General features: G+C 57.7%; 7 protein-coding genes and 2 long non-coding RNA genes across 16 annotated transcripts in view; 2 read left to right on the top strand and 7 right to left on the bottom strand.

The window, feature by feature from the left end:
- Positions 1-36,298, bottom strand: part of RNF212 (ring finger protein 212) — a 37,337-nt gene extending 1,039 nt beyond the window's left edge. The window contains exons 1-9 of the mRNA XM_053217732.1: positions 36,107-36,298; positions 31,531-31,592; positions 22,361-22,435; positions 18,771-18,827; positions 17,856-17,914; positions 16,013-16,065; positions 15,868-15,925; positions 14,854-14,899; positions 11,048-11,111 (exon numbers count right to left, since the gene is read on the bottom strand). Of these exons, the coding sequence (XP_053073707.1) occupies positions 11,048-11,111; positions 14,854-14,899; positions 15,868-15,925; positions 16,013-16,065; positions 17,856-17,914; positions 18,771-18,827; positions 22,361-22,435; positions 31,531-31,592; positions 36,107-36,215 (583 nt within the window). The 5' untranslated portion in view covers positions 36,216-36,298. The remainder of the gene's footprint in view (positions 1-11,047; positions 11,112-14,853; positions 14,900-15,867; positions 15,926-16,012; positions 16,066-17,855; positions 17,915-18,770; positions 18,828-22,360; positions 22,436-31,530; positions 31,593-36,106) is intronic.
- Positions 36,299-37,965: 1,667 nt separating this feature from the next.
- On the bottom strand, positions 37,966-61,016 carry LOC106989256 (transmembrane emp24 domain-containing protein 11). The gene is made up of 5 exons (XM_027063612.2): positions 60,836-61,016; positions 47,683-47,783; positions 39,845-39,970; positions 38,976-39,122; positions 37,966-38,184 (listed from the first exon to the last, which is right to left on the bottom strand). The coding sequence occupies exons 1-5, from the start codon at positions 60,957-60,959 to the stop codon at positions 38,035-38,037; spliced, it is 648 nt and encodes a 215-aa protein (XP_026919413.2). The 5' UTR covers positions 60,960-61,016; the 3' UTR covers positions 37,966-38,034.
- A 10,479-nt stretch (positions 61,017-71,495) lies between these two features.
- Positions 71,496-76,528, bottom strand: LOC106978868 (spondin-2). Its single transcript, XM_027053102.2, has 6 exons — positions 76,016-76,528; positions 75,327-75,552; positions 74,853-75,076; positions 74,460-74,651; positions 73,852-74,026; positions 71,496-72,205 (listed from the first exon to the last, which is right to left on the bottom strand). The coding sequence occupies exons 1-6, from the start codon at positions 76,457-76,459 to the stop codon at positions 72,021-72,023; spliced, it is 1,446 nt and encodes a 481-aa protein (XP_026908903.2). The 5' UTR covers positions 76,460-76,528; the 3' UTR covers positions 71,496-72,020.
- Positions 76,529-105,833: 29,305 nt separating this feature from the next.
- On the bottom strand, positions 105,834-133,267 carry CTBP1 (C-terminal binding protein 1). 4 transcript variants are annotated; one of them, XM_027063922.2, is made up of 10 exons: positions 132,914-133,124; positions 123,507-123,702; positions 121,928-122,082; positions 114,172-114,316; positions 112,836-113,042; positions 110,932-111,146; positions 108,541-108,671; positions 107,783-107,910; positions 107,132-107,249; positions 105,834-106,766 (listed from the first exon to the last, which is right to left on the bottom strand). In XM_027063922.2, exons 2-10 carry the CDS (start codon positions 123,511-123,513, stop codon positions 106,580-106,582), a joined length of 1,293 nt encoding a protein of 430 aa, XP_026919723.1. In that variant the 5' UTR covers positions 123,514-123,702; positions 132,914-133,124; the 3' UTR covers positions 105,834-106,579. The 4 variants fall into 4 exon arrangements, with proteins under 4 accessions (XP_026919723.1, XP_053073705.1, XP_053073706.1 ...); XM_053217730.1 differs by lacking the exon at positions 132,914-133,124 and adding an exon at positions 123,850-124,452; XM_053217731.1 differs by lacking the exon at positions 123,507-123,702 and having other exon boundaries at positions 132,914-133,267.
- An 11,889-nt stretch (positions 133,268-145,156) lies between these two features.
- Positions 145,157-147,300, bottom strand: LOC128314603 (uncharacterized). Of its 2 annotated transcripts, none has more exons than XR_008296469.1 (2): positions 146,254-147,300; positions 145,157-145,425 (listed from the first exon to the last, which is right to left on the bottom strand). It is a non-coding gene; the product is annotated as an uncharacterized LOC128314603 (long non-coding RNA). The 2 variants fall into 2 exon arrangements; XR_008296470.1 differs by having other exon boundaries at positions 146,909-147,300.
- A 10,612-nt stretch (positions 147,301-157,912) lies between these two features.
- Positions 157,913-169,458, bottom strand: LOC106978867 (uncharacterized). Of its 2 annotated transcripts, XR_008296468.1 has the most exons (5): positions 169,059-169,457; positions 167,126-168,780; positions 166,740-166,952; positions 160,376-160,461; positions 157,913-159,628 (listed from the first exon to the last, which is right to left on the bottom strand). It is a non-coding gene; the product is annotated as an uncharacterized LOC106978867 (long non-coding RNA). The 2 variants fall into 2 exon arrangements; XR_008296467.1 differs by having other exon boundaries at positions 166,740-168,780; positions 169,059-169,458.
- On the top strand, positions 167,739-205,000 carry MAEA (macrophage erythroblast attacher, E3 ubiquitin ligase). Of its 2 annotated transcripts, XM_027064176.2 has the most exons (10): positions 167,739-167,876; positions 188,830-189,012; positions 190,939-191,142; positions 195,399-195,521; positions 196,127-196,240; positions 198,804-198,880; positions 199,763-199,871; positions 202,613-202,746; positions 203,437-203,632; positions 204,194-205,000. In XM_027064176.2, the coding sequence occupies exons 1-10, from the start codon at positions 167,808-167,810 to the stop codon at positions 204,287-204,289; spliced, it is 1,305 nt and encodes a 434-aa protein (XP_026919977.1). In that variant the 5' UTR covers positions 167,739-167,807; the 3' UTR covers positions 204,290-205,000. The 2 variants fall into 2 exon arrangements, with proteins under 2 accessions (XP_026919977.1, XP_026920036.1); XM_027064235.2 differs by lacking the exon at positions 196,127-196,240.
- Positions 205,001-213,625: 8,625 nt separating this feature from the next.
- UVSSA (UV stimulated scaffold protein A) lies at positions 213,626-241,614 on the top strand. 2 transcript variants are annotated; one of them, XM_027064338.2, is made up of 14 exons: positions 213,626-213,778; positions 215,391-215,490; positions 216,460-216,790; positions 217,316-217,436; positions 218,121-218,447; positions 219,305-219,417; positions 219,548-219,676; positions 227,687-227,798; positions 233,685-233,823; positions 234,200-234,325; positions 235,000-235,183; positions 235,608-235,725; positions 238,509-238,683; positions 240,303-241,614. In XM_027064338.2, exons 2-14 carry the CDS (start codon positions 215,393-215,395, stop codon positions 240,394-240,396), a joined length of 2,067 nt encoding a protein of 688 aa, XP_026920139.2. In that variant the 5' UTR covers positions 213,626-213,778; positions 215,391-215,392; the 3' UTR covers positions 240,397-241,614. The 2 variants fall into 2 exon arrangements, with proteins under 2 accessions (XP_026920139.2, XP_026920196.2); XM_027064395.2 differs by lacking the exon at positions 213,626-213,778 and adding an exon at positions 213,796-214,889.
- Positions 241,615-253,545: 11,931 nt separating this feature from the next.
- On the bottom strand, positions 253,546-256,991 carry NKX1-1 (NK1 homeobox 1). The gene is made up of 2 exons (XM_053217729.1): positions 256,526-256,991; positions 253,546-254,426 (listed from the first exon to the last, which is right to left on the bottom strand). The coding sequence occupies exons 1-2, from the start codon at positions 256,989-256,991 to the stop codon at positions 253,546-253,548; spliced, it is 1,347 nt and encodes a 448-aa protein (XP_053073704.1).
- Positions 256,992-277,543: the final 20,552 nt, after the last annotated feature.

Raw genomic sequence — 277,543 nt, 5'->3', positions numbered from 1 at the left:
CAGGGCACACCCGGACTGGACCGCCAGCCCCGCAGAGCTTCCGCCCGACACCGAGCTCTGGGCCGCAGGCTGGGCTGGGGAGGGCACCCGGGATGCAGACGGCTCAAGACATGTGAGGAGACCTGCTCTCTGTCCTACTCTGTCCCTGCTCCTGTCACTCAGAACCACTGGCAGGGAAAGGCACTTTCACCAGCTTCTGGCTCTGAGTCCCTTAGCCCCAGCACCGGCTCTGGTCTCCGCCCACACCGCCAGGCTCCCGAATTCCTGCTGACATCCTCCGTGCTAATAAGAAGCTTCTTTGAAAGATGCAAACAGCCCCTGGCACGCATTAGTCACAGCAGAGAGCAAATCTGAAGACTACTACTGTTTAATACCCGAATTCCTTTGCATCCAAATCTTGGAGAATTTTAACAGAAGAATGGCAGGGAGAGCAGGGAAGACAGCATTTAGGCTCCCCGTGTTTCCTTTCACAGTGAAGAACCCGGATCAGAGAGGGGCAGCGCCTTTCCCAGGGCCGCACGGCCCACCCAGTGGCCAACAGGGACCTCGTGTCTCTGCCCACCGGCCATGCCGCAGCACAATGGCTGAGACCAGAGACGCAAAATGACTCGTTACTTATCTCCTGTGTTTTATGATGGTTTGACACCACGGGGCCTTACTTATTCTGGGAAGACCACCCCTCCCAGGGCTAGCTGACTTCCAAAGAGTAACGATTCGTCTGTGAGCTGGCCTGTGACATGAAATCTGAGTGCCCAGAGGTGCTCCCCATCACCTCCCCGCTCTGCCCTACCCCCATCCCCAAAACTACTGAAATGATCCCAAGTAGCCAATCCCAAGCCGTCCTCACTGCCCACCACTCCTTCCCGTGAAGACCAGCCTCCCTGCTCCCTCTGCCCGAGGGCCCCTGTGGGGTGTGCCCGCCTCCGGCTGCCGGGGCTGTGAGGAAAACCTTGTCTCCTGGTGGGCTGGCCACACATCTCATCAGACAAGTCCCGGGACATTTTAACCCCGGTGCAACACAAACGGTAATGGCAGGTTACGTGCTCAACACGCTACAGCCCACGGAGAGGGAGTCTTAGTTACTCTTTGCGGGACTCGTGGCGATGACGGTTATCAACAGAGATGAGGGAACCGAGGCCCCTGGAGGTGAACTCACAGGGGTTTGGGGTTGACGCCCCGCACGCGGCAGGTGGGACCCTTGTGACACACGGGGTCTAAGCGGGAACCCCGGCCACGCGGGAACTCCAGAGCAGGGCACGACCGAGCACTCGGGCGCTGGGGCGTATCCCCTGCTTCAGCCCTGCTGGGACCGGGCGCTCAGACCAAGGCTCCCCTACCGACAAGACGGGCAGCAAGTCAAGGCCCGTAGCTCCTGTTCCAGAAAGCCATGCTGTTCAATGAGGTTAGAAAGATTTCCATTGGCAAACGAGAAATTGGCCGTTTAGAGAGGACAAGTTCCCTTATCCAGAATACGGAAAACCTCGTCGGCCTGTGGCGGCAGACGGACGAGACCGCGCTGTTTCCTGAACGAGGCACCAACGTGCCACCGAGGCAGGTGCTGGCGGGCGGTTGCTGAGGGGGAGGGGTCCCGGGTGGCGGGGAGCAGGGCGGCTGTGCCCGGGGCAGGGGGGTGCTCCCCGCTCCGTCAAGCGCGCTCGTGGGGAAGGGGCCCAGGCTGCGCAGAAGCCGGGACCAGCCGGACACAGATGTGAACCCCGGCACGGCCAGCCCACGGGGGCAGCCGGCAGCCACACGTGGACCGGGTGGTGGCACAGCAAGGTGGGGACAGCCAGGGGCGGGCGGTGCCGAGCCGGCTCCCGCACGAGAGACGAGATCGTCTTAAGACGACAAAGCCGGAGGGCTCCCCGCTCGAGGAGGAAACCAGGGCGGCCCAGGGCAGCATGACTCAGGGCCGACTTCTCACCAGGTGGCAGCAGGAACCTCCATGGGCTGGAAGCGGTGGCCCCCGGAGCCACGTCCAGGGAAGCGAGCCTCTGAGATGCACACGAAGTGAAGCCACTCAGACGTGGACAGAGACCGGGAGAACCCACCGCCAGCTGCCCTGCCTTACGACGACAGCGCGCTTCAGGCCAAAGGGAAAGGAGAGCGGCCGGTAACGAAGCCCCGGAGGTGGTCAAGTAAAGGGTGTGTATGTGTGCCTTTGTCTCAAGACCTTCAAGAAATGGGAGTTTAAAATCATTCGCGTGCTGTGTTCCTGGGTAACACCTGTGGACGCCGTATGCGTCCCCACAGCACACGTGGTTATACGTCAATGAGACGCCACGCAGCGGGGGAGGGGTGTCGGGGGACAGTGTTGCTGAATCTCACCACAGGTAAGTCAGCTTTCACGTCAAGTACATTGCGATGGGCGCAGCCTAATTCCTAGGCAATCACGGAAAATAACACGTTGCCGGAATATCAGCCGCAGAATCGAACGTGTGTCGATTCAGTGGGCTCGGCCACCCTGACACAGCACCCCAGGCCGGGGCCGGGCTTTACCAGCGGACACGGTCCTGGAGGCTGGCTGGCGTCCAGGAGGGCCTGTCCCCGGTTCCCCGCTGGCATCTTCTCTGTGTGCCCTCACCGACCTCTGGGGCGGGGAGCCAGTGAGCTCCCCGGTGTCTCCTTTCTTTGTTGCTGTTTTACGGTTTTGTTGACATAAATACAACGTGCTTTCCCCCCCTTTTTCTGGTGTCTCTTCCTATAAAGACACCAACCATATCAGACTGGGGTCCCACCCAAGGACCTCATTTACCTCTTAGAGGCTCAGTCTCCAAATACAGTCATGTGGCAGGGGGTTAGGGCTTTAATGTGAATTTTGAGGGGAAACGATCCAGCCCATAGCAAAATCATACACTAAAAATATTTAAAGTGAAAAAGGCAGTTAAGGAGATACAGACAACAAATCCCAAGACATACATAAAATAATAACAAAATGGCAGACATATATGCAAACATACTAATAACTGTGTTAACTATCAGTGGACCAAGCAGTCCAGTCAAGAGGCAGGGATTTTAAGAATGAAACCAGGCAAGAAGGAAAACATCTCATACTATCTGCAACAGGCACACTTTGCATTCAGACACAAATAGGCTGAACGTTTTAAAATGGGAAAAGATACGCTATGCAAACCGTCACCAACCTAAAAATTAAATGAAGAAAATCCCACCATCAAACATAATTACTGAGGCAGGAACGTATCAGTAGAAATGAGACCTGTACGCTGAAAACCGCAAAAGATCCCTTGGGTAAATCAGAGATGCGAGAAGCGAGGAGACGTCACCAACAGATCCCGAGACTCAAAACTCTTAAGATACCAGTTCTCCCGCAAACTGATTTGCAGATGCGGTGTAACTGCTATCAAAATCTTAGCAGGATTTTTTGGTAGAATTTGACAAACGGATCTTACGATTAATGTAAAAACGCAAAGGACCTAGAACAGCCAAGATTATTTGGGTAAATTAAGAACAAAGTCAGACGGCTCCCACTGATTTCAAAATTTACGGTAAAGCAAGAGTAAGAAGATGGTATTTTGGGGGCGCCTGGGTGGCTGAGTCGGTTGAGCATCCGACTTTGGCTCGGGTCATGATCTTGTGGTCCATGAGTTCGAGCCCCGCGTCGGGCTCTGTGCTGACAGCTGGGAGACTGGAGCCTGTTTCAGATCCTGTGTCTCCCTCTCTCTGCCCCTCCTCCGTTCACGCTCTGTCTCTCTCAAAAATAAACATTAAGGGGCGCCTGGGTGGCTCAGTCGGTTGAGCGTCCGACTTCGGCTCAGGTCACGATCTCACAGTCTGTGAGTTTGAGCCCCACGTCAGGCTCTGGGCTGATGGCTCAGAGCCTGGAGCCTGCTTCCGATTCTGCGTCTGCCTCTCTCTCTGCCCCTTCCCCGTTCATGCTCTGTCTCTCTGTGTCTCAAAAATAAATAAATGTTTAAAAAAAAAATTTAAAAAAAAACTTAAAAAAGATGGTATTTTTGAAATGTTTAAGTAATCTCTATACCCAACGTGGGGTCAAACTCATTACCGTGAGATCATGAGTCACATGCTCCACCAACTAAGCCAGCCAGGCATCTCCAGGAACACAGTATTTTGATTAGTGGAAGAGAATACAAAGTGCAGAAGAATACTTTGACAGGACTGACCAATTAACTTCAATTTTGGACTTTTTATATGCAGAATTACAACAGACTTTTACGTATGGATCTTGTATCCTACAATCTTACCAACCTTGTTTATGATTCCTAGTATTCTTAAAGATCCCTCATGATTTTCTGCACACAAGGGCACACCGTCTACAATAAAGACACTCTACTCATTCTCACCCAACCGATGTGCCTTTCACTTCCTTCTCTGGCTTCCCTGCACCGGCTGGAGCCCTCAGTGGATGTCGGACAGGAGAGGGGCTGTGGACCAGAGGCATCTCACCATGTCCCCGGTCTCAGAGTACAGCATGATCCCTCTCAACAGTACCTGGTCAGCTCTGGGCTTTCTGCAGATGCCCTTTACCTGGCGAAGAGGTTGCCTTTTATTACATGTTTCTTGAGAGTTTCTACAGTGAATGATTGTAGAATTTTGTCAAATTATCTGTTGAAAAGCTCTGATGTTTTTTAGGTCCTTTACTTCTACTAGTATACTAATTAGTCGATCTTCAGACGTCAAATAACCTTGAATTCATAGGATAAATCCCACTTGGTGATGGCATACAATCCTTTTCCTAGGTTGCTAGATTTGATTGCCTCATATGTTTTTGAAGAATTTTGTATCCATATTCATAAGGAATACTGCTCAATTATTTTTCTTGTGCTGTCATTGGCTTTAAGATATTGCTGACCTTATGAAAACTGGAAAGTGTTCAGTCCCCTCCTACTTTCTAAAAGAACTCATATAGGACATTAGCTCATTAAATGTCACATAAAATTCACCCATAAAGCTATTGGGAAAAGGGCTTTTCTTTATGGAAAGATATTAAAATTACGAATTCAACTTCTTGATGGAGGTCCATCCAGATTTACTATTTCTTCTTGAGGTAGTTTTGATAATGTCTTGATAGGAATTTATTCATTTCACGTAAGTCATCTACTTTGGTAGTACAGAAGTATTCACAATATTCTTATAACCCTTTTAATATCTGTAGGGCGTATAGTGGTACTCCTGATACTGGTAATTTGTGCTTTCTTGGTCACTGTAGGTAAAAAGTTTACCAATTTTGCTCATCTTCTCAAAGGACAAGCTTTAAGCTCCACTGACTTTTCTCTGAGAGTTTTCTATTTTATATATTTCAAATTTATTTCGTTGTAGTTAACTCCCTAAGATGGAAGCTCACTGGTTTTAGGTCTCCTTCCTTTCTCATGCATTTTTTTTTTAATGTTTTTTTTTTTAACTTATTTTTGAGAGAGACAGAGCAAGTGGGAGAGGGGCAGAGAGAGAGAGGGAGACACAGAATCTGAAACAGGCTCCAGGCTCTGAGCTGTCAGCACAGAGCCCGACACGGGGCTCAAACTCACGAACTGTGAGATCATGACCCAAGCCGAAGTCAGACGCTCAACTGACTGAGCCACCCAGGCGCCCCTCTCACACAAGCATTTAAAGCTATACATTTCCCTCTAAGCACTGCTTCACCTGCATCTCGTATATTTTGATATGTTGTATTTTCTTTCATTCATTTTCTGGTGTTACTAGCGATTTTTTCTCCTTGATCCATTAAAAGCTATAATTGTGTTAATACTTGTCTTATTATCAGATTTTCCTTCTGCTGACTTCCAATTTAACTCCACTGTAGTCTGAAAATACACTTTACGTGATCATGATCCCTTTAAAGGTGTTGGGACTTGTTTTGTATCCTGGTATGTGGCCTACCCTGCAGAGTCCCCCTTTGCCCTGGCAAGGAACGCACGCTGTGCTGCTGTCAGGTGGGGGACAGTGCCATTCACGTTACTGGAGCGGGGAACTGAAATATCCAAATCTCAACTGTTGAATTAACCATCTCCACTTTTGTCAGTTTCGACCTTATGTACTTTCCATTTTGGTGTGTCTACACTAATAATTATTACGTCTTCCTGGTGTGTTGACCCTTTAATCATCATGAAATGCCCTTCCTGGTCTCTGGTAATATTTATCTTAAAAAACCTGCTTTGTGTGATGTGAAAATAGCCTCCCTAGCTCTGCACTTGCTATGCCTTTTCCCATAATTTTTCTATTTGTCTCCTTGAATCTACAAGTGTGCCTTCTGTCAGGGTAGCTCTTGTGCCGTCTGACAATCTCCGCTCTTCCACTGGGGTGTTTAGCGCGTTCACATTTAATGTCGGCCCCGATGGATCAGATCTGTGTGTGGCCACGATGCTATTTGTTTCCTTTTACCTTCCTGGTCTAGCTGCCCCATCAACCTCTGAGAAGAGAGCACTGAGATCTCTAAGACCGAGTCTATTCCTTTCCTTCTCGTCTGCTTTTGCTTCGTTAATCGCCTCTGTTGTTGCATGCGTACCGCTGAGACGTCGCTCATCTCCAGAAACGTCCTTTGTCCAAAACCACTTTGTTCGTTATTCACACCGCAGCTCCAGCTCATCTGCTTACTGTCCACACGGTGCGGTTTCCACCCTGTCCTCCGCTTCCTTGCGCTGCTGGATTACAGGCCTCCGGCAGACAGCGCGTGGCTACAGCTTCTCCACCCGGTCTGACGAGCTCTGCCTTTTCATCGGTCTTTAGTGTTCGTGATGAAGGGAAGCACTGATAGGATCTGGTTTGTACCTATTCTGCTATTTATCGTCTACGGTCTCATGTGTCTTTTCCCTTCTAGTCTGCCTCGCCTTCTTTCGTGGCAAACAAATGCCTTTTAATGCAATATTTGAATTCCTCTCGACTTAACTGTATCTTTGAAGTCATGTTTGTTTGTGTTTACTTGAAACAAATCGACTTCCAGGTAAGGCTGACTTCATTCTGCTGGGCTGTGTCACCTCTGCTCCGACGCAGCCCTGTTCCCCGCTCTGTGCGTACCGCCCCAGGTGCTGGTTTGTTGTGTTACATTTGCCACTTCCACCAACTCAGGTCTGCAAAATACCAGAGAATGAGACCCTGTTCCCTCCAGTCCCGTCAGTGTGTATCCTCCGCTCAGTGCCTCCCATTGGATTTCCTGTAGGGCAGGTCTGCTAGCGACCCTTGTTTGAGTTACTCTGTAATGTGTTTATTTTGTCTCAACTCGATTTTTTTAATGTTTATTTGAGAGAGAGTGAGCGTGGGGGAGGGGCACAGAGAGAGTATCCCAAGCAGGCTTCAAGCTGTCAGTGCAGAGCCCGATGTGGGCCTCAATCTCAGGAACCGTGAGATCATGACCTGAGCCGAAATCAACAGTCAGAAGCTTCACTAACTGGGCCACCAGGCACCCCTGTTTTGTGTAAACTTTTAAAGGAGAATTCTATTAGATACAGAATTCTTGGCTGACCCAGGCCTGGGGGGTCTCTCAGCCTCTGTTAGAATTGAAGGTCTATAACTCTTAAAACTGCTGAAGACAGAAAAGACAAGGAAAGTGACTGAGACACAGCGGCTGTATGAGATGCAGGGTATCCTCACAGGGGACTCTGAGCCCGAGAGCAAACAAGGCTTCTCAATGGTCAAGGGCAGAACCATGCTGACGCTGAGCTGCCTGCAGACTGTGCTGGTGCTGTGAGCACCCCTGTCCTTTGTGGGGGGGCTGGGGCGCCATGCCTGCAACATGCCCTCAGTGGTTCAAAGAAACACGGACTATAAAGGGTAGGCAGCAAATGTGGCAAAATCTTAACAGTTGGGGAATCTGGGTAAGGGGAACAGGGAGTTTCTCATACTTTTCTTACCATTTTTCTGTGTGTTATTTCGGAAATATTTTCAAAACAAATTATAAAAATACCAGGTTGAGACACTCATATTACAATATATCTCAAAATACACTGTAAAGATTTTGGAGAAAGATAAATATTAAGAACTAGAATAAAATGATATAGGTATGGAAAAAATCTGTCCAAACAGAAATCTGGAAACAAACAAAAATTAACAGATTTGAGAACATAAAAATGTTAAGCATTTATGGCACAAAAACAGACACTCAGATCAATGGAACAGAACAGAGAACCCAGAAATGGACCCACACACGTATGGCAAGCTAATCTTGGACAAAGCAGAAAAGAATATCCAATGGAATAAAGACAGTGTCTTCAGCAAGTGGTGCTGGGAAAACTGGACAGCAACATGCAGAATGAACCTGGACCACTTTCTTACACCATACACAAAAAGAAACTCAAAATGGATGAAACACCTCAATGTAAGACAGGAAGCCATCAAAACCCTCGAGGAGAAAGCAGGAAAAAGCCTCTTTGATCTTGGCTGCATCAACTTCTCACTCAACACGTCTCCAGAGGCAAGGGAAACAAAAGCAAAAATTAACTACTGGAACCTCATCAAAATAAAAAGCTTCTGCACAGCAAAGGAAACAATCAGCAAAACTAAAAGGCAACTGACAGAATGGGAGAAGATATCTGCAAACAACATATGAGATAAATGGTTAGGATCCAAAATCTACAAAGAACTTATGAAACTCAACACCCCAAAACCAAATAATCCAGTGAAGAAATGGGCAAAAGACATGAACAGACACTTCTCCAAAGAAGACATCCAGATGGCCAACAGACACATGAAAAGATGCTCAACATCACTCATCATCAGGGAAATACAAATTGAAACCACAATGAGATAGCACCTCACACCCGTCAGAATGGCTAACATTAACAACTCAGGCAACAACAGATGTTGTGAGGATGCGGAGAGAGAGGATCTCTTTTGCACTGTTGGTGGGAATGCAAACCGGTGCAGCCACTCTGGAAAACGGTATGGAGGTTCCTTAGAAAATTAAAAATACAACTACCCTACGACGCAGAAATTGCACTACTAGGCACTTATCCAAGGGATACAGGTGTGTGTTTCGAAGGGACACATGCACCCCCATGTTTATAGCAGCACTATCGACAACAGCCAAAGTATGGAAAGAGCCCAAATGTCCGTCAATGGATGAATGAATAAAGAAGATGTGGTGTGTGTACATATATATATATATATATATATACACACACACACACACACACACACACACAATGGAGTATTACTTGGCAATCAAAAAGAAGGAAATCTTGCCATTTGCAACTACGTGGATGGAACTGGAGGGTATTATGCTAAGTGAAATTAGTCAGAGAAAGACAAATATCCTAAGACTTCACTCATGTGAGGAATTTAAGATACAGAACAGATGAACATAAGGGAAGGGAAGCAAAAATAATATGAAAACAGGGAGGGGGACAAAACATAAGGGACTTAAATATAGAGAACAGAGTTGCTGGAGGGGTTGTGGGAGGGGAGATGGGCTAACTGGGCAAGGAGCATTAAGAGGACACCTGCTGGGATGAGCACTGGGTGTCATATGTAGGGGATGAACCAGTGGAATCTACTGAACTCATTATTGCACTGTATGCTAACTAACTTGGATGTAAATTTAAAAAAATAATAAAAAAATGTTAACCATCTAAAATTTTAAAAAATCAATGTAAAATTAAACAGCAAATTGGATAAAAGATGGCTATCCTTCATCTTGAGGATTTCATACACATGAAGGACAAAAGGGAAAAAGAGATAATTCACAGTCAAAAACAAGAAATGGCTAAAATGAGGACACTCAGGATCACAGTCACAGCATGAGGACCTGTCCCTTCCAGGCGCATGGGGCAGGACACGCATGAGGCAGGCCCCCCTCCGCCGTGTCACTTCTCGATTCTGATTGATACATCTGGAAGCATTTAGGATGTTCACTGTGTTCCCTTTGGAAACATGCGCCAGGGAGAGGACCCAGTGAGGTCCGGGGTCCCACAAGCCCCTGCCCGGATAGTGAGGGGCAAGAGGGGGGAAGGGCGCAGCCAGGCTGGGCGGGCAGACCCCAGGCTTCTGTACGGAAGGGAAGCGGGGCAGGAAGCTCCCATTCGTGCGGCCTCCACGCCTGAGTCCTGTGAAGGCAGATGAGACCCCCACAACCACGTGGGAACAGCACACGTGCCAGGGCCTGCAGGCCCTGCCCTGCTCCCCACAAAGGTGAGTGGCAAGGCAAGAGCCGACACCTAAGGGGACCGCGACCTCGGACACCATGGAAACACGGCATCAACGTGTGTCATGAGTTCTCACTGGGGTGTGACAAGGAGCTCGATCCGGGGGAACTGGCTCAACTGGGAAACTCCATCCATGGTGGTGGGGGGTGTGGGGAGGGAGAGGGGAGCCGCATCGCGAGCCGGATTCTCTAGAAGCTGGCACAACAGGCCTGAGGGGAGCTAGGGCAGGGAAGGGGGCTAAAGGCAGGGAGGGGGGCTAAGGGCAGGGAAGGGGGACAAGAGGCTGTGAGCAGGGTGGACACCCAGGATGGGGTGCCGCTCAGGCGTGAAAGTGCCGCGGGGAGGCCCCTGGAGCAGGTGCTGGGGGCCCCAAGCCCACTTGGCTGCGTGGGTGGCAGCAAGAGGCGCCAGATGCGACCACGTAGCCTGCCTGTGGGCCCTCCTCCGAGGCAGTTGCTAGAATATCCCCTCCAGCAAGAAGCAAAGGTGAGGCGGAGAGCAGAGAAGCAAACGGGGTCACACATCACGAATGTGAGGGTCTCCCTCACGGGCCTAAGCTCAGGGGCTTGCTGAGGGCATGAAGGCGACAGCAGAGGGGCCGGGCGGCGGGGGGGGGGGCTCACCCTGCTCCCGCTGGGAAGGGGCCTGAGCCTGCGGTGGGCACGGGCACTTGCTCTGGAAACCCACTCGTGACTCCCACACCCGCCAGGAAGGGACCATCTTGCCGAGACGGAGACATCTTGCTGGGACAAGAGTACTCGTGAAAGGTCCCCAACGGGCCCAGCAGCCACACCGTTTTGGGGAACAGGTCACTGCCCACGCTGACTTCGTGGCAGGACAGCACTGCCCTGGGTGGGTTCCACTGGGTTCCCTTCTGTGGCAGGCAGTTCCGTGGCATGTCCGTTTGGGGCAGGGGACAGGGACCCCCCGCTTACCCATGCGTCCATCATGAGGCGGGCTGATCAGAGAGATTCTTGCCGGGCCAGCCGTGACCTCAGGCTAAACGTGTAGAAAGAAAACAAGTCAGTTCCTGGAGCTGCCTGTTCCAAGGGCCAGACCCACCCCATTTACCGCGAACCACCGGCTCCAGGCGCACAAGGGCAGGGTGCCCCCCTCCGCTCCCCAGCCCCAGGGGGCTCGCAGCAGCGGGGGGGACGGGGGGTTGCTGCACCAAGTGCTTCCAAGAATCTCAGAAGAGAGGAAACGTCAAGTCCTTGGCTGAGGTCAGGAATGTTGAAATCCCACACAGATCCTCATTTTGGGCTCATGATCTCGTCACCCTGCGCTCCGGTGTTGACGGGGTGTTCTCGCTCGCAGGGAGCCAGCTCTGGCCGACCCGGTTGTGTTCCCCAGGGGCGCCCCCCCCCGATCCCTGAGGATGGCACGCTGGCACTGTCACTACTGATGGGGGGCCTCCTCCGACCACAGAGGCGATGCCAGGCGTGCAGGCCAAGCGCTCCCTTCGCTGCCATGGCCGTCCTGGTCTCACTCCCGTGGCCCCTGACAAGCCCGGCTCCCCCCGGTCTGTCTCCAGACCCGGCCACCATCCCCTGTGCCCATCTTCCCAGTTCCCACCCCGGCACACCCACCCCTGCGGCCCCCTGCAGGGTCCCCTCTGCTACCCCAGCCCCTGGCTCACGCCCACCAGCAAGCCTCAACCAGGAAGGACCAGTGAGTGCGCTTAGGTGGAGACACTTCAGACAGCGCTGCCCCGCGTGGAGGGCGTGTCCATCAACTGCCTGTTCACGCCCCCGACAGCTTGACAGCTTCTGGGTGAAGCATCCCTCCCGGCCACGCGTCATGTGACAGTGGTGGGCTCGGCAGCTGTCCTCCCACGGACTAGAGCTCTGGTCCCACCACACTTGGTCCTTCCCATCGGCCCGTCCCCCCTCCCCCACCCCGGGGTGCCCCCTCCACAGCCACGGGCTGAGTCGGGGTGCGCAGATGTCCCGTGCGCCCCTGCCTCCGGCCCTTTGCACCTGCTCCTCTCACGGTCCCGACCCGCACCTCCGTCCGGCCTGCTCTGCACATCATTGCCATATGTGCCCCCTGCGCGCCAGCTCTCAACAGCGGGCAGAGCGTTCGCAACTCCAACAGGAGAACTCGGCACAGTGCGACGGCGAAAGTCACTCCGCTGAGTTAGAATCAGGTAACTGGTCTCTTCTCACCTTGGCTTCTACCAGCAAGGGTTTCTATTTGCTGGGTCAGCTCTCGAGGCTCCTGTGTCAGGGAGGATCCAGTAACAGGTGAAGAAAAAGGACCTGGAGACACGGCCGGCCGGCCGGCCGGGCCATGCAGGCACAGGGCTGAGCACGGGCTGCGGTGGGCACCCTGGGTCCTGGTGAGGACCCGTGCTCTGGAGCACGACCGGGAGCCGCGGCCTAGGATGGGTGTTCGCAAGGGCCCCACTGAGCAGAGCAGGGCAGACCCACCCCAGGCGGCACAAGGAAGCCGAGACGCCGCACGGAGGCGGAACACGCCAGGCTGCGCTTTGCGGCGTGGACCACAGAGACCGCAAGTGGCAGATGTCTGCGAGGAGGGGTGTGTTCCACGTGCTGCAGGTGCTCCCACGGGGGCTCCCACGGGGGTTCCCGTAGGTGCAGCTTCGAGGCTCTCCCTCTATTCACAACTTGCTCACGGAGAGTTCTTCCTGCCAGAGAGCAAATACTCTAGAAAGATCTAGCACTTCCCGGGTGTCAGGAGAGTATGCAAAACTCTGAGTCCAAACCTCCCCTCCAGGGTGTCTGCGGTCCGTGTCCTGAGGCTGCCCCCCGTAGAGCAGCCCCACGTCCCGCTGGTGGTTTCGGCGCATCCCGGGATGCCGCGTGGAAGCTGCCGGTTCCGCGTCTGTCAGCACTGTGTTTCTGCGTTCCCGATGGCTGACGTGTTTCTCTTCGGGCTCTCCCTCAAGTCGGTTCTCACACTTTACCGGCCCCCCTCGTTAACGCGTGCCGTAGAGCAGGCCTTCACTGGATACCTGTGAGTTGTCATTTCCCTGCTCACACCGGCCAACCGTCCCGGGTAGGAAGCTGCAGGCCGGTGTCCACGTCTGACAGGCCATCGGCGCCCTGTGCACCTGCAGGCTGTGTGTCTCTCACCTGCTCTCCCAGGACCCCGGGGTTGGCCAGGGCAGCAGGTGGGAGGGGGACAAGGCCCTCTACGGCCCAGATGGCTGACCCCAGGCTGCTTGTGCCAGGCATCCTGTGGTGGGCGTGGCACCTTCTCGACCAGCCGGCCGCAGTGCCCTCACCCTGCTTCCCCTGCAGCCGTGGCCACTCACCCTGGATGAGCCCGCAGGGGCGGGGACCTCTCCTAAACCACCAGACAATAACCCTCAGGGCAGCCCCACACCGGGGCCGGAGTCCTGTGCTCCCCTCCGCGCCCTGCCCCGGGCCGGCTGTGCCACCCAGGGTCTCTGGGCCCGGGGTGGGGTTCTCAGGACACAGCCATCACCCTGCCCCCACTCCAGGACTGATGGCGTCCGGGGGCCGGGCGAGGGGGTGGACAAGTTTCGGGGGCACTTGCGTCCTGCTCTGGTCCACGGCGGGCAGACCATGGCCCAGAGCCCGATTCTGTTGATAAAGTCTTACTGCCAGGCAGCTGTGCCCGTTCGCCTCCATCCTGGAAGCCTCACCTCCCGGAGGCCTTGGGGCAGAGCCTCAACTACTCCCAACCTGCCCTGGGCGGCAGCAGGCGCTACCCCCGGTCCAGCACCTCACTGCAGTTTCGAGACTGTGGGCTGTGTTCTGGTCCCTCAACTGTAACAGCCGGGACATGGGGGATCAACTCAGCATGTCAGTCTCTAATCTCCAAAACAAGGCCACACGTGGGTGAGGCTGAGTCCAGCCTCCGGGGCGCCAAGGCCAGCAGGTGGTGTGTGGGGGCCGGGATCCACAGGCCAGGGAGGCGGTGCACCCGCAGGCTCCCTCTCAGATGTGACGGGGGATGGTGAGACAGGAGGGTGGGGCGGAGAACCGGGCACGGAGGGGAGGCGCACGCCGGCACAGCCACCAGGGACTAGGGCGTCCCCTCCACCCCAGCTCTGAACGGCTCTGCGTTCCTACCTGCTTATCCTGGAATCCAGATTCCTCCTTAATCTGCTTGCAGGACGGCCCCCGTGGAAATGAGCACTACTCCTCACTAACCAACCTGAACACCTGCATGCATGTCCCGGGGCGACCGGGAGACCAGGCTCCCACGTACCGGGTGTTCGCAGACAGGCAGCACCAGGCGGTGTATGAGTCACCAACACCGAGTCCGTGTGCACCAGGTCGCTCCCTCTGGGGACCTGCTTCCCCATCCTCTATCCTGAGCCTCCTGGCGTCTGGCCTTGGGTGGGGGGTGGGGGAGTCCCAGGCCGCGCTCCATCCGGGCCAGGCACCGATGGCCGGAACTTCCGGCTGTGTCTCCTCTGGCCTTGCCCCTCTCTCCAAGTGGGAGCCCTGCCTCTATTCAGGGGCCTCGGGGTCTCCAAGCCTCTGCCTTTCTTGGCCGGACCGGGTTTATCCTGACTTCACTCAGCCTCCCTTCCTTCTTCCCCACCTGCCGCTCACAGAAGGGAGTGTGCTCGAAACCGTCACCCAGGACCTGCTTCGCGAACCACATCCCTGCCCAGCACAGGATGAAGAGACCCCGCTGTGATCCGTCCTTGGGGCCTTGAACGCTTGTGCTTCCTGGAGCTGCGAAAACCACAGACACCGTATGCGGGACGAGGTGGGACCCAGGGAGTGGGTGTACTTACTTTTCTCGCTGGGGAAGGAGTGAGGTCGACCTGCATGGACTCCACCCTGTTAAATGACAAGGGGACAGGGGCCAGGGGCTCGTCAGCGATGCAACACCACCAACCGAGACTCTTGCCACGGGACCTACGCTCACCTCCAGGCCCCGCGCTGTCGGCCCGCCTGCCTCACTGGCCAGCGCCCACGCCCACGGAAGCCTTGTGGCCTGGGCCCCGGCCCACCCACTCCATAGCCCCCTCCCGGCCCTCGTCCTCGCTCCTCTAATCGGGCCTGAGCTCCTGCAAGGCGGCGACAGGAGTAAACATCCTTTTTCCTTTCCTTAACGCTTACTGCCCGACCCACATGCTTCACACAATGAACACTCAACAAGTGTTTGTTCTGACTGAGCCTGAGTCTGACAGGGACGCACCACTCGGGCAGCCTCGTAGAAGAAAGAGCAGAAGAGAGAGGACAAGAGAGGGCGGGAAAGTGAGCTACTGAACTCCTGCAGGGCGGGCCTGCTGGACAAAGCCAAGGTGAGGGGCGCAGCTCCCCTCAGCCAGGGTGGGTCGGGGTCCGGGGGGAGCCACCCGCCCAGCTGCGGTCTCTCGTCCTAGTTTTGTCTGTGCTGGATTAGTCTCCGAGCCGCCTCCCCTGGCCTGGCCATCCCGGTCACGGGTCAGTCCCAGGGTTGACACCCGTTGGCGCGGTGTGGTCGCAGGATGCCCCCCAACCAATCGCTAAGACTGTGGGGACAGAGTTGTGACCGGCCAGCCAGGACCACACACCTGATTGTGAGGCTGCACCCTGTGGGGCAGGCAGGAGCCAGAGGGAGGGGCGAGGTGCCACGTCCTGCACTCGACTCAGGGTCCCTGCCTGTCCACTGCTGACTGGCGGGGTTGGGGTGGCGGTGAGGAGATGTGCAGGGTGGAGGGAGGAGGGGAGGACCGGAGGCGCGTCAGAGGACGGGCTGTGCGACCCGCCAGAGCCGGCCAGTGACGGTCAGGGACACTGGGGCCGCCCCGCCCCACACACACCTGTTGGAGGCTGACGAGTCAGGGGGCCGGAGGTGTCCGCCTGGCCGTGCCGAAGGAGCTGCAGCAGGGGTCTGAGCGTCAGGCCGCGTTCGCCGGCCCGGCTGCCTCTTCACATCCCTCCCAGCTCAGGCCCCGTGTCACTTACTCGAAACTGGAGTTTTTATTGTGCTGAAAGCTGTCTGCTGTGACAATCTCACACTACACAGATAGAGAGGGGGTGCTAGTCAGCCGCAAACATTTACTTCAACGTAACCCATCCCGGTTATAATCGTAAGCCGACAAACACAGCCAGATGCCCCACAGGTGCCCCGGCCCCCAACCCTCGCCAGCTTCCCCCCACCCCCCCCCCCACAGCCCTGAGGAGCCCCCCGAGGACAGGCAAGTGGCCTGTGGCTTGCTCTATTGGCTGCGCCCGGTGCTGCGAACAAGCAGGTGCTTGACTACGGGTCGGGGGCAGGCAGCCATCCGCCTCTGCGGTGTGGGGACCTTGAACCTCTGAGGCCCTCGCTCCTGCCCGCGGCCTCTGTGAAACCAGTGTGCTCTGTGCCACCCCCCCGCCCCAGGACATGAAGGTAACAGAGAGCCACCAGTACCAGCGCGCCACCCCCCCCCCCCCCCCCCGCCCCGCGAGTGAGTGTGCACCATGCTGCCCCACCTGGGCTCCTCCTGCTCTGGCGGGGGGGGTGCGGGGGGACTGGCAGATGCCGTCTGGGAGGGGCGCCCTCCCCGGGGAACGTGTGCGGAGCCAGCCCGAGGGACGGGACGAACCCCCCTGGCCCAGGCCGGGCAGAACAGGCAGATCTGGACTCCGAGGAGTCAGGTGGGGGAGAAACACCACCTGGGACGCGCCTAAACAGAAGGTGGCGACAAAGATAAGCTAACACCACGGTGGTAAAGATGACCAGGAACGTTCTAGAAATGGAAAGCTGAACAGCCAAAACGGACCTGAGATGGAAAAGGTGTGCCGCAGGCAGCTGAGCAGAGCACCTGGACTGGGGGCCCAGGAAAGCACAGGGAGGCTGCAGGGACAGAAGCTACCTGGGAGCAGCTCTGTGCACAGGCCTGCCAGGCTCAGAGCAACGGGGCATGAGGACGCGGGAAAAGAGCAGGATGTGGAAAGGTGGCGGCTGTGAGTGGCCAGAACTCACGGAAGACACGATTCCCCAGAAAGCAAGCAAACTATTCACCCAGAGGGATGGATCGGAGACCCCACGCAGGCGCCTGGCACTCTCCGCCGTGCCGCTCCCCTCCCCGAACTGAGCAGGGCCGCGCACCCCCACGTCCCTCAGGCTCTCCGAGTCTCCTGCTGTGATCTCTTGGGAATGGGGCAGGACCCCTGAGCACACCCTCACACTGGTGTCGGCTTGGGGGCCCCTTCACCCCAGACGGGGCCCCAAGGTGGCGGAGAGACTTCCAGAGGCCCAACGCGACAGGGCAGCAAGTGCCCACTTACAGCGCGTGGGTCATCCCCGCACACGTGACCAGCCGGATGGACGCCAGTCCCTAGGGCCGCTGGCTCTGCAACCTTTACCCTGACGTTCGCCCTACCAAGCTGGGAAGAGCCACCACATTAGCACAGCTCACGAGACCTTGCCCCGTCTCAGAACAGAAGGCACTGTGGACAGCGGGAGCCCCCCGTGGCCACTGCCCCAGGGCACGCCACGGCCTCCGCACGTGGGGCACATGCGCTGCGCGTGGTCACCTGTCACGGACCCCACGGTTCCTGACAGATGCGCACGGGGCCCCGACAGGGCCTGGCCGTGGGGCGCCTCTGCCTCAGGGATCTCGGGGAGCCCCTGGGGGGTTTTCACATTTTCCCTTCTGTCTCCCTTGGCCTCCCTTCACCTCCTACTGAACTGCTGCTCTGACAGAAGCTTGTAGTAAAGGCAAGTGCTCTTTCTCCGGCCCCCTTCGTTACAAGGTCTCAGACAGATGGCCAAGGGCACAGCACGGTCGGCTGCCCTGTTCGCACTCTGGAGAGAACTCACCCCTGCAGCTGTTCCAACCGCAGCACTGACTTCTGAAGGGACTCTTCCAGCTTTGAGATCTAAACACAACCAGAGTTCTGGTCACCAGGTGGTATAGGCCAACAGTGTTGAGAGCACGTGCTGACCCTCTGAACGTCTTAAACCACAAATCAGAATGTGGGAGGCATGGGAGCTGTCCTCTTGCTGCTTGAGTGAACGTGCACTGACAGCAGGCCACCAGGGGCCCCGGGGACCAGCATTGGGACGCCAGCACGAGGCAGCCTCACCCAGGTGCTCCCGGACCCTCTGTCTACACTCGAGAAGGCACTGCTCTGAGTCAGAAGCTCGATTAACGCTGCTCTCACTAAAGCTTTGCTTTCCTTTCATTAAAGGCGAGTACTTACAAGGCTAGAGAAGAGTGCTCACAGGGCTAGAGGGGAGTGCTCACAGGGCTAGAGGGGAGTGCTCACAGGGCTAGACGGGAGTGCTCACAGGGCTAGAGGGGAGTGCTCACAGGGCTAGACGGGAGTGCTCACAGGGCTAGAGGGGAGTGCTCATAGGGCTAGACATTAGTGTTCACAGGGCTAGACGGGAGTGCTCACAGGGCTAGATATTAGTGCTCACAGGGCTAGAGGAGTTGCTTGCAGGGCAAACGAACAGGCCCCTCGAATGTCCTTTACAAGGACTGGCCAGTGCAACTTCACAGTTGCTGTGGACAGAGAGGTGCCTCACGAGTATGGGGATGTCAGCGGGTCAGTGTTGGCATTCCAAGGTGAAACTGTCCTGGCCACCACGGCTGGGGCCCCCAGGCAGCCACATGCTGTCCACAGGCGGGATCCCCGCACCAGGTTGAGGGTGGGCAGGACAGGCGCCAGCCCAGCGGCCCGCCGCCTTGAGACGCAGCCTCAGAACGAGGCGGCATGTCACCAGACTTACCTTTTCTCTATAGAAGGCCAACAGTCTCCTTCTGTGCTTTTCTTGAAATTCTGAAACCTGAGAAGACAGTACGCGTCAGCTGCTGGCGCCGGCACAGGGCCGCCACCGCGCACGCTATCCCGGCGGCCAGAGGTTGGGAGGAAGCGTCAGTGCGAGCACCGGCGTGCCCGTCTCCCTGCGCCCCGTCCCCCCACCTGCCCGCTGGCCCAGGCGTGGGCTCCGCTGGCTGCCACCCTGCGCCCGAAGCAGAGCTCAGGACCGCCGCGCAGGACGCGCGAGCAGTGGCGTGTGCCCGGCGCAAACGCGAGCCCAGGCCACGTGCTCCGCGGGAAGCTCGGGCTGCCTCCCTCGCTAGCGGCTTCAGCGGTGTTGAGGGCCTGGCCGCGGGACGGGACACGACCAGCGGGCCAATCACAGTGTTCCGCCCCTTTGGGAGCAGCAGCCGGGTCACAGGATGGCCTCCTGACCCAACAGCACCAACAGGGTTGGGGTGACCCCGGAAGTGCTAGGTGGCCGCGGCCGGCCTGGGAGGGAGAAGCCGACGCAGGCAATGGTGCCCGGCGGAGCGGAGAGAGCGTGAGAGTCCACGGACCCTGTCTGGTCCCCCAGGGCCCACCGCACCTGGTCCGGCACCATCTCTGGTCTTCCATTTGTGGGAGCCCCGACGTCCACGTCTGTAGCGGGCTCCCAAAGGCACCAGCGTAAATCAGAAACCGTGGCCTGTGATTTACTCAGGGGAGAAAAGAGCCAGCCCAGGAGAGAGGTCTCCAGACGTGATGCCTTCCCTCTTGAAACACTAGGCCGTGACTGCTAAAACCCAATTCTGCTGCCCCGGGGCAAGGCCTCCGCGTGGCTCGTGCAGGGCTGGGCGCAGGGCCAGGTGGGACGCAAGGTCAGCATCCCGTAGGTCCTTCCCCGGGACTCTGCCAAGTGCACGGACAGGAAGGGACGGCCAGCCCACAGCTGGTCCAAAGACCTCGTCTGCGGGCCAGGCCACCTCCAGAAGACGGGACCGCAGTCAGGAGTGACAGACACCCTCCTATTCTTCTGCCAAGCCCCCCGCATCTTCCGAAGGGTTCCGCACCCTCGGGGTCCAGAGAACACACTGCCGGGGCCGTCGCTCCGCAGGACGAGGGCTGACAGACACGGGCTCTGCCGGAAGCACTGGTCTGCGGTGGGGGCGCCACCAGGGGCCCGTCCCAGAAACCTCCTTGATGACAGCTCTCAGGCCTCATGGCTCCTCAGGTCTGGCTTCCAGGAGGCGGGCCTCACCTCCGGGCAAGGTAGCATGGGCGGCGAAGCGGGGCCGGCCCGGGTCTAGATGTGAGGTGGGGGCCTGTGCACAGCGGGGAGTGGTTTTGGCGGATCTGAAGCCACCCTCCACAGTCGTCTTCAGCAAGACAAGACTCCCTGTCTGTTTGCTTGGTCTCATTCCTCAACGGGCGCTACGCGTGTGGCAGGAAGAGAACGTCACACCCTGACCCCCAGACCTCGTGTCTTGGTGTAGACCCTGAGAAACAGAGAGCAGGAGTGCCTGAGCACGACCACAGGGCGGCCACGTGGCGTGTCGGGGGGCAGGACCGCGGGCACGCTGGCACGTGGGGCCTTCACCCCGGAGGTACCGGGCTTGGCAGGGCCTGTGGGCAGGCCCACGCTATCTTCACTCCGGCAGGCTGTTCTCAAACCAGAACGGGGAGGGCACACGCACACAGGCCTCTGTGGCAGCACACGGCAAGGACGGGGCCACAGGCAGGGCTGAGCCTGGGAGACGGGCTTGCGGACAGAACGCCGAGCCCCGAGGGGCCCGGTGCGAGTCCACGGCCACGCAGACCCCCGTCTGTGTGCCGCCCACCTGTGCCAGGCAGGGGGCCAGCCTCCAGGTCCCCAGGGCTTCGGCCCGAGTGACCGCGTGCTGGGCCCCTCAGGCTGAGCCGCTGTGGACTTGATGGGGGTAGGCGACACCAACAAGGCAAGATCTAAAAGGGCCGTGAGCCCTCATCCAGTAGAGAACGCCCTCCTGGACGGAGAGGGCACGGCCTCTTCAGTTTGTGACGCACCAGGCTGAGGAAGGCCAGGCCGGGAGCTGACCGCGCACGCCTCTCCTTTGCTGTTCCGTGACTGGCAGGAGGTGTGGGATGGCCCATTTGGGGGGCGGTCCCCTCGGGTAGAGCCCCAGCCTCTGTGCAGGGGGATCAGGTCTGCTGGCTCATTTCTGTCCCCCTCCCGGAGGAGCAGCCAGTGTCCACACTCCGGCCAGCACGGACCAGCCCTGGCTCAGGGGAGAGGAGGGGAGATGAGAAGGGGTCCGGGGAGGGGACAGGAAAAGGAAGATTTTTCTATGTCTTCCCAACTGGATCAGGAAGGGTGACCTCCCGATGGCTTCAGTGGAAGGACCTGCCGTGATTCTGACAGTCTCACACGTGCCAGGGCCCGAGGGCTGGCTTTATGTTCTTCAACTTACTGGAGACCCTGAGGGTTCCGTCTACGTGGGTTTTATCTGTCAGTGCTGACCCTACTAGAAACTGATATTGAGAGAAACGGATGACACATAGCAATTCATTTCAGAACGATAAACCCAGTTTGTTAACATGGGTAACAACATGACATCCCGTCGTGTGGCCTCTGGAAACTCCACTCTGCGCCATGACAGATGGGCTCGTGACCGTGGGAGAGAAGACCCAGAGGCGAAAAGGATGTCACTTGGCAGCTGCCTCCACAGCCTCTGTCCCCACCCCTGTGCGGGTGCACGGTCTGGGACAGCGTAAGTGTCTGCAGAGCTGTCTGGGAACACCACATCAGGGCACAGGACTGCCAGTGGTTCTGAACGTCATGGGTGGAAGGGTCGCCAAGCTTGAGAACGTGGACAGTTTCCGGGCCTCAGGGGACCTGGCCCACCCATGAAAGCTCCCACTGTGGACGTGGCGATGGAGACATCCGGGCCCCCGCTTGGCCCCTGCCTTGTGCCGCTGTTGTGTCCTGGGGCGCCACCCAGGCCTTCAGCGCTAAATGTAGATGGGACGGCCATGATACCGTGGTGGCTTCAGGCCGTGTCATAGCTAGAAAGGGCCTTGCAGAGAAGAGAGGTCTCGGTGGGGCTGCTGGACCACAGCTTCTAGACGTGCAACGGGCCCAGAAGGTCAGGGTGGGACCGCTCTCCCTTGGCCCACTGCCCCACGGGAAAGGTCTTGGCTAGAGGCGGCTCCTGGCTGCTGTCCCACTTGGCCCCTTTCCCCAGAGGGCAGGTGGGAGGTGGCCCACAGCAGGGGCTACACACTGACAGAAGGGGGAGAAGCAGGATGGCTGGGGGCTGGGGGGCTCCCTTCTCTCAGGCAGCTTCCCGGACAGAACGGTGGCCCGCACATGGTCCAGTGATGTCTGGGAAGTCAGAGACCTCTGGGGTGGGACGTGGGGTGAGCAGGGGTTCACAACCCTGGAGGGAGATGTGAGGCACACGTGGTGGGGGGGGGGGCGGGAGGAGGACAGCACAGCGTGGCCGAGTGCGCTGTGACCCTCAGAAAGGACAGCCTCGTGAGGTAGCCGCAGCCTGACGGGGGTTATGCTGAGCAAGAAGTACCCCGTGCAGGACTCACCCGGAAGGTCTCCTTTGAGTACTTCCTACACAGGTCGTCTATACCCATGAACAGCGCCCGGATATCCGCGTCCGTCTGAAAGAGAAGGAAAGCAGGGTCCCTGTTACCGCCTCTAACACGGGCGTGCGGCACTGGTGAGAAAAGTGCGCCTCCGGGCCTAAAGTCAGCCACACGTGACACAATCGATCGACACCTCACAAGCCATCTCCAGGGTCCCTGGGAGGGACACCCACATCCCAGCTGCCGGTGGCTGTGGCAGATGAGGGGCAGCGCCACGCCTCCAGCGCTAAGGGGCTCCGGGCACCCACCGGGGGGCAGACTGGCCAGCGGCCGGCTGAGCCCCCGGGCCGCACGTCCTCCTCTGTGAGGCGTGAGACACCCCTACTTGGACGGGTTCCCCCAAAGGTTGAAGGAGGCAGGGGTGAAAGCCAAGCAGAGGAAACGCGTGGAGCTCGGAAGAAGGGGAAAGCCGACGATCGCGGCCAAGTCGGCACAAGTACGTGCTGAGTTACCGAGAAAGCAAGCTCGAGAGACTCAGGAGAGCGAGGGCTGAAGAAACCGTCTCTGCCGACTTACGACGCTAGTGCAGACGTGCCCTGTCCCCCACCCCCCACGTCAGCAACGGCCGTCCTGTGACAGGAGTCAGAGAGCGGCCGCCGCTAAACGGACAGGACAGCACGAAGCGTGCAGGAGCACCCGGATAAGGACACACACGCACCAGAGCGAAGAGGTGCAGGAGGGGCCTCGTGCGTCCTCCCCGTCTGGTCTTTGGTCTGGGCTATGGGCAAGTCACGAGCTTCGGGATGTGCCCCCGAGCCCCAGCGAGACGACAGTGAAGCTGAACTCAGATGAGCAGCAGAAACGGGGAAATGCTCCCCAAAGGGCCAGGGCCTTCTGGGGTAGCCAGCAGCGGGGTGGGAGCAGGTCTGGCTTTGGAAGGTCCGGGGGCCGGTGTGGTGAAGCAGCCCCGGGATCCACTCCTGGGCGTCAGGTCGACAGCGGGGGGAGCCCCGCACAGTGCTGCCTGGACGGACCACCGCAAGGCGGGGCAGCACGGCCAACGGGGAGGGGCCAGGACCTTCAGGTATGTGCGAACCCTGCTCTGCACCAGCTGGACCTGCCGCCCTGGCACACTGCCCAACACGTCTGAGCTTCCGTCCCCCGAGCGAGGTAAGCAGAAACAGTACCCTCCCGAAGGTCACGTGGAACGCGGGCAAACAAAAGGGGAGCGGCGCCCCCAACAGAGTGTGGCCGGGCCTGGTGCTCGGCAAGTAGGGACCATGCCTGTTATGTAAAGACACATACAGAGACGGCCCAGAACAAGATGAACGGCTCCGTGGGCCAGGAGTGAAAGCACCTGGAAAGGCTGTCTGTCACTCATCTGTCAGGGTCTACTACCTTCTGTGACGGGAGTCAATCATTCTACACGTGACAGAGGCCCCGAGGGGCAGGGGAGGGTGTGGAGACAGAGCAGCCGAGGGCTCTCCAGGCTAAGGAACGACCTCACTGCACGGGCTGTGGAAACTCTGCGAAGACAGGCAGGACAACTACGCAGACAACCGCATCACACACAGGAGAGCCAGGTGCGGAAAAAGACAAAAATGGAGGAGTATGGTCAAAGCGCCAAAAAACATGAATTTCCATTAAAGAATTCTAAGCCCAGTGAAAATATGCTTCCAAATGGAGACAAAAACAGAGGTCCTTTTCAGACAAACAAAAAACAGAGAATTTGTCACCAACAGAAGCCACGGCCTTCAGGTAGGAAAGGGTTCCTCAGTGGGAACAAGTGGGTTCAGGAACAAGTGAGGAGCACGAGGGAAGGGGACTGTGGGGTGACCCAAGATCAGAATGGTGACCGCACACTCGTCATCCCATGGGGCTCTGTGCAGACAGAACTGAACCACACACCGACAGCATGAGGGGAAGGTGGAACAAAGGTGACAGAAGTGTCTGAGACCCTTGCATTGGCAGGAAGACTACTTCACGTTAGACTGCAGAAGGTCAAGGGCATACCGTAGTCTCTGGGGTCATGGAAACAAATGCTGTCTTGGTCTGACGCTCAGGTCACAAACAATTCCCATAGCCATGTACCCATACTTGTGCATTCTTCTGTATTAAACTTGAATAAAAGTAAAAATGACAACTAAAAATCCCCAAATATTTCTAAATTAATCAATACAGTTTCAGAAAACACACAGGTCACATGAGTAATCAGAAAAAATTTCAAAGTATTCTGAAGTGAAAGATAACAAAAATGTAACACAGCCAATTGCAGAAACGCAGGCAAGGATGAACAGAAGGGTGCCACAACCCTGCAATGTAGATATCAGAAGGGAGAGGCTAGAGGTTCCTGTAAGCAATTATCTTAAACAACAAATTTAATCCAAAGAGAAAAGAAAAAGGAAACGATAAAGAAAACAAAAGTTGAGAAATGCAAAGTGACAAAAAACAGAGCCAAAACACCTGAGAACACTAACTTACTAACAATAAAACCAGGTAAGACTGTTGAAGAAAAAAAAGAGACAAGGCAACAAAAAAAGGACATCACTACAGATCTCACAGACACTGAAAATACAGATGGCTACAGACATGCGGATGATGAGAAATGTCAAAATTCAGAGGAAGTGCACAAATTCCTAGAAAAAGACTTACTTAAGCTGACCCAAGAATTAGGAACTCTGAAAAGTTCCATGTCTAATTAAAAAATTAAACCCTAGTGGGGCACCTGGGTAGCTCAGTTAGCTGAGTGTCCAACTTTGGCTCAGGTCATGATCTCATGGTTCGTGAGTTTGAGCCCCACGTAGGGCTTACTGCTGTCAGCGAGAAGCCTGCTTTGGATTCTCTGTCTCCCTCTGTCTCTCTCTACCCCTTCCCCGCACGTGCTCTGTCTCTAAAAAATAAACAAGCATTAAAAAAAAAAAAAAATTAAACCCTAGTTAAAAACCTCCTCAGCCTTCTAGGATCAGAGAGTGTCACACATGAATTTTACCATTCTCTGACTAACCCCAATCTTAAAAAAAAAAAAATCTTCCAGAAAAGAGGAAATGAAAGAATATCCAACTCCTTTTATGAAGCCAGCAAAACACTGATTCACCAAAACTTGAAAAGGGCATGTAAGAAAGGAAAATCACAGGTCAGTTCTCACATGAACGCAGGTGCACAAAACCCAAATTCATCTACACATACAAGCTATACCGCATCACAACCAAGTTGCAGTATTTGAAATTCTACTGTGAGTTTAAAATTCTAAAAATAAATGCGATTCACCACATCACCAAAATAAAGAAGAAAAGTAAAATGATAACCCCTTAGTAAGAAACCCAGAGCTCACATGAATACTCCATAGTGACCCACTGGAAGCTTGACCCTGAAATCAGAAAGAGACAAAGGACTCCTGCCATCACCACTGTGTCCCCTTGTTGCTTACACAGTGAGAAGAAGGTACAAGGAAAGAAAGGGGGGGAATGACACAGAAATTAAACATTTGGAGATGACATGATTGTGCACAGAGACAGTCTAGACGGATCTTCACATCGGCCAACAGCATTATCAAGTGAATTTAGCACAGTCACCAGATAAAGGTTAATAAACAAAACCAACCCATTTTTACACACCAACGAGAAGCACTTAGGAGATGAAATCATCCCAAATCATTAATACACGAGGGTGACGCTAACGGCGGCACCAGCCTCTGTACAGAAAACCGCCACTGAAGCCGGAGCGCATCTAAACAAATGGAGGCGTGCCACACTTGTGGCCTAGAGGTCCCACTGTAGGGATGTCAGTTTACCTGTGTCATCAGTGAAGTGCAAACCCAACAGGGCTTTGTGTGGAAATTAACAAGCTGGTTCCAAAATTACATGAAGGCGCTAACTTAAGAGGGACACCTATCTCTTGCCTGCGCATTAGTGGAGACCTGTGCTCAGTGGACGGCCTTCCGCTCGGAAACCAGCAGCCCTCCTCTGCTGGGTCACCAGCATCCACTTAGCAGAGTGTGTGTGGGGGGGGGGTGGGTGCTGTCCAAGAGACTGCTTTGGGGGCCAGGCCTGGGGAGGCATTGTTCACGGGAGGCAGGCGGGGAGACTGAGTCTAGCTGGGGGCCCAGCAAGGAGAGCAGGGCCAGAGACAGCCCCCAGCCAGGCCAGTGTGCTGCTCCAGTGGCTGCTGTCCACTTCTCTCTTCCGCCATACAGGAAGGTCATCCCCTGAAACCCTGTGGGACACCCCCCAAATGTCCTAAACCCAGGTCCTTGCCGGCACGTGGTCATGTCCTCCAAGTCCCGATTTGGGCTGCGGCCCAGGAACCAGGCTCATCCTCACCACGAGCAGCCTCCGACCTGGGGCCTGGGGCAGGATGGCTGAATCCACCCCTCAGAGGTCAGGGGAAGGCAAGAGGGCACAGCCATCACGGAGACCCTGTGGGTGGGTGTCCTGGGGTTCCTGCCCTGGGGCCACACATGCATCTTCCTTAGCCAGGCCTCTGCTGTCTACGGGAGCCTCTGGTCTAGCTACCTCCAGCCCCTGACTCTGCCCACTTCTCCCCAGGGCCTTAAGTGGGCATGTGGAAGAGTGCCCTGCACACTCATGGCCCCAGGTCCCACGTCCTCACACTTGGAGTCCAGACGCTGTTGGCTTCTCCAGGGCTCGGGGCCTCCCCACTGCAGGGGCTCCTTTCCATCTCCACTGGAGAACCAGCCAATTCCAGCCCAAGTGCAACCCCTTCCAGCCCATATATCCTTCTGCTGTGCGTTCATCACAGGCTCTGTCCTGTGGGCCCGGCTGCCGCTCCCAGGTCCCCGTGGGCTCCCCAGCTTCAGTCTCCCCGCCACCTGACAGATGAGGCCCTTTCCGGTGACAAACAAGTCAACAAATACAAAGCAGGTGGTGTCCTGTGTGTGAAGCCAAAGGAGCAGGTGCGGGCAGAGTAAGAGGCGTGGGCAGCTTTCACACAGCAGGTCGCAGAAGATCAGCTTGGCCTGGTCCATGCACTGTGTCTGGCTCTGACAAAAGAAAGCCAGTCAGAGCAGAAACCACCAGGGGCACTGCGTTTACAAGGGTTCGTGTTGTCCTGTGAAACGTCGTCCACGTACATGCATACACATGGATTCATATGCACCCAAATGCACACACACCGTGCCATGATTATAAGTGTCCTTCCTGCCACAGGTCAAAGAAACCACAGTCACACAGAGTGTGACCTAAAGGCAGAGACCTAAAGGCAGTGGGGGAAGGAGGAGGTGGAAGCAGCCTGGCCCCAGGAGCAGTGGCAGGTTGGAGTCACCGGCCAGGGGACCAGGTGTCCACCAGAGGTCAGGTCCCAGAGCCACGGGCATGAGGGGACTTGGGTTTCACTCCGAGAAGGCCGGGACACATGACCCATGTGCGCAGACCCCTCTGGCTGTGGGGGGGAGAAAAGATTCCAGGAAGCAGGAGGGAGGGCAGGAAGAATGGCTCTTAGGCGTCATGGTGGCAGAGGAGAAAGGAGGGCCCCTGAGAGACTGCTGGAGGCGGCCCCAGAATGCAACGCGGGCGTGCGGGAGAGAGCGGCCAGGAGCATCACGGGTGCCGCGAACAACTTCACTCACGCGTGTGCACAGAGAATAAACAAACACGTACATCTTCAAGCATCTGTAGAACATTAACAATTGCCACGTACGAAGACACAGTGAAAATCTTGACAATTAAAAAAAGAAACCACATGGCCATATTCTCTGATCACAAAGGCATAAAATTAAAAGTTTTCTACAAAAACGGTAGAGGAAATAAGATCTAATCTCTCAGAAATTAAGGAATATTCTCCCAAGTAATTCCTGAGTTGAAAAAGAAGTTAAGAGAAATAAGACTATTTAGAAATGATAAAACCAATGCTCAAAGTGATGCAGAACAGCAGTCAACAGAAGGAAATGGACAGTCTGAAATACATTTATTAGAAAACAAGACAGAGCACACATAAACTGAGCGTGCAAACCAAGAAGGCAGAGAAAGGCGGGGGTGTCCCTCCCTCGGCGCAGGCCCGACCAGCTGCACCAGTCAGCAGAGCCTGGAAGCACAGCTGAGGGCCTAAAGCCGAACATTTCTTTCCCCCTCCCCCCATGTTCTTACTTTAAAAACATTTTTTTTAAATGTTTGTTTATTTTTGAGAGAGAGAGAGAGAGAATGAGCGGAGGAGGGGCAGAGAGACGGAGACACAAAATCCGAAGCAGGCTCCAGGCGTCGAGCTATCGGCACAGAACCCGACGCGGGGCTCGAACTGAAGGACCCACCAGATGGTGACCCAAGCTGAAGTCGGACATTTAACTGACTGAGCCACCAGGCGCCCCTTCGTGTTCTTACTTTTAATTGTTCATTTTAATAATCATTTGTTTATATGCTTATCTCCTTTTCAAAGTTCCTTGAAAGCCTCTTTTGTCTCTTTTTTTCCTTTTTTTAAAAGATATAACTTATTGTCACGTTGGCTAACATACAGCGTATACAGTGTGCTCTTGGCTTCAGGAGCGGATTCCTGTGATTCATCGCTTCCATACAACACATAGTGCTCAACCCAACAGATGCCCTCCTCAATGCCCATCATCATTTCCCCCTCTCCTCCGCCCCTCATCAACCCTCAGTTTGCTCTCTGTATTTAAGAGTCTGTTACAGTTTGCTTCCCTCTCTGTCTGTAGCTACTTTTTTCCCTTCCCTTCCCCCACGGTCCCCTGTTAAGTTACTCAAATTCCACATATGAATGAAAACGTATGATGTGTCTTTCTCTGACTTACTCCACTTAGCATAATACTCTCTAGTTCCATCCACGTTGTTGCAAATGGCAAGAGTTCATTTCATTCTTTCTCATTGCCAGGTAGTGTTCTGTTATGTATATATGTATACATATATATACATATGTATATATGTATATATATGTATATGTATATGTGTATATACATATATACGTTATATGTAATATATTTTTTCTTTTTTACTTATTTTTTTATTTTACATCCAAGTTAGTTAGCATATGGTGCAACAATGATTTCAGGCACACCTTCTTTATCTATTCATCCGTCGAGGGACATGTGGGCTCTTTCCAAAATTTGCCTATTGTTGAAAGGGTTGCTATAAACATTGGGGTACATGTGCCCCTATGAACCAGCACTCCTGCATCCTCTGGATAAATTCCTAGTAGTGCAAGTGCTGGGTCGTAGGGTAGTTCTATTTTTAAATTTTTGAGGAACCTCCATACTGTTTTCCAGAGCGGCTGCACCGGTTTGCATTCCCACCGGCAGCGCAAAAGAGATCCTCTCTCTCCACATCTTCACCAACATCTGTTGTTGCCTGAGTTGTTAGTTTTAGCCACTCTGACCGATGTTAAAAAACCCAGAACTGGACCCACAAATGTGTGGCCAACTTATCTTTGACAGAGCAGAAAAAATTATCCAATGGAAAAAAAGACAGTGTCTTTGGCAAATGCTGCCGGTAGAACTGGACCGCGACATGCAGAGCAATGAACCTGGACCACTTTCTTACACCAGACAGAAAAATAAACTCAAAATGGATGAGAGACCTAAATGTAAGACAGGAGGCCATCAAAATCCTTGAGGAGAAAGCAGGCAACAACCTCTTTGACCTCGGCTGCAGCAACTTCTCACTCAACACATCTCCGGAGGCAAGGGAAACAGAAGCAAAAATGAACTACTGGGACCTCATCAAGATAAAAAGCTTCTGCACAGCGAAGGAAACAATCAGCAAAACTAAAAGGCAACCGACAGAATGGGAGAAGATATTTGCAAACAACATATCAGATAAAGGGTTAGGATCCAAAATCTATAAAGAACTTATCAAGCTCAACACCCGAAAAACAAATAATCCACTGAAGAAATGGGCCAAAGACATGAACAGACACTTCTCCAAAGAAGACATCCAGATGGCCAACAGACACATGAAAAGATGTTCAACATCACTTGGCATCAGGGAAACACATATCAAAACCACGTTGAGGCAACATTTCTTAAAGGAAATAAGGCACTTTCTACCAAACACTTAAATCTTTGACCTTATTTTTCCACCTCTAGGAATTTATGCTACAGAAATATTCCTACAGATATGCAGAGACATGGTAAAAAAATGTTGGCTGTAAGACTGCAACAGTGAAAAACTAAAACCCCCCACTAGGAAACTGCTGAAATAGTTTTGCCAATAGGAAAATACTGAAACAGTATGCAGTGTTTTTGGAGAGGGTGGGCGTGCCAGAAGTGTAAAGTCAACTGAGCAGACACCATTATGTAAGAAGATAAGTCCCAGTAACACACAGCAGGAACTATGTTCCCACTTGTTGACATCTGTGGGAAACGGGATTTGGGGGACTTGTACTTCTCCATTATGATTTACTGTATCATTTCAGTTTTTTGTGACATCGTATTGTATTTATAATCAGAAAAAAACCCAATTTTGTTATAGATTAAAACATCCGATCACACACATCTCTTAGAACCTAAGTATAAAGACAATAATTATTTACAACTAAGTTTAAACCAAACAAGTTAAACTGATGTATTTTCAAGAGAAAACAAAAGTCATTGTTTCAAGCCTACGGTGACAGTCATCAACTCTGAACTGACGTTCCTCCAACCCTCTTCATTAGGTATGAGCCCCAGGGAAAGCCAGACTCTGTCGCCTTCTTCAGGGGTCTGTCCTGTACCGGAGACCCTATTCACCTCATCTTCTCCTCCCGGAACACAGCACGGCAAACTACAAACAGGGCCAGTCTACAAAAGAAGGTTATCCGAGGCATTCAAAACCAAACCCTGATTGTACTTTACTCAGAAATCCTGGAAGATCTTCTAATTAACCTAGCAAAATGAAAAAATTTTTCAGACACTCCAAATGACTAAATATTGAATCTCAATATTAAAAAAAAAAATACTGATCGGGGCGCCTGGGTGGCTTAGTCGGTTAAGCAGCCGACTTCGGCTCAGGTCATGATCTCGCGGTCCGTGAGTTCGAGCCCCGCGTCGGGCTCTGTGCTGACAGCTCAGAGCCTGGAGCCTGTTTCAGATTCTGTGTCTCCCTCTCTCTGACCCTCCCCCGTTCATGCTCTGTCTCTGTCTCAAAAGTAAATAAACGTTAAAAAAAATAATAACATAATACTCTAAAAAAATACCGATCAACATTCAGATAATACATATTTGAACTTACGTGTTCTGAAAGTAAAAGTGTGCGACAAGGCACTTTACAAATCAAGCACTCGCCCTTTCTACCTGTAAAAGAAAAGCAAACTTTACTATATCATAGTGAGTATTGCTTCTGGACGCGTGGAGATGCAGATTCAAATTACAGTTTTCTTCACAACGTAGCATCCACACTTCCACACTCCATCATGACACTGCACATGGCCAGAGTTGGGACACCGTTTATGCAGCGAACGATCCACCTCTTCCTGCCTTGTAGAACTGCCCCAAATTGGTGACTGTGAAGATCAACAATACTGAAGCTAAATGTGTCTCAGAACTCTCTCACAGTTCGGTTTTGCAGCGCTATCTTAATTAACAATGGTCACTACTCAAAATGAAAGTAGCTCCTTGCACCCCACCCAACACATGAAGTCCGAGTTTTGCTCTGCTCCCGCAGCCTCACCTCTGCGACACCAGGGACCGCTCACCGGGAAAGGACTCTGCGTTTGCCGAGCTCCTGCCACCTGCACGGCGGCGCCTGGACGCAGGCCTCATACCTCCCACCTGCTGGCGTCGGCTGACTCACCTGCTCCTGTCCGGGGGCCCCCAGTGCCCCGCACCTGCCGCAGCATGCTGGTTTCCGCCACGCTCGTCCTCACTGGGAAGCCCGCGCTAAGTCCAGCACTTCCTGGCCTGCCCCCACAGGGGCCCCTTCTCCCGTGACTACGCCCTGGGCCCCCGGAGCGGCCGCTGTCGTGGGCAAACTCAGACTCCTTCCTACGCCTGTACCCACGTCACTGGCGGCAGCAGGGCCCCTCGTCCCGGGCTCGGCCCCGACCCCACATGTCAGAGTCTCACTTTCCCACAGAGCGGCCTGGAGCCCAGAGCCGGCCAGTCAGTACCGCGCTCCTCACCCTTCCAAGCAGCACACCCAGCCCAAACCCGGGCTCTCTTTCTCCCCCGCTTCTGGTCCAGTGTAGCTAAGAACCGGGCAAAAAATCACTTAACTGGGAAGTGGATTCAGAGACGTGGGTTCCAACCTGGATGAACCTGCAACACTGCCGGCGCCTATCCATTTTTCTTGAGTGTCCCCCCAACTCCCTGTGGGGGGGTGTTCGGACCAGCCCCAGACCGCGTGCTGACCTCCCTCAATCCCCTGCCTCCCCTCCAGTTACCCACCACAAAACAACCCAGCTCACTCTGCCTTCTTCCTCTGTCCCGTCCCACCCCCAGCATGTGGGACGACGGTCCTGGTACAGAAAGAGCGGGCTCCCTTCCAGTGGCCTCCAGAGCTACCCCCTTCCTCTCTCCCTACAAACACGTTCAAGTCGCCCTCTCCTGAAAACATCCACGCCTGGCGGTACGTTCCCGCCCCTCGTCTCTACTGCGGACTCTGGAGCACAGAACTTCCCCTTGAGCATCGCTGCAGCCTGAAGCCGTGGAGTCGAAGATTAACAGAGCTGACTCCGAAAGCTCCGCAAGTTGTGTTGAGGGCGGGGGCAGCAACAGACCGGACACAGAGAGGAACTTGTCTGCAGCTAATGGACAGGAAAACTGACATTCATACTTAACATGCAAACAGAGCTCACTAACCCATTAAGCGCTCCAGTAAAAGGTGTGAGGGCCGCTGGCCAAAGCATAGACCACCAGTAACGTATGAAAAGAAAATCCAGGCCATCGGTGCTGGGGACGTGGCGCAGCCACGCCTTCTGGGCGGGTTGGTCCTAGGTGTCGGCTGTGACGGGCACGGCCCAGTGAGGCACTTCCACGCTTACACACACGCAAAGGAGAAAACCACACAAGTGAACAAGTGCTGTTTACCAGCAAAACATTAGAAAAAACACACGTCTTTTACCAGGGAATCAGTTAAATAGGTCTTGGTATGGCAACTAAAAGATAGACTGTGCAACCTTAAAAAGGATGATACAGACCTAGTTGAACATGAAAAAATATCCATGTCCTGTTCATAAACGCAGGTAACTAAACGGTATACACGCAATACCATTAAAAATTTTTTTAATGTTTATTTTTGAGAGGTGGGGGGACAGAGAAGAGAATCTGCAGCGGGCTCCAGAATGACAGCAGAGAGCCCGATGTGGGGCTCAAATTCGCAAGCCTCGAGATCATGACCTAAGCCGAAGTCTGACGCATAACCCACTGAACCACTCAGGCACCTCCCATTTTTGTGTTAAAAACCTGTATCCATAGGAAAGAGTCTGGGAGGATATACACCAAAGCTTAAGGAGGGCTTATCTCCGAGTAACGGTCACCAAACAGCTGGGAAGCTATGGTTAGTGCTCCACCCAGAGCCCTCAAGCCTTTCTGCTGTCTTTTTTGTTTTGTTCTATGTCCCAGCACCTGTGGCTTTTTGGAGGCATGACCTAGGGCTACTGGAATGTGCTTTGGCCTTAGGCTTCAAGAGCTAGAGGTCCGCTGGGAATCGCCCTGCCTGAACCAGTCCCCCAAGGCTGAGAGCATGCACTGGTCTCCGCTGTTTTCACCCAAGTTCACCCACGCCACTAAATCCAGGGGGAGGTTCCACTCTGCCCTGGGATGCCAGGTCCCAAATACTCTGCTTTCTTTTCTTCCACAGCCTCCTCCTACCTTCACCCATCGTCTTCAAGAAATGCTCCTCCCAGGTGATACCATGCCCTGGTTCCCTCTGCCCTCCACACTCTCCTCACTCCAGTATCTTCGATGACTATATACATGCTAATTCTCCGACGTGTTCCTGGCTGTCCTGACCCCGAGCCCCAAATACTCAATCCCTCCCAGTCTCCCCGCCTCGGATGGCTCTCACCGGAATCTCAGCGTCCAACGTGAGCCCCTGAACCTCACCCTGGGAGCTGCTGTTTTCTCTCTGTGCTCGGTGCTGCTAACCCAACCCCCAATCCTCTAGTCAGAGGCCAGGCCGCTCCCCAGACTCCACTGTGCTGCATCTCTCTAGGCCCACAGCCCCATCATCGCTCAACCGCACAGGCTCTTGCCCAGTTCCTGTCTCCCACCAAACTACCTTTTCACCCAGCTGCCAGAGACTTTTCAAACACACGTGTGAGACTCAGCAACCCCACTGCAGATATACACCCAAGGCGGTCCACAAGATAGACATCGGGTTAGTGGTTCTCTCTGATGTGGCTTCTGAGAGGGTGGTGATGTTCTCTCAATCTGGGAGCTGGTTTCACAGGTAAATTCACCCTGTAAAAAGTCTTGTGCTTTGCATTCGTGACTTTTTCTTTGTACTTCAATTTAAATATTTTTAATGTTTATTTATTTTTGAGAGACGGAGAGAAAACACGCAAGCGGAGGAGAAACAGAGAACGAGGGAGACACAGAATCGGAAGCGGGCTCCAGGCTCTGAGCTGTCAGCACAGAGCCTGACGCGGGGCTTGAACCCACAAACCACGAGATCATGACCTGAGCCGAAGTCAGACGGTCAACCGACTGAGCCACCCAGGCACCCCTGTTTGTCTTTCTCTCCTGTGAATTATCAGTTTATATTCCTGGCTAACTTTTTTATTGGGATGATATTTTTCTTAATCATTTATATTGAGCTCTTTACATAGGGAGACAATTAACTTGGTCATTAATAAGATAGTTATTTTCATGAGTGTGCAATTTGCCCTTTAACTTTGTGTATTTTTTGGCATGTAGGGCATACAGAGGTTTCACATTTTTTTTTTTCTTTTAGGTCAAATCTATCTTTTTCTTTGTGATTTCTTCTCTTTTTTTAATGTTTATTTATTTTTTAATTTTAAAATTTTTTAAATTTATTTTTGAGAGAGAGACAGAGCGAGTTGGGGAGGGGCAGAGAACGAGGGAGACACTGAATCCGAAGCGGGCTCCAGGCTCCGAGCTGTCAGCACAGAGCCCGATGCGGGGCTTGAACCCACAGACTGCGAGATCATGACCTGAGCCAAAGTCGGACGCTCAACCGACTGAACCACCCAGGCGCCACTCTTTGTCTTCAACTTAAAATTTTCATAGAAAGAGACACCTGGGTGGTTCAGTTGGTTGAGTGTCGGACCCTTGAAGTCGGCTCAGGTCACGATCTCTTGGCTCTGTGCAGATAGCACGGAGCCTGCTTGGGATTCTCTCTCTCCCTCTCTCCCTGTCCCCTCTGCCCCTGCCCCGCTTGCTTTCTATCTCAAAATAGATAAACTTAAAAATATCTCATAAAAAGAAAGATACCTCTGATCACATCACCACCCTGCTTAAAACCAGTGGTTTCCTACTGCCCGGAGAACAGGGGGGATCCCCTGCAGCATGCTTCAGCCGACTTCACCAGCACCCTCGGCTCCTCCAGCCCGTCCACACTTCCTTCTACCCTAGGATCTCTGCACTCGGCGTCACCTCTGCCTGGGAGCTCCCAAGCGTCCGGGCTGTCTCTCACCTTCCCGCCCCCTGCCCCGCAGGCTCTGGCTCCACCCTCGCTTGATGCCAGGTGAGGACGCGCCTTCTGGGGCCCTGCGCTGGTGTTTAAAGGCATCCTGGACACAGGGCCTAGTTTAACCCGCCTTCCGAAAGGTTCGGGAAGGAACCCGGCGCCCTCGGCCCCGCCCCGCCGCCCGGTACTGCCCAACCCCAGGGCCCGCCCGCCTCACCTTTGTCCAGGCAGACGTCACAGTACACGTGGCCGCAGTTGGTCAGGCTGAAGCACGACGTCCGGTGCGGCGGCTGGAAGCAGCGATTACAGAACACCCAGCTGGCCATGTCGAACACGGCGTCCGCGCCGCCGCCGCGCAGAAGCCCAGGCCCGCAAGAGGCCCACACGCCGCCTCCCGCCGCGGGCAGAGGGTGGCGACTCTGCACCTGCGCAAACGCGAACTTGTAACCCGGCGCCTGCGCACCAGAGAGCGGTGTCGCTCCCGCCAAAACCCGTGCTGGAACATACCAACCCGGGGAAGGGAGGGAGGTGGGGTTAGATAGATTCTTCTCCTCGCAGGCTGTCTTAGCTGGACGTGGAGAGGAGGAACGTGCACACCGGGGCCTGGCCTCCCTCATTCCATCACTGCACTCCTTGCCAAGTCTTCTGTGGAGCCGTGTGTCCTAGTCCAGGCCCGGAGACGGTGCTGGTGTCCCCGGTTGGCGCCCACATGGGCGTGCCGGGAAGGCGCAGGCGCAGAGCGCGGGCAGGGGAGGCCAAGGCGGGGAGGGGAGCGGGGCCGGCGGGAACGGCAGTGATGGCTGGGAGACGGTGTGCGCACGCGGCACCCTGCCTGGTGCGGGGAGGGGGCCGGGGGCGGAGGGTGGGCGGGTTAGGGACACCGGGCTGACCAGAGGGACCAGGGGTCCTGGGCAGACGGAGGTGCGGGGCCACAGGCGGACCGAGTGAACCAGGACGGGGTGTGACTGCGGTCGGGGCCCAGGGTGGGACCATTTGGTGGGGTTGGCGTCGCGGCCGCTGCTGCCCTCCTGGGGCAGGTTACTCCTTTTGAAAGAGCATAGATGGTGCAGCTGGGGGAAGGGGCTCCTTGTACTATTTTTGCAGCTTCCGGTGAGCTTATGATTATTTCAGAGTTAAAAGCTAAAGAAAATAGTTCTGTATCACGGTTGAACTCCCCGGATGATGCCGCATCTCCTCCACGGCTCGGAAGAGCAGAGCTTCCTTCCACGTGTGGAGGTGGGCCGACTGGGGACCAGGGACGAGAACTCGGTTCAGAGAACTCTGGGCCATTTGCTTGTGTGGAGGGAAGTTGCCATCTTTCAGGGAACTAGAAAAAAGCAGAGGCTCAGGGTGGCTTTCGGAGTGGAATGCAGTAATCGGGGAAGGATGGACTCCCTTGTCCAGCACTGTAGCTATGAATGTCATGTGACCATTGAGCCCCTGAAAGTGAGTGGTCCAGATTGGGACGTGCTTTGAGTGTAAAATACACTTGGGTCGCCAAGAGTTCATTTCAAAAAAGGAACATGGGGTGCCGGTGGCTGAGCGTCCAGCTTCAGTTCAGGTGGCGATCTCGTGGTCGGTGAGTTCAAGCCCCCCATCGGGTTCTGTGCTGACAGCTCAGAGCCTGGAACCTGCTTCAGATTCTGTGTCTCCTCTCTCTGTCCCTCCCCTGCTCACACTCTGTCTCTGCCTCCCTTAAAAGAAATAAATATTTAAAAAATTAAAATAAATTAAAAAAAAGGAACGTGAACTACCTCAATAATTTTGTACTGTTTACATATTAAAATGGTAATATTTTTGATGTTTTGGGTTAAATGTATGTCACGGGTTAATTTTACCTTTCAAAAAAACCCCATTTTTTTTTAATGTGGGAACCAGAAGACTTAAAATTTACATATGTAGCTCACATTTTCTTTCTATTGGACAGTGCTGATCTGTACCAAGTTAAAATAACTGGGTGGTGTGCTTATTCTATCAAACTCAGAAGCTACATTGTTAAAGTAATATTTTATTGCTACAATGCTGTAACATGAATTTCAATCTGATAATCTTTGAAATCATAAAGGCAATACTCGGTTATGAATACATATTGATTTATTAACCAAACATTATGCAAGTTAGCAAGTAGTTTTCTTTGTTAACATCTTAAACAAGTTTCTTAGCTATAAAGAAGTCTTTAAGGTGTTTCATTTGGAAAATTCCAATTGTGATGAAGATGAATGTTTGTGCAAAAGCCCACCATAACACATTGCTATTTGTACCTTCGCTGGTCATTCGAAAATTTTCTTCACGGTCCTATGTAGAAGAGAAATAGGCAGGTTTAGTTTCTTAAAGTACTTAATGTATGAATTTGAGGGGAAGGTGCTATAAGCTTTGAATATGTTTAATATTTCCCAGTTAGTATCTCATACCAGAGTGCAGTATCTGATTAAGCTGGGGCATGTTGTTGGCTTAACACAAGGACTAAGAATCAACCTTATAAAGCATGCTTTTGTACTTTGATGTAGAGTGTCTGCTATTTGACCCATTATCTTTTACATTCATTTCCCAGCATTGAGCAAAGTGACAGGTTTTCATCGTCCGCGTCCTTGCTTCACGTTAAGCTGGGCACTCCGTCAAGCACGCCTGTCCTCCTCTTATTTTCCAGGCAAGGAAACTGGTGTCTGGAGACGACACAAGGTGAGCAGGGGCAGATCTGGCCCCACGTGTGAGCAGAGTCCACTGAGCACAGGGACCCGGAAGCACACAGTGTCACAAGAACAGAACCGTCACTTGCAGAGCAGGCACACCGCGCCTCTCCATGTACGTGGGGGGTGTTGGGGAGCATTTATTTATTCGCTCTGTTGGCTCACGCCCCAAGAGCGGATGGGCCGCAGTCCCCCTTCCTAGAGGAGCTCACCGTCCAGCAGACAGTGAAAAGGTAGTGACAGCTCACTCTTGCCCTTCGCCCTGAGTGTCCCCACCGTGCTAGCTCGGAGAGAGAGACGGGGAGCAGGCAGTCTGTTCTCTCTGCAGTTTGGGGGCTTTGTCTCCAGAGCTGCGTTCCTGGCAGGAAGAGAGAGAGTAAGTCGAATGGGCAGACTGACCCTTTGATAGTTTTGTTCTTTGACTATTTGCTCAATTTGCTCAATTAGACGTTCCAGCTTGAAGCTAACTTCGTTAACTTTGTCCTTCGCTTGAGCAGCGGCTGCATCAAGGTCGTGTTGTCCAACTCGGATCTCTAAGTGAATCCGCTGTACAAACAGTGACAAGGAAGAAACATGCTTAAAACAGCTCCCCTCCACGTCTGCCTGTGTCTCCCCGACTCCTCTCCTAGCTCTCTCTACCCCCCACCCCCCTGCCCCTTCTAGAGCAGGCCCCGCTTCTTTCTAGTCTCTCACTGGCTCTCAATCCCCTGCCGTACTCAGTAGTCTTTCTTGGTGATATTAACGCATTAGATGGTGACCCACGACCCAGAGAGAGTACTCACACCCTCCTGAACGTCAGATTTATCATTAGGCAAACGCCTTTGGTGCCGAGGGAATTTGATGACTTTCAGGGAATTTTTCTTTACGTGAAGCTTAATTTCTGATGCTAACATACAGATTCTCTTCATCTGCACTCAGCACCGTTAGAAAATAACCAGTCACCATCTGCCATGTAAGAGTTGTATTTATTGCAATTGCGTTGTTAATTTACCGTCCAGCCTTCGCTTGTTTTCAGGCCTGAGCGATCACAGTTCTTTTCACCGTCCCTCACAGTTCTTGTTTTTCAAGCCCTTTAATCAACACCGTGGCTCTCCTTTGAACCCCTTCCAAGCTGTGCAGCCCCTTCTGTGGTTGCTGCACTGAGATGTGGTCCCAGGACTTTCATAAGGCTCTAGCCAGTCGGGAGTGATGGTTCTGCATACCAGCGTCACGCCTGAGTAGCACTGACGCCCTGTTCATCAGCACGGACACGGGAGGCATGTACTCACCAGCTTACTCCCTCCAAATGACACAAGCCTTGTAGAGTTAGATTCCAAGCAAATGATGTGTTCGCCAGGTGAATGTGAAGTAAAATAGAATGTTCCTTGTGGGCCATATAACTTGGACAATAACACCTAGGATTGAGGATATCCATAGTTTAAGTTTATTATTCTCTACTTTCCCTTCTTAAAAATAAATCTCCCCTCTATCGTGTAGTAAAAATTGTGCTATTCCTAAAGAAGAAATGAAGTGGTTGATGAATGTGAAAATTATTTAGCCTTGTTGGGAAAAACAACACACACAAACACACAGTAAGATATCCCTTATTCGCTATCCGATTGCCAAAGATTTAAATAAAAGTATCCGGGGATAGTATTGAGAAATAGTGTCTCTAAACACTGATTTGGGAATGTAAGTTGAACAGCCATTTTGTAGAGCAGGTCAGCAATATGTATTAAAACTTAAAATGTATATGACCATCAACTCAGTGGTTTTACCTATGGAAACTTATTCTATGGAAATGAACAAGTGGAAAAAATTATATGTAAGAGGATATTCAGTGTGGTGTTATTTGCAATGGTAACCTTGCTTTCTTAAAATTACTTTAATACCTTTTAGTAGGGGATTGATTAAATTCAGACAAAGCCAAATAAAGGCATATTACATGGCCAAAAAAGAGAGTACTATACCCATACCTGTACTAAAGGTGTCCATGATATCCTGTGGTGGAGCAGTCTGTATAGGATCCTATTTTTTATTTAAAAAATCATTTGTAGGGGCCCCTGGGTGGCTCAGTCACTTAAGTGTCCAACTCTTGATTTTGGCTCAGGTTATGATCTCACGGTTCGTTGGTTAAAGCCCCGCATCAGGCTCTGTGCTGACAGCACGGAGCCTGCCTGAGATTCCCTGTCTCCCTCTCTCTCTGCCCCTCCCCGACTCGCACTCTATCTCACTCTTTCTCTGTCAAAATCAGTAAATTAATTAAAAAAGCATTGTAAGCTGTAATCATCAAGACAGTATGGTATTGGCACAAAGACACATAGACCAACGGAATAGAATATGAGAACCCAGCAATGGACCCACAAATGTATGGCCAACTAATCTTTGACAAAACAGGCAAGAGTATCCAATGGAGAAAAGTCTCTTTAGCAAATGGTACTGGGAGAACTGGACAGCAACATGTAGGAGAATGAAACTTGACCACTTTCTTACAACGTACACAGAAATAAACTCAAAATGGATGAAAGACCTGAATGTGAGACAGGAAACCATCAAAACCCCAGAGAAGAAAACAGGCAACAACCTCTCTGACCTCAGCCACAGCAATTTCTTATTCGACACATCTCCAAAGGCAAGGAAATTAAAAGCAAAAGTGAACTATTGGGACCTCATGAAGATAAAAAGCTTCTGCACTGCAAAGGAAACAGTCAACAAAACTAAAAGGCAACCGATGGAATGGGAAAAGATATTTGCAAATGACATATCGGACTAGTATCCAAAATCCATAAAGAACTCACCAAACTCCACACCCGAAAAACAAATAATCCAGTGAAGAAATGGGCAGAAGACATGAATAGACACCTTTCCAGAGAAGACATCCAGATGGCCAACAGACACATGAAACAATGCTCAACGTCACTCATCATCAGGGAAATACAAGTCAAAGCCACACTGAGATACCACCTCACACTGGTCAGAGTGACTAAAATGAACGAATCAGGAGACTATAGATGCGGGCGAGGACATGGAGAAATGGGAACCTTCTTGTACTGTTGGTAGGAATGCAAACTGGTGCAGCCGCTCTGGAAAACAGTGTGGAGGTTCCTCAAAATTAAAAATAGAACTACCCTATGACCCAGCAATAGTACTGCTAGAAATTTACCCAAGGATATAGGAGTGCTGATGCAGAGGAGCACTTGTACCCCAATGTTTATAGCAGCACTTTCAACAATAGCCAAATTATGGAAGGAGCATAAATGTACATAAACTGACAAATGGGTAAAGAAGATGTGGTTTATATATATACAATGGAATACTACTTGGCAACGAGAAAGAATGGAATCCTGCCATTTGCGGCAACGTGGATGGAACTGGAGGATATTATGCTCAGTGAAATAAGTCAGAGAAAGACAGATACCATATGTTTTCACTCATATGTGGATCCTGAGAAACTTAACAGAAGACCATGGGGGAAGGGAAGGGGAAAAAATAGTTACAAACAGAGAGGGAGGGAAGCAAACCATAAGAGACTCTTAACTACAGAGAACAAACTGAGGGTTGATGGTGGGTGAGGGAAGGGGAAGGGGGAGAGTGGGTGATGGGCACGGAGGAGGGCACTTGTTGGGATGAGCACTGGGTGTTGTATGTAAGCCAATTTGACAATATATTTTTTAAAAAGAGCATTTGCAAAATGCATGTATGTATGTTTCCAGAAGCTTAGAAGAAGACTGTATTCTTAGAAGAATACACACCGACCTGTTAGTTGGTTATTTTTGTTGGGCAAATTTGATTTATTGTTTAGCTAGTTGCTATATTGTTTGCCATTTTATAAGAACAGGTATAGGACTTCTAGTCTGTCATCAAGGAGCTTGGAAGTTGCCACTCTGTCCTAACAAGTAAAAAGATGAACAAAAAGAAAAGCAGTTCTTTTTAGATCTGTCAGAGAATTGAGGTCACAGGGTAAACCACTGCCCCCAACACTGGAGAGACCAGTAAATACAAAGAATCACAACTTACCAGAGCAGAAACTGTGGGCACCAGTACTGGGTTCCTTTTACCTGGTACATGATGTCCAGTTTTCATCAACCACAAATTTCAAGGACTACTACTAGATGGCAAAAAACATAGTTTGAAGAGACAGAGCAGGCATCTGAACCAGACTCAGACATTTCAGGGATACTGGAATGAGTAGACACCAGGCATTTGGAAAAACTGTGGTTAATATGCAAAGGGCTCTCACGGAGGGAGCAGGCAGTATGCCAAGAACCAAAGGGTAATGTAAGCAGAGAGGTGGAAGTTCTAAGAAACTTTTTAGATGCTGTAACAGAAAGTAAGGATGCTTTTGATGGCCTTATTAGACTGGACACGGCTGAGGAAAGAATCTCCCAGCATAAGGATATGTCCATGGGAATTTCTAAAACTGAAAAAGCAAAGAGAAAAAAAGACTGAAAAAAATGGAACATAACATCCCAGAACTGTGGGACGATTGTTAAAGGTGTAACATTCACGTAATGGCCATACTGGAAGGAGAAGAAAGAGGAGGAAATGGAAGAAATCCCTAAAACAATAATGACAGAATTTCCCCCTGGTTAGTGTCGGACACCAAGCCACAGAGCCAGAAAACTCGGAGAATACCAAACAGGATCAATGCCAAACAAACCAAACCAGAGAAAGACCCTACACCCAGGCATATCATAAAACTGCCGATATCAGTGATAAAAACATCTTGAAGCCAGAGGAGAAAAACACCTTCACTGTAAAGGAGCAAAGGTAAGAGTTACATCCGACGTCTCCAGAAACCACACAAGCAAGAAAAGCATGGAATGAAATATTTAACACATTGAGCGAAGAAACCCACCAGCCTAGAATTCTGTATCCTGCACAATTCCCTTTCAACAGTGAAGTAGAAATAAAGATTTCCTCAAAGAAAATCTGAGGGAGTTTGTCATTGCTAGACCTACCTTGCAAGAACTGGTAAGTTCTCAAAGAAGAAGGAAAATGATATGGTTCAGAAACTCAGATCTCCATAAAGGAAGAGATCAGAGAAGGGCTAAGTTAAGGTAAAGTAAAAACTTATTTTCCTTAACTGATCTAATAGATACTACTTTGTTCAAATAATGACAACAATGCATTTGGTTATAGTTCACGTGTAAGTGAAATGGAGGACGGCATGACGGAAAGGGACAGGAGGGAGGAATCCGGAATGCTTGATTACTCTAAGGCATGCGCACCCCCCATGAAGAGGTGTGGTGGTACTTGAAAGTGGACTTGTGTTGGTTGCAAATATATATTGCAAATTCTAGGGCAACCATTTGAAAAAAAGGCTCAAAAAGTATAATTGATATGCTAAGAAAAGAGACAAAATGGAATCACATAAAATACTCAAAGTCGTGAAAGATTGGAGCTCCTGGGTAGTTCAGTTACTTGAGCATCTGACTCTTGATTTCAGCTCAGGTCATGATCCCAGGGTCCTGGGATAGAGCCCCATGGAGGTCTCTATGCTGAGCGAGGAGCCTGCTTGAGATTCTCTCTCTCCCCCTCTGTCCCTCTGCCCTGTGTTCTCTCTCTCTTTCTCTCAAATAAAACCCACAAAAGATAGAAAAAGTGGGAGACAAAAATAGGAACAAAAAACAAAGGCAGTGAATAGGAAATGGGAACAAACACGGTGGACGTTCATCCGGTGATACCAGTAATCACTTTGAATGTCAGTGGTCTACATGTACCAATTCAAAGACAGGGATTGTCAGAGTGGATCAAAACCAAAACTGTATGTTGTGTATAAGAAACCTGCTTTAAATATAAAGACACGTGTAGATTAAAAGTTACAGGATGGAGGGGGCACCTGGGTGGCTCAGTCAGTTAAGTGTCCGACTCTTGGTTTCAGCTCAGGTCTCGATCTCATGGTTTGTGAGTTTGAGTCCCGTATCCGGCTGTGTGGCGATGGTGTGGAGCCTGCTTGGGATTCTCTCTCCATGTCTCTCCGCCCCTTCCCCACTTGTTCTCTCTGTCTCTCTCTCTCAAAATAAATAACGTTTTAAAAAAGTTAAGGGATGGAGAAAGATGTATATGCTAACTTGAAGCTAACCTTACAAAAAAGCTGGAGTACTCATATTTAGATACAGCAGACTTCAGATCAAGGAAGGTTCTCGGGGATAATTACATAACAGAGCTTTACATAATGACAAAGAGGTCAGTTATCCAAGAAGACAAAACAATCCTTAAAGGGTGAGCACCTAACAACACAGCGCCCAGCTACGCAAGACAGAAACCGACAGGACTGCAGGAGGAAGAGGAGAGCCCGCCCGTAGTCGGGAGGCTCTGGCACCCACCCCTGTGTCAGGAGCGGGCAGATCCAGCAGCAGGTCAGGAAGGACATCGTTGAACTCAACAGCACCATCAGTCAACGGCACCTAGCGGATGTCTGTAGCCGACTTCATCCACCAACTGCAGACTATGCAAATCCTCAAGGCCACACTCACCAAGACAGCCCACATTCTGGGCCACAAAGCACACCTGAATCCATTTAAAATAGTAGAGATCATCAACTACATTTCAATAAATAATAATGGTAATAGAAACCATACAAAGTCTACCCTCAAAACACAATGGAGTTAAAGTAGAAATCAGTAACAAAGATAGTTGGAAGATGCCAAAATATTCAGAAATAAAACACACATTTAGAGATTAAGCACATTTTAAATTAACACATGGGGCAAGGAAGAAATCCTAAAAGAAATTTCAAAATATTTTGAACCAGAAGAGGATTGTGGGAAGATGGTGCAGTAGGCAGCACCAGGAGTCTGTCTTGCCATCTAGACAACAATCACACTGTTGGAATCTGCCTGATGTAACTATTTTGGAACTATGGAGTCTATGGAAAGATTGCAGCTTCCAGGGGAAGCCTTGGGTGGTGGACTGTGGTTAATTTTGGTCAGTGTCAGCTCTTAGCACAGTAGTAGCTACCCATCCCATCCCCGTGTGCGCCCTCATCCGCATCTGTAGCCCAGCCACATGGCAGGCAGCTGTGCGTGTGTTGCTAGAACAGCTTGCACGTAGCGTGTGGAAGGAAGCCAGGGTGGCCGAATGACCTTGTCCTCCCAAGATCAGGGATCTGCATAATGGTCATTGAAGGGATCTTCAATAAGATTATCAGCAGACTTAAAAAAAAAAAAAAAAAAGATTATCAGCAGACTTCTCATCAGAAACTTTGGAGACCAGAAGGCAGTGGATTGATAATCTCAAAGTGCTAAAAGAAAAAAAGTCCAAAAAGCGCATGAAAAGATGCTCAACATCACCGATTGTTAGGGAAATAATGGACAATGGGATACAAAATGCATGTGTTTGTATGGGACACAGATGTTGTTACTGCCTGCCCTACCAGCCGTGTTATTCCCTTGGGCTGTCAATCACACGCCGTAGGAACGGGGAGACGACCAAGGGGGGCAACTTAGAGTGCCCTGTGCTCCTAGACACACTGATCAGGTAACAATGGTCAGAAGCTTTGTGAAGGTGCTGATAAGGACCTTAAAAGGGAATCTTGTAAGAAATGTTGAAACTAGGGCTGTTTCTTCTTCCTTCAAATAGAGTTTTCTTGAAAATCAGGCCTATGGGGTGAGAACTTGGTCTCTTTTAGGCCAAGAAGAGGGCGGGGTATGTATTAGGACCATGATAAATATTTGTCGAATGCAGAATGAATGCAAATATCTTTCATCCCTTCTAGAAGGACATATTGTTTCAGGGGATGCCTGGGTGGCTCGGTCAGTTAAGTCACTGACTCTCAGTTTCTGCTCAGGTCATGACCTTGTGGTTCGTGGGTTCAAGCCCCAAGTCGGGCTCTGTGCTGACAGTGTGGAGCCTGCTTGGGATTCTCTCTCTCTCTCTCTCTCTATCTGCCCCTCCCCACTCACACTGTCTCTCTCAAAATAAATAAAAATTTAAAAAATTTAGAAGGGGGTATTGTTTCAGGCAACTATGCTTTTGAAGAATGAATCTTCTCTGTCTTAGAAACAGTAATTGGGATTTCTGTGACAGTTTTTAGCTCAACTAAAATTTCAATTCCGCACTTAATAAGCCATAGAGACATTCCCAGATAGTTCATAAAAGGACAAAGAAGAGTTGGGTCTCAGCATAAGGGTAGGGAGGGGAGGTAGCTGTGCAGACAGGAGTCAGGAAAGTGACCCCAGCAGAACCACCATTAGGCCAGTGCCAGGCGCACCAGGAGAAGGTGCTGTACCAGGCCAGGTTCAAGTGTGCCAACAGTTCAGCTGGAGTGGAGTCTCCACAGGAGCAGGGATGTCAAAATATCTCCTGCGCTGGGACCAGGCAACCATCCAGTGTAATGAGAACAGGAACTTTCTGTCCTCTCCCCCCCAGAGGAAATGCCTGTTCTGCTCTGTGAGGCTTTGCTCCACCACGAGCACATCCCAGGGCAGCTCCACGTCCAAAGGGAAGTAGTTCTTGCAACTGCGTTTGAATTCGTGGACCGAGCAAGTCAGAGTGTCTTGAGCTGGTGTGGTGGGGACTGGAGGTCTCCGTTACATCCAACGTACAGACGACAAGACAGGATTGGAGCAGTCAACCTGCTGAAGATTCAGCTTGACGGTCTCTACTTGAACTTGGCTCTGACTCCAAAATTCACATCCTTCCCACTCGACCATGGTGCCTTTTCTACTCCCGTTAACCCCAAGGGGACCAAACAGACCAGAAGCTGCCACGTAACTAAAGAAAGTGCCTGCCAGGGAGGAGGGCGGGGGCGCCTCTGTGGCCCTCCTGCGTGGGTGAGGCTGTGGTCCTGACAAAACCACAGGGATGCCTCGGCCCTGGGGGTCCCATCTTCCCAGCACGACCAGCAGACCTCAAGATGATGCGCACGAGGCCTAGCATTTCTATTTGTTTAAAATGTTTTGCGTTAAGGTCTCTGCTCTTCAGCCAGACTACAGGCTCCCCGGAGACAGGCACTTGCCACGTCTTTGTGCAGCGCCTCTCTTCGGGGCTGTACACATGAAAAATTGTAAACTCTGGTTGATGAGTGCCTATGCGGACGCGTTTCAAGTTTGTGGGGACACATGGCATAAGAGTTTTTCGCAAACGGAAACTTTTAGTGACAAAACACCAAAGAATGCTTTACCTCATCATTGTAGGTTGTAACAGTCACAAACATTCCCAGACCCGGAGCCGACTCCAGGAAGTCGTGTCTGCGTGTGTCCCATTGCTGGATCCTGAAAGTCCCTGTTTCACAAACGCGAGATGTTCATTACAAGATAGGGGTAAGAAATATTTACGTAACGTTAACTGATAAATGAATTTTCTTTTCAGTTGATCGGAATAGAAAACACCGTTAGCGTAAAGAGCTTAGGTCCTGGTGATTAGGTCCCGTGGCCGAGCGGGAAGGCCCCGGAGGAGAGAGGAAGGCGTGGGCTCGTGTTCACACGTGACTTCACCGCTCTGCACTCAGCTCCCTCGGAAAAAGGGGATAAGCTAAGTCCCTCCTAAGTCTCAGAGCTGCGAGGGCTGTTGAAAAAATAAAGAGCCGTGACAAATTTCTGCCTCGAGTTCCAGTAGCTGTGTCTGTCACCCAGCACAATTCCTTTGCTGAGGCCTAGGCGTGTCCTGTCGAGTCCTTCCTTCCCCTGCTGTCAAGGCTCCTGCTCGGGTCTGCGTCCCTGAGAGAGCCTCCCACTTTCTCCTTTGGGGCACGAAAGCGTCGTATGGCTTACCTTTCCCCTTCAGCCCTTGCCAGGTACAATGCCAATGAAAGGAGTTCACGTTTATTGAAAAACATTGAAAAATAGCTAATAGTCCTTGTGTGTGCCAGGCACTGTGCTGAGTGCTTAATGTGCCGCCCCATCAATTCTTGAAATGTGCTTCGAGGAGGCATTTCTATTCCTTCACCAAGTCAACTGATAAGTATACAATGAGCCCCTTCCCCAGTGACAGCACCGTTCCGGGAGTGAGGACAGACGTGAACAAAATAGACACTATCTTTGTTTCCACGGAGCTCTCGTACAGAGAGAAACAGACAACAGGGAAATAAGTACACAATATACAAGGACGCTGTAAGAAAAAGCAGGTGACAGGGATAAGGGACTTGGAGAATTCGACGGGGCAGTCGGGGTGCCCCCTGAAGTTTGAGTGAAGAACCAAAGGACTAGGGGAGTAAACGATGTATATAATTTCGTACTGAGTATCCTTATAAACATGTTTCTGTCTCTACATCACATTCAGTTCTAAGTATTTGCCAAGCATTCTAGAGAATTTACACATGTAGTCTGAATTTTCATGACAACAGGCGATACTATTTTTATGACAAGTTTACATATGATGAAACCAAAACAGAAAAAGTAATTTGCCTAAGGCCACACACCTAGCAAGTGGCAGAGTCAGGACTGAAACCCAGGCCATGCAGTGTCTCTCCCCTACTGCCACACAATGCTGCCTCCATCTGGGGGAAAGACTGTTCCTTGCAGGAGTGTATGCAGAGGTCCTGGGGTGGGAGCATGCCTGGGGTACCAAGGAACAGCAGGGCTGCTGGGGTGAGGACAGCAGGCAGAGAACACTAGGAGATGAGGTTGAGAGTATGGCGGGGGCAGGATCACAGAGAGCCTGCACATCCGTTGTTGGGATCGGGGAAGTAGTTATTTGGAGGAGTGAAATCAAGTGGCTTTCACTTTAAACTATTTGTCGCGGGGGGCGCCTGGGTGGCTCAGTCGGTTAAGCATCCGACTTCGGCTCAGGTCATGATCTCCCAATTCGTGGGTTCGAGTCCCACGTCGGGCTGTGTGCTGACAGCTCGGAGCCTGGAGCCTGCTTCAGACTCTGTGCCTGCCTCTCTCTCTGCCCCTCCCCTGCTCACACTCAGTCTCTCTCTGTCTCTCTCAAAAATAAACATTAAAAAAAATTAAAATATTTGTCATGTGGAGAAAAGACTGAAGGATCCAGAGTGGAAGCAGGGAATCGGGGTGACTTGGACCAGGTGTGAGTGGTGGATTCTGCATACTGTCCCCTAGTCTACAAGTTGGAAACTGAATCTCCAAGACAGAAAGTCGTATAGCTAGTGAGTTGTAGAGGCAGAATTAGAGTCAAGGTACTGTGATTCCAAAGCCCAGAACTACAGGCGCAGGGCCACATGGCCTCCCTGGATGGCGAGGAGACAGGTCCCCGACGGGAACGTCGCCTGACGGGAACGTCGACTGTAGGGAGCAGCCCCTGCAAAGTGGGGCACTCTGGGGGGAACACCGGAAGAGACCACCTCCTGGCATGGGAAGATCCACAGCAAAGTCTCAAGCCCTGCCTGCACTTGGTCCTAGGCACCTTTTCACTGTACTGGTCCTTTGTCCCTCCAGACATTTAAAAAACTGTATCAAATGCACATTGTATGCTGATTCAAGGGCCCATCTCCAGGAGATCTTTTTAAAAGTATCATTGATGGGGACGCCTGGGTGGCTCAGTCAGTTAAGCAGCTGACTTCAGCTCAGGTCATGATCTCATGGTCCATGGGTTCGAGCCCTGCATCAGGCTCTGTGCGGACAGCTCAGAGCCTGGAGCCTGCTTCGGAATCTGTCTCCCTCTCTCTCTGCCCCTCCCTGATCATGCTTTGTCTCTCTTTCTCTCTCTCTCAAAAATAAATAAACATTAAAAAAAAGTTGTTAAGGATCACTGATGATTCTAGAAAAGATGGAGTAAGCCCATTCCACCCTATTCCTTCTGCTAATGACAACCAAAAACGTTGGGCAAAATGTGTAAAACAACAATCAGAAGACTCCGAAAGGTAGGAAAAAGGTGATTGGTTGAGAGCCTCAAGACTCAAAGCGCAACTCAGCAGTGAGTGTCCTCCAGCTGACCTGCCCTGGCCTGGGTGCTACAGCAATCTGCAACTGCAGACCAAACTCAAAGGGAGGGAAAGAGAGAGAGGGGAAAGAGAAAGCTTGCTCAAGAAAAACCTGGTTTCTTTAGCCAGAGGATCTGGAAGGGCCTGCAGGATGGAGCCCCTTTGGGTACACCTGCCCTGCCCCAGATGAGTACCATGAAGGAAGCTGCACCCCTCCCCACTGGATGCTTCACGCGAGGGCTGGGGTGGGGTCCTGGGGAGATGCCCACCCTGTCTGAGGGCTGCAGGGAGGCGCGAGATGCACAGACGGATCTTTTCATCTGCCTATGAGGTGCCGCGGGGCACATGACAGAATTAACGCGGCAAAAGGCGCAGTGAGAGAACAAAGCAGAGGACGCTCTCTTACAGAGGAAAGGGGGTAGGAGGGCTGTTGTAAACAGAAAGTCCATTGGAGGAAAATGGGAGCTGGAAGTGTAGTGCTTTTCATTGGCTGACCCCTGGCAGTCTCTCATTGGCTGGGCTGTAATTGTCTCTCATTGGTTGGGCTGTGGAGTCTCTCATTGGCTGGAACTGTTGCTGGGGGAGGAGGAAACCTTCCTTCCTCCTGATGGGCTGGGCAAGTAGTAGCTACAGTGGAACCCACCCGCAAGGCGCGTCAGTTCCTGTTGGGTCTGCAATTGACCGGGAGCGGTAGGGCTGAGAGCTCCCCTGGGGCCACCCGACTCCATTCTAAATGAGGCTTCCTTGTACTCATTTTCACAAGACAAAAATATATATGGAAAATAGAAACCATGCATGACTGATAACGGAACAACAGTTTGAATGACAGTATACTTCGCATCAGAAACATGGAGGCCGGAAGGAAGTAGCACATTTTCAAGTGTTGAAAGAAAACATTTGTCAAGCCACACTCTATATCCAGCGGAAATACCCTTCAGAATGAAGGCGAAATATTCTTAGGTCAAGGAAAACTAAGAGAATTTTTCACCAGAAAACCTGCCTTAAAATAATTTCTAGGGGCGCCTGGGTGGTTCAGTTGGTTAAGCGGCCGACTTCGGCTCAGGTCATGATCTCACGGTTCGTGGGTTTGAGCCCCGCATCGGGCTCTGTGCTGACAGCTCAGAGCCTGGAGCCTGCTTCAGATTCTGGGTCTCCCTCTCTCTCTGCCTTTCCTCTGTTTGCCCTCTGTCTCTTTCTCTCTCTCAAAATAAATATACATTAAAAAGTTAAAAAAAAAAACTCGCTAAAGGAAGTTCTTCAAACAGAAAGAGAATAATAAGGAAATTTGGAACACCAGGAGGGAAGAGAGAATGACAGAGTAACTAGGGAAATGATGACAGAGCATTCTCTATTTTTAAAATTGTTTGACAGTTGAAAGCAAACAGTATACATAATATTGTCTGATGTGATTCTCAAAGTATGTAGAGGTTACATTTAAGACAACTATATTATAAAGGGTGGGGAGGGCAAAGGCACTTCCATGGTCATAAGGTTTGTACGTTCCTCTTGAAAAAATGCAAAATATCGATCCTCATGGACTGTGATAAGTTAAGTATGTGCATTGCAATCCCTAGAGCAAACACTACTAAAACTATACAAAGAGGTATAGTGAAAAATACTATAGATAAAGCAAAAACGGGTTATTATAAAACACTGAAGTGACCCGCCGAAAGGTAGGAAATGGAAAACAGGCGCAAAAAGCAAAGGGAGCAAACAGAAAACAGTAAAATAGCAGACCGGAATCCAGACAGTATACATTGCATGTAATAATTACGTTAGAGATAGATGGTCAAAACAGATTAGACCAAGATTGGCAGAATAGGTTTTCTTTAATGACCCAACTAGTACGCAGCGTATGAGGAAATCACTTTGATATAACGCTGTATGTAGGTTAACGGTAAACGGATAAAAAGGGTAAATCATTCTGATGTTAATAAAAAAGCGTGGGTGGCTCTGTAAGTATCCAGTAAAGTGGACTTCAGAGCAATGAAAATTACCATGGGCAAAGAGGGACATTACATAATGAGAAGGGGTCAAGTCACTAAGAAGACGTCACCCTCAAGGCATAAGCGGAGTGTGAGAGCCCACGAAGGAAAACAACCGAAAGGAGACCACACAGGCACTGCTGGAGTTGGACCACGCTGGTCAGTAATGGAGAGAAACCTGCAAGGAGGTGGAAGCTGGAAGGACCGCCAGCCGCCAGGACCCGCCGGACACCCAGTGCACGCCCCCCGGCAAGGGCACAGTAGGCGCTTCTCCTCAAGTACTGGAGCAAGAAAGCCCAGAGCCCGATCGGGCAGGCACCTCTGCGGAAGCAGCTGAGTGTTCGTCGGGGGGGGGGTGGCGAGCACACGGCCAGGCAGATGGATCACTTTCCAAATGTGTGACCACCTGGAAATCTGTTTCACGAGCTTCCCATTCTGTGAGATGAGCTTCGTCTTCCTCCCGGCCCACTTCCGGCACGCCCGCCCCCGCCTCTCCGATGGGAATAGTCAGCGTCTCTGTCTGGCCACCACCAAGTGTCTTAACCCCTCCGGAACTCACCCTTGCTGCCTGTGTCTCGGAGCGGTTGGGGTGTCCCCGCTTAGTCAAGCCCCCCTCCCCCCTTTCTCTGGGAGTTTGCTCCTGTCGCCATTCCTACCCTTGCCCATACTGGGCCATTCCGGTCAGCCTGCCAACTGGTCTAGCGGTTAGGCGTACGTTCTGTAAGGTGCTAGAACTCGGTGAACATGCTGTGTTCGTCTTGCGTGGGGCTCTTGGGCCCGGCCATTACCCGAGAGCAGTGTTCGGCTCTATGGTAGAGGCTCCATGAGGTTCTGTGACACGTTCAATGAAGATTTTGAACGAATGAGTACCAGTGGGGCTCAGCGTCACGACGCCAGTGATCCTGGCGGCCGCCTGAGTTGTCCGAATGAGTGGGAGTGGTTTCCGTTCGCTTGGCCTGGATCTGCGGCCCCCAAGGTGGGAGGAGGGCAGGCGGGAGGTGTCATGCCCCTGGGATGCCACCAGATGGCAGTGGAGAAGCATTGTTCAGGGGCCGGCGGAGGCGGAGGGAGGTCACCACCGCGGGATGGAACATGGGACAAAGGCACAAGTGTGGACGGGGACAGGCTGCCCCGTCACGCTTCTCACCACACGTCGATTGAGCGGCGGGGAGTCCTGGCTAGGAGCTGGGACATGGGCAGGGCACTGCCCCGCTCTATGCCTCAGTCTACCCTTGAGTGAAACCGCATAATAACGGGTGTATCCCGAAGGGGGTGAGGAGTTAAGTGAGTTGGCATTTGCAAGTTGCTCGGTGCAGAATTTAGCCCACGTGAGCACTGTGTAAGCACTTGACGACTTATTTCTGCCGTTGTTATTGGCCTTCGTGGGCACTGACTTCTCTCGCCTCCCGCTGAACCCTCCGACCCTGCAGTGTTGGTAATGACACAAACTTGCACAGGTGTGGAGCCTGAGGCTGAAGAGGCGAATGGCTCATCTGAAACCATCCAGATGATAACAGGCCAGGCCAGGATGAAAACTCAGCTTGAGTTCCAAATCGAGGGCCGTGGCCCCCTCGCTTCAAACCACACCACTCACTCCGCGGCCTTGGTCTCTGTGTGTGCGCGTGTGGTGTGTGTGCACGTGTGTGCACGGCAAGTGTGGCGTGTGTGCGTGCGTGTGCGTGTGCATGTGTGTGCGTGTTAAAGCTCAGGTGTGGTTCACACAGAGCTCCCGGCCGACCTCGCTTCCTAGGCGCCCTTCCAGGGTGTTCCCTCCAGGGAGCCCTGGTTGGGAGCCGCTGGGTGCCCGGCAGGCAGAGTCCCTTCCCGGGCCGTGTACACGCAGCTCTCCAGTCCCCCGGGGACCCGTGCACACCCTGTCCAGGCACTCGGCCCCACCCTGTGACCCCTGATGTGGCTGTGCCTTCCACCCCAGACTGTGAGTCTTCTTCGGCTGCAACCGAGGGCCATTGGATTGGTACGAGACTAGTCAGGTGCATTCACTGTAGGAAGTTTAAAAAGCAAAAGTCCCCTCGAGAAGGTTTTGGTGATCAGTATTGCCCTTCTGGTCTCTCTCCTGTAAATGTGTGTTGCATATTTTGTAAGAAGTGAAGGCAACCTGTAGATACTACCTGTGACCTGATTTTCCCACCCAGTTATGTGACCGTCTTCCGGTAGACCTAACTATTCTGCTGTTACCTAAAGTGAAGTCTACACAGAGAGCTGAAGAAAGGCCCAGTGTTGTTTGTCAAGCATGAGCGGAAGAATGGAGGCACGGGAGGCCCCGTAGCGCGGTGGTCAGCGGCCCGGTCGTCTGGTCGACCCCTGGTGTGACCTGGCACAGAGAGCCAGCGCCCTCAGGAGTAGCTTTGAACATGGAGTGATGTCTTCCAGAACGTTCTGGGTTCCCCAGGGACTCTTCATCTCCCTACACACCGGCCAGCCGCATGCAGACTCCATGTAGGGGGAGCGCGGTGAGGTGGGTGCGGCCGACGGAGGTCCTCGTGACACGCACACCGTCAGCGGGCAGCTCACACCTGCATCACCCTGGTCAGAAACCGTCCGCTTCCCAAACGCCCCCGCTCACTACCTAACTCTTAAGGGCGACCGCATTCTGACTCGTACAGACACACGGGCTGTGGACGCGCTCTGGTGTCCACACGTGTCAGCGGGTCCATCTGCGCCGTCATGGGCAGGACGGACCGTCCGGCGTTGCTGCCCCGGGAAGCGGCCACATGGCACCTGTCTGTCGGTGGGCACGTGAGCAGGGTCCGGCTTGGGGCCCTTACAAGCGGCGCCGCGTAAGTTTGGCGGCACGTGGACACGGGTGTGCAGCCCTGTGGGGAGCGTCCCGTGGCCTCGGCGGTGGCGAAGCTTGTGCCCCGTGTGTGAGGCTCTGCGCCTGCCGGACACGTGAACACTCGGCCGCTTGCTGGGGGTGGTGGCATCTCGCTGGGCTTTGCTTTGTGTCTCCCACCGACGAGCAGGGCGAGCGCCTGTCTGCCACTTGCCGGCTCTTCGGGTCTCCCCTGTCACGAAGTGTCTGCTGGGCTCTCGCCCGTTTCTCTGTCCCGCTAACGTGAGCCCGTCGTCCACGGCGGTTTGCCAGGTGGTGGACACCTCCTCCTCCACGTTTATCCTCGGGAATCGGCGTGTTTTCACTACGGAGAAGTGATTGGAAGCACAGACGTTTCTCCCAAACCGGCGGCGGGTTCGCAAAGGGCTTGCGGCACCGTGTCAGGTGGCATTAGTGACATCTGGGGCCAGAAGCGTGGGTCCTTGCCGGTGGGGGGAGGGGGGACAGCTGCCATGACTCGCAGGAGTACGTGGACCACATGTTGGGGCCGCTCCGGCCCCCTCACCCCCCTCTCCCGGCTCGGGTCAGCTTCGGGGGGGGGGGGGGGGGGACCTGACCTGACCCAGCCCTGCGGTGGGCGTGGCCTCCACGAAGATGCGAACGCAGCTGCCCCAGGGGAGGGCGAACAAAAGCACTCGCGGAACTTGGTCGCTTGTCCTGTGTCCCATCTCTAATGCCCCGAAGAAAATGCAAAAACCCTGGGTATTTGGGCAAACTGAATCCTATCCAGGGACCTTTTTTTTAGAGAGAATACGAGTGTGCCCAAGCAGGGGAGGGGCAGAGAGAGAGGAGCAGGCCCTGCACGGTCAGTGCAAGCCCGCAGGGGGGCTCCGTCTCACAAACTATGAGACCAGGACCTCAGCCAGCCAGATGCCCCATCTAGGGACCTTTTGAACGGGAGCGACCAGGAGCAAAATTTCTATTGGTTCTGAATTCTAATTGTTTTCTTTTTAGGGAACAGTCTCTGGGGCGCCTGGCTGGCTCTGTCGGTTGAGTGTCTGACTCTTAATTTCAGCCCAGGTCATGATCTCACGGTTTGTGGATTCGAGCCCCATGTCACGCTCTGTGCTGACGGGGTGGAGCCTGGAGCCTGCTTCAGACTTTCTCTCTCCCTCTCTCAGCCCATCCCTGTCTCTCTTAAAAAAAAGAAAAGAAAAAAGAACGGTCTCCCACACTATGATCACTGTGCTCCAAGGTGCATCTCTCTCTCTCTCAGGGCCTGCTTTTCACGAGGGACTAACAGCCTTGTTTGAAAAATGTCTCCAAGGACCAGCAAGTAAAACTCATCAGGTCAGCAGTGGTAACACACAGCTTCCCGCCCTCCCCAGCCCCTGCCTCTGCCAGAGCTCCCTCTCTCTCCTCTGCTTCTCAGGCAGTGTCCTTCCTTTCGGGGGCGGGGGCCGGGCGGGGGGATGTTGAGCCAGTCAGGGCCACACCTGTTCGGGCAGTTTAGGGCAGAGCCCGGGAGGCCAAGTTGATAAGGTCGGAGCCAGAGCCCGGAAGGGTGGGGGCTAACACTGGTGAACACCTGCGTCTGGTCGCAGGCCACGCCAGGTGCTTCGCGGCTCCAGGGCAGGTGTGAGCTCTGGTTCACAGATAAGGACACAGAGCTCCAAGGCACCAAGCTATTGGGCAACGAAGGTGGTTGCAAAGCATACCTCTTTGACACCAGAGGCCGGGCTCTGCCTTACGAGGCGCCCCGAGCTGCCTCCACCCGGGGAAGGTTGATTCCTCAGACCCACTGCAGGCTATTTATTTGTAGTCCCGACAAGCAAAAACACTCCTTCCGGTGGATTTGGATGACCGGCCCCGAGGTCATCTCTCTCAGACTTTCTAGATGGGTGTGTTTCGTTGGATTCCATCGTACCTCAGAGGTGAAGACAGAAGGAGACGTCACTGGTGTGTGCTCTCCTGGACCGGGGAGCTCAGACGTGGCCTCAGAGCCCCACAGACCCTGGAAAGCCTTAACATGTTTGTTTTCATTTTAATGGTCGCCTAAAAATGAAATATAAGCACATTCTGGGTTGGCACCTCTTAACCAAGCAGCGTTTGGCATGTGCACTCACAACCATGGACACCCTGAGTGAGCGTCAGGGACTCACTTCGTGGACACTGGAGACTAGGTAGCAGTTCAGTGAGGCAGGCAGTGGAAACAGAGTCGTTTTCTGGCTCAGGCAGCACAGGCACCCAGAACTCAGAGAACCCGGCCCACAGCGGTCAGGAAGGGATTCATGCTGTAAGCAGGTGACCTGAGCCAAGGTCCTGGCTGTACATATAGGGGCTGCAACACACAATGAACAAGAAAGCACAGAGGGTGCAATGAAATTTCCTCATAAAAGGGATTTTTGGAAGTTTATTTATTTTGAGAGAGAGAGAGAGAGCGCACGCACGAGCAGGGAAGAGGGGCAGAGAGAGAGGGAGAGACCCAAGCAGGCTCTGCACTGACAGCATGAGCCCGATGCAGGGCTCGATCTCACAAACCGAGATCCTGACCTGAGCCAAAATCAAGAGTCATATGCTTAACTGACTGAGCCACCCAGGTGCCCCATAAAAAGGAATTAAAAAAATTTTTTTTAATGTTTATTTATTTTGGGGAGACAGAGAGGCAGAGTGGGGGAGGGGCAGAGAGAGAGGGAGACACAGAATCCGAAGCAGGCTCCAGGCTCTGAGCTGTCAGCATAGAGCCCAATGCGGGGCTCGAACCCATGAAGCACAGGATCGTGACCTGGGCAGAAGTCAGATGCTCAACCGACTGAGCCACCCATGCGCTCCCCATAAAAAGGAATTTTTAATGAAATGTTTAGGAATTGTATTTTGGGGTATGCTATTACATTATTTGGCACATCAAAGTAATGGGCTGATGATTACAGATACAATCATAGTTAAAGGAAAATTTTTTTTAAAATAAAGGAAAAACAATAACAAGAATAGAGACTTAACCTATGGCTCATCATGCTCAAAATTCTTTTAGAAGAAACTCAGAACAGTCAAGTAGGAAACCTGCAAAATATCTTTCTGTTATCAAACCCAATATTGTTGATTTGTATGTCTCTTTGATTCCAGTAATACTTGGTTTCTTAAAGTCTACTTTGCACTTTCTTTTGGTTCATACTTACATGTATGTCTTTTTCCATTCTTTTACTTTCAAGCTCTCCTTATACTTAAAGTATTTCCTTTTGGGGGAGCCTGCGTGGCTCAGTCGGTTGAGCGTCTGACTCTTGATTTCAGCTTAGGTCACGATCTCACAGTTTGTGAGTTAGAGCCCCGTATCGGGCTTGCCCTGACAGTGTGGAGCCTGCTTGGGATTCTCTCTCTCTCCCTCTCTCTCTGCCCTTTTCATGCTGGCTCTCTCTCTCTCTCTCTCAAAATAAATACATAAACTTAAAAAAAAAAAGAAAGAAAAAAATTAAAGTGTTTCATTTGGGAACAGTATATAGTTGTTTTGTTTTGTTTTTAAATCCAGCCTGATGACCTTTGTCTTTTAGGTGGAGAGTTTTGTCCGTTTGCACTTAATGTAATGTAAAATGTAGTTGGGTTTACGCCTACTATATTGCTAATTGTTTTCCATTTATCTTGTTTGTTCCTTGTTCCTCATCCTTTCTTTCTTGCCTTTTTTGAGGTGGGGGATTAATCAACTATTTTTTTTGTCCATTAGCATATTATGGGACTTAAGGACTATATTCTCTCTCTCTCTCTTTTTTAATGTTTTATTTATTTTTTGAGAGCGAGACACAGAGTGTGAATGGGGGAGGGGCAGAGAGAGAGGGAGACACAGAATCCAAAGCAGGATCCAGGCTCTGAGCTGTCAGCACAGAGCCCGACGCAGGGCTCGAACCCACAAACTGTGAGATCGTGACCTGAGCCGAAGTCTGACGCTTAACCGACGAGCCACCCAGGCGCCCCTCTCTCTTTTTTAATAATGGTGTTTTATAATTGGTGGCATTTAAAATTTTTTTAATTTTTTAATTTATTTAAGTAATCTACACCCCCCACATGGGGCATGAACTCACGACCCCAAGATCAAGATTCGCACACTCCACCAACTGAGCCAGCCAGGCTCCTCAAGGCCATATCCTCTTTTTAAAAATATTTAAAAACATGTGTCCTGACGCGTTTCCACAATTTCCCTGTAGTTAGACTGTAGGTGGCTGAGCTCTGGCCCTAAATAACTGCACGGGGGCGCGATGGCTAAGAAGACCACAGAGGAGGCAGAACACAGATGGAGGCTTGGGGAGGCAGGGCGAGGGGCAGTCAGAATTGGAAAGGACCAGAGCAGGACAGCTTGGACGGGGAGCCAAAGAGGCTCCTGACTCAGGCCTCCGGGGGGCCGGCACGAGACCTCCACGTATACACCACCCTCTGGCTGCATTCGCCTTCCCGCCTCAGACCCCTCCGGCGGGTCAGGTGATTCTCAGGCTCCCGCCACGGGTGTGCCCGGGACACGTCCATCCAGCTGGTGGGCCGCAAGGTAGCAGGCAGGGTGGGCGGGCTGCTCCCGTCCCTCTTACTCCTCCTCTGCCCCCTTCAAATGCAGGTTGAAATTCACAGATTACTAGGAAAATGGCCGCCGGCCACGGAGCTCGGCACCCGAGTCACGTGTCCCCTGGGAGGCGAGCTGGGGTCGGGGGCGCGTGCGCAAGCACCGTGTGTTCTGTGTGCCTAGCTGCATTCTAAGAGCGCTACAAATATTAATTCAGTCGCCATCACAGGAAGAAACAGGTGTCATTATTATTTTTATCCCCTTTGGCAAAGGGAGCAGACAGCTTCCGTAGCTTGGCCAAGGGCACACGGCCTTGGATCTGGGCGGCCCTGCTCACGCCACACGGTCCCAAACGCCACTCCTCGGAGTTGCCACAGCAGCGGGGGCTCCCCCATCAGGGGGTGAGTGGAGAGGAGCATTTGACACTATTCAGCGTGAGACGGGAATCGTGATCTGCACTTACGGAGATTCTGCTGTGTTCTCCCTTTCGGCGTGAAAATCAGGGAACCTGATGCCAATCTTAGCTGAACGTTGGAGGTACTGTATTTACCATGCGATTCTGTGACCCTGGGCACCTGTTTCTTTCTCAGCAGGCCAGGGCAGCTCAGCTGAACGGAGACGAGCTTGGAGGCGGTGTGGGGAACGTGCAGAAATCTCCGTGCCCATGGCCGGCTTTATGGACGCTTTGCTTGGAAAGCGTCTCAGATCCGCGTACCCCTGCCCCCCCTCCAGCACCACTCCCCGCGGGGCACCGTGAGCCTCCGGGGGCCGAGGCTCAGAGACGCATTAACGTGTGCTGTTTCATGCTATTTCGCTGCGCCAAGCCGGAGACATCACTTACCTTTGAGAATTCGGCCACGATTAGCATGATTAATGGGACCAGAAATTCTTTTCCTTCGCGAAACCCGACGCCGGGAAAGACCAATCAGGCTGGGATTCTGTGGTGCTATGTCTTTGTTTCCCGGTCTATGGGGTATGCAGTTCACTCCCAAGGCTAGTTTCGGGTCAGGTTCGCCAAGCTCGATACACCCTCTCGAGAGGAAACCACACAGCGTGCTACTCCCCGCCGGACAGCTCACGCACCAAGAAAGCAGCACGGTCCCGAAAGGCGACACGCTGAGCGGAGCTACCCACCTGTCAGCAGGGTGTCACTGGGAATGTCTTCTATTATGCACTTCCCCTCTCCGTCCCCCGCGTGGAAATAAAAAGCCGTCGAGAGGGAAAAGCACAAACCGACAATAAACGTTAACGTCGGCATCTCTGGGTAGTGCTCTCTTGAAACGGCTCGATCACAAGCGCGCTGCTCAGCGGGCGCTCGTCTTCCATTGGACAGTTCTGTCAACTGACTTCTGTGAGAAGTAGCATGTGGCGGCTGCCCTTGGGCGGGTGACGGCAGCAATTCCCAGGGAACAAGATAAAATGATGTCTGAACCTGGGGCCTTTCCAGGCACGGTGGCCTCACAACGCCTTCTGATCTCTTTTTAAGGACTTGGAAATGTGACGAGGGGACGAAAGACAACGCAGGGCCAAGGGACCAGCACGGTCGAAACCCTGAAGCACCACCGGCAACAGCCCCGCCCTCGCGGTCCTGTCCCTGGTCCCTGGTTGTCCCGCGGGGGAGGGGGATGTGAGCTTTGTGCCAGGGGTGAGAACCGAGGGCAGGGGTGCAGGGGAGGGGCGGTGGGTGTGGACGAGGAGGAGGTGGGAGCCCGGTTTAACTGAGGCCTGGCTGTGAGTCTGAGCTGCGATCACCCAGTGTGGCCCCTCAGGTCCTTCCAGCTCTGGTAAACAATGATTTCTTCTTAAACCTTTTATTTTGAAATAAAATCTGTCCCCGTCACCCAGCTCCCCCCAGTGGTGACACTCTGCGGAGCTCAGAGAGCTCGGAGCCGCTATGGACACCAGCAATTTGACACCGTGGGGGGACAGGTAACTGGCCCACAGAGCTGACGGGGGTTTCATGGGTTTTGTACACCTCTTTGAAAAAAAACAGGGGTACCTGGGTGGCTCGGTCGGTTAGACGTCCGACTTCGGCTCAGGTCACGACCTCGCGGTTCGTGGTTCGAGCCCCGCATCGGGCTCTGTGCTGACAGTGTCTCCCTCTCTCTCTGCCCCTCCCCTGCTCGCACTCTGTCTCTCTGTCTCAAAAATAAGTAAATGTTAAAAGAAAAAAAGTTGGGTGCCTGCGTGGCTCAGTTGGTTAAGCAGCCGACTTCGGCTTAGGTCATGATCTCACGGTTCATGAGTTCAAGCCCTGCGTCGGGGGCTGTGCTGACAGTTCAGATGCTGGAGCCTGCTTCCATTTCTGTGTCTCCCTCTCTCTCCACCCCTGCCCTGCTCACGCTCTGTCTCTCTCTCTCTCTTTCAAAAATAAATAAACATTTAAAAAAATTTTTTAAAGAAAAGAAGTTAAAAAAATAACAATAACAAGTGTGTGTGGGGGAGGGGCAGAGAGAGGGAGACACAGAACCCGAAGCAGGCTCCAGGCTCCGAGCTGTCAGCACAGAGCCCGATGCAGGGCCTGAACTCACAAACCTAGAGAACGTGACCTGAGCCGAAGTCAGACACCTAACCGACTGAGCCACCCAGTTGTCCCTGAACTTTTTCTTTTTAAGCTTATCTATTTATTTTGACAGAGAGACAGCACAAGTGGGGGAGGAACAGAGAGAGAGGGAGACTCCCAGGCAGGCTCCACATGGCATTGCAGGGGCGCAGAGCCCGATGCGGGGCTCAAGCCCACGGACTGTGAGATCATGACCTGAGCCAAAGTCGAGAGTTGGATGCTTAACCGACTGAGCCACCTGGGTGCCCCATTTCCTGGACTATTTTAAAGCACATTCCTGACCAGACGTCATTTTTACCCATCAGGACTTCGATGCACCTCTGACCTGTAAAGACTGAAAAACAAGCCATAAAGCACCACGCTGTTGTGAGCACAGTTGTGATGACCTAACAAAATTAATACGAGTCCTTCCTGCCATCCAACACCCAGATCATAGTCCGTTCCCCTGATTGGGAGGGTCTCTTTGCCATTGATCTGTTTGAACCAGCGTCTAAACAGGATCCACACATCGTACTTGATCATGTCTCTTAAATCTTTTGTTCTCTTGGGTCCCCCTTCCTCTCAGCCAGCCATTTTTCTCCCAATAATTCGCTAGAAACAAGGTTGCATGGCTCAGAGCGACCTACATGCCAGGTGTAGGATTGACTCAGCACAGCACACACCCCACACGCACATGAATCTCCCAGGGCCGCTGGGACGGGCGCCTCTGGGTTCTGGATTCTGGGCCCCACACTGCTGCTGTGGGGCCTCGTCTGCATGGTGAGGCTTTTTTTTTTTTTTTAATGTTTATTCATGTTTGAGAGACAGAGCATGAGCAGGGAAGGGGCAGAGAGAGGGAGACACAGAATCCGAAGCAAGCTCCAGGCTCCGAGCTGTCGGCACAGAGCCTGACGTGGGGCTCGAACACACGGACCGTGAGATCATGACCTGAGCCGAAGTCGGACGCTCAACCGACTGAGCCACCCAGGCGCCCCCGCACTTGTCTTCTTGAATCCTCTCGCCGCACCCTTCGTAGCCTTCACCGTGTGAGTGCTTCACTGCCGGGGCTGAGGTAATTCCCAGGCACGTTCTTCTCTTTGATGCTACTGTAAATGAAACTGGTTCTGTGATTTCCTCTCAGATCGCGTGTTGACTCTGCGTCCCGCCCGTTTGCTGCAGTCATACTTAGTCCTGAACGTTGTGCGTGTGTGTCATCTTTGGGACTCACACATAGAAAATTATATGACAAATGACTTCACTTCTGCCTTCCCAGTGTGGATGACGGCTTTTTTCTTGCCTAACTGCTCTGACTGGAGCTCCCAGGACCGTGTTGAACGGAAGCGGTAAAAGCAGTCATCCCTACCTTATTCCTGATCTTAGAGGAAAAGCTTTAACTCTCACCATGAGTAGGATGCTTCCTGTGGGTTTTGATATATGGCTCCAATGATGTGGGACAGTTTACTTCTATTCCTAGTTTTCTGAGTGTTTTTATCATGAACTTTCGTCAAATGCTTTGTCTACATCAGCTGAGATGATCACGTGGTTACCCCCTCCACTCTGTTGAGGTGACGTATTACACTGATCAATTTTCACATGTTGACCCTCCTTCCATCCCAGGAGTAAATCTCACTTGGTCATGGTGTGAAGTCCTTTCAATATATTGCTGAATTCTGTTTGCTTGTATTTTGTTGAGGATTTTGCATCAATGTTCATAAGGGATGTTGGTCTGTAGTTTTCTCACAGTGTTCCTGTCTGGCTTTGGTAACAGGGTAATTCTGGCCTCGTAGGATGAGTTGGAAAGTGTTCCAAATTTTTTTGGAAAAGTTTGGGAAGGACTGGTGTTAATTCTTCTTTAAATATTTGACAGAATTCACCTGCGAAGCCGACAGGTCCTGGGCTTTCCTCTGCTGGGAGATCTTTGATTAGTGATTCAGTCTCCATACCAGCCGTAGGTCTATTCAGACTTCCTGTGTCCCTGTGACTTAGTCTCAGCAGGTTCTGTGTTTCCAGGAATTTGTCCGTTTCATCTAAAGGGATCTGATTTGTTGGTGGACAACTGTCCACAATACTTTCTTACCATCCTTCTGATTTCTGTAGAATCGGTAATAATGTTCCTGCTTCGTTTCTGGTTTTGGTAATCCGAGACTTCTCTCTTTGTCTCTCAGTCCATGTATAGCTAGAGGTTTGTCAACTTTGTTGGTCTTGTCAAAGAGGCAGCTTTTGGTTTCATGGACTTTCCCTGTTGTTTTTCCATTGTCTGTCTTGTTTATGTACGCTCTCACCTTTATTATTTCCTTCCTTCTGATGGCTTTGGGTGTAGTCTGCTCTTCTCCTCCTCATTAAATAGTAAACTTCGGTTCCTGATTTGAAATCTTCTCTGTTTTAAGTGTGTTTGTAGCTATACATCTCCCCTAACTTCAGCATCACCTCCACTGTCTTCCCTAAGTTTTGTTTTGTTGTGTTTTCATCTTCACTTGTTCCTAAGTATTTTCTAATTTTCTTGTGATTTCTTCTTTGACCAATTGATTTAAGAGTGTTGTTACTTAATTTCCACAAATTTGTGAGTGTTCCCGTTTTCCTTCTTATGGACTCCTAACTCCATCCTGTTGCGGTCACAGAAGACACGTCTTTGAAAACCTACCGAGATTCACCACGCGCTCTGACACACGGTCTGCCCTGGAAGACGGCCGTGTGCGCGTGAGGAGAACGTGTGCGCTCGTGGCTGGGCGGGCTCTGTGTGTCTGTTGCGTCTGGCTGGTGGCTTGGGTTGCGTCCTGTTTCCCGGACTCCTCCTCGGTCTGTTGTTTATCCACCAGTGAGAGTGGGGGGTTCAGGCCACCACCACTGCCGGACTGTCTATTTCTCCCTCCGTTCCGTCAGTTTTCGCTCCATATGTTTTGATGGTCTGTCGTTAGGTGTGTACATGTTTGTAATTGTTATGTTTTCTTGTGTCGGGATTTCATCGACATGCACCGTCCTTTGTCTCTGGTAACCATTTTGAATTTAAGTCTGTTTTGTCTGGTATCTCCCTGCTCTCCTTCGGTGACCATTTGCCTGGACTGTGTTTTCCTTTCTTTTATTTTCAACCTGTTTGTGCCGTTGGATCTCAAGTGGGTCTCCTGTAGACAACCTGTGTTTGGATCTTGTGTTTTTATCCATTCTTCCAGTCTCTGCCTTTTAACCGGAGATTTTAACCCACTTACATTTAAGTAATTACAGATAAGGAGGAGGTCCTACCTAGTTCTCTGAGCAACTTTAAAGTCGTTTTTTTAAAGTCTGTGTCTACCGTATCTGCTGTTACACCTTTATCAAGAGGCAGTTCTCATTGATTTACTTTTTTCCTTTGAATGGGCCATGCTTTCCTGCATCTTTGTATGCCTTGGGATTTTTAGTTGAACACTGGGCATTTGCATCTGATAATGTGGTAACTCTGAAATCAGATCCTCCCCCTTCGCCAAGATTTACGTTTTTACTTGGATTGCTGTAGGCCGTCTCTGTGCTGAGGACCAGCCTGAGGGTAACTTGAGGTCTTCCTGGGTCTTTTTGAGACTTTCCCTGGACATGCAGGCTAACTTCCTAATTTCCCTTATACGTGCATTTGCTTTTGAATGTACTTACCTTTAATATTTATTCCCCAAACAGGAAAAAGTGAAAAGTAAAAGGGGACTTGGGAGACATGGGTGCTCACCTTTTACATCCCCTGAAAGTTCCTCGGCTGGACGGGAGGGTCTTGCGACACGGGGGGTAGGGGGCGGGGGCGTCAACAGTGGTCCCCGCCTCTGTGTCTGCCTCTCTGTTATTAGAAGCAGCTGTCAGCCATCAGAGAACAAGTCCCCAGTATTTCAAGGACACGGTCTGTTTGCCCGTCTCGGTTGGGGGTAGGTATAGGTAGCTGCTACTGTGCTAAGAGCTGAAAATGGCCACAATTAGCCACAGTTTCCCATCCCAGCCTTCTCCCCTGCAGCCTGTGCCACGCTGCCATCCTCCCTTGTCTCGTGGTGCCTGTGCCCTGGGCAGGACAACAGTAGTCCTTTGACGCGAGGGCACGAGGTCCAGGGCGCGTGTCCTCCAGACAGCACTGCGCCCATGTGGCCTCAGAGGGGCGGGAGATACTTCTGTGGGGAAGCATCGGGGAGGCCCCTTCAGCGCTGTTCCCTTGGGATTCCACGTCTTGTTAATTTGAGGACGCACAAAAGCCTTCATCCTTCAAGGGGGTGTTGAGCTCCCAACTCTGGGGTTCCTCTTTCGTGTTTCTCTCAACAGGCTGCAAGTATTATTTGACTGCCTTCTGACTCCCTTTGCTGCTGTTCAGAAGTTTCTGTCATTTCTACCAGATGCTTCTTTCCAGGTGCACCGTCCTCTCGTGCTGGGCCTGCGTCTGGGGCTCAGCGGTTTCGTGTGGCACGAACTTGGGCTGCTTTCGTTTGTCCCTTTGGGGATATATTGTGCTTTCTGGCTCTGGAGACACTTTTTTAGTGACTTCTGAAACTTTTGCCTGACTTTCTCTTTGACCACGATCTCTTCTCCAGAATCCCTGTTACATCCTTCAGAGCGTCTCATGTAAAACATTTAGAGCCTCTCGTATCTTCCGTATCTTTTTGCAATTTTCCGTCTCTTTGACTGTGTGCTGCACGCTGGGTGATGTCTGGGGCCGCACCCCCAGCTCGCGAGATCTGGAGCCCTTGTACCTGTGTCCCGCGCTGGGCTTCTTTCCAGATGGATGTCTGTGCCTAATCATCCCTCGCTGGTGGGTCATTTCTCTTGGCCGTTTCTGGCACTTTCATGATCTAGGACCTTGGGCGAATGAGCCCCTTGGGGCCTTTTTTCTGTTTTCAATAGTGAAAAGTGTTGCCCTCACGGCTTGATTTGATTTGTGGGAGGCCTGAGACCCTCCAGGGAGCTGGGAAGCTTCCTGCAGAGAGATCTGCTTCTGTGCTCCCTTATGCGGAGGGAGGAGGGACGCGCTGACCTTGAGGGCCGCTCTGCACTTCCGTTCTGCTCTGCACTTCCGGGGCGGCTGTCTCCTGACTCTGCCCCGGGCCCTGCCTTTCCCAGCTCTTCAAGCCCTCACTTGGCCAGCTCCTCTTGTCCCAGGACCAGTTCGATTGTTTCGATTGTTTGATTGTTTCGTTTGCTTCTTTGTGGCAGCGGGAGGAGGGAAGGGGAGCCGTGTCTCAGATGGAGGTCAGGGGGGATTCAGGGTGCGGCCAGGGTGCAGTAGTATGTGTGGGAGGACGACGACCCCCCCCCTCCCCCCGCCAGGAGTGCCTGGGCAGACACGGAGCTGAGTTGGACTTCAGTTCTCAGCCCACCCTCTCTGCGGGAAGACCCCTCCCGGCCCTTCTCAGGGCCTCACCCTCTTGAGTGCTCAGCCCCGGCCCCATCGCCGGCCTGTGGTTGCCGAGCACAGTGGACCGTTCTCGTGGTCCTCCCCTCTCCTGGACGTGTGGGCTCTGCGCCCTGACTCCCCGGGGCCCCGCGCCAGCCGTCCCCTGGGAGCCCAGAGCGCACGCTTCCGGCCACCTCATCTTCCAGCAGTGCAGATGCCACAGGAGCCTCAGCAGAGGACCCTCCCTCCCTCGGCCCCTCCCCTCCCTGGGCTGACCCAGCAGGACCACGGGCCACGAAGGGGTCCACGTGGACAGTCCCGGGAGCACCATTAGGTGCTGCTTGCTGAGCATCTGCTGCCTTTACATCAAAATGAACCTGGACTTCATCCCCCTCTTACCACTTTGACCACGTCCCTGCGGCCCCGGCCTCACTCTCCTCAGGGTTAGTGCGGCGGTCTCTCACTCTTCCTTATCCTGCCCCTGCCCCTACGCGCTGCTCTCGGAACAACCGGACGACCCCACGCAACGTACGCCGATGAGTTATTTTCTGCTCAGAGCCCTCCCGCGATGGATGCTCCCTCCTCTCTTCACCTCACGAGGAGCAGAAGTCACCCGCTGCCCGGCCGACCGGGCCCTCCTACGGGACTGCCACTCCCCGTGCGGGCCACACGTGCCTCCCGGCTGCCTCCCCGACACAGCAGGGCCTTGGCCTCTAACGAGTCCCTGCTCGGGACACCACGAGCCTTCCTCCTGCGTCAGGGCTCTGCTCAGAGGGGGGCTCGTGAGTGAGGGTGCCTCTGAACACCTTCCTGGAAGGGCACCCCACCACCAGCAGCAGTGTTCTTTCTGGCCACGGCCTCCTTGCACAGAGCACCTTCTAACGTAGGATTTATTTACCGGCTTATTTTCCATCATCTGGCCGCCTCGAGTCCCCGGGGTGGCTGTCCGCGGTGTGTCGGCAGGGGGCTTCTGCAGAGGCTTCTCCATGCTGACTTGTGCGCTGGAATCTGGAGCATCTCGGGGCAGCAGATGTTCGGACCCCAAAGAACGACACGCATCACCCGAGGGGCCCCGGCCAGCCCCCCGCCCCAGGGCGCCACGGGGGACTCTAGCGGTGTCTGCCCCCCTTTAGTGTCCCGGCGGGGCCTTCCGCCTCCTGCAAATGGCACGTGGCTTTGTCATTTAGCTGGAGTGTTCAGTCCACCGTTGCAGGTTTAATTCTGTGATCGTGCGAGGGGCTTGGGTCTAGGGTATACTTTTGAGTTTTGAGTGCGGGTCTGGAGAACACGGTCAGCATGCTTAATCATGTCCCGTTCATGATAATCCCATCAATGGCTTTGTGGTTCTGATTTTGTAGTTTGCGGTTTCCTCTGATTTAGGGGTCATGCTGGTTTTTCTCAGGTGATTGGTGAGTTTTGATTGTGAGTTCATGTTACTGTGGGAATTCTCTGAGTCCTGAGTCCACAGTGAGGCGTCCAGGGAAGATTTATGCTGCCGCCTTCCGAGTGCCCCAGGGTGTCCCCAAGGCCAGGACTCTTGAAGCAAAACTTGTGATTGTGGGTTTTTCAGATTTCCACTGAAATCTCAGACCTCATGCCGGTGTGAGTTTGGGCTTATGTTTAGGAATTGTCAGAGGTAACTTTTTTCTTCTCCGTCAGCAGTCAAGTGCAAGGGAGGCTGTGCCCTCGTGAGGTTGCCTGTTTGCTCGTGCCTGCTCTGGGCAGGTGACTGGGAGAGCCTCCGACGCCCCGGCCTAAAGGGGCGGAGGGCCAGCCGCGTTGTCCCAGGTGCGGCCTGGCTCCTGCCACTCCTTACCTCGGCCTCCGAGAGACCCCCTGCTTTCCACCACCTCGTCAGCCCGTTATGCACACGTGTCGCCTACATCTAAGAGGTGTCCCATTTGCTCCAGTATTTTTAGGTGCTCGGTATCGGGACTCTTGCCAAACAGACAAAGTGAATTGAGTTCTTCGTTCATCCAGCAGGTATTGGCCATCTGTGCTGTGTGCCCGAGCTGTGCGGGCTGCCACCGTGGGCCTGCCCTCTACCGCAGCCTATTTCAGGGAGCCCTAGTGCCAGCTCCTGCCCAAGGGCAGACGCTCGGCTGAGACGCAGGGAGCCGAGCACGTGAGCGGCTCAGGCGCAGCCCCCAGGTCGGACCTCCTTGCGCGGTCCAGGTCCTTCCCGGGCTCTCGGTGGGGCGCGCAGGCTGGTACCCCACCCCTGGAAAGCGCTGGATCATGAAGTATCTCGGTTGTGCCCCAAGATCACGTGTCCAGAGGTCCACGGAGAACATCTGCTGAGAACATTTCACAGGCAAGTCTCCCCTCTTAGCGGATGCCCCCAGTCTATTCAACAGGACACTGAGGCATCAGCAAGCGTCTGAGGTATTGGCTGAGAATCTACACCCCGCTGGGGGAGAAATGGGTCACGGGCAACTGCTTTCACTGCTTCCTCCCCTAGGTCAAGGGTCAAGGTGACCGTTTGGATCTAAATCTGTTCTGGAGAGAAGGATGGGTCCAAGGAGGGAAGCAACAGTAGAGGGTGGAGGGGTCTGGGTCAAGCTCACAGACAGGGGTGTCAGGGAGTAGGGGACGGCCATCAGAGAGAAGGGGACGGGGCATTGCCAGCCGGGGGGGGGGAGGGGCTGGGGGGGCCATCAGACCTCCTGTCAGTTAAAGGGCAAGGACAGAGAGCATGGAGCGTGGACCCCGGGTGCCACAGCACGGTAGACATGGAGCCCACGCCAGCAGCGGAGGGGGTCTCCCATGCGGAAGGAACGCTGGGAGCGGGAAACGGGGAGAATCCTGTCTAGGCATGTGGCTACGCAGGGCACACAGGAGCAGGAGGTCTCGATGAGGAGGGGGAGGCCACGGGAAACACCCCCAGGATGGGAGAGAGACCTCGGCTGCCAAGCGTGACCGAGTAGGGGACAAGAGGAGAGTGTTTGCAGGGTTGGCACCGAGTGAGTGCAAGGCTGGGTGTGGTGTCCCACACTAGGTGCTCCTATGGGGTGTGGGTGGCTCGTCAGCGGGAGGTCTGGGCATGTGGGGGTCCAAGACTGCCACTGAGACAGAGTGGACAGGGGAGGCGGCCGACAGCCGGAAGCTGTGATCTTGATAAAATGGAGAGACAGAGGCGAGAAGGGTTTCTACATGGAAGTGTAGTGACCAAGAACTGGCAGGAGCATTGAGGGGGCAGCGGACAAGAGTGGGGAGGGGGGAGGAGGGGAGGGAGGTGGACGGGAGGGGGGGAGGGGGGAGGAGGGGAGGGAGGTGGACGGGAGGGGGAGGAGGGGAGGGAGGTGGACGGGAGGGGGGAGGGGGGAGGAGGGGAGGGAGGTGGACGGGAGGGGGGAGGGGGAGGAGGGGAGGGAGGTGGACGGGAGGGGGGAGGGCGATGGACAGACAGGATGGTGGGAAGGGAGGGGGAGGAGGGGGTGTGGGCAGGAGGTAGGAGGAAGGGAGGGAGAGTGACGGATAGACAGGATGGGGGGAAGGAGAGAGGAGGTGGGTGGTTATTGGATCCGATTCCGCATGTGTCCAAGCAAGAGGAAAAATGTTCTGGTCCCAAGGAACCGAGAGCCGGCCTTCCCCATCTCCTGGCTGTTCCTTGAGGGACTAGCCCAGCCCCAAGGCTCAGGGACCCACCGAGGATCCATGCCAGTAGGATGAGGTTGGGACGTGCGACCTCAGTCAAGGGTTCAGGAGGGTGCCCAGTGAGCCCTGAGGGCATCTCCGGGAGGCCATGGGCCTTGGTGGTGAGTGTCCGGGGCAGGGACAAGCTGCCGGCAGGGGCACGCAGTACTGCCCTTGTGAAGCCTCGGGGAGTGGGGGGGCCCTACTCTGGGGGCGGGAGCATGGCCCCGTACCTGCTCACGGTGCCCTTCCCAGGGCCCTTCCCGGAAATGTGAGACGAGGGCCCCTGCGGTCACGAAACAGTCTTTATTCAAGTGCAGGGAAATCGGTCATACGACCACGCCAAGGTGAGGGGTCAGTGTCTGCTCTCCTTTATGCACCTGACCTGCGTGGCCTGCCGAGGCAGCCTGGCTGAGAGGGGCAGGCAGGGGTGTGGGCGCCTGGGAGGGCAGGTCCGAGGTATGTCATGCACGTGTGGCTTGGGGCTCTGGGCCTGGGGTGCGTGGCTCTCCTGCAGGTGGCCCAGCGGGCACCACGTACAAGTCGTCTGCGTGCAAGATGGCCTTGAACTATGGTGAACAGGGCAGGACACGGTTTACAGCAGAGACTCACCCACGAGAGGGGACCTCAGGACCGGGCGCCCGAGAGGAAAGCTTGCGGAAAGGAGGCGCCTTTCCCGCCGTCCTGCTCCAGCAGCCCAAGGCACGTGTGTCAGCGGTGGAGCTCAGAGGGGTGACGGACGAAGCCCCGCCTGGCCCGCTGCACAACCAGGCTGGGCCACCACGTGGGGTCGAGGGGCCCGGGGTCTGGTCTCAGACGCAGTTGTCGGGGACGCACTCCGCCTCCTCCTCCAGCTCGGGGCAGGGCGTCCCGTGGTTGGCAGGCTGCACGCGGACGTAGCGAGTCCTGCTCTTGGCCCCCAGCTTCCCGCAGGGACCCCCACACAGCCCCCAGGACGACCACAAGGAGACTTCGCAGTCCAGCGGCGTTTCTGGACCTGGACCGAGCACAGGAGAGGCCGTGAGCATGCGTGCGAGGTGCTTTGTGGCAGAAGGGGACCCCCGGGCGTGTGCTCGGTGCACAAGACCAGCTCCCACCTTCAGAGTCGTGAGGGGTGCTCGATTTTATCGGCGTGGTTCAGAGCAGGTTACAAACCCACCGATCGCACCGCCCAGGGAAAACCACTAAGATGCCTCGAGGGAGTAAGGGGCGCCTGGGTGGCGCAGTCGGTGAAGCGTCCGACTTCAGCCAGGTCACGATCTCGCGGTCCGTGAGTTCGAGCCCCGCGTCAGGCTCTGGGCTGATGGCTCAGAGCCTGGAGCCTGTTTCCGACTCTGTGTCTCCCTCTCTCTCTGCCCCTCCCCCGTTCATGCTCTGTCTCTCTCTGTCCCAAAAATAAATAAACGTTGAAAAAAAAAAGTAAAAAAAAAAAAAAAAAGAAAAAAAAGATGCCTCGAGGGAGCATTTCTGCGTCCACTGTCCGGGACTCTGGGAGGCCAACTCTGGCCCCTGGGGGCAGGGGGGACCCCGTGTCGAGAGATGTTCTGAAGGCAGCACAGGCTGGCCGGGGTCTCCGCTGCCCGCGGTGCTGGCTTTCAGAAGGCGACTGCAGTGGGGGCTCCCCTTCACCACCCACACCATCCCCTTCGCCAGGGAGGGCGCAGAGAGATCCCTTTAGTGGAATGTCCTGCCCTGTCAGCTGTGACATGGGCCACACACAGGCACAACACTGACAGGGGTCTCGGTCACGAGTGTCAAAGACTTTCCCTTGCAAATGTTGGGCAAGAGTTAAATCTTTAGAGTTTGAATCAACTAAATCCCAAATCTCTCAGAACCCCCACTGTCCTGCACCAAATGCGCAGAACCCCCAAAACCCCATCTGTTATCTTGTACTGAATGCTCTGACCCCCTGTAATCTTGTACTGGACACTCTGAGCCCCCAGACCCATGTCATCTTGTGCTCGATGCACAGAACCCCTGGGACCCACGTCGTCCTACACTGAGTGCTCAAACCCTGGTGTTTGAGTTTGCTCACAGACAGTGGCTCATATGACTCAGAGTGGGGCACCCTAAGCCCATCTGAGCAGTGACCTGGTCTGACTCCGTCCCCTGCACCCCTGTGCACCCCATGGGTGGCCTGGCCCCACCTGGCTAAGGGCACATCACCCCCAGGAATCCGGCTTCCAATTCAGCACCTTTCTCCATCCTGTCGCCTCATCTCAAGTTGGGACTTCTGGGGTGTGTCCTGTGGGCTGGGCACACAGTGGGGCCTAGTCCCTGGATTACCGGCCCTGGAGGGGTTGCGTGCAGGTGACCGGCGTGGCCTTGGGAAGTAGCTCGTGTTGAGGTGTTGTCGCTGCCGAGTCACAGATGGTGACTCTTGGGCGGTTTCTAGCCCCTTAGGACCCTTTGCTGTTTGTACCCGGTGGCCACTCACCATTAAGGGTTATTCTGCAGCTGAGACCTAAGGGCCTCACGCATGGGGCTCCACATTGGCGGCTGCCTGGTCACGGTCCCTGCGTGACCCGCACACCTGAATGGTGCTTCCGCCCTGTGCAGCCAGTGGGACGTCAGGGGCCCCCCGGAGTCGGAGCACTCGCACCCGGGATCACGGGCGTGCCGGCCGGGCACCTGCAGGCTCACCTGAGAGGCTGTCCGTGATCTCATTGCCCCCGCCCAGCGGGCCTGGGGGGGGCAGCACGAAGGTCCTGGGATTCTGCCGGAGTCGCACCAGGGTCACTCTGGCGATGGGGGGCAGGGACTTCAGCCGGGGGTAGTAGAAGGAGTTTGCCGGGTGGCTGGGAGAGGAGGAGGTTATCTGTGGGGAGAGCAGGGGTCTCAGCACAGGAGAACCCACAGCACACGCTTGCAGTGGGCGGGCCCAGGCTCTGGAGCGTCGGGTGGGGCGGGGTCAGGAAACCCCGCCCCCTCCGAAGGCCGCTAGCTCCTGAGGGCGGGGCGCGTGGCCTCAGGCTGCGTAGGCTCCGAGGGGTGGCGCAGGCTGCGTGGACCGGGGGCGGGGCACAGGCTCTGGGGGTGCGAGGCCGCAGGCTGTGTGGAAGGGGGGTGGGAGGCCGCAGGCTGTGTGGAGGGGGGGAGGGGGGTGGGAGGCCGCAGGCTGGGAATCAACCAGGAAGGGTTGGGCCCTCCTCCCCGACCTGCGGGCCCCCTGCAGATGGGCCGTCTTCTAGTGGGGGGGGGGGGGGTGTCCAGGGCCAGCAGGGCTCTCGTCCCGTCCCTCACCTCCTCACCTCCGTCACCGTGTCCTGCGGGATGGTGGCGAAGTTGGGGGAGGAGAAGGTGAAGCCGCTGTCCGTGCCAGCGTCGTAGGGGTACAGGTCGACCTCGACCTGCTCCCTCCAGCGGTCCCCGTCACACAGGTCCAGACTGTCCACGCCCACGAACCAGTCGGGGCTGGGCACGATTCGGACCACGAAGGAAACCTGCAGGGGCGGGGTGGGGGGGACGGGGGAGGGCGCTTAGCGACCCCCCCCCCGCAGCCCCGCCCCGGCCCCCCGGGACCACGAAGGACACCTGGGCGGGCGGGGCGGGCGCTTAGCGAGCCCCCACCGCCACGAAGGACACCCTGGGGGGCGGGGCGGGCGCTCAGCGAGCCCCCCCCCTCCCCGCGGCCGCCGGCTCACCAGCGAGTGCCTGGCGTGGGCCTCCAGCTCGGCGGACGTGTGCCCGGTGCCGCTGGGCACGGCGGGCGCCGAGAACACCTCGTGCACGCTCTGCAGCTTCTCTCCCGCCGCCTCCAGCTCCCGCATCAGCGCCCAGGCCTCGCCCCGCTCGACGAAGTCCCTCAGCCCGTCGCTCACGTACTGGTTCTTTCTCCACATGCTGTAGTCCGAGCTGTGCGCCGCCCCTGCGCGTGCGGCCGGCGGGGTGAGCCGACGCCGGGCCACCGGGGCACCGCGCAGGGGCCACTCTGGCCGCCCCCCCTGCCGCCCCCCCTGGGCCCCGCCATCCAGCAGTCGGCCCGGCGCTGAAGGCAATGGGATGGGAGTGCCCCCCCCGCCAGCTGCGAAGTGTGGTGCAGCTGTCGTGTGACCGGCCCCTCCAGGAGGGGGGCCGCTGCTGGACAGGCAGGAACGGGCGGCGGGGGCTGCGCTTACCCAGCAGGGACGACCACTGTGCGGGGGGCCGGAACAGGGGGTACTGCTTGGGGAAGGCCGTCTGGCTCCACTTGCCCGTGAAGGTGAGGCTGTACTTGGCCAGCGGTCGGGCTGTGCAGACAGACTCCGCCCCCAGCGGCTGGCTCGCCGCGGACCCCAGTGTGGCCAGGAGGAGAGCCCAGAGGGCCCTGCCCCAGGTGGTGGCCTGACTTGGGGCTCCCATGACCTAGGAGCGGAGGGAGAACCCGGCACGCCGGTCCCGCTGGTCCCGGGAGCAGGGACCTCCGGAGTGCAGCGCCCCCCCCCCCCCAAGTATCCCTGCCCGCTGCCCCACCCCGGGGCTCGGGCTCAGGCTCAGACCCCATCCCCGAAAGCAGCTGTGTCCGGTTACAGGCGGATTCCGGGCGCCCCTACGGGAGGCCGGGCGCCTGGCAGGTTTGGAGCCCGGGCTGGGTTGCGCCAGCAGCCCGCTCTGCAGCCGCGGGGATCCCCGAGCGCCACTCCTCAGGGCTGCCGTCAGAGGGAGTCCCGGGAGCCGGGAGGGGAAACTTTGGGCTCGCTGCGCCCAGAACTATACAGCAAACTCACGCCTCCGTCTTAGGGTGCTGCTAGCTGCTGCACCCGGGGAGGAGCCCGGAGGCCCGGCGTCTCCGGATGGGGACAGAGGCGCACGCACACGCAGTACTCACCCAGCAGGCGCGGCCGGAGGGCGGGTGGCGGGGGTGCGGGCAGCGGATGGTCGCGGCAGGAGCCCCGAGCTGCAGTTCACACGCAGGACAGCGCCCGGCTGGCCGGTGAGGCCCGGGCCCTGCACCGCAGCTGCGGAGCCGCAGAGAGATCTGCCGCGGAGAGGGGAGAGGGGAGAGGGGGCGCCTCGACCTCGGCCCGCCCTCGCTCTGAGGCTGAGCAGATGCTTCTCTGGCGCTGAGGTCACTCTCCTCCCGCGGGCGCCTGCCACTTGCCGCACCCCTTTCTTTGTCTTTCCCTCCCGCCTCCCCGCCCTCCTCTCCTCTCCCTCCCGCTCCCCCTTCCCAACAAACCCTCCTTAGTGTCTCCCTGGAGGTGGAGGTGGGGGGCGGGGGTGGCCAGCGTGTTACACCCTCAGGGCAGGGTGGGGACCTGAGGGGCCGCATTCCTGGCCCCACATTAGTCCACGTGCCTGCCGGAGAGGGGCTGGAGAAGTGGGGGCTCCCAGCTCGGGGATCCCTGGCCTTGGGGCTCTGCGTTTTGGTGAACACAGCCCGTCAGAGTACAAGGCCGCTGTCCACACCGCTGGCGGGGGGGAGAGGGGGGGGCCTCCTGATGCCCTCCCTCCAGAGGGGAGTCAACCCCGTGGGAAGGGTGGTCCCACTTCCAGAAAGGCCGGCTGGGGCAGGGAGGCGGCCCACGGGGGTGCCTGGCTAACAGACTCTGAAGGTGGTCACTGCCCGCTGTCAGGAAAGTAGAGCCCTTGTCAGGTGCCTGGGAGCAGAAGGGGAGCCAGCATTGTGGGGACGCCCAGGGGGCGTCTGAGCTCCAACAGAAAGCTTTTTGGAACCTTGTTAATATTTCACACATGTGGGGAGGGATGGAATAAATAGAATCAACCAGAATAGAATGCAAACAAAAACGAATGACCTAACCTGTATTTCAAGTAAATAACACAGCCACAGAGAGGCAGCCCGATGCCCACGGAAAATGGAGGTCCTCAGGCCAAAGACAGATTCTAATTCTGGTTTTCAAACTGTTTGGTCTCGGGACCCCCTCCGCTCTTAAAAATGCTGAGAACCCAGAGAGCTGCTCTCTGCGTGGGTTGTATCTGTCCGTGCTGTCCGTGCTTACCACATTTGAACTCATCCAAAAGGTTCACAATCTGCATTAATTCGAGTACAGATGAAATACATTAACGTAAACGCCATGATGTTTCCTGGAAAACAACTCTACTTTCCAGAAGGAGAACCTGCTTGAGAAGAGCGGCCTGGTTCTCCATTGGCACAGACCCTCTTGCGCCTGGCTCTCCTGCAGGACAGCTGGCCTGCTGCACGTGTCCCCGCTCCGCCGACCGGACGCGCGGTGTTGGGTGGCTCTGTGCAGAGCCCGGCTGGGCGAGGACAGGCCCTGCAGCCTCGGGAGGGTCCTGCACCTGTGGGACGGAACCGAACCCAAGGTCGGGTTGAGAAGCAGCGGCCTGTTCCAGGAGAGGAAGCCACAGACAGCGCAGGGTCGAGTCTCTCCTGCTGTGGTTTGCTCACGCGCTGTCCAGCGGAGGCGGTGGCCTCGGGCTTGCCCTCCTGTCCCAGCACCCCCGCGCCACGTGGAAGGCCTCTGCAACCCAGGGATCCCCCCGCCCCACCCCGGGGATGTGCAGCGGGGAGACCCGACCCGAGGGCTCCGGGGCCCCCGGGGCCCCCGGCTGGCTTGCTGGGAGGGCCTCCCTCCCTCTGCAGTGGCCTGCCTCCCAAGAGCACGATGGGACACGTGGGAAGGGGCATAGAAGAAGGCTGAGGATAGATGACCTGTGGCCCCTTGGCCTCCGTGGGGCCTGGGGGGGAGCCCGGCCTGTAGGGAATCAGCTGCAGGGCCCTCTGCTGCCAGACTCTTCCTCTGAAAACCTGGGCACCCTGTGTCCCTTTTCTCCGGAGATGCCCCTACAGACCCCTCGACGGATACCCCTGCTGAGGCAGCCCCACCCCACCCTTACCAAGGAAGAGTCATCCATTCATGAGCACTGGAAGGGCACCTGGGGGCACAGAAATGACTCTGATGACAAAGCCCAACTCCCCAAGGATGCGGGGGCGGGGCAGACAGGATACCTCTGTAGATCCGATTCTGTTACTAGGTGAGGGATTGGTTAATTGGTTGACACTAATGCAGGGTCCTTCCCGGTCAGTCACTCCTTAACTGGTTCAGGGCAGTGGGGCTCAGGACTATGGCTATTGGTCAGGTCTCCACACTCTGACCCTCCCTGTCTGCACTCCCCCCCCTTCTTGTCTGCATCCCTCCCCTCTGTGTCTGCACCCCCCTCCCCCTCCCTGTCTACACCTTCCCTTCTCTGTCTGCACCCCCACCCTCCTTGTCTGAGCCCCTCCCCTCCTTGTCTGTACCCCTCCTCCTCCTTATCTGCACCCCTCCCCCTCTTTGTCTGCACACCCCCTCCTCCTTGTCTGCACTCCCCCTCCTTATCTGCACCCCTCCCCTCCCTGTCTGCACCACTCCCATCCTGTCTGCACCCCTCCCCTCCTTGTCTGCACCACCCACCCTCCTTGTCTGCACCGCTCCCCTCCCTGTCTGCACCCCCCACCCTCCCTGACTACACCCCTCCCCTTCCTGTCTGCACCCCTCCACTCCCTGTCTGCACCCCTCCCCTCCTTGCCTGCACCTCCCACCCTCCTTGTCTGCACCCCTCTCCCTCCTTGTCTGCACCCCTCTCCCTCCTTGTCTGCACCCCTCCCCTCCCTGTCTGCACCCCTCCCCTCCCTGTCTGCACCCCCCACCCTCCCTGTCTACACCCCTCCCCTCTCTGTCTGCACCCCTCCCCTCCCTGTCTGCACCCCTCCCCCTCCTTGTTTGCACCCCACTCCCCTCCTTGTCTGCACCTTCCCTTCCCTGTCTGCACCCCCCACCCTCCTTGTCTGAGCCCCTCCCCTCCCTGTCTGCACCCCCCACCCTCCTTGTCTGCACCCCTTCCCTCCTTGTCTCACCCTTCCCCTCCCTGTCTGCACCCCTCCCCTCCTTGTGTGCACCCCTCCCCCTCGTGTGCACCCCCATCCTCCCTGTCTCCACCCCTCCCCTCCCTGTCTGCACACCTCCCCCTCCTTGTTTGCACCCCCCCTCCTTGTTTGCATCTCCCACCCTCCTTGTCTGCACCCCTCTCCCTCCCTGTCTGCACCCCTCCCCTCCATGTCTGCACCCCTCCCTCCTTGTCTGCACCCCTCCCCTCCTTGTCTGCACCCCCCACCCTCCTTGTCTGCATCTCCCACCCTCCTTGTCTGCACCCCTCCCCTCCTTGTCTGCACCCCCACCCTCCTTGTTTGCACCCCCCTCCCCCTCCTTGTCTGCACCCCCATCCTCCCTGTCTCCACCCCTCCCCTCCCTGTCTGCACCCCTCCCCTCCTTGCCTGCACCTCCCACCCTCCTTGTCTGCACCCCTCTCCCTCCTTGTCTGCACCCGTCCCCTCCCTGTCTGCACCCCTCCCCTCCCTGTCTGCACCCCCCACCCTCCCTGTCTACACCCCTCCCCTCCCTGTCTGCACCCCTCCCCTCCCTGTCTGCAACCCTCCCCCTCCTTGTCTGCACCCCACTCCCCTCCTTGTCTGCACCTCCCACCCTCCTTGTCTGCACTCCTCTCCCTCCTTGTCTGCACCCCCCACCCTCCTTGTCTGCACCCCTCCCCTCCTTGTCTGCACCCTTCCCCTCCCTGTCTGCACCCCTCCCCTCCCTGTGTGCACCCCTCCCCCTCCTTGTCTGCACCCCTCCCCTCCTTGTCTGCACCCCTCCCCCTCCTTGTCTGCACCCCCATCCTCCCTGTCTCCACCCCTCCCCTCCCTGTCTCCACCCCTCCCCTCCCTGTCTCCACCCCTCCCCTCCCTGTCTGCACACCTCCCCCTCCTTGTTTGCACCCCCCCTCCTTGTTTGCATCTCCCACCCTCCTTGTCTGCACCCCTCTCCCTCCCTGTCTGCACCCCTCCCCTCCATGTCTGCACCCCTCCCTCCTTGTCTGCACCCTCCCCTCCTTGTCTGCACCCCCCTCCCCCTCCTTGTCTGCACCCCCCACTCTCCTTGTCTGCATCTCCCACCCTCCTTGTCTGCACCCCCACCCTCCTTGTTTGCAACCCCCTCCCCCTCCTTGTCTGCACCCCCATCCTCCCTGTCTCCACCCCTCCCCTCCCTGTCTGCACCCCCCACCCTCCTTGTCTGCATCTCCCACCCTCCTTGTCTGCACCCCTCCCCTCCCTGTCTGCACCCCCCACCCTCCTTGTGTGCACCCCTCCCCTCCATATCTGCACCCTTCCCCTCCCTGTCTGCACCCCTCCCCTCCTTGTGTGCACCCCTCCCCCTCCTTGTCTGCACCCCCACCCTCCCTGTCTCCACCCCTCCCCTCCCTGTCTGCACCCCCCACCCTCCTTGTCTGCACCCCTCCCCTCCCTGTCTGCACCCCTCCCCCTCCTTGTCTGCACCGCTCAACCCCTCCCGGTCCTTGTGTGCACCTCCTGTGCTCTCTGTGGTCGCCCTCACTTGCCCCAGGGGCAGGGTGGTCTTCTGTGCACCTGACTCCCCAGGCTTGTCTGTCCTCCACTCTAAATGGCTGCAGCAGGCTCACCTTATCCCCTGACCCCCACCTCAGGTGCCTGTTGTAGCTCAAGCTGGCCTAAAGCACGGGACGGACAGTCCAGGGGGACCTCCCTGCTGAGGGTTGACTTGGGGCAGATGTGAAGCCCTTTGCAGCCGGGGTGGGGGCCGTGGTTTGTGCAGCTCACACTGGCCCTCGAGGGATGTGAGGGGCTCCCAGAAGTCTGTGTTTGCGCGAGGACGGGCCTGGCTGGCAGCGGAGGGCTGGGCAAGCTCGGTGTCCTCATCATCCTCTGTCCCCCCCGAGCTGTGGCCCTGCCACAGGGTCCCAGAGCCCGGGATGCCCCCGCGGGCTTCGTCACCTTTCCATTTGGATTCTGGCTGAGGAGCTCTCGACGCCTGATGCAACAAGGACTCTTTCAGGGCCTTTGCCGGGTGTGGCGCAGGCCCGCCTGGAACCCCACCCGGGGACGGGCTGTCTCCACCCGAGCACACAGACCAGGCGCTGGTGTCTGGATCCCCAGGGGGATCCCGCCAGTCACACAGGCACACATTTGTTTGCTCGTTTGCCCACTCACCAGACAGTTACCAAGGGCCTCGTTCCGGCCAGACACCACAGACTCTGAACACACATCCTTTCCGATGGCTGCCTCAGTCCTGGATGGCCGAATATTCCGGCAACAGCCCGGTAGTCCAGGGGTTCTCCCCACCGTGCTGGACACTCCCAGCTTGTTCCGCCTCAGGGCCTTTGCACTGGCAGCTCCCACTACCTGAAAGACTCCTCCCTGTGTGTGTGTGTGTGTGTGTGTGTGTGTGTGTGTGTGTGTAAGTCCCAGGGGACCCCTCCTGGCTTCCCGGCCCAGTGGAGCTCTGTCTCACCCCGTCACATCCCGGCTTTGTGTTTAATCAGGGCCCCTGCAGGGAAAGTCTGACTGATGCAAGCAGGCGGGGATGCACCACAGGGCCTGGCTTCCAGAGCAGCGAGGAAGGCAGTCGCTGAGCTTCGAGGAGTGACTTCCAGGGCCGCGCCGCTGACCCGTGGCCCGTCCCACGCCCCACCCGCCTGGGGACCTGAGCCCACCAGCCTCCCTCCTCCCGCCGAGCTCCGTTCTGGATCCAGATTTCTCCAAGCACTTCCTGTACGCACAGCCCGAATCTCTCTGGGAATCCTGGGTCCTGGGTTGAGCTTTGCAGAAGGCCCCGGAAGGGGTAGGTGCTCGGCAGCTGAGCCCCACACCCACAGCCCCCGGGCCTGCTCTTCCCTCTCGCAGAGCCAGAGGGGGCCTTGTCTGGTGGGGGCCCTGCAAACCAGACCCCTGGTGACCAAGCCTGACTTGCAGGAGGCCAGCGTGCCCAGGGGTCCCTGGGGACTTCACGGTGACACCTGCAGGCCCGCTTTCTTGAGGGGCCGGGGCCGTGGCTGCTGACCCGACCGTGGGGTGCAGACACCTCTTCGAGACCCTGCTCTCAGTTCTGTTGGGTGCCGTATGCCCGGAAATGGAATCGCTGGGTCATGCGGCGATTCTGTGTTTAATATTTTGAGGAGCCCTCATGCTGTTTTCCACGGTGGCTGCACCAGTTTCCATCCCCACCGACGGTGCACAGGCTCCCAGTTTCCTGTGTCTTCACCAGGCTGAGGTGTTTTAACTTGCCCGCCCCCCACTTCAGCTCGAGTAGCCTGAAAATGAACAGTCCACGCTCGTGGTGAAACCCAGCCCCCCGGGTGGAGCCCTTTCAAGGCGGCGTTCCTAGAAAAGTGTCATCGCACCTGCCTGTTGGTTTCCGGGGAGACCCCACAGGGCTGTCTGCATCTGACTCGACTCAGAGCTGACCCAGTAAGAAAAGTCTTTTCCCCAGAGGTGAAGGTTGAAGACAAGTCCAGGCAATTAAAGAACTTTGCATTTGCCTGGGGCGGTGGATAACAGGACACTAAGCAAAACGCGGAAGAGGAACATCTGAGAGATGCGATGTCCCCAGGGAGCTATGGAAAACGCCAGTGCATTCCCGGGGATCTAGAAGGCCACACAGATTCCTAGGGTGGGACATGATCAGGAAGGGCCTGAGAAGGCCCCAGACCTGTGAGCAGCCTCGAGGGTCCGCATAAGTAGTCACCCGTCACACTGAGGGCCACCACGGCCAGCACCGCACAGAACAGGATGCAACACGACAGCACGGTCCCGGACAGTTAACGGAGTCTCTGTCCAGCTATTACCTGGCCGCTAAGCTAATGAAGCAACGACTTAGTGGCCACGTGTGGCAAAAATACAGATTTTACAGAATTAATTCAGAAAAGTCACTAAACAGGCAACAAAAGCAACAAACTCTGAGGAGCGGCTAGAGTTCGACTTCACGATCGCCACATTATATTATTTGAAATGTTCAGCTTTCATCAAAAATTTATGAGACATGAGAAGACATGTGAAACCATGGCCCGTACGCTGGGGGGAAGGCGGTTAATGGAAAGCGTCCCTGACGAATCCCAGGGCTGGACTTGCCAGACACGAGCGTAGACAGCCTTCGGTGCGTTCAAAGAACTGAATGATGCCCGGAGAAGTAAAGTTTGAGAACGCTGTTTCACCAAACGGAGATTCCCGGGAACGAACAGAACTTAGAACCAAATCCACGTTCTGGAGCTGAGAAGGGCACGGACCGGACCGAGAATTTGCCGGAGCTGGTCCACGGCGGGTGAGCAGGCGGCATAAAGAATCAGCCAGAAGAAATAGGTCGACCGGGATTGCCCAACCTGAGAAACAGTGAAGAAAGCTGAACAGAGGCTCAGAGACCCAGCAAACATGCCCGCTGTGCATGACCCAAGTCCCGGGAGAGAAGGGAGACGCGGGCAGAAGCAGGACTGGAGGAAGTAACAGCCAGACTTCCCCACGCTGATGAAGACAGTGATGTGGGCAGCCAAGAACCCGCTGACTCTGGGGGGAGGGGTGCGGCCAAGAACCCGCTGACTCTGGGGGGAGGGGTGCGGCCAAGAACCCGCTGACTCTGGCGGGGGGGGGGGGGGGGGGAGGGGGAAGGCGCAGCCAAGAGCTCTGACTCCGGTGGGGGGGGGGGTGCGGCCAAGAGCCCACTGACTCTGGGGGGGGGGTGTTGAGACAGGGAACCTTGAAGGCAGCAAGAGAGAGGCGCGTCCCACCTAGGAGGGGTCCCCAGGCGGGTTCCCAGCTGACTCCTTTCCAAACAGCAACTGCAGAGATCAGAGGCAGCAGGATGGCCCGCTCAAGGTGCTGAAAGAAAACGGTGGCAACCAAGGGGTCTACGCGTGAAGACTGCATTTCCAACATCAAGGAGAGGGGCGCCTGGGCGGCTCAGTGGGTCAAGTGTCCGACCTCGGATCAGGCCGTGATCTCCGTGGTCCGTGAGTTCGAGCCCCGCGTCGGGCTCCGTGCTGACGGCTCAGAGCCCGGAGCCTGCTTTGGATTCTGTGTCTCCCTCTCTCTCTGCCCCTCCCCTGCTCGTGCTCTGTCTCTCTCTGTCACTCAAAAATACATAAATGTTAATTATTTTTTTAAATGAAGGAGAAATGAAGACATTCCTGGGTAAACAAAACCAGAATTCGTCACCAGGAAACCTGGCCTCCAGAAATACTAGAGGAGTCAGACCAAAACGAAAGGGGTGCAGACTGTGGCTCCTACGCGCGCCTGGACGGACGGCGGCCGAGGGCAGGACAGAAGACGGTATAATAATAGTCTATAGGGCTTCCCTTCCGCCTATCTGATTTCGCGGACAACTGCAGAGGGCAACGGTTAAAACAGCTACATGCCTTGATGGGCAAATGATGTGTACGCGTGTGATTTATATGACGATGATAGCACTAAGGGAGGAGGGAACAGCGCCGTGTACAAGCACAGTTTCTGGCGCACTATTGAGATTAAAGTGGTCAGGAATGGGTTTGTTATAAATTAAGATATCCATGATAGTTCCTAGGGAAACCACTAAGAAAATAAATTTTAAAAACACAGTGAAAGAGGGGCGCCTGAGGTTCAGTCGGTTGAGCATCCGACTTTTGACTTCGGCTCAGGTCACGATCTCGGGATGGTGGGGTCAAGCCCCACGTTGGGCTCAGCGCCGAGCATGGCACCCGCTTGGGGTTCTCTGTCTCCCTCTCCTCCTGCCCCTCCCTCGCTCACGTGCACGCACTCTCACAAAAAAAAAAGAAATAAAATAAAAACTCAGTAAAAGAAATGAGGAACTAAAACGGGACCCTAAAACACACCTGTTTAGTACAAAAGAAGTCCATATGAAAGGACGGCGGAACCAAAAAGATCTCATACGTATAGAAAACGGGTAAAACGCAGAGCAAGTCCTACCCTACGAGTTAAAGATTCGATACAAACTGAGTGTCGACTAAACCCTCCGGTGGAAAGGCGGCCGGTGGCAGAGTGCACGAGAGTGAGGCGCGGTCTGCCCGCCCACGGCCTGCGGGACACAGGCGTCAGGCGCAGAGACGAGAACGGGTTGAAGCGTGAGGGTGGAAGGCCCCGTGCGAACGGCAAACACACGGGCTGCAGAGACCTTAGGACGAAACTGCGACTGGGGACGGGGGACACTTTGGAACGACGAAGGGCAAATCCAAAGGGAGCTAGGCCCCTCACGAGCACACAGACGCAGCACTGAGAACCCACATATGGTTCTGCACCCCCCTCCCCGCCGGAACTGAACGACCAACAGCCTGCCGTTGACGTAACAGGCGAGAAGCACACGTTTTGCGTGTCGTTAAACGTGCTACGCGCTGTTTTCTTACAACAGCGTGAGCTCGAGCAAACGGGTTACGAAGAAAACCACAAGGAGAAGAAAATACGCGGACAGTGCCGTCCCGTGTTTGTAAAAAGAATCCACGTAGAAGTGGACGCACAGCGTGCGAACCTGTGTTGCTCGAGGGTCGAACGTAGTCGGAGACTTTCTGTTTCAATAGCTCGTTTTAATGGCAGGGTAGCAAGACAGGAAACAGAAGAAGGAGAACAGTCAGAAGGAAAGAGAATGCTGGAATGACACTGCGAACCGGCAGGATCTCGCGGACGTCTGTGGAAACGCCGCCGGCTCTTAGGGGCCCAGGGGAGGGACGTCGCCACGATGGACTGTGTGATAAAACTAGTCCAACAAATTTCAAGCGATGGAAACCACGCACGTAGGTCCTCCCAGCAAAGTGGAATGAATTTGAAATCAGTACCAGGAAGAAAGTTGGCCTAAGCCTCTGTCCCGGAGCTCCCTGGGACGCGGTGCGACTGGGGACGTGGGTGCCGGAAGGAGTTTTAGCCGCCGGCCGGCAGGCAGCACCCGGGACCCTGTGTGGATTCCGCTGTGGTTACCTTTCGGCACCTGACCCGGCACCTGAGACCCGGTGCCTCGGAAGCCAGAGAAGCCGCACCAGGGGCAGGCCCGGGAGGCAGCCAGTCCCGGGTCCCCCCGGTGCCGCTGGGTGGCTGGCAGGCTGTGCCCAGAGTCACCGGAGGCCCCTTCACTCAGTGCCAGGGGTTCGCGCGGGGCGGGGCCCCTGCGCGTGGCCTGCACTTGCTCCCGGCGTGGCGGCGGGTCCCCCGGGCAGCACCCGGAGGGCGAGCCAGTGAGGCTGCCTGGTTGTTCCTGACCTGCCTCGCCAGTCACGGGGCCGCCTAGGTTCCCGGGAAGGTGACCAGACCCCACCTGCTCAGGGGAGTGGCGTGGCTCCACAGGACGTGGGGCCGGACGGGGTGGGGGGGGGTACCCTCGGGCCTTCGCAGCAGCTCACGGGGCAGGTGTGGGTGCCGAGCTCACACCCTGGGGCCGGGCGAGCCACGCCGGTGCCCCACAGGAGCCCCCGGGTCCCTGCAGGGACGTGCCGGCCCCGGGGGCTGCTGTGCCCACACCCAGGGGCTCAAGCGCCCCCGTTTGTTCACAGCCCCCGGTCCCCACGCAAGCCACCGATCAGCTGGGCTTCAAGTGACCTTGCCTTGTAACTAGCTGACGGGGCCCATGTTCGCCTGCTTCTGGGGAAACCGCTCCAGATTCGCCCCGGGTTGGGGGGCTGAGAGAGCAAGTGAAGGTTTGTCAGCAAGTTTTCCCAGAGGGCTGGGGCTGCCCCTCCGTGTCTGGTCCCCGTGCACGTGTGCCCCCCACAGCCCCGGCCTGGCTGTGGACGCAGGCCGCGCTGAGGGATCTCCTTGCCCAAAGATCCCGCACTGGGGGCGGGGGCGGGGGGGGGTGTCCTGGGCCCTCGCCTGACACCCACCCAGGGCGCCTCTTCCCAGGGGCACACGGGCCACCTCTCCCACACTCGGCGGGACCCTGTCCCACACGCTGGGCTTCGGGGACTGGCTCTGAAATCCTCAGGGAGGGCCCGGAGGGTGGCAGGATGTCCCATCCCGCCGGCCGAGGCCAAGCACGGTGAGAGGCGTGTGCTGTGTGAGCTGCCCAGAGGGGCTGCCGAGGCCCCGTGCGCCCACCTGCCCAGCTCACATTCCCAGTGGAGGTTAGGAGGGTGCAGGGGCCCCCGAGACAGCGGCCCCTTCCCTCTGGGCCCGTGGGCCTCACACCGCACGGTCCCCTTTCCAGGTTTCCTGGGCTCCGATGGGGCAGCAGGAGCCCAGCACCAGGGAGGAGGCCCGGGGCCGTGGTGGGTGGGCAGGGGAGGAGGCACAGGGTGCGCAGGGTGGCGGGGGGCGGGGGGAGGCGGGCAGGCGGGCTGAGGAAGCCTGGAGCTGGAGTCTGGGCAAAGCTGTTTACCGGGCCCTCCCGTGGCTCCCCGTGTTCTGACCCCGTGCGGGCCACACCTCCTTGGGGCCTCAGTTTCTCCCTCTGCAGGGTGTGGGATGGGACCAGGCTCACCAGATGGCCCTCCGGCCCCCACATGCCTTAGCACTGAGGTCACCCCTTTCCTCATGACCCCACAGGCCAGCCAAGCCGCGGTGCTGCGAACGCAGCCCTGTCCAAGCTCTGAGTCAGGCCTCGCCGGTGGCCAGGCTGGCTGTGGACCCGGGGAGTGGGTTCGGACTCGGGGACGTCTGCCTTGGCCTTCAGTTTTCTTCTTCCCAGTGGGTTTGTGTTCTCTCTTCACAGCGCTGGGGACGCCGTTTGCTGACCCCGGACGGGAGGCCACACTCTGATAGGCTATAAGGCGAGGATCCACTTCCTCAGGAAAAGCACCTTCCAAGGACGCCCCTGGGGTCACTCAGCAGACGGTGCACAGAAAAAGGGGTGTCCAACAAAGGGGTGCACCCAGGCAAAGCAAGAGGCCCCGTGAGGTCCCGCACCCCTGGAGCAGAGAGAGTGCCCTCACCTGGCCCTTTCCCCAGGACCCCCCCGGTCCCTGTGGCCCCATCTTGGGTCTGGTGAGCGGGACCGCGAGGCCCTGGTGGCCCAGCCGCGGTTCTGGGCCCTCACCTGCCACGGTGCTGAGCACCACAGGGGGTCTAGCACAGCCTCCCGAGCGGGGCTCTAGGGGCCAAAGAGTCGGGGCTCCAGGCAGCCTGGGCTTTGAGCATGGGGGGCAGGGCCCACGGAAGGACAAGACCCCTCCCAAGTCCTGCCCCTCTGGCCTGCCTCCGCCGTCCCCCCAAGACAGGGACTGGCTCTTTCTGGGGTCTGTGGTGTTGTGTCCGGTTAGGAAGGTGGTGCAGCTTTGCCCCCGCCAGGGTGGTAGGGAGTGAAGGGGTCCCAGGGAGGGGGCCCCTTACAGAGGCACAGCCAGCCCCCGTGGGAAGGGGCTGTGTCACCCAGTCCGGCAGCTCTGTCTCTGTCCCCTGCCCAGGCTGTCCCCCGCCCTGGGAGCATGGGAGGTGCAGGCCGAGGGTCAGACTCCTCGACAGAGCCAGTGAACCAGGGCTCTGCCCGCCCCCCAGCCCGGTGAGGCCAGCAGTCCCCACGGACCAGGGGAAGGCCTTCCTCTCCGTCTTCCGGGCCTGGAAATTCTGAGCAGGCGCTGGCGGCCCTGAGCCTTGCGGCTGGCCGCCCCGGCTCCAGCCTCGCTGGTGGCCTACTTTCCGCCCGGGCTCAGTGGAAATGTGGGTCAGCGTTTGCTCAGCTGGCCTGGGACCAGGACCAATGGAAGGAAATCACAGACTGGGGGCTGCTTGGCAGGGCCAGCCCCATAGCCACCGCCCGCCCCCCCCCCCCCGGCGGCACCCCTACCCCCTCACCACCTTCATGCTGCTCGGCAGGCGGGGGCGGAGGGGGCCGGGCCGTCCAGCCCCTCATCCGCACGCCTTCACTCCTGGGTTGGACCGGCGTGTGGGAGTTGGATGGCCTGTCAGGAAAGGAAGACCCTGCACTGTCCTGGGTCTGCTTCTCCCCCAGAGGCAGCTGGACTGAGCCCACCCCCTGGCGGACGCCCCTATAGACTGCACCCAGCGAGCTGACCTACAGGCTCCCCCCGCCCCCCCCCCCCCCCCCGCCCACCAGTGCCCGGAGCCTGGCGCCTTCACCCCGCCCCCGCTGTCCGTACCACCTCCCAGAGTCTGCAGCACCCCCGAGCTGCCTGTGGGTGGCCCTGATACTCCACAACACTCCAGGGGCCCTGCTCGCGAGGGCCCAGGTACCCCCAATTCAGGGGGGCACCCTGGAGTTGTGCCTGCCGCAGCCCCCATGTCAGGACCCTCCCTCCTGCTCAGACCATGGACAGCGCACCTGGCGGTGGGCCGGGCGACGTGCAGAGGTGGAGGCGTGCAGGGGTGGGCCGGGAGGTGTGCAGGGGAGAGCCCAGGATCCCCCGTGGTTGCTGGGCGCTGCATTCCACGAGCTGCCTGCCTCCCTGCCTCCTGGGGATTCCCAAAGACCTTAAACCCCTAGAAAACCCCGGAGCCCCTGATCTCAACTACTCAAAGAAAGGATCAGCCCTCCCTTTCCCCCCCGACCAGCTGAAAGTGGGAGGGGAGAGCAGGGGCGGGTGCGGTTGGAGGGCACTGCTCCGTGTACGGTGCCCCACGTGGTGCCCCACGTGTGGGTGTGTCTGCTGACCCTCTTCCCGGGGCTGGTCTGGGCGGGAATCCCACAGGAGGAGGGTGTGTGTCCTCAGGGTCACATCAGGGGTCGTGCGTGTTGACCATACGTCAAGCCCCGGGCCACGAGTCCCCCGAGCCAGCCACCTGCAGGAGATGCCCAGCGGGGCACAGGCCCCTCGGGGGCAAGCCCTGGTCACCGTCTGAAATGAGAGAGGCCACGGCCTCGCTTCCGTGGCTTCTCGGCCGGCAACCCGGTCCTGCCTCCCTTCTCCCGTCTCTGGGCCCTTCCCGCCTCCAAGAGGAGGCGCTGGCCATCAGAACACCTGAGGCCCCAGATGTCGTGACCGCAGCCACCAGTCAGGGCCCATGGGTCTGGGAGCGTGACAGGTGGTGAGTGTTCCGGCTCGGCCCCTGAGTCCGGCGTCCAAGGGGGCAGCCCACCCTGGGGAAGCAGTGCCCGGACGGGAATACCCCCCCTTGGGTTCAGCAGGGCCGGGCACCGTGTGGGTCCTCGGGAGGCTGGAGGGCCCCCAGCTAACCCACTCCCCTCCACCCAGACGGGCCCTCCGCCTTCTCTTCCCTGGTACCAGCAATGGAAGGAGGCCAGTGCTCTGGGCTCCGAGGGGCCGGGGGGATTCCAGCTCCTTTTCCCGCCTGCTGAGTGACCCCAGGGAGGTCCTTTGGCCTCGTGGGGCCTGGTAGCACAGGGTCTGCCGGTCTGTAAAGCGGCGTGGGGGGTCCGGCTTACCTCTCACCTCTGCTGGTACACCGGGAAAGTGTGCGTGGCTGTGTTCTAGTAAAACGCTCCTGACCAAGACCTCAGGAGTGCGTGGGGAGCACACCAGGGGGGTCTAAGGCCTCCGGTCACCCACGCAGTCCGCTGAGGCCCCTGCCCGTCCTTACCCCTCACCCTCACAAACCCGTGAAGCCCTGAAACCTTGTGGGCGGATGGGGCAGGCGGGGTGGGGAGAGTTGCATGTTTACTGACACGAAGAACATGTTGCTTCAAGAGAGAAAATATTAACAAGGCCTGGTGTTCTCATCTGCGATGTTGGAAGCAGAGGACAGTGAAATGTCATCCATGGGTCACGGAGAGAGAAGGACTCCACCCCCGGCCTCTCATACTAGCCCAGAAGCAGTCACTGTGAGCGTGAAAGTGTCAGTGCGTATGTCGTCCATATACCCTATTCAAGGAGAACACCAGAAAAAGACCAGAAAACTGACCTCGACTGAGAACAGAGGATACAAGACTGATGTCAAGACAGAGCTAAGAGGACAAGATCCTGAGTGCAAACGCTGGCACACGGTGACCTATGCGTTAATAAGCGAGCACGTATCGGGAAGGATCGAAGTTCAAGTCATCAACTGTATGTGCCAACCAATAGGATCTAAACCCCTAAAGCCAAACCGAAGGGTGAAAGAAGGATCGAGGGTGCAGACACAGCAACTCTCCCTGGCTCCCTTCATCATCACATTTAGTAACGGCTGAAAGATGCAAACGGAGGTGGACGTAGGTAATGATCTCCACCGTCCTCGGAGGGAAAACATAGTAAGCACTTCCCATGACATTATGTCCTCACACGCACAGAAAACCTTGATGAATGAAAAAGTAGACCAATGAAAACGATCTTATGATAATCTAACAAAATTTAAAGTGAATAACAAAAAGTCACGTACGTACTCCCAATTTCAACCACTCAGAAACCAAGAAACACATTCCCAGGGAACCCTCAGATAAAACAGGAAATCGAATCTGAACATGCAAGGTCTCGGGAAAGCTATGAAAATGTAAACACATCTCAGCAGAGCCCAGAGGCCCAGCGGACACATCACTCAGATGCTCAGAGGAAAGAATACAAGTGAGGGATCTTGTGCCCATTTTAGGAAATCACAATGAAAACAACAAAGTACATCTTAAAAAGTCAAAAGAGGCAATTACGGGGAGAAAAACAAATTAATTAAGTAGAACAGAAATCAGTGAAAAGGAGAGATGATAAAGTGCTTTTTCTTCCCCCAATAGAAAATAAACTAGAACCCGCTAGTGCTGCCTAAAAGCCTGATTGAGGATGACAGTCTCTGTCTAGAATATCCGTGTACGTTGAGATGTAGAAACCCACGTGCAACTGGGAGTGGGAAGGAGAGCCGGGGAGGGAGGCGGGAAGGACGGTGGAGGGGCGCGGCTAGAGCAAACAGGTGATTTTCCAGTGAATACCAATTATCAAAATAACTTAGAATAGGGGGAAACACGGATAGACGAATGTAAGACAGTGGAGAGGTGGTTTAAAAATGAAGAATGAAGGAAAGCACCAGGGACAGACGTTCACGGCTGAGTATGCGCTAACCGTAAGTCAGAGGAAAAGTCATCCCAGTGTTATTTTAACTTTTCCAAGACACATAAAAGGATGGAAAACTCTGTAATTCATCTCATAAAACCAGTATAATTTAATACAAAAACCTGATGTTAAAAAAAAAGAAAAAGAAAACTACAGACGCATATCACTTATAAATGATGAGAAAAAAAAATCTAAGTAAGAGAATAACAAAAAGAATCCAATAAGTTATCTGCAGAATTATATACTGTAACTTAGCAGATCTAGGCCAGGCTTCTAAGGGTGGCTCAATGATTGAGTTAAATAATTTTATTGACAAAATAGCACAGAAAATTCATAGAACCAGATCGATGAGTACTGAAAGGAAATATGACAAAATTCAGCAATCATTAATACTATAGGGTATCAATCTATACAATAATCTATCATGATACTATTTAGAAACAAATTTTTTAATGTTTATTTACTTTTGAGGAAGAGACAGAGACAGAGAGAGTGTGAGCAGGGGAGGGGCAGAGAGAGAGGGAGACAGAATCCGAAACAGGCTCCAGGCTCCGAGGTGTCAGCACAGAGCCCGACGTGGGGCTCGAACTCACAGACCACAAGATTATGACCAGAGCCGAAGTCAGATGCTTAACTGACTGAGCCACCCAGGTGCCCTATCATGATATTATTAAATCTGTATAATTCACTATAATATCATGATAATAATAATTATTATTCATAATAGAAAATAGAAAAAGACTTTGGGGGCACCTGGGGGGCTCAGTCGGTTAAGCGTCCAACTTCGGCTCAGGTCACGCTCTCACGGTTTGTGAGTTCGAGCCCCACGTCAGGCTCTGTGCTGACAGCTCGGAGCCTGGAGCCTGCTTCGGATTCTGTGTCTCCCCCTCTCTCTGCCCCTGCCCTACTCACGCTCTGTCTCTCTCTCTCAAAATAAAGAAAAAACATTAAAAAAGAAAACAAAAAAGGCTTTGCACACGATAATGGCTGAGATCAACCTGCACGGAAAACACAAAACTTTGAACAAATGCAGGTATGAACAGTGACTCTTGCCCCTGCCGTCACTATTCAACATTTTCTCGGAGGTTCTAGCAACTGCAGTGAGATAAGAAAATCAAATAAATGATGTAAGCATCAGAAAAAAATAGATGAGATACGACTGAGGGACGGCCCCTATTGTTCCGTAGTTCAAAAACTTAAAAATCAATAAGAAAATCTGATACGAGGGGCGCCTGGGTGGCGCAGTCGGTGAAGCGTCCGACTTCGGCCAGGTCACGATCTCGCGGTCCGTGAGTTCGAGCCCCGCGTCGGGCTCTGGGCTGATGGCTCAGAGCCTGGAGCCTGTTTCCGACTCTGTGTCTCCCTCTCTCTCTGCCCCTCCCCCGTTCATGCTCTGTCTCTCTCTGTCCCAAAAATAAATAAATGTTGAAAAAAAAATTAAAAAAAAAAAAAAAGAAAATCTGATACGAGATAAATATACGAAAGCAAGTGACTTCTCGCTTCTCGGCAATGAGCACCTAAGAACGGAAGCACGGGGACACTTGGTCCCAGCAGGAACTGTGGCCGAGGTGAAGGGCTGGAGCGATGCCTGGGTTGGGCGGTGGGCCACCCGCGGCTTCCACCTCCAGGCCGGGCGGCCCGGGCCCGCCGAGGCGGGAGCGTGGGCTTGCGGCCGCCACCTTTCACAAGGCAGCATCTTGGGAGCCACCCACGTCTCCCCGCGTGCACTCTCGTGGTCCCCGCGTGACGGGCTGTGGCCCAGGCACAGCAGGGAGGCGCTCTCACCCACCGCACCGGGGATGCACCCTGTCGCACACAGGGCCAGCCTGGTGGGCAGCGGCGATCTGGGCCCGACGGAAAGTGTCCAGGAGCTCACGGGAGCAGAACCACGCACGCTCAGTGCAGAGCGAGCCGTGAGCGGCGGGGTAGACGTGGCGAACCCCAGCGGCTCTGGGCTAACAGTCGGAGACACGTGGGATGAAGCCACCTTGAAGTTTCCCCAGAAGGGTACGTGCGTGGGCCGAAAGAAGGACCCTGGTCCCCATCCTGGCTCTGCCTGTTGCCAGCCCTGTGGTTTCGGTGGTGACTTAGCCCCCGCCGTGCCTCGGTTTCCACATCCGTTACTTGAGAGTTGTTATGGCGAGGGATTTGACGTGTGACAAGTGTCTGCTCAGCTGAGTGGCATTTGCAGGTATCAGAACATCCCCGAAAACCACCAAAACCCAACCTGTGTGCTATCGACACAGACAGTAAATCATCCGTGCCCCCAAACAGAGCCCAGAACTGGATTCCGGAGCACGTGAGGAGGTCCCGAGTGACAGAGCAGAGCGGGCTTAACGTCACTGGGGACTGGGGACAACGGCGGCGTAAGTCATCAAGGAACGATGCCGGGAGCAGCAGGGCGAGGAGCGGCCTCCGGGACCCGGGGTGGGGCTCCTGGGGGCGGAGGGGGGGGTCCCAGGAGGGCCGGGGCCACGAGCCGCGGGACCCCGCCCGGGAGGAGGGGCCGGGCCTGAGAGGAAGCGGCCGGGCCACGCAGGCCGGGACCCCCGGGCCTGAACGCGAGGTTCTGGGCGGCCAGCTGGCCCCGCACCAGCATCCGTCCGGCTCCCATGACATATCACCCGCCTGCCGAGAATGTAAACCATGAGCTAACGGCTTGGGGAATGTGGTTTCCGCTGGCGGCCCCGCAGCTGACAGCTGTTCCCCATCAGGGCAGCGCCGGCCGCCTGGCGCTCGCTGCCCTTGTTTTCCAGCGGGAAGCCCGAGGCCGCCCAACTGCAGGCCAGGTGCGGACACCCCCTGTTGCCACCGCGCCACCCCTGCTTGAGACGGGCTCCGGCTCCAGACCCGCGGGGAAGACGGGCAGGGCCGGGGCTGGGAGGGGGCCTTCTACCTGCGTGGACGTCACACCCCCGGGCTCGGGCTGGCACCTGCTGTGGAGGGGTGTGGGGACCCACCCACTGGGGACCCTCGGCACCCCCCCCCCGGCAGGATGCAGCTCGAGTCCTTACTCATGAACGGACCCCCCGAGTCCACTGACCGGGCCCCCCGGGGTGCTGCTTCACCCCCAGCCCAAGCATCCCAGCTTCCTGGTGGGTTGCAGCAGCCCATCTACAGGCCAGAACGTTCTGGATGATTCAGAGGTTCCTGTGTGGCCCGGCCCCTCCCTGGTTCTCCATTTCCTTCTGTGCAAGCCCGGGGCTGAGCCCCCACCCCTGTGAGATCTGCCCCGGGAGGCTTCGTGGCTGCACCCTGCCCAGGGCACCCCTGTCTCCCGTCCAGCTGGGACCCAGTCCCTGCTGGTGATTCCCCTGTTCCCCCAGCGCCCCCCCTTCACTTGGGATGCGGTCTAGGCGCAAAGGGTGGGGCTCCCGCCGGGTGAAGGGCAGCACTGACTCAAGCCGGGGTGAGCAGGGGTCCCTGACTACACTGGACGTCCTGGCTTGGCCCTTTCCAGCCCAAAGCGCCCCCTCCACGGGCCCCAGCGAAGGCCTGGGCGGGGCTGTGTTCTTCCAACGGTGCCCAGCAGTCCAGGGGGCGTGCAGGGACAGGGCGTTTTGGGGGTCAGCCCTGCAAAGCCGCATGGGAGCTCAGCGTCCCTTAGAGGAGGGGTCGGAGGAAGGTCAGAACCTCGTATTCCCGTGGGAGCTGCCCTGCGCTGTGACACCAGGGGACGGTCTGCCACACGTGAGACTCACACATCTTCCATTCTGCCCGTGCTGCCCTCTCCATACAGGCCCCACGGATGGAGCAAGGACATTTCTTGAAAAAAGGCCTTATCGAGATACAATTCACGTGACATGAAATTCACCTTTTCGAGTGTGTAATTCGGTGGTTTTTAGTTTATTCACGAGGTTGTGCAACCATCGTGTCTACTTCCAGAACATTGCACCATTCCCAAAGAGGTCCTGCCCCCGTTAGCGGCCCCTCCTGTCCCACGTGTCCCCCTCCCAGCCCCTGGCCACCACTCGGCTGCCTCCTGTGCCTGGGACTCTCCCGTTCCAGACGCGTCACGTAGACAGAGTCACGTGCTAGGTGGCCTGTGGTTTTGTCCTTTTACTTCACGTGTTTTCAAGCTTCATCCACGTTCACGAACATGCCGGTGCCGAGTTCCTTCCACGGCGGGACGGGAGCCCGTCGCACGAGCGGACGCCGTGTGTTTATCGGTCGTCGGGTGACGCCATCCGGGCCGTTGTGGGAGTAGTGGTCACGCCACATGGCTATTGTGGCCCGGTGGCCAGGAGGCGCCCCTCGCTGGGGTTTACACCTCCCCGAGCGCTCGTGATGTTGGCACACGTCACGGGCCCGTTGCCCTTTGTGTGAATTATTCGGAAAAGCGTCTGTTCAGCTGCTTTGCTCGTTCTTCAACTCAGCCGTGGTTTTTTGTGGAACCGTTCTCGCTCTCCCGCGTGCCACCGCCCGGCCCTGCTCCTGCTCCTGGCCAGCCGCCATCTCGTGCCCTGCCTCCCGCTGACCGAGACGTGGCCACGGCCATGAACTCCGGTTAGCTTCAGGAACACGTGGCTTCCTTGGTGCTCTTCTACTCCAGAACTTTCTTAGTTACTGTTTGTCCACATTTGTTCAATAGTAACCTTATAATCAACTGACCTGGTTGCAGAGAAATTCTCAGGTGCTTTCCCGGGACTGTCTCGCTCAGATTAGCTCAGGACGAGGTGACATCACTGTGAGGCTCACTCCTCTTCCGGAAAGTGCCTTTCTGGAAGGTGCTAGAAGATGTCCCTCAGGAGCTTCTCAGGATGGTTCCATGTACACAGGAAGTAGGCGAAGCTTGTGCCTAGATAATTTATAACTTTTACTTCTGTTACAAACACTGCCTTCTCTTTATCATCTCTTCTTGGAAACGGCTTGAATTTGAAAGATGTTGGTTTCTGAACATAAATTTTGTGCACAGCTGCCTCCCTGCACTCACCTGTGGCTTCTGACTCTTTCTTTCTTTCTTTTAAAAATATATTTTTAATGTTTATTCATTTTTGAGAGAGAGAGAGAGAGAGAGAGAGAGAGAGCAAGCGAGCGTGAGCCCAAGCTGGGGAGGGGCAGAGAGAGAGGGAGACACAGAACCCGAAGTGTCTGAGTCGTCAGCACAGAGCCCGACGCAGGCCCCAAACCCACAAACCGTGAGATCGTGATCCGGGCCGAAGTCGGACGCTCAACCGACAGAGCCCCCCAGGCGCCCCCCTTTCTGGCTGTTTCTAGGCACAAAGTCACAGCTCAGCATGTGTCCTGGGCTCTCTCTGGGGCTCCTGGCCGGGTGAGGCCTGGCCCGATCCTGTGGCCGAGGCAGGTCCCCTGTCCCTGAGGAGACGCGGCCGGGCGCCCCCGTGCCCTCCAGTGCTGCCAGGCCGGGCTCTGGGCCTGGTCCCGGGGGGACACACAGACACGCCTCCGTACGTGGGGGACTGGGGCACCAAGCGCAGCTGTGGCCACAGGAGGCCTGGGGCCTGTGCTGGCATCACCTGGGAGGTGCCCCCAAATTGGCCCTCCTCGGAGCCGCACCCCAGGGCGCACCTCCCTGTCTTTACGAAATGTACCCACGGGTGGGGAGGCTCCGGGCTCGGTGGCCAGCAGGGATTGGGGGTCTCCTAGGTTCCAGGCCCCAGGGGCCAGGACCTGGTCCGCGACCTCCTACCTTGAGCTCTCTCGGGGACACCCCAGCCAAGGAAGGTCTGGGAGCAAAGAGAGTGGGGGCCGGGGCCAGGCCCTGCCCTGCTGACCAGCCCAGGCCCCCAGCAAGCGGTTCTCGTTTGGGTGTGGTGGTCCTTCCTCCTGGATCCCCTGAGCCGGGGGTCAGCAGGGTGACCCTGCCCTGCCCACGGCCATCACAGGGCCCTGAGGACGCCTCGCTCCCACGTCCCCATGCCCCTCCACGTGAGCTGGGCAGCAGCCCAGCCTCGGCCGCCTCGCAGGGTGTGTTGGGCTGGGGGCTGGTCTGGCCAGGCCTCTGGAGCCAGAAAGAGCCCAGCCCGGGCGGGGACCAGCACTGGCCACCCACTTTCCCGTGGAGGGTCCTGGCTGCAGACCCCCCAGCGTATCCACGCCACCCAGGCCCTTGCACCCCTGGTCGGACCACCAGCCCCGTGCAGGGCTGCTACTTGGCCGGTGTGTGGCCCGTGGGTCAGGTGGCTGCCCCCGCCCCCACCGACTGCCGGCCACACTCACCCACCCATTCACTTTCGCCACCAAGAGTGACCACAGCAGTGACCACAGAGACCCGAGTGTCACCCCCGCCGACCCTGACATGGGGACCACAGCCGCTGTGCAGGGAAATGGGTGTGGTGACAGAGCACAGGGGCTGACCCATAGCAGACACCCCAGCCCCGGGGTAGCCTCCACACCCCTCTGCACAGGGCTCTGGGCTCAGCCAGGACATGGGGACCCAGCAAGCCTCCTTGGGGAGAGGGTACCCTGGTGCCAGCAGGGCAGCAGGCCCCCCGAGCAGGAGAGGTCTTGCCCCTCCGGACCCCCAGTAGTGGCAATGAGGCCAGCACGCATTCACGGCGCCCTCGGAATAGGAGCCCCTCGGGGCTCGGCGCTTGGCCCAGCTCTGGGAGAGACGAGGGGGACGGGTCCTCTGGGGGGGAGTGGGCCTGCCTAGGGGGTCTCCGTCAGGGGGCAGGAGAGCCCCCCCCCCACCCCGCATCCTGCCAAGCCCGACCTCGGGTACGTGTGTATGAGGGGCTGGAATCACTGCTGGGCGGGGAAGGGCAGGTGAAGTTGAAGGGTGCCAGGAGAGGCCAGGTGAGGGGCAGAGAGGTGCCTGGCGGGCAGTGAGGATGACGGCAGAGGCTGCCGTGGCCTGAGTGGCCACAGAGCTGGGGTGGGTGGGCCCTGAGCCGTAAGCACATCGGAGAGTGGACCAGACCTGCTACCTCGGGCTCTCCTAAGGAGGCCCGGGGGGCCAGCGACGTGAGCGGCCCCCGCGGCCTCGGGGCACGGCCCTGCCCCACCCCCACCAGCTCTGGTGGGGCCGGGGGCCAGGGACTGCAGCTTCCAGGACCCGCATTCCACTCCAAAGAAAGCCAGTGCCCACAAAGTGGCCTCGGCCAGGGGCCTGGCCACCTCTCTCCCCGCCGAGGCCACCAGGGCCTGCCCCCCTTCGCTGGTGAGGCAAGGGGGCTGAGGGCTACTTCCCCCTCGCTGGTCTTCCTGGCCAAGCCTGGCTGGGCCCAAGGACTATTTTTTCCTTAGCAATTTCCAGAATCTCCCATCTGTTAAAAACACTCCACTTTTATTGGGAAGCTGGCCCCCGGTCCAGAGCGTGGGCTGCTGCTGACGCCCCCGCAACCGGTTACCAGGCCCCCAGGGCAGCGACAGGGGCTGGTGCACGGAGCAGATGGCAGTGGCCCTGGGGGCAATGACTGCTCCCTTCCTTGATGGGGACACCAAGGCTGGAAGCTTGCAGAAGGCAGGGATAGATGCTTTGGGGTCTAGCTCCCGGAACCCTTGAGTCCCACCAACAGGATGGAGTCTCTCCCTCCTCAAGGGCTGAGCCCGGCCCCCACCACGGGACCCCCTCTGCTTGCCCCCTGCCCACCCAGCCCCGGCCTTCCTGTGCCTGGGCGGGAGGGCGGGAGGGGGCAGGACCAGCTCCTGTTCTGGCTCCCACTGAGCTGTGGCACTGGGTGCGTGGTCAGCCCCGCGCCAGAGGCAGGTGAGGAGGAGGAGTGGGGAGGGACCACCTCCTGGAACAGGGCCATGAGGAGACAAGCGACAGGGGGCGGGGGTGGGGGGGGATAGTTCCTTTCACATGGGGACACTGTGTGTATGTGGGTTTGGGGAGGGCACCCTGGGACAGCCAGGTAGTACTGTCTACCTAGGGGAGGGGGCACTGGCTGGACAGGAGCCCAGAGTTGACCTGGCTGCCATGGAACTGCCTGTGCCCTGGAGACACAGAATTAGCTGAGAGCCCAGGGCAGGCTCCTGGGTGAAGGAGACACTGTGCTGGGGCAATTGGACATTCCTTGCCCTCCTGGCGGCTGTCCATCTAGTGGCAAAGAAAGATCATAAATGTGCATGTGAACAATTAAATAAACAATAAATGAGGAAACTGTATTTACAACTCATGTTATAGATAAAAGTCTAATTTCCTCAATATATAAAGAGCTCTTGCAAATCGATAAGAAAAAGACCAGTTGTAACTTTCCAAATAGCAAATAGAGTTTGAACAGATAATTCATAGGACATGCAGACACGAGCAGTGTGCAATCTCACGAGTACTAGGAGAAAAGCAAATACAATTGCACAAAGGCACGATATCTCACTTGCCGTGGATTATGAAGTGTAAGAACTCATAATGCCTGGGCAGCTTTGGGGAAACAGCACTTTGTTAAGTGTTTATTTATTTTGAGAGAGAGAGAGAGAGAGAGAGAGAATGAGTGTGTGTGCAGGTGGGGGAGGGACAGGAAGAGAGGGAGAGAGAGAATCCTAACAGGCTCCAGGCTGTCAGCACGGAGCCCAACATGGGCTCAAACCCACCAACCATGAGATCATGACCCGAGCCGAAGTGAGACACTTAACCGAGTGGCTGAGGTGCCCCTTATTAGTTTTAACGTCTATTTATTTTTGAGAGAGAGAGAGAGAGACACAGAGCACAAGAAGAGAGAGAGGGAGACCCAGAATCGGAAGCAGGCTCCAGCCTGCTGAGCTGTCAGCACAGGGCCCAAAGTAGGGCTCGAGCTCATGAACCGAGAGACCATGACCTGAGCCAAAGTTGGATGCTCAACCAACTGAGCCACCCGGGCACCCCGAAACAGGCATGCTTATACACTGTGGGGAGCTGGTTAATCCGTACAGCATGCAATTTGGGACCGTCTCCCCCGATTACACACGACTCACATCTTGACTTACCAGTTCCACTCCCGGGAATCCACTTGAGAAAGAATCTGTTCCCCCAAGACCCCCGCCCATGGACGGGCCCCAGGCTGGGCCGCGGAAGGGGCGAGGAGGGCCTGGGTGAATGAGCAGTGACTGGTCCCCATAGTGGGACCCTGCACAGACCCCCAGTGCTGCCCTTGGGGGCGGGGAGGGTGCCGGAAGCCCAGGCTCCTGTGCGTAAGAGCACGTGGAGAGGAGACCAGGGGCCGTCGGCTGCTGGCGGCGGCCGCCCGGGGGTCTCGAGACGTCACCCCTGCGGCATTTCCGTGCCGAGGTGGGGGTGACTGTCAGAGACGTCTCAGTTGGGCGCACGAAGCCCCTCGGCTGCCCCCGGACGGCGGACCGTAGTGGCAGTGGGTGGGCAAGCTGGCCGGGCCGGAGTGGGCCTGCCGGGGCTGCCCCGTGGGGTGGCAGGGACTCCGTGCCCGCGGCCCAGGCTTGTCTGCACGCTCTGTGCCGCGGGGAGTCTGCAGGGGCGCGGGCATGGGGCGCCGGTCACGGCGACCCCGGGTCCTCCTCTGGGTGTTTGGCACGAGCCCTGGCCCCGAGGGCCACATGCCTCTCCTCATGCAGAGAGCACCGGCCGCCAGGGCACAGAGCCCGGAACAGCCCCGCAGCTGGCCCCAGTCTCAGCTTTTCTCCTTCATGTTGTTTTTTGCTAAAAAATCAATTCTGCAAACCCAGCTGGCGCTGGCCGGGAGCAGCTGGGGGCAGCGCGGCCGACACCGCGGCAGATGTGGACCCGGCCCTCCCCTTCCTGCTTCCTCTGGGCCTGAAGCGAGGGGAGGCAGGGGCAGGGGTGGGCGGCCCGCGTGAGGCCTGAGATCACCCCCTGCCCTGGCCCTGGCGCAGGCCACCCCCAGGACGACGTGCCCCCACGTCCTGCCAGGGGCCCAGCCGGCATCCACAGACCCCTCGCGGGGTGCCCACCCACCGTCTTGAGCCCCCAGGGCAGCACCCCAGCCCTCCCCTTCCAGCCACATCAGACGGCAGCTGTGGCCGGCGGCCTGGATGGAGCTGATGTGTGGTCTGACCCCTCCCCCGCCGTCCCCCCACCCCACCTCCCCCACCCCGCCGGCCACCTCTACCCTCTGGCGGCAGACCTCACCTCTAGCGGGGTGTGCCCTGTCCCTCAGCCCTTCCTAGACGGGAGCCCGTCCCGGGGTCCGGAAATCTGGGTTTTCTGCTGCGTGGTTTGTCCTCAGTGGTCCTAACGGAGACGCTGCTCTCCGCGCCCTGGCCACGGGGAGCTGCCCTTCTGCCCCGGAAGCCGCACCGTTTCACCCGCTACAGGTCCATCCTTCTGCACGGACTCGGGCCCCCGGATCACATCTTGAGTGTGCACGCCCACGTGTGTGCACACAGCCGCCACACCCGCTCTGGGCTCTCTCTTCCTTGCAGACCCATCCGAGGTCACGGCGGCTCGCGCTCTGCTGTCACAGCGTCCCCGAGAAGACCCCTGTACACTGAGGCCACACAGAGTGAGGCGCGTCCCCCACTCTCCGAAAGTTCCCGTTGTGCCACTTTACAAAAGGCCTCGTCAGCGCCTGTTCTTGCTAGCAGAAAGAAATGCAGAGAGGGCTCTCCGTGTTTACGAAAAAGGCCTTCACTGGATTAAGGGAGTTTTCCCAAAAGAAATGGTGGACACGAACTTTTGGAAGGCGGTGTTACAATCCCAAACCCCAGATCACTGCTGTCCCACAGACATTTGGGGATAAGGTGGTTAAATTTGTTAAAAATAAACAGGAGGAGGGGCGCCCGGGTGGCTCAGTCGGTTGAGCATCTGGCTCTTGATTTTGGTTCAGGTCAGGGCCCCAGGGTCATGGGTTTGAGCCCCATGTCAGGCTCTGTGCTGAGTGCGGAGCTTGCCTGGGATTCTCTCTCTCCCTCTCCCTCTGCCCCGCCCCTGCTGGCACCCACTTTCTCCCTAAACAACAAGTAGGTGGAATTTTGGCCGGAACTGTAATGAACTTCTGTGCTAATTTGGAGAAGACCTCCTTTATGCTGTTAATCTCCCCCCCACCCCCACGACACGATCTGTGGTTGTTCGGGGTTTCGGGGTTCGCCGGGGAGGCCGGTGTGCCTGTGCTTCAGGCTTGTGGCCGGCGAGCGCAGCAGGTGTCCTGGTTCTGGTCGGGGCAGGCCACGTGCTGCACCTCACGGAAACGTAACGGAAGGGCCCGGAACTGACCATCCAGGGCACGTGCCCTCTGCCTCCCGCCCCCAGGCCAGGCCCTGCCCCAGGGCCGCCGTGCCCGCCCCAGGCCCGTGCCCTCTGCAGCCCCTGCAGAACCCCTCCTCGGGCCTGCACCCCAGACCCTGCCAGGGAGTCATCCCCACTGCCCCTCCACCCACACGCACAGCCCGGCACCAGCTAACTGGCAGCTGTTTCCTCCAAACGCATCCAGAAGGCCCCCCCACTTCCCGCTGAGGGCTGGGCCACCTGTGCACCCGTGGGGCCAAGGCTCCTCTGGCGGCTGAGGGGGGGGGCCCTGAGCGGATGCCGTGGGCTCGGGCAAGGGATCCACAGGACCTGGTGGGGGTGTGGGGAACATGGGGTCTGGGGACCTTGGGCTCCTGGTCTGGGCCCTGGAGCCAATGGGGGGTGGGGGGGGACAGCTAGGTGAGGCAGCAGCGTGTCTCTTCCGAGGCGGCCCGAGGAGGCCTCACAGGACGGGCCCTTGGGACAGAGATGGGCTGGGCAGCATCCACCTGCTGGGCGAGGCCAGGGGCAGTGGACCCAAGCACAGCGAGGCAGGGACCACCCACGCGGTTGGCCCTGAGAGCCTGGGCCACTGGCCACACCTCCAGTGACCTGTGCAGAGGTGGGGTGCTGTCCTCAGGGGCTGGCACCTACACCCTCCTGTGACCAGGGACAGGGCTAAAGGCAAGGAGATGGGGATAGGGGGCTCACTTTAAAGGCCGGTGACTAGACCCCTCGTCCGGATGCAAACACCACAGAGCGGTCTTGCCCACGTGCGCTCCACATGAGGGCACCGTGAGCACACACGCCGCAGCTGGCCCCTCCTCGTGCTGTTGGGGGCTCATATTCCGGTCCCTTCCATTGCTGTGGCGTGTTTCGTTGTGAAAGAGCATCCGAGGAGAGGATGTCTCCAGTCTCTGGTCGTCACGATCCCCACGACGGAAGCCACTGCACACGCTCCTGCTCACGTCGGTCACCGCACATCCGCGTCTGCGCTGGGGACGCCGCCGGGGCAGGAACGCTGGCTCAGCGTCCGACTCAGCCTTCCTGGGAAACGGGCGTTTCCGCACAGCGGGCCCACGGGTGCTCAGAGCTGGCACAGACCTTCAAAACTGTCTCCTGGAGCTAAAAGGTCAGATCTTTGTACCACGACGTCAGCAGGGAAGCTTCCCTGGGACAGTCCGCTCTCCAGGGCCAGGGACAACGCCCAGAGAGTACCCGGCTCGAGCCCTGAGCAGACATTACTTCTGCGGCTGGGGAATGGCGCCCGGGTCTCGGAGCAGACACAGCCGCGCCCCGGTCCCAGGGGGACGCGGTCCCGGGTGGACGGCACCACACGCCGCCCTGCTGAGCAAGTTCACCCCAGTGGGGAGCACTCTTTGGGGCGATTCCAGTCGGGGTCTTTGGAGTGAGAGCCAACCTCATCAACTGCGTTGGGAGGGGCGTCCCCAACGTCCTGGCAAGTCTGTGCGAGAGCAGTTACTTCTCGACGCTAACGAAGGAAGCCACCTACCTAGATTTGTAACTTTCTTCGAGGAAGTACCTACGATGCAATTTCTTCAAGGTCACAGAGCTATCCGGACCGTTCACATCCCGTGTCGGTTTTCGCGAGTGGCTTTTCATCTCTTCTGCGTCTTCAGTGGGAAGCTGCTTGTCGGATCCTGTCGTGAGTGACCCCGGGGGCTGCACGCCTACACTCACATGCAGCCTCACCACCTTCGTCTGGCAGACTGATCGATTCTATGAAGTTTCTCAAAGGACCTGCTGTTAAATTTGTCGGTGCTTTCGCACGTGATTGATTCCTGTCTTGAGCTTCTTCTTCCTGCTCCTCTATGACTTTAAACTTTTCCTCACCATTCTTCTAGTTGCTTGGGACGCACATGTGTTAACGTTACTTTTGGCCGTGACTCTTTCTAACGTGTCCTTAAGTCTGTGCTTTCTTCTCGGTCCATTGCTCTGCACGTGTTTTCACTGCCGCTTGGGATCCCTGAAGGAGAAACCGAATAAAGGCAAGCACCTGAAGACAGAAAGGCCGAGAACGTCCCAGAACTGACTGAAGATGTAAATGCACCAGTTTGGGAAGCGTGATGAGCTCTGGTTGGGCAGATCACACCCCACTGTGGAGGGGCCCGGCTAGGACACCAGCTGTCCAGGCCGGAGGCCGGAAGACCACGGAAAGGCGTGTGTGCAGGCGGGGGGGGGGGGGGGGGGGGCGCAGCTCCCAACCCGGAATCCTGTCGCAGCCAGCACCTCATCAAGTGTGGGCAAAGCCAAAGCATTTCCCCAGAAGTTCCGCACAGGCACCCGCAGACTGTGTCCCCTCCGAAGATCCACGTTGGAAAGACCGCTGAAGGATGAGCTCCAGGAGGCACAAAACCAAATCGTGACGTGACCCTGGGTGCTGCCGTGGTGGCTCGGGTCGGGAGGGGGATGCCAGGCTGGGGGAGGCCCCATTCCCGCTCCTGGGGCCCCCGTCTAGCAGACTGGCGGCCGGTGCAGGGCAGGGGTGTGGGGGCCGAGGGCCGTGGGTGCCCACAAGCTCCCAGGGGAGCCGGGGAGAGCCCGCGGCTGCGACGTGGATGACCCTGTTTGCCCCGAGCTACGGCCAGGAAAGCGCCGCTCTGCACGTTTCCGAGAGAGCACGGAACCACAGGTCCCTGCCGTGCCCGTGCAATTTGTGTCTGCAGAGGTCACGGCATCTGCCCTCGTCCCAGGTCACAGGCGGGCCCGGGGGAGGGGCACGCGGGAGAGAGGGGGCCTTGTCCGCCTGCACCCCTGGCCCCCCCAACAAGGACCACCGCCCCCCCCCCCACCCCGGGGCTCCCCAGGGCCGAGACCCACCGGTGTCCCCGCGAGGCAAAGCCACCAAAACAGACGCTGGGCCTGCCGGCTCTTTCTGGGGTTTTTATTTCTTTAAAATAATTCATACAAATGGTTACAGTCACAAACATGATTTTAACCAAAATATTGCTAGCCTACCACGTCAGCAGGACGGCACCCGCGCAGGCCAGGGCGCTGCGCCCTCACGTCCCGGGACCGGTGCCGACGGCCGGAGCGCGCTGTGCGCCACACCCTCCTCTTCTCTCCAAGCCACTTACAACGCCATCTTCGTTTGGAACAAGGGGGTTCATGCCAAAATGAGGAAAAACAGCCTCTGTTTTGTTTCTCTAAATTATTCTAAAAATAAGACAAGCAGGTAGAAAAAACAATGCACTGTGTGGCGTAGAAAGAAAAACGGGAAGGAGTCGTTGTCCTGAGAAGTTTGCCCAACTGCCTGGTCGCGGGTGTGTACGGGCCGCAGCCTCAGCCCGGCCTGCGGAGCACGGCCCCTCGGGCTCTCTCCCGTAGACAGCTAAGCAAACCGATCCTTTGTGATGTTCTAAAGACTGTACACGGACAAGAACATTCATGATAGAATTAACTACTAAACTTCTTTTGCTTAACGAGGACGCAAAGAACACAGGACAGCGGCTGGCCCTCGGGGAAGGACGACTACGGCTGACGCGGGGAGGGCGGAGCGGCCTCTCGCCCGCGCGGCGCCCGGACAGTCTCTGGAGCGCTGTGGCCTCGCAGACGCCGCCTCCGCCACCACCCGTCCGAAGGCGCCAAGGCTGCAGAGCTCCGCCCGGGCTACAACTGGTCACTCGCGTGGTCTCTATCTGCCTCGGGCTTGACGGTTTGGCCGGGAGAAGGGGCGTGGGGCGGGTGGGACACAGGGGGCAGGCCGTGGGACAGGGACATGGCGCTGGGGACGATGCCTTCGACGGCGGTTGGGATGCCGCTGGGGGCCACGCCCACCACGCCCGGCGGGTACCTGCTGGGGGGGGAGGACCGCAGGTGAAGCTCGCAGCAGGGATGGGGGGCGGGGCCTGGGCCAGGTCCCTCCCTCGGCTGCAGATCCCACAGCACAGGGCCAGCGAAGCGGGGGGCGGCTCCCAAAGGCCCCACCTAGCAGGACCCCTCCCCGCCCCGACTCCTCCCCTCGCTCCCGATTCCAGGGTGGTCTCTGCCCACGTGTCTGCCGCCTCCAGGCCAGAAAGGCCATCCAGCTGGGTCTCCCGCGCCCTGCCCTTCTGCTCCACTGGGGCCCAGGCCAGCACGCACGTCCAGGCCTGGGGGCCCCCCACGCCCCTGCCCCACCCGCAGTCATCACGGAAGTGTTGTGTCCCCGCCCCCGCTCACCTGTAGGCGGCCCCGTTGAGCTCGGGGTGCACCACAGCCGGGTCCATGCTGGCCCAGTGGGTGGCCGCTGTCAGGTGATCCTTATTGACACAGTTCTTCAGGCTGTCGGGGATCCGGCCTGGGAAATGCGGCGGAAGGAGGAAGGGCAGTGCGTGTGCGGCGGCTGCAGCGAGGACCCAGGGGCTCAGGGTCTCTCCCTACCCTCAGGCCCAGCAGGCACCGGTCCCGGGTACGGTCACCTCGCAGCTCAGGGAGCCCCCAGCACCGAGCGGTGCCCTTAGCTCTCTGCCGGGGCTAGGGATTTTGGAGGGCAGCAAAGGCCCAGCCCAGGTTCACAAGCACAGCCAGACTTTTTAAACGCGGGGTGAGGGAGGACACGCGTGCCGAATTCCCACACGGGCGACAGAGACCGGGCATCGTCAACGTGCTGTGCGAGGAGGACCCGAGGGCTGTGTGGGGAGCACCGTGTGGAAGCCGAGTGCCGACTTCTGCACTTGGGGGCCTGGCAGGGTGCGGAAGGGTGTGGACCCGCCCTGGCGCAGGTCGGTCTCAGCTCCGCGGCCTCGAGTGGTGGGGAGCAGAGGTCCCTCTGGCGGCCCAGCGGTGCAGGCCTCCGAAGGGGCCGCACCAGGGTCTGCCCGCAGCTCTCACCTGTGATGGCTCTCCGGATCTCCCGGGCCGCCTCCTCCCGCATCTCGATGGAGGCCTGTTCGCTGTACCAGGCCGCGTGGGGGGTGCAGATCAGGTTAGGCGCATCCTTCAGGGGGCCCTGGCTAAAGCTACGAATGGCACAGAGCAGGTCAGGGTAGTATGGGGGTGCCTGACCCTGCCTGGACCCACACTTCACCCGTGTCAGACCAGGGGACCCGAGGATGGTCAAACCTGCCCACGGGCCCCTGACAGCAGCAGGGACACTGCCCCCGCCCTCCCTGCAGGCGAGGGCGCTGGTCCCCAGAGCCGCAGGGCCTCCAGGCCCTCCCGGCAAAGCTGACAAACCAGGGGCTAGCTGCCGACCCAGAACGGCTTCTCGGTGCGGGGCCTCTACAGACGCGGCCACACGAGGGTCAGCTGCCTCGTGCACCTGGGCAAACCCACTGACGTGGCACCCCGAAGTGCTCGGCATGGAGCGCGGGTCTGAGCCCTCCCCTTGCCCACCTACAGCACCAGTCACACGCCCGCTGAGACCCGGCCGGGCCCCGGGGGCAAGCCTGCCTGGAGCAGTAGCTCAGGCTGGACACCAAGCCCAAGGACGCCGTGTCCTTGGACCCTCGGCTGGGGCCTGGAGACTACGCGTGGTGGCAGGCCCAGCCCCACTCCGGCCAGTGGCCAGCGTGGGGCGTAAGTCTGGGTGGGGGCCCGGTTGGGAGACGTGCTGTCCAAGGACCACGCAGGGTGTCGCCAGGAGGCACCTGAACGGCTCCGACTCGTGCACGTCCAGGGCTGCGCCCCGGATCCGCCCCTCCTTCAGGGCCTGGGCCAGTGCCTTCTCGTCGACCAGCCCGCCCCGGGCTGTGTTCACCAGGAAGGCGCCTTGTCGCATCTGGGGGACACAAAGGACAGCAGGAGCGAATCGACATGATCAACACAGAGACCTCTCCACTTGCCTTGCCCCGCCCACCCAGGGGAAGGGCCTCAAGGACCAGGGGGCACAGAGGGGCCGGCTCTGGGACCTCGCACTTGGCCTCTTCCCACCCAGGCCAGCAGGAGCTCTCTCGGGCCGGCAGAGGGCTTGGGGTCTGTGTGGGCCCCGCCCCACCTGGAGGACCGGGGAACGCACAGCTGGTCTCCTGCCACAGCAGTGGGGTGTCCCGGCCCAGCCCCCCGGCTGCATGTGGTGCCTGGCAAGGACCTGATGCATCCAGGACACGGTGTGGCCCGAGCTCTTAGCCCTGCACACACCTGGAAGATGGGGTTTCAGGACCTTGTGGCGCTGGCCTGACGGACAGGAGCCCTGAGACGTGGTCCTCAATGCAGCGGCCCCACCAGGGAGCCCCGTTGGCGAGGGTGGGCTGTGGCTGCACTGGCTCTACCCCCGCACGGCCTCACTTCCTTCTGCTAAAAGCCCTCAGCGTTGCCCTGAAGACGCCCCCCTCCACTGCTCCAAGGCGAGGGGCTCCACCCTGCTCTGAGGTGAAGGGTTCCCACGACCCTGAGTTCACACCAACTAAACCAGCCCCGCCAAGCTCGCACGGCCAGCCGTCAGGTCAGGGGGGCTCCGGCCCGGCTTCTCACCTGGTTCTCGGGGACGTACCCCAGGGCCATGCCTGTGCCCCCTCCCTCCCCCCTCCAAACCCACCAGCTGGAGACAGAGAGGAGCCCCAGGTGCCCGGCCTTCCCCACAGGACTGCAGGGCCTGGGGCAGACAGCAGGGGTGACCCCCCCCCCAAAAAAATACATGCACACACCTGCAAGGCGGGCAGAGCAGCGGACACAGAAAATCCCACACACAGGCACATGCGCGTAGGCACGCACACACAGGCACGTGCCTAAGCACTCGAAAGGCCTGGCCCGTGAGAGGCAGCCACTACTCGAGTGCCGGCCTGACCCAGGGCAGTTCTGAAACCCTGGTGACACCGTGTGCCTCATGGCCACTGTCCGGGCACCCCCGGCCCCCAGGGACGCTTCGCCCTGCAGACACGGTACTGAGGCATGTGGCACAGGCATACGGCGCGGGAGAACGCAAAACCCCTGGGCGTAGCGTCTGCCCTACACGTGGGGATGACAGGACCAGGGACTCAGAAGACAGGCCTGCCTGTGTGGATGACTCCCTAGCAAGTGAGTCTCCAGCCAGGAATCCACCCACCGGGAACCCAGGCCCCGACCCTCCCCCTCCCCCTCCCCCAGGCCCCTGGCACCCAGGCCCCGACCCTCGCCCTCCCCCAGGACCCCAGGCCCCAACCATCGCCCTTCCCCAGGATCCTGGGAACACGGGCCCTGACCCTCACCCTCCCCCGGGCCCCGGGCACCCAGGCCCCGACCCTCACCCTCCCCCAGGACCCCAGGCCCCGACCATCGCCCTTCCCCAGGACCCTGGGAACACGGGCCCTGACCCTTGCCCTCCCCCGGGCCCCTGGCACCCAGGCCCTGACCCTTGCCCGACCCCAGGACCCAGGGCCCCAACACTTGCCCTTCCCCAGGACCCTGGGAACATGGGCCCCGATGCTCGCCCTCCCCCAGGCCCCCGGCACCCAGGCCCCGACCCTCGCTCTTCCCCAGGACCCTGGGAACACGGGCCCCGACCCTCGCCCTCCCCCGGGCCCCGGGCACCCAGGCCCCGACCCTCGCCCTCCCCCTGGCACCCAGGCCCCGACCCTCACTCTCCCCCAGGACCCCAAGCCCCGACCCTCGCTCTTCCCCAGGACCCTGGGAACACGGGCCCCGACCCTTGCCCTCCCCCGGGCCCCGGGCACCCAGGCCCCGACCCTCCCCCTCCCCCAGGACCCCAAGCCCCGACCCTTGCCCTTCCCCAGGATCCAGGGAACACGGGCCCTGACCCTCACCCTCCCCCAGGCCCCTGGTACCCAGGCCCCGATCCTTGCCCTCCTCCAGGACCCCAGGACCCCGGGCCCCAACACTTGCCCTTCCTCAGGATCCTGGGAACATGGGCCCCGACCTTCGCGCTCCCCCAGGCACCCGGCACCCAGGCCCTGACCCTTGCCCTTCCCCAGGACCCTGGGAACATGGGCCCCGACCCTCGCCCTACCCCTGGCACCCAGGCCCGACCCTCGCCCTCCCCCGGGCCCCGACCCTCACTCTCCCCCTCCCCCAGGAGCACGGGCACGAGGGTGGCGGGCGCCCACCTGCTTGACGGTGAAGTCGTTGATGAGGTGGTGGTTGTGCTCGTTGAGGCCGCAGTGCAGGCTGACGCAGTCGCTGTGGAACAGCAGGTCCTGTAGGGTGCTCACCCGCTGCAGCCCCAGCGCCCGCTCCGTGCCGTCTGACAGGTAGGGGTCGTAGAACAGCACGTTGAAGCCGAAGGCCTTGGCCCGAAGTGCCACCGCCTGCCCCACGCGACCTGGCAGGGCGAGACTCGGCGTCACCGGGGCCGCAGGCTGAGCGACCCCCCACACCGCCTCAGTCTCCCCCGTGCCCGGGGCCGCTCGCTGTGGGGAGCACGGCCCTGTCCGCCCCCAGGCATCTGCTCCCAGACGCTAAAGACAGGGCGTTCAGAGAGGAGGGCAGGGGCTGGAGGAGGTCCCTGGGGAAGGCACAGGGTGAGGGCCGCAGCACCAGAGGGGTGGCCCTTGCATCTGGAGTGGGGAGACCAGAGGGGCTCGGAGCCACTAACTCCGGGACCCCAGGAGGGAGCCCTGACCTGGCCACAGTGGGGCCACCGGGCAGCCAGGCCCAGGACAGCGCGGCCACGGTCCCAACATCTCAGGGAGCGGTGCCGCAGGCCAGGGGGCACCCCGCATGGCACCGCAGGGCCCCTCTGGAGTCCCCGGCCGGCCCAGGGCAGGGGGACACCCATGAGGAAAGCGAGCAGGGGAGAAACAGCCCACACTCCCTGAGGCCACCGTGGTGGGGGGCGGGGTCCCGCACCTGCCCGCTGAAGGGTGACTGCCCGAGGGACGGGACCCCGGACCCCAGGTGAGACCAGGGCAGAACAGTCCTGCCGGCCGCACCCAAACAGCTGCCCACGGTGCCACGAGGCCAGGTAACTCAGCCACAGGGCACCCGCTGCCTGGTAGGTGGGGCCAGACACACACCCAGACACCCGGAGAGCCATTTAGACAGTCCCCTGAGTGGGGGCCGGGGCAAGGGCTGCTCGGGTCACCTCTGCCAAGTGAGACTCGGCCCACCCGGCCCCACCAGGTCAGAGTCTCTCGACAGCACTGCCGAATGAGATCACGCAGCCCCCAAATCGACCTGGCCAGGCACACTGGCTGCCCATCCATCCTCCTTCAACAAACCCCACGCCTGGGGCCTCAGGTGAAGGGTGCCGTCCCTGCCTTCACAACAGTGGGGGCAGCAGGGGGGAGACACTCATGGGGACCAGTCCTGGTGTCCACGTGCCCATCTCAGCAGGACGGCGATTTGTGCCGGAGGAGACAGGCCTGTGTCTCACGGACGACCCCGACCTGCCCTAACACAGGTGCGTCCTCACGATCGACAATACCCAGACGTCCCTGTGGCACTGCCCCACACTGCATACAGCACTGCCTCTGTGGGGCGGGGAGGCCATGCGGGCCAACCAGAGGAAGCTCAGGAGGCAGCATGACAAGGGGGTCCCGTCCATGCTGGCCTCCCAGGTGGGTGGAGCCCGAGTTTGGGTAGGGAAATGGGTCGCAAACAAGAAAGAGAAGAGGGACATCACGGACCCCGGACAGCTGCCTGCATGGCAGGTAAACCACCTCCCTCCACCCACAGCAGGGTTAAGGGCCACCTGGCCCTCACCTGAAGGCCACATCCACTTAGCCGTGGTCGGAGTGGGGACAGGGTGAGCGTGTCTGAGTGTGGTGGGCGTGCGTTTGTGTGCGACCCCATGGGCAACCATGTTGGCGTACGTGTGACCCGCACCTGCTGTTCCTGGGAGGATCAGCCCCATGCTGTCTCCAGCCTGGAAACCGCCCTGCATGGGGGAAGTCGCCCTCAGGTCGGGGGGACCGTCCAGCGTTGGGGGTGACCGGCCGGCAGCACAGCCAAGCCCCGGCCTCGTGGTCAGCCGAGCCAACACAAGGAGCAAGGACGCAGACTAACTCACCTAGTCCTATGATGCCCAAGGTCTCCCCACGGATCCTGGCCGCTCCAGAAGCCACTTCCCGGATCTGCTCAACGCTCTGGACCCGTGTGCCTTCCCGCAGCGCCTGGTGCAGCCAGGTGGTCCTGCGGTACAGGTTGAGGATGTGGCACAGGGTGGAGTCGGCCGTCTCCTCGACAGATGCCGCCGGCACGTTGCAGACCGCGATGCCTGGGAACAGATACGCACGCGCGGTCACCGAAGCCAGTCGTGGCCCTTCCCTCACGCAAGGCCAGAGGAGCGTCCCCGGGCCATCCTGGGAGGCTAGGAGACAGACCCTGGTTACGTGCCACGTGGAGAAGCTGCCTGCAGGTCCAGCGGCAGATGGGACGGGACATGGCAGGCATCTACCTCGCCCAGATTGCTGGCCACCTGACTTTCTAGAGGCACCTGGAGAACAGATGAGCAGCTCCTCGAGCTCCCCCAAATGCCAGGATGATGCCAAACACACCGGCAGGGCTGCAGGACGGGCCCAGGGTGGGTTCCAGAAACAACTCAGCCCACCACGAAATGCAAGAGCTGGTGGGGGACAGGGGGCCCAAGCCACAGTGTCCCCTAGACCTGGGAACAAAACTGCTGCCTGGGAGAGCAGACCAGGTCCTGGGACTTCCGAGTGCCCACCTGCCAGGCTTTGAAACGTAAGCACAGGGCTCGGCTCTGACTGTCCCTGGCGGAGGAACAGAGTGAGGCCAGACTCCGTGCACAGGGACAGAGCCTCCAAGGAGCCCCCAGGCCACGGTGCGACGCTCCTGGGCATGCTGCTTGGGGGCAGGTGACAACAGGGCGGGAGGGCTCAGCCAGGTGAGCCGGTGGTGGGCATGAGCGTGCCCACAGGAGCACAGTAAACTCCAGGACGCGTGACGCAAACCCCACCACGACTCTGCGGCAGGCAGAGATGCCGGAACGTTCTGACAAGTTCCTTCAGCTGCATCCCGGAGGAAAGGACAGGCACAACCAGGCACCGGGGGCACTGCCTCTGACCGCAGGCCCTGGCCAGGCACGACCTGGCTGGATGAGGCCACGAGGCCGGTGCAGACACACGGGGAGGCAAGATCAGAACGCACACTGCCCATGAGCCAGAGGACATGTGCTCTCGCGTGGCTTTCTGAGGAATCTGCTTTGACCAGTGGCCGGGGCTCTGCACCCCAAAAGCAGGCTCATGAGTCACCTCCAGCCAAACAGGCAGCTGCAGGGGACTCTTGGTGTAAAGCAAAACCCACAGACAAAACCAGATGTGACGAAATCCAGCCCAGGGAAGGACACACGAAAGCTGCAAAGGAAGAGCCCGGAAGCGCCCTACCTAAGTCCCCAGCTGACTTGATGTCGATGTTGTCAAAACCACTGCCGATCCGAACAATGATACGAAGAGCTTTGAACTTCTCCAGGTCCTCCCTGGTCAGCGTGATGGTGTGGTACATCAGCGCCCCCACCGCCTCATTCAGCACCTGCCGAGAGGGAGGGCGTCCGCCAGTCACATGCCGGCCCCACCTGGGCCCCCGGTCTGCCTGCTGCCCCCAAACCAGCCCAGACACCCTGGGTGGGGGGAGGGGAACACCCCACCCCCAGCCTGGCCCCAGGCTGGGACAGTCCAAGGGGCTTCCCGCTGTTCTCTCCTCTGTGCACTGCGGCCTTCTCAGGCCAGAAGCCGCTGCGGTGACATTTGAGGTCACCACAGTGTGGCCCTGCTGACTCTGCTCAGTCTCACCTGGGAGTCCAGGGCCTGCCCCGCCCCATGAACTGCAGGCCCAGGAGAACGCACTGTACGGGGAGCGGGCTGACCTTACCTGTGGGCACCAGCCAGTAAAACAGACAGAGGAAGCTGGGCGTTGGGAGGACACAGAGCATCCGAAACCCCCAGACCCTGCGGAGGTGGGTGGGGGGTGGCGGAAAGCTGCAGGGCCGCCGTGACAAATTGCTACCGGGACCGGAGCGACCCCACGAGGAAGCTACAAATCATCGTGGCAGAAGCGCACATGGGGCCCCACGACCATAAACAACTACGGGTAAAGGACGTTTCACCTGCGTAGGGAGGACGGCTGTGCCGAAGGCCGGGCCGGCGGGGTGCGACGTGCCCCTCGGATGGCGTCCGCTGCCGGGCCAGCACGGGACGCTGCGGGCCGCGCCCTCGCCCTGCACGCAGGCAGCACGGGCCCCTCCTCTCCAGGTGCTCAGGTGGGCGAGGTCTGCCCCTGTACCTGCAGCTCCCGCTGGCCCAGGGCATTCAGGGCAGCCGCAGCCAGCACGGGCCTCCCGGGGAGATGGCCATGGTTCTCCGGGACAGCCCTGGACGCCTGCCCTGGCGGGGTCCTCCTGTCTGTGTGGCCTGGGCTGCCTTGCGTGAGGCCCCAGGTGCATATCGGTGTCCTGCCTCCCCAGAGTTTAGATGACACGGGCTGATGCGCCACTCCGCTTGCAAAACCGCCCAAAGGGGGCGGCCCTCCCCAAAGTTAGGGCTCCACCCACGGCCCCGCCCACAGGGCCCGCGCAAGCGTGGAGCGTGGAGCTCTCCACGGGTGGGGATAAGCCCTGAAGACAGCGCTCAGAGCCGCTGCGCAGGCCACGCCCACACCCGAGGGGCCTGGTCCCTGCTGACCAAGCCCCTCCTCACTCCAAGCCCCGCTTCACTCTGCGGCACCCGTGCAGACCACGCCCATACCCCCACGAGGGGGCAGGCCCGCGCGGACCACGCCCACACCCCACGCGGGGCCTAGTCCCTGCTGACCAAGCCCCGCCTCACTCAGCGGCGCCTGTGCAGACCACACCCCATACCACTGTAGCGTTGCCCCCAGTGTGCACAGCACCCCGCTTGGAAGCCCCCAGGGTGCCCAGCAGCCACACAGGAGGCGGGGACGCCTGGTTTCTGGGGGGCTTGGCCCAGGTCCAGGAGGGCAGCAGGACCGCACCCCAGGGCCGCGAGCACGGCCTTCAAGGGCTGTCGTGGCAAGAGCCGGACGTTGGCGGAAGAGCCGCAAGGTCCCATCTCTGGGCCAGCAATGCTCCAGACACACGGTGTAATCCAGGGCATGTCATAGTTCAGGGACCCTAACAGGGTATAGCCGTGAGCTTTATAATCAAGACACCTCCAATTCAAAAAATGCACTGGCTACTGGGGACTTCCAGCACCACGCTACCCTGTCCTCCCCCAGACTGAGCTTCCTGTGCTGACTCCGGGTCTCCGGCATGGGGAGGGAGGCCAACCACAGGCTCTGCTGACCTTGAGTCCTCAGGACGAGTGAGGCCAGCAGTGGGCTGTGCACAGGCTGCTGGACGGCAAGGCACCAGGCATGAGCTGAGGGGGACCGCACCCAGAACGGCCTGGACTCCGGGCTGATGTGGCAGTGGAGCAGAGCAGGTGTCCCGTGTGGGGTGCGGGGCACAGTGAAGCTGCTAACCGCCCTGTCTCAGTCCCTTCCTCCACTGGACAGATGGCAACCCAAAATACAGACAACTCCCTCAGGCTGGCATGGCCTCCCTTCTCCTGCCGGCTGAGGTGGCCAGGGGGACATGGCCGTAGGGGATCACACCAAAGGGCCAAGGGAGAGATGACTGAGAGGCAGGACAGAGGCGGCCTGGGTCCCTGGTCCTGTGAGCTCTGGCTGGCCCGGACTTGAGGGTGCCGTGGGCCCCTGCTCCTGCTCCTTGCACTGAAGATCCTAGGAATTTCAGCTCCTAGAGGCAAGGATGTGCCAGGCTGACGTGTGAACAAATGGGATGGGTCACTGCCCACATCCTGACTCCTGCCCCTGGACTCCTGGAAGGAGGTCCAGGCTGCACAGGCACAGACTTCTGGCACCTTGACTGGCCCTGGTGTGAGAGGGAAGCGAGGACCCATGTGTGACAGGGGAGCAGCAGCAAGTGCTTAGGGGACACAGGGTTAACTAGGAGCGCATGAGGAGGGTGGCTGGGAAGTGGACGCGGGGCTGTGGGGCAGAGGCAAGAGGGCAGACCTTGGCCAACGAGACCCTGGGAAGAGTCCTCTGGCTGCTGTGCTGCACAGACCGGAGATGTGGATGGCCATGGCAGCAGGGGTGGGGGCGAGGGGACAGATCTGCCGGTGCCCACTGTGGGCAGACACGGACGTGCAGCGGAACTGGGGACCCAGATGCGTACAAGCCAGCGCCAGGAGGAGCAGCCCTGGGCTCAGGGACACACGGACTGTGGACGGGAGCTCCCGAGGGAGATGGGGTCTCTGGCCGGGGCAGCTGGACACTTGCGGGCCTCTTGCAGAGAAGAGCAAGGCTCAGCTGTGGACGGTGGAGAGGCTTGCGTGCGTGCAGGCGGCCGGCTTTCTATCTTGACCATTTAACCACGGCAGGCAAGTCTTCAAATCGTGACCTTCACTGTCCTGAGCTACATCCCAACACGGACGATCCAGGATCTGACGTTCCCTACTGTTGGGGCATCTGGGTTACGACCACTGTTGGCTGCAGTAAAACCCACGACTGCCTTGAGAGAAGTCCCTAGCAGTGCAAACTAGTGGGTCCGCTGGAGAGGCCACTTCCGGGCTCTGGGCGCCGCTCCGGCCGCACCTGGCGGTTACGACCCCCCGCACCGGCACCGAGCCCGCAGCGCCGGGCAGTCCGGGGTGTAAAATGCTACGTGGGAGGGACACCCGTCATTTCAGCCTTAATTTGCACTTCTCGGCGTGACCTGCCCACATAGGTTTCTTGGTAAATTTTTTCATGTCTGAATCCTTTTTCCACTGAGCCTATTTTATCCACGCAGTACCAGGTGAAGTTCTCAGAACAGGAAGCTGCAGTCCTCAGCGGCCACCCGCCCCTGGCCCTGCCAGGGAGGCCCCGCCCAGCCACAGGGGGAGAGCCCGCTGCCGCGGCAGCTCCGTGCAGACGGGCACAGGCCAGGACCACCGCACCGCTCCACCCGGCCCCCAGGCCCACGCGCCCTGGATCCCTCACATTCCCTCTCGTGACCGCGAAGGGGCTGGGATACCCCCAGGTGCCACACCGACCTCCCAGAGGGGACGTCTGTCTCCATAAGTCGGACACCGGCAACTCACATCCCCCTCCACCAGCCGTGTGGCCAGGCTACTGCCTGAACTGTGTCTTTAGCCCCCGAACGGGTACGTGGGGCCCGCCTTGCAGGATGAACTCAGTCCAGGGGCCCCGGGGTGCTCACAGCAGCAGCAGGGTCTGAGGGGCACTCGCTGGGCACCACGCGGAAGGGGAGAGGCAAACGGCTGGCTGGGAAGATGTGTGCTGGGAGGCACTGGCAGGGTCCACGACGCCCCCTCCCTGCATCCCAGAGGGGAGGCCTCGCTCGCTTCCTTTACACACACACACACACACACACACACACACACACACACACACACGCACCATGCGCAAGCTTCCCAGGACTTCAGGTTTACTTACTTTCTGCGTCCACACAAAGGTGTGACTCATTTTGTGAGGCTGAGGCTCAGAAAAGCGGGCCAGTGACACGGTGCCCCCAGCACACTTTTATATGGTTGTCACGGGATGTTTCCCTGTGATAAAGGGCCACGTGCAGGCCCAGAGGGGGCAGGTTTTCACAGAACTGCCAAAGCACCATCAAAGCCGGCCACGGCCACCGCTGAGCAGGCGTGGCGCCTCACACCTCCTGATGCTCCCTGGGTGCAGCCTGAGCCGGGCTAACGTGGGGGCGGGGACAGTGTCACCTGCTTCCCGGCGCTCACTGTTTTTGCCCAAACGCACCCTCCGCTGCCCCCCATCTGCTGGGACTTGTCTTGTCCCTGTCGCTTGGAGGAGGGCAGCGTGAGCCATCTCGGGTACAGCAAACACCCACCCATTTGTCACTCTTGTCTTTTCTTTCGCCACATGACTGTTTTCGCTGCTCTTCAATGCAGCGACCTTTTCCGTTGCACGGCCCCACTTTCCACAGAACTCAGCACGGCCACTTCTGTCCTGACCTCAGGACGGGAAGGTCAGCCCCTCCAGAAGCCCCCCTACGTTTGTCAGGACACGTGCACACGCGTGGCCGTTCACCTGGGAGGCTGCCCCGGGGTACCTGGGCTCACTTCCCGAATGCTCCCCGCTTCCCCGGGGCCTCTCAGTGGGCACCAACCCTACTGTCTGCTTAGAGTCGCTGGGACACTCCCGCCCGAAAGCCACCTCCTGCCACGCACTACTCGCTGCATAGACCGTCTCGGCATTTGCCTGGACATCCCCCTCACTTCTCGCGCGGCCCCGGTACCTCCCTCCGGGGACCAGGAGCCTCACTTTTGACCAGGACTCTCGAAACACTTTTCCTGTGCCCTTGCCGTCTTCCTTGACATGTCCCCACATTGCCCCACTTTCCCAGAAATGCCCCTCAGGGACTTCCTGCTCCAGGCCGGCTGACGGCACCCTCCCACCTGCCGTGCCTCCCCCCCCCCCCCCCCCGTCCCCCCCGGACTGCCCCTCTGCTTTGCAGGTGCCGGTCTTTAAGGAGCTTCCAAGAGTAAATGAGAAAATGCCCCTGCCTCTGCGGTCTGACAACGTGCAACCCTGGGTTGAAAACTGGTTTTCCCAGAAGCTTTAAGGTACCCAAAGTTGGGCTGGTGGCGGGATCTGCCACTTGAACAGCAAAGCATCCTGCGGGCCCCCAACACTTGTCCTGGGTTCGCGGCAGGAGAGCCAGACTCTCCATTTAGCTCTGGAAGGTTTCTTCATCACATCCGGTGATGTGTTCAGTCTCTCCTCCGTAACACTCAGGTAACATCCAACATCCAGCTGGTTACAAGCAGGCAGAACTAACTCCCTGATCCACGGCGATGTGGAAGAGAAGCCGTTTCCCTCCCAAGCCAAAGCCCTCAGATAGGTGGTCCAGGGGCCCTGTGTCAGCTCCACAGCCATCAGGGTCCAGGGCTCCCGTCTGGCGGCTCTGCCACTCCCAGGTGGCTGCCCAGGCGCCAGCCATCACACGTGGTTTCCGGCCCACAGAGAGGGAAGGCGGCTCTGCACACAAGGCCTGTCACCCGTTCCTGGTTGGACTTAGTCCCCGGGCTATGCCCGGCAGCAAAGCCTGAGGAAGGAGGTGTGTTTCCGCCGGGAAGTGGGAGGTTCCCGAGGGTGGCAGCTAGGCGGGCACGCCCGGCCGAGAGCCCTTGGGTCTGCAAGGCTCTCCTCTGGCCTCGCCTCTTCCACCTCTCCTTCAGGCTCCCCTTGGCTGTGTCTTCCAAGCTTTCTATTAAAATTAAGTTTTTCCACTTGCGTGTTTGATTTCCGAGGCGCATTCGAGTTCTCGGGTGCCGCCTTCCCGCCGCGAGCCGACGGTTGCACAAGCAGGTGCCCCGTAGGTCTCGCTGAGGCTCTGACTGGCCGGGTCCCAACGCTCTCTTGTACCCAAAGCGTAAATCACAGGCCGTTTTTCTCTGTGAGTACCCGTCGTCCCGTCTTCCCGAGCCGTCTGGCAACGTCTGTCTGTCTGCTGGGCGTGGGGCGGAATCGCCCTGGAGCTGAGGCCCCTCACTGCCCCTCCCCGGATGTCTGACTTGCTTATCTGGGTTTTATGTTAACTTATCAAGATAGTTTTGATAAATTACAATTTTAAAAGAAAACACGTTTTGTGTTAGTGTTCAAATTTATTGGTAGAATTTGCTTTACTATTGCTTATGGTTTTTAAACATTTCTATCTGTGGTCTCTTTCATGCCCTAATATGGGCTGTAGTTTTCAGCGAAACGCTTTGGGGGCGCCTGGGTGGCTCAGTCAGTTAAGCGTCCGGCTCTTGATTCGCCTCAGGCCTTGACCTCAGGGTTGTGTGTTTGAGCCCCACGTCGGGCTCTGTGTTTACAGCACGGAGCCTGCTTGGGATTCTCCCTCCCTCCCTCTCTCTCTGTCTCTCTCTGCCCATTCCCACCTGCATGTGCACACTCTAAAATAAAACTCTGAAAAAAAATTTAAGTAAAAAAATGAACTAAAAGTTTTAGTCTGGAACAGCAGAAGGTTCACAATCGCCCTCCCAGCTCCATCGTTCCACACGCACGGGTGTGCGCGGCCACATGGTTCCGCCCGGTGGTGACTGAAGTGGCCAGCACCTGGGCGGGCCACAGGCCAGACCGTCACGCGGGCAGAGCCCCACTCGGCCCCGTGCTCCTCGCCTGGGCACCCGAACCCCCATGCGCCTTGCCCCGGCGCTGCCGAACTCGCCGACCGTCGGGACAGGAGGGTCTCTCCTCTGGCATAAACACCGGGGGGTGGGGGGGGGTCACTGTGGGGGTGTCGCAGCATGTGCCTCCTCCAGAGGGGCTGCTCCGCGAGCGCCCCACAGCGGGCGGCACTCCGCCAGCCCTGGACGGTGGCGGCCGTCACTTGGTCACGGCGCTCCTGCCCCCCCCACCGGCCCGCCAGGTTCCTGAGGTTTCTATCAGCGGTGCACACGCTCAGCCCCACCCTCGGCGTCCTGGCCCCTGTGGGTTCTCTTCCACAGCCATGGGTTCTCTCTCTGCGTGGGCGGGGGCTGTCTGCCCGGGCCCTCAGGCTCTGGGACGGACACGCGGCAGAAAACGGCTGCTGGGAAGGACATGTGGCTTGGCCGACGGGGCCATCCCCTACAGGGGACTGTCCGTTGCCTCTGCCGGGCCCCCAAGGCGCAGCGGCATGGGGTCGCCGGCAGCCCAGCTCAAGGCTTGACACGGACGCATCGGGCAATGTGGGGGTGGCGGGCGGCGTGAGGACGGCGGCTTCGTCCCGTCCATCCTGTCACCAGGGCCCCAACCCAGACCCGGGGCTGGGCTGCCCACAGCAGGCCCTCCAGGAGCCACGTCCAGAAGCAGACACCCCAGGCCTAAATGCTCGGCTGCCAGCCCGGGACGCCCCAGGTGACCAATGTGGGACCAGGATGACGCAGCTCACCGGCCCCCAGTCCTGTCTGCCGTGTCCGCGGCCCCCGGATCTGCTTTCTGGGAACATCTGGTCGCAATGGCAACGGCTCGAGACGCCAAGCAGTAGCCGTCTCCGCCTCCGACAGGGTGGGGTGACGACGGCCGCACGTGTCTTGGTGGCCTGGGAGCCGCTGAGGCTCACGCCTGAGGGACCCGCCTGCCCTCCTCGCTCCCCCGAGCATCCCGCGCATTTACCTTCTCGTGGATCTCCTGCGTGGACTGTGCGTCACAGAAGGCCACCGTGGCCACGTCCTTCAGGATGGGCATCTCCACCGTGCAGTCCCGGCCGTCGAGCAGCGCTACCAGGGGCCGGGGGTGCATGGGCCCGTTCATGATCGGGGGTCGGACGCCTGCGGAGACAGGAGCGGACGCTCAGCACAGCGGCGGCCCCGGCTGAGACCTCGAGCCCCCTGCCACCTGCCACCATCCGCAGCCCGGCGCAGGCCCCGAGAGGTCCCACGTGTGCTCGTCTGTACTTTGTCAAACCAGGGTTATGAGCCACTGGGAGAAGCAAACCAGTGTCTGCTACAGCTCACTGACGCCCGAGTGAGCAGGGACCTCGCCGACGGTCACCACCCCACGGGGCTGAGGGCTGCAGACACACGTGGAGGCGCCGGGGCAGCCGCGGTCTTCACCACTGTGACCCCGGGACATGCAGACGCAGCGCCACAGGCCTCATGATGCCATCCGTTCTTTTCCGCCTCTGGCGGCAGCGTGGCTACCCAGAAACCCTGAAGGGACCGCGTCTGCTGGCAGATTTGAAGAGCAGGGACCGTGCAGGGGTGGGGGGGTGAAACCTCCGTGATGCGGTCAGAGCCCCCACCTTGCCCGGCGGGGGACTCAGAATCGCCAGACGCTCCTTCCACACAGGAGGGGACTACGCCTCATCCAGGAGGGCCTGCCAGGCGACGGGACCAGCCCCGCGCACCCCACGGCCTCACAAAGACTCGCCCCGGGGAAGGCCCACGGCCCCAGTGCGCCGCCTACGTGAGCCGCCTGGACGCGGCGGCCCCAGCGGGTGGCTCAGAGTGGGGTTTGCAGGGCCAGAACCCCGTCTCTGCTGCCTCCCTCCCTGCCCCGCGAGCAGTGCGATTCCCGCCCCCGGGGGGCCCGGCACAGGCGCGGTTTCCAGACGGCCCGGAGCTGCGCGCACCGACGGCGCTCACGTCTCCAGCTGTGCTGGGACAGTGATCTCACTTAGAAGACTGACTTTACCAGCAGAGGCTTATCGCCGCTGTTCTCGAGTGACCTGGAAGACGCCCGCCGTCAGAGTCCCTCAGCTCTAACTCCTGACAAGCACGGACCGGCGTCACCCCCGCGAGCTGAGCTCTGAGGCTGTAAGGCCCCCCTGCGGGCCCGGACACCGCCGATGCCAGGGCGCCGCCCGCTGGAGAGCAGGCCCAGTCCGCAGGGCTGCCCAGACGCAGCGTCGGGACCCCCGACCGGACGACGCCCCCTCACCCAGGGAGGCCCCGGCCTCCCGACCACGCAGCCAGCGCCGGAACAGGCCTTGGGTTTCTGCGGCAACTCCCCAACCCGGGACCGAGCTTGCGGGCGGACGACCAGAACAAACCCAGCATCGACCTGTGGCCTGGCCCACCTGCCCTGGGGAGGCATGGGGGGGGGGGCTGGGCCCCCCAAGGAACCCCCTCGCTCCACCGCACGCGGGGCCTGAGGCTGTCCTGACCCGCCGCACGTGCCGAACGGACAGGGTGACCGCGGTTGCAGAGGGCCTGGTTTCCAGCTGCTTCACACTCCGGGAGCCCCGACCAACCTGACATTTCTTAATATGGGCTCAGCTTCCACGACCATGAATTCGACTTTTCAAAGCGTTTTATCTTCAGAATCCCCCGGCAGAACCGCGTCCTGTCACTGGATCCTCATCCCACGTCTTTAATTGTCTCGAACCAAAGCTCTTAGGCTCCTGATCCTTGGCGACCACTGAAGCCTGCGCCGGGGTCAAAGTCTGACTAAAAATTAAACACAAGAGACACGTTAAAATACCGTCGAGAGCCAACTAGGACTCCCAGACGCCGGAAATTCCACACTGCATCCTTGATTCTGTGCCCGCGGCTGCCAGGCCGGGACCGCCCAGAGCCAGGAGCCGCGCTGCTTACCCTGAAGGTCCTCCTGGCACGTGGGAACCCCGCCCCAGGCGCTACCAGTGTCCGCGAGGTGCGAGGCCGGGGCCCTGGGGGCTAGTCTGCCGCCAGTCCTGCAAACCTCGGTCTCGTGCTCCCAACGGCCTCCTGGGCCTCTGCGACTGTGCAGGGAGAGTGGACTTCTGAGGGGGCCACCGAGAGGGGGACCGCAGGATGCAGACCGGGACACAGACACCACTGTCCTGCACCACACAGGACCCAGGCAGGGGCTGTCCCCCAGGCCCCTTCTGCCAGTCCCCACAGGCCACATCCCGGGCACCGGCATCGACTCAGGCACGGCCCCCCCACCCCCCGACAGGACACTGAGGACACACTCCTGGTCACACACCTGTACGGACGGGCTGAGGACGTGCCAAGAGCTGGGACTGAGCATGGATGCTCAGGACCCCTGCTCTCAGCATGGGGACAGTGTGCCAGGGTGGCCCCGAGGCCTGGCCCCAAGCCATGGTGGCCGGGACCCGCGACACCACCGGTGTCAACCTTGGGATCAGATGGCACCTCGGGAGGCCAGCACGGAGCAGGGACCGGATGCACTCATCCCCCGCCCGATGCCGGCCACAGGGACATCGGGCAGACTGGCCACAGCAGGGACGTACCTGCGGCCCATGGGACCCACGTGGCTCTCACCCTTGCCAGACTCCAGCTGTGACCGCCACTTCTGCACCAAGGCGGGTGCCCTGTGGTCCTGACCCGCGAGCCCAGGCTGTGCCAGAAGGCCACGCTCGACCACAGCACCTCCCGGGTCTGCTCACCTTTAGTCTGTGCAGGTGTGACCTCTGACCCATATCCTCCGTCCCCGCCCCCGAGCGAGGATATGCCTTACAACCTGAACCTTTGCCGACTGGGCTCGACCGGGCAGGACCCAGCCTGCAGCAACCCTGGGACACGTGGTGGCAGGGGAGTGGGGGCGGCCCTGTGTGTGTGGGAGTCTAGGGCTGGTGCAGGAGGTAGCAGCAAGGCCAGACCCAGGCCAGCCCCGCCCCACCCCACCTCCCCAGGAGGCAAGCCTCACCCTCGACCTTGACCTTCAGAAGACGAGCAGGGGGCCAGCAGCGGGCCTGAGGTGTCTGGGCCAGGGGCGGCAAGCTGGCTGCCAAGGACACAGGTGTCCACCAAGGACAGCTGAATCAGAGCCCTCGAGTCTGGCTGGCCTGGCCTCCCCAGGACTTCTGCGCCTCCCTGGTGGTGAGTACCCCGACTGGCCCCAGATGAAGCACCACTTCCCAGGCCTCACGGGATCCCCACGTTCCCTGGCCAAGTGGGGTCGCCCTGTCTGCCCTGCCTCACCCCGCACAGTCAGCGAGTGCAGGGGAAGAGGGGCTGGAACGGGCCACAGCCAACCGTGCAGTCACTAGGCTTTCTTCAGTCTTCCCCCTAAATCCTGAAAGCATCCAGGGTGTCTCTGGCCGGATCTTCCCTGGTCGGCGTGGCCCTCAGCAGACGGTGTTTCCGCACGCTTGCACGTCCTCCGAGGGGCCCAGGGCCATATGCCCTGTACACACGGGTCCCGAGTGCCCTTGCACCCCTGGGGAGCTGAGCCAGACGCCTCAGGCACTCTGGCGTCACGCCCTGGATTCTCCGGTGCCCACTGCTAACCTCTGTTGTGAAAATGATTTCAGAAGGAAGCGTGGCTTGGCCAAACCTGACCTGGGTTCAGAAACCCTCGAGCAGCCTCAAGGGGTCAGGGTGTGTTTCCGGGCCACCTCACTATGGGCAGAGGTGTGAGCCCCACCCAGGGAAGCACCAGCCGGTGTGGGGCTCAAAGGCCAGCCCGAGTCAGGCTCCACGTGCAGATGGGTGGTGACTTCAGGCTCGGGCCACACACCCATGAAGGCGAACCTGGCTCCCGCCTGCCCCGGTGCCCCACGGGTCTCAGTGCCTGGTGCCTGGGGCCAGGGAGGGTGACCCAAGTCCAGCAGTGGAAGAAGCCAAGTCCAGTGCGGGAGAGAATAACAAGGCCGTACGACTACAGGAAGCTTCTAGGCTGGTGCCGGGGGGCATTCAAGTTGTGAAAATACCATCTCCACCTCGTTTCCAGAAAATGCCAGAGAGAAGCCCCCCTAAGTGATCTCACTGCTCAGAACAACTACAGAGAGCCACAAGGACACAGAGGTGGGAGAGAGGGTGCAGCAAAGGACTGGGGAGGACACACGGTGGGGGGAGGTTCCTTGCGGGCCGGCAGTAAGGACAGGGCCAGGGTCACTGGGGTCCCGAACTGTGTCTGCTCTCCTCGCTGAAGTACCTTTTCTCAAGCAGTTTTGCCGTGTAATCAATTTTCTAGAATTCAGTTTTGCCATAAATGATAAAATCACAAAAACTAAAAACTGCTCATTAAAAAAGACAAAATGCGGAGTGCCTGGACGGCTCAGTCGGTTCAGCACCAACTCTTGATTTCGGCTCAGGTCATGATCTCACAGTTTGGGAGTTCGAGCTCAGCACTGGCCTCTGGGCTGCAGCACAGACCCTGCCTGGGATTCTCTCTGCCTCTCTCCCTGCCCCTCCCCCATGCACACAAGCTCTCTGTCTCTCAAAACAAGTAAATGAACTTGAAAAAAAAAAGACAAAATAAAACGCGAAAAATTAATAACGAAATTAGAAAGACCTTACCGTAAAACAGAAAAACGTTAGCACGCGTGCGCACTGGCGCGTGCGGGTTCGCCTGGTGCTGGTGCCACAGGCGCTCGACCCCAAGAGTGGCCCGCGCACCGGGAAGGGGCGCCAGCTGGCACGCACCAGCATGTCCCCGCCGCCGCTAATTCCAGGCGCCCCGCCACACGCCCACCACACGCCCCCCGTGGCTCAGACCCCGCGGGGCTGGGAGACCATCAGGAGGGCTGAGCTTTCGTAACAGCGAAAGGGGTGTTCCCCCTCAACAGGGAAATGAAACCAAACGTCCACCAGTCAAGGAAACCTCTGGACGGTCCACGGTTATCGTTCGCTCTTCCGCAGCAAAACCGCCTTCCGGCCAGTTAGTTACGTGGCGGACCACCTCGCGCTGCCCCAAGCTCCCCAAACACGCGTGTCCGGCACCTACACGCGGCAGCCCCAGGCCAGGCCTCCTGCCCCCATGGGCGAGGGACAGCTGGAGAGAGTAAGGCCAGCAGGGTGGACCCCAGGGTCCCCGTGGGTGCCCTGCCCGTGTCCCTCCGCCCCACCCCCTTCCTCCCGGTGCCCATCCCACGATGACCCACAGGAGGCTCCTGAGAGTCCCCTGCTCCAAGACGGCAGCAACAGCTCTTGTACCGAGAGCCCCTCGCCAGGGGACGGGGCCTGACTACCGGGGGTGGGGCCCAGAGACCCGATGGGGGTCTGGGAGCGTGGGACACAGGGCTTCCGCGCCCGCCCGACCCCGTACTCAACACTGCTGGGCTCCCTTCTGCCCCCGCCCGGCCCCGACGTCCCACTCCCGACGACATGCGGGCTGGCTTATGGCGTCAGCAGGAGAGGGGCATCTGTGGGCACCCACCTCGGCACCTAATGGGCGCCAGGCGGGCGGTGAGCCCACGGGGAGGGAGTGGATTCCGGCGCCCGCCCGACACACACATCCGCTTTACTCTGCACGTGACGAGCTGCGCTCTCCGAGGTGGTAGCTCTGGGGGGCTGGGTGCCCGCAGTGGGAGGTGACGGCACCCACATCGGGCCCCACGATCGCAGGTGCGCACCTGCATCCCTGCAACTCAGCAAGGCGGTGGAGGAAACGCAGCGGTCAGCACGGCTAGTGACTCAGGAAGCTCTGGCCGGAGCGGGGGGCACAGGGGGGCGGAGGGCCCGCTGAGCTGCGGCGGATGCCTCTGCTGGCCGCCACACGGCACAGGCCCCGCGGAGAGGCACGCGTGAGCACCAGCACAGGTGCTGCGACGCTTGTCGGCACACGCTTCTAGGCTGGCCAGCCGGCTGCCAGTAAGCAAGGCCGCAGCACAAAGCATGGTTGGGGGGGGGGGGGGGCAGGACTCCAGCTGTGACACCAGCACCTCGGCGGGAACACCCCCACCCGGCACGGGGCAGCTGCGTGCAGGGGTGCACACGCTCTCTGTCCTGTCCTCGTACTCGCCCTGAAGTCTGAAGCTGGTCTCAAAGCTCATCTGAAAGAAAACAGGGCAAGAGAAGGGACCACAGGTCCCAGGGGCCCCTTCCACAGCTGTCTGCGTGGAGCTCCAGGAGCCTGTCACCCCCCACCCCAGACCCCCTCCCACAGGTGTCTGCGTGGAGCTCTGGGGTCCTGTCTCCCCGCCCCACCGCCCCGCAGTCACTCCTGCTCTCCCCACCCCCAGACCCGCTGTGCTTGATTTGACCTGGCCTCCTTGGCCCGGCTCTCCACTGGGGCTCACTCTCGGGAGATTGGGGGTCTAGGGACACCCGAGGTGTCCAGCCCTCTCCAGACGAGCCACAGCAGCTTCCGGAGAACCTAGCCCACTCTGGGTGCAGCACACCTGAGCTGGGACCCCGGGCCCTCCCCATCCTCCCCGCCAACTCTGACAAGCACTTCCTGCTCTACACCCACAACACACTCCCAGGACTCCAGCTGCTTCTCCAGCCTCAGAGACTAAGCCGTCTTCCCATACCCCCAACCCCCCTCCGCTCAGGCCCCAGGTCTCCCCACTGCCACAGCCGGGCCCCTGGTCCTAGATGCTGCCTTCGAGACACTGCGCCCCTAACCCAGAGCCTGTCACACCCCCGAGACCCTCAGGTGCTGCCTAGCCCCTGCCAGCCCTTCCTTCCTTCTCCACAGAGCCGGACCCTCAGCCACAGCAGGCTGCCCGCGGCCAGCCCCCTCCGTCTTTCAGCTTCTGCCGGCCAGTGGTCACACCCTCCGGACGGCAGCCTCCTCGGGCTGTCCTGGTCCAGAGGCCCCAGGCCTGGCCACACTGACCGGGGCAGGGCTGCGGGCTGAGTGGAGGGTGGCTCCCACAGCGGGACTGTGTCTGGCCTGGCAGGACCCGAGCCCGCGCAGACCAGGCCAGGGTGCTCCCTCGGGCGACGCGGGGCCGTGGGGCAGAGTGGCCTCGCAGACCTCAGCAGCCGGACTCTCCGTCAGCTGCACGCGCTGTGCCACCCCCGTAACTTACTGTAACCCACGAGGGCACTGACCACCACCCACGTGCGGACTAAAACCGTGGCAGAGGCACGCTCCTGTCCCCAAGAGCCTCGGTCCCACATACTCCTCTCTCGTGCTTTTATGCAGCTTTGTGACGCTTCAGGATCCCACAAACGAGAACCTGATCGCCGTCGCAGAGAGGGTACTGGCTGGCAGTGGAGGGAAGGTGGCCTTCCCTCCCCTCCGCATGTGGCATCCGACAACTGCTTTGGGGACACCCCACGCGGTGCCACCACCTTCAAGACCTGGCCAAGCTGCAGGACACGGACATCACAGACGTAGGAAGACGGAAGTCAGTGGCACCGCGGCCTCCATACAGGCCAGAATCCACGCCTGGGGAGGGTCCAGAAAGCGCCGCCTCGGCCCCCCCACCCCAGCCCCCCGCCCGCCAGACCTGCTGGGATTTCTTCTCAACCGTCCCAGCTTCCAGTCCTACCACGCTGTCACCACCCCCACCCCGCCCCCGACCTCGCCGAGCACAGTGCTCTTGTACCACGGCGGCCGTCCAGCCCGTCTATGGCCGGGCTCCAGGGCTGACAGGGACATAAGGGACCCCTTCCCCCAGGGCGCCACACCAGTGCCGGCCCGTGACCCGTCCGCAGCTGAGCTTCCCGGGACGGCAGTGACAGGAGATGTGAAGCCCCGTCTGGGGACCAGAGGCGAGTGAGGTGTGGACACCCCCCACCCCACCCACAGACGGCAGTGCCGGGGCCAGACACCTCCCCCCCAGCCCCCGGAGCCTCGCACGGGTCCTTCTTCACGCCACCAACGGAGGGAAACCAGGAGACGCGCTAGCCTTTGACCGGGCCCTCCACACCCAGGAGCCCCGGGCGGCGGCCACAAGCTGTGCTCTGGCTACTGGACCGGCAACGCCCCAAGGGCACGGGCACGGGCAGTTCTGCTGGCCCAAAGGAAGCCCCCGCCGATCTTCAGCTTCCACCGGGTTAGGGGGGAGCCAAGGCCAGACCTGCCTCCGAACCCAAGGACCCTCCTCCTGCAGACAGTCGTTCATCTCTGCCCTGAGGTTCCAGACAGGGGTGGCTCCAGCTCCCCAGAACATGGGGCCCTCGGGGCTGAGCGCCAAGAACCGGGCCCTGCCCCAGGACAGTCAGCGGGACCTCAGCAGGGCAGGCGACACCAGCCCCAGGCCCAGCTCCGTGCTCCCAGCCCCCCACCCCCAAGTGTCCTCGAGCTGAAGAAAAGAGGCAGGAAGGAAACCCCAAACGCAGTCAGAGGAGAGGATGGACAGGGGCTGAGACAGGTCATCCCTGCCACAAGTTCATTTCTCAGAAACGGAGAGAACAGAGAACAACCCGCCACAGCTGGACAGGCTGGAGGTGCACCAACACCCCGAGACAGGCTGAACAGGACACACGTGCGTGGGGCGGGAAACATGCAGCCCCAAGCGCGCATCCCTCAAGAGGCCTCGCAGAGACACCCAAACCAAACCCTGCGCTCAGCGGTGGTGACAAAACCCGACAGAGAAGAACCCTGGAGCGACCGTGGAACACAACAGCCGGCCCCTGCAGGAAGTGGAGCTCCAGGGCCGGCACACACAGCGGGCACCAGTGGGAGCCGCAAGGAGGGGAGCAGACCAAAGCCGGGGTCCAGCAGGCCCCCCACGGCCCCCTTTGGCACAGTCCTGAAGCTCTAGGGTGGACAGGTGAACCCCAGAGCACACACATCGTCAGGCTGACATCCAGGGACAGCAGGGCGGGCACACAGCACAAGGCGGCACTGCCCCAGGCTCTGCTCCTGTCTCCATTCCTGCCCCAGGACCCTGCTCTGTCCCCAGGCCTGTCCTGCCCCGCCCCTCACCCTGGCCCTGGCCCCATCCTGTCTCCTAGACCCGTCCCCAACACTTAACAGGTGCTCACTCACGATCCCACATGGCCTCACACCGCCATCCCCACCTGACAGATGCACACGAGCAGGGCACAGGACAAGCTCAAGACCACACACCCGGCAGGAGCTCGGCCGGAATGCCCCCAGGGACGGGCTAGGTCTGTGCCCTGGTCCTCTCTGGTCACTCCCCTAAGAACCTCGGGGATGCCACCCCACACCCTGTGGGCCTGCACTGACCCACAGGGCGCGTGTGCAACGCTCCCTGGGCCTCAAATGTCGGCGGCCATGCTGGAGGCCAGCAGCTACAGAGCACTCTTTGGTGTACATTTTTATACAAATGAAGTCGCTGCTCTTGAAGGAGAGGACGGATCCTGGAAAAGGGGAAACCAGGTAGGAAAAGGGGATGTGGCCACCCCCCCATGTGCGACCTAATTCTCCAGCCACCCCCAGAAGTGGGAGCTGGGTGAGGATTTCACCTCTGACCGCTCGATTCAGACTAACTAGAGAAAGCCAATCTTGTTCCACTTCTGGGTGACAAGTGGTCCCCCCTCCCCCAACCAGAGGTTAATCTGTCCTAAACAAAGCACGGGGAAAATGATCACTATAAAGGGGTCTGGCCGCTGGCCAGGTTCCCGGCTTAAGCCGCTGCCAGCTTCAAGGCTGTCCTTCCGGGCATGCCCAGAGGTGGTGCCCTCATTTCTCCGCACACAGGCAGAGGGCCGGGCAGGGCACCCAGCCACAGAAAGATCTAGCCTCCAACTCCTGGCTCAGGTGTGGTTGTAGTCTCCCTCCCACAGGCCTCAGGGAGCCAGTGCCCCCAAGGTTCCAACGGCAGAGGGGAGGAGGAGGGGCAGCTCCCTGGCCCACCCAGCCTGGCCCCTCCCCTGCTGGACCCACTCCAGAGAAGGCCCCAGGCCCCGCGGCTGAAGGCTGGAGTTGACCGGGAACTGCAAGATGGCCCCCTACACTTGGGTTCAACAGGGGGCACCAGGCACTGAGACGGCGACCAAACCAGCACCCACCCAGGAGTGTCCCCAAGCTGCCCTGCTCCCCTACAGCCCCAGACCCAGGGTCCCCAGTGGGAAAAATGGGGGGCAAGGCCCTGCTGGGTTGTCTAGAGCACCTGCTAGGATCCTGGTTTCTGACACCTTTATAAGTGCAAAGGGGAAAAGAGGTGCCTATGACAAACTGAATGGGGTCCACACCTCTTGACGTACTACGGTGGAACAGACTGGCTCAGAGGAGTGAGTGCAGCGCGCAGGCTGCTCGGTTGGGGAAGCCCGCGCCCCAGGCTGCTGGCTGAGGGCCACCCAGGGAAGGAAGAGCCGCCCTCCCCACCAGCTGGGCGCTCTAATTTTATTCCCGTTTAGAAAATGAGTAAACAACTTCAAAGGGCAGCACGAAGCGTGCCATAAAGCTAAGCGCCCCCAAAACCGCCTGAAAGAGCAGCAGCGAGGAAGGAGCCCAGCATCCGCGGCAGCACGCGGCCAGCAAACGCGCCCGGGGCGCAGGGCCGGAGCTCGGCGCCCGCAGACACGCAGACACGCAGCCCCGCGCCGCAGTCCGCGCCCGGCCTCGCCCCGGGAGCCCACCCACGGCGGCTCCACACGCCGGCGCGTCCAGGTCGGGGAACGGGGACAACGGCCAGGCCACGGGGGGCCCAGAGGGGACAAGGCCACGCGACCGCCAGGAGGCCGGCCCGGTCCCGGCAGGACGGACGCGGGCCGGGACGCAGCGGCCCGGCCCGCGAGGGGCCGTGAGTCCGCAGGGTCTAGATGCCAGGGCGCACCACCGGCGCTGTAGGGCCGGGACTGGGGGTCAGGGGCCGGGCGCGGCGCCCCTTTGTGTCACCTGCGCGGGCGGCGGCGGGCGGGGGCTGGCGTGACGGCGGCGCCGGCGCACGCGCACTCGCACGCAGCCGCTCGCGCACGCGCACGACCCTCTGCGGCCCCGCCCCCGGCGGCGCGCGGGATACCGGCACGCACGCGCACTCGCACACAAAGCCGGGGCCCGCGCGCGCCCGCCCGCCCCGCCCGCCGCCCCGCCCCCGCGGCCGGAAATGCGCGCGCGCGGCCTTACCGAGCGGCAGGCCCTTGTTGAGCAAGTGCGAGCTGCCCATTGAAAGGCGCGGGCGGCCGCGGGCCCCGACGAGTCCGGCGCGCTCCGCCGCGAGCCCGGCGCGTGGGGCGGCCTGGGCGCCGTCCGCTGCTCCGCCCGCTCGCCTGCGCCCGGGCGCCGCCGTGCCGAGCCGCGCCGCGCCGCGCCAGCAGCCGCTCCACCGGGCGGGGACAGGCGGCGCGCGCGCGGGCGGGGCTTCCGGCCCAGCAGTCTCCTGTTTCCAGGCGCGAGCGCCGCGCAGCAAGACGCGGGCGGCTGCAGGCCGCGCCCGCCCGCCCCGCCCGCCCCGCCCCGGCAGCGAGGCTCTCCCGCCGGCCGCGCCTGGCCGCACCTACCGGCATCCGCGCACCCTCCTACCCCGCACCCAGCAACCCCCTCCCCCGCCGCCCCGTATCCGCGCGCACACACACGCAGCTGCCCCGCACCCACCAGGCCTCCACCTGCCGCGCGCGCGCGCGCGCGCGCGCGCACACACACACACACACACACACACACACACACATCTCTGCCCCGCACCCATACGTGCACCTGCTAGGCCTCCACCAGGCCCCCACCTGCCCTGCACCCGCGCGCGCACACATACACACACCTGTCCCGCACAGGCACGTGACTCGCACCGGCACACCCGCACAAACACCCATCTACACACTTTCTCCGCACACACGTTCGCCGTGTGCCATCTGCTCCGCACCCACTGGACCTTTACTGGCAGGCCGCACCTGCTCAGCACCCAACCGAGTGCCAGGCCGCATCTGCCCTGCACCCGCCCCCTGGGAGCAGTGTGTGACCTGCACCTACCCCACACCACGAGCGCTCCTAGGCCGGGATCGTTTAAATATTCTTGGGCCACTGCAAGAAAGGCACCGCAGGTGCGCAGTGGCTCTGGGTGGCTAAAGGGTCGCAGGAGGCTGTGGCAGGGATCCCAGAGGATTTCTCTGGGCAAACTTGGTCTTACGTTTGGGTTCCTGGGACCAAGGAGGAGGTGCACCCATGGTGGGGTGAAGCATGGGTGGGAGGCACCCGGGAATACTTTCCTGGTCCTGCAGAGGAGTGCAGCAACCAGAAGTCAGCATCAAGAAGCCTAAGCAGGGACTTCCCTAAGCCTGGTGGTCCCTGGGAGGTGGCCACATGTGGCTGAAGCAGGGTCCCCAGCCCCTGACGGAGCAACCTATGCTTAGTTCCAGAGAGGCACTGGTGGGAGGGTCACCAGGGCTCCCCTGGGGTGGGCTTGGCCAGGCCCCATGGGTGAGGTGATCAGGTGATGGGAAAGGACCTGAGAGCCCCTGGGAGCCCCTGGTCCCGGGAGCTGGAACGTTCTCAGGTGGCAGTGAGGATAGGCAACATGACTGTCCTCTTAGGTACAAAACAGTAACACGACAGCTACAGAGCTAGCACTGAGCTCTTGGTACAGCTCACTGGGCCGTGGTGGGCAATCCTGAAATCCTGTTATGAATCCTGTTGTTTTCAAAATTCACAAACTGGTGAGAAAGTGTGGGTGGGTTCAATAAAGAGTAATAGGGAACTGGGTATCTATTTGCAAAACGAATGCTTTTAAGCCCTCACTTAGTACTCACCTATGAAAATACCTCCCAAATTGGATTAATTAGATTGTGCAGGGGAAATGAAAGGGCAGGATATAAGGGCACATTTAGCAAACGTCTCAGAGAACTTTTTCTAAACGCAGATGCAAATTGAGGCACAAGGCAAAGATAAGAACTGCAGACCTGGGTGCATGTCTCACCCCCACGCCTCTCCCCCTCGCACGCAGTGCTTACTCATGTAACATGCACTCAGGTACTCTTGACGGCCCACCCCTCCACCTCACAATCGCCCCAAACAGGGTCACAGGCATGACTTCTTCCCTGAGAGTGACCGTAGCATGTAAATCAGATGCTGTCGTCCCCCTACTTAAGTCTCTTTGTGGCTTCTCGTTGCACCAACAGGAGGTGCAAGCTGCTTTCCAGCTCAGAGAGCCTGAGGCCTGGGCCACCTAACCTTCCTCTAACCTCCCTTCTATCCTCCAGCCAGGAGTCCCTCCCTGCCTACCATGTTCCAGCCACATGTCTTCCTGTTGGCCACAGGACCTTTGCAGGTGCTATTTCTGCTGCCTTCCCCTGCTCTTCTGTCTTTATCCTCATGCCTATTATAGAAGTTGCCTTTCTGTCTGGGCTTTCTCCCTGGGGACAGGGTTTCTGCTCACCTCCTCCCACGTATTCGAGGTGGGAACCTGCTCAATGGAGATGCGGGAAAAACTGATGCACTCTTCTGAACTTGCCTACACCATGCGTGCCTCCCCCATCTTCAGGACTGGCCAGAGGCACCAAGGCCACAGGTTCCCGCCTCTGGGAGCCCACCGTGCTGATGCCCTCCACTCCCCCTCACCATCCCCTCCCCACCTTTGCACGTGGCCCTGAAGGCCCCGAACTGGCCTGCAGACAAGGGCCTGGGGTGGGCAAATGAGATGGCCCCACAGAAGCTCATTCCCACCCTGGGTGTGTCCACCACGGCCCACAGGGTGGGCCCTGACATTTAGGACAGCGCCGCCCACCCTGCTTTGCCCAGCTCAACTGTCCCCTCCAGGTGAAGCTGCCCCTCCCAGGAAAACTCACCACCTGGAAGGACAAGATAGGAGGGGCCCCACCTCTTTGCTCTTCAGAGCTGGGTTTGCACCCAAAGTAACCTGGTAAGTCAGTTCTGCTTTTGTGGAAGCCAACCCAAACTTTGCCAACTGCGGAAGACAGCCGTGAGCCCAGGAAGACTGGAGCATGTTTCTCCTTCGGGAAAGGGAGCACACCCGCCTGGCCGGGTCACTGGAGATAATAGCCTTGCAGCCCTGGCTTCTTTCCTGAGGAATTCGAGAACGTTCCTAATGGCAGAAGTTCCTATTTTGCTTTTGTCTCAATGCACAATAAAAGACCCTTTGTCTTTTAGTTGTTCCGGGTCCTCTGAGACACTGCGCAGACACCTGCCTGCATGATTGATACAACAGCGCGGACGTGAAGCAGGTCTGCGACTCCCACCCCCTGCCCTGGGACGCTCACTCGGTATTTACTCGGTGGTTCTTGAGAACACATCGCAGGGCACCCGGGGAAAGACCAGCCTCTCCCGAGCGCGTTGAGAAGAGGCCTTAGGATGCACCTTCCAGTGACTCTGACGGCTCTCAAGACACCAAGGCGTGCCTGCTGGCTTCCTGTTTCCATGGCATGGCCGGCAAGGCTGGGCCGGCTCTGGGTCTCAGGGACCAGAAGGAGGCCCTGTAGGCATCACATGGGTGGAGTCGTGGAGGGGAGAGGGGTGGAGCCCTGATGGGGAAAGAGGCAGTCCTACAGAGATCTGGGCGAAGAATAGTCCAGAAAGGGAGCAACGAATGCAAAGTCCTGACGTGGGGGGAGGGTTGGGGCCTTGGGTTCTATTCCTGATGGTGGAAGGGGTGACGTGGGTGTGGGCAGGAACCTGAAGAACTTGAGGCTGGGCTGAGGGTCTGGGCCAGAGGCGGTCCTGACCACCCCGTCCTGCGCAGCGGGAGTCGGCCGACCTCTACGGGGACGGTGAGGGCAGGCGGGGTCGCCAGGGAGCCAACCACAGCCCTGGCTCGGACTTGCTGAATGGGATAGGGCAAAGAAACTCGGGAGTTGGACTGTGGACACCGGCCGTGGGCTACTGAAAGCCAGCGGGTCTCAGGCCAGAATTACGGCGTCCGTCTAGAGTCTGTTTCACCCCCACCTTCGTTTTATAGCTGGAGCAGAAAGTCAGGGAGTTTCACAGCTGCAGCTGAAAGTGAGGGCGGCCCAGAGCTCCAGCATCTGCCCTGGCACCCCCTCCATGGTCGCCCCGTGGAGGCCTTCTCGGTGCCTTATCCTGGCTCCTCTGTGGACCCAACCCCCAACCCACTGGCCCTGAGCCTCCTGTCACCGTTACTAGATCTACGGAGGCCCGCCCGCCTCTCTTCCCTCCGCCTCCACCCCACCTTCCGGCCAGAGCCTTCGGGCCTGCTTGCCTGCTCGTGTGCCCGGGGCCCGTCCTGGGCCTGCACGTGCCAGGCACTCAGTGCCCACTGCTCTGCAAAGGACCCAAGTGTCCCCGGAGCTCCTGGGTCCCAGGCTCTGGGCGTGACAGTGCCAGCCCCAGACCCCATGGGAGGACCCGCTACTGGGGGAAACCACGTCCACGAAGAACCTCTAACATTTAGATGAGTAACTGCTGCTTCGTGAGGCTCCGTGTTCACGGCCTTGAGTTCCACTTAAACACCCGCGACAGTCTCTCGTGGCAGCCACGTGCGGAAGCAAAACCCCACTTCAGGCGTCCACACCTGCCATAACCGGGAAGGCCGGGGCATCCGCTGCTCCCGTTGGCATCCGCGACCCCGGCGTGGAGGCCGAGGGGCAGCCACGCCTCCCCCAGGGCCCGTGTGCTCGCCGATAACACCGGAGCACCGCGTTCTGGTCTACAGACACCTGGCAAAGTTGGAACGAAGCGGGGCCGGGCCGCTGGCCAGTGCGCACGGCTCAAGCGGTGGGTAAAGAAATCGCCAGTGGGTGAAACCTGCAGCACCCGCCACCCAGACACCGCAGCCGCCACGCGAGTCACGGCACTTCTGAGAGACTTGGGTTTTCAGCCGCAAGACGGGGGGACACGAGTGTCCACCTGCAGCGGGCTAAGGAGGGCGAGAGGCACTGGGGGCTCGCCTGTCCACCCTGCTGCTCTACCACTCCGGTCCCAGCCTCCTCCGTCGGCAAGTGGGAACGAAGGGTCACCTGTGTGGCAGGCTCGCGAGGACCTGGCGAGACAAGTCACGGTAACTGAAGGCTGCCTCCTTGCCCGGTGTGCCGGACCGAGGAAGGCATGGAGGTCCTGGCCACAGAAAGCCCCCTGCACCCAGCTCCCCCCACCAGTTAGCACAGGGTGTGGCCTCAGATGTTCAGGAAGAAAGTGTCCCAGCCGGTCCAGAGCGCCTCCTGAGACAGGTCACACCTTCTGAGTCATTCACTGAGTTTTAGGGAAGAGAGGATGTCAATGGGCTAAATTGTGTCCCCCTCAAATGCATTCATTGGAGGCCTAACCCCCAGGATCTCAGAACATGACCTCATTTAGAAACAGGGTCTTTGCAGATGTCGAGTTAAAATGAGGTCATTTGGGTGGCCTACTTCAACGACTGGTGTCCTTCTAAGAAGGACAGAGGCCCTGAGACAGAAACAGAGACAGTATCACATGCAGACGGACGTATCTACAAGCCAAAGGACACCAAAGATTGTCAGCAAAGCCCCGTGTGCGAGGGGAGAGGCAGGAACAGATCCTTAGAGCCCCCAAAAGGAAACACCTTGCCAACAGATTGATCTTGGACTTCTGGCGTCACGAGCCAAGAGGCGATAGGCTTCTGTTTTAATAAAGCCACCGGTTTGTGGGGCGTCCTCACGGGAGCCACGGAAGACCGATGCAGGGGGAAGAGCAGATATTCGGAAGTAGACTTCCACCTCTGGCATAGCCCAAGACGCCCCCCCTGCCCCCCCAGAACTTGCAAGTAAGAGATGGAAACAGCAGCCTTGCGGCGCCTGGTGGCTCAGTCGGTGGAGCGTCCGACTTCGGCTCAGGTCGTGATCTCGTAATTCGTGGGTCCGAGCCCCACGTCGGGCTCTGTGCTGACAGCTCACAGCCTGGAGCCTGTTTCAGATTCTGTGTCTCCCTCTCTCTCTGTCCCTCCCACACTCATTGTGTCTCTCTTTCAAAAATAAATAAACGTTAAAACAAAAATAAAGAACGAAACAGCAGCCTTTTCCTGTGGAGCTGAGCTCACAAGAAGGTTGGGAGTGTTACAGGGACAGAGCACAGCAAGGCGCTGAAGGGCGGAGGCCCGGGAGGGGTTCAACACCCACCTAGGGGAGGAGAGGGAGGCCTCCCGGGCCCATCCAAGGCCAGGGATGCACAGCACACTCCCCCTCTTGGGAGGGATGTGAACAAGGAGACCTTGCTCGCAGGGACAGGGCACTAAGGAGGCCTGCGGGCCCGGGCAGCTGTGACACAGCCAGGGCCCAGAGCCTCACGCAGTGTAGATCCTGCCCTGTGGAGCCGTCGCAGTCCAGGCCCCGTGACCCCCGCGGCAGATGAAGGGACATGAAACCTGGACCGGGGCCAGTGATGCCCACGGGGACCAGGGCAGAAGAAATGCACGATCGCCACGGGGGACAAGCTCTTGACCCAGCCCCACGTGGGTAAAAGACGAGTTCACCTTCGGGAGTGCGAATCACAGCAAGAAGGAGCCGCCACGGGGGCATCAGATACACAAACAGCAGGCCGCCCGGCAAAGAATGACCCAGAGTGAGTCCGACAAGCGGGCATCAGCTACCACGGTTAACATGGTGAACGGGCCGATGGAATGAGAGGACAGGGGAATGACGGCAGGTGGGATTCCAGGGGAGGGGACCGACATTCGGAGGAGAAAGCAGTGGTCACGAGAACGACTCGAGTCCTCAGATTCAGGAATACTATGAGTGCTAAGCCGGAAAAAACCCAAATCTACATTTCTACATTTGAGGGTGAAACCATAGAATACACAAGACATAAAACTTAAGAGGAAAAGAGAGCCCCGAATCACCTCGAAAGCAGTTATGACGACAGCTGACTTGTCGGTGACGGTGGTAAAAGTCAAACAATAGTGGTAGCTCTGCTTTTTTTCGAAGTCTCAAGATAAAATAACTATTACCTTAGGACGTTAGTATCTGTTTTGGTGTAAAAAGTTACCCCAAGACTCAGCAGTTCAAAACAAAACACTTTGGTCCTCACAGCTTCTGCGGGTCAGAACCCAGGCGTGGCTCAGCCGGGCCCTCTGCCCCACTGTCTGTCACACGGCTGCAGTCACGGCGCTGGGTCTGCGTCCTCATCCGAAGGCTCGCCCGGGGGGTCTCGGTTCCCCTGACCGCGAGGCGGAGGCCCCGTGCTCCGGTGCCTCGTGGGCCTCTCCCAGGCGGCAAATGGCCTCATCAGAGGACACGAGTCAGAAAGGCTACAGGGAATCTTCTAGCAAGATGGGAGGCGCGGTCAGGGAAGTGGCGGGTGTAGGTCCCGCTCCCGGGCAGGCACCGGGGGCTCACACGAGGAGGGAGGGTCGGGCATCCGCCCGACCCCACACACCGTCACTCCCCAGTGGGGGCCGTAACAGAGCCACCTTCGAACACACGAGACTAAACGTCATCAGCATCACGTCCACATTGAAGTCTCTCCTTGAGGAAGCGCTTCAGGAGGAAATAAGGGGCTGAGGGAGAAGGTGCGAGCAAGAAGCAACGAAGAGGACTGCCCGTGTTAAATAGTAACAGTGCACAGGCGGTCGAGGAACAAAGCCAGTGGAGCCGCGGTAGCGGGCAGACGAGGCGGCAGGAAAGCAGAGTGGTGCGGGGCCTTGCACTACTCGGCGGAGGCCAGCGGTGCCGGGTACATCCCTCCCTTAAGTGTGTGCGTTTAAAAAAAATCTGTTGACGTTTTATTCATTTTTGAGAGACAGAGAGTGTGAGCGGGGGAGGGCAGAGGAGAGGGAGACACAGAATCGGAAGCAGGCTCCAGGCCCTGAGGTGTCAGCACAGAGCCCGATTGGGGGCTTGAACCCACGAGCTGCGAGATCATGATCTCCGAGCTGAAGTTGGAGGCTCAACCGACTGAGCCCCCCAGGTGCCCCCAGATATGTGTGTTCGAAGAGTGAAGTCAGCCACTAAAATAATACTGAGAGCTTCCAAGTCCGTGGTGGGGGGCAAGGAAAACACTGATCGGTCTCATAGGAGTCGGGAAGAGAGAAAAAAGGCAAGGATGAAGTATGGTAAAGAGAAAAACTAAAATGGGGAAAAGCTCAAACCGTAACCATCATCCCAATAAAGTTCCACGGATTTAAACTAGCCAGTTTTTAACGATCGCTTATCAAACTGGGTGAAGATACAAAACGCAGCTGTGTCCTGATTCCAAGGGCAGAGTCAAAGCAATAAGGAAGGAGACGTATCCGCAAGTGTGAACCACGAGAAAACCGTTACCACGTTGTCGGCGCAGCTGGAATCCACCCGAAGACCGCGGTCATGCGCGGAGAGCACGCCGGGAACGCTGCAGCGGGTCGCTGGGGAGGCCGAATGACTCTGAACTCGCAGGCAGCACACACACGCCTTGAGAATACGGAAGGCGGACATCGGCAGAGCGATCGGCTCTGCGGTCAGAAGGGACGGTGACGACAGACCAGGCCTAGAATTAACCCGCTCACAAACACTCGGGGGACACGGTCACGAGCAAGACGCGCCACCACAGGATCCCTTACCTTCAAGCGCACGTGGCATGTGTATCAGCAAGGGACGCGCTGCAGGGCCGCAGAACCAAATCTCAACAGAACACCCAAGGGGACGCCACGACAATAGTACAGAGAAACAATCACCAAACATTTGGAAACGTAAAACCGTAAAATAACATGTGACTGATGGTTCGGGGAACGAATCAGAGTGGGGCCTTAAGACAGGGAGAACCCGGCCACGAAGCCAGACCACGTGCAAGCCTTTTCAGGGCGCAGCTCCCCTCGACCTCGGAGGCAGTCCCTAACCGGAAAGCGTGGGCACGAGGAAGCAAAGGCGGAGAAGGGCTAGAGGGAGACCCGGGGAGCACGGCGAACGATAAAGCAGTGACCTGTGGGATTGAGAACCGGAAACAAGAGCCGACGTGAGGCGGATCGAACAGAGTCCCAGCTGGCTCCCTGCAATGACCGTGCGGCAGGAAGCGTCTAAGCCCGCCTGCGGGCGCCCGCTCGCCAGGACGGCCCTTCCAGAGCCAGCGCGGGGCTGGCCGGCCCTTCCAAAGAACAAGACACAGCAGAAGTGACGGGACGCCCCTGCCGAGAGTGGGCGACAAGAAGGTCACTGTGGCTTCTGTGTCCCCCCTGCTCTGGGGACACCGGCTGGCACGCGGTAAGCTGTCCCGTGCAGAAGCCCGCGTGGCTGAACCAGGGAGGGGGGGGCGGCTGGCCGTGTGAATGAGCTTGGAGGCGGACCCCGCCCCGGCCGGCCCGACGCCGCATCCCAGCCACCGCTGCACGGCCTCTAAGACCCAAGAAAGGGACACCGGATCAGGCTGCACAGAAAGTGCCAGCTAACACGTGTTCGCCGTTCGGGCCGCTGGGCTGTGATGTCCTGTGCTGCACAGCAGCAGGAAATCGTCACAAATAAACTAGGAGGGTCACGATGTGGCAAGACTGAAGGAGACACGGGGGAAGAATTCGCCACTGAACAGTATCGGTGACACAACCACAGATGGAACAGAGATTTTAAATTAAAAAAAGAGATTATAACCAATATTTGTCCATAAATTCAAAGCTTAAGTAAAATAAGCAATATTTTATTAAAAATTAAACTTATCGGGGCGCCTCGGTGGCTCCATCGGTGAAGTGTCGGACTTCGGCTCTGGTCATGACCTCGCGGTTCGTGAGTTCGAGCTCCGCATCGGGCTCTGTGCTGACAGCTTGGAGCCTGGAGCCCGCTTCGGATTCTGTGTCTTCCTCTCTCTCTGCCCCTCCCCTGCTTGTGCTCTCTCTCTCTCTCTCTCTCCCCCCCCCCTCTTTCAAAAATAAACATTAAAAAGAATTTTTAGAAATTAAACTTATCAAAATCACTCAAGAAAAAAATAGAATACCCAAACAGCTCGATAACCACGAAGAAAATGAATCAGTAGTTTACAGAAGTACCCTACCCCCAAAACAGATGCAGATGGTTTAAAGAAAAGTTCCACCAACTATTTAAAGAACAGGAAATCCAAATCTAATAAAAAGTGTTTTATATGAGTAAGAAGTAGGAAAGCTACCTAGGTAATCTTGAGAGATCAAACCCAGAGAATGCCAAAATGAAATTTAAAAAAATGTATAGCCTAGGGGCGCCTGGGTGGCTCAGTCGGTTAAGCGGCCGACTTCGGCTCAGGTCACGATCTCGCGGTCCGTGAGTTCGAGCGCCGCGTAGGGCTCTGTGCTGACAGCTCAGAGCCTGGAGCCTGTTTCAGATTCTGTGTCTCCCTCTCTCTGACCTTCCCCCATTCATGCTCTGTCTCTGTCTCAAAAATAAATAAACTTTAAAAAAACATTTAAAAAAATGTATAGCCTAATACATTTAGAAACAGAAATACAAAGTTATAAAATACGAGCAATGGAATCCATCAACATGCACAAAAATAGTAATTATGCCAAATTAGGTTTATTCCAGGAATCATCAGAAAACCCATTATTCGGGGCACCTGGGGGGCTCAGCCGGTTGAGCGTCTGATTTTAGCTCAGGTTATGATCGCACGGTTCGTGAGTTCAAGCCCCGTGGTGGGCTCACTGCTGTCCACACAGAGCCTGCTTGAGATCGTCCTCCTCTCTCTCTGCCCCTTTCTGCTCATGCGCTCTCTCTCTCTCTCTCTCTCTCTCTCTCTCTCTCAAGAATAATAAACATTTAAAAGAAGAAAAAAGGAAGACAAATGAACATTTAACACATTATCGGCGGAACTTGTCCACGGAATCATCACCACATATACAAGAAACATTACTTGATAAAATTTAGTGCACGCTATTTTTTTAAATTTTAAATTAGGGTTATACTTGTATTTGTTTACTAAGGCCACTGTAAACAAAGTACCACAGACTAGATGGCTCGAAGCAACAGAATGGGTCCTCGCTCGTTTGGAGGCTAGAAGTCTAAATGAAGGTATGCGCGGGGCTATGGTCTCCCCTCCTCTTCTTGCTGGAAATTCTCACTTTTCCTTGGCACGCTGTTTTTTCATTGAGGTAAAATGGACATAACATCAAATTTAACCATTTTAAAGCGTACAATTCGGTGGCTTCCGGCGATGGGCGGGGGGGGGGTGCCCATGGCTGGAGGGACGGCTGCCTGGACAGAGAGAGGCTCAGGCCTTTGTCGGAGGATGAGAACCAGCCACCCAAGGTGACCCAGCGGGACCCAGCAGCAAGGGCAGGGCACTGGATGCCTTCACCTCACCCGGTGCCTGTGGGGGTCCTCTGGGTCCAGCTCCCCCAGGGTCCCCCGGGGCCGCGGGCAACATGGGGGAGGGGAGCACGGGGACCTCTGGCGGCACCCCTCAGTCATTGTGCATCGAATCTTGACCCACGAAGGGTCGCTGGAGTCCAGGACAGACAGCCCAGCAAGAAATGGATGGAGGCCAGAGCCAAGCCCCCCGGGTCGCCGCTCCCCCGCCCCCCGCCCGTCCCCCACCCCTTCCTCCTCTTCCTCCTCCCCCCACTGCACCGTGGCAGGAGTTTCGGAGGTAAGAGCTCCCCAGCACGGTCTCTGGAAACACAATTTGGCGGGCACCTGCAGGGTGGGGGTCAAAGTGTGGCAGACCCTGGGGGGCAGACAGACTGTGACCGTGAACCGTGAACCACGACAACGATTTGCTGTCTCCCCCAGCAGGACAAATCGAAACAGCTCAGCGGAGATGTTTGGGGCAGTCTACACAAGGAAAACCACACACAGGACACCGGGCCACGGCAGCCCGAGGTGGGGAGGACCTCTTCCCAGAGCCTGGCGAGTCCCTGGTGCTCTGCCTTTCAAAGCGTGCCCCCCCCAGTCCCCGCCCCACCGCAAGCACCCAAGGGTCCCCTCACACCCCGCTGGAGGCAGAGTGCCCCCCGGGCCCGGATCGGAAGCCCAGGGCCGGGCCTCCTGCGTCTCACCTTCTCATAAGGACGCCAGCCACGCTGGGTCACGGCCCACCCTGTACCAGCGGGACCCTACCTTAACTGATTACAGCTGCGATGACCCTGTCTCCGATAAGGTCGCTGAGACCCCGGGAGTTATAATGTCCACAGACTGTGGGACAGACTCCAGTCCCGCACCCTCGGCTTGAGGTGAGACGTGCCAGGCGCTTCTAGCTTCCACAGCTCGCCTGTCTCCCCCCAGAGCTCCCGTCAGAACTGGCGGACAGGCCGCAGGCCCCCGGCCTGCGAACAGGGGTGTGGAGAGGTCTAGGGGGCACGCTGGTGGGCATCCCGACCTCCGGGCACCTCGCCACCGCAGGGGTCAAGAGAGGGCTCCGCCTCCGCCGCCGTTGGGCCCCTTCTGTGTGGGATCCCTCAGGATAGTGGTTAAACCAAAATCGTGACTGTTAAAGTTATAGATGGCTGTTGGAAAACCTTACTTTTAAAACCCTCCAAGTCACCCACGTGCCCTAAACTCGACCGCAAACTTCAGTGACTTCTCTGCTCAGCACGGTTTTGTGGGCCCGGATTCGGTTTCCTTCTGTCCGACTGCCCCTTTCTCGACCTTTCAGAGAGCATGTGGATAATCTGCCAGAATCCGTGCGTGCGGGGACCAGGTGTCCCCTGGATGGCCACGTGGCCGGCCACAGCGGTCCGGCCCCCAGCACGTGGGAACACCGCTCTCACGTCACGGCCAGCATCGGTCGGAAGCCTGTGGTCGGCGGGATCGGCGTTCATTTGCGGGCCGTGAAACTCCGGTCTCTAGCAGCTTCTTAGGCTGAACATGAAGCGACCATTCATTCATTAAAAATTACTTTTTGGGGGCGCCTGGGTGGCACAGTCGGTGAAGCGTCCGACTTCAGCCAGGTCACGATCTCGCGGTCCGTGAGTTCGAGCCCCGCGTCAGGCTCTGGGCTGATGGCTCGGAGCCTGGAGCCTGTTTCCGGTTCTGTGTCTCCCTCTCTCTCTGCCCCTCCCCCGTTCATGCTCTGTCTCTCTCTGTCCCAAAAATAAATAAAAACGTTGAAGAAAAAAAAAATTAAAAAAAAAAATAAAAATTACTTTTTGGCATCCATCATATGGACGGCTCCAGGCGCTGAGCACGTAGCTGTGAACAGGGCGGGCAAAGCCCTGCTCCCCGACCTGACCAGCCAGGGGCACAGACAAAGGAGCCAAACCAACTACCGAGCAGCGCCAGGCGGTGACCGCCACCCAGAGAGACACGAAGGGAAGGTGCTGGAAGGGACGCAGCGACAGGGGAAGGGCCCCGGATCACAGGAACATGGGGCCTGGCACCAGCAGAGGAAGAGGAAGGCCGGGGCTGTGGCACCGTGTGGGTGGGACCTGTTCCCACCCCCTTTCTTCAGGCAGAGGGTCCTTCCTTCACCTTGTCAACGCGGGGGGGGGGGGGGGGGGGCGGGGCACAGCCAGCAGATGACGTCAGCCGATGACACAGCCTCCCTCACCTAAGCCTGTGTCCAGATGGCATCCTCGGAGCGTTCTGTCCTCTGGGTGTCCCCATGCCACCGTGAGGTCCTTAGAAACAGGTCACCTCCCATTTCTGCTCCCGCCCCCAGCTCCAAGGTTTGCTCAGATAATTTCCCACCTTCTTCTCCGGATGATTATCGGGCATTTCTGGCAGCACATCCGCACCCATTCCTTGAGTGCCCCGCGCAGAACTCCCGGGAGGCTGTGGGGCAAGGGCCCCAGAGCCCGGTGCTGGGGGTCCCCACACCTGGCTCACCAGCTGGGTGCTCGAGGCCAGGGAGTGGCCCCCGTGAGAAAACGTGTTCTCGTCACCGTGCGAGGCCCTGAGGGGCGTCTGAACAGGGCAGTGACGCACCCGGAGTGTGCACGGCTGGGAGGGCTGCGGGGTCCCAAAGAGCAGCAGGCGTCCTCCGGGCCAGACACAGGAAGGCCTGTAATGCCAAGGAGGACCCCGCCTGCACCCTCACGTGGCTGGGCCCGGGGCGGGGGGGGGGGCCCTCTTCTGCCTTCTGGTCAGTCCCGGCTGTGCCCCAGGGCTCCCGCTCTGCACCTCCAGTCTTCCCAGTGACCCCGTGTCTCTCTCGGGGTCTACCCACACCAGCAGCATCTGGGAACCACCTACCAACCCCTGACGTCCGTCCCCCTTGCTGAGGAAAAGACCTCTGGGGCCGGGCTCAGACCCCTGAGGTACATCTCAGACTGTGCCCACAGTCCGTCCACTGAGCCACCCTGACCACCGCCCCCTCCCCCTGCGGCCTTCCGGACAACCTCACCGGTGGGCTCCAGCCGCACAGGACCCCCACCCCTTCCTCTCCGGGGGGAAGGCCTTCTCCAGCCAGCGGCCAGGGAGGGGGGCGGCCAGGGGGGCGCGTCCCGAGCCCCCGCTCGGGACACCGGACGGGCTGGGGCACCACCCGCAAGCTCTGTCACCCGCCACCTCCGAGAACGTCCCAAGCGGGAGAACGTCCTCCAGCCGCCGGCGAGGACAGAGGCGGAGAGAGTCCGGTGTTACTGGTGTACCCGCCTCGGGGCTGTGACAATGAGGAGGCCACGCGCCGGCAGGGGCCCGAGCGTTCTCCGTGCTCTTCAGGAGGGTCCCCTGCGGCTCTGCCAGCTGCATGTCCCGTCTCCCCTGCTTTGGTGGTGGCCGCGGCGCCCGCCTGAGATCACACGGCGGAAAGGGCCTCTGCTGGGCGCTGCCGGTGGCGGGAGCACGAACGCGGCCGCTCGCTTCGGGCAGCTCAGCGTCATGGGGAAGGGCGACCGGGCCCAGACGCGACGGCAACCGTGGGGGACAGTGAAGTCAGGGGGTCTCGGCTAGCGGGCGGGAGGGCACTCCGGAGGAAGCGACGCCCGGCAGCCGACACTCCGGGACGGAGGGGCACGGGCAGAGGCCCCGGGGCCTGAGGACACTGACCAGCTCTGGGAACTGGGGAGTCTGCGCAGTCGAAGCGAAGGGAGCCGGAGAAGGGGTCGGCGTGGGCAGGTGAGGGGCCCCACTCCTAGGTCGGCAGCTGTGGGGGGCGGGGGGTACAAGTGTCCGGGACCCCTTCCCAGGGCAGCTGTGCAGCCGGCGTGTACCCCCGATCAGGTGGGGATCGGTGAATCCGCTAGGAACAAAATGCCACCGTAGGGACTGGGAAAAAGGAAAATGAAATTCTCTCATGTAAACAAGCCCGGATTCTCCACAAGATTAGGGCTTCGTGTCCCCCTTTCTGCTCCCTGGCCTTCCAGAGGTTTCCATCCTGGAGGTGCCGCGGGGGGGATCCGGCCATCACATGTGGCCTCCACATCGGCCAAGGCGCTGCTGCATCACCTCCCGACCCCTTCAGAAATCCCACGAGGCCCTTCTTCCCAGCCCGGAGTCACAGGAACACAGCGGCCGCGGAAGCCAAAAACCGGTCCCCGTGGGACAGGTGCGTGGCTCCACGGGAGGGGAGGCACGGGACATACTCGGGTGAGATATTTAGGTTGTTCCGAAACGGACCCGCGAGGGTGACTTCGGCTTCCTGTGACGGAATCTCTGCCCGAAGTGGCTTCAGTGCAGGTGCCTCGCCCACAGGGGTCGGAGGTCACAAGGCTGCAGGGGTGCGGAGCGCATCCGGTCACAGGGCAGGCCTTTGCAGCAGCTCCTCTGGGAAGGCATCACGAAATCACCCAGCCGGGGCAAGAGCTTGGACCGCCTCCTACCGGCCGCCTTCCCTGGGTGGAGAAGACTTCCGCGGACACCACCTGCCCCCACCAGCAGGTGTCCTTCAGGTCCCCTTGGCCAGAACTGGGAGGACCTCAGCCCAGCCCCTTCTCACGCACTCCCGAGCTGCCCCGCCTGGGCGTTAAGTTCAAAAATAAAACTGCCAGTTATTTCCCCAGCAAGACTGGCTTTACTCGGGAACAGCAGAGGCCAACACAGGCCAAGCAACTCTAGGAGCGAAAACCCTACACGGGCCACGACCATACGGTTCAGGAGGCTCATTTATAAGGAAGGGAGGGTGGAGTGGGCGGGAGGGCTGTTGTAAACAGAAAGTTCATTGGAGCAAACTCTGAGCTGGAAGTGTGGTGCCTTCTCATTGGCTGGGCTGTGGCAGTCTCTCATTGGCTGAGCTGTGATGATCTCTCACTGGCTGGGCTGTGGCTGTCTCTCATTGGCTGGGCTGTGGCAGTCTCTCATTGGCTGGATTGTTGCTGGGGGAGGAGGAAACCTTCCATCCTCCTGCTGAGCTTGTAAAGTGGTGGCTACAGTGGAATCCACCCGCAAGGTGCGTCCCTTCCTGTTGGGTCTGCAATTGACCGGGAGCGGTAGGGCTGAGAGCTCCCCCTGCTGGCCACCCGACTCCATTCTAAATGAGGTTTCCTCTCACTAATTTTCACGTGGGCAAGTCCCTGCTACACCCCGTACCCGGGGGTGGTGCTGCCCGGAGAAAAGGCCAGCGTGGGCGCTGGTCCAGCTGGTAGGGGACCCAGGATGGCGTCCAGGTGATGAGGGAAGGAGGGCCTGGGTGAAAGCTGCCTGGCAATTGGGCCTCCCAGACAAGGCCCAGTGAGAGACCCCTGGTGATTGTGGAGGGTGCTGTGGCGACATCAGGAGGAGGCGTTGTGAAACCCTGGCTGTTAGAAAAGCCAGTCACCTGCAAAGCCGCACTGAATAGAGAGATGGCACGTTTCCTGCAGCTTCTCTTAGCTCCTCCTTGCTTCTCCGTTCCTGTCCCTGCTGATGGCGAGGCCCCGCCCACTCGTCCTGCCCCCGGCTTCTCGGGGACTCTGTGCTCCACCTCAAGGCTGGTGCCCACCTTCATGCCGCCTTGCAGTCCCACATACCTACACCTGGCACCTCCTGGACCCAAGCCCAACAAGGGGCTGGCCAGATTGCTCAGTTACATGTTGTCATTCAGCAGTTGGGAGTAGGGCACTGAAAATCAGAGTACAAGGGACCCTCACCCATCCAGGGAGAGCCCTTCTTGACTTCCAAGGCCACAACCTGGCTCAGCACAGGGTGAACGAGTCCCCTAGGGGACTCGACACCTACCACCCAGATCAGCACAGGGTGAAGAGTCCCACTGACGTCCAGCTAATCAGGAATCCTCCGGCTGGGAGCCCTCTGACCCAGCCCAGCCCAAGAAGAACAAGTCTCCAGGACCCCCAGCTGGCCAGGAGCCTCCAACACAGCTCAGTTCAGGGAAAATGAGTCTCAAGGACTCCCAGACCAGGCATCCTGCAACCCAGCTCAGCACAGGGTGAACGAGTCCCTGGAAACGCAGCCCAGGGGGTGGACCCAGCCCAGCACAGGTAGAATGCATCCACAGGACACCTGGCCAGCCTGAGCCCTCTGACCCAGCTCAGTACAGGTTGAACGAGTGCCCAGGAAACATGGCTGACAGGGAACCCTCCGACCCAACTCAGCACAGGGCGAATGCATGCACAGGACACGTGGCTGTCTGAGAGCCCTCTGAGGCAGCTCAACATGGAGTGAATGTGTCTGCCAGACCCTCTACTGATCAGGAATTTGACCCAGCATAGCGCAGGGCCAAAGATTCTGCTGGACACCTGGCCAACCAGGAGCCCTTCAACACAGCTTAGTGCAGGGCATAGGAGTCCCGTGAACATCTGTGTTCCCGTGGAGGAGCCAGGTCAGGCGCTGTCTATGAAGGCAGAGGTTCCTTCCTCTGTTGGAGGCTGGCTCCCATGTGTCACTCAGTCATGGCCAAGGCCTGGCTGTTGGAGCCCTTTCAAGCGCAGTCCTGTTGGGTTGCTGTGTGGACTTGCTGGTGAGCACATGGCCAGTAGTCCTCGGCCTGGGACCGACTTCAACCTGGTGTCCCGGTGCCATGCCATTTCGGGAGCCTTTATCTTTTGGGGAGTTGTCTTCAGAGGAAGCAAAGGGTACCAGCCATAAACTAAGAGACAGAGCAGAAGTTGGAAGAGCCATCCACGGGAATGAAACTCGTTGATACATCTCTGACCAATTTTGACAGAAAGCTTGAATTTATGAAAACAGCTTTTTAAAAAATTTTTTTAATGTTCGTTTATTTTGAAAGACAGAGACAGAGACAGAGAGTGGGCCAGGGAGCCAGGGCAGAGAGAGAGGGAGACGCAGGATCCGAAGCAGGCTCCAGGCTCCGAGCTGTCAGCATGGAGCCAGATGTGGGGCTTGAACTCACGAACCGTGAGATCATGACCTGAGCCAAAGTCGGACGCTTCACCGACTGAGCCACCCAGGCGCCCCAGAAAGCGGCTTTTAATACAAGCAGGGAAAGGAATTGATGTCTCTTTCAGAAGGAGTCTAAGCTAGAGGTTTCACTTCTCATGTGTGAAGAAGAAAATCAAGTTGAGAAATCTGCTTTGTCACTTGGTGTCACAAGGGGGACACAGTTTAAAGGCCTTGCCAGAGACCCAGGCCTCCCCGGACACAGCACGAGATGAGGAAAGGGACTGGGAGCGAGCTGTGGAGACCCAGGCCCTGAGCTTGGGGGAGGAGTCCTGGCTAAGCTCCTCCTGGAGGAGAGGATGAGGTCTTAGAAGAACGGGCCCGGCAGCGAGGGCAGAGGCAGGCCCCGTGCCGGGAGCTGGACAGCTTCCTTGGCAACACACGGGCCTTTCCTGGAAGTCTGCCTTCCAGGGAAAGTTCTCAGAGGGGTGAGACCTGCACACCCCCAACCAGGAGGGCGTAGAGGGGGAGCCGGGGCTGGGTGAGGGCCACCTCTGGGATGTATATGACTTTTAAATAAAGAATTTCACATAATCATTTCAAAATAATTTAAGATAAACGGTCCCGGGGTAGCCCAGGACTGTGGTCACCACCACGCCTCATGCGTCCCCACCTCCTCCAGATGGGGGACAGGGGCCTCCGTGGCTCTGAGAAAGTGTGGGGAGCTGACACTGAGCACGACCTGTCTGTCCCGTCAGCCCTTTCACACCCATTGACTCCTGTAGAACACAGGCCACTGCTGAGGTCAGCACCATCCTGATAGGAAAGGAAAGGAAAGGAAAGCAGGTGTTTCTGCACGAACCATTTCTTGCCCGAGACCTCCCAGCTGGATCGTGGTAAAACTTGGGTTTGGACCCAGACGTTACAGTTCCAAACTCTGGCCACAAGAGTAGGAGCATCTCAGCTGCAGGCCTGGGGCCCTCCCTGCCTCTGGGCCAGGGGTTGTGGGCTCAGGGCAGCAGGCAGACATGGGAGTGAGGGGCTGGAGGGTGGCTCTGCCCTGACAAGGAAGCACTGTGGGATTGGAGGAGACACGTGGGATTTATGCCAGCTGCTCTAGGTGCAGGGGTGGGTGGGCGGAGTAAGGCAGAACAGGGGACAGGTGGGAATGGGTGCATCTCAGAGACTGTAGGGTGCCTGTAGGGTGTCCTCTTAGCTCCAGGGATGTGCGGTGGGAGCTGAGAGGACGTGCGGGTCCCTGAGAGCCGGGGCCGCCTGTGGCTGCAGCCGAGGAGGAGGAGGACAGCCCAGCGCTGGGGCCCCTAGGCAGAGCTGGAGGCAGCACGCTCGGGGGACCTGGGCACGAACTGGTGGGAGCCGTGAGGAAGCTGGCTTTTTGGGGTGAGGCGAACTCGAGACGGACGTGGGACGAGGGAGGCTTGCCTCCAGGATGGATGGTGTCTGAGCTGATTCGAGGGCGGCTGGTCTCGGGAGCCGGTGGGGAGGCTGGTGGAGTCCAGATCACTCCAGCCTGAGAGGACAGTGGAAAGTTTGTGTGATCCCAGGGCTGGGGGTCTCCTCTGCTCAGCTGATCTGACCCTGCTCACCGTACCCCGGGTCCTGGGGCGGGGGCCGGCACCTCACCTTGGGGGTGTGATCCAGAGCTGTTCACCCCGTGAGTCCCCAGTTCCTTCATCTGTAAAACGCAAACAACTCTGGATGGGGTGGGCGGGAGGCAGGAGATGGCAGAGGTGGGAGGGGATTGGCAGGGGCAGGACACAGATGGAGACCCGAGGAAGGAGACACGGAGGGAGGGTCCCGGCCCTTCCTTGCTGAAGCCGGAGCAACAGCTCTGGGAGGAGAGCACCCCGGGTGCTGCCTTTGTCTCACACGGCTGGTGTCTCACTCCACCAGCCTCCCCACCGGCTCCCGGGGGCCTCCTCTGCCTTCTTGGTTATGGCTCGCGGGTCACGGGCCACAGCACCAGACCTCTCCTGCTTCCTCCACTGTTGCTTGGCACCAGCAGGTCAGAGTCCTTGGACCCGTGGGGAAGCTTTGAGCTCCAGGGAGCAGCGATGGGACCTCTCGCTTCAGGGAACTCTTCTGGGCTGTGTTGACGGGCATGCAAGTAGTGTGTATATTGTGATGTATTTATAGAGTCACAGGAAGCTGCAGCAAGTACAGGGAGTTCCCTTCAGAAAGGCATCCTTCATTCATTTTGCCACAGCGTCACATCTCACATTACTGCAGAACGTCATTAATGCAAGGAAACCAACACTGGCTCATTGGGCGCGGCCAGCTGTTTATCGAGTACACTCAGGTAGCCAACGACACGATCCAGCTGTGGACTGTTCCATCAGCACAGAGATCTCCCTCAGGCCACCCACTCCTGCCCCTGTGATCCCTGCCAGTGGCAGTCGCCAATGCGTTCTCCACCTCGGAAGCTTTGCCCTTTGGAGAGTGTCCCCTGAGCGGGGTCCTGTAGCTGGGACCTTGAGGTTGGCTGTCCTTTTCACTCAACACTTGCCCCTGAAATCTATCCAAGTTGTATGTGTTGTATGCTTCAGCAACGTGCAGTGGCTTCTTTATCACTGAGGAGGGTGCCCTTGTGTGGATGGGCCACAGTTTGTTCATCCGGTCACCTTTCAAGTTTCCGGTCTTTGCCATTACCAATAGGCCCACAGTGAACATCTGCACACAGTGTTTTGTGTGATATCATTTTCATTCTCTGGGCTAAAGGTTCATGAGTGTGATTGCTGGGCCGTAGGGTTCGCGTTTAGCTTTTGAAGAGCCTATCAAACTGTCTGACCAGGGGGGCTGTGCCGTGTACTTTCCCACCAGCAGTATACGAGAGAGCTGCATTTTCCCCAACATTTGGCATTTTCCCTTATTTTACCCAGCTGACAGGTGGGTGGTGATATCTCATTCAGGTTTTCGTCTGCATTTTCCTAATGGCTTGTGATGTTGAACACTTTCGTGTGTGTGCTTAATTGCCATCTGTATATTGTCTTTGGTGAAAAGTCTGTCTTTTGAAGATTTTCTATTTGGCCAGTTTGCAGTTTTCCTGTTGACTTTTGAGAGTTCTTTATATATTCTATTTAAAATTTTTTTTTCAACGTTTATATATTTTTGGGACAGAGAGAGACAGAGCATGACCGGGGAGGGGCAGAGAGAGAGGGAGACACAGAATCGGAAACAGGCTCCAGGCTCTGAGCCATCAGCCCAGAGCCCGACTCGGGGCTCGAACTCCCGGACCGCGAGATCGTGACCTGGCTGAAGTCGGACGCTTAACCGACTGCACCACCCAGGCGCCCCAAGAGTTCTTTATATATTCTTGATACAAGTCCTCTTTTCAGATATGTGGTTTGCAAACAATGTTTTCCTAGTCTGTAGCTTGTCTTTTCATCCTCCTAACAGGATCTTTACCAGAGCGACACTTTTTAACTTTGGTAAATTCCAGTTTATCAAGTGTTTTCTGTTGTAGGTTGGGCTTTTAGTACCATGTTTAGAAGCCACCAGTCTCCAGGTCCTGAAGATTTTCTCCTGCACTTCCCTTTGAAAGCATTACAGTTTCACATTTTACTTTGAATCTGTACTGTGATCAGTTTGAGTTCACGTTTGTATAAGGAATGAAGTTTAGGTCAAGGCATTTTTGTTTATTTGCTTTGATGTTGTTTCTTTGCCAATGGATGTCCAATGGCTCTGGCGCCATTTGTTGAAAAGCTTATCCTTCTCATGAAGTGCATTATTCACCTTTGTCAAAATTCAGTGAGTCACACTGGCAGAGGCCTGCTTCTGGGTCCTCCCTTCTCTTCCGCTCATCTGTATCTTTTCCTCCACCACCAGCACATGGTCTCGAGATGCAGCATACTGATTCCTCCCATTTTGTTCCCTTTCAAAACTGTTTTAGCTCTCCTAGTTCCTTTGCATTTCGGTATAGACTTTAGAATAATCTTGTCTATATCTATAAAATAAATACTGCTGGAGTTTCTTTAGGAAATGTGTGAAGCCAGTATATCGATCTGGGGAGACCTGACATCTTTACGGTGTTGTGTCTTCCAACCCACGAGCATGGTGTCTCTCCTTCACTTAGATGTTTGATTTCTTTCATCGGTGCTGTGTAAATTTCAGCAGGTAAGTCTTGTACATGTTTTTTAGATTTGTACCTAAGTGTTTTAATGATTATAAATTTTTAAAGATTGTGATTTTGGTTTCCATGTGTTCATTGCTAGTAGATAGAAATAAGGTTGATGTTTGTATGTTTATCTTGTTTCCTGAAACCTTGCTGAACTCATGTACTCTAAAGAGGATTTTTTCCCCCAGTCTGTATGACTCCCTGACCCCCTTCCTTGCCTTACTGCACTGGCTGGAACTTCAAGCACTATGTTGAATAAGAGTGGTGAGTTCAGAAGACTTCTGTGCCTTGTTCCTGATCTTAGAGAAAAAGTATCAGTCTCTCATCATTCTGTATAACGGTACCTGGGGGTTTATAGAGGGTTTTCATCAAGGTCGGGAATTCCCCTCTATTCTGATGTGTTCTAAGTTTTTATCCTAAATGACTGCTGAATTTAGAATTGCAAGAAATGCTTTTTCTGCATCAACTGATGTGCATTTGTGATTTTTCCTTTTTAGCCTGTTGATAGAGTGGATTAATATTGATTGATTTTCAAGTATGAAAACTTTCTCACATCTGGAATAAGCCCCATGTGGTCATGGTACCTGATTGTTTTTATACAGTGTTGAGTTCTATTTGATAACGTTCTGGTGGGGATTTTGGCATCTCTATTAACAAAGGATATTCATCTGAGGTCTCCTTTTCTATACTATCTGACAAGTTGAGTTTCAGGGTGATACCAGCTTCATCAAACAAATTAGGAATTTCTCCCTTGTTTTCCTTCCATTTCCTGGAAAATATTATGTAAAACTAATGGTAATTCTTCCTCAAATGTTTAGAAGAATTCTCCAGTGAAACAACCTAAGCCTGGAGATATCTTTTTGTTTGTTTGAGCTTAAAAATTATTTATTGAATTTCTTTGTTATAGGGGTATTCACAATACCTATTTCAAATGGAGAACATGTAGTAGTTTGTGCTTTTTTGAGAACTTGGTCCATGTCACCTAAGGTGTAAAATTTGTGTAGGCGGAATATTTCCTCCTCATTCTTTTGATGTTTGCAGAGTCTGAGCCGATACCCCTGGTTCAACCCTGATATCGATCATTTGTTTCTTCTCTTTTTCTGTATCAATTTTGCTAGAGGTTTGTCCACTTTATTGCCTGCTGTTTCATTGATTCTCTCTGTTTCTTTTTTCAATTTTATTGATTTCTGCTTATTTTTATTGTTTCCTTCTGCTGGTCTTGGGTTTATTTTGCTCTTCTTTTTCCTATTACTTTAGGTGCAACTTTAGAGGATTGATTTAAGACTTTTCCTCTTTTTGAAAGTAAGCATTTAATGCTGTAACTATCCCTCATAACACCGCTTTAACTGTGTCCCACAAATTTTAAAAACATATTTTATTATAATTTAATTCATCAATTTTAATTTCCCTGGAGACTTGCTTTATTTTAATGTTTATTCAGTTTTGAGAGAGAGACAGACAGAGTGTGAGCAGGGGAGGGACAGAGAGAGAGAGGGAGACACAGAATCGGAAGCAGGCTCCAGGTGTTGAGCTGTTAGTACAGAGCCCGATGCGGGGCTTGAATTCATGAACTGTGAGATCGTGGCCTGAGCCTAAGTTGGATGTTTAATCGACTGAGCCACCCAGGAGCCCCTGGGGACTTGCTTTTTGACCCATGTATCATACATAAGTGTGTTGTTCAGTTCCCAAGTTCTTGGAGATCATTTTGTAATCTTTCTATTATTTCTTAGCATGATTCCATTGTAGATGGAGAACATACTCTGTATGATTTCAATTATTTTAAATTTGTTGAGATTTGTTTTATGACCCAAGATATGTCCCATATTGTTACATGTTCTGTGGGCACTTGAAAACAGTATGAACTTTGCTGTTGTTGAGTGCAGTGTTCTATAAATACCTATGTCAATAAGCTAAACTTGTACTTTCCACTAATCTACTTTCTGTCTCTATGGATCTGCCGATGTGGACAGATGTTTCACACCAATGGAACCATACAGTATGTGACCTTTTGCGTCTGGCCCCTTCCACTCGGCATGTTTCCAAGGTGCATCATGCTGTGTGTGTATAGCAGGTGTCAGTACTTGGTTCCTTTGCGCGGCTGAATAATTTTCCGTTGTAGGGATGGGCCACATTTTGTTTACCCATCAGCTGATACTTGGATTGTTTCCACCTTCTGGCTACCGTGGAATTGCTGGATCATGTAATTCTATGTTTGAATCTTTGAGGAACCTCCACAGTTTTCCACAAAACAGCGCACCATTTTACATATCCGCCAGCAAAGTAGGAGAGTCCTGCTTTCCACTCTGTCACTAACACTTGTTGTTTTCTGGCTTGGGATTATTTTGTTATTTGCCCTTTGGGGATTATGGATGTCCTAGTGGGTGTGAAGTGACATTCTATTATGGCTTTGATTTGCATTTCCCCAGTGACTAAGGTATGGGAGGTAGAATGTATCCATCACCCTCTTAGGGTTTGTGACTAGGACTGACCTGAGCCAGAGTAGCAGAAGAAAAGCATATATGTTTGATTTAATTAAAATTTACATGTCCATGGGAGTCCTCACAGGAAAATAAAGATCCAAAGAAGTGATGAGGCCTAGGTGTTTATAAAGCAGGTAAACAAAGAGAAGCGACTGTGGGAACGTAGCTAAAAGGTATGCGGAGGGTGAAGGCAGAGGAAAGCTTTTAACAAGGTCTATCCACACAGAATCCCCTCACCTTGACTCCTCGTCTCTGGTGACAAGAACGCTTCTTTCCGTTTGGTGCGGGGGGGGGGGGGGTGGGGGGTGGGGGTGGGGGGGGCTGCCTTCCACCTGGAGTCCCTGCTCCTGCTTTCAGGAGGAAATGTTTGGGGGAAGGTCAGAGCCTTGTTGGGGGGTCAGAGTCTTGTTTGGGGGAGGTTAGAGCCTTGTTAGGGGGTCAGAGCCTTGTTTGGGGGAGGTTAGAGCCTTATTGGGGGGTGTGAGAGCCTTGTTTGAGGGGGTCAGAGCCTTGTTTGGGGGAGGTCAGAGCCTTGTTGGGGGGTCACAGCCTTATTGGGGGGTCACAGCCTTGTTTAGGGGGTCACAGCCTTGTTGGGGGGTCATAGCCTTGTTGGGTGGGTCAGAGCCTTGTTTTGGGGAGGTCACAGCCTTGTTTGGGGGGTCAGAGCCTTATTGGGGGGGGTCACAGCCTTTCTTGCACCTGCTGTTTTTCAAGTGCCTTTGGTGCAAATGACCAATATGCGGAAGTGACATCTTTTGGAGCAGCTGTCCTGAGCAGCTTCACTGATGACGTTGAGCATCTTGCCATGTACTTACCAGCCACCTGTGAATCTTTGGAGAAACATCTGTCCAAGTGCTTTGTCCACTTCTTAATGAGGTTGTCTGTCCTTTTGTCACTGAGTTGTAGGAGTTCCTTATCTATCTGTGTCAGATGTATGATCTGCAAACATTTCCTCCCCTCTGTAGCTTGCCTTCTCTTGATAATGTCCTTTGATGCACAAAAGTTTTTAATTTTAGTGAAGTACAATCTTTCTATTTTTTTTTCACTTTGTTACTAGTGCTTTTGGTGTCACAGCTAAGAATCCAACACCGAACTGAGGCCTAGATTTCTTGAGTGCAGTCTTGCCCTGGCATCTCTGTCCTCAGCTGTCACTGGCGCTGCTGCACCTTCCATCTCCACGCGCTCTGCCCGCCTGGTGGCCTCCATAATGACGTCCAGGACCTGTCCATTCTTTCCCGGTTGGCTCTGCTTAACAGGGCCACCCCTGTGCTTCTCCAATTCCTTAGCCAGCTCTAAAATTTAGGAGTGGGCCCACTCACTGTGCCGTCCACCCTCAGGTGAGCGGTCAGGGTCAGCCCTCATGGGCCCCAGGAGCAGCCTCCAGACTGGTTAAGTGGGGCTCTACAGCCACAGGCGTCTGGAGCAGGTTCTAGAAAAGGAGAGGGCATGTGGATGGGCATGGCCCCTTGGCCTTGGAGACTCCTTTTTCACGGAGACAAGCGTAACCCCGGACGGACACCGAGGGAAGTACTGGGTCTGGTGTCCACAGACACGTGCACATTGCAAGGCAGTGCCACGCGGCTTTGATCCCCCGTGAGGAAGAGGGCTCCACGCACGAACACGCCAACCGTAAATGTGGGAGTGTCCACAGCTCCACCGGGGAGAGGGTCCTCGCAGGCTGTCTCGTCAACCTGCTCGAAAGGGGCTATGTAACTACTACTCCGCCTGTGAACTGAAGTGAGCGAAAGAAACCCGTCAAGGTGCATTAGCGGTTTAGCATGGAAATAAAATCAGAATTCAAAGAGCGACCATGTGAAACGTGGAAAATCTAGAAGGAGTCATTACCCTTAGAAAGCAAAAGGGGCTCTCGGCTAGCGACAGTGACACAGCCACTTTTATTGTAGTAAAAAGCCAGTAAATCCCAATGAGCTGAAGGAACCGGAGTATCATCCCCACTAAATGTGTCGGACGGGATCACAGCACGCAGCAGGCGCGATCACAGGTTTGGCCACGTTACCCATCTCTCCTTGGGCATTGACACTGACCTTCAGAGAGGACTTCCGCCTCCGCATAAGGTGTAGACGGTTGCAGCGACCGTTGCTCCAACCCTGCCACTGAGATTTCGCCAGATTTGGCACAACGGTGTCACATCAATGTCCTTTGTTTGTTTGTTCTGAACTTCGCCAAAGAGCTAAGGATGTGACGATAAAGTAGATTCCGGAGAGGAACGTGGCTGTTGTGGGAGAGAAGAGACCCGCGGCTGCTTCTCACTTCCGCAGGGTGGCGGTGAGACCGCCGCGGTCAGGAGCAGGACGGCGCCGGCAGAACTTGGAGCTCACAGGTGAGGACGGCACGTGGCTGGTGCGGGCATTAGCGCGCGGGGAGCCCGCTCACCCAGGTGGGGCCTGCACCCCTCGGGCTCCCCCTCAGGGCCTGCGGAGCCGAGGCCGGAGAGCACCCTCCCGGACAAGGGCTGTGCCGAGCGCTTGCAAAGTTGGGGGCAGCACAAAGGGCGCAGAGGGACATCCTGATGGGAAGAGCTGGGGGCGGGACAGGTGTGCCGCCTGGCAGGGAGAGAGATCCCACGGCCCAGAAAGCTGGCGTCCAGCTGGAAAGCCCAGAGACCCGCACGGTCTCACCGGAGCTCAGACCCCAGGGCCTGCCGCCAGAGCCTGTCCCTTTGACTGCTCTCATTAAAAAGCGAAGTACAGCCGACGCCCACGTGGCATTAGGTGCAGGTGCATGACGGTGACCCACCACCCGCCTCGGTCCCGCCGTGCTCACAGGCGTGGCCACCAGCCGTCACCACACCACGCCATCACAGCACCGCCGACCGTATCCTCTACGCGGCACCCTTCATCCCCTCCGCCGGTTCCTTCCATACCCAGGAGCCTCCACCTCCCACCCTCCCCCGTTTTGCCTGCCTCCCCTCCCCCCTCAATTTTTTATTATAATACGATACAAATCCCATGAAACTTACCGTCTTAACCATTGTTAACTACATGGTTCAGTAGCAGTTAATACATTCCTAGTGTTCCCTCCTCCACGTCCAGAGCTCTTTTCCACCTGTAAAACGGACACTCTGTCCCCGTCGAACGCTGACTCCAACCCCCTCTCCCAGCCCCTGGTACTCGGCATTCTGCTTTCTGTCCCTACGATCTGACTTCCCCAGCGGCCTCATACCAGTGGAGTCGTACGTGGTTCGTCTTTTTGCGACTGGCTCATTCCATGGAGCATTGCGTCCTCCAGGCTCATCCGTGTTGCAGCAGGTGTCAGGACGTTTCTCATTTTGAGGCTGAATGCCATGCCGTTTCTCGTAACACGTTCCCCTGTCCAGGCGCGCTTGGGTTGCTTCTGCCTCTTAGCTGTCGTGAATGACGCCGCAGTGAACAGCGGGCGCAGACGTCTCCTCCAGACCCTGCTCGGAATTCTTTCAGGCAAATGCCTGTAGTGGAACTGCTGGAACATGCGACAAACATCTTTCTTTAATTCTCCGAGTAACCCCAACACCGTTTTCCACACGGCCGCACCATTTATAGCCCCGCCAACCGTGTGCAGGGTTCCAGCCCCCCACCCATCCACAATGGCTATTTCCGGGTAGCAGCCACTCCACCAGGTGTGAGGTGGGACCTCATTGTGGTTTTCCTCATTGCGTTTCCCTGACGTTTGTCGCTGTTAAGCATCTTTTCGTGGCCTGTTGGCCATTTGCATAACTTCTGCGAGGAAGGTCTGTTCAAGTTCTTTACCCATTTTTGAGTCAACTTCCTTGTTGTTGGGTTTTAGGGGTTCTCTACATATTCCGCATCTTCACCCCTTATGAGAAATGTGATCTGCAAATATTTTCTCCCATTCTGTGGGGTGCCTTTTTACTCTGTTGACAGTGTCTTTTGATGCACATAAAGCTTTTCGTGAAATGTAATTTGTTTTGTTTTGTTTTGTTTTTGCCTGTGCCTTTGCTATTCTACCCAAGAAATCATTGTCGGGGCGCCTGGGTGGCTCGGTCGGTTAAGCCAACTTCGGCTCAGGTCACGATCTCGCGGTCCGTGAGTTCGAGCCCCACATCGGGCTCGGTGCTGACCGCTCAGAGCCAGGAGCCCACTTCGGATTCTGTGTCTCGCTCGCTCTCTATCCCTCTCCTGCTCATGCTCTGTCTCTCTCAGAAATAAACATTAAAAAAAATTTTTTTTAAATAACAATCATTGCCAAATGTTGGGAAGCCTTAGTCCTATGTTTTCCGCTAAGAGTTTTGTGTTATTAGGTCTTACATTTAGGTCTCTGATCCGTATTGAGTTAATCTTTTCGTATGAGGTAAGGCTCCAATGTCATTCTTCTGCTTGTGAATGTGCAGTTTCCCCGGAACCTTAGAATGAGTTAGGAAATGTTCCCTCATTTTCAATGTTTTGAGAGTTTGAAAATAGTTGGTATCAGTTCTTTCTTCATTTGATTTTTTAAAATATTTTATTGTGTTTCTTTACGACTTTATTTATTATTTACAGCACATAAGCAGGGGAGAGGCAGAGAGAGACGGAGAGAGAATTCCAAGCAGGCTCCGTGCTGTCAGCTTGGAGCCTGACATGGCCTTGATCCCATGAACCATGAGATTGTGACCTGAGCTGAAATCAACAGTTGGAAGCTTAACTGACTGAACCACCCAGGTGCTCCTTATGATTTTATTTTCAAAGAATCTCGACACCCAATGTGGGACTAAAATTCACAACCCCAAGATCAAGAGTCCCGTGTTCTACTGAGTGAGCCACCCAGGCACCCCAGTGTTAGCTCTTTAGATGTTTGGTAGAATTCACCAGTGAAGCCATCAGTTCTAGGGCTTTTGTCAAGAGACTTTTTACTATTCATTCAACTTACTTACTAATTATGTCAATCAGATTTTCTGTCTCTTCATGATTTATTCTTGGTGGGTTTTGTATTTCTAAGAATCTGTCCATTTCATTTAGGTTATCCAGTTTCTTAGTGTACAATTATTCATAGTACTGTCTTATAATCCTTTTTATTTCTGCCACATGTGTTTGAATGTTTCCACTTTCATTTCTGATATTAGTAACTTGTCTTTTTTGATTAGTCCATCCAGCTGCAGTTTGTCAGTTAGGTTGGTCTTTCCAAAGAACCAAATTTTGTCTTATTGATTTTCTCTATTGTTTTTCTATCCTCTATTTCGTTTTTCTCTGCTTCTCATCCTTACTATTTCCTTTCTTCTGCTAGCTTCGTGCTTAGTCTGTTCTTTCTCGAATTCCTTAAGTTGTGAAGTTAGGTCATTGACTTGAGATCACTCATTTTTTTAATGTGCTTAGAATTATGAATTTTCCCTAAGCACCACTGTCAATGAATTCATTAGTTTGGGTAAGTTGTGTTTTCTTTTCCATTCATCTTTGATTATTTTCTAATTTTCTTCATAATTTATTCTTTGATTCACTGGTTGTTTAAAAATGTGCTGTTTGGACAACAAATTGAGCCTCTAGTGTTTAAAGTAGGTCCAAAGTTGTTGACCATATTTATAGTCTCTACAAACTTATAGCTTATAAACGTAAAATGAAGAATTCATCCATAAGCATTCCTTTTATTCCAGAAATACCTGCGAGAACCAGAATAGCTTCAAGACTTAAACCAGTTGAGTTTTGAGACGAGAGAACATGGAAGAAATCATAAATCCCCTGCAAGTTGCGCAGATGGTGATGGGCATATCTGGTCCTCATCAGTAAATGTAAACATTTTAAGTCGGTACAGTAAAAGGAGATATTAAATATCAAAACTAATCATAAATATGTGAAATGTTTTTAGCTTTCTTTGTACAATTTCTAAAATCTGAGTTTGTATTTAAGTTATATATATATAATACATATGTATATGTAAAGATATATAAAAAATAAAAGTGGATTGTTTAATTTCCATAATTTTGTGAAGTTTCTAGTTTTCCTTCCATTACTGATTTCAATCTTCATCTGTTGTGGTCGGAAAGATACCTGGTATTATATCTATCTTCTAAAATCCACTAAGACTTGGGGCACCTGGGTGGATCCGTCAGTTAAGCATTCGACTTTGGCTCAGGTCGTGATCTCATGGTTTGTGGGTTTAAGCCCCTTGTCGGGCTCTGTGCTGACGGCTCTGAGCCTGGAGCCTGCTTTGGATTCTGTGTCTCCCTCTCTGCCCCTCCCCAGCTCACACTCTCTTTTTCTCTCTCAAAAATAAATATTTAAAAATTAAAAAAAAAAAAAAAGAACTTGGGAGCCTTGAATAGCAGTTCAGAGTTTTCTGATACACCTCCATTACCCTGCTTTTTGCCAGCTATTATGACCAGTGCATTTTGGAGGCCACGCGTCACAACTGAGACTTAAAGATCCTTTTATGGAGAGTTCTCTAGTTGAGTAGAAATCCTTCTATAAAAGTTGGCTGGGATTTGAAGCTATACTACAAAGCTACAGTAGTTAAAATAGCGTAGTCGTGGCATAAAAATAGGCGCATCGACCAACGGAACAGAATAGAGACCAGAAATAAACCTCACGTATATAGTCAACTAATATTTGATAAGGAGCCAAGAACATACAGTAAGGGAAGGGCAGTCTACTCAGAACATGGGAAAACTGGATGTGCACAGGCAGCAGCATGAAATTGGGCCTCCTCCTGACACCACTCACAAATACTAACTCAAAATGCCTCAGACTTAAACATAAGACCTGATACTCTAAAATTCCTAAAAGGAAACAGGGAAGAAGTCGCTCAACATTGGTTCGGCAACGATTTTGTTTTATGACACCAAAAGCACAAACAACAAAAGGAAAAAAAATCAACAGGTGGGACAACACCAAACCGAAAAGCTTCTGCACAGCAAAAAAGCCATCAACGAAATGAAAAGACAATGTGCAGAATGGAAGACAATTTTTGTAAACCATACATTTGCGGTTAATATCCAAAATATGTAAAGAAATCATAAACTCAACAACAACAAAAAACCCCAAACCATCCAACTTAAAAATGGACAGAGGAGGGCACCGGGGTGGCGAAGTCACTTGGGCGTCTGACTCTTGGTTTCGACTCAGGTCATGATCTCACAGTTTTGTGGGTTCGAGCCCCACATCGAGCCCCGCGCTGACAGCACAGAGCCTGCTTGGGATTCTCTCTCTCCCTCCCTCTTTGCTCTTCCCCCACTCGCACTGACTCTATGTCTCTCGAAATAAATAAACTTAAAAAAAAAAATGGACAGAGAAACTAAATGGACTATAACTGAATTTTCCAAAGAAGACTTCCAAACAACTGACAGGCACATCACCAGAGAAACGCAAATCAAAAGCATGATATTTCCTCATACCTGTCAGAATGGCCATCATCAAAAAGACAAGAGATAACAAGCGATGGTGGGGACGTGCACTGTTGGTGGGACTGTAAACTGGTTCAGCCACCATTGAGAACAGTATGAGGTGGCTCCAAAAATGAAAAACAGAGCTATTACATCATTCAGCAATCCAACTTATGGGTATACATCCAAAGAAATGAAAACAGGATACCCAAGAGAAACACACACGCCCTTGTGGAGGGACAGTTGAGTCACAATAGTCAGGATATGAAATAACCTAAGTGTCCGTCAATGGATGATGAGAAGATGTTGTGTGTGTGTGTGTGCGCACGCACACACACACACACACACACACAGTGGACTACTATTTGGCCATGAGAGAAGAGGAAACTCTGCCATTGTCAACAATGGATGGACCTTGAGGACATTATGCTAAATGAAATAAGTCAAACACGTCATGATTCGTGTCTTTTATGTGCGGAAACTAAAAAAGCTGAAATCATGAAAGCAGAGAGTAAAATGGTTACCAGGGGTTGCAGGGCGGGGGAATGGGAGAGAGATTGTTTAAAGGTACATACTTGGGGCTTGGAAGTAAGTCAGTCCCAGAGACCTACTGCACAGTGCTGTGATTATAGACAACAAAAATGTATCATGAGCATTAAACCTGCTAGGTGATTGGACCTGAATCGCTCCCAACACTAGAAGAAATGATAGTTATGTGACCCATAGAGGTGTTCCTAATTCTAAAATGGCAATCATATTACAATATAAGTGTGTCAAATCAATACATTGTACACCTTAAACTTACACACAATGTTGTTTGTCAAGTATCTCTACAAAAAAACGTCGGGGGGTTCTGTTACTCTAGGAAAGACTTACTGTCTCTCTGAATGTTTAAAAGGCATTTCCTGTTGGGAAAAAGCACAAAGATAATGGGGACTTATTTCACTGACAACTTAGAATGCAATGCATTAACCTTAAAACCAAAACCACCAGCTACTTTACTAGCAAAACTGGGTTTATTCAGGAATAGCAGAAATCTACAACCCAGGACAAGTGATCCAAGGAAAAACCATAGACAAGTGAGAATAAGGTACGGGAGACTCTTTTCTAGTTTTTTTTTTTAATTTTTAAATGTCTATTTATTTTGAGAAAGAAAGTGTGAGCAGGGAAGGGGCAGAGAGAGAGAGAGAGGGAGACACAGAATCAGAAGCAGGCTCCAGGCTCTGAGCTGTAGCACAGAGTCTCATGCGGGGCTCGAGCCCACTAGCCCCAAGATCATGACCTGAGCCAAAGTGGGACACTGAACCGACTGAGCTACCCAGATGCCCCCAGGAGGCTCTCTTATAGAGAAAAGGAGGGCTGTTGTAAACAGAAAGTCCACTGGAGGAAACTGGGACCTGGAAGTGTAATGGCTTTTCATTGGCTGATCCACGGCAGTCTCTCACTGGCTGGGCTGTGGCTGGCTCTCATTGCCTGGGTTGTTGCTGGGGGAGGAAGAAACCTTCCTTCCTCCCACTGGGTTAGTAAAGCGGTAGCTGCCGTGGAATCCACCTGCAAGGTGCGTCCCTTCCTGTTGGGGCTGCAACTGACCGGAGTGGTAGGGCTGAGAGCTCCCCCTGCTGGCCACCCGACTCCATTCTAAACCACGTTTCCTTTCAACTTTAACAGTATTTTATTTTTAAACTTCTGAAACTTGAGAACAAGACAACCTAGTTAAATAATACAGTTTTCCAAAGCTGCGCATGCTCATTTCAAGCTCAATTTTTTTTGCCCTGAAATACAGAAACAACTTCCTAAAACTCCTAGACGGGGGCACTACTACTCTGATGATCTGTGATTAGGTCTGTGATCAATCACAGTTGGTAACATCCCTGTTTCTCCTTGGTAAGGGTTTTTAAAAATTCTAGAATAGTGCATTCTTCTAGTCTTACACCAATTTCACTCCAAATGTCTCCTAGAGGCATATGCCATGCACAGGAATCTATCTTCCTCCTTCTCACTTTCACAAGCTTCCAAAATCGGCATCAGACACACTCACCGTGCTACATCGATTCACAACGGTGGGAAGGCTTGATTAGTATTGAGCTGACAGCCCCTTCTGATGATCCTGATGAACTCACTCACGCGGATGGCCTCAGGTACAAGGAACTTGGTGTGAGCCTGGACAGGAAGCTGCTTCTCCCCGCGGCTCCCACTCCCACAGTATCGGCCTCCCCTGTGTCGAACCTTAGGTGTTTTTTTCAACGCTAAGCTTAAGTTTCAAAAAAATCGTTTCAGGAATAAGTGTGCAACACGAGAAACGGTTTAATTGGGAAGTCTTCTAATTAATGAAAACTAATCTCATTTCTATTTAAAAAGGGGAATGAAAGGACTAGTTATTTTGAAAGGATAGAATGTGGAATGGTTGAAAGGGAACTGGAGTACCTTGCTAGGTGCCAGGGCCGTGTGACATTGGTGAGGACACAAAGGCACACAGGCCTTTGTTCGACTTTGGGGGCTTCTTTCCTGAAAATCAGTTAACAAAAATTTCCTTTCCTTTTCCGATAGGAAACGTCAGGACTCCGGCAGCTGCCACTCTGCGGAAATGCAGCCCAATGGAAAGTAGTTGCCTGACATGCATGGTGGCCTGCAGACCTCTCGGCTACTACCGTAAGGGGTCACGACGGCGAGGGTCACCGTCCCATGCAGAGGGTCACTGTTTCGGGGGCCAGCCCCCGCGGGAGCCCAGTCGCTCCCACGGCTGCGCCACTCGACGAGCCTCAGCCTCCCGACCCCAGGGAGCGCCCCGGACCGCCAGCGCCCAGAGGCTGGGATCGGCGGGAGCATCCCCGGCCGCGAGTTCAAGGAGGAACCCGCCCAGACAGGCTTCCCGCTGATTGGCCGAACGCGAGGAGGGCCAGAGGTGATTGGTCCGGCCGGACGCCTCTCCGCGCGCACGCCGCGGTCGCGCCTCCTTCCGCCGCCACAGTCTGGTGGGCGGACGCGATTGGAGCAGGCGCGTCGGCCCGCCCGGGCGCGCCCCGCCCCCGCCGGAGAGCGCGACGTCACTACCCGGCGTGCCGCGCGCGGCGCTTCCCCCACCCGCTAATGTTTTGGCCGATTCAAGATGGCGGTGCAGGAGTCAGCTGCTCAGCTTTCCATGACCCTGAAGGTGCAGGAGTACCCGACCCTCAAGGTGGGGTCTGCGGGCCGGGGTAGCGGCAGCGCTTGGCCGGGGCCCGCGGGCCGCAGGGGTTCCTTGGAGAGGGAGGTGGGGCAGGGTGGGGGCCGGGGCGCGGCCTGGGGCACCGGGCGGGGTCTGGGGGTCTGCGCGTCCGGGCTTCCGAGGTCTCGGGGTCTGCGGAGCTGGTCTTCCGGGCTCCCCGGGGCCTGGGGGTCTGCAGGGCCGGCCTCCCCGGGGCCTGGGGGTGGTCTGCGGGGCTGGGCTCCCCCGGGTGTGGGGGTCTGCAGGGCCGGCCTCCCCCGGGTCTGGGGACCCGCGAGACCGGCCTCCCGGGCTCCCTAGGGCCGGTGGGGTCTGAGGTCCTGCAGGCCCGGCGGGTGTGGCTGCCCATGCCCCTGCCCCTGCCCGGCCTTAGAGGACTTCGTGGCAGGGCGTGGAGCGCGTCTGTCTGGCGCCCCGCTTCGCCCTCTGGAGTCCGATTGTGGCCCCTTCATCCTAAAGAAAAAAACACACACACAAAAAAACCCACAAAAAAACCGTGAACTGCCCCAGTGACATTTCCGGCGGTAGGCAGGCTGGTGACTTTGAGGGCCGGGGTGGAGGCCGGCGTTTCCAGGGTCTGGGGTCGCGGGCGCAAGAGTGCCCGATGTGGCTCGCGGTGGGTGTCCAGCTGTCCTCCCGGAAGCTTAACGTCAGAGGGTGTTGATATGTTGGCTTCCAGTCACTAATTAGGAGCCTACAGGGAGAGACCTGACGACCTAATGGGAACCCATCTTGTGGGGCGTCACCAAACCTGAAATACAGCCCTTGCCACTCGGTTGCCGGTTGTGTGACCTTGGATGGCCACTTAGCCAAGTCGCCTTCCTTGAGGCTGAAGCCCGCGTCTCTCATAGGAGGGGCTGCACTGGCTCCTTACCTAGTTCGCAGAGGAGTTGATGAGAACAAAGCATCAGGAAACAAGTTCCTTAGGAGACGAAGGCCGCAACATTCCCAGGAGAACTGTGGCTAGGCATTTGTGATTCCAAATTCCTTTCCCGAGAGGCCGGGTAGCTTTTTCCTCCTCGTGGCAGAGCCCAGCGTCCCCCTCCACCTCAGTGGTGACAGGTGGCGGCGATGGGTGCGGTGAGCGCTGAGCCCCGGGAGGGGGGCGGGGGGCTGGGGTTTGAATACTGCCCCGCCTTGCTCGTCACTTACTGAGAGACCACTCTGAGATCGTTGACTCCTGTCAGACCGAGGCGTGATCGCAGCAGCGTCACCTTGGGTGAATTGAGGGACCCGGTAATGCTTGGAGTGGTGCTGGCACTCTTTGGAAGGTACATGGGATAGCTGTCGCAGTTCGTCAGAGAGTCACTGTCCTCACCAGAAAGCAGAAGTGAGGCTTTGTTGCTTTTCTTTAACTGGCTGTGGAGCGGTGGTGTTTCTCGGCGCCTTGTCTGATCCAGGAGGACATGAGAGCGCTGTTGACATGAACCAGCTGCCTGTTCGCCAGGCGCTTTCGAGATTAGGTGCTGGGTGGTGGTAACTCCAACTCCTTGAAGGCCCTGTGGCTCACATCGTGCCACCTGAGGCCCCGACCAGGCATCATTTGGGTTGATGTTTATCTCCCTCCACCTTCTCCCTCCACCAAAAAAAAAAGGCTTTATTTGGGGAGCTGTGGATTGCTGGCCTGTTGTCTCACTCGGTCCACCACCAGGCCTGTCGTGGGGCTGACAGAATTGTGGCAGAGTTCATCATTTGTGGTGCTGGCTGGTGAGTGTGGGCAACAGGCAGGAAGGGATTTCCCTTTCGAGTTCTTTCTGTTGTTTCACAGCCCTGAATGTGATTTGATTTCTAGAATTATTAAGTAGTCTTTGATTAAAAATAGTCCTGCAGGTATTCATACAGGTGAAGAAATATTGTAGTGTCACTTTGAGTGAGCTCACCAGATTGAAAAGAGTTTTACTTCTGCTTTAGAAGGATTTTTTTCGGGTGCGCTTGTGGGGCTCGGTCAATTAAGCCTCTGAATCTTGAGTTAGGCTCGGGCATGACCTCATGGTTTGTGAGTTTGAGCCCCCATGGGGCTCTGTGCTGGCAGCACAGAACCTGCTTGGGATTCCCTCTCTCCCTGTCTCTGCCCCACCCATGTTTTTTCTTTCTCTCAAAATAAATAAACTTAAAAAAAAAAGGATTTTTCAAATGTTTTTGAGAGCACGCACACGCATGCAAAAGAGAGCATGTGGGCAAGCGAGAGGGGGAGGGGCAGAGAGAGAGAGAGAGAGAGAGAGAGAGAGAGAGAGAATCCCAAGCAGGATTCTGCGCTGACAGCACAGAGTCCCACACCTGGCTCGGTCTCACCAGCCACGAGATCACGACCTGAGTTGAAATCCGGAGTCGGACATGTAACCGACTGAGCCACCCGGGCACCCAGCTTTTAGAAAGCTTTAAACATTTTTTTTTAACGTTTATTTATTATTGAGAAACCGAGAGAGACAGAGCATGAGCGGGGGAGGGACAGAGAGAGGAGGAGACACAGAATCCGAAGCGGGCTCCGGGCTCCAAGCTGCAGCACAGAGCCTAATGCGGGACTCGAACCCACAAACCGCGAGATCGTGACCTGAGCTGAAGTTGGATGCTTAACCGACTGAGCCGCCCAGGCGCCCCTAGAAAGCTTTTAGATGAATTTTTGCGATCAGAGAAGCTATTTCCACCATATCCTCTCACAGATTTAGATCACCTATGACAAATTTTCTGTTGACACATGTGTCCCTGTTGAGAGTTAACATTTTTTTCTAGAAGTTTTCGGGAGTGATTCCTAGTGCACGATGAGGAAGTTTCACCGGGAAGCTAGGGACCCTTGCCTTAGGAACGCACGCTAATACAGAATTCTACAGAATTCCACAGAACGTTGGGAGGCCTGACGCTTAGGAGCTGTGCCGGTCACAGATGCAGGTGCCATGGGCGGGAGGGACACCAAATCCACATCAGGGCGAGGGGAGTGAGGGCTGAGGGGTTGGTGTCCTGAGAGGCCAGTGCTCGCTTCTCCGGTTCAAGGGTGCGTTGTGCAGCAGGGTGGTGGGAGCAGGGCCGAGCCCCCATTGCTGTCCCGACGGCCATTCCTCCTCACACGTGATGGGACAGGGGTCTTCGCGATTCAGAACATCGGCCAATCGGGGCAGGTTCCTCACAGCCTCGGGGCCGGGAGGGGGCTCGTGGGCCCTGGTGGGCACCGCTCTCATCCGCTGGCGAAGCGGGACGAGAATGGCATGGCCGTGAGGCGCTGTTGCCCACACGTGCCACCCGGGCACCCGCTCCTTCGGGAGCCTTCCAGTGTGCGGCGGGCGACGTGGCCAGCACAGGCGCGTTCGGGCTGGGCGACTGCATGGCGGGGGCCCGGCAGCGCCTCTAGCTTCTGCCCACCAGATGCCAGCGGCATGCCCGCAGGATGCCTCCAGATACTGCCAGACGTCCCCGGGGGGGGGCAGAAGCGTCCCGGTGAGAGCCACCGGCCGGGAGTTTGCTCTGCGGAACCTGTTTTTATGTTCTGACCACAGCAGGGAGAGGGGGGTCGGTGGGACACGAGCCCTGTGTCCTGGGCCTGGTCGAGGCTTTTCCTGTCAGCGCCCTGAACCAGAGGCCCTGCTGTAATTACATTTTATTTTTTTTTTAATTTTTTTTTTAACGTTTTATTTATTTTTGAGACAGAGAGAGACAGAGCATGAACGGGGGAGGGGCAGAGAGAGAGGAAGACACAGAATCGGAAGCAGGCTCCAGGCTCTGAGCCATCAGCCCAGAGTCCGACCCGGGGCTCGAACTCACGGACCGCGAGATCGTGACCTGAGCCGAAGTCAGACGCTCAACCGACTGAGCCACCCAGGCGCCCCATGTAATTACATTTTAAAAAGCGTTCTCTCATAAGAGGACCTTATGTTTATTTTCCAAATCATTCTGATCATCCTGTTAATATTTGGGCGCATTCTATTTTTTTTTTCCCTCAGAGAGCTGAACTACGATAATTTTTTAGAGACCTTTACTGCTACCCAAGTTAGGCGGGGTTTTCATCACAGCCCAGGAGAAGTGGTCTAGAATCGGTCCTTGGGAGACCTGGCTCCGGACCCTGATTCCTCATCTGGAGTCTCGCCCAGGACCTCGTCCGGGCCCTCCCAGCCGGAGGAGGGAGGTTCAGTGCCCCCTCCCAGCTGGCCCCTCTCCCTAACTCGTGACAGGCTGGGGCCTGGGGCAGTGCTCGCAGCGGGGTCTGTGGGCCTACCTCCTGGGTCCCGGCGTCCTGTACGGCAGTGTTTCAGCGTCCCAGGCTTGTGCCAGCGCGAGGCCCAGAGTTCCAGCTTTCGGTGAACTTTCCCAGACTCAGCTGGGGATTTAGGGACTGCGGGTTCTCAAGTTTGAGGAAGGGTGGTCGGCACGAGCGTTTGGTCTTAAGGGACAGATATCCTGATTGTGCTGAGCCCTAGAGAGTGGCAGTCGGCTGGGTCTTTACTTCCTTTCCCTTGAGATCGTTTGGTTGACCGAGTGAGCCCTTCCCTCCCCCAGAAGGTGGTTGTATTACTTGAATCCGGCCTGGGGCCTGGTTCCCTTCCTCTGGTGGGACCTCCAGAGCCTTCCGGAGTCCCATCTGCTCTTCCCTGCAAGAGCCCCGTGTTGCCTTCGCCTTCCAGAACCCCCCAGAGCTAGAGCGTGGTCGAAATCCTCCCGGCCTTCCGCTCTGGTCTCTGCACCGCTGCTCAGATCCTTGACCACAGACAAGACACTTGGGGGCACAGGTCGATGTGCCCGCTCTGCTCATGATGCTTGGAAGCAGCCTCGTGCCGGGAGAGGAAGGGCTGTGGCAGCTGGAGGCATGGGAAGCCCGGCGCCAGGCAGGCAGCAGCCAGAGGTCCTGGGCGTGAGGTCCGAAGGCGGGGCTTGCTGGTACCGCCCCCCTCTCGGAGCCCCCCCGCAAGGCACCCCAGGGTAGAGGTGCCAGCTCCTTCGGCCCGCACTCCTTGCTGCTCCCGGAGAACTCTGTCCCCATCCTGGTGCCACCGGGCTTGGCGGGAGGGAGCTGTTAAACAAGTAGGTGCCAGCCTTTCAGATCCCGGAACCGCGCGTGGAGTCAGGCGAGCGTGGGGCAGTGGGGGGTGCGATGGCCCTCCGGGGGCGGCCAGGGCACGCGCACTTGGGGGAAAAGCTCCGCGGGCTGTGTTGGAGCCTAGGCGGACCCTGGCACCATTGGCATCCAGTCCCACCGGAACCGTAGGGCCCAGGATGTCCCCAGAGCCTCACGGAGGTTGTGACAGCGGGGCCCCGAGGGCCCAGACCTCCCCCCGGACCGCGTGTGCGGCTCAGCAGGAGTGGGGAGCAAGCTGGGAAGACCCCCGAGCACTAGAGGAAGGAGGAGGCCGGCCGGTGTGTGCAGCGCGGCACCCCCTTGGGGCTTTGGATGAGTGGGGCCGCTTGGTGCTGACCTAATCAGGGCAGGGCACGGTCTCCAGAGGTAGCTGCTGCTTTTCACGGCTGTGCGTTGTTTTTCCTTACACTTGGGGGCCACTCTTGAAAGCTTTCTGAGGAAACCGATTTGTTCGCTGTTTGGGTAACAACTAAGTAATAGTAACTAAGTGTTGTTAAGTAGTTTAATAACTGAAGTGTGGCCGAATGTGGCTAAGGGAGGAACACACCCAGCTGTGCAGATGGCCTCGCTGACTGTCCCCTCCTCGTTGTGCCCCCCCCCCTTCCCGCACGTTCCTCCCAGCTCCTCCCACACGACGGTTGCCGCCCTCCCCTCGTGGTCCGCTCGCCCTGCCTGGCCCGTGGCTCCCGCACTCTCGTCTCTTCCCTCCTGCCTCTGTTTCCCCTTTTCCCTGGCTCGCTCCACCAGCGCGCACACGGCTCTGGTCGCCCCGTGCCCTCCAGCTGCTGCTTCCTCTCTCTGCCCCCTCCTCCCGCATGTCTCTCGGTCTGAGTCAGAAGTGCCCCTAGGTCACAGTCCCCTCGCCTTCGGTATAAGTGCCAGTCGCCAGGCGGTTGCCTCCTCCTCTCGGCCCCCGGGGCGCCATTCCCTCGCTTCCTCTCATGGTTTGTTTTCTGCAGATGCCTTTGCTCTTCCCTCGGCTTCCTCCGGCCCGGGGTGACCGTGGCAGCCGCCAGCCCTGGGGAGGTCTCTGTGCCGCGGCCTGCCACTCCCGCCTGGCCTCCCCTGGCCTCCCGCCTGCTGGGTCTCTCCGTACATCTGGGCAAGGCCTGGAGGACACGGCCCGCAAAACCATGCCCTGCCCTGCTCCTTGGCCCCCGGCCGGCCCATCCCATGTGGAGCCCGCACTCTCCTGCCGCTTGTTCAGGGTCCCTTCAAAACCTGGGGGTGTTCCTGATGCCTGTGTTTCCCACGATCCTTGTGATCCCCTGCTGTTCTGCCCTGGCCGTGGGACCGCGGCCGCCGTGTCGCGGGCAGCACGGAGAGGGAGAGGAGGGGAGAAGGTGCCAGCTCCCTCCATGGGGCCTCCCAGAAGTGCTGTTCAGCGTTTGTGCTTAAGCTCGGAGGCCAGGGCTTGGGCTTGGCTGTATCTAGCTTCAAAGGGACCTTAAAAAAAACAGCCTGGCTGTGGGCTTGTTGCTGCCCTGGGCCTGAATGAAATTGGGGTTTGTGGCTCCTGCTGTGATCTGTCCCTTCCTCTGTTCTGCTTTCTTTATGGCTTTAATCACAGCCTGACCCAACTACCTCTGTCTGCTTGCTTTCGTCGGAGGCCCCATTAGAAGCCATGCTGCCCGCCGGCGCTCTGGCCGGGCCTCCCGTGATCCTGATGGTGTCTCCCAGGGAGCACCCACTGATGGCCCCTCCTCCCTGCACAGGGTCCTGTCGGGCCCCCAGGACTCCCCCCTGGCCAGGTTCCTCCCCAGCTCACAGCTGCCCCCTCCTCCCGGCTGTGACCATGCGCCGTCTTGGTGACCGTGTGTGGTCTCATGCGCTCCAAGGACGCGCTCTGCGTACCAGTCACTGCCAAAAGGTCATCTCCCCCACCCCGGAGCCCAGGGCCCAGGGTCACCTGGATCTCTGTGACGTAGCTCAGCATGAGTAGATCTGAACTTTTAACTTGTCTGCCTCCTCCCTGTCTTCCCGGTCTCAGGCTAGGGCCGTGGCCTCTCTGTCCTCACAGCTTGACGTCTGTATGTCGTTCTGTAGCTCTCCAGCGTCTCGGAATCTCGCGCGGCTCACTGCCTTCCTCCTGCCACCGCGGCCGCAGCCCCCATGTGTCTGTGTGTTGAGGCGGCCTCCTAGCCAGTCCCTGCTCTGCCCGAGCCCGGCACAGCTACCACAAGGCTGCCCCAGACAGCACCTTCCCTGCTCTCCGTGGGTCCAGAGTGGGTTTGGGCCCTGACCCCTGCCTCTGCCCCCACCTCCTCCTCCTCACCCACCTCTGCTCCCTGGGCACTTGCCACGGTGGCCTCCCTGCTGCTAGAGGGTGTGCTGGCGGCTCCTCAGAGCCTCTGTACCTGTTTACTCTGCCCGGAACCCTCTTCCTCCAGGGGGTCATCTGTCTTACTCCCTCACGGTCTCGGATCTTTGCTTAGGGATCTCCCTCAAGGTGGGATCACCTTATTTAAACTGGGAGCCTCATCATCTTCCTCTCTGTTTCTCTTCTTCGCCATTACTGTCATCTGAGACATTCTGTATCTTGCTTCTGTCTGTTTCTGACCCCTGGGATTGTAAACTCTGTGGAGGGCAGAGAAGAAATAATTCATTTAACAAGTGAACCATTAGGGGCACCTGCGTGGCTCAGTCACTTAAGCATCCAACTTTGGCTTGGGTCATGGTTTCGTGGTTCATGAGTTTGAGCCCCGTGTCAGGTGGAGCTTGAATCCCTCTTCAGGATTCACTGTCTCTTCCTCTCTCTGCCCCTTGTGGGACGGTCTTTCTCTCTCCCTCCCTCTCTCTCTCTCTCTCCCTCCCCCTCTCCCTCCCCCTCTCCCTCCCTCCCTCTCTCCCCCTCTCCCTCCCTCCCTCCCTCTCTCTCTGTCTCCTTCCCTCCTTCCCCCACCCTCTCTCTGCCCCCATGGGATGCTCTCTCTCTTTCCCCCTCTCTCTGCCCCTCGCTCACTTGCACTGTCTCAAAAATAAAAACAAACAGGGGCGCCTGGGTGGCTCAGTCGGTTAAGCATCTGACTTCGGCTCAGGTCATGGTATCACGGCTCGTGGGTTCGAGTCCCACGTTGGGCTCTGTGCTCATGGCTCAGAGCCTGGAGCCTGTTTCGGATGCTGTGTGTGTGTGTCTGCTCTTCCCCCACTCGTGCTCCTTGTCAAAAATAAATAAACATTATGAACGTTTTTTAAAAAGATAAGTAAGACATTAAAAAAATGTTTTTAAATAAAAACAGACAAAAAAGGAAATGAACTATTAAACATTACTTTGGCATTTCTGTCCAAAGAAGTAAAAACCGAAACACGAGTAAATGTAACTTCGAATGGATGAGACGTGTTTATATACTCAGAAAACACAAGCAAACTAACTGGAAAATTACTACTCCAGTTAATGAGAATGTTTCACACAGTAACGGGCACACGAAAAATACCCCCAGATCAGTCACTTTTCTGTGTCAGCAATAACCCGTGAAAGCACCTCGTGGAGAAGCACCTGGTGGGGAATGTTGTTCACGGTAACAAAACGGCAACGGAGATACAGTCTCACAGTGAGCTTTGCCGGTGATGGACACTGAGGAGACGCCACGTGGTTTCTCAGGAAAGGCCTAGAGGTCGACCTTGGCAACGGCAGGGAACGTCGTGTCTGTCGGAAGGACGCTGACGGCCGAAGATGCCCCCGATCGCATACTTCTCACTTGTAATCGGAGGCGCCCGTGGGGCCGGGCCTGCCCGACGCCGAGGCACGTGCGGGCCTCGTGCAGAGCTGCTTCCGGGTACCCGTCGCAGCTAACCAGCCCGGACGCCCGCGCTGCTGGAGCCACCGAGGCGAGCGGATGGCGGGGCCTGCCGGCGGTTGGCGTCGCCTTGGGTCGGCGAGCCCGTCCTGAGGGCCGCGGGCGCTCGACCACGTGGAGCGCGGCCCCGGTGCTCCCACCGCGGTGGTGCTGCTCGGCTGCGCCGTGGGCGCTGGCTGACTCGGGCTGACTCGATCTGGAGCTCGCGCCGCTTTCCTCGTACCTCCCTTTCTAAAACGGGCCAGCGCGGGAAGAGATCTCTGCGAGTGCCCAGCGGGCGGCAGGTGAGACGGTCGCACACCCGGAGAAGAGGTCATGGGGGCGCTGGCTGTGCTCTTCCCCCTTCCCCGCGATGGCCCCCGGAAGCTGATGGCCAACGTCTTTTTTCAAGAAACCCACTGGAAACCGGACGAGCTTCCCCCGGGTGTGTGCTGCGCTCGGGAGGTCAGCCCAGGGAAGCAGGGAGCTGCTGTGATTGGGGAGACGTCTCATGCCACACGCAGGAACGTGAGACAGAGATCTCTGGGATGTAGAGAGATGTCTCCCGCCATTCAGGGCTCAGTCGAACACTTTAGAAGATGTCACTAGCTTTGGAATAAATACGTCGAGACCCCTCGTGAGGTTTCTTCATTGTGAAAGATAAGTCCTGTGGCGTTGGGGAAATGCTTCCTTCCTGTGCTGGTAAAAATGGCTGCAGACATTATGATGACAAACTAAAGTGCGGTTCTTTGTCAGCAAATACTGTCAGCAATCCCAGAGCAAACACCGGAGAAGGTTTGAACACACACACACTCAGGCAGATGACATGGTGTAGGAGGATCGCTATAGAGCTGGAGGAAAGTACAGATGTTTTCTACAAAACTTAACTTGCGGCGTTTGCCAGATTCTGTTTCAATCATGAAAACAGGAAGGATTACTTTTTATGAGTCACTGAAGGGGAAAAATGTACTGGAGGAAGTATTTAACATCAGCTAACTAAACAAATCCTGTGATCTTAGAAGTTGTCATGCAACATATGAGCAAGGAAAGACGGAGTACACTTGATTAATACAAATTTAAATCCTGCGGATACCCAGATAAAAATAGAACCAGAATTTAAAAGCAAATAACAATTTTATTTGGGTGCTGCGTGGCTCGGTGGGTTGAGCATCCGACTTCGGCTCAGGTCTTGATCTCGCGGTTCGTGGGTTTGAGCCCTGCATTGGGGTCTGTGCTGACAGCTCAGAGCCCGGAGCCTGCTTCCGATTGTGTCTCCCTCTCCGCCCCTCCCCCCCCTCAAAAAATGAATAAACACTAAATAAAAAAGCTTAAAAAAATAAAAGCAAATAACAATTTTTTAAAAATTTACGAAATATGAACCATAAAGAACTGATTCACGTTGCTGAGAAAGATCCAGAACCTCTTTTTCTTGTTGAATGTTGGGCAAGGAGCACAAAGGGAAAATGTATCGGGTTGAACCATGTAAAATTGCTATTTTGCAGGTTAAAAAACAATGGCCGAACAGGCTATGATATGAAAAGAGGTTAAAAAAAACAAACAAAAAACTTTCCATAAAGAAAAAAGCCCAGGATCAGATGGCTTCACTAGTGAATTCTAGTAAATGTTTAAAAAAGAATTAACACTGATCCTTAAACTCTTTCTAAAAAAATAAAAACGAACTTTTCCCAACTCATTCTGTGAGGTCAGTATTACCCTGATAGCAAAATCAGACATAGATATCCAAGAAAACTGTAAAGCAATATTTCTTATGAATGAATATAGGTGTTAAAATCCACAACCACATGCTAGCAAACTATATTTGACAACATACAAAAAGGTTTGTGTACCATGACTAAATGGGATTTACCCCAGGAATGCAAGGTTGGTTCAACATGCAAAAATCAACGTAACATACCATGTTAATAGATAAAGGGCACAAGCCATGCGATCATCTCCATAGACACAGGGGAAAAAGCACATGACAGAATCCAACACTTTTTCACGATAAAAACCCTCCATTTATAGGAAAAGGAGAGAACTTCCTCAACTTAATGAAGAGCATCTATGCAAAAACCACAGCTAATGTCATGCTCAGTGGTAAAAGACTGAAAACTTTCCCCCTAAGACAGAGGTAAGGATGTCCATTCTGGCCACTTCCCATTCAAATTTGTCCTGGAGGTTGTAAGCAGGGCAGTTGGGCAAGAAAAAGAAATAACAGGCATTCACATTGGAAAGGAAGAAACAAAACTTTATTTGCAGATGAAATGATCTCGTATACGAAAAGTCATGAGGAATGCACATACATACCCACACGACTCAATAGAACTGATAAACTAGAGCAAGAGCCGGGTTGCAGGACACAAGATAAGTATACAAAGACAAGTTATACTTCTGCACCCTGGAAACGAACAATCAAAAAGGGATGGAAAACATTTTTATAAGAGCATGAAAGACAATAAAGTACTTAGGAATAAGACTTCACCGTTAAGATAGCAGTAGATTCATCTACAGATTCGACCCAATCCGTATCAAATATCAAAATACTAGCTGGCTCTTTTGCAGAAATTGAGAAGCCAATCCAAAAATTCATATGGAAATGCAAGGAATCCAGAATAGCCAAGACAGTTAATTATCTGAGTCCACTCAAGCTGCTATAACAAGAGATCATAGACTGGAGTGGCTTAAACAACAGACATTTATTTCTTACAGTTCTGGAGGCTGGGAGGTCTCAGATCAAGGTGCCAGTACATTCAGGTTCCCGGTGACCCTCTTTGGTTTGCAGGTGGTTGTCTTGTCACTGTGCTCACATGAGAGAAGATGCATGCTGGTCTTTTCCTTTCATGAGGACATTGATCTCATTATAGAGGCCTCACACTTGTGACCTCGTCTAAAGCTAATTATGTCTAAAGGCCCCAACGCCAAATACCATCACATTGGGGATTAGGGCTTCAACATAGGAATTGGGTGGAGACCCAAACATTCAGCCAATAATGATCTTGAAAAAGAACAAAGTTGTAGGGCTCACATTTCCTGGGTTCAAAACTTAGTACAAATTCCACTTAAAAAAAATTTTTTTTTTTGATGTTTATTTCTGAGAGAGAGGGAGCAAGTGTGAGTGGGGGAGGGGCAGAGAGAGCGGGAGACACAGGATCCAAAGCAGGCTGCAGGCTCTAAGCTGAACTCACGAACCATGAGACCATGACCTGAGCTGAAGTTGGACACTTGACTGACTGAGCTACCCAGGTGCCCCCAAATTACACTTCTTGCTTATGGCTAAATGGCTAAAAATAGATTCGTGGGCTACAACTGAAAGTCCAGACATAAGTCCATACATAATTCTCGATAAGGTTCCATAGGGAAGGGAGAGGGTTTTCAACAAATGGTTCTAAGACAACTGGAGATCCACTTGCAAAAGAATGAAGTTGAATTCTTCCTTCACACCATATGCAAGCACTAACTCCAAATGGATCAGAAAGCCAAATGTAAGAGTAAGAACATCCAGAGCATAAGAAACCAAAACAATTCTTGGTTGTTGAAGGTTGGACTTCAAAAGTGAAAAGCTTGGGGGCGTCTGGGTGACTCAGTCAGTTGAGCATCCAACTTCAGCTCAGGTCATAATCTCACAGTCCAGAAGTTTGAGCCCCATGTTGGGCTCTGTGCTGACAGCTCAGAGCCTGGAGCCTGCTTCCGATTCTGTGTCTCCCTCTATCTCTGCCCCTGCCCCACTTGTGCTCTGTCTCTCTCTCTTTCTCTCAAAAATAAAAAGATTTTTTTAAGTGATAAGCTTGTGCCTCCAAGGACAGAATGATGAGAAATGTTTTCATATCACATCTAATAAGAATCTAGTAGTGGGGTGCCTGGGTGGCTCAGTCGGTTAAGCGTCCGACTTCGGCTCAGGTCATGATCTCACGGTCCGTGAGTTCGAGCCCCGCGTCGGGCTCTGTGCTGACCGCTCAGAGCCTGGAGCCTGTTTCAGATTCTGTGTCTCCCTCTCTCTCTGATCCTCCCCTGTTCATGCTCTGTCTCTCTCCGTCTCAAAAATAAATGTTAAAAAGAAAAAAAAGAATCTAGTAGTATCCAGAATCTACAAAGAACTCTTATAGTTCAATAACATAAAGAACCCAGTTTTAAAATGAACAAATGATTTGAATAGACTTCTCCAGAGAAGATATACAAATGGCTAATAAGTATGTGAGAAAATGCTTTATATTATTAGTCATTAATGAAATACAAATTGGAAACCACAGTGAGATTCCACTTTATGCACACTGAAATGACTGTAATTGGCAAGATGGACGGTAGCAAGTGTTGGATGATGATGTGAGCGAACCGGAACTCTTCACGGACTTCTGGGGACCATAAAAGACACTTTGGAAAGCAGTCTGGCAGTTCTTTAAAAAGTTAAACATAGAGTTACCAGCAATTCCACTCCTAGATATCGCCCCCGAAGAAATGAAGAGATGCCCACACAAAAACCTGTATGGGAATCTTTGTAGCCATATTATCCATAATAGCCAAAATGTGGAAGCCATCGAGATGTCCATCAATTTATGAGTGTGTAAATAAATGTGGTAAACTCGTGTGGTGGAATACTATTCGGCCATAAAAAGGATCGAAGTACTTACATCATGGTGTGGAGCCTTGGGAACATGCTAAATAAAGGAAAAAAAGCCAGGGGTGCCTGAGTGGCCCAGTCGGTTAAGCGTCCGACTTCAGCTCAGGTCATGATCTCACGGTCCGTGAGTTCGAGCCCCGTGTCGGGCTCTGTGCTGACAGCTCCGAGCCTGGAGCCTGCATCGGATTCTGTGTCTCTCCCTCTCTCTGCCCCTACCCTGCTCATGCTCTGTCTCTCTCTGTCTCAAAAATAAATAAAAACATTAAAAAAAAGAAAAAGCCAGACAAAAGGCCATAGAATGTATGATTCCATTTATGTGACGTATCTAGGGCGGGCAGATCCGTGTAGGTAGGAAGCTGGCTACTGGTGCTTGGTCGCCTCGCTAAGGGGAGGACTTCAGTAGGTAAGGGATTTCTCTCTGGCTTGATGAGATGTTCTGGAAGTGTTTGTGGTGATAGTTGTACAACCTTGTGATAACATTAAAAGCTAAGTTGTACACTGTCAGAGGGTGAGTTTTATGATATCTGAGTTGTATTTCAACTTAGAATTGGGAAGTTAACGGCAGCCTGTCAGCATTTTGTACAGCCCATCTCAACAGATGATTAGGGAGCCCTCCTGCACAGCACCACCAGGCTCAGGCCGGTGCCGGTGGCCCGTGGGTCCGCGTACGTGTGCTGGTCGGCCTTTCGGATGGACCCACAGAATTAGAACGGCCGGGTCAAAGGTTCGGCATGGTTTGGGTGGCGACTGTCAAGTCCCCCCGCCGTCCATCTGCACTCCCCGCCAGCCGCGAATGGGGTCCGAGTTTCCCCAGACCTCACCCCGGGTTTTCCGTGGTGGCACAATCCAGCGCAGCCGCCCTGAGCCCCGCGTGGCAGTGAGTGCTTGCAGGGCTGCTGGTCCAAATACATGCTCTAAGTGTGAAATAGAACGTACACTCACTCGTAAAGATTTAGCACAAAGAGAAAAGGTAATGCAAAATGTCTGTAAATATTTGGGGGGTGTTGGATTAAATAAGATCCACTAAAAATCCGTTCAATCCCGCTCTTTTCAGCAGGTGACTGGGTGGGCTCTGTCTAGCAGTCTGGGTGGGCTACTAGAAAACTTGAAATTGCATGCATGTGCGACTCAGAGTTGCGTTGGGCGGCCCCGCTCTGTGGCTTTCTCCTTGCCATTTGTCTTTTGTCTGTCTACTTACTCTGTTTCTGAGAGGTGTTTTAAAAAGAAAAAAGCCTTGCTCTGGTGTTTCTTCCCACGGCCATCCAATTCACAGTGATCACTAATACTGTGGGCGTATCCTCACCCCTTACTCTGTTTTCTGTCTCCTGTGCTTTTGTGTGTCTTCTGTTTCCTTTTTGTAAATTGATAAGGTTTTCTTTGTTCCATTTAATTTCCTCTTGTGGTTTGGCAGGCTCACAACCACACCCCAGTCGTGACAGATCAAAAAAAGTCTCCGGACACTGTTGCCGAGGGGGGGGGGGGGGGGGGAGGGGGTAGTCGACCTGGTGGAGAAGCGCCCCTCCCACTGGTCCCGGTGTCAGAACATCACCTTCTGGGTCTCGCTTGTCCCTCACCTGCGTCTGAGCTTCAGTGTGCTGCACCCCACATCAGCGGGCACCAGGTTACCATCCCCGTGGGTGGGCGTCCAAGTTGGTTCCGGTCTCGGGCTTAAGAATAAAACTACTAAGCGTTTGTGCACAACTGTCATTGTGAATACCGTGTGTTCGTTTCTCTTGGGATTGCAGTTGCTGAGCGACACGCGTGTGTTTAGTCGTACTAAACAGCCAGACTGTCTTCCCAGGTGCCAGCGATGGCATCCAGGTGTCCTCAGCCTGGCCAGCAGGTGGTGTGAAGTCTTAGGGCTCTCCAGAGAGACAGAGCCAGTAAGGGAGGGAGAAACGGAGAGGGGAGGTGAAGAGAGATTGAGACTGACCGGAAGGAATTGGCTCGTGGGATTACGGAGGCTGAGGTCTGCAGTGCGCAAGCTGGAGCCCCTGGAGAGCAGACGGAGCAGCCGGGGTCAGAAAGTCGAAAGCGCCTGGGGGCCCGGAAGAGCTGACGTCCTGGCTCTGCCGTTGAGTGGGGAGAGTCCCTCCTCCCAGCCTCTTACTCCCTCCAGGTCTGGGTGGATTGGAGGAGGCCCACCCCTGCTGGGGAGTCCGCCTGCTCTACTCAGCCCGTCACCCAATTGCTGATGGCCATTCATACCGAGAGCCGTGTCTCCCCCAGTGTCTGCGCACCTCGTAGCCCAGTCAGGTCGGCAACACATAAAATTAACCCTCCCAGGGGCGCCTGGGTGACTCAGTCAGTTGTGCATCCGGTTGAGTGTCTGGTTCTTGACTTCAGCTCACATCATGATCTCACGGTTGTGAGTTCAAGCCCCGAGTGGAGCTCTGCCCTGGTGGCACAGAGCCTGCTTGGGGTTCACTCTCTCTGCTCCTCCTCTGCATGTGCGCGCGCACGCTCTCTCTCTCTCTCTCTCTCTCTGTCTCAAAATAAATATTTTTTAAAATGGGATTGTCTTGGTCTTGAGTCGTAAGAGTCTAAGTATGTTCTAGGTACAGGTCCTTTGTCAGATTTCCATATGGTAAATGTTCTCTCCTAGTCTTGCCATAGTTGTCTTTATTCTTAAGTTGTCTTTCAAAGAGCAGAATTTTGTTCTGATAAGGTGTAACTGATCAATTTTTCTTTTATAGTTAGTGCATTCTATATCTCTTTAGAAAACTTTGCTTGTCTTAGGGTTATGAAGATTTTCTTCTGTGTGCCCATCTAGAAGTTCTGTAGTTGTAGCTTTTCTGTTTGGGTCCCTGAGTCCATGATCTTCTAAGGGGGGGTTTATGGACCACCTGAGCTATAGACTGAAGCCTTCCCCCTCCCGTGTCACTGTCTAGATGGTCCTCTCCGCCCTGGATTGCTTGTCTCCTTGGACAGAACATGATGAGGGTCCATTTCGGGGTTCTCCACACTCCGCCGGTCCCTGTGTTGCTGCACGAAGGCCACACTGTCTTGATCGCTATAGCTTCACGGTTAAGTCTTGAAATCAGATACCATTGTCATGTAACATCAGTAGCGGGAATATCGTTTTCGTTGTAGTGAAACGTTATGCGAACCAGCCATCTCAGGCCTTTTTAAGCGTGCGGCAGGTGTCCAGACCTTTTCGCCTTGCGCAACTGGAACTATGTACCCGTTTGTCTCAGTCAATCCAAAGTGCTGTGGACCGCGTGCTTATAAGCCCCAGGAAGGTATTCTCCAAGCTCTGGAGGCTAGGGCGTTGGGCCGGTGTGGTTCTGGTGAGGGCCTCCTCCGGGTTGCCGATGGCCACTGTCCGTCTGCATTGCGTGTGGTGAAGAGTGAATGGTCCCTGTTGTAAGGACGCTGATTCCAGTCTTCAGGACCCCACCCGGGTAACCCAGTCACCTCCCAGAGCTCCCATCTCCATACGCCATCCCAGTGGGGGTGGTATTTCAATGCACAAACTATGGGGGACACATTCAGTCCCGGTTGCACATTAAACAGTTCCCCCTGCCCCCCAGCCCCTGGCAGCCGCTCTTCTGTGTTGTGCTTCTGATCACACGGCTCCTCTGTCTCATGTAGGAAGAATCACACGGCTTAGTCTTTCTGTGCCTGGCTATGCCACTTGGCACAGTGTCCTGCAAGGTCACCCGTGTCACACCAGTTGTCAGGACTTCCTCTCGTCGGGTGGACCACGTTTTCTTACCGGTGCGTCTGTCAACGGACTCTGGGTTCTTGTTCGTTTTAGCTGATGTGAACGCTTCTGCTGTGAACGTGGGGTGCACACACCTCTTGGAGACCCTGCTCTCAGTTCTTCTGGGCTCACACCTGGGCCAGACGTGGGCTTACTGGATGGCAGGGGGAGGAGGGTGTGGGCTTACTGGATGGCAGGGGAAGGCAGGTGTGGGCTTACTGGATGGCAGGGGGAGGCAGGCGTGGGCTTGCCGGATGGCAGGGGGAGGCAGGCGTGGGCTTGCCGGATGGGAGGGGGAGGCGGGCGTGGGCTTGCTGGGTCGCAGGGGGAGGCGGGCGTGGGCTTAGTGGATGGCAGGCGGAGGCAGGCGTGGGCTTGCTGGGTCACAGGGGGCGGCAGGTGTGGGCTTACTGGGTCGCAGGGGGAGGCGGGCGTGGGCTTACCGGATCACAGGGGCTCCCTGTTTGATTTTGGGGGGACCCGCCACATTGTTTCTGCAGCGGCGGCACCAGTTTACGTCCCCACCGACAGAGCGCGGGCTCCCAGTTTCCCCACACCCTCACCAAGGCCCGTGGACCCGCTTTTCTGAGGGCCGTCTTCCCCCGGGGTGTGACGTGGGGTCTCCTGGTTCCGCTCTGCATTTCCCTGAGGCTCGGTGACGCCGAGCACCTTTTCGTTCATGGGTCGGCCACGGCGTCTTCTTTGGAGAAATGTCTGCTCCAGCCCTTTCCCTTGGGTGCTTTCAGCCTGGTGTCCCCATTTGTCTACTTCTGTTTTGTTGCCTATACATTTAAGCGTATGTTTTTAGTGTCTGCCTCTTATTTTGGGATTCTTTCAAAATCTCTGAAACTTATCGTCCCCATATCCACATTACTTAGGCCATGGATTTTCTTTTTCCTTTTAAACTAACAGCCTGTTTTTTTCCCCTCTTGGTTTGATTGTATTTTTTACTCGTTTCTTTCCTCTCAGCTCTTTCTTGTATCTTGTTGTTTCTTCTCATTCATGTGGTTATTCTTGCTTCGTGGAGGACTCTCTGAGTCGTTTTTCCTCCCAGAAAAGGCTGTGGGTGCTCAACTTGGCAGTGTCTCCGTGTTTGGAAGTGTCTTAATTTTGCCCTCCTTGAATGATGGTTGCCTGGTTCAGAATCTTCAGCATTTCTGAAATTCCATTCCTTCATTTGGTAAAGGCCTTTTGGAAGGAGCCCGTGAAGGAGCCGTCGGTGACGGAGCGGCAGGGGGCAGCTGGGGAAAGGCAGGGACCCCAGGCTGCGGGCCCTGCGGGCAGAGGCTGAGGAGCTTTCCGGGGTCAGCTGCCCTGTGTCCTCGGGCCGGAAGTTGGCCCAGGAGGCGGCTCCGTGCTCTGGGAGCTCCTGCTGCGTGTTTGCGGAGGGGCGGTGGCGGGCGCTCCCATCCCTGGCCTCGGTCCCACGCCGACCTCCGGGTGCGGCCCAGGCTGGTGGGGGGCGTGGGCAGCAGAAGGTGAGGCCCTCACAGGGGCCGGAGCCCGGAGGGCAGGAGGCCAGTCCTTGGGTGGGAGGAGTGGCACAGGAGGCACGCGGCCGGGCCATCCGGAGGTCAGAGCCAGGAGCGGCGGCTGAGGGGCGGGCTCGGGTCGCGTCACACGGCGGGCAGGAGAGGAGCACGGCCGGGCTCGGCGCCACCAGCAGTGCTGTCACGTGGTCTTGTTAGCTGCACCCAGAAGCGCATCAGGTCGTCGAGAGAGAGAGTAATTCACTTCGTAACCTCACAACTTGCGCTGTCGGGCCTGGATGTTGATGACGCACTGAAGGTGAACGTCAGGGCGTTGCCGGCTTCCTTTTTGGATACAGGTTACAAGTGGAGGGCTCAAGCCTGTGGCACCTGCTTGGGACCCTCCTCTTGTGTCCCCTTTGGCCCCGTGGGACGAGCCTCGGGCCGGGTGTCCCGAGCAGAAGGCGGGATGCTGAGACACGTCACTCCTGTGAGTCCCGTGCTGTCACCCGCCGAGCGCGGGTATGTCGACCACGCAGAGTCTTGCTGGCACTTAGGAGCACGACCGTGTCCAGCGTGGGTGACAGAGCACAGCGGTGCTCACCTGCCTTACAGCCGCGTGGAGCGGGGACGCTACCGTCACCTGGCGCGTGCTCGGACTGACCGTGTGTGCGGACGTGTGACTTTTCCTCTTTTCCTTTTGACCGCGTTTATTGAAGTGTAGTTTTAACGTCTGAATCTCAGAGTAAAACTTTGAAGCTTTTGTTATTGTGCATCACGGGATTTGTCTCCGTACATTTTGCAGTAATCCTGTTTATCGTGTCTTACGAAAGCGCCGGCCGGGTCAGGTTAGACACACACCTGTCCTCACACGGTCGGTTTGCGGGGCTGCTGGGGTGGGTGGAGGCTCTGAGAACAGCCCGGGATTCTGAAAGGGAGTCTGCTCGCGGCAGCATCCCACCAGCACCCGGCTTCGGCGCCTCCTCTGAGGTTGACCGGAGTCGAGCGAGCGCGAGCACCCAGGTCTCTGTGCTGCGCTTTGTTACTCTCTTGCGAGGTACGCGTGACAGAACTGAGGCTCGGCGCAGGGTGTCTCTTCCCCTGGGTGCGGGGACAGGTGCGTGTCTGCGGCCGGCCGTCTGCCTGCAGCTTCCCCCTCGTCCACGCCCGTCAGGGACCGTGAGATCAGGACAGACCTGGTTGGCCGTCGACCTCACGCAGCCGAAGAGGCGCAGGTGCCGTGGGTGGTCGTGTGTCACCCCACGTTGGGGACGGCCCTGCTCTGTTTCCTCTCAGAGACTCTCGTGTCTTGCTCATGCCGGACCCAGCGTGGAGGCTGAAGGGGACGAGACCTCCCCGTGTGGCGCCCGTGGCTTGTCCAGTGGTGTTGCGCCTCTTGGGCCGATAAGACCCAAGGTGTGGACAGGAGTGTTTGCCCACTGCCACTGTGTGCCCAACAGAGGCGAGGTGGGAGTGGCAGCCGGGACAGGACGGCGGTGGCCTCGCCGGGTCCCAGGGAAGAGTCCTGTTGCCGTGGCCCTTCTTGGCCGGGTCCGGCCCTTCTGATTTATGCTGTCACCTTGGCGTCTCCACCCCTGGGAATCCCGGCTCCTCCCCACCGAACGCGGTGCCCCTTGGGAGCGGATCCTTCCCCGTGGTCGGCACCACTGTAGGCAAGGTGTGCACTTGGTGCGGCTTGTCACAGACTTCTGCAGTGACTGCTGGCCCTCGGTGGGTGGGAGGTGCTGGGCCCGCAGCCGGGAGGAGGGCTGGGAGGGGTGTTCTCTCTGGAAGGACACGCCATCCTTGGTGGGTATTAGGGGAAGGCGGTTCACGTAGTAGTTAAATGCGCGCTCACGATTTCCCGTAGGTGCTGGCGCGCCCTCCCCCTCGTCCTGCGTGACCCCCCGCTGTTACGTCCCCGCTGCCCCCACCGGGCCCATCATGGGCCCTCTGCAGCCCCCAGCACTACGCGTTTCCGGTCGTTTCCTTAACTGTTTGTCATTCTGGATGAACTTGGGGATTACTTCGTCACAATGTACCCGTAAATGTTCTCCAGAAAGAGTGCAGCTGCACTACCTCTGTGGATTTGGGGACAGGACACATCCTCACATTAGTGTCCTTGTCCAGGAACACGAATGGTCCTCGGTTCACACAGGCCCTTTGTGGGTAGTAGACATGTGTTTAGACCGCTGGAAGCCTAGGACTTCTGCCTGACGAAGTACCAGGAAGGAGGTCTGGGGTCCCGCACGTAGGACGGCGGGTGCTCACACGCCAGCTGCCTCTCTTCCCTAGGTGCCCTATGAAACACTGAATAAACGCTTCCGGGCTGCTCAGAAAAACATTGACCGAGAGACGAGCCACGTCACCATGGTGGTGGCCGAGCTGGAGAAGACGTTGAGCGGCTGCCCCGCCGTGGACTCTGTGGTCAGCCTTCTGGATGGCGTGGTGGAGAAGCTCAGCGTCCTCAAGAGGAAGGTGAGTGTTGCTTCCGGACCGTCCCATCTGCCCCCCAGTGCTCGGGCTGCGGCGTGGGTCCGTGGCCCCGGCCTCACCGTGTGCCCGGGCTGTCCCAAAAAGGGGCCGTCTTCTGTGGGATCGGGGCCACGGCAGAGGCCAGGCAGCCCTGAGGTGGGGAGGTGGGCTTTCAGGGCCAGAGTGCGGGAGGGGCGAGCCACTCCACGCCGTGTGTGCCCTGCGCCCTCTGTGGGAATGGCAGGCCGGCTTCCAGTTCCACGCTCCCCTTCCTGTGAGGCCGGGTCGTCCTGGCACCAGAGTGTCCCAGGTGCAGATGGGGAGACAGATGACTTCTTACTTCCAGAATCTCACCTCAGAACTTTGCGTCGGGTTTCTCACGAAGCTGGGAGAGCTAGGAAGGGTGTACACTACGCCCAGTGAGAACAACCTGGAAAATACCAGAAGCTATTGTAAAACATCTCGCTGAAGGTGTCAAAGGGCTCACGAGACAAAGTTTATCGCCAGAATCGGAGGGCAGGGGACAAGAGGAGAGAAGGGCGGGACCCCCTGCCGCCCTGGGGACTGCATCACACAGGTGAGCCCTCTGAGGGCCTTGCTGGCCGGGGCCCGCTAGCCCTGCTTGTCAGGTGAGGGTGCCCCAGGGGCAGACATCGCGGCTGGTTTCGGGACAGCCAGGTGAGCCATGACCCCTCCTCTTCAACTTGGTGCCAGCGGTCCCCACCGGTGGTACCTCCAGGCGCCAGGCGGACCGCAGCGCTTCTTGGGCGGGGGACAGCTTCCGTCAGGGTGTCACATCTGTCGAGTAAGATGACCGGACACACGGGACGTGTGGCCGAGGCACGGCAGAAACGGTGGACGCCGCGCGGTCTTCGGGGGGTACGGCGTGGAGGCTGTCGGGCCCCACCCGACTCCGCCGCGTCTGAAGAACAGACAGCTGAGACCATCTGCGGGGGACACAGGGGACAGGAAGTGTATAGTGTGAGTGGGTTTAAAGCAAACCAAACAGAACTTCGAGAGATTAAAAGTATAATAACTGAGACGAAAGACGCAAGTGTTTGCTTATAACAGACTTTTCAACATTTAACAGTCAGACCAAGCTAAAGAGAGAATTTGTGAACTGGAAGGTAGGTGTGAAGAAATTATCTAGAATGCAGCACAGAGAGCAGGAGAACGCGAAAATGCATAAGAGGGTAGGAGGCCTGGGAGAATAGAGCAAAGACTTTGACCAAAGCCAAGGGACGGTGCAGGGGGAGTGGCTGAGATTTTCAGAACTGCGGGAGTCGCCAGGTCGGAGTCCTAAATGGGACAAATAAAAATAGACCTACCTAGGATTTCACATCGTGAAACTGAAAAGAGAGACAGAAAAATCTGAAAAGCGGCAGGAGGAAGAAAACCACTTCCAAAGGGTTAGCAGCTACCCTGGCAGCAGGCGGAAGCCGCAGAGGAGCGGACCGTGCCCGACGAGCGCCAGCCGGCTGTGACACCGGCGCCACGGTCGGTGGTGCTCGAGAGTCGGCTGCCGTCGCGGACGGCGCCGGCACGTAACACTTCTGGGGAGCCGCACAAAGTGTCACGAGAGGTAGTCGTGACATAACAGGTGGTGTACTTAACCGGGAAGCGAGTTCAAAACTACGCGTCTGGCAGCACAGCGGCAGAGCACGTTGAGCAAAAAGTCGCGTCGCGGAAGAGCAGGTGGGGGCCACAGAGCCGTGGGTGTTGACTTGCCTTCTCGGGAATGACGGATGCAGCCGCACCTGCCTCCGGGGCTTGTGTGGGACCCTCCCTTTGGCCGCCGTCACCCGGGCCCCGGGGCCGTCCCCTGCCGTCCTCGGATTTGTTCTTGCCTCCCGTTTGCGGGTGTTGGGGGCGGGGCAGGCTGGCCGCCGCCCCGTCCCGAGCGCCTCTCCGTTGCGTGTCGTGTCGCAGGCGGTGGAGTCCATCCAGGCGGAGGACGAGAGCGCCAAGCTGTGCAAGCGCAGGATCGAGCACCTCAAGGAGCACAGCAGCGACCAGCCCGCGGCGGCCAGCATGTGGAAGAGGAAGCGCATGGACCGCATGATGGTGGAGCACCTGCTGCGCTGCGGCTACTACAACACGGCCGTGAAGCTGGCCCGCCAGAGCGGCATCGAGGTGGGCCGGGGCGCGGGGCGGGGCCGCGGGGGCCAGCCTCCCGGGGCAGGTCCCTCCGGGTAGAGAGGCCGACACCCGCGCGCACACGCGCTCCCCTTTCGGTGGCTCGGGAGCCGAGCGGGCCGGCGTCCGAGGTGACAAGCGGCTCCGGGGGAGGCCTGCCCGAGGACACCGGGATGTGTCTGCAGCCATCTAGGTTGGCACGCGGGGCCCTCGCTCCCTTTCCGGGGGCCTCACGGAGCCGCGTGCACCTTTCTCTGGCCTCCGGGCCGGTTCAGCTGGGGGCTGCCCCTCTGCCGTTGGGCAGCGGTCCCTCTGGTCTCCCGAGGGCGGCGTCTACCGTGGTGGGGGGTCCATAGCACACCCGCCTCCCCACCCACCAGTCTCTGCGCGGCACCCAGTGGTGCCTCAAGCCTGTTCCTCCCAGGCTTTTCTTTCCCTGACCTTCCCTGCCCAGTACAGCCAGCTCGTGCCTGACTGTTGGGGCGTCCTGTCCTCCTGTTTGCCTGGCACAGCCTGTGCATCCGCGGTGGTCGTTGGGCTTCTCACAGACACCCCGCCCTCCGTCTTCCTGCCCCATGAGGGAGTGGCCGAATGCTCCTGGCCCCGAACGTGTGCTTTGATGGGGAGAGAGGCATGAGACAAACAGGATGTGTACAGGGCGCACAGGGCACAGGGGCAGGAGGACTGGGGATTTTCAGAAGGTTGGTTTCGGGGGGCACCTGAGTGGCTCAGTCCAACTCCTGATTTCTGCCCGGGTCAGGGTCTCACGGTGGTGGGTTTGAGCCTTGTGTGGGGCTCTGTGCTGACAGGGTGGAGCCTGCTTGGTGTTCTCTCTGCTCCTACCCTGCTCCCCTTAAAAATAAGTAAACATTAAGTAAAAAAAAAAAAAAAAAAAAAAAAAGTTGGTTGGGGTGGGCTTGCAGAGATGAGGGGAGGGTCCCAGGCCCGGGAGCTGCCATATACTTGGGGCGGGTGTCTGAGCGTATGCGGAACTCATCGATTGGGGTTTCCCCTCAACTGAAATGTGTGTATGGTGGGGGGTGGGGGTTGAGTTGGAGGCATTGCTTTTTTTTTAATGTTTGCTTATTTTTGAGACAGAGACAGAGCGTGAGTGGGGGAGGGGCAGAGAGAGAGGGAGACACAGAATGCGAAGCAGGCTCCAGGCTCCGAGCCGTCAGCACAGAGCCCAATGCAGGGCTTGAACTCACAGACCGTGAGATCATGACCTGAGCCGAAGCCGGACGCTCAACCGACTGAGCCCCCCAGGCGCCCCTGGAGGCATTGCTTTAATAGGCTCACCCTGGTTGCTCTGTGAGAACAGACTGTGGGCGGCAGAGGGGGACCGTACTGTGATTCACGGTGATGGCAGTGGTCAGACCATGGACATCCTATGAAGAGGGCCCTGCAGCATTTCCAGGTGGAACCCAGGCTCGCAGCTGTTTGCAGCAGGAAGTGTAGGAGGACCCTCATGCCCTTGGGTGGAGGGAGGGCTCCCAGCAGAGTGGGGTGCCGTCACCGGCGAAGACGCTGGTGTATCAAGGTCCCTTAACGTTTACCTTCCGTCCATCCCAAGACGCCGTGGAGAGAGAGCTCCGGGGCCGCCCGGATGGGGCCGCGTGCCCCACGCGGAGCCTCGGTGTTGGAGGAGAGGCACAGCCCCAGGGGTGTCTTTGTGCGCCGTCTGGCTTCTCACGCGGGGCCAGCACCTGATCGTCTGGGACGGTTTCCAGCTTCCACGCGTGTTGCGCATGCTGGCCCACCTCCACCGTCCGGCGTGGCGCCTCTGGTGTGAGTCCCCCAACCCAGGGGCCACGCGTGGACCTCGGAGACCCCGTGGGCAGGAAGGAGAAAGATGCGAAGGATCCAGACTCAGAGGCTGCACCGGTCAAACACACAGGTGGACCCTGACACGCGAGCAGGGGAGACCGCCTCTGAATTCAGGGCGAAACTCGCAACCAGAGATGGAAGTAGACAAAGACGATCCTCGTGTAGGAGACCCAGCATTTGCCCGTTAGGGAGGTTCTAGAAAAGAGAGAAGAAAATGCCAGAGAAACGGCGGAAGGAGTGGCTCAAGAAGACAGCCAACCTCTGAGACGCTGTGCTGGCCCTCGCCCCGCTTAATAAGTAGGAACACCGGCGTGCGAGGCGTGTGTGTGCACGGCGCTTACCCATCAGCTCGTGTCGGGAGGGCGAGGTGTGGGCGGGGCGGGAACCGGGGAGCACTGCGGGAGTCTTAGCTGCCCCCCACCGCCCCTGCTTGAGGACGGAGCCCTCTCTCACTGGGCCGGCCCCCCTCCGAGCTTGCTGTCCTGCTGCTTGCTCCTGCCCTCACCCCAAAGTTGGCAGTTAGGACGTGGGGCAGGGGAGCCACAGTTGGGTCCCCGGCCGTATGAGCTTGGGGATCCGTCCGGTGGCTCCTGACGACTTGGGTGAAGCGGCCCTGGGGTGACCCACCCCAGACTGCCCTCCGTTAAGCTGCCGTTCGGAAACCCGCAGAGCTCACGGGCCGTGTCCAGGGCGCCGACCCCAACAGTGGCACAACCCCTGTCCTTAGGTCAGCTACTCTTCTGCCCGAGCCTGGCTATTGCCTTCCACGGCAACACGCCCCAGCAGTCCCTGTGCTGGCCTCGACCCTGGTGTGGCTGAGCCCAAGGGTCGCTGTGTGGTGGCACTCTGATTAGTATGTTTTCTGGTTACTTTTGCAGTAAACATCCGGTGTTAATGATACTGCAGCATCGTTAGCTGTAACGTACTGTTTTTTTTTTTGAAGTTTATCTATTTTTGAGAGAGAGTGCCCACGCATGAGCAGGGGAGGAGCAGAGAGGAGGAACAGGAGAATCCCAAGCGGGCTCTGCACTGTCAGAAAAAATCCCAAGGCGGGGCTCAAATTCACACACTGTGAGATCATGACCTGAGCCAAAACCGAGTCGGACGCTTAACCACCGACTGAGCCACCCAGGCCCCTGTCCAGGATGTACTTCTTAACGTGCAGAAAGAAAGGAAAGTTTCTGGCTTTCGCTTTGGTCACTTTTACTTGAAAGTTCCCATCTTCTGCCACAGTCCTCCCTTCTCCAGACACTGCTTGTGCGAGAAGCAGGCCGCGGCCCTGGCTGCCGAGGCTGGGAAGCTCGGTGGTGAGCTCCTGACTTGGTTGGCCCCAGGGCAGACCTTACGTGGAGACAGCATGGCAAGAGAGCGGACTCGTCCCACACTTTGCCGTGCCAAGTGGCTCCGTGTGAGACCTGCCTGAGGACACCGGGATGTGTGTGCAGCCAACGCTCGCCTGCTGGCCACAGGACACTGGCATGCAGAGCAGCACGGTTCCCCCGAGAGTTCAAGTGGTTCAACCCTCCCCCGAGGGTTCGTGCTGGACGCTTCCCCTCTGCTTAGCGAGACACTGATCTTCAGTAACGGTGTTTGCTCCGGTCATTCCAGAAGGGGGAGAAACTTCCCGCTTGACATTCGTTTTCCTCACGGCTTGTCCCTTTGGTGATGTGCAAGCATCCACTGTCTCTTCCCAGCCTGCATGGCCACATCCTTGTTGGCGGTGCTCCAGCCCCTTGCTGGGGACGTGCAGGCCCCGGGCACCCCGTGGGCTCCTTCACTCTGGCAGACATGTGACGGGGCTGGTGGCTGTCCTTACCCGGAGTCCCTGGGCCTGCCTAGATCTGCCAGAGCGCAGCAGATGCGGCTGTGTAGGCTGCTTCCCCAATTGCACAGGCACCAGAGAAGGGGAAAGAGCAAACGTGACACAGAGACCACCCTGCTCATCCACCCTCACTGCCCCTTCTCTAAAATCTCATTCAAATAAATCTTCAGAGGAAAAAAAAAGCCCAGAAAATGAGGGTATGGATTCCCGGATCTAATTGTGAAGGGGTGAAATGGGGTCAGGCGTATGTTCCCGCGGGAGGGGGAAGGTTCTAAACTGGGGCTTTGGTTTGGGGCCCACAGCTGCTCATGGGAGACCGTATGTGGGCGCAGAATGGGCCTTGGGCGGGGTGTTCGGGCCACTGTGCTCGGCCCAGTGCTGGGGTTGGCGTGCTGGGGCCGCTGTGCTCAGCCGGTGCTGGGGCTGGTGTGCTCGGCCCGCTGTGCTGGGGCCGCTGGGCTCAGACGGCCCACAAGAGCCTCGGGCCGAGCCCTTCTGCCAGGCTGGGCCCCGCCGAACCGGAGGGAGCACAGAGCACATGGGGCCTGGGTGCGGGGGTCCCAGAGCCCAGTGCACGGAGCTCACGCCGCTACCCTTCCCTAAGGACTTAGTGAACATCGAGATGTTCCTGACTGCCAAAGAAGTGGAAGAGTCCCTGGAGAGGCGCGAGACCGCCACCTGCCTGGCCTGGTGCCACGACAACAAGTCCCGGCTGCGCAAGATGAAGGTGTGCGGGCGCGGGGCGGGGCTTGTGGGCGCGGGGCGGGGCTTGCGGGCGAGCACCGGCGGGAACCAACGCTTCTTCACCTGTTGGTTCAGAGTTCTGAGCTTCCGGTTGGTAGGGTGGGGGTGTGGGGTTTCGGTTTTGGTCATCGTGTTTGGGTTTTGGGTAAAATCCCTGAAAAGTGCACCCCCTCTGCATTACGGTTTGACAAATGGCCTGAGCATGAGGTTCTGAAGGGGCGAGGTGCCGACTGCCTGCGTGTGCCGGGTCCCTCCGGCTCGCCCAGCCCCTCAGTCACCGGTACAGGAGAGCCCCGCCGGGAAGCGTTGTCCACCTGCCAACATGCTAAGTGCTAGGTTTTCTTGAGAGCTACAATACAAGCAGCTTAAAAAATGGACACTTAAATTGCAGAATTTAAACGTGCTTACTGAAAGGTGTTGTCACCATGGGGCTTGCAGAAATGTTTAACTTCTATTAACCTTCCCGTGCCTCCGTTAGAAAAACTGTTTGTTTTCTGTTTTCTAAACCGAGCGCCTTTAACCTCTCCCCGGTTGAGCTTGTCGTGTGCATATAGTCACCAGCCAAGGGTGACGCTCTCTGCCACTCAGGGCCGCCAAAGCGAGCACGACGCGAAGACGGGACGGAAAAGTAGAGTGGCCAGTGGCTCCCCTAAAGAGAGTGAGGATCTTGGTATGGAAACCATAAAAGGAAAGCCAGAATTGGTATGTAACACTTACCCTGCGCTCCTGCTCCAGCCCCCACAGCTGTGCCACACGGTGGGAACCAGGCCAGAAGGAACGTAGGCTTCCCGTCCTGACAGCCAGTTTCTGCAAGCCCCGGTGCCTCCAGACAACACTGCTGCTTGGCCAGGGCACGTCCCCCTGGGCCGGGTCTCAGGCGGGGCCTCACAGCCACTGTGGGGGAGGGCGGGTGGGCAGGCGGCGGAGTCCGCGGCTGGCAGCTTCTTGTCACCGGCCCGTGCGCTGGAAAGCACGCGGACAGCCACCCCGTTGGGCGTGAAGATAGGCTTGTTACGAAGTGCCGGCCGAACAGGGTAGAGCGGCGAAGCACCCGCAGCGCACGTATGTGTGGGTACACGCGTGCGCTCACGCGCGCAGGCCGGGGAGGGGCCGTGCTGGACCACAGCAAACCCCTCGGAGCAGTCAGAGGCCCTAGGCCAGAAAACAGATTTGAGACCCGAGTTTCCCGATGGGTGTGCCGAGTGGGTGTCTGTTGACTCTGGGGTCCAGACGCTTCAGGGCAATCGGAGCGGCAGCACACGGGCTGCGTGTCCGGAAAGCCGGTGGAGTCACAACCGTGAAGGCGCCAGGCCCCCCCAGGTAGCACACGAGGGACGCTATTCAGCCGTGGGTGCTTGGCACGATCGCCTAGAATTGTGCTGTCTCATGCTGGAGTCTGGGCACCCGACTTCCAGTTCGTTTGTATTTGCCGGTGAGACCGGAAGGTGAGCTGCGAGAGCAGAGCCGTTATAAATCCTCGAACGCGTCCGCACGTGCAGTCATAGGAGCTGTCGTGGAACGCGCCGTGGCGCTCTCACCTGGGACATCCACCTGGTGGCTCCCCCTGTTGTTAGAGCTCCTGGCGTCCCCTGAGCCCAGAGCGGCGATCGTCGGCCGCCCTGGGGAGGCAGGCAGGGCATTTCCCCCCGGGCTCCCCCCCTTGGCTTCTGCTGGTCTGACCTCGGAAGGGAGCGCGTCATTGCGGGTGGGACCTCCTTTCTGTTTACAGTTGGTGCCGGGCCCGCCACTCAGCACGTGGCATCTGCTCCATCCATTTGGGGGCCAGGACGGACCGCTGCCTTGGTGCAGAGGGCAGGGGAGGTGGGGTGAGGGCGGGGAAACCGCTTGCCCCGAGCACCTGTGTTGTGGACGTGTTGGGCACCAGGTAGGTGGTTCTCGGCACCTTTGCCTCCGACGGCCTGGCGGGCCCCAAGGTAGGTCCCGTCAGCCGGTGCTCTGCCCTCGTGTCCCTGGAGGCGCCCTCGCAGGGGTCCGGCTGAGACCCTTCGTCAGAATGTCCGTGTGCACGTTCGGAGGCCCGGGTGGGAAATGTCCACGTGATTGGTAGACTCGAGTCACAGTTGAGACGCTTGGGGCTGGCTGACTGGCTCACCACGTAGAACTCTGTCCGCACCGCACTGCGATCCAGGTACGACAGAAGACGGAGTGACAAATCGTGGAAAACCCAGAGATTTTCCTATTCCGCTAACTCCGCTTATTCTGTTTCTGGTTGGAAATACTGAGCGTTTTCTGAAACCACAAAGATACTTTAGTTTACCACTTTTGTAGAATAATTCAGCTTTTCGTCTTAGGTCACAGAAGTTAATTTTGCCTGCCTTCACCCATCCTCAGTCAGAGTTTGAACCCAAATTGGACCGGCATTGTTGAGATTTCAGAGTTAGCGTTTGGGCTTCCACACAAATGACCATGCTGGTGCCGCACCCTGTCAGCTGCCCCTCACTGCCCCACGAGGCCCACCGGCCACTGCTGCCCCAGACCTCGCGCCCCCTGTGCCCTCTGCAAATCCCGGCACCCCCGCCCTCCCCAGCGCCTTTGAACTGGCTCTTTCTCTGCCTGGAACACGTGTCCCCGGCGTCCCTGTGCGCTGTCCCCACCCCCACCCAAGGGTCCTCACCCGTGTCCCTGCTCGGGGACCTGGGTTCTCTCCCCTGCTCCCCGCTTGGCGCTCCTGCTTCTGCTCCCCTGCGAGACACCACCTCCCAGCCTCTCCCAACCGGGTGTTGGGGCCTCACGTGGGGAGCAGGTTGAGGTGGACAGTGCCACACGGGATCCTGAGGCCAGGTCCCCGGGGCCGAGGCTGGGAAATGCAGCTGGGCTAGGAGAAGGCTGTGACAGCGTGCCCACACGCTGACGCCTTTGTGCGGATGAAGCAGCCGGGGTTGTGAAGGGGCTGGAAACTTGTCTTCACGGGGTCACTTCACACACACGGGAAGTCGTGCCACGGGCCCTCCGAACCCTCAGCCTCCGGCATCCTCGCCCTCAGGGGGTGCCTGTCCCGCCATCCCCGAGCCTGGCCCACGGGTGCACTCGCAAGGCCCCGGCCCCCTGGGTGCAGGGCTGCTCCCGCCGTGCTGGGGAGGCATGGGCTGCAGCTGAAACTACAGCTTTGGCGTCCGTCCCACCTCCCTGCTGGCTCGAAGCTCCCTCGGCAGGGCGTGCGGTGTGCGGCCCGTGTGGCGGGGCCGGCCCATGGGCGTGGCTGTGTGGGGACGCTACCCAGGCCTTGTCTCGTCTTTGCCCCCAGAGCTGCCTGGAATTCAGCCTCAGGATTCAGGAGTTCATTGAACTCATCCGGCAGAACAAGAGACTGGACGCCGTGAGGTACGTGGAGGAGGTCTCCCGGTTCTCCGCAGAGGGCAGACTCCCTGACTTCACGGGGCAGGCCTTCTGGGCTCTGGGGGGTGAAGCGTGGAGTGTCCAGCAGGCCTGCCCTGACTGGCTGGGCCCTGCCTGTGACTCGAGGCCTCTCTCCCCGTCCCCAAGCAGGACGCTGGGGCCGGGCACCCAGGCTCCTCCTGTCTGGTGCACACGACCGTTCTGACGGCACGAGGCCGACTTACCGTGTGGGCACAGGCCGTGGGTTCTGCTGTGTCCACCTGTCCTGGGACGGTGCCGGCCCCGGGCTGGAGGACACTCAGGCGCGGAGATGTGCCGTTTAGGGGGTGGACCGAGGGCGTGCGTGAGGGCAGAGGGGGGGCCTCTGGGAAGGAGGCTGGCACGCAGGCACGGGGACGTGGGGTCCCCAGGTGCGGCCTGTGCGGGAAGGCACAGCCCTGGGGCCCGACCCGTGGGCTCTGTGTCTCCTGAGAGTCAGAACCCGGGGGGACGGACTGTCTCCGGGGCCTCCCAGGGCTGTGCCGGGGGCGGGGGGGACCGGTGGGCGTTCTGGCGCAATTAGTGTTGCTGGGCTTTGGGTTCGTGTAGGCCAGGGTCACTTGGAAGAGCTCGGGCAGGTGCCCTTCACAGCTGGGTCGCTGCCTCTGGCTGTTCCCTGAGTGGGATTCTATGCTCGGTGCCTCGAACCTCACCCCCGACCCTGTGTCCGTGAGGAGGGGGCCCTGCCGAGCTGAGCTCCCAGCAGACCCTGGCCCAGGGCACACGAGGAGGGGGCTTCTTCGGCACTGAGGCTCCGGCATACACTGTGAGCGCAGACTCTTGAAGGTAAAGCTGCAAACTTGGACGGCCCCAAATGTTGTTTTCCAGACACGCGAGAAAGCATTTCAGTCAGGCTGAGGGGAGCCAGCTGGACGAGGTCCGCCAGGTCATGGGCATGCTGGCCTTCCCACCAGACACGCACATCTCGCCCTACAAGGTAACCCGTGCCCGTGGGCCCTCAGGGCTTGGGAGGACTTCGTCTGTGGTCACCTCCACGTTCAGAGTATGGCCAGCACCCCAAACAGGCCCTTTCCCATCTTGCTCCTGTTTGGCCGGGGAGAAGTTTGGATCGGAACGACGCACGGGGGTCTCAGCCTAGAAGGCCCTTCGGCTCTGAGCGCGTCACCTGCTCCCCTCACCTTTCTCCCTCACTGCCAGTGTCCTTCCTGACCTCCGTCCTCTCTTCGGGGTCTTTGTGGGTCCACGTGGGGTCCGGGCGGGGCGGGGTCATGCAGCATCGCTAACCAGTCCCCTTGGCTTGGCTGGGTGCTGGGGCAGGGTGTCTGGCCTCTTGAAATCAGGCAGTGCCCCCCCCACCCCCCAAAGCCTAGGAGCAGCCCTGGCGATCTTTGATCCGCCTTTGGGTTCCTCCTTCTCTTGTCTCGAAAAACGTCAGCGTGTTCACAGCTGAGTCGCTCACGGTCCTGTCTTGGAAAATCTGGGGATTCCAGCAACTTTCCCCCGTTCCTGTGGCTGCTCCCCGTCGGGGTCCCTTGGCCATCAGTCTGGTCACGCCCACACGAGTGTCCTTATAAAGGCCGCTTGGCTGGACCCTTAATGCTCTTTCTGAGCAGCCTTCTCATTTTCGCAACACGGACAGAAGTTTCCAGATCATAAAGTTCTGCTTTCTTTTGGTGGGCAGTTCCGCCCTGAAGTCATTTTTGTCTTCATGTGTGTTACTGTAAATGGGACTCTGCTTAGAGACCACCTCGGTCCGACTCTCAGTGTCCTCGCACATCTCCGTCCTCCGGGGTCTCCGGGACAGCAGCACAAAGCCGCCGCACTCTCTGCCGCCTCTGACAGGGCTGGCCTTTCCTCGGCCTCCCTGCCGCCGTCCCGCTCCTGACCCCCTAGCCGCTCGCCCTCCGTGAAGACTGGGGCTCTCCGCGTGGGACCAGTCCCATCGCCGCAGCATGGACTCTGTGTGGTCACGCGTCCACACTGTCCCAGCTGTGGCCCCGGTTCTGGGTGTTCGTTGCACGGCTCCTCCCTCGGTTTTCCGTCGTCGTCCGCCTGGGCTCTGGGACAATCCCACAGGCTTGGCGGCTTAGTCCTCACAGTCTCGCGCCTGGGAGCCCTGGATCGTGGCACCAGCAGGGTCCGGTGAGGCTCCCTGCCTCCACCCCCTTCCTGAGCCTGTGGCTCCTGGAGGTCCACCTGCCGACACTGTCACGGCGAGGGACACGGCACTCGACCCTGGTGTTCCCTCTCGCTGTTGTCAGCCTGTCCCCAGGAGGGAGGGAAGTGAACTGCCTTCCCCGTGGGCTGAACCCGCCTTGTTCTCTGAGCCTGGACGTTGGGCTCTGAGGTCCCACGTGCCCCATGCGGTTTTGTGGGCCGACAGCTCCTGTCCCGGGCACAGCCCGGGACCTCGCCCCCACTTACTGAAGTGCTTGGCCGCAGGCCTTCTCCGGGCTGCTGGAAGCTGCTGCTTTGTCCCGACGGATGCACACAGTCCTCAGGTGTCAGGCATGTCCTGTGATACAGGCTCTGTTCACAGAGATCTTGAGCGTGATCACGTGTCTCTTCCCTGCTCTGGAGAAGGTTTGCGAGGAGTGCAGAAGGGGCCTGCCCTTAGTGCGTGAGAAGGCCTGCTCGGGATGGCATCCGTGGGGCCCGTGCCCACTCTCCTCCCTGGAGAGGCCTCACGGCGGCAGGAAGGAGCAGGGCCGGTGCTGCCATCGCAGCCTGAGGACCGGAGGGCTGACCGTCGGGGAGACATCCTGGCGGCGTGGAAGAGAAACCACGGCAGCCAGTGCACGGCCAAGGCCGGCTGGGGGTCAGGGAGGCTGGGCGGCACAAGAGAGGAAGGCCGGGACGTGCACAGTCTCAGCGGAGGGGCGCGGGCCGTCAAGGGAAATGCTGAGGCTGTGGCATGCCCTGGGGGCCGTGTTGAGGGGGCACATCCCTGACCCCTTGTGGCAGGAAGTCACAGGTCTAAGTGGGTCACATGAGAGGCAGGATGAAGTGCTCTGGTCTCGGAGAGGTGGCCACACCAGTGGCCCGAGGCCAAGGGTCTGTTGAGAGAGGGGTTTGCAGAGCCTCTGGACTGTGGGCTTGGTCCTCTGTGGGCTTTGCTGTGGTAAAAATAACATTAAAGACACGTGTTTTTAACATTGGAGTGAAGTGTGCTATTTGCCCCGGACTAGGGCTCCCCGTGGGGCTCCCACCCAGCAGCTGCCTGTGCCTCTGCCTTGACGCGGGAGCCCTGACCCTTGTGCTTGACGTCCAGGGTTTCCCTCCTGTTGGTGTGTGCCCTCCCCTCCCTGCTCTTGTAGGCTCTGAACTTGGAAAGCTCTGAGACGGGCTCGTCAGGCCCGGTGTTCTGTTCTGTGGTTCTCCACCCTGAGCTGGGCTGCTGGGTCCCATGCCAGCAAGTCCCTTTCTGGAACGAGACTTTTCCTCTGGAACCTCAGTGCCTTTATCCGTGTCCAGCTGTCTCTAGACCCACGGAGTCAGTCCCCTTCTTGCCGCGAGGCCACAGGACCCGCACCCTCTATCGTCTGTCCGCACAGAACACACTGACGGGCCTGTGGGCAGACGTGGGGTCCGGGCTTCAGGCACGCTGTGCCGCTCTCCGGCTGGCGGCTGTGGGCTCGTGGGGGCCCAGCTTCTGTTGCCCGGGACTGCAGTGGGCCCCGGGGTGCCCCCAGCACTGCTCTGCCCTGTCTCCTCCAGGACCTGCTGGACCCTGCCCGGTGGCGAATGCTGATCCAGCAGTTCCGGTACGACAACTACCGGCTGCACCAGCTGGGGAACAACTCTGTGTTCACCCTGACGCTGCAGGCTGGCCTCTCGGCGATAAAGACACCGTATCCTTCTGGCGGGCAAGGGGCCCCGCGCCAGCTCCGCCCTTCCGAGCCTGGGGTTCCCGTGCCCTTGCCTCGCCCCTCCCTCCCCCCCCCCCCAGGGAAAAGCCGGGGGCTGTGGCCCTCCCAACCCGAGACCCGTGCTCTTGGCTTGTGTTGTGGGGGCCCCCGCTTAGGTAGTCGGGTGGTGCTGCGGGCGTGCCCGGGGCCCCGCTTGGTCTGTGGGAACCCGGTCACGGAGCCACACTTTGTGTTCTCTCGCCCCCAAACGCTGCCTGGCACGCTGCACGCCAACCGGATGGCCGCCAGTGTGCGCAGCCTTCTGGCGGCTGGGACCCTCACCATGCGGAACCGTTGCCCGGTGTGATTCCTGAGCATCCCCTCCCAACTTCTGCGGGCCTGAGCCCAGGCTGCGGCCAAGCGCTTCGTCTTTCTTCACACGGTTCCCACCCCAAGGCCGGAGGGCCCTTCTCGAGTGCAGCACGTGGGCCTCCTGGGACCCCGGGCTGTTTGCTTTTGCGTGTGAGGGGACCTGCCCTGAGGGCCGTGAGTGGGAACGTGCTGGGGTGGCCGGGACGTGCTCTGGCCTCCTCGGTGGGGCCATTTCCCCGCCAGATGTAGTGTTTCCTCTGCCATGAAAGAGAGCTCTGGGCTTGTTTCCTGCCCCGCGCCCCTTCCTTAACCTGAGCACAGACAGTGCTACAAGGAGGACGGCAGCTCCAAGAGCCCCGACTGCCCCGTGTGCAGCCGCTCCCTGAACAAGCTGGCGCAGCCGCTGCCCATGGCGCACTGCGCCAACTCCCGCCTGGTCTGCAAGATCTCCGGCGACGTGATGAACGAGAACAACCCGCCCATGATGCTGCCCAACGGCTACGTCTACGGCTACAACGTGAGGGACGGGGCCGAGGGGCGGTGCTGGGGTGGGGCGTGGAGGGGGTGGCGGCGGGTCGGGTCGGGTCCGGGGAGGGGGTGGGGAGGGCCCTGGAAGCTGGGGAGGCAGGAGGTCCAGGGGAGGGCCTGGGAGGGGGTGGGAAGGGGAAGGGCCCTGGAGGAGGGGGAAGCCTGGGAAGGGGAGTGGGTAAGGGGCAGGGAGGGGAGTGGGTAAGGGGCAGGGAGGGGGTGGGGGGCGGGAAGGGGGGAGGGCCCTGGAAGGGGGCTCGGGAAGTGGAGGAGCCAGGGCCTGGAGGGGCCGCGGGAGGGTCGAGGTGGCGCTGGAAGTGGGAGGCATGGGGCCTGGAAGGGGCTAGGGGCGGCGGCGCGCCTGGCCTTCCGCCTGCTCTGCGCCAGGTGCTCTGCGCCAGGTGCGGACGTCTCGGCCCCGCGCTGCCCCCGGAGAAAGCTGCAGGGTCAGGGGTTCGCGGGCAGGGCTCAAGGGGAGCGGAGCTCTCCCGCAGCGGGCGGTGGTGGGCGCGCCCGTCTACATGCTCGCGTGCGGCCCGTTGTCTTTCAGTCTCTGCTGTCTATCCGTCAAGATGACAAAGTCGTGTGCCCGAGGACCAAAGAAGTGTTCCACTTCTCACAAGCCGAGAAAGTGTACATCATGTAGGCCGGGCCGCCCCGCGCCCTGGGCCCCTGGGCCCCCGCGCCCCCGCGCCCCCGCGCCCCTGCCCGCCTCTGTTTCTGTTTCTTGCGACCAAAGATCAGTGAGCGACGATGGGCCCCCTAAGAGGAGAGGAGTCGGATCAGCACGCGTGTGCTTGGGGACAGCCTCTCCGCTGGTAGGACTCCGGAGCGCGCGCGAGCTCCTGGCCGCCTTCCCCTTACAAAGAGAGAGACCTTCTCGGCCGCTTCGGAAACAGGAGTCGGTTGTTTTTCCGCGCCCCGGACCCTGTCTCCGCCCGCCGAGCCCCGGGGCCTGAGCCTGGGCCCGGAGAGGTGCCGGGAGGCACCAGGACCGCACTGCGGCCCCAGGACCGCGCGCCGGGGCGGGGTTAGGGTGTGCTAGGTTCAATGTCACGTCATTCGTGCCGCCTTATTTCCTGCTTGAGAATGTATTCACGTGGAGACCCACTGGACCGAGTTCTGCAGAGGCCTTGCCGATGGCTCCGTAACTGTAGACGTAACGCTGTTCGTTACAGAAGCTAGTAGTTCAGTTGAAGTAACCACCGGTGACTTTCCAAATCCAACGAACCATTGTAGTTTACACGAAACCATACCGTAGAGGTTTGTACTTAGCGCTTATTTTTGCATGTTGATGTTGATTAGCTAATAAACTGTAAATGTACAACATGTTAATAAAAGGGTTTTCTATTTCTTACGTCTGTGTGAGGTGGAAGCCGCTGTGCACCCCGGTACCCTCACTCCTGTCTGCTCACCCTGGGCCGCCCCCAGTCCAGGACCTTTGCTCGTTTCTGCTCACCCCAGGCCCCCCCCCCCCCAACCCCCCAGTCTGCGGCCGCACCGCCGGTGGGGCCGGGGTCCCAGGAGCGGCCCCCGCAGCTCTGGCCCGCTTGTGCCCACATCCCAGAGTCCCGCTCCAGCACGCAGGTGGTCGGCCTGCTCTGCTCGGGGAGGCAAGGGTGGCAGGGCCATCCGAGTGGGGTCTCCTGAGTCGCCGGCACACGTTGGCGGCATGCTGCCAAGTGAGCGCCAGGCACACACATGTGGCCGTGGGCGGCCTCTTCCAGAGTCCCTGCTCGGAGCTCAGGGTCGAAGTAGTGGGGTGGAGGCTCCTCCCTGCCGCGCCCTCCAGTCCTCCAGCCGCACTCTGACCACCACCTGTGCCGCCTCCCCTTTTCCTTCTTCCCAAAGGCGTGTGCACGCACGCGTGTGACCACGCACCCCGGGAGCCCCTTCCGGTCCACTCCAGCGACCGCATCCATGGTGAGAGCGGCTCAGCCGTGGGGCAGCCACAGGGTGGGTGGAGCAGGGTGGCTGGTCCCCGCTATGCTGGGACGTACAGGCTGTGATGGGTGACGCCGCACAAACGCGCTCAGGTGCTCCGTGGAGGTGCCGGCCTGCTCGTTAATGCGGGAGGCGCCGGTGCCAGCCCGCACCCACCCGCCTCGAGGCCGCCCCACCTGCTCCGCGTCCTCCCCGGAGTCCTAGGCTTGCGGCCTTGTGCTCACGGGAGTTTTAACTGAGGTACGAATCGCATCCATTGAAACATGGCAATCTTCAGGAAGCCGTGTGAGCAGGTTTGATAACCGTGTGTGCAGGTGTAACCCCCAGGCCCAGGCGGCCAACATTCACCCCCAGACCCCAGGAAACCGCACCTCCGCCTTCTTCCAGGCTATCCACACCGTCTGTCTGCGTGCAACGAGCACTTGGGCTTTGACCACCAAGGATTAGTTTTGCCTTCGGGTTATATGGAGACAGACAATGTGCTCCTTTGTGCCGTGCTCGTTTCAGCAGGTGCCTGAGGTGCGACCACATGCCTGCGTGTATCGGCGCTCCTCCCGGGCGGTGGGGTTGCTCCCGGGCATCTGCGGTCATCCTGGCATCGGCGCCCCTCCTGGTGTCCGCGGTGCTCCCGGCATCAGCGATGTTCCTGGGCATCTGAGCTCCTCCTGGCGTCGGCGATCCTCCGGCGTCCGCGATCCTCCAGCCGTCGGCTGTGCTCCAGGCATCCGTGGTCCTCCCCGCATTGGCAGTCCTCTAGCATTGGTGCTCCTCCCGGCGTCGGCAGTGCTCCTGGGCATCCATGGTCCTCCGGTGTTGGCAGTCCTCCCGGTGTCCACGATGCTCCCACATTGGTGCTCCTCCCGGGCGTTGGCGGTCCTCTGAGTATCGCTGAGGAGTTAACCAGTCCACAGACCCCATAGGCTGTCCGTTCTCTTGATAGACCTTTGCGTTTGCATCATTCTTACTCTGAATAAAGCTGCTATGAACATTGCTGGACAATTCTTCGTGGACATTATTTTCATTTCTCGTGGGTAAACATCTGGACATACGGTACCTGCGCCATGGTGTTGTATACTTGACAACTGCCAAGATTTTTCCCAAAGTGGTGATAACAGCGTTCATGCCCGTTGGCAGTGCGTGAGGGTTCCAGTTTGTCCACATCTTTGCTGGCATCTGCTGGGGTCATTCTTCCCGTGAGCCGCTCGGATGGGTGTGTGCTGGCACCTCCCTCTGGGTTTCATTTGCATTTCCCTGATGCCTAAGGATGCTGAGCCCCTTCTCAGGTGCCGAGTGGTTGGTCACGTGCCTGTTCAAGTCTTCTCCCCATTTTGTATTGGGTGGCCTCTCTTGATTTGCAGGAACGCAGTACATATTGCGACACAGACCCTCTGACACACCTGAGTGCACTTGGTTGCCTGTCATCTGACGAGCAGGGTTGTTTATTCTTTTAAATTTTTTTTTTTTTTAATGTTTATTCTTGAGAGAGAGAGAGCATGAGCAGGGAAGGGGCAGAGAGAGAAAGGGAGACACAGAATCTGAGGCAGGCTCCAGGCTCAGAGGTGTCAGCACAGAGCCTGATGCGGGGCTTGAACTCACAAACTGTGAGATCGTGAAGTCGGACGCTCAACCGACTGAGCCACCCAGACGCCCCTGACCAGCAGGTAACATTCAATTAATTTTTTCTTTTATGGTTTGTGACTTTTTGTGTTCTTTGAAACATTTTCCCACCCCAAGGTCCTAATGATCTTCTCTTCTGTCTTCTGGAAGATTCAGTTTTACCTTTTGTTTGGCTCTGTAACCCGTCACAATGAGCTTCTGTCTGTGGTGTGAGGAAGAGGCTGACGGCCATCCCCCCCCCATGTGTTCATCCTGTTATTCAGATGTCATTTGTTGAAGGCTCTTTTCTGTCCATCAGATGATAAATCCCCTGGCTGTGTCTCTCTGGGTCTGTTTCTTGGGGTGGCCCTCAATCTATCACCCCAGCATCCTGTCATTTCACTGTGGCTTAAAGTACAGTACAAACAAGTCCCTTTTGTTCTACATATTTTCTACTTTTTCAAAATAAAATTGTTTTGACTGTTCGCTTTAGTTTTAGAGTCAGCTTGTAAAAATCTACCCCCAAAAAAGTCTGCTGAGATTTTAACTAGAATTGCATTGAATCTATTGATCAACCTGGGGATTTTCAAGCTGCCACAACACTACCACAGACGGTGCTTCAACAACAGAAAATCATTTCCTCACAGTTCCAGAAGCCAGAAGTCAGATCTGGTTGCCAGCCTCTTCCTGGCTTGTGGACGGCAAGAAGCCACCTCTCGTGGGCTCCATGGCCTTCCCTCTGTGTGTACATGGACAGAGACCCCTGCCTACTAGGGGGACACCAATCCTGCCGGATCAGGGTCTGGCTTGTGATGTCACGTGACTGTAGTCACCTCCAAGTACAGTCACCATGGGGGGGCAGTCAGGGCTTCAACACGAGTTTGGGTGAGGGGGGACAGTTCAGTCCACAATGGAGACTTTAAAATCTCGACAATACTGAGGCCGCCGGCCTGTGAACACGGGGTGTCTGTGTCCAGACCTCACCACGTTACAGTTCTCAGTTCTCTTGCTTATCCTAAGTGTTTCATGACTTTCCTGCTGTTGTCACTGTCATCTTTAGATTTAACTTCCCATGTGTTCCAGTGTGGTTAACATATATGTAGCACTGATTTTGTTTATTGATCTCGTATCCTGTGACCTTTCTAAGCTCATTTGTTCTAGGCGCTCTTTGGTAGGTTATAAAGCATTTTCTATGTGCGCGATTGTATCACCGGCAAACAAAGGCCATTTTGCCTTTTCCTTTCTCATCTCTATGGTTTTTATATCTATTTCTCCCCTTCCTGTGTGGGTAAAGCCTCCAGCACAGTGTGAACCAGGAAGGGAAGAAGGAAGTCCTGGACTCGTTTCAGATCTCAGGGGGAGGTGTGGTCTCCTGCCAGGAAGGACGCGAAAGACGATGTCTGCTGTACGTTTTCATGGGTGCAATTATCAGGTTAAGGAAGTTCACTCCTTGTTCCCTGAGTTATCATCACGAGGGCATTTTGAATTCTATCAAATGTTATTCTCTTCGTCTAATGAAATTACTACAGGATTCTTCTCCTTTGCTTTGATAATGAAGGAGACAGGGAGGACTACACGATGGACCTTGAGTGGTGGACCAAGCCTCCCCTTCCTGAGACAAGCATCACTGGGTCATGGTGTAGGTTTCATATATCGCTGGATCTGACTTGCTGGTACTTTGCTGAACAAAGTGTCCATGACGTGCACTCTATTATTCTTTTAAGGTCTGTAAGATATGTAGTGATGCTTCCTCTCATTCCCGATACTGGTCATTTGTTTCTTCTTTTTTCTTGATGTCTACCCAGAGGCTTATCAATTTTGCAGATCATTTCAAAGAAACACCTGTTTGATTTTTTTCCCCCTACTGTTTCCCTGTTTTCCATTTAATTGATTTCTCTTCTTTACTGTTTTCTTCTTCCCGCTTATTTTGGGTTTAATGGCTTCTTTTAAATTTTTTTTTAACATTGATTTGTTTTTGAGTGACAGAGACAGAGTGTGAGTGGGGGAGAGACAGAGAGAGGGGGAGACACAGAATCTGAAGCAGGCTCCAGGCTCCGAGCCGTCAGCACAGAACCCAATGTGGGGCTCGAACTCATGAACTGTGAGATCATGACCTGAGCCAAACCCAGCTGCTCAACCAACTGAGCCACCCAGGTGCCCCTCTTTTTCTGGCTTAAGGGGAAGATTAGATAACTGCTTTGGGCCTTTCATTTCTACTATAAACCTCCCGTACATTCTTTTTTTTTTTTTTTTTTAATTTAATGTTTATTTATTTTTGAGACAGACAGAGCACAAGAGTGGGAGGTTGCAGAGAGAGGGAGACACAGAATCCGAAGCAGGCTCCAGGCTCCAAGCTGTCAACACAGAGCCTGATGCGGGGCCAGAACCCACAAACTGTTAGATCATGACCTGAGCCGAAGTCGGACGCTCAACCGACTGAGCTACCCAGGTGCCCCTGAGTACATTCTTATGTTGTTTTTATTTTCATGCATTTCAAAATATTTTATAACTTCATTGTGATTTTTTTTTTCCTTTGACCCATGGATTACACAAGTCTGTTAGCTAATTTTCAAATACTTGGAGACTTTCCAAATCTTTTTGGTATTAAGTTCTAATGTAATTCTGTTAGAAAATCTACTGTGTCTGGTTCCGACCCTCTTAAATTTGTAGCGATTTGTTTTATGTCTGCCCTGATAAGTGTTCTGTGTGCACTTCTAAACAATATCGTCTGCCATCGGGTGGAACGTCCTGCCAAGTGCAAACCAGGTCAAGTCCACGATGGGCGGTTAGTCTCTCCTACCCTTCCTGATCTCCTCCCTGCTGGTTCTTAAAGCTTACAGATGAATTTGTCTATGTCCCCTTTACGTCTGCAAGCCTTTGCTTCATTTATTTGTAATTTGTTATTAGGAGCAAGCACCCTAGCTGCCAAAATCTCTTATAAAGTCCACTTTGTCTGATGGGGGTCCGGCCAGTCTGGCCCTCATCTACTTAGCGTTAGTATGTTACATCTTTCTCGATTCTTTTGCTTCCAATCCAAGTCAAATTTGAAGTGAGTTTCTTGTAGACATTATACACTCGAGTCTTTTTAATTCAGTTGGACAACCACTGCCTTTCAATTGAGGTGTCTAGTCCGTTGACGTTTAATGTAATTATTATTATTGCTGGATTTAAATCTGTGCTCTTTCTATTTGTCCAGTCTGTTTTCTGTTCCCTTTTTTGTCTTTACTTGACACCTCTAGACTATTTAAACATTATTCCTTTTTTTAAAAAAAAATAGTTTTAATGTTTATTTTTGAGAGAGTAAGACAGAGCTTGAGTGGGGGAGGGGCAGAGACAGAGGGAGACACAGAATCCAAAGCAGGCTCCAGGCTCCGAGCTGTCGGCACAGAGCCCGACGCAGGGCTCGAACTCACGGACCACAAGATCATGGCCTGAGCCGAAGTCGGACGCTCAACTGACTCAATCACCCAGGTGCCCCCACATTGTTCCTTTTAATCTTTGACTTTTTAGCTACACCTCTGTAGTTCAGTGTACATCTTGAACTTCCCACAAGGGCCTTCTGCACCCTGTGATACACTGTTACGCTTTCAATGAGCAGCCAATGATTTAGAAAAGAAATTTAGAACAAGACAGATCTTCTATTTACCCATATTTGCCGATCCCAGTGCTCCCCCCAGCTTTTGTACATGTAGGTTGGCATCTGCGTTTGCCTTTCATCTGAAGAGCTTACTGTACCGACGCTCCCTCAGTCGACCTGCGGACGAGGAATTCACTCAGCCTTTCTTTGTCTGAAAGTGCTCTATTTCAGCTTAGTTCAACTTTGGAGGGGTATTTCGTGGCATACACAATTCTGGGTTGACAGTTTTTCTTTTAACTCTAGGTTTCATGCCATTCTCTTCATGCCTGTGGTGTCCTGGCCAAGAACTCTGCTGCTTGCTCTTTGTAACTTCGTATGAGGCCCCTCCTCTTCCACTCCTGTTCGTCACTGCCTTCCCACACTTTGATCGTGACGGCCTTGGATGGGCTCGTGTTCCTTCTGCTGGGGTTCATCTCTGAAAGTCCCAGTTGGTTCTACCATATCTTCCAGGCCTCAACATACTCACCTGAGCTAATTCTATGTATTCGGCATTCAATACTGGCGCCTGTTGCGTGCCCGATATCGTGAAACAAAACAAAGATGCCTGTTCTCGTGGAGCATGTTTTCAGAGCAGAGAAAAGAAGGTACTAAGATTACAAACCTCGTGTGACAGGAAGTCTCAGTGCTTTGAGTGCTGCTAAAGCAGAGTTGCCTGAGGAAATGGCAGGAGGAGGCTTGTTACACAGCCAGCGAGGGCCCTGCCCGGCTGGGAGCGGCCTTCCAGGCAGAGGGGCTGGCCCCCCCAGAAGCCGGCCCCCTGGAGCAAAGCAGCCAGCTGGGGGCAGCACTGAGTTCCACCCTGGCTGGGCGAGGTGAGTGGACTCGAGGGGTGTGAGGACAGAAGTGGGGGGACAGGAGGCGGCTGCCGGGCCGCGGAAGCAGAAGGACTGACATCCTATCGGCTAAGACGAGGGCGGTGGGCAGGAGACGGGACCGGGCCGTGCAAACATCCCAGGGCACTGGGGTGGACGCGGGTGTCGCAGGAAGAGGATGGGGCGCAGGGCAAAGCACAGACAGCTGTCTCCGGGAGTCCTGCTGCAAGAGAGGACCAAACCCGGAACGGCTGGGGGAGGGGCGGCATGCACACAAGGCTTTGGTTAGGACAGGAGAAACTGCTCTCCTGCCGCTGAGAACAGTCTAGTGGTGCAGGAACACCGAACCACGGCAGAGACGGAGGGAGGCTTGCTCGGAGCGGACCGCGGGCCGGGGTCAGGCGCCCCGCGAGGGCCGGCGTGTTTTCCGCTTTCCTTTTCTCTTCCAACAGCCGCTTTTTTGAGAGAGAATTCATGTACCATAAATGCCACCGTTTGAAAACATACGACTCAGTGTTTTGTAATGGTCACGCGCCCCCGTCTCCACGCATCTGCCCTTTCTGGACGTTTTACGTAGGTGGCATCACAATATTTGGCCCTTTTGTCTGGCTTCTTTCAGTGCCCTGCTTTTAAGGTTCATCCACGTTGTGGTGTGAAGCACAGACCCCACCGTCTCCTGACGGACACCTGAGCCGTTCCCACCTTTGCCACTGAGAGCCCCACTGCTGTGGGCCTTCAGGTCCAGACGGTCCTGTTCCAGTGGGCCCTGTCTTTGGTGCTTTCCTCCCGTTCTGCAACCACCGGAGAGCCTAGAAACATCCAACCAGCTCGCTGTGCACCGGTGGAGACCCCCTCAAAGAGCCCAAAGCACGGGGGTGGGGGCCCAGTACCTGGGGTGAGGCAGGCCTTCCTGAAGAAAGGGCGAGACAGGAGCCAAAAGGGGTGATGGCCCCTCAGCCCTGGGGTGGAGGACACACAGCGCGCAGGCTCTAAGCAGGGGCGAGTGAGGCCACCAGCCTGGCCCCTAGAGGACCCTGGGGTGCAGCAGGCCGCACAGGTGAGGAGGAAGCAGCTCACCAGGGCCGGGAACGTGTCAGGAGCAGACCCCCAGGGCCCTGGTCGGCCCGCTGGCCCCCGAGCCCACAGCCGCGGAGCCCGCGGAACCCCAGGTGCGCACAGGCCCGGCGGCTCCGGGCTCGGGCCGCACGAGGAGCGAGTCGCAAACCCGAGGTGTCCCCAGACTGAGTGAGGGGCCCCGGCGAGGCCAGCCGCAGCCTGCACTGCTCAGGGACAGGGGCGAGGGGTGTCCTGGGGAAGGACGGAGCCCGGCAGGGGCCCAGGCCAGCGCCTCCACTAGGGGTGCGGGCACCTGCGCGGAGTCCGACCACAGGGCGGGGGACTAAGGCCCGGCGCGCCGGCAGGTTCCCGGGGCCGGGTCGTGTCGCCCCTCCCGCGGCTGCACACGCTCCTCCGGGGACCGCCCCTTTCCACGCCGCAAACCCCCCCACCTCAGCACCAGGAAAAGCCCCGGCCGGACCCCGGCCCCGGGGAACCCCCCGCCCCTAGACCCCTGTGGGTAGCACGTGGGAAGCGGGGGCGGGGGGAGGGTAGTCTCCGGCGCCCCCAGTAGAAACGTGCACCGGCTCCCACCCGGGCCATCCCGTCGCGATGGCAAGGACTGGGGATCGCAAACCCCTAGACTACCGCGGCATGGAGACCGAGCTCGCACCCCTCGGGCCCGCTCCGCGTCGCCCTGGCAGCCGGGCACACGGCCCCTTTAAGGACCTGCTGCGCCCGCCCGCTTCCTTTTTCTCTCTCTCCTAAGCAGTCCGGACCTGCCGGGAGCGCGCCTGCGTCACCGCGCAGGCCTCGGCCCCTCCCTGGAGCTCGCGCCTCCAGGGTCAGGGAGAGCCATTGGCTGCCGAGCTCGGGGGCACGTGACAGGAGGCGGGTTGGGCCTCCGCCGGAAGGGGCGGGCTAAGGTGACTGGTCCGCTTGCGCTGTAGGTGCGGTCGTCGCGGCGCTGACCTTCGTCCCCGCGCTGCCTGTGCCAGGGCGAGCCAATGACTGTGGTGATCTGCGGCACGTGACAGGGGCGGGTTCTCCGCCGGAAAGGGAGGAGCGAGGCGAGCGGCCTGGTTTCGCGGTACGTGTCGCGGTCGTCGCAATGCCGGCAAGGGGCTGCGGCCCAGCCGGGGTTCGGAGGGCAGGCCCGTTTCCCCCCCGCCACAAACCTCCACGCCCCGCCGGGCGTTTTCCCTCCTTCTCCCCGGGACATGCCCTTCCACCCCGGGACTCTCCGTCCCCCTGCTTTCTTCCTGAGACAGCGTCCTCTCTTTCTCTTCTTCCTCCCTGGGACGCCCTTCCCTCCCCCTCCTCCCCTGGACTTGCTGCGGCCTCCCCGTCTGCGTCCTCCCCCGCCTCCCCGCCCCGCCCGCTTTCTCCCTGGGACACCGTCCTTTCCTCTCTCTCTCCTTCCTCTCTGGGACGCCCTTCCCAACCCGTCCTCGTGATGCCATCTCCTCCTCCTCTCCCCTCCCTCCTCCTCCCGGGGACACCACTCCCTCCTCCCCGCACACCGTCCTCTTCTCTTCCTCCCTCCCAGGGTCGCCCTTTTCTCCTCCCCGCACACCAATCCCTCCTCTTCCCCTTTCTTCTCCACGGACACCCTTCCCTCCTCTTCCTCGTCCGGATGGGGATGCCATGCCTTCCTCCTCCCCGCACACCATTTCCTCCTCCTCTTCCCCTCCCCTGGAACACCTTCCCATGGTCCTCCTCCTCCTTGGGACTCCATTCCTCCCTCCTCCTCCTCCTTTTCCTTCCAGGACATTCCCTCTTCCTCCCTGAACACTGCTCTCTTCTGGGATGCCCCCTCTTCTGTCTTTGGCTGTGGTGCGCTGGGCTTAGAAACACTGGCAAAGTCCCCCCGGAGGGATCCATGATCAGTGGGAGGTGCTGGGAGGGCGCTCAGTTGAGCGGCTCCTTGCTCCTGCCAAGTGTGCATTGAGTGGAGTCAGTGTCCCTGACAAACGTTACTTTTCGAAAGCTCTTCCTGGCTCCCTGTACACCTGCTGGCCTCCCTCCTCCGAATAAAACAGCCTGGGGCAAGCCTGGCATCCGTGCTGCCCCCAGTCTCTGTCCACGCTTAGTGGCTGCCTTCCCCGGGCCTTCCGCCTCCCAGCCCGCATTCTCCCCTCACCCCCACCCTTTCCTCTTCTTTGTGCACACCTGCTAGGTGCTTAGCATTGGAGTGCTAGGTAGGTGCGCCTCTGCTGGCTTGCTCCTAGCCATTAGGCTGGCCCCTGAGTGGGTCTTTCGTTACCGAAGTCTGTAGCGAGAGGCTGCCTCGTGGCTTGGGAGTGAATAGTTGGAAAGGGAAAAAACGCCTCTCACGTTTGGGAAAAGCTAATCTAAATTTTATTTGCGCGGTTATGTTCTGTCGCTGACCTGTGTTGCTGAGCATCCATTGCTGAGCTCTGATCTGTGTGACTGTAGAGCTCCAGAATTAGTATTTTGTTGTTGCGCTTTTCCTAATTTACCGTCGAAGAGGTCTCGTTGGCCGTGTCCAGAATATCACCTTGAATTGTTATGTTTCAGCATCGAGGCCATGTACCAGAGGCAAGGGCGTGGGGAGCCCAGCCTTGCAGCCCCCCACTCGGAATGCCCAGGAACCGGTGGAGCCCAGTAAACGTTTAATGACGTAGAGAACCTTCAAGTGCTAGGGGGTCATTTCTCGCCTCTCCCATACGTATTTCTAGACATGGATCAAACGCTTTCAAAGTTGGTAGAAGAGCTCACGACTTCAGGAGAACCCCAACTGAGTCCTGAGAAAATGAAGGAACTGAAGAAAATTTGCAAGTATGTCTTCAGGCTCAGGATGTCATGCCGATCGATTGCTGGCTCCTCCAGCCTGTGACACCTGGGGGATTGTGGGGCTTCCCCTGGGTCTGTCAGGCCTTCTGCCACCTGCATGTCTCAGCCCTTCCCTGCCCCCCACCATCACCTCTCCGGAGGCTGTGTCCCCAGGGCCCTGCAGCGTCCAGGTCTGGCAGGTGGTCACTTTGTGGGGCAGCGGCCCCAGGGTGGGGGAGTGCGGCACGAAAGCTTTCTAAAGATTGTCGGTTGGGATCTGTTGAGAGCTTAAGTCAAAACTCGCCGATCGTCCTTATCTTGTATTTACAAAAAGGAAAGTTTAAGTGACTTTAAGTAGCGAAGTCTTTGCACGTCGACCAGATTTTCGGCTCAGGTCTCACTGTACGTCCCACAAAACTCCAAAACGGCAGTGGGTTTTTCTGCAGGGGAACTAACTGGGAAGAGCGACAGGAGGGCGGGCCCGAGGAGCCCCATGACCTTTCCCTTTTGTTCCAGTCAGGTGGCTGCACCTGCAGGGGAGGCTGGGGGCTGTGGTGTCCCCTGGAGATGTCAGCTTGGACTTAGTGTAACGGGCCAGGTGGTGAATACGGTAGGCTCTGCGGGCCATAAAGTCTCTGCCGTGACCACTCAGCTGTGGGCGGTAGCAGCGAATGAGGTGAAGGTGCGGCCGCGGTCGTGTCCCAGTAAAACTTTATGGGCACTGACGCTGGATCTTGTGATTTTCACATGTCATCAAGTATTATTCTTTTGATTTGTTTCAGCCGTTAAATAGCGTAAAAACCGTTCTTGGCTCGTGGGGCCCGCAGAAACAGGCAGAGGCCCGAGGCAGCGTCCGTCCGCCCTGCCGCGGACGGAGGCGGGGGGGTCGGGAGAGGGTGTGTCCCCACGCAGGGCACCGAACGAAGCGTCCCCGGGGAGTGGCGCCCGGCAGGCCAGCACGGCTGCTCTCCCCAGGTCTTCGGAGGAGCAGCTCCGCCGCGCCTACCACCTGCTCATGGCCCAGCTGAGCCGAGAGCACGCCGAGGTCCGCCTCTCCGCCTTCCAGGTCATAGATCAGCTCTTCGCCCGGTCTCATCGGTTCCGGGTGCTGGTCGTCTCCAACTTCCAGGAGTTTCTGGAGCTCACCCTGGGCACCGACCACGAGCAGCCCCTGCCGCCCCCCAGGGAGGCGGCCCAGAGGCTGAGGCAGGCGGCCGCCAGGGCTGTCCAAGGATGGCACGGGAAGTACGGCGCCGCCTACAAGAAGCTCGCCTTGGGCTACCACTTCCTGAGACACAGCAAACAGGTGGGGCGGGCCTGCCTGGCGTCTCGCTGCCAGCCGGCGTGGTGGAGGGGCTCCCGGGAGGGGACGGCAGCTCTAAGACGGGGACGTGTGGACGGAGCGGAGCCTCCGGTCCTGACTTCCACGGGAAGCGGAAACGAGGGAAAGGAGTCAGCTTCTCGGACGCGGCCCTGTTCTGTGGCCCCGAGCTTGGGTCCCGCCTGGGTCTGCCGTGGGCTCTGACGGTCCTGGCCGCGTGAAACCCGCCGGGCCGGGCCCTCCTCCCCGGCAGCCCCCGCCTCGGCCAGGGCCGCTGGCCAGTCCCCCTGCAGCCTGAACGTGCTGCTGCTCGTCCGGGGCCCCAGGGGCCATGCTGCTTTCCCACGTGGCGTGTGCTTCTCTGGAAGTGCTGCTGGCCCTGATCCCGTCGGGCCCCAGGGGCACAGAGGGCCGTGTGCCGGTGCCGACACGCCTTCTTCTGGGTTTCTGTCTGACTTACTGTGTTTTCCACGTGTCTCGTGTAGTCCGGTCTAACCTCTGATTCCTCAGGTGGATTTTGAGGATGTGAGCGCACGGACTCTGGCAGAAAGAAAGCGGGAGGAGGAGAAGCAGAAACGCTTGGACAGAATCTACAGGGAGAGGTGTGAGCGGGCCGTCAGGGACATGGAGGGTGAGTTCTCCCCACCCCGTGGGGCTGCAGGTGGGTAGACCGCTGGCCTGACCTTGGCAGCAGCCCCCAGCCCGTCCCCAGGAAGCTCCGGGTGGGCCCTCCTCTCCTGCGCCCCCTGGTGGTGTTGTCTGAGAACGATGCTCCCCATAACGTCCCGTAGGTGGGGCAGGGGACAGCTCTTGCTGGCACCCCTACTTCTGAAACCTGACCCTTTTCTGAGCAGCTGGCCCTTTCCACGAGGGGCAGCCAGGGTGAGAGGAACTCGAGAGGAAGGCCCCAGCTGGAGGCGCTTCTGGGCCCCAAGGCAGGTGCTGGCTGGAGTGCGGTCCGGCTGGAGGGCTGGGAAGGGTGTGCGTCCCCACGGCTCTCAGCTGGCCGCTCTCTTCCGGAAGTTCCGCCCACGGTGGCCTACCCCGCTTGGTACTCACGGGGCTCCCGTGAGCCTCCCAGAAGTCCAGGCGTGAGGGCGTTACTGAGGATGTCACGGGGCGTGACATGGTGGTGGGGTGCTGCACAGTCGGGTGGTTTCTAAGAGACGACAAAGCCTCCACGCGCCCAGGGCTGGCCTCTGTCCGGGGCGGGAAGGAGGGGCGGGCGGCCCTCCCTCTGACCCTGGGCTCTGCCTGAGGGGAGGTGCTGCTGCTCGTCATCACGGCCCAACAGGCAGTTCCTGCATCTTTGCAGAAATGTCTGAGGACATCCGGTGCTGCCTCACGGAGGTGGAGAGCTGCTTCAGGCTGCTGGTGCCGCTGGACTTGGCCGAGGGCCCGGGGGGCGCCCCTTGCCTGGCCGGTGCCGTGAGGCCTGGGGACGAGGAGCCCTGTTGCAGCAAGAGCCTGCTCGCCTGTGCCCGCCCTCCGTCTCCCCCTCCCCGGGCCGCAGGGGACTCAGGGGAGGAGGACGAGGAGGACGAGGACCAGCACGAGGACAGCGACGGTGACAAGGAAGGGTTTGTGCGGCGCCACGGACTGGGCTCCCACAAGTACACGCTAGATGTGGAGCTCTCCTCAGGTAACCACCGGCTCCCGTGGGCTGGCCGTGGGCCCTAGGGGTGCTGGCAAGAGCTCAGACTCCTCGGGACGTGGCAGGGCCGGTCCTCCAAGGTTGGGGTCCCGGGTGACTTGAGGCTCTGGGTCCCACGGCCCCACCCGGGGTGCTCCTTGAGAGGGGCTGCTGCTGCCACAAGTGGCCTGGAGCCCTGCGGGAGGCTGTGGGTCCTGGTCCCGGGCCCGTCGGGATCGGAGGGTGGCTGTCCACCCTGGTCTGGAGGAAACGTGTTTGCAGAGCGGCTTCTTGCCACGTTGGCGACGACACAGGCGTGCTGCACGGGACCCGCTGTGGCCTGGCCCCCTGTGCGGGGTGTTGGGTGGGTTGAGAGCCCCTCGGGGGTGTTTACAGAGGAAGGGCAGTCAGGGCACGGAGCTGTGTGAACACCCCACACGCCCAGGCATCTTGAGCCCCACCGGCCCCAAGGAGCTGCCCGCTGTCTGGCTGGGCCTGGGGGAGCACGAGGAGGGTACCCGGCTGCAGAAGGGCTGGGGGCGGGACACGGAGGGAGGACCCTGGGGCCGAGCTGAGGCTGGGGCCTCCGTCCTGAGAGCTGTCAGGGGAGGGGCTTCAGGGCCACCGCGGGCCGGGCGTATGGGCTGGGGCGCGTGTGTCTATGAGGACACCGGGCCGGGCGTTGGGGTCGGGCTGAAATGATTTCCACCAAAATCTTAAAGTAGTGAACGTCTTTCTGTGGCGTCAGGCGTGGGGTCCTGGGCGACACGTGGCTGGGGGCCGACGCACAGAAGTGCGGGTGGTCCATCCGTGGTGCTGGGTGACCTGCCCTGCTTCCTCCGGTGACCCCGTGTGCTTTGATCCAGATGGCCTGAGGGTGCACGAGGACGAGGACAACCACGCCGTCATCCAGTCTGCCCGGGACGCGCTCAAGCTTATCCGAAACAAGTTCCTGCCGGCCGTGCGCTCCTGGGTACAGGTGAGGCCCGTCTCCACCGCACACACGTGCTCAGGTGCAGGCCAGGGTCAGGGTTGTGCAGCGGCTGACCCCCGGGGTGGAAGGGGAGGGCGCCCGGGCCTGCCCCAGTGATGTGCCTCCTTGTCGGCAGCTGTTCACCCGCGCGGGGATTCGTGGCGGGCACTTGGAAGCCGCCATCAACCTGAAGGCGGAACTGGAAACTACCCTGAGGAGATCTGGGGAGCTGGACATCGAACCTGAGGAGGGGCGCAGGGGGGAGGTGAGTGCCGCCCGCGGGCTGGGGCAGAGGCGACAGCAAGGAGATCTCCTCTTTGGCCTGTGCTCGGTTTTCTGAGCGGGAATGACTGGGGGCTCAGAGATGTTCTGGTTCTTGCCTCATCGGGTGCTCAGTTCCCGAAACGGAAGCTTTGGTTTGGAAGGTCAGAGGGCGCAGCTGAGGCCCCCTGGCCGCTGGAGGGCTGGGACGGGGTCTGGGGCAGGAGGGCGTGGCAGGTGAGCTGGGGGAACAGTCAGAAGGTTCTGGTCGGGAGGGAGGTCCCAGGGCCCCGGAAGAAGAGGAGGAGGAGGCCAAGGGCTGAGCTGAGACCTAGGCTAGCCCTGCTGTCCCCTGAACCTCCCCGAGCGCCCCAGCGGAGCCTCCCGTGAGCTGGTGTCAACCTTCCAGGCTTCGGGGTCTCATCCTGCCGCCTGCGTCGTAGCCAAGGACACACAGAGTTAGGATGCCTGTGGCAGACAGAAAATCAGGACTTTTGCTCCAGGCTTGTGCAGAGGGCGGTGTCCCTGGTAGTGCCCCACGGAGAAGCTCCCCGGCCGCCAGGCGGGCTGAACGTGCGGCTGGTGCCTAATTTGGGGAGGGTGGTCGAGGCCGGGTGTGGCTGGTCGTGGCGCCTCACAGATACTGGGTGGTTTGGGCGGGGGAAGCTGGTGCTCTTGAGCGCCGTGTCCCCGGGCAGCAGGACAGGCCCGCACTTGGTGATGGTGCCCGAGTGAAGGCCGCCAGCCCCTGAGACAGCAGGCATCATGCGGCCACCCTGAGCCTTAAAGACCGTGACTTCCGGGCCCCCGTCCGGTGGGTCTGGGCCAGGACCTGGAACTTAACATCCGAGAGGGATTTGAGAGCCGTGTCCTCTGCGGGTGTCCTCAGAGACTGGGCGCGGGCCAGCAGGGAGAGGCAGCCGTAGCCAGACCACAGTGGGGCCAGCACAGCACCGCTCTCTCAGAACCGAGAAGGCAGGCCCCAGAGTGTCCTTCTCCGCCGGGTGTCGGGACCCTGAACCTGGGCTCCAGCCTGGGAGCCGGACACCAGCTTCACCTGCAACCCCAGGACCCCGGAGGGAGGAGGGCGGGGCTGCGCTCCAGGGAGACACAACTGTTGCTAGAGGAAGCTCTAGGGTGGGAAGAATGGCGTTGCCGGGCTGGGAACAGCGAGTCCAGAGCCACCGAGACCTAGGACAGACAGTGGCCGACACCCCCAGTCTCGGCACCTAGTGACCTTGTTCCCTCCAGGGCCACTAGACGCCCTCCAGGCCGCCGCCCTTCTTGTGGGAGGGGCCCGGGAGAGGGGTGACTGCGCAGCGGCCCCCAGGGACCGGCAGAGGGCGACCTTGCCTTTCTCCCGCAAGGCCTCAAGAGGGTGAGGAAAGTTCCTGACCTGGCGCTGAGATCCCAGCCCGGCTTCTGTGGGTGCAGCATTCCACGGAGGACCCTGCTCGGGTGTGTGCCCTGAGTAAGAAGTTAGTTTTGTGAAAAAAGATACTCTTCTTGCAATGAAAGAAGGTGGTTTTCTGGTGTCGGGAAGGAGGTGGTGTGGTCAGCTCGTTCCCACACGTGCAGAGGGATTTCTTTTGGAACGTGAGGTGACGCGGGGTCACGGTGCCAGAGCGCAGGCTGGCCTGAGAGCAGGGACGGGTGCGGGGGGGCCTTCGCGGTGCTCTGGGGCCCGCGTCTTTCCTGCCGGAGGCCCAGCTGGGCTGGCTCCCGCCTTCCCTGTAGCAGGTGCCCTCGCCCGCCCTCGGGGGCAGCGGAGCCGGGCCGGGACGGGCAGAGCCACCCAGGTGCCTGAAGCCGGCAGGCACCACCCTCGCCTCGAGGCTCTAGGGCCCCCAGGGGAGGAGAGGCCGGCTGCCCTGTCCCTGGCTGCTGCAGCCCCGCGGCCCCGGGGCCCACGGGGCTCAAATCTGAGGGCAGGCTGCCAACAGCAGCCAGGATGGGTCCTTTCTCCAGCAGAGGCCACAGGCCGGTGGAGACTGAAGGGCTCAGGCTCCCCGTGTGGAAGGAGCCCTGCCCTGGGTGCCCTGTGGGTGCTGGGCTGGGGCTGTGCCCCCTCCCCCCCCACCCGCGATACAGTCAGAGCCTTGATGGTTCCCTCGCTCAGGCAGGACTCACACCCTCGCTGATGTAGCCCCCCATGCCCGGCACTGTCCCCAGGCATCCGAGGGAGTGCCTGGTGGGGGCAGGTACGCTGCTTGTGGCCCAGCAGGTTGGGGGATGGGAGGCCCTCAGTCAGAGGCGCCGGCTTCCGTTCTGAAGGCTGGGGGACCGGCGAGGTGGGGGACCCGCCGGAGGAGGGGCTGTGGGTGTCCTCCAAACAGGACACTGTTCCTCCGGCGGGAGGACAGCAGGGCGCCGAGGCTCAGGATGGCCCCGGAGGGTGGAGCTGAGTGTGGGAAGGTGACTTCGGAGGCAGGGGAGCTTCACCGCCTCTGTCAGCCGAAAGGACACTTTGAAGACGCTCCTCCACGAACTGATTTAAAAAAGGCACCGCTCCGAAATCCTTGGAGACGGTCGTCCGCACCAGCTGGTGGGCCATGGTGGCGCCTGGAGACGAAGCGATCGGGGCTGGGGGGGGGGGGGGGGGCTGAGTGGCAGCGCCCCGCTCAGGTGAGCGCCGCTTCCCAGAATAGCCGCGGCCGTATCTGCACATCTGCTCCCGCAGCGACGCCGGTCTCCGGGGAATTAGGAGCCGGGCGCGCTCCGCCCGGTCCCAAGTAAAACGTCTGAGACTTTGAATCACTGGTCTGGGCCGTCCCCCACGTCCCCCACTCAGCCAGGGCTCGCCCTGGCGACCGCCTGCACAGTGGCCGAGCCGGGGACGCCTTTTCGGTGACAGGGATCCGAGTGTCTCACAACTAACGACCGATATGTGGGAGGCCAGAACGGACGCTAGAGAGAGAGAGAGCGAGCGAGCAAGCCGGCCAGGAGCCTGTGACTGCGGAAACCCGACCGGGAAGCCCGGCGGGGGTTCTGCATGTCAGAAGCCATCCTCGGGTTGTTTTTTGTGTTGCTGTTGGTTCTACAGACTGTTTTCCTTTTGACGTAGTTCCACCTTTAATACGTGTAAGTGTTTGTTCTATAGAGCGTGTCTCCGTCCTGCGGGAAGCAGGCTGGGGATAAATCCTGAACGGATCAATGTGGAGCGTCATCGGGTAGATTTAGTCTCCGGCTCTGCTGTCGTAGGAGAGGTGTAATAATCCATGGCTGCTACATTTGTTAAACTGATAAAAATCCTTTATAAACTTTTAAATTGCCTGCGGTTTAATTATGTGGCCGAGATCACCAATTATTCTGTTGTGTAATTAACAAAATATTAATTTGCCACCAACCGATATGTCTGAAAAAATGAATTTCAAGCATCCGTTTATACAGACTATCCGCAGTATGGTTTTTAAGAATGCCTGGGTTATGTTTTCTCACCGCTCACCAGTGGCAGCCACATGGTCTGAGCGGCGGGCGCATCGTCACTCGCTCTAAAAGCAGATGGAGCCCCGTGGCTCTGTGCCAGCGTCCCCAGTAGACCTGTCTGAGGGAGGAGGCCCCTCGGCCTGGGGCTCCTGCTGCTCTGGTGTTGGACAGGTTTTCTCTGCTGCTGGAGGCATGTGAGTGCTGGCTTCCTGTAGGTGAAAAGGACAGAGCAGGGAACCCAGGGAATGAAATGTTGAACGAGTCAGGCACCCCAGGGAGGCAGGGAAACTAAATCAGCCGGCGGTGGGGACCTTGTGCTCGGCAGGGCCAGTAAACAGCCTTCCTGGTGACGCGGTCCCCTCCATCACGCTGAAGGCCGAGCCGCCGCAGCGAGGAGCTGGAGGCTGGGGGAGGGGTCTGGACGCCTCTTGCCTTTCTCATGAGGACTGGAGCTCCCGCTCAAGCGCCCCCTGCTCAGGGCCAGCCGTCTCCTGGGGGCCCTGGGGCCCAGCCCCGCGGTGCCTGGCCTCTCCTATGTGTCTACACTGCACACCCCTTCCTCCGGAACACCTTCAGGTACCAGCCCTTGAGTCCCCGAGCATGCTCTGAGGTAGATGATGGTACCGCCCCATTTCACAGATGAGAAGACGGAGTCTGGGGGGAGTTGCGTGAGCCTCGGCCTTTGAGGGTGCCGGCCGCCTGCCGTTGTGCTTGCGAAGTTTGGGCTGAGGAAGGAGGGCGCGCGCTGAAGGTTTTCCTCTTCCCGTGTGGACACGGCTCCTTCGGGCGGTGGGAACTGCCCGGTCTAACCAGCAAGCTGCGCCCTCCGCCAGATGCGCTGTCAGGTAGCCCAGGGGAGCGCGTCTCGCGGCCTGCTGAGTCCAGCAGCGAGCCCCAGCGTGGCAGCCGAGGGGAGGATGCCCACGTGGACCATGGCACAGACCCGAGTTACCCACCCGAGTCTCCTGGTGACCCTGCAGGGCCTCGCGCCCCAGCCTCGCCCTGGCAGCGGGTCTGCCCGTGTCCTGTGGACCCACGGCGCGGTTTCTTGCACTGCCAGCAGGCTGGACGCAGGGCTGGATCAGACCAGACAGGGCGGGGGGGGGGGGGGGGGGGCGGGGGCCGTGGCCATCCTAGAACCCGGTGACACACTTCACCAGCTCTGCTCTCGCTGAGCGGGGACCGTGTGCTCTGCGGCCCGAGTGGTGTCGCCGAGGGTCCCTGTGTCCTCACTCTTGCCCTGGCCAGTCCCACGCCCTGCTGTCCTCTGCCCTGTGAGCGTGCGTCCCCAGCAGCTGGAGATGTGCATGAGATATTGGCCTGGCTGGGCAATTTGCACGGCCTTCCAGGGAGGGCATTAGCATATAAATAGCAGATGCGATGACGGCCATCACAGCTGAGCACGTTTAATTTTTAGTTTATAAGATAGAATGGGGTTTTAAATGCATGGCCATCAAGCCGCCGAAAGACAAATGCAGGTTGGAGCTCACTTGTCTGACGAGGCCTTACATCATTTTTTTTTTTTTTAAAAAGGGAAACAGACACACATAAAACTGAACAAAAGTGATTTCTTGGGTGAAAAGTAATTGAGATTGCGCACCAAGTTAATTAGATCGTACAAAATTTATTTAACGGTCCCAGCTGCATCTCGGGCGCGCGTTTGGCGGGCAGACCCGCTCCCGGAGCCAGGTCGCTCGTTCTGTTCCTCCTCAAATAATCAGTAACCCCGATACCCCCACTGCTGTAAGCTGATTGCGTTGTATATTTTAGCCGTTTTATTGCTTGTTTAATTACGATCCCAGAGGCTCATTTTTCTAAATCCTTTTAACCGTGGGTGCGAATCCATTTGTATAAGACCCGCGAAAGGCCCGAGGCCCTCCTCTGCGCCTCCCCGTGGCTGCGGACAGGCTGTGCCCGGGAGGTGTCTGTCCCCCATCCCTCGTCCCTCGGGTCTGGCCTCTCCCAAAAGGGTGACGCGGTGCGGGGGGGCGTCCCAGGGGCTGCAGGGCTCTGTCCACCTGCCCAGGGGCTCTCCGTTAGGGAAGGTGGGGGGGACGCAGGGGCTGGTTTCTCGAGAGTGTTCGTGGGGTTTATTGCGACAGGGAAACTCAGCTTGTGGCAAACACGGAACAGCTTATGAGCCCACTCGGTTTTGAGGACCACCCACTTTCAACTGGATGCCTCTTTACAGGACGATCCCAGCGGGCGCCCCTCCTCTGCCTCCTGCCCCCAGTGCCTCCCCTTGCCTCATCCAGTGCTGGTTTCTTACCAGCCTGTGACCTTTGACTTTGAGGGGAAGTCCTGCCCCGGGACTGGCTCCCATGGGCTCCTTCCTGCCGGCCTCAGTTTCCCCAATCCATGCTGCTTCACCAACGTCTCATGGAGAGGGCTTTCTGGCCTGCCTGGTGGCCGTGCTCCTGCTCTCTGAACAGGCGTTTGTGTGAGGCGCCAGGGCAGGTCACACAGGTGTCACAGCCGCAGTGACTGTTCTGGACGTGGCGCCCCCTCCACCTCTGGACACCAGATGTCACTGCCCTTTGCTGATGTGCTCAGGGCCCGACATCCAGGGTCACTCTGAGCTCCGGGGGGTTCAGACAGCCGAGCAAACACCGTGAACCAAAAGAAAGTGGAAGCTTTCAAGCGTGGCTTCGATATTGGCGGCAAAGTCCGTGTCTGACTGCGTCGCTGTGGTTTGAGTGGGCCATCAGCGGACCGGAGGTGAGTACCCTGCGGTCGAGTCAGCTGCGTTCTTCCGGGGGACCTGGCTGCACAGACCCAGGGGGCGGCGTTCTGGAGGTGGTGTGTGTGCTGCCTGGTGCGGCCTGATCAGTGCTAATTTAAGAACAAAGAGCAGCTCAGGGCTCCGTGTTTCTTCACAGGAATAAACAATTTTAGTTGGGGAGAAAGAGGGCATAATTCCTAATAGTTAGCTAAGCAGCCGAATATTTTTTAAGAAATGAAAATTTAATAAAAGTCCCTGGTGAAATTCAAGGGTGTGAACAATAAGCATAATATTTTATGAAAATGACCCCGTATTTAAAACCCAGCACTATATGTTATGCATTGTAGCACCCAGTGCACATCTACCTTTTAGAAAATTAAAACACATAAATTCTGTTTAGTGTTTGATACGCGCTGCACTAGCCGAGAACCGTAATGCCCTAAAACCTTGGGCTGCTTTCCACCTTTCATAAATTCCTGGGTAGATTCTATACAAAAATAATTTTCAGGTCCGCGGCTCATTGTTATTCAAACGTGATTGATCGTCGTCATTTGCCCAGCTCGGGAGTTAAGTGCCCCTGTCATTTCCAAAGAGCATAATTGGGACGTTTCACAGGTCAGTGGTGGAGACAGGCTTCCCTTTTGATCAGTGTTAGACTGATAACAAAAATTACAGTTTCCAGTGATTAATGTCTCCCGTGCTTCCCAGATGCACAGCCGTGGGTTGTACCTAAACAAAGTGCATTTGCATCTGATTATGCCTCTCCGGGCGGGCGGTGGCTCCTGCATGGGCGTCCCGGGCCCGCAGGTACGGCCGGGTCGCCGGGTCACCGCCGGGGCCGCCACCAGGCCCAGCTGTGCGGGCGGGCGGGCGCTGCCAGCGTCTGTGACTTGGCCGGGCCTGGTGTGGGGCCAGCCCGCGGCCTCCTGTCCCCTGGGTCACTCAGGCTCTCCGTCCCCCTGCTCAGGTCTGCGCTGTGCCTCTGAGGCGTGCTATTGAGAGAGGTTTTGGTGGTGCAGGTGTGTGTCACAGGGCCGTTCTTCCAAGGCTGCTGCTTTGTACCTTCAGGGGCCTGGCAGTCTGCATTCGCGCAACGGGGGCCTCCGTTCTGGAAGTCTCCTCCACTTGGTCTGAAATCGGCTGCGGCCGTGGTGCGGAGTAGGCCGGGCTCCTGCTGGGATCCTCTCCCTCGCGTCCTGCCCTAGGGCTACAGGGGGTCACTGAGAAGGGGGGCGAGGAGGGGGCTGCACAGGACCAGCCTCAGAAGCCCGATTCCTGGGTGTGCGGCAGCCCCCGCCCCTGCTGTGCCACGGACTGGGTGCTGCAGAGGGTCCCGGTGCCCCAGGAGTGAAGCAGGCCCTCCGGGCGGGCTAAGGAGCAGGTGGCCCTGCCCAAAGGGAACGGGCTCTTCAGTGGCTCTGTCACGAGTGACTCTTAAGGGCAGGTTATTCCAGCAGCACAGGCACACCACTGTCCCCGGGGGGCCTGGCTTGAGCTGGATGCCACCCTCAGCTCGGCCCGGAACCGGGGGCATCTTGCCTCTCGCTGGGGGAGACGTGTCTCACGGAGCCCTGGGAGCACGTCTGCTCCATGAGACCTTGAAGCCGGGTTTCTTGCATGAGTTTCAAAGGGAACGAGGTAGTGGGGCAGGTTTACATGTGGCTGGACGTGGACCCCCAGGTGGCTGGCCAGTGGAGGAGCCACGGGGCTGGCCTGAGCTGAGGAGCAGGGCCTGGAGACCATCTTTGGTGTTTGGTGCTGCCTCGAGCCCGTCGCCGAAACCCAGCCCGGAGCGAGGTCTCCCCCGGCAGGATCGGGAGCCTCCAGGCCTCTGGGCTGTTCTCACACACAGGTGTGTTTCCACAGACGGGCCCAGCGGTCGGGGACGAGGATGAGGACGAGGACGACGACTTCATAGAGGTCCCAGAGAAGGAGGGCTATGAGGCTTGCATCCCCGAGCACCTGCAGCCCGAGTGTGGTGAGTGCGGCCGGCGGTGGGGTGGCAGGAGCCGAGGTTGCTGGCCCTCGGGTGTGACCTCTCGTCTGGGGTCCGGGGCCCCCTGAGCAGGGGAGCTAGCCCTGGTGTGCGCCCTGCCTGGTGACGCTGCACATCTGTCACCGAAAATCATGCCATCTTCCCCCTCGTGCCCAGGGCCCCTCTCCCAGGCCGGCCCTGTGCTGGGCTCCTGCCGTCCCCGAGTCGGGCAGGCGCCACCGCCCCTTCTGGGGGCACAGTCAGGCCGGCTCCACACGAGGGGCAGCCCTGCTGGGGACACACGAATCCGGGGAGGGCCGGCTCCCACGTCCAGGGACTCGATTCCCGCTTGGGGCAGGGGCACCGGGCGACAGACTGCTGCCTCCTCCCTGGTCCCCGGCCCCCGCGTGGCGGAGCACCCTTCCCTTCTTCCTGACTGTGGAGCCGCGGACGGTGGCAGCACGTCAGGCCCAGGACACCTGTTTGCCGTGGGGCAGAGCAAGGTTGCTCCTGGGCAGTGTCACCCTGTGGTTTCCTTGCCAGCGGCCCAGGGTGGTGGCCCTCGGGAGCAGGGGTGTGGGCACACGGGGCCGACCCCTCACGTCCAGAGGAGCCAAATAACCGGATTTGTGGTTTTTGGGGCAAAACAGGTGGATGTCTGCCCGAGGCTGTGAGGCAAAGCGCGGGTGTGTGAAGAGTGTGGGTGGTTGGCAGCCGCTCAGCGGTGGTGCTGTGGCCCGTTAGGGGCCTCACGACCCGAGCAGCACAGCCAGACCCGACGCCTGCCGTCTCCCAGCCAGGTGACCTCTCCCCAGGCGCTGGCCTGCACGTGCGTCCCGCCCTCTGCTCTGGCCGTGCTGACCTTCCGTTCGTGGCTTTTTGCCCCACCCCCCCCCCCGACCACTGGGCGGCCCTCCTGCCCTTTGGTCTTGTGTGTTCTTCTGCCGTCCCTGGGTTCTGCTGTCCTCCCACCGGAGCGGGGGCTCCCCGTGGCCAAAGGCCTCCCCCGTGGCCAGGCCAGAGCCCAGCAGAGGCCCAGCCGCACTTGAGGCCGCTCGTGCCCAGGCTGGGACATTGGGCGGTGGGGACGGGACCCCCGGGGAACGGCCCCCCCCCTCAGTCCGGTCACTTCTCCGGGCCTCTGCAGCCCGTGCCTGAGCGCCTCCTGGGGCGTGCCCGCCACCCTGTTCTTGCTTCCCTTGCCTGGGCAGGGTGCCCGGCAGTGGTTGGGCCGCGAGCCCCTTGGCCCTGCCTCTGGGGCCTGGGAGCCCACGCTGACCCTCGGCTTGTCCTCCGCTGAGCTCTTACTGCCACAGCCGCTTGTCCTGGGCCCTCTGCAGTCTCGCTTTGAGGGCCCTGAGCCCTTCCCGCAGGAGGGAGAGCTTCCCTCTGGCCTGTGGCTTGTGCTTGGTGGCCGGTCGTGAGGAGAGCAGTGACCACAACCGTGGCCCGTGGATCTGCCTTACCACCGAGGGGCTGGCACGTGGTCTGGCCTTGCCAGCCTCCGGCGGGGGTGGGGGAGCTCCCGCCACTCCCACTGGCCGGGTGGTGAGCCTCCCTGGAATCCTGCTAATCAAGAGTGGCAGAGGGGGACTGGGTGTCACAGTGCCGCTCACAGGACACTCGATGGGATCCTGCCCTGCCCTGCTGCGTGACAAGAAAGCCCTGGGCCCACCGGCAAGAGCCGTTGAGTACCGAGCCCAGCTGAGTCCTGCTCCCAGGTTCCCCAGGTGACCACAGAGGGCGAGCGCACTCCAGGGGTTCTAACTGCTCGTCTTCCCGGCCAAGGCCCCGGCAAGACAGATCAGCTGTTCCCACTGAGGTATTTCTGGCCCAGAAAAACCCACAGGCCTACAGGGTGCCCCGTCCCTCTGCTGAGCCCCGGAGCGTTTGCCCTGCAGGAGCAGGTTAGCAGAATGCCGCCTCCTGTCACCTGCACCTGACACCCGCTTCCTCGTGAGGCCCGCGGGGCCCGTGTTGGGAGAGACCCCGCCGGTCTTGCCGCCACCGGCTCACCCCTTTTCTGTGGAAGGCTCACGACATGCTGTCTGTGACCCGGAAGGGAATGCTAATGGCTGACGCGGGTCACGGCCAGGTGCTGTCCGTCCGTCTGTGTTTGCTAAACTGAGTCCCTTCCCGGACAGGTGGGCTGCCGAGGGCCTGGCCGGCAATGGAGCAGGGGCCTCGGGGACAAGGCCAGCCCCGTACAGCCCAGCTGTGGGGGGGGGGTGTCACAGGGTCCCAGGGGCGGTGAGGGTCCCAGTGAGCTCGGGGTTGGGGGAGGCGGGGGCGCTCGCGACCTGGGATCGGCTGCCGAGACGGCTGTGCGCCCGGGCGACCCCACCCTCACCCGCACGGCAGCCCTTGCGGGCCTCCAGGGCCCTGGGGGTTTCCAAACACAAGTGTGCCAGGGCGCGGCAGTTCATAACGCTGCTTTATATTCCGTCGCTGTTTTTTCAATTAAACGCAGGTGAACCCTGCAGTAGAGCCGTCTAAATCCACACGGCTGAGGACGCTGGCGCTCTTTCTTTCTCATTCCTTTCTCTGAATTTTCACCAAGGGGCTTTTATCTTCCCCTTAATCCTACCGTTTCTGTCAGGACGTAATCTCTTTCTCAAATTTACATTTTAATTACAAGGCCAGCTGAACCAGGTAGAATCAATAGTGTCAAGCTCGGCGGCCTAACTCCGCGCGAAGCCGCAGCCTCTCCATTTCCTGCTATCGATTCATCTCTCCCGCCCTGTCTGCCTTCGCGCTCCAGGCAAACGGGTGCCACTTGGTCAATTTAAACAAAAATGGGGATTTGGGCGTTTTTCTGACGCTTTCTCAAGGCGACCGTGGGAGTACCTCGGAGCCACGCTCCCGCTCCCGTACTGGAGTCGCACGCCCCTGGGCCGGGCGGGCGCAGCTGGCGAGGCGGGGCGGCCGCGGCCTCGCTCTCCCGGCAGATGCGTGCTCCCGGGCCCGAGGAATGCCGTCTGCTTTTTGGGGTTTTCCTTTGAAAGTGTGTCAGCAAGATTGATTTTCTACAACGACGTGAAAGTGGTAGTGGTTTTCTTCGTGCCCTGAGTATTTACTCTGCCTTAACGCGCTTACCCATCTTTTTAATGGCTTAAAACAACAAATCAATGAAAAATATATTTCATTCTTGTAACTCTTAGGAATTCTCGTATCGATCCTCGGGCTGTGATTGTATCCATCTAAATGCCACAGTGCCCACTTACCGGTCTTGCCCACCGCCACCCCCCTGCACCAGGCGTGCGCGTGTGTCGCGGGCACGCTCGCCGGGCCACCGCGACGGGCCCTGCGGCGGTTAGCGATCCACCTCGTCCGCGTCCCGAGTGGGGGCGCTGGGGGGTTTTGGGGAGCTGGAGCTAGGGTGTCGTGGTGATGATGGAGCCTGCTTGGGGTCCCCAGCCTCGGGGGACCCAGCACGCCCGAACGGCTCTGTCCTTTGCTCTCAGCCACGGGAGCCTGAGAAAGGGCAGCGGGCGGGCTCGCTGGTCTTCTGGAGCGGGCGCGGGCAGATGTTTCCCGCGAAGGGCCTGTGGCCTCCGGGGGCCCCCCCGAGAAACCAGCCGTGCGATGGCCAAAGCCGTCTGCCGCCGCCCACCAAGCTGCAGAGGCCGAGTCCGTCCCGTCCGATCCTGCCGCAGAGAGCCCGAGGCCACCTGAGGCGGGCGCGGCCCCTCCTGGTGGTGCCGGCGGCGCAGTGAGGCCCTTCCTGGCGCCCTCCCCAGGGGCCCTGGCTCCCTAGCAGAGTGGCTGGGCGGAGTCGGCAGTCGTGAGTCCGTGGGGGAGGGGGCGGTGCGGAGTGGATTGTTCGGTGGGACTGTCTACACCACCAGTCTGTGCGCTCGGGAAGTGGGCACGCGTGTGCGCTGAATACGTCGTGTCTGTGTCCGTTTCTGACGTCTGGGGTCTCCACTGCCTGTTGCTGTGCACCCTCTGACCGCTCCGTGGCCCCGGGACGTGGTCTGGGGACGCTGCTCCTGTCCGGGGCCCATGTGCCCGGAAGGGCCCCTGGGATACAGTGTCCCGCCGGCCCGTCGCGTGGGCCCTTTTGGTCTGCCCTGCGAGGGTCCGCGGAGCCCCCGTGCCGCCTGTCAGCGGTCCGCGCTCCTTGCCGCCTGCAGAGTGAATCCTCCCTCACGTCCTCGTTCCCGCTTTCTGCTGACCGGTGGTTTTAGGTGGGTCTGGTGTAGACGGCAGGTCGCTCTGTGTTTTAAGGCCGATCGGTCTGCCTCTCGGCTGATGGTGATCTGTTTAGCGAGTTGTTAGTACTTTGCTGCCTGTGCCGGGCCTTGGTCCCCAGTTCCTGTTGTTTTGTTTCTTCCTTTTATGCGGTAGGATGACGTGTCTTCTGGTTTTGGAAGTATTCGTTAAATGTTAGTGAAATGGTAAGAATGTTAATTTTTCTGAGGGCCGTTTTGAAAGATGCATCCTCTGTCCCATGCACTGCCCTCGTCACCACGCTCGAACGTGTGTCCTGGGCCTTGGTCTGCTGGCCCGCCCCGTGGTCCCCTGACTTTTACAGAGCCAGTCACATCCCCCCCCCCCACCCCACCCCACCCCGCCCTGCCGGCCGGCCCAGCCCGGAGCTCCCTCCCCTCCCTACCCCCCCTCCCGGCCGATTGGCTGCTGCTTCCGGAGTGTTTTCAAGGCAGACCTTCCTGTGTGCGCCCCCCACCCCCACCCCCACCCTGCCAAGGGGTCTTGGTGGGAGGCTGCCCCTCAGGCTGGCTGCAAAAGCTAATAGGAGAAAACGCTGGGAGTGTGACTGGCTTTTCCTTCAGTCTCCTGAGGCCCCGCCCCCGCCCGCTCACTGTCATGTCACAGGGAGCGTGGGTCTTCGCGTAGGTCTTTCCGAGCACCCGCCTCTTCTGCTCAGAAGCTTTGTGGGTCTCCTGCAGCCCCTGTAACTCTAGCAGCTGGGTTTCCCCCACTCTCTCCTTCCTGACACCCGGCAGGCCCTTCCGATCTTTCCCACGTTTTCCAGCAAAATAGCGCTGCCTCCTTCTCGGGCCTCTCACCCTCCAGTTGTCTTTCTGTCCTCCTGGGTCCAGGAGCGAGGGTGCTGGTGTCTGTGCGTCTGCTCTCCCCACCTGGGAGAGCCCCCTCCACCCCCCGCCACCCCGGCTTCATGCCTGCGTGCTGCCTGGGGGTGCCCGCCGCTCACGTGTGCCCCTCCAAGTCCCGAGCTCCTCGGCCCCGGAGGACTGTGCAGCCTGCTCGACCTCTCGTCCTCTGCCTGGGACACATCACTCAGCTCGTTTCCTTCCTTTCGTGGCAGCTCACGGTCCTCACGGTGCGAGCCATGCTCGGCCCGCGGGCCCTCAGCCCCTCGGCGGGGAGCGTGCTCAGTCCAGGCCCCTGGCTCCCACAGCGAGTTGGGGGGAGTGCGATGTGCTTGGGGTGGAGCGCCCCTGGTGTCCGAATCCACACTCCGCCCCGTGCCTCCCGTGCGCCCTGGAGCGCCGGCCTGCACGGCGGCGGCGACTGGGAAGGGTGGCCTCCGCACCCAGCGGAGAGAGCCAGCAGGGGTCAGGGCAGGGCCCGGTAGCGTTGAGGAATCTCTCACCCTGCCCTGGGGACTTGGGGGACTTGGGGATGGACGCCGGCCCGCAGAGGTCGGTGGCCTGGCAGCCTAGCCTCTCTTCTGCCCGCGTCCCGTTGAGGTGTCGGGAGACCCCAGCGCGGTGGCCTCATCCTGCTGGTGGCAGACCAGGCTCTCTGTGGAACGTGGCCGAGGGTTTGGTAGTTGGAGGGTTTGGCACTAACACGTGCGCTCACTAGCGTGTTGTCACCGTGAAATGGGGGCGTGGTGGCCCCAGGGGTCTGTCCGGGGTCGTGGGAAGGGTGGTGGGGAACGACACCTCTCTGTTCCAGGGCTGGAGAGGGACCCGGCGGCACGGGGCTCGCGGGCCCGGAAGAGGATGAGGAGGGATGAGGGGGCGCAGGACCCCACCTGTGCTGCCGCCCAGCTGCACGCACCGCACGGATGCTTGCCCCCGCCCCCGAGCCCCAGGTGACCCCCGGGTGCCCCGCCTCGCGGGCCGTTGTCCTCGAGCTGCCGAGGCCCCTTTGGCCCCTGGGAGGTGGCCCCCGGCGTGCGCCCGGGCCAGGGGTCATGAGACATACAGGGGCCCGCGGAGGGCCGTACCGTAGCCACCTTGAGGCCGTGGGGCGTTCAGCTCCCTGCGCAGCTCCCCGGGGACGGCTGGGGCCCGATGCTGGGCTTCCCGCGGGCCCAGGTGTCCGCCCGGGAGCCCGGGCCCGAGTGTGCTGACGTGGGGGCCCGTGTCTGTGCCTGGGGAGAGTGGAGGACATGAGGGAGAGGCAGGTGGCTGTGGCCGGCTCCAGGGGTGCACAGTCGGTGTGTCCTGTTCTCGGGGCCTCTCCAGGGCACCTGTGGGACCAGAGGAGGCTGGGAAGCTGGCCGCAGAGAGGGCCCGGGCGCCTGTCGTGCCCTTTGGGGTGGATCTGTGCTACTGGGGCCAGGAGCAGCCGCCGGCCGGGAAGATCTTCAGGTGAGTGAGTGTGTGTGCGTCTGGCTCCCGCAGGCACCCACCCCACCGCCCTCGCCGGCTGCGACTCTCGCTCCCTTGCCCCGCAGCCCCTGCGGATGCCAGCAGGGCGTGGGGACGGCCACCACATGGCACGGGTGTGTGGCGGCCGTGGAACCGTGTGCGGTGCGCGTCTGCACTCTGTCTGAGGTGCCCCGTCGCTCGCCGTCCTGCGTGGTCTGGCATCACCCTGGGAACGAAGGACGGGCTGCCGGGCCCTTTGTGACCCCTCGCGCTCCCTCAGTGCTTCTGCACCCCAGCCCCCGTCACGGCCGCCCCACCCGCCCCTCGCCCGGTGCTCTCAGACGCCCCCCCACGGGCCAGGCCTGGGGTTCTGCCAGGAGTTTCTGGGAAGCTGCCCCCTGGCTGTGCTGGCCTTCACTTTCCCTCTGGGGGCCGCCGACGGGAAGGGGCGCAACTTCCATCTGCGTGTCCCCCCGGGCGAGTCCCACTCCTGCCGGGCCGGGATCGCCCCTGAGGTCTCTGCTCTGCCGGGCTGCTGGCGTTCACCTTGTGGCACCTGCGGTCGGGTCCCGGGGTCTCTGCGGTGTGCCCTCCCCAGCCTGCCCGGCCCAGGCCTCGCCGGCCGGGCCGGCCGACGGCCTCCCTGCGGCAGCGCTGAGAGTCTGGGGTTGCAGGTGTCCCTCTGAGCACCGCTTCTGGAAGCCCAGTGAAGCGCACGTGGAAGTGGACAACGCCAACGTCTCAGAGATGCTCCGGAGCCGCTACATCACCTTCGCGGGGAAGTTTGAGCCCGTGCGGCACCGCTGCCGCGCCCCGAGGCCCGACGGCCGGCTCTGCGAGCGCCAGGACCGGCTGAAGGCGAGGCGGGGCCGAGGCCGCGAGGGGCAGGGCGGGGCGGCAGGGGGGGGGGGGGGGCGGGGTGGCAGTGCGAGGCTCCAGGCTCCAGCCTCCCACTGCCTCTGCTGGCCGCTGCCGCCCCAGGGAGGGCTTGCCTGTGGCTGTCACGCGTCGCTCAGGCGGGGACTTGTGCCGGGGTTGGGAGCTGGGGCGCTCCGCGCTTTTTCCGGCGCCCTCGCTTGCTTAACACCGCACCTCCTGAGCCCACTCCGTACGGAACACGCCGGGCGGGCGGCGGGCGCGTGACTGCCGTGGGCCCCAGCCTCCCCGCTCCCTCGGCCCACCCGCCTTCACAGACGTACCCCAAGAGCCCCTCCTTTTCGGGGTGTGCGAAGGAAGGGGCATTCCTGTCCCGCCATCCGAACTGCTCTGTTCTCTGCCACAGTGTCCTTTCCACGGGAAGATCGTCCCGAGAGATGACGCGGGGCGGCCCCTCCGCCCGGAGGACAGGGCCTGGGAGCAGAGGCGGCTGCAGCAGCAGCAGCAGCAGGCGGGACGCCCGGGTAGGTCTGGGGGCTGTGTGGGGACGGCCGGGACCCTCCCCATGGGGTCTTTGTGGCCACCTGCCACCAGCGTGGTCCCGGCTCACGGTGGCGCAACTGGGACACAGCGGGGTGGTGCTTTCGCACAGCCACCACCTGGAGACGTGGATGCGCTCACGGCCCGAGAAGGCCGCGTTGTTGGCTGGTTGGTTGTTTGGCTTCTGGGCTCTGAATCAGTTTTTTTGTTTTGTTTGTTTTTTTATTTTTTTTAACGTTTATTTATTTTTGAGACCATGTGAGAGAGAGTGCAGGCAGCCGAGGGGCAGACAGAGGGAGACGCAGAATCCGAAGCAGGCTCCAGGCTCCGAGCCGTCAGCCCGGAGCCGGCCGCGGGGCTCGAACTCACGAACCGTGAGATCACGACCTGAGCCGAAGTCGGACGCTTAACCGACTGAGCCACCCAGGCGCCCCGAATCAGTTTTAAGGAGGTGAAGAAATGGAGGCAAGAAGAGTTAATTGGCCGAAGCCCGGGCTCCAGGGGGGAGAGCAGTTTGCTCCCCGCCAGGCAGACGCACTTGCCCACGTGTCCCCCGTGCAGACCTTGTGCCCCCTGCCACCCCGCACGACCGGCTCGCTCTCTGCAGCAGGGCGAGCTGCAGGCACGTGCAGGTGCGTGTGTCTGTGCCCGTCTGGGCAGGAGCGAGTGGGTCCCGGGCGGGTCCTGAGGCCTCAGGCCTCGGGAGGCTAGGTCTCCACAGAGGCCATCTCAGGGTCCTGTCCCGTAGGCTAGACTCAGACAGGACGGTGGACTTGAGCCACATAAGCACTGTTCTCAGGACAGCCCAGGGAACTTGTCTCATCCCAGTACGGGTGTCCACGCCCTGTGCTGGGCACGTGCCATGGGCTGGCTGCCTCCCGGCTTCCCAGGACCCCTGAGGAGCAGGGCCAGGGGGCGTCACCAGAAGTGGCCGTCACGGGGCAGCGCGCGGGCACACTCACCGGGCCCCTGATCTGTCTCCGTGTCTCCGTGGTTTGTCCAGCCCGGGCCAGTTGTCTGGAGGCCCCGGGACTGCCTGGGGCTCTCACTCACCTGAGAAAGCCCTGTCGCAGACCCAGAGCCCCGACGAAGGGCAGGCAGCCGCGTGCGTGGGGGGCAGCGCTGGCCTGCACGTGAGGGTCCCAGCCAGGCTGTGTTTGTCGTCATTAGTGGGGTTTCTCCCTTTGACAGATGTTAGATTTCAGGCTGACACCCGGGGCAGTGGATGGCGGCGGGGAGGGGCCCCTGACCTGCTAATCCGCAGGGTGAGGCCTTCCCTGGTGGCTCACACTCAGGAGCAAATTAAGTGCCTATTTTTTGTGTCAGCCCCGAAGAGCGGGTGGTTCTCCAGCCCTCGGCGACTTGTTAACAACAGGTATCGGGGCTGCGGCCGCGGGCCGGCGCTGGCCAGTCAGATGTGAAATAGCATCTCTTCACTAACTACAGTATCGATCCCCGCCTCCCTCGCACGCGGGGCAATTTTCTTTTCCCTGGCGCTAACCTTGGTGACAATGCGCGCCGAGCTCCAGGGCCCGTCAGCGCACAGGAAGGCCATGCGGCCCCGGCTTCTATTGATTTTCTTCAAAGGCTGTTAAATTGGTCCTTCATTTTACTGAGATGCTCATTCCATCTCCACCGGGCGCTGGCATTTTCTGTTGTGTTTAAACAATTGCTCCATTCACCGGGCTCCTAAACTGTGGCGCCTTCTTATTACGGGAGATAAACTGTTTAGACACTTTTCCTTAATCTCGGATTAATCGTTCCTGGGCCTGAATTGTGCGGCCCTGTATTCCTTCACTTCAAAAAATCAACTTGGGGAGGCCTGGCCATCTGTCTGTCTGGGGTGCACAGCCCAGCCCTCTGACCCTGGGCCCTGGGGTTCCCGTCGGCTCTGTGGGCAGGGCGTCCGGCACCCTCCTGCGGGCCAGAGTCGGCGGCCACAGGTCTGGGCACAGGAGGGACATTGTGCCGTCCCGCTCCTGCCCGGGGTGGCCTTCCTGGGACGGCCGGCATAGGCAGAGCAGCCCCCACTGGGACCGGGGAGCCGAGACTGAGGTGGGCGGTAGCCGGGCCTTTGGAAGCCGAGGCCCGGAGCCCCCACCATCGGACAGCAAAAGCTCCCCTCGGTTCTGGCAGGTGAGCGCGCCGACCTGGCCTCGGTGCAGCTCGGGGGTGGTGAGGCTGGGCTCTGGGACCGGGTGACGCGTGTTTCCCCTCGGAGCGCTGTCCCCCACCGCGTTGTGTGGCTGGGCCGTGGCAGAAGGCACGTGGCAGGAAACTCAGAGCTGTCTGGGTGAACCGACCCCCGCGTTGCTGAAGCCCGCGTCCAGTTCTTTTTGGACCGAAAAGAAAGAAGGCTGTGCCCGCGCTGACCCCTTGGCTGTGGCCACCGCTGCTGCACGCGCCCACCAGCCAGCAGACGGGCCTGGCAGCCATATTTGGGGGCCTGGCGGGGCACAGTCCAGCTGGAGGCTGGGAAGCAGCCTGCAGATGGCACTGTCCCCCAGCCACCAGCCTCAGCTGCCTTCCTGCCTGAGGGGTCAGTGGATGCACCGGGAGAGGCTGCTGGGTCCTGTCCCGGCCCCTTCCTGGCCTCTGTGGGCACGGGCCTGCGGGGCACAGGACGGTGGCGGGGGAGGGTCTGCCTTGCCCCCCGCCCCGCTATCCCCAGCCGAGCCGGCCCCTACGGCGGGGAGGGATCGGGACTTGAGTAGGGACGCTTGGGTTAGTGTCGGGAGTTCTCCTAAATCTCGAGGCCTCTTTGCAGAGTGGCAGGACCCCGAGTTTATGAGAGACGTGGAGGCCGCCACGGGAGTAGACCTTGGCTCGTCTGGGTCCAGCGGGAGAGGCAGAGGAAAGAGGAGGAGACGCAGTGGCCTCACCGACCTGAAGCAGCAGGCCGACACTGCCCGTGCGCGCATCGCGAAGAAGGTGTTTGCTAAGTAAGAGCTTCTGGCGGCCTCCTTGCCCCCCACCCCCTGCGTCTGGGGGTGCCGGGCGGGGGGGGGGTGACTGGACTCCAAGACCCTGGCAAGCCTGGGGCCCCGACTCCGCTCTACCACACGTTTCTCCCGCTGACCACCAGGCCCCTGGGTGGGCCAGGTGCTCCTAGCCAGCAGGGGCAGGGCCTGGAGCCGGTCACCCCAAGGGTCAGCGGTTAGCGGTTCCCCTAGGGGTGGGGCTTCGTGGACCGGCTGGCCAGCACATCCTCATTTCCCAGTGAGGGGCTGAGGCCTCAGCGGGGGCTGCTGGCACAGAGCCGGCCCTGTGTCTCCTTGCCTAGCTGACCTAGAAGGGCCAGGCGCTGGCCCGGGCTGGGCTCTCTTGAGGTCGGTGCCCAGGGACGTCCACCTAGTGACCGTGGGCAGGGGAGTCGCTCCCAAGGCCGGTGGGACCTGCCACCCAGGTCTCTGCCCCAGCACTTGGCCGGTGCCACAGGGAAGTGGGTCAGGGCCTCGAGCCAGCACTCTCATTGCCTGCTTGCCACTGTGGCTCGCCGGAGCCACCTGGCTTATACGAGGTGCTGCCGGAAGGAATTGGGGTGCTTGTTCAGGAAGCCTGTGAGGCCGTCACTTCCTGGGTCAGATTTAGGCACAGGTCTTACCAGGCGCCTCAGACCGTGCCTGCAGGGCAGCCTCCTCCAGTAGACCCTGGAGGGCATTTGGCTCAGTGTCCTGGGCAAGGGAGGCCCTTCTTGCTCTCCTGGCCAGCATCGCCGTGTACTTGGCTTGAGGGGACGGGAGAGCACGGCTTCCTTGGCGCCTGCACGGAGCCCCAAGGGGCGGGGGGGGGGGGGGGGGTGCAGGACCTCCTCACTGCTGGCACGTCGTAGGAGTCGGCATCCTGAGGAGGGCTTGGCCCCCAGCCTCCGGGCACGAAGCTGGCTTCTGGTGGATCAGCCGAGGGTAAAGGGCACCCTGGGTGCTGATGCCCAGAGGAGTGCCGGCCAAGGGGCCTCTGTGCCCGGCACCCTCCCGCCATGCTCAGGAGAGCCTTCGGGCTGGCTCCTTGCAGCAGCTTGGTGGCCTAGAGCTCGTCTTGCTGGAGGGCCGGGGTGGCAGCGCCCCTGGGGCCGCGCCCAAAAGTCACGTGGGCACTGGGCACAGGCCCTCGGCCTCACAGCAGCCAGGCTGGGCAGCGAGACGCGCCCCATCCGCCACTCCGCGTCTTCCTGCCGCACGTTTGCAGTGTTCTTCTGCGGCCCCACCTGAGGTGGGGGCTGGCTGGGCAGGGAGGGGGCTCGGGGTGCGGGGGAAGCAGGCTGGGCGGGGGCTGGGTCTGGCACTGGGTTCTGGCACTTGGTTCTGGGGTGCAGCCTGGCTCTGGCAAGATTCGGGATCCCGGGAGGTGCTCTGGGGGTTCAGGGAGCCCACGGGTGGTGCCAAGGTCGTCGTTGGGCTCTGCGCGGGTAGGGCCCAGCTGCTTCTGAGCTGCAGGGAGCCTGGGTGGCCGGAGTGTGGCAGCCACCTGGGACCGGTGCCTCAGCCCAGCCAGACCACAGTCGGAGCCCAGAGCCCTAGCCGGGGCTCCCTGATCACGCCCCGCTTTGCTTTCCCCACAGGGCAGCCGTGCAGAGGGTCGTCACGGCCATGAACCAGATGGACCGCAAGAAACACGAAAAGTTTGCAAACCAGTTTAACTATGCGCTGAATTAGAGGGCCAGACTGGGCGTGCGTGGTCCCCTCTGGCCGCAGCTCCTCTTCGCCCTGTGCCAGCGCTCGAGGACGGGCGAGCGGGCACGGGACCGGGTCGCCACCACAGCCACCGTTCCTGTGTGTGCTTCGTGGGAGGAGTTAGCGCGTATTCTAATTAAAGTGCCCCAGAGCCGTGGACTGTCCCTCCCGCGGGGGTGCCACTGTCCTCTGGGCTCCCGTCTGGCCCGAGAGCCTGGAGGACACACGGGCAGCTGTGTCTCAGTGGGGCCTCTTACAAAGCCTGTACATCTTACAACGTGGCTCAGAGTCGATGGGCCACTTGTGACCCCCGGCCCCCCGCTTCCCGGCCCCTTCCCTGGGCGGTGATCGCTCGGAGGGGCTCCAGGAAACCCACACTTCTACGCGCACACCGTTTCTAAGACGAACACACCGGAAGTGAACCGCTCAGGGCGCTGTGCCTTGTGCCTCCAACGCACACGTGTGTGGTGGCGGTTCTGCGTTAGAATGCCCACAACTACCTCACTGCTCTTGTTCTTCCAAGGGCCGCGTTCCTGAGACAGAACCCACATACCATAGCATTCACCCTTTCAGAACGTACAACTTAGTGTCATTAAGTGCGTTGACGGTGTTGTGCGACCCACACCACCTGATTCCAGAACTTTGCATCACCGCAGAAGAAGCCCTGTCCCCGTGGGCAGGCGTGTGCAGCACCTCTGGATTTGTCTGCGGGTTTGCGCCCTTTCTGGACGTTTCACGTGAATGCCCCTCGCGCCCGGCTTCGTCCGCTTAGCCCCGTGTCTCCAGGGTTGTTCCGTGTGATAGAATATGCCAGAACTCCAGCCCCTTTTGTGGCCTAGTGATGATACCCATTGAGTGGATGCCACCCCCTGTTTATCTGTTCATCACGGACATGTGGGTCGTTCCACATGGCTTGTCTGTTACGAATAATGCTTCCGTGAACGTTTGTGTACAGGTTTTTGTGTGGACGTGTATTTTCATTTCTTTTGGGTTTACACCTAGAAACGGAATTGCCGGGTCATATGGCGACTCTGTCTGACTTTTGGATGAACGGCTGAACTGTTCCAAAGCCGCCGAACCATTTTACTTACATTCCCACCGCAGCGCGTGAAGGTTCCAATTTCTTGTCTGCACTTGTCCACGCTTGTTATTATCTGTAATTGGCGTAAAGTGGTGTCTTGATTTGTATTTTAGTCTGTATTTTCCTAGTGACCAGTGGTATCATTTTTTCGTGTGTTTGTTGGCCATAGAAATATCCGTTCAGATCCTTTGACCATTTTCAGTCGGATAGTTTGTTTTGAGTTGTAAAAATTCTTTATCTATTCTGGATGCCGGATCCTTATATCGTGTGCCAATACCTTCTCCCATTCTGTCTCACTTCCTCAATAGTGCCCTTAGAAGCACTAAGTTGTTACTTTTGATAACATCCAGGATCTGTTTTTTCTTTTGTTTCTTGTGCTTCTGGTGTGCTGTCTAAGCAGCATGGTCTGATCCAAGGTCATGATATACCCCTATGTTTTCTTCTAAGTGTCCTTACCGGGTTAGCTCTTAAATTCAGGTCAGTTTTGTTTTGAGTTAGTTTTGTATATGGCGTGAGGTAGGGGCCCAACTTTGTCCTTTTGTGTGTGGAGAAGATTATTCTTTCCGACCCACTGAATTATCTTAACACCTTTGCTGATTGTCGGTTGGCCATAAATGTATGAATTTATTTCCGGATTCTCAGTTCTGTTCCACTGACCTATAATGTCCTTATGCCAGTGCTGCAGTGTCTTGATTAATGTAGCTTGGTGGTAAGTTTTGAAACCTGAAAGTGAGTCCTCCCTCCAGCTTTGTTCTTTTTCAAGACTGTTTGGCTGGCCTGGGTCCCTTGCATTTCCAAATGAGTTTTAGGATCAGCTTGTTAGTTTCTGCCAAAAAAAAAAAAAAGGCAGCTGAGATTTTGACAGAGGTTTTGTTGGATCTAGGGGTCACTATACTTAATACCTAGCCGTGTGGCTTATGCACTTGGGGTCTCATGATCGTTAGGCTCTTCCCCAGCTTCTTTTAGCAACGTTTTGTCAGTGTCCACATTTTGCACTCATTTTGTTAAATGTGTTCTCAAGTATTTTATTCTTTTTAATGCTGTTGCAAATGTAACTTTTTCTGAATTTCATTTTAGATTGTTCTCAATTTATAGAAACTCAGCTGAATTTTGTATGGTTTTGTAGCCTGAAACTTTGCTCAACTCAGTTAATTCCAATAGCACATGCGTGCAGATTTCTTAGGATTTTCTCAACACACAGTCACATCATCTGCAAACAAAATGCTTCCTTTTCAGTTTGGATGCTTTCGTTTTTTTCTTTTGCCTAACTGCTTTGGCAAAGTAGAAGCCTCGAGTACAGTGTCAAGTAGCAGTGGTGACAGTGGACATCCTCACCTTGTTCCTGGGCTTGGGGAGGAAGTTTTCAGAGTCTCACCCCATGGTACGGTGTGGGCTGTGGGCTTTTGAAGATGGTTTTTGCCAGGCTGAGAAAGTGACCTTCTGATTCTACTCTGTCAGGTGTTTTTGTCTTGAGAAAACGTTGCATCTGTCCGATGTCCATCCATCTGTCTCTACTGAAACGATCATGTGGCTTTTGTCCTTTATTCTGATGATACGGTTTATTATGTTAATTGGTTTTTGTATGTTGAACCACTCTTGGCTTTCATGGGATAAATCCCACTTGGTTGTGATAATTCTTTTTATATATTGCTGCATTTGGTTTGCTAGTATTCTGTGATTCCATTGACCTAGTGTGCTAGTACTTTGTTAAGAACTTTTGTGTCTGTATTCGTAAGAGATATCAGCGTGTATTTCTTCTTGTGCTGTCTTTGTCTGGCTTTCGTACCAGAGTACTACTGGCCTCATAGGTTGAATTGGGAAGTGTTCCTTCCTCTCCTGCTTTTTTGGGAACAATTTATGGAAGATTTGTGTTAATTCGTTAAGCATTTGGTAGAATTCGCCCGTAAAGTCATTTGGTCCTGGACTTTTCCTTGTGAGAAGTTGTTTTTTCTTAATTAACTGATTATCTTCATTTATTATAGATCTGTTTAGATTTTCTGTTCTTCCTTGAGTCAGTTTCAGTAGCTTTTTTTTTTTCTTTAACGTTTATTTTTGAGAGACAGCGAGAGACACAGCATGAGCAGGGGAGGGGCAGAGAGAGGGAGAGACAGAATCTGAAGCAAGTCCAGGCTCTGAGCTTTCAGCACAGAGCCCGACGCGGGGCTCGAACCCAGGAACTGTGAGATCATGACCTGAACCAAAGTCAAACGCTTAACCGACTGAGCCACCCAGGCTCCCCGGTTTTAGTAGCTTCTGTATTTGTAGGCATGTGTCCATTTCACATACTTTTTTTTTTTTCAACGTTTATTTATTTTTGGGACAGAGAGAGACAGAGCATGAACGGGGGAGGGGCAGAGAGAGAGGGAGACACAGAATCGGAAACAGGCTCCAGGCTCCGAGCCATCAGCCCAGAGCCCGACGCGGGGCTCGAACTCACGGACCGCGAGATCGTGACCTGGCTGAAGTCGGACGCTTACAGCCCTTTTTATTTCTGTAAGTGTGGTGGTAACATGTATTCTTTCATTCCTGATTTTAGAAAATTGTCCTCTCTCTCTCTCAAATTTTCTTGGCCAGTCTAGCTAAAGGCTTACCAATTTTACTGTCTGTTCAAAACCCAGATTTTGGTTTTGTTGATTTTTTTTCTTATTTTTTCATTGTTTCATTATTTTCTACTCTATTATTTATTTCGGGTTGCTTTGGGCTTAGTTTTCTCTCTAGTTACTGAAGATAGGTGATTAGCTTACTGATTTGAGGTCTAGCTTCTTTTTCATTAGGTGTCTACATCTGGAAGTTTCCATCTAGGTGCTGCTTTAGCTTCATCATGTAAGTTGTGTGTGCTCTGCCTCATCTTTATCTTCAAGTATTTTCTCGTTTTTCTTGTGATTTAAGAGTTGGTTTAATTTCCACATACTTGTTAATTTCCCAATGTTTTTCTGTTACTTAATTTCTGATTTCATCCCACATAGCGAAAGAACACATCATGTATGGTTCCAGTCCTTTAAGACTTATTTTGTGTATGCGCTATCCTGGAGAATGTTCCACATGCACTTGAGAAACTATTCTGTTGTTGGGTGTCGTGTAGACACATGTCAGGTTGAGTTGGTTCGTAGTGTTGCTTACCTCCTCTCTCTCCTTGTTGGCCTTCAGCCCAGTTGTTCTACCCACTATTGAAAGTGGGGGATTGCGGTCTCCAGCCATTCCTGTCCAGTCGTTTCTCCTTTCATTTCTGTTGGTTTTGCTTCATGTGTTTTGGGGCTCTGTTGTTAAGCGCATATATGCTTATACTATTATTTCTTCCTGATATACTGACCCTTTTGTAACACAGCCTTCTCTGTCTCTAACAGCTTTTGTCTCTAAGTCTCTTTCTGTGTGATATCAGCACGCCTTCTGGTTGTTGTTTGCGTGGTACATCTTTATCTGATTCTAACGTGCTCCTTATAGGTGGCATGTAGCTAATTGTGGCTTTCCATTTGTTCTGCCGATCTCTGCACTTACAGTGCAGTTTACTCCATTTACCTTTAATGTAATTACGATAAGAAAGATTTACATCTGTCACCTTTCAGCTTTTCTACACATCTCTTTATCTCTCTTTTCCCCATTGTCCTTCTCTTGTATGTTGGATGGACGTTCACTTAATCCCCCTGTGCCTTTCACTGGGTGTTTGTTTTTGTCTTGGGGGCAATTTTTTAGTGGTTGCTCTGGAACCTTCAGAGTGAACGACTGAATATGGTCTAGTTTGGATTCATACCAACTTAATTTCAGGAGCATTTGCTCTAACATAAGTCTGTTCCCTCCCAGCTTCTTTGTGCCATTTTTTGTCGTACAAATTACGTGTTAATAGATTGTGAGCCCGTCAGCATAGTTTTGTGATTATCGCTTTATGCAGCTCTTTTGACTCAGATGGGAAAAGAAAACGTTTACAATCAAAAATACATTTATTCTGTCTGCTCTTTGGCTGCGTGGTTGCCTTTACCGGCACTCTGTGTTTCTTCTTGTGGATTTGACTAGTGTCTCTCACTTTAGCCTGAAGGGCTCCCTGCAGTTATTTCCTGTAGGAGAAGTCTGCTAGCAGTGAATTATCCCCATTTTTGTTTATCTGGAATGTTTTCTTCTTCGCTTTTGAAGAATGGCTTTGCCAGATTTTGAAATCTTGGTAATAGTCTTTCTCTTCTAACACTTTGACTGTGTCATCTCACTGCCTTCTGGCACCCATGGTTTCTCACAAGAAGCCAGTGTTCACCTTCTAGAAGATGCCATGTACACAACAGGTTGGGGCTTCTCCCTGTTGCTTCCCAGGTACTCCTTGTCGTTGACTTTTGACAGTTTGATTGTGTGTCTTTGCTTGTGTCGTCTTTGAGATTTGTTGAGCTTCCTGGATTTAGAGGTGGTTTTTCATCAAATTTGGGAGGTGTGGGGCCATTTTGTCTTCTCCTGCCTCTTTCTCTCTCGCCTGTCATTGGACTCCCATTATGTGTATGTCAGCTGGTTGATGATGTCTCTCTGGTCCCTGAGGCCCTGTTCATTTTTCTTCATTCTTTTTTCTGCTCCTCAGAATGAACCTATTGATCTGTTTTCAAGATCACAGATTCTTTTTCCAACAAAAATCTAATGTTTAGTTGCTCTAATGAATTTTTCATTTCACCTATACTTTCTGAGCCCAGAATTTCTATTTGGTTTTTTTTCTATAATGTCTTTCTTTTTACCAATATTCTCTATTTGGTGAAATGCCATTTTCATTTTCATTCTTTTTTTTTTTAATTTTTTTTTCCAACGTTTTTATTTATTTTTGGGACAGAGAGAGACAGAGCATGAACGGGGGAAGGGCAGAGAGAGAGGGAGACACAGAATCGGAAACAGGCTCCAGGCTCCGAGCCATCAGCCCAGAGCCTGACGCGGGGCTCGAACTCACGAACTGTGAGATCGTGACCTGGCTGAAGTCGGACGCTTAACTGATTGCGCCACCCAGGCGCCCCTCATTTTCATTCTTTATACGTGTCTTCCTTTAATTCTTTCAACATATTTATAATAACCGATTTACAACATTTGTCTAATAAGTTCCACATCTGGGCTTATTCAGGGACAGTTTCCATTGAGTGCTTCTGTCCCTGTGTATGGGCCACACTTTCCCGATGCCTTATGTGTCATAATTTTTCTGTTGAAAATTAGACATTTTAGATAATACAACATGACAACTCTGGAAATCAGATCCTCCCCCCTCCCCCCCAAATTTGTTGTCGCTGTTTGTTTAATGTCCTTTCTGGACTAATTATGTAAATCTGTATTCTTTGTTATGCTTGGTCACTGGAGTCTCTGTGGTTAGCTTAGTGATCAGCTAATGATTGAACAGAGACTTCCTTAAATGCTTTGACCCAAGAAGTCTTGTGGTTTTGTAGACAAGCTGTGTGTGCATGTGGGGCTCACTTTGCTCAGCCAGTCAGTTCTCACCAAGAACTCACACTTCCTGCTTGTACAGGGCCTCGAGTTCAGCCGGAGGTGAGAGCTAGGTACTCCTCAGGTCTTCTGAGGTTTTTTGGCCAGCCTCTCGTTTGCCCAAGCGCATGTTGCCTCTGTGGGCGGCCGCATCGTTAAACAGCGCCACTGATTGTTTGCAACAAACCCACACTCGGCCACTTGAGTCAGGCCAGAAAAAGACCAGCCTGGCGAATGGATTTTTTCCAGGCAGCAGCCAGACAGGTCAAATGGTGCCAGTTCTCTGAGGGGAGGGCTTCGGGGGGCTCCACACCTTGTCTTCACCTCCCAGTGACTGCCAGACTGATTTCCACAGCCGCTGTGGCTGTGAGGCTGCTGGGTTTAAAGGTCACACTGCAAAGCAGGAGAGGGACTGGGAATCGCCAACCTCCTCCCACCATGACTCAGCCTATCGGTCCAGGTCTCTGGTTAATTTCCAGAGTCTTGAAAATGTTAGTTTTGGCCGTTTTCCCTCGGGTTCTGTGGCATTTTGAGCAGTCCCGACTTTGGGCAGGAAGGCCCTACTAGCCCTTGACCGTTCCCAGAGGTCCAGCACACGGCTTGCACACACGCATCCGCGACAGCCACAGGTGTCTCTCTGGGCCCCCGGGATCGCAAGTGCGGAGTCCCAGTGGTTGTGCAGCTGCTACTGTGCTAGTTGCCGTGGGACCGCTCCATTCGCTTTCCCAGTGGCAGCAGCCTGCGAAGACGCGGACTCCCGGAGCCCTGGGCACTCAGCGGTGGCGGCACCGGGTGCTTGCCCCATGGAGCAGTGGCACCTTGGAGTTCTGGTTGATGTGCCTCTTAGGGGGGTGAGCTACTGGGCATTTCTCCTGTGGCAAAGTCCTGGTCGTTTCTCCTTTTCTGGGAGCCGGATGTCCATATCCTTTGCTCGTTTTCCTGTTGACTTACTAACTTGTGTGAGTTGTAGGAGCTCTTTGTTAGTTAAGACAAGTAGCTCAGGGGCGCCTGGGTGGCTCAGTCAGTTAAGTGTCCGACTTCGGCTCAGGTCATGATCTCACGGTCCGTGAGTTCGAGCCCCGCGTCGGGCTCTGTGCTGACAGCTCGGAGCCTGGAACCTGCTTTGGAGCCTGTGCCTTCCTCTCTCTCTGCCCCTCCCCCGTTCATGCTCTGTCTCTGTCTCAAAAATAAATAAACATTAAAAAAAAAAATTAAAAAAAAAAAAAGACAAGTAGCTCAGTGTGATGAGCCTCGAGTATTTGCCATCTGCCGATTCTGCGATCACCGTTCGGCCAGGTGGATTTTGTGTGCCTTGCATCTTCCCGACCTCTCCTGCCTCTTATGTTTTGTGTCCCTTCCCCACTCAAGGATTACATTAAAAAATGTTCCCGCATTTCCCGGTACTTTTTTGGGCTTCATTTTCACATTTCACTCACTGATCTATCGTTGGTTTTGATACAAAATACGAGCCCGGAAACCCAGTTTTCATTCCTGATAGGTGGCTGCTCGTGTCATCCATTTCTAACAAGCTGTCTCTTCTGCACCGCCTTTCTCTTAGGTCGACACCCAGGGAAGACAGAACTCTCTTCTGTCCCGTCAGCCCGCCCGTTTATGTAGTACACCTGTTTTGATTACCGTGGCTTTGTCCTGCGTTTTTACGTCAGAGATGTCTTTCTGTCCGCTCTGAGGCAGTTAGAAAACGAGGGGTGCGCTGAGGGAGGAGGAGGGATTTTGTGAGACTTAACTCAGGCCTGAGTGCCTCTGTGTCTCATCTGGTGCTGCCTCTGCCGGAGTTTCCTGAAGGACAGGCCTGCACGCTCGTGTGTTTCTAGCCGGTGGGAGAGCAGGCCCACTGGCCTGGTGCAGCGCGGACGCCCGTGGCCGGCTTGGAGCCGGGCTGTGGTGACAGGCCCCGCGAAGGGGCTCCCAGCCCAGAGGGGCGAGGGCGGGGCCGTGGCACCTGCATACCTCAGCCCAGGAACGTGGTCCTGAAGGGCACTGCTGCCCCCCCGCCCGGGCCGGCCCGCAGAACAGCAGAGGGATGGCAGGAGGGACGACCGGCAGGGCCCAGGGAGCATCATTGCAGGGTCGCGGCCTCAGGACTGGGGTTGGACGGAGCTTACAGAAATGGCCTGTCACAGAACCGGCTGCGCAGAATGGGAAACCCCCAAGTGGCCCTGGCTTGTATGTGTGCCTCTCAGGTGAGCGCCCCAAGTTGGTGAGAAGCCACCCACGGTGCCATTGGAGCCTCATCTCTTCCCAGCACCAGTGCGTAGGACCTCCGTTCCCCAGGCTACCTCTTGGCCCAAGTTGGCTGCTGGGGCTCCAGCCATCACAGGGTCTGGAGAAGGAAGGAGGCACGGTGGGGTGTGCCTCCATTTTCTGTGAAGGGCCTTTCCGGGAACCCCTCTTGGGAAGGGAAGACACACACTGCTTGCATGGCCTTGGCCAGACTTGATCACATGGCAGCACCTAGCTGCCCAGAAAGCAAGAAATGGGGATAAGCCTCCAGCTACCATTGGCCCGTGTCCGGGCAAGGGGGAGAATGTGCCCTCAGTAGGGCTGCTCTGAAGGGGCCATCAACAGGTGTGGGTGGGACATGTGGGGGGTGGGGCCCTGGAATGGACCCGTGTCCCTCCATGTGACAGTGCCTACGTCCCTGAGAGTGGCCTGCTTGACCCTCCCCTCCCTCCCCCCTCCCCCAGCTGGTGCCCCTGGTGCCCAGGCTGTCTGTCAGCCTTGCCCTCCCTATGTAAACGTCATTCCCTCCCGGAAGGAAGCCCCCCCCCCCACCCCCGCCATCCCTCGAATAGCCTAGGGAGACCCCTCTGAGCTGAGTGACACTTCACAGAGCCCTGTGAACCTCAAGTGACCCAGGGCAGAGACCTGGGGACTCCACATTGGGCCCTCAGGGGGCCACTTTGGGACGGGCGATGTGACAGATGAGGCTGGCTGATTGGGAGCGGGGGCGTGTGGTCACACGTGACTAACCGCGGGCAAGGGAGGAGGAGCGGGAGGGGCACGGCGACTGGTCAGGTGACAGCGCTAGACACGCCGGGGAGGCCTGTGAGGCTGAAGAGATGGCCCCTCTGCTGCGGGGCTGCGGTGTGGGGAGGGGACCACGTGGACGAGGGCACCGCGGCCCCACGGCCGGGGCGGCAGGGTGGGAGTGAGGTGGGTCAGGGCGCACGGGCCACCAGGGTTTGCTGGAAGACGGTGGGGGGGCGGGGCGGGCACGGTCCCAGAGGGGGGGGCGGGGCTGCGCTCAGGGTCGCCTCTGCGGGACTGCAGGTGGGGCGCGAGGGGTGCGTGGGGCCCGGGGTCCAGCAGAAGAATTGGCAGGCAGTGGGGCCAGGGCCGCGCGGGGCTGAAGGGGAGACGCGGGCGGAGACACCGAAGTGGACAGCGAGTGGAGACAGCTCTTTGGGTAACTCTGGCTTTGGGAGGGCAGCTGGATGCAATACAGGGTCGGCTGGAAGGAGGGTGAGGACCCTAGAGCATGTTTGGACACCGCCTAGCAGAAAGAGTGGGTGAGGAGGGAGGGCGCAGGGGTCAGTCCGAGGTGGGCGGGGAGGGCACATGGCGGGATGGGTGGGTGGCCCGAGCCGGCAGTGGGGGCGAGGGGGCGGTGGGGGGTCACGGACAGAGGGAAGTGAACACACTGGGGTGTGCCCGCTGGAGGGTGTGGCCAACAGCTGGGTGAGCCCATGGCCCCCGCGTGCCCAGCTGCCGGCGGGGGGGGGGGGGGGTGGAGGGGATGGAACAAAGCTGGGCAAAGGAGCTGGGCAGGCAGGCAAGGAATCGGGCAACGCTGGAGGGTGCTATGCGGGGGTGGCCGGTCGGCTAGCGGCCCCCATATCCATCCACTCTCCCCTTTTCACTAGGAGTTGCCACCGGCTCTAAAAAACTACATTTCCCAGCCTCCCGTGGCAAGGAGAGGTCATGTGACCAAGCTCTGACCAATGAGTTGTGAGCAGCTGTGTTACATAGGCTTCTGGGAAAGCACCTTAAAAGGAAAAGGGGTGTGCCCCTCTGCTCCTTTCCTTCCTGTTGGCTGCCTGGAATGGGGATGTGATGGCTGGAGCGTCACCCTCCATATGGATCTCTGAGGATGAGGACCCAGCCCAGGGAAGCTGTAGCAGATAGTGGGATGGAATAGGGCTTCCAAGGGCTCTTTGTAGGTGTCATGGCTGCCTGGGGCTGCCAGCGGCCAGATTTTCCTCACACAAAAGAAAATAATCTTTCAACTTGTGTTCTTTGGATTTTCTCTTTCATGCAGCCAAAGCCAATCCCACTAGCAGGGGACCACAGAGCGCCAGCTGTGGGCTGGGCACGGAGGGAGACGAGGAGGGATGGGTGGTGTGGGGAGTGGCCTCATGGGGAGGGAGCTCTGCGTCTGCCTGGGCTCGGCAGTTCCCGGGCAGGAGCCTGGGGGTCAGCGTGGTGAGCAGAGCCTCCCCAGCAAGGCCCTCAGGGAGGCCTGTATTCGTCTGGGCTCATACTTGCAGGGCCTGTGCCTTGCTGGACAGGAGACTCCTTCCAGGTGATGGAAAGTACGTGGGTGTGTTCTGGGATTACAGGTGGATGCGACTGCAGCCAGGACTGGCCCTCGGAGCTCGAGGAGGGGCCACCCCTCGGTGCACTTGGATCCCAGGACTGAGACAGCCCTTCCTGGCACTAACAGCGAAGTCAGCCCCCCGTGGGGCAGGGGCAGTGCTGAGGAATCCGGAAAACCACCACTCCCCTCTGCCTCTAGCTCGGTCCTGGCGCGCTGGAGACTGGAGACGCGGTACCTGGGGGTCTGCCTCGTCCTCTCCCTCTGAGGGCGGTGGAGCAGCAGACTCCACTGGGCTCAGCAGGTGGGCTTAGGGGAAGCAGGGGCTCCCTGGAGCACGGACCCCACACCCTCTAGGTTGATAGGCTTGCCTCCTCTGGCCTGTCCTCCCGGCTCGGGAGAAGCGGAGGCTGTGGCTTCCTGCTTTGGCAGCCCCTGAGCCCACTTGGGCTAAGTTCACTGCGATGCTGTGATTTGATTTTAGGTCAAGAGCCTTCTGGAACTTTCTGGAGCTCTGGGTCTCCTCCGTCAGCTGCCTACACCCTGGGTGCCCAGGCCTCAGTGGTGAGACCAGGGGTGTCCCCACCTCCTCTCCCCTCTCCCGTTAGATTCAGCAGATTTGAGCCCCACTCCTGGGGCATGCTGAGCTCCGCCAGTGGGAGAGCCCCCCTCTTGGGGCTGACGGAGTCAGTCAGCAGGGTTACTTAGCAGAAAATCTCCTGGTGCCGGCGCTGTGCAGGTGGGGAGCAGGGGCGGGGGGGTGGCAGGTGGGGTGGAGCCTGGGGCGTGGTGGGCAGGGTGGTCCCAGCTGCCCCTCAGCTGCCCTTTACCCACTAGTGATGGTGAAGCCAGTGGGGGGGGGGGGCGCTCTCCTCACTCCTACCCAGGCAAGTGGGGGATCGCTGCCGCCCACCCCCACAGCGCCTTCTCGCTCTCAGCTCCAGCCTCAGCCCCCAGCCCTACCCAAAGTGGACCCTGGCGGGCTGCCTGGCTCAGGGAAAAGTTGGGAGAGCTCAGCCGACTCCTTGCACGCGCAGGGGGGGTGCTCGCCTAGATACGCGGCCGCCGCGCCCTGGCTCCCTCTGCGGCGCTGGGCTCCGCGCGGACCAGCCCCACGGGCCCCACGGCGCCCCGGGTCCTGCCGCCCCTGCGAGCTCTTTCGCAGTCCAGGCAGGCCGGCGGCCTGCGACCCCGTAGCCTCGGCTCTGCGTCGGGCAGCCACCCGCCCGGGGGCCGCCGCCTCTAGCCTCCCCGCGTCTCCGGGGCTCCAGGAACCCGCGTGGGGACCGCGACTGGAGGGGAACCCGCCAGTCGTTGGAGGAGAGGTGGCCGCGCCGGGCTGGAGCGCTGGACTCGTGCGGGCCGGGCTTGCGGTCCAGCTCGGCGCTCTCGGGCAAGTGTCTGGAGCCCGGCACGTCCCAGCTTTCCTCCGCTGGGAAGCGACGGGAGCTCGTCCCTGCGGGGCCGGGGGAGGATGCGCCCAACACCCGCGGCCCCCGCCCCGCCCGGCTCCGCCCGCCGGGCTTCCCGCACCCCTAAGGGCCCCCCAAGGCTCCACGGAGGTGGAAGGGGGTTGTCCCCGAAGCTAGAGGATCCGGGGTGGGGGAAGGGGAGACGCGGGGACGCGGGACTCTTGGACAGTAGCCTCAGTTGGCCAGCACCAAGCGCGCGCCTGTGGCGGAACCCAGACGCCATCCGACCGCAGAGTTTGGCCACGGGACACCACGCCCGCGGGGAAACCGAGGCCTGAACGCAGCGCCTGGCGCAACAGCCCCCGAGGCGCCTCGGTCGCGCCAAGTACGCACCGACGGGACCGGACGGGACCGGACGGGACTGGCGCAAGGCAGCGCGGGAGCCTGAGGGACGCGGGTTCGGCCTCCTGCGGTTTATTGATTGAGTCAAGTTCAGCAAAGTGCTTCCGAGCGGGCCGAGCCCGGCCCCGACGCGAACAGTCGTTTATAAATTTAAAACTCTCCTGTAGCAACGGGCTATGTACAGAGTCCACGACCGAGGCCTTGCACGAGCGCGGCGGCGGGCGCCTCCGGGTCCCCGTCCGCCGCCGCGCTCACAGGTGCGGCGCGTAGAAGGCGGGCGCGCCGTAGGTCTGCGAGCCCAGCACGAAGGGCGACAGCACCGCCGGGCTCGACAGGAAGGGCAGCTGCGCGGCGCACACCAGGCCGCCGGGGCCGTGCGCCGGGTACCCGGCCGGGCCGTGCATGGCGAGCGGCGCGCCCATGGGCGGCGACGGGCTGAGCGGGCTGAGGCCGCCCGGCAGCCCCGCGCCCGGCCCCGCGCCCGGCCCCGCGGCCCCGCCGCCGCCGGTCGGCGCGCTCGTGTCGGCGCCGGGGTTCTGCTTCTTCCACTTGGTGCGGCGGTTCTGGAACCAAATCTTCACCTGCGTCTCGGTGAGGCTCAGCGACAGCGCCAGGTTGAGGCGCTCGCACACCGACAGGTAGCGCGTCGCCTTGAATTTGTTCTCCAGCGCCACGAGCTGCTCGTAGGTGAAGGCGGTGCGCGCGCGCCGCGGCTTCCCGGACTTGGAGTCCGAGCCCGTGCGCTTCCGCTTGGGCTTGGCCGCGGCCGCGGCCGCGCCCTGCGGGGTCGTCCCCGCGCCCCCCGCCGCCGCCGCCGCCGCGACCCCCGGCGGGCCCGGGGCTCCGGGCGAGGTCCCGCGGGGGCCGGGGGCTGCAGCCTCGTCCACCGCGCCGGGGGGCGCCTCGGCCTCGGCCGCGCCCGGGCAGCCCGACCCGCGGGCCGCGAGGCCGCCGCCGCCGCCTCCCCGCGCCTCCTCCGCGCCGCGCGCAGTCCCGGCCTCGGGCGCCCCGTCGTCGTCGTCGTCGTCGTCGGGCGCCTCGTCCCCGCTGTCCGCGCTCGGGCTGCGGCCGCCGCCGCCGCTGCTGTAGCCGCTGGCCTCGGCCTCGTCCGCCTTGTAGGGGTCGCCGGCGTCTGCGGGCGGGCGGGGAGCACATCACAGTCAGGACGCGGCGCCCTCCCTCCGGCTCCCGCCCCGGGGAGGGTCCCCTTCTCTCCGCTCCCCCACCTCCTCTTCCCCTGGGCGCTTTCGTTCTCCCCCCCCTCCCCTCCCGCGCGCCCGGGGCGCCTCGCTATCCCTTCCTCGCTTGCTTCTCTCGAAGCTTCCCCTGCGCCGAGCCTCCCGGGCCGGGCCGGGCCGGGCCGGGCCGGTTCCGCGCGCGGGGTTTACAGCGGAGTGAAGGCTCCGATCGATCCGCGGGGCAGATACAAACTTAATTAAACTCGTTTTGTGTAATGTACAAACTAGTTAACGGCCATTTAATTTATTTCGGCGTAGATTACCCTCCAATTACGGAGAGGCGAGGGCCAGCCAATTACCCGGCATTTTAGAGCCTGCGGGCCAGAGGCGGCGGTGGGGTTGGGGCCGCCTGCAAGGAGGTGGGGGGGGCTCCTGGGGACCAGAACCGGCCGCCCTGGCCCCGATTCCACCTCAAGCCTCCTGGGCCTTTGGCAGCCGTCCTCCCCGCCGCGGAAACCCGGGTGGGTCGGGGTCCTGACCAGGAGGTCCGGTCCTGGGCGTGGGGGTCCGGAGCCGGCGCTAAGTCGGGGGCGTGTCCCCGCTAGGCCCAGTCTGCGCAGCAGCAGGGCTCCTCCCAGCAGAGGCCCCTGAGGTAGCTGCATTTTGAGTCGGGGAAATTTGCAAGAAAGGGTCTGTCCTGGGCAGGCCCTGGGAGGGCATCCGCGCAGACTCCACCCCCACAGGTGGTGGTACGACCGACCCACCGTGAGAAAAGCCAGGCAGGTGCCCTACACAGCGCGGCCCAGTCGGCACCGAGGCCCCTGCTGTTGAGTCAGGTTGACATGGAGAACCCGGGGAACAAACGTCAAATTCGGTACCAGCAGACTCCTCCAGGGCAACTGCAGAGGTTAGGTGGAAGTCGGCAGGGCAGGTGGCCTGGCCCCCCAGCCACACCCCTTGGCGGGAGCAGGGGCTATCCCCTAGGGGACCCTGAGAGCACCTGGCCATACAGCCCTGCCTTGTCCGGGGGGAGATCTGAGGAGGGAGAGGGCCTGGCCTGGCTCCCTCCCTGAAGCTGCCAGAGCCAGGGCCTTCTGCTGGGATGGGCTCCCGATGCGGGTGCAGGCTCGGGGTGGAGACTCCCAGAACCCAGGCTAGGCCCAAAGCCCAGAGGGTTTCCCTCCGGCTGGCCTGGGCTTGCTCCCCCTCCATCTAGACCCCACCTGGAACCGGCAAAGCCAAGTACCTGAGGCCCCCATGCCCCAAGGCTGCGGCCCCAGCCCCGGCTGCCCTGCGCTCGCTCCCGTCCCTGCTTGTCGAGGGGCTGGGAAGTTGGAGGGAGAAAGGGCCGGAGGAGGGGGAACCAAAAGCAATCAGGAGCCGGTCGAATGCAATTCTCGATCAATAGCGGCCCCTAATAAGTGTAATAGGTTTTAATCGAGTAATTATCCGAATTTTGACCCTATAATTTAGATGTTCGGGGGGAGTTTGCAAGGTGCTTGAAAGAGATATGCATGCTGCCGTAATGGGATATCGACCGGGCCGGGGGCGCGGGCCGCCCCATTACCGGCCGCTTTCCGCCACTAAGCACATTTCCCCTTAACTGTAATCGAAGGGATTTAATTGTTTTTCCAGAGATAACCAGCGTTTTGTCACAATTAGTCTGATTTGTCCCAAAAAAAAAAAAAAAAAAAAAAAAAAAGGAGGAGGAGGAGGAAAGGGGGAGGAAGGGAGGCCTCCGGCGGCCGTGGTGGGGGCGGGGAGGTCACGGGCCCGCAGCCTCGCAGGCGCCCTCCTCCTCCGGCACCAACTACCTTCCGAGGCCGGCCCCGCGGCCCCGCAGCCCCGGGACCCGCTGGCGGAGCCATCCCGGGAGGCGCGGGGCGGCGCGGGCCCCGGAGTCCGGGTCGGACGGAGCCCCGCGCGCTGCGAACTTCGCACACCGTCCCGGCACCCGGCCGGCCAGGCGCGCCGAGGGGCCCATGAGCGTGAACGCGTAGATGCGGCCCGTCCCCCCGCCCCCCGCACCCGGAGCGGGCCGCGTCCTACTCACGCGGCGGCTCAGCTCCGGTGGCGGCCCCAGCTCCTCCGGCGGCGGCGAGGGCGCGGCGCTCCAGGTCCTCTGAGCGCGGCGGGCGCCCCGGGGCGGAGGGGGCCGGGGCGCACGGGGCCGGGGCGCACGGGGCGCACGCGGCGGGGCCCAGAAGCACACAGCGGCGTCTCCTGCTGTTGAACTTGTTGGGGTCCAGAATGTCCAGCACCGAGAAGGACGTGGGGCGCGGCGGCGGGCCAGGCCGGGCCGCCCCGGCCCCTTCGGGCGCCGCGGGCACCGTGTCGCTGGCGGCGAGCGGCGGGGGTCCCGCGCGGGCGAAGGCGGGCAGCTCGGCGCGCCCGTCCATGGCGTCCCGGGCGGTGGCGGCGGCGGTGGCGGCGGGCGGTGCGGGCCCCGGGCCGGGCCCGGGCGGCGGCGGCGGCAGCGCCGGGCCGTCCCCGGGAGCCGCCGGGCCGCTCGCGCTCATGCCGGCCTCCCGCCGCTCCGGCCGCTCGGGCCCCGCCGGCTACTGGGCTCCCATCCCCGGCGGCCCCGGGCGCCGCCGCACGGCCCGGCGCAGGCGGCCTCGGCTCGGCTGGCTCTCGGCCGCTGCCGCCCGGCGCTGCCTCCGCCGCCGCCTCAGGCGCCCGCCGCGCCCGGCCCGCGCATTTATGGCGACCCCGCCGGCGGCGCCCACGCGCCCACACGCCGCACACACGTGCGCCCGCAGGCGGCCGCGGGGCGCCGCCGCCCTCGTTAGCGCGCGCGCCTAATTGGCTGCGAACGGCCCCGGGCGGAGGAGGCGGGCCCCGCGCGGGACACACGGACGGAGCCCCGGGCCCGACCGACAGACGCGCAGCCCGGAGCCCGAGTGCGGGCCGCGAGCGGCTGTCGCGGTCAGCGGCGCGTCGCCGCGCCTCCGCTCGTCCAGAAACGGTGCGCCTGCCTCCTGGGCGAAGGGGGAGGAGCCGCCCTGGCTTTTAAATAATTGCGGGATCGGTCGGCGGAGGGGCCGCGGAGGCCCCGGGGCGCGCGGGCGGGCGAGCGCGAAGACTCGGCCGGGACATCCCGGCGCGGGACGCGGCGGGCAGGCGGCCTCTCGTCCGGCTCCGGGGCGCGCAGTCCCGGCGCAACCGCGGTCCCCGAGGCCCCGGCGTCCCTCCGCGGCTGGGGCAGGGGGTGGGGTCGTGGCGGGGGGTGGGGGGTGGGGGGTGTCCCCGGAGGCAGACTCTCGGCGTCTTCCGCGCGTCTCCGGCCCCCTCCCTCTCCTTCGGTGGACCTCGCTCCCGCCTCTCCCGGTCGCTCGTCTCCGGGTCGCCTCTCGAGTCTCTGGGTCTCCCTGGCTCGGGGTCTCTGTCCCTCCGGCCCCTCCCGCTCCCGCCCCCTTCGCGTCGTCAAACTAGGGCCCGGCCTCGTGTCCCCGCGAGGGGCGGGGCCGGCGGCCCCTGGGTCGCTCATTAGAAGTGGGATCGAAAATGAGGGAGGCCGGACGGCTCTCCCGCCCCCGCCCCCCCAAATGGGGACGGAAGAATCGTAGAAACGGCAGGCGGCCTACATAAGAATCGATACCCTTCAAGGGGGCATCGTGCGGCAAACTCCTCCACCCCCCGCGCCCGGAGAAACCAGAAGCCCCGCGGGCCGGGGCTGTGTTTGCGCGTATTCACCCACAGCTGCCACGTGTGCACCACCGGGCCCTGCGGCCCTCGGAAGGACCGGCCAGCGTCGGCGTCCGAGGGTAAGACCGCTGCTGCCCCTCGGCGGCGCCCTCCCCCCTCCTCCCGCCGCAGAGCCCGCGAGCTCCTCGGCCGTCGCGTCGCCGGTGGGACCCAGGTGGGAGCGGGCGGTGGGAGCGCGCGTGCGAGGGTCTGCGGGGTGTGAGGCTGTGTGTGACGGGCGTGAGTGTGCGCGCGGGCGTGTGCAGGAGCGGTGTGCGCGCCACCTCACACTGCGGTCCCCGGAGCCTGCTCCGCGCACAAGGACGGGTCCTTTGCAATTACCGCGGGCAATGATCCTTTGGAAGCAGAAATTAAAAGTTGGGAGAAATAATGGGGGACCAATCGGCTGTAATTTGGGCCCAGCTCGGACATGCTGAGCCTCAGGGAGGCTGGGACTGGGGGGAGGCAAGGGCTCCCCCCTCCCCTCCCTCCCCTCCCCTCCCCCGCGTGCTGGTCCATCCTGAGATTCTAATCAGACCCACAACACTGTGTCCTTCCTTGCCGGGACTTGATTATTCTTTATCTTTAAATTATAAATCACCTCTGGGGGAAGGAGGGTGGATAATCTCTCATCACAGGGAGGTAATTATTTCCTTCCCGCCCCCACCTTCCTGGTGGGACTCTTAGGCTCTCTCTACCCCTCCCCCAGCTAAGTTTGAATATAGATGTGCACATCCCATTCACACACACACACACACACACACACACACACACACTCATTCAGCAGCAGGCACCACATGCAGTCGCAGATTCATTCATGAGCACCTGGGCACACCATCTCAGGCGCATGACCCACTAATGCACTCATGTCCCTGCAGCCAGCCTCACCAGTGCCCACCAGCTCTGCACTGGTCTCGGTCCCCTCTTTAACGCTTTCCATGAGGAGGGCACCCAGGGCCTCTGCCTGGCCAGTCCCTGAGCTGCCACTGCTCCCGCCACCCCCCCGGCCCCCCCCCCCCCCCCGCCCAGCACAACATGAGGTGCCCTAGGGGCGGGTCCCAACTGCAGACCTCTGACCTGGCTCTACCCCTCATGTGCGTGCTCACACTCCATGCCACACAGCACCTGTCCCCTAGCTACTGCAGGTCACCAGGGAGGCACAAACATGGCTGTCACAACCCCCACACCCTGCCGGGTGGGCAGGGTGTGGACGTGGGTCTGCTCTCACCCCCGTTATACACACTGGGCACCTGCAGGTGAGGAAGAGAGATGTGAGGCGTCTCGCTACAACGTTCATTCAACACAAACACCCGTAAGATGACGTTTTATGTCATGGAGATGCAGTACAATGTATGGTGAGTATCACTAAAGCATAGTAGAGGGAACACAGTATATTAAATATGATATGTAATAGGCATAATCAAATAACATATTGTAATATACAACCAAGCACATCCACACACTCAGCACAGCAGGAAGTGCTCCCTGCCCAGAGGCGAGGGCTGGCTCGGGGCTGAGTGTTACTGGGACAAAAGTGCTGTGAGTGTCCTGGAGTCTGGAGGTGCCAAGACTCCCTCCTTGGTCCTCCTCTCCCTCTCTCTTCCATGCTCTCAACAGTCTAATGGGAGCTGCAGTGGTCTGAGTAATGAGCTGCAAAGTCTGGCCCAGGGGAGCAGGGGGAGGGCAATGGGGTGTGAGGGGAGGCCTCCAGAGCTCCGTAGGCAACCTCGGGACATGTTCCCATGCGAAGGGGGCTGCTGTGTGAGGACAAGGCTCAGGGAGATCCTAGCATCCTCTCTTGCCCTCCCCCTCCCCCATCTCTTAAGAAATAACCCCGTTCAGGGGGATGCACAGCACCCACCCACCCTACTCTCTCAGATACCCGGAACAACCCTCCCCTCCCCCCAACTTCAACTCGGAGCGTCTAGGGCTAGCTATAAAGACGTCCTTTTGCTCCTAATCACAATTGATTGTCAATTAGACCCTCATTTGTGCAATCTTTGCCCATCTGCCATATCAGGTTATCTCCAAGCCACCAGCTTCCCTTGCAGGGCCCCAGGTGGGCACTGACAGGTGAAATCAGTGCCTGAGATAGGGATGCCTCTGCCTACCCGGTGGACAGGAGACACCCCTTCATTGCTAAGCCTCCACTCACTGCACATCAGTCAGGACCAGATGGGGTCATTGGCAGGCTGGGGTGGGGGGTGTGCACCAAGACAGTGACCGACGCGGAACAAGTGTAGAAATCTGGGGGAGGGACTGGGGCTGCAAGGTTTTTTAGAAGTGGCCCAGGGAACAGTAGTGGGTGGGGACTGAGGTTATGCAGAAGAGGAAGGGGAGGTGTTGGAGGGAGAGATACAGGGAGGGCTGAGCTTCCAGCCATACCCTCTCCCCAACACCAGAGTTTTTGGGAGTGTGGGGTGCACAAGAGCAGGTGGGACACCCCACCACTAACATATGTGCCTATGAACCCCCTACTCAGTGTCTCCACCTGTCATTTGTAGGGGGTTGGATTCTATGTGATTTTTATACCTTCCCCTTGGGAGTCAAGTAACAACACAATCACAGCCTTCGTGTACATGGGGGTGGGGGGCCCTCCCTTCTCTTGCTGGAGAAGCTTTATCGGGCAGGATGGAGGGGCAGCAACGTTCAGGGGTCTACAGGGGCACATGGATGGATGACCCCCGCTTTGTACAACGTTTCATGCAAAGCATACCCCCACCCCAGACTGCCCAGGGTCCTCCCAACATCGCTGTGAAATATGCAGGGAAGGCATTATCACCTCCATCTACGCATTAGTGTTCTGACTCCTCGAGTCCATGCCGAGTCCCGCTGATGAGCTGGTGTCTCTGAACAGGCCAACCTCCTGTGCGCCTGTGGGGAGGATGCAGGAGGCAGAGGAGGAGGATGAGAACAAGAGGCTTTTAAGCTCCCTCCTCGTGGAGAGGCGAGAGGTAAGAGGATTCTGCACCCCCTCTGCTCCTCGGGGAACAATTTGGTCACCCCGAGTTTGAAAAACGAGAGGGGAACTTTCTAGTTATTGATTTCTTTATTCATCTTCTTTAAGATATACCTCTCCTGGGGTCTCCTGACTTCTCGAGCAAGGGTACGCCACACTCAACAGCAGAGAAGAGATGGAAACACGGGCGTTTGCCTGCGCCCTACGGACCGCGCAGCCGCGGCACCGAGGGCGTCTTCAGACCCACAGACAGAGCCAAAGCACGTCAGCACCACGGACAGCGCACCCGCCGCCGGGCGCCCCCCCACCCCGCGCGCTCGAGCGTTCAGCACCGCGGACAGCGCAAACTGCCACCCATGGCTAAGCTCTCCTCGGTTGTCCACCTGCTGTAACATCTGTGCCCCAAGCTTGGCTCGCTTCCCTGGACTCTAGGACATCCCACCGGAGGACGAGGGCGGCAGGCTGTGTGTGTGGTGTGGCGTCCGGGCACAGTGCGTGCTACCCCCCAGCCCATTCACATTGGCCAAGCCAGGGCCAACCAAAGGGTAGGGATTTTTACAAGGTTTTCACTGTCCAGGTTTGAATGCTTCTATTTCTAAGCTGCATGAGTTCAAAGATGAAAAGCACGTAGCACTGGTCCTGGATCATGGCAAAGAGTCAGTCAAACGCAAAGGTGAGGTTTAAACCCTTTAAAACAAAGACAAAATCCTGAATCATCAAAACTGAAAGTGGCTCTCGGGCTGTGCAGTCAAGGGTGCTGTGGGGGGGGGGGCTGTGCAGTCAAGGGTGTTGTGGCAGGGCACCCAACTCCCACATCAGCACTGAGGAGGTGGTGGCCAGCTTCCTCCCTTGGCCACGGAGGACATCCTAGCTCCGAAGAGTTTTCCGACCAGAAGGTAGGGCAGCAGTGGGGATTACCACCTCACACGTGGGCAAACTGAGGATGAAGACAATTGATCACATGCTCCAATGTCACCCAGCCCGTATGTGGTGGAACTTTGATGTGGATGCGAGTCCTACTGATGCAAAGTGACATAATCAGCTACCAGATGCCAAAGGGAAGGTAGTCCAGGTGGGGTGCCCCGAGGGGTCCTTGCCACTGCAGGCTCTCTCTAGAATGGCCCTTTTTGCCCTTGGTCTTTCCAGCTGCTTTGCTTGCCTGCCACTGGTCCACCTCACAAGGGCGACAAGGATGTCCAGGTTCAGTCCTGCCCAGAACAGCCACCTTGTGTCCCTGACCTACAGAGTTCTGTTAGTATCCAGGGCTCCAAGCGCAGGCATTCTCGCCATCAGTAATCACCACAGCAGTTTGGGCTTTCTATAGATTTTTTACCCGGGGGAATGCCCTAAGCCTCCCTGTTTGAGGTGGGCGGTCAGAAGACCCCTTGTGAGTAGGGGGTCTGGGGATGCCTTGGGCGTGTGGTGTCAGAGTCTCCCGCTGATGAATGCCCTCACCGCTCACTGCCCTTGCCACAGCCTAGCCCTCCGGTCTGTTCTCCATCATCCTAAAGCACAAATCAAATCACATGCCTCTTCCAGAAACACCTGAAGGCTGCCAGGGTCTAGGGCCGGCCTCTGGGCTCTGCAGCCCGGCATTAAGGACTTCCTCCCTGGACCCCATAGGCTGTCCTGCACAGTCCCTAAAACTGTGCCCTGTGCCCAGAGCTCCTGAGCCCAGTGGTCAACCTGGCATGTGCCTACATCTGCAGTTCCCTCTTTGACCAGTGCCCTTGGCCACTTGGCCACGTGCATCATTCCCACTTACCTTAGTGGCAGCACCACCTGGGAGCTGCCTGATTTCCCTGTGTGGAGGCAGACACCTTCCTGAGTGTCCTTCCAAAACCCGAGCTCCACTCTGTCATGTTTTAACACATCACGGGGTCTTTATCTGTTCACATGTGGCTCTGGCTCCAGACTGTGGGCTCCCGGACACTGTGTGTGTCTCACTCAGCTCTGTGTCCCCCGTCAAAGTAAAGGCAGAATGCAAAATGCAAAAAGTGACGAGGAAAATCAGAAGGCACGGTGCTGAGGGGTGGGGCAAGCACTTCAGCCCACACACTCTACTTTCACCCCCGCCGTGGTCTGACTTCCCGGTCTATCCCTGGCCCCTGTGAGTAGGGAGATGGCCCTGGCTGGGGAGTCAGGGCCCTGGCCGCCTTGGCTCTGTCCTCCACCAACAGACGGGTCTGGTGCTGATTAACTTTCTCCTTGGTGTAGTGGATGAAGGTGGTGTCCCCCGCCAGACCCCTGACCAGATCCGCACTCAGATCCCTGCTTAGATCTTTTTCCAGATCTTGTCCAGATCTCTGCCCAGATTCCCACCTGGATCCCTGCCCCTGCTGCTAGGAGTGTAAGGAGTTCCAGCTCAGACCCATGAGCTACTCAGAACTGTCCTTGGCTGATAAGAGACTCATTCCTAGAGACACCTGGGGGGACACTGTCCCTCCTTCAAGGCTAGATAGCTGTCGGGATTTACACTCCAGGGCTCCCTGCAGATCAGGCCAAGACGAGACTTCTCCAGAAGGCATCCTTGCTGTGTTCTGTCCCTGCCCTTCCTACGCTACCTCCTGGATTTCTCCTGCCTCAGTAAATCCCAGGTGCCCGAATCCATGCTTCCCGGGCTCTGCTTGGGTCTCACCAGGGGTGACAGGTTGGGATGGCATGGAGACCGACATGGGAAGTCCCTGCCCAGGGAAGGAATTGTTACCCCTGCTGTGCTGTGTGTCTCAGTGCACAGCTTACTTCTCGACCCAAGATGCGTCTGTGCACGTGGGCGCATCACAGTAATGCTTCTTGCCCCTCCCCCCTGCCCCCAGCCCCATCCAATGGGAAAAACTCTAATTAAATCAGAAATATCACAGACTGGATAATTTTTAAAAGTTCATTTTTTTTTATTTTGAGAGAAAGACAGAGAGAGAGAGAGAGAGAATCCCAAGCAGGCTCTGCACTGTCAGCACAGAGCCTGACATGGGGCTCGAAATCACAAACCGTGAGATCATGACCTGAGCCAAAATCGAGAGTCAGACACTTAAGCGACTGAGCCACCCAGGTGCCCCTGGATAGTTTAACCAGTTTTTCTTTCCCTTCATCCTCTTACTCGGTCATGGCCTTTCAATGGGGAAAGTATACCTCCCACCCACTGAAATTATACTTTGGCCACATGACCCGCAGTGGGCAGAAGGGACCAGGAGCCTGCTCTGAGCTCAGGCTTTAAGAGCATCTGTGCTTCTGCCCCTTGCAGCGTCCACTGTCCTCTGTGAAGAGATCATGCTCTGGACACTGTTGTTCCCTCAGCTGGGACCAGGAATCAAGGTCTGGAGCCCACCCAAACCCCACCTGATGAGCCCAGTGGGGGGGCACCCAATGGCAGCTGATCATGGTCCACAGGCAGGAAATGGGGATGACGGCTGTGGGCCACTGAGAGCTGTGGGGCTGTTTGTTACACGGCAGTGTTGTAGCAGAAACCGGACTGATACAAGTGGGGCCCTTAACCCACCCGTGGCATCCTAGAGTGGAGAAGATGTGGCCTGAGGAGTACCCGCCCACTTGTCTGCTCAGTTCCCATCTCGCCTGGCTTACCTGCCTCAGTTTCTGTGACCAGACCTCCATATGTCCACCAGCTGACCTATCCACCGCTCGCCTATCCCACAAGCACTAGGCGACATCTCTCCAGTCACCCAGACCCAGGTACCAGTGTTTCTCCCCCCTCCCCACATCCTATGGGGGGCTCATTCCTTCACCCACCACGCGTTGGGCTACTCTCCATGCCACACCTCTGACAGGGGGAGTCCGGTGGTGGGCATGGGGGCGGAAATGGGCAAGGTAGGCAGGTCTGCCTCAAGGAGGGTAGGCAGTTATCCAGTTACCGTGGAGAGCAGGCTGCCACCAGCGGTCCTTCAATTTCCACCTGATAGGCCTTGAGAGGGGGCGGGAGGTCGTGAGGGTGGGTGGGAAGGTCAGGCACTTCCCTGGTCAGGAAGAGTGGACAGTGTCCTGGGAGCCGGGTCGCCCAGGGAGGAAGAAGGGAGAGGGCACCGGGAACTGGGGTGCGAGGAGAGGGCCAGGCAAGGTAAACAGAAAGTGTTCAATAAATGCATGCAGTGAGACTTCCCGCCCAGCACGTATATGCCACAGTCACCCCCGCAGGACGCACTCGGGTCGGGAGGGCATGTGGTGGGGGCAGTCACGCCGCGTAATGAGCTTAATTGAGGTTAATGCCTCTTGCACGGCTCCCTGGTTATTAAATTATTATCACATGCGTGAATCCTAATTAGAAGTTTGAGTAACACTCCAAGGGAAGCCTCCGAGGAACGGAGCTCCGCTGCCCCGGCGCCCTCCCCGCTCCAGGGGGTGCTCCCCCCCACCAGCGGGCAGGGGGAGTGGGGGAGGGGCGAGTAGGGTGAGGGTGGGGTGAGCTCGCCCCGAGATGGGGGTGTTGAGCGCGCTCCCGGTGCCGGTGAGCCGCTGAACTGCGTGGGACCCGGATGGGGAGGATTGGGGGGAGACTCAGGCACGCCCCAACTGCTCCCCCCCCACCGAACCCCGCCCCTTGGGGGTCTTTTGCGTGTGAGAGGGTCCCTGCGGCCTGCCTGCTGGCGGTTGCCCTCCTTCCCCAAGCGAAGTTGGTGATGGGTTTGCAGCGGGGGGGGGGGGGGGGGGGGGTGGGGGTGGCGACGGGCGGGAGGGGCTCGCGGTTCCACTTTCCCTCTTCCCCGGAGGCCCCCGCCCCCCGCCGACGCCTTTTGGCACTGCGGCACTCCAGGCCCCCTCTCCAAGGTCACTCCACGGGGTCCTGGCTCCTCGTGGGCACCCCCGCGCATTCCGAACCCCCGGACCTAACCCGGCCCCCGGGAGGCCCTCAGTGAGTGCACGCGCCGGTTGACGGTGTGTGCGCTCCACACGCATGTGCCCGTGTGTTCGTGCACACGTGTGGCCCTGCATGAGTCTGCTCCGTGGGGGTGTGGGGGGGTGTCCACGTGGCTCCGCGTGCGTGTGCCCGCTCGTGTGTGGGTCTGTGCGCCGCGTGTACCCCGCGAGGGGCTGACTCTGTGGCCTGAGCGCCCTGTGCGCGTGGGTGTGTCTCGGGGGTCGCCGGGGCGCAGCCCGGGGTGGGGGCGGGGGGTGGGGGCCACGCTGCCGGCAAAGTCAGGGCTTTGGGATCCGGGCCGAGCTGCAGCGCGCGTGGATCTTCTCCGCAGCCTCCCGGCGCTGGACGGTCTCCGCGAAAGAGGGGTGGGGGTGGGGGGCTGCGGTGCGAGTGCAGGGTCCCCAGGGAGAGAGACAAACCAGTGGTTCCTCCCCTCCCCTTGAGAGCGGACTCGCCCCCTCCCCCCGCCTTTCCCCCTCCACTTCTCCATTTATTTTCCTCTCTGTTGCTGAAACATATTGAAGGGGAGAAAAAGGAACATTAAGATCCACTGTGAGCCGTGCGGCGGTTTAACGATTTCAAATGAGCCCCGGCTTGGGTGAGGCCCTGACAATTCCCCGTCAGGATGGCAGATGACGGCTAAAATTACCCGGAATCAATATTCTCACCGGGTGTCCCGGGCTGATAAGCGCGGCCAAGACAATGTTGACTATTAAAGTCGACAGCTTGAGATATTACACTATTAGTTATGCTATTTTTAATAATCTATAATATTTGGGCTATAATTAATTAATTATACGGGTCAGATAATATCTAGGGCTGGAATGAGGTCTGAAGGACCTATTACCGCGGTAATGAGAAAAGAGAAATCTAATCTGGGGACAGGTGCTAGGAGGGCCGGGCGGGCCTGGGACGCGTGCCTGTCCTGCTGGCCTTGCCCCCCGCCAGCCGGCTCCCTCAGAACCAGGGGTCCTCGGGGTCACACGCAGTGGGGCTGTTGGAGGATGGGGTCTCTGACCCCAGGGCCCAGCAGCTGAGGGGTGTTTGCACATCCTGCTGGAGGCGGGCACCCTGGTCCCCGGGCGCCCCCCCCCCCACCTGCCTTCCCATCTTTCTCTGCAGTGAGGGGCCCCCTGCTTCCCGACACCCAGGGCGTGCATGCCAAGGCTCACCTCACCCGCTCCAGCATCTTCCAGACGACGCACAGAGAACAAAACCCAAACCCGTGGCCTTGGTCACAGAGGCTCGGCCCGCGTCCCCCTCCTTGCTGGGCTCGGCACACCCCCGTCAGGCCGCTGGCCGCTGCTGGGCCCCGAGCCGAGCTCACCACGGCCTCTGCACCGGAGGTCGCCTGGTTCCGACTGCCCGGCTTCGCACCGACACTCGTTTCTGCTCCGGCAGCACCCCCTAAAGGCCCCGGCTCAGCTCTTCCCCGAGACTGCCCAAAGGGCTTGATGTATTTGTTTGCTGGCAGAATGGAGGTATGACAGACACCGGTTCTGCTGCTCCGGAGGGGAGTGACCTTCGGGGAAAAACCAAGACAGAGGCAGTCGCCTGGAATGAGCTCCAGCAGGGTGACGGCAGGCCCCGTGCCTGGGTGCGTCCCCCACAGCAGCTGCTGGGCGATGTGCTGCTTCTCCTTGGCCTTCTGGTGCTGCGGGGAGCCTTGCTCTGGGAGGTCAGCCCTGGGGGACACGGCCCTCCCCCACTGGGCGGGCGGTCAGCCCTGGGGGACACGGCCCTCCCCCACTGGGCTGCTCCACTAAAACCACAGAATGAGCTGGTTCTCAGGAGTCGGGCCCTGAGAGGGTGGCCCCGGGAGGTGTGCGGGTGGGTGCCCACACGTGTCCTAGAAAACAGGGTCAGGCTGTGGCTCGGAGCCCAGTGTTCTCTGTCCAGCGGCCTCGGACCCACAAGGAGTCTGGGTACCTTGACCCTCCGTGAACTTCCTGACCTCTGCAGGGCTGTTGCCTTTGCAAGTCGGTGTCTCCCCTTTCCGGTCAGTTGGCCCCTCGGCTCTGCCCAGATGGCCCCGCTCCCGTCCCCCACCGGCCGCCCACTTCACTGGGCACGGGTGGAGGCCGCACCGTTTGCGGGACAAAGATCCCGCCTCCCCAGAGCCACACAGCCCCAGGGCCTGGTGAGCACGGGAGCTCAGGCGGCACTTGGCACAGGCCAGCCGGGGTGGCGGGGGGCAGGAGCCCTGGCGCGGGGGCTGTGGCCCCGGCCGTGGGAGGGATGCCACGTGGGCTCCCTGCGGACCCAGACCCGCCCCGCCTGGGGGCCCGGGAAGGATCCTGCTGCCCCCGTGTTCTTTTCTGCTGACAAAAGTAAGCCGCGCTCCTGGAGAAGGCGCAGGGAGCCGGAGCATGTTCTGGAACCCGCAGCACAGCAGGACCTCGGCGCACATCCTGCCGCTTCCCTTTTACCGTGTTTCCTGCGCTTTGAAGACGTGCTCGTGGGCGCTGCGCGTGCAGCTCTGGTCTCGGCTCCCCGACCCCACTTCACACACGGTCCCTACTTGCCGTGGCTGCTCCCCTCGAGGGGCCCGGGCTGGCCACCCCTCAGTTAGCTTCCTGCTACTCTGAACACGTTGCTGTGTGGACCCTTGTTTGGACTTTCCTCCCCTCTTTAGGGGAAAACAGACGTGAGTCCCTGGGTTCACGGGCAGGAGCGACTCAACGAGCTGGGACACACATCGTTTGGAGCCAACCCTTCCACACACACAGGGGGCAAACCCTCACGCCGGAACGTGCTGGTGAGGATGCAAGTTTTCCTTGATGAAATGCTGGTCGTGTGTGTTTTTAATGGCCTTTGTCCCTTTTCCATTCGTCCAAGTGTTGGGGTTGTTGTAATAGATTAAAAAACCTTTTATTATAGACTATGTCGAGTCTACACAGAAGCGCAGAGAAGAGCCAGAGGCACCCAGCACTCGGGCCCAGCAGGCGTCACAGGACCCCACTTCTCTCTCTGGGACGTTTTAAAGCGCATCTGCGCACACCAAGTGTCTTCGCCTGTAACCATTTCAGTCGATGAGAGGAGATGAAGCGCGTACAGGTTGGAAAGGAAAAACTCAAACCGCCCCTGCCCTGTGCAGATCTAGGAGCCATTCCCAGGGCCACTTGGGGAGGTCAGATGACCTACAAAAGGTTGAATTCCTATGTACCAGCAATCGATAACTTGAGGCTGAAATTAATTTTTTTTTTTTTTTTTTTTTTTTTTACAATATCTCCAGGTTCAGGAAGTTCCTTCCTAATCCCGGTTTTCTGAGAGTTTTTATCACGAACAGATGATTTTATCAAGTGTTTTCTCTGCATCTCCTGAGTGCCCTGTGGTTTCCTTTCATCTGTTAGTGTGGCGGGCAGGGCGGTCAGTGACGCAATGCCAGGCCCCTCTTGCATTGTGGGAAGGGATGGTGCTCGGTCGTGATGTTTTTATTCTTTCTGTATGTTGCCGGATTCGATTTGCTAGCGTTTTATTGAAGATTTTGCATAGATGTTCATGGTTCGGTAGCTTCTTATCTTGTCCTATCTTTGTCTCTTGTTGGAGTTGGAGAACGCTGGCCTCATAAAATGGGAAAATATTATCTCCTCTGTTTTATTAAAACATTTTAAAAACCTTTTTTTAAGTTTATTTATTTTTGAGAGACAGAGAGCACGAGCGGGGGAGGGGGAGGGAGGGAGGGAGGGAGAGAGAGAATCCCAAGCAGGCTCTGCACTGTCAACACAGAGCCTGATGTGGGGCTCAAATTCACAAACCAAATCACAACCTGAGCTGAAATCAAGAGTCGGAGGCTTAACCTACTGAGCCACCCAGATGTCCCCCCCCCGATTTTTTAAATGTTTATTTATTTATTTAAAAAATTTCTTTAAACGTTTATTTATTTTTGAGACAGAGACAGAGTATGAACGGGGGAGGGTCAGAGAGAGAGTCAGAATCTGAAACAGGCGCCAGGCTCTGAGCGGTCAGCACAGAGCCCAACGCGGGGCTCGAACTCACCACGAGATCATGACCTGAGCTGAAGTCGGCCGCTTAACCGACTGAGCCACCCAGGCGCCCCAATGTTTATTTATTTTTCAGAGAGAGAGAGAGTGCAAGCAGGGGAGGGGCAGAGAGGGAGACACAGAATCCGAAGCAGGCTCCAGGCTCAAGCTGTCAGCACAGAGCCCGACGTGGGGCTCAAGCCCATGCATCGTGAGATAGTGACCTGAGGCAAAGTTGGACGCTTAACTGACTGAACCACCAAGGTGCCCCCCTTCTACTTTCTTGAAAAGATTATGTAGAGTTGTTGTTGTTGTTGTTGTTGTTGTTGTTGTTTAATTATTAGCTATTTTTTACAATTTGCCAGTGAAACGCTCTGGGTTTGGAGTTTTCTTCCTTGAAAGGTTATTTACTGTGAACTCAATTGCTTTTGTAGATAGAGGGTTGTCGGGTTGTTAGTTCTTCTTGGGCAAGTTTTGATAGCTTGTGGATTTCAGGGACTTGGCCGATCCGTTGAGATTGCGGAATCTGAATCTGTGTAGATCCTACTCTTCCTTTTAATGTCCGTGGGCTCTGTCGTGATAACCTTGTCTTTACTCCTGTTATTGGTAATTTGCGTCTTCTCTTTTTTCTTCATCAGCCTGGCTGCAGGTTTATCTTTGTAATAGACTTTTCCAGAAAGCCATCTCTTACTTCATTGATTTTGTGTAAATTTTTTCTGTTTTTAATTTTACTGATTTGGGCTTCATCCTTATGATTTACTTTTTTTCTGGTTGTTTTGGGTTTCTTCTTTTTCTAGTTCACTCAGGAGGAAGCTTGGATTATTCGCTTCCCATATAAACATTTAATGCTATGAATTTCCCTCTAAGCCCTGCTTTAACTGCAAATAATTTTGATACTGAAACTTTTCATTTACTTCAAATGTTTTCTAATTTCCCCGGAAACATTTTCTTTGATCCCTGTGTGATTTACAAGGGCATTAACGTCTGAGCCTCTGGGGTTTTCAAGACACCCTTCTGTATTGATTTCTACTTTAATTCCACTGTGGTCAGGCACATACTTTGTGTACATTGAATTCTTTTAAGTTTGTTAGGTTGGTTTTATAACCCGGGATCTGATCTTTCTGGAGAATGTTCTGTGCACATGTGTAAAGGATAATGTCATTTAGGACCAGTCCATTATTGGTGCTCAGTTCTACCTCCTGAGCTGATCTGCTTGTACTTGTTCTGTTGACACACAGGGAGAACGGTTGAGGTCACAACCATCATTGTGAATTTATCTCAACTTTCAGTTCTATCCGTTTTTGCTTCATGTATTGTGAAAGTCTGTTGTTTGGTGAATGCACATTTACGTGTGTTTTTCTTAAGTTTATTTATGTATTTTGAGAGAGAGAGAGAGCTGAAGCAGGGGAGGGGCAAAGAGAGAGGGAAGGAGAATCCCAAGCAGGCTCCACACTGTCAGCACAAAGCCTGAGGTGGGGCTTGAACTCACAAACAGTGAGATCATGACCTGAGCCGAAATCCAGAGTCAGACGCTTAACCGAGCCACCCAGACAGCTCACATTTAGGTTTCTGTCTACTTGGTGAATTGATCCTTTTATCATTATGTACCGTCCACTTACCCCTGGTCATTTTCCTTCATTTGATGGTAGTGTAGCCACTTCAGCTCTCTTCCGATTAGTGTTTCCACAGTCTATCCTTTTACACCCTTTAACTTTTAATTTACCTATACAGTTATATTTAAAGCAGATTTGTATAGACAGCATGTTGGATTTTTCTCAGTCTGGTGTAATGATCTCTGTCTTTTAATTGGTGGTTTAGATTATTGATATTTAATATAATTATTTATATGTTTGGATTTGGGTCTAACACTGTACTATTTTTGCCTGTTCATCTCATCTCTCTCTTTTTTATTATTTTAGAGAGAGAGAATGCAAATGGGCACAGGGAGAGAGAGAGAGAGAGAGAGAGAGAGAGAATCTTAAGCAGGCTCCACACTCAGTTTGGAGCCCAATGACGGGCTCGATCTTACGACCCTTACGACTAAGAAACTACCACCAAATCTGAGATCATGAAAGTTTACCCCTATGTTTTTTCCTAAGAGTTTTATAGTTTTGGTTCTCACGTGGTCTTTGATCCATCTGGAGTTAATTTTTGTATATGGTCTGAAGGGAGGGTCAAGCTTCATGCTTTTGCATGTGGACACTGGTTTTCCCAGCAGCACTCGTTAAGAAGACCATCTTTTACCCGTTGAATGGTCTTGGGTACGCTTGTCAAAAATCAGCTGACCATAGACACATATTCTATTTCTGGACTTTGTCCTAGTCCATTGATCTCTGTCAACCCTCACGCCCATTCTGTACTGTCTTGATCACCATTGCTTTGTAGTGAGTTCTGAAATTTTACTCTTCTTTTTTCAGGATTGTTTTGGCTACTCTAGGTCTCTTGCAATTCCATGAGAATTTTGGAGTCAGCTTGTCAATTTGTGCAAAGAAGCCAGCTTGGATTCTGAAAGGGGTTGACTAAATCTGAGGATTAATCTGGGGAGTATTATCATCTTAAAACAATATTTAGTCTTTGACTCCATGAACACAAGATATCTTTCCATTTATTTAGGTCTTTAATTTCAGTAAGTTTTTTGTGGTGCTCAGTGTACCAGTGTTTCACCTCTTTGGTTAAATTTATTCCTAAGTATTGTATTCTCTTTGATGCTACTGTAAATGGAATTGTCTTCTTAACTTTATTTTTAGATGGTTTATTCAGATTATAGTTTTAAACCTTATTCCTTTGATTTGCAACTTCACCTCATTTTTCCTCTCATGCTAAAAATCTTGTCTCCTAAGGACCGTAACTTAATTACTCACATGCTTCATACTATGATGTGTCTGCAATCATTTCAAAATAATAATGCCGGTGTTTCTGTTAGCAATAGGATCCCCAAGTGCTGTTCAAGATTTCTTTATGCAAGATTTCTTTATTCTTTTTTGTTTGTCCTTAGAATAAGTCTTGCTTGGCATATCAATACAAATACTGTACATTAACTGTCACTAGAAGTAACTCTTTTTTCTGTGTGGTAAGTTCATTAATTCCAATTTGCTTTTCAATTTTTGTGGATTGATTCTCTCCTTTGTTACATAAACTTTCTTCTTATTATTAAAAAAAATTTCTTTACATGTATTTATTTTTGAGAGACAGAGAGACAGAGCACAAGTGGGGACGGGCAGAGAGAGAGGGAGACACAGAATCCGAAGCAGGCTCCAGGCTCCGAGCTGTCAGCCCAGAGCCTGACGCGGGACTCGAACTCACCAACTGTGAGATTGTGACCTGAGCCAAAGTTGGACGCTCAACCAAATGAGCTACCCAGGCGCTCCTAAACTTTCTTAGTATTAAAGGCCTTGCAGGGCTCCAGCGCCACAATTACGTGACAGATTATACGACTTCACGGGTGTCCTCGTCCTACCCTCCTCCCTGTCCCGCACCGACCCACGTCACATGGAGTGGCTCACCCTCACACCCTCTCCCTTCCCACAGCGAGGCCCCTGCTTGGCGGGGTCCCCCAGGGTCAGTGGGACAGCGCCCTTGTGTTTGGCTTTTACATGATGCCCCAGGCCCGTTCACCCTGACCACAGGCCCACACTTGAAGGCTATTGCCTCCCTCGGTCCTCGAAGTCAGTGATGGAAGCCACCAGAAAATCACAGTAAGGATGCCGATGTTACTACCATAGTAGCAGCCGCCACCACTTGGCACGCGGGGCCGCTCCGTGGTGCCGTCCTGACTCCCTCTGTTCACACGATCGTACGGTTTCCTGGTCAGAAGTCCATCCTCAAGGCAGTGCTTTCGGGCCATTCGCTCATTCCCTTGACGAACGTTCTGGACCCTGCTGGGCCTGGGCGCAGAGATGACTACACCCCTGAGGGGCTCGGCCGAGGCCCATGGCCTGTGCCCAACTCCCGCTGTCCTTCGTCCTGTGTCTGTGGGTTGGGGTCCGGCTGGAAAGCAGACTGTGGGGGAGTCAAAGGGAGCGGAGGGGTCACCGCAGGGGGGGCTTGGGACGGGTGGTCTGACAACCCAGGCCCGTCACCTCTCCCTCCTCCAGCGTCTTCTCCCTTGGCAGAGAGGCCCTAAGGCTGTGCCGGATTTCCGGGTGAGGCCTGGAAAGGAAGGGGCTTCCGCCCTGACCCAGCCACCTGGCCACCCACAGGGCGAGTGAGGGCTCTGGATCCACTTGAATGTTTCTGCCTCGTCTTTGAGGTGTTTCTGCTTGTAGAGCTGGCTGGGACCAGAAGCCCTTTAATGAGTGGGACCCGTGGCAATCAGTTTGCCAATCTAAAAGTCAGCGTGGGGCAACCTGTGTGCCGGGCGGTTGCAGAATGGGAAGCTTAGCTCTGGTGGGTTTTCCGGAAGCATTTGTGACATCACCATGGACCTGCCTTTGGCTGGCTCCCTTCAACCCTGATGACCTTCACTTCTAATGGGCCCAGTGGCCTCTTCTCAGCTCCGTCAGGCTAACCATGTGCTTCAGAGGTCCCGGAGCGGCTGGTGCATGTGGGCACATTCCCAGTAAGGGCAAGAGCAGGGTGCCCGCCCCTCATTGAGCAGCACTGGGCCACAGGCCCAGCAGACCCTCGGAGGAGGGTGTGAATGGCTGTGATGTTGGCCTTGCTGTCCTTCTGGGTACCCAGGGGCCTGGCAAGTCCTCGAGTGTCCATCTGTGGGGCCGCCCTGTTCACGTGTGCACACATGGTGCGGAGCCTCTGGCCAAAGGCGGTCCCCAGTGTCCATCTACTGGCCTTGGAGCGGGGGCCCGAGCCTGGCCTGTGTGGACCAGGGGGAGATGCTTGGGGAGGCTGCCAGTGAGTGGCCACGAGGGGAGGAGGGGCGCCGGTGCAGCTCATGGCCTGGGGGGCGGGGTGGGCCTGCTGGGTAGAAGGGGGCCGAGGGGGAGGGGTGTGTCTGGCCACTCCCCCAGTCTCCCTTTCAGTAGGAAGCAAAGCCTCCTGCAGGGCCCAGCCCAGGGGAAGGGCCCTGTCTGAACTTGGGGGAGAGCCGTGGAGGCCCCGGCCTTTTCCTGGGATAGGGAGGGGAGGAGGACACGAGGGGGTCTGTTGACAGTTGGATTTTGTCACATGCGCCGCTTTGTGCAGCCAGAGGACTCGCTGGGCAGGCAGCTGGATTCAGGGGCCCGGGTCGGGAGAGGACACGGGCTGAGACAGAAACGGGGTGTCGCAGTGCTGCGTCCCGAGGGGGTGGGTAGAGGGGCCACGGCACTAGAGGCCACGCTGTCCTGCCAGCTGCTGCGGCAAGGCCCTGACTCCTCCGGTGGCATGCTCACCACGTGTGCACGGCATCCGGGGGCCCCCCTCTGAGCGCATACCCCGTGCTCCCTCACCGTCTTCCCGGCCAGGCCCAGATTTAGGTGGTGGCTGCTGAGCTTGGAGGGCTCCCGGGAGGTGACCACTCTGGAATCCAGGGAAGGTGACTCAGGCCGGAGCTGGTGTCTGGCCGCGAGGTGACATAAGTGACACCTGCAGTCTGACCCCGGGGTCTGGGGAGGAGAGTCACTGATGACCTTGGACAATCCTGGGGTTGCAGGGGAGGACACCAAAGCCTGCCTTGCTGGCGCAGAAGGGAAGGAGAAGGTGGGCTGACGGTCTGGGGGTCTGCTGAGAAGGGGGCCCGGCGGCCTGGAGCACCTCCTGGTTGCTGCCTTGGGCCCTTGTGGCCCCCCGTTGGGGGCTGTTGTTTACAGCCTGTATCTGGGCCCCAGGCAAGTCCCCATTGGTCCTGTTCTCCCCTGCAACAACCCCTGTGCGCCCCCGCCCCCCCACCCCCAGGGATCTCTGTCTGTGACGGCGGCTGGACGAGGAGGCACCTCAAGCACACACCTGCCCAGGTCCTGTCCTGCTGGTGTCACACACCCGCCCGGGTCCTGCTGGCATGTCCTTAGTGAGTGTTGTCACATCTGTCATCAGGGGACCTCAAGTAAAGGAGGTGGCCCCAGTATCATGGGGCTTCACGTCAGCAGTAAAAGGCCTGCAGAGCAAAACTGAGGCCCCCAGGGGAAGGGGCCCCACCTGGAGACACCAGCCGGCCACCCGCCCTGTGGATCCCCAGCTTGTCCAGCTGACCCCACAGCACGCAAGCCAATTCCGTGAAACGAACCTCATGACGCACAGATATATCCTGCTGGCCTGTTTCTTTGGAAGCCCTCTGACACGTGGTCCAGGGCATGTGGCAGCAGAACCCGTGGGTGCCGGAGGGTCTGCCCCTGACAGCATGGGGCCCTCGGGTCGGAGGCCGTGTGGCGTCAGGGTCCTCCCGCGCCAACTCCGTCCCGGGCAGAAGCCTACCGCCCTGAGAGCCTGTCTCTGGTGTTTGGGCGAGCACCGGGCCCTTGCCCCGGGCGCTGGTGAAGGATGCGTGACGGACGAGGGGCGACCCGGGGGCCTGTGTCCACATCCACGCTGAACACCGCCTCGATGTTGCCGTCGCAGGAAGGACGATAAGTGGGCGGGGCAGTCAGCGCAAAGCCTCCGATTGATGGATGAGCTACCAGAGTCAGTTCTGATTCGTCGATTCTCTGCGGGGAGTGGACCGCGGTCCGCGGGCGGTTGGCGTGTACTTCCTTTCGTAGCAAAGTGTGGCTCCATTTCAGAGCCGAGGTCGTTGGGCCCTAACCTGCTGTCCGGCGACAGGCTGGGCCTGAGTGTGCACTCAGATGGGCTTGCACACTCGATGCGCTCACACTCAGACTGGCACAAGATGGGCAGGCACGGGGGGTGCTGGTGCGCAGGGGCGTCTGTGCTGGTGTGACGGTGGGTCAGTTTGGCTCCAGATCCAGGACTGGGTCTTAGGAGGGACAGGGCCTGGGGCGACAAGCCGTTTCTCTTCTGTGGGCTGTCGGGGCCCTGGCCAGTGCCCGCCCCCTGCGCACAGACTGCTGCCTGGGTTCGGCTCTTCTCCTCTTGCCCCAGAGTCCCCGGGCCCCACACCCCTTGCCTGTCTCCAGTCTCCACGTCGCATCCTTTCTGGGACAGGCCATTTTCCTGGGCTCAGTCCTGCCCACCGACTGCCCGCTGGACAGGCCCCTCTGGGTATCCTTTCAGCGGCTCAGATCCCTTTGTCCGATCGCATGTCCCCAGAATCTCCTGGGTCTCCCACGTCCCCTGTCTGCCCCCGGGTGGCATCACCTCCTCTCCTCCACATCTGACCATCGCTGGTCTTCACGCCCTGGGTGTCCCCCACCATGCTCCCCAGCCCCTTTCACCTTGTGCGTAAGTGCATGTAAATCGGGTCGTGCCCCTTCCAGCATCCCCGCCGCCCCGCTGTGGCCTCCGTGCCTGACGTAGCCCCCAACCTGCCCCTGTGGCCACTTGCCTTCCCCACCGAGGGAGAGCCTGAGGTCCCGCAGCCCCTGCCCCTGCCCCTGCCTCCTGCTAGAGGGCACCTTTTCTCCATGGCCTTTGCTGACCCCCACCCAGAGGGGGTGGCACCTCACTAGCAAGGACACTCAGGACCAGGATCCGTGTCCCAGCGCCTGGGCCAGTACCGTGCAGGACGGACGAGTTGATGAACGA

Source organism: Acinonyx jubatus, chromosome B1 (genome assembly GCF_027475565.1).
Source record: "Acinonyx jubatus isolate Ajub_Pintada_27869175 chromosome B1, VMU_Ajub_asm_v1.0, whole genome shotgun sequence".
Lineage (NCBI taxonomy): Eukaryota > Metazoa > Chordata > Mammalia > Carnivora > Felidae > Acinonyx > Acinonyx jubatus.
The sequence above is the reverse complement of the archived record's forward strand: the minus strand, read 5'-3'. Positions and strand labels throughout refer to the sequence as shown.

Bases quoted from the DNA above. Each gene is read 5' to 3' on its own strand.
- LOC106989256 (XM_027063612.2), bottom strand. From the start codon at position 60,959: ATGCCGACGTTAACGTTTATTGTCGGTTTGTGCTTTTCCCTCTCGACG. The intron at 47,784-60,835 runs GTGGGTAGCTCC...TTTGTGAAACAG, and splicing joins CAGTGACACCCTGCTGACAG to GGACTTTCAGGATCCAGCAA. The intron at 39,123-39,844 runs GTGAGTACATGC...CTGTTTGTACAG, and splicing joins CATTTGGAGGGAGTAAGCTG to CGGATTCACTTAGAGATCCG.
- LOC106978868 (XM_027053102.2), bottom strand. From the start codon at position 76,459: ATGCGGCCCCTCAGGTCCCCACCCTGCCCTGAGGGTGTAACACGCTGG. The intron at 75,077-75,326 runs GTAAGCGCAGCC...CCGCACGCGCAG, and splicing joins ACAGTGGTCGTCCCTGCTGG to GGGCGGCGCACAGCTCGGAC. The intron at 72,206-73,851 runs GTGAGCCTGCAG...TGCTCGGTCCAG, and splicing joins GATCACGGACAGCCTCTCAG to GTCCAGAAACGCCGCTGGAC.
- CTBP1 (XM_053217731.1), bottom strand. From the start codon at position 132,953: ATGGGCAGCTCGCACTTGCTCAACAAGGGCCTGCCGCTCG. The intron at 107,250-107,782 runs GTGAGAGCTGCG...CGCATTTCCCAG, and splicing joins GATCCGGAGAGCCATCACAG to GCCGGATCCCCGACAGCCTG. The intron at 106,767-107,131 runs GTGAGCGGGGGC...CTCCCCCCCCAG, and splicing joins CTCAACGGGGCCGCCTACAG to CAGGTACCCGCCGGGCGTGG.
- MAEA (XM_027064176.2), top strand. From the start codon at position 167,808: ATGGCGGTGCAGGAGTCAGCTGCTCAGCTTTCCATGACCCTGAAGGTG. The intron at 167,877-188,829 runs GTGGGGTCTGCG...TCTCTTCCCTAG, and splicing joins AGGAGTACCCGACCCTCAAG to GTGCCCTATGAAACACTGAA. The intron at 202,747-203,436 runs GTATCCTTCTGG...ACCTGAGCACAG, and splicing joins CTCTCGGCGATAAAGACACC to ACAGTGCTACAAGGAGGACG.
- UVSSA (XM_027064338.2), top strand. From the start codon at position 215,393: ATGGATCAAACGCTTTCAAAGTTGGTAGAAGAGCTCACGACTTCAGGA. The intron at 218,448-219,304 runs GTAACCACCGGC...GCTTTGATCCAG, and splicing joins AGATGTGGAGCTCTCCTCAG to ATGGCCTGAGGGTGCACGAG. The intron at 227,799-233,684 runs GTGAGTGCGGCC...TCTCTGTTCCAG, and splicing joins GCACCTGCAGCCCGAGTGTG to GGCTGGAGAGGGACCCGGCG.
- NKX1-1 (XM_053217729.1), bottom strand. From the start codon at position 256,991: ATGAGCGCGAGCGGCCCGGCGGCTCCCGGGGACGGCCCGGCGCTGCCG. The intron at 254,427-256,525 runs GTGAGTAGGACG...GCCCGCCCGCAG, and splicing joins CACCGGAGCTGAGCCGCCGC to ACGCCGGCGACCCCTACAAG.